A 288358-nucleotide genomic window follows, 5' to 3' on the forward strand; every position below is an offset into this window, starting at 1 on the left:
CAAATACACAACAGAAAGATGACTGAATGGAAACAGTGAGACAGGAGTAGCTGCAACTGAAAGATATCCTTATCCCCGCCTTAAGAATCTGATCTCCCCCATCTGATACTCTTAATTAAGACCTTTAAACTTTTAATCGTGACTCCCAAGTGGTTTGGATTTTGCAATGTAGTTGTTATAATAGGGGAAAAAACACAACAGTGTCAGTTGCAGGTGGACAGCATACACACCTGCCCTATTTTAATGCTGACGCCCCAGAAAAGCTGTTTTTTTCCCCCTGCAACTCTGCCTAGTTTGGCATATTCTGCTGCACCTTCGCCTTTTCTCTTGTCAGGTGACATTCGTTTGTGGTCTCATAGATGTCACAATACACAATGAAAACTTTGAGAGAGAAAAATACAGAGACCTTTATGACCCACAGTTCCGGCATTACAAAAGTAATACTAAAAATGTCATTGGCTAGCAAGGCATTGCTGAGAGATTGGCTCTGCAGGTGAATAACACACAATAGATTTCTGAAAAGGCTGTGCAGGCCTGTTTGTACTTGAGGCGTCAAATGACGGGCATCATCTCTGGCACAGCCAGCATTCTTTCATTTCTTCTCATTTCTTTCCTCTGCCCCCACATCTCCCAAGGGGAAAATGGTATATACTGTGCACATTAGCTGTTCTGTAAAACAGCTCCTGCCTCTTATGAGCTGAGTTATGTGATTAGCTGTGTTTCTGTCCACAAAAGTTCATATTTTCTGTCACAGTTAAATTAATGGGAACCTGGAAATAGTTTCATAGCCTTATTGTTCTTAGTATAGCTTGGTATAACAGTGATTGTGTTGACCAAGCTAGCTCAGCTAACGGACTATCAGAGCAAAGCATTAATTGTATTGTATAAGGATTTTTTTGGGGGGATATAATGTTTTTATTTGATCACTTATGTCACGTTAAAGTTATTTGTATTGTGTAAATAAAAAGTTAAAAACCTGTCTATTTATGCTAAAGTGTTAGGGAGAGAAGATTAAATATGTTTTAGTGATAAAATCAGTATCACTGCTGCCACAAATTCTACTAGCACCTTATGTCAAGTTTACACATGAAAAGTAAAATACAGTATAAGACTCATAATTGCTTTAAAATTGACAGTTCAGGTTTTAGCATAGTAAGCCTCCATGAATTGTGGGGCATATAAACAGAAGGTAACCTGCAAAATTTAACTTGCACATATAGAAGTGTAAGGCCTAACCTTGGATTGCACTACATTGTACAGAGGTGTTTGCTTTCAGCATGCTTAGATCCTACATGACTGAACACATCCAAGAAGCTGCCAAAAGGCATTCTAGGCTTATTTTCATAACAATATTCACTTTATTCACTGACCTATTTATTTCACCAGCCATAATCTCTCTGTTCAGCTACAAAGTCAATGTAGGTTTTTACAAGCTGACTAGTTTTCAAAGCTGTGGAACCTGGCAATTGTTGACATGAGACTTCATTAATTAATTTAATAATAAACAAAGATGGTGTGCAGTAGTTGCATGTGCAAACACATTGCTTTTCTTAGTTCCAAAGAGAAATAGGCCATGTTTTGTGAAATGGATTGCACAGAATATAGTACATATGTTTAGAGTCAGAGTACTCAATCTATGTTACATTTTATGCCATAACATCTTTTTTTTTTTCCAAAAGGGGGGAGGGCTAAGGGAAGTTACTTTCACCCTGAAAATGTCGCCCCACATCTTATTGACTATTACAAGGAGAGTATGTATCATCTGGAACCTATATTTCAGTTTGTGACAAACACCATTACTCACAGGTTCACTGTCTGGCTGAACAAGTCTTGGCTTGTGTAAGGTTCAAAACACCGAATGTTTTGTTGCTCAACTCCTAATATACAACAAAACATGAATCATCACTTTGCATTTATTATGTTTTATGCACAAACTTAAGAGGTGTTTGACTTTCCTCATGTTTCCCCTGATAGCAAAGCAAGATGCAGATTGCTGTGGACATGATATGCGCTGCATTATTCTTTTTAATTAGGGGGCTGATGTTTATAAGCCCTAAACAGTAACTCTAGATAATAGTGGATTCGTGTCCAGTTAATCAAAATCCTGTTGGCAGATAATGGCTGCCAGGGGCTCCACCAGGTTTGCAAAAAATTTAATTAGGAAAGCCATGAATCTCTACAATGCTTGCTCAAGGGTGAAAAAGGACTGAACGCAACAGTGAGTTTGTGGTTGACTGGTTTCAAAAGTTAAAAGGTCTTCCTTTAGAGGGATGGGAAGATGTCTTTATCTTCTAGTGCAACACCACACACAGAAATGTATCTACCATGTGAAAATGCTGTGTGTGCACCAGAGCTTGATTTAGCTTTTCTGTCGTCACTAGATAATTAGCTTAGCTTCAGCAGCTCTAGTAGTGGATGTTTGGACTCAGAGGCAGGACTCTGAGACACAGCAGGTAAGGTTAAAATGAGCCTGGTTTGAAGCAGAGGTCAACAACAGGCAGTCAACCAGTGAGAACAAACAAATCCAAAGAGGGAGCAAGCAGCACTTTAAAAAAAAAAAGAAAACCCAGAAACACAACATGAACAGGAAAGCAGGTGGACAACAACAGAGGCTGGGATACTCTATGGCTACAGGGGCACAATAAACAATCTGGCAAGGCCTACATGGATGGCTGGTATATAAACTAAGGGACTAACGAGGGAATGAGGAGCAGGTGATCTGGTGATCAGGTGGGTGTGAGGTGGAAATGCTGAAACACACTGGGGACAACTGCTGGACATGGATGAAATGACAGGTCTGGAAAGTTCCATAAAAATGCAAGGGCCCAGGGGGAATTGAGAATCTGAGGCTGAACAGTGTGACAGAGAGACAGACAATGTGTCCCCATGACATTAACAACTTCAAAGAGCACAGTGAACCTGTGAGGTGTCAATCACTTAAGCCATGTCCAAATTGAGGAAAGAGTTGTTTTGACTTCAGCTGTTTGAAGACACACTCTGGAAGCCGCTGAGTGTGATTTTGTAGAATGCAAGAATCGACAACAGGAAATAAAATACTGGAAAAAAGCATTTGTAGATACATCCAGTATAAACATTTTATACATTTGGGTTGAAGAGTTTGTCTGAGATGTTAACAAGTACAACTGAGATATTTCAAAAACTTAAAATACTGATATCTACACTAAATATCAAAATTATAATTAATTAATTAATTGATCAAAAAGTTGTCTAAGTATGTCATTAAAAAGCAAAAGTGTCAACCTCCTGAGGGCCCACAGGAAAACTTAGGGAATCAGCAAAGTCAGTATGCTGCATCCCCTGGGGAATATCAGTGTCTGTGCAAAATTTCATAGCTATCTATCCTACAGTTGTTGAAATATTTCAGTCTCAACCAAAATGTTGGACCAACATTGCCATCCCTGGAGCTGCAGTGTTGGTGATTTAAAGCTAATCCAACAGTACTATATTTTCCCCAGACTGTATTTCACTATTGTGATATAGTTGCATGTGAATGTCAAGGTTGAACAAATTGTGAATAGCCAGTTAAATATACTGCACAGTAAGTAGTATCGATGCTTATTAAACCCAAGATTACACTGTCTTTGTATGCGGTAATGATGGTAACACTGGTGTAAAGACTGGATGATTTTTTTTTTCCTCCTTGCCAAGATTTATATGACACCTATTATTGTATGTGGCCCTGTACAACTATTAAATTGCAGGATGGATTTTAGAGCATGGGACTCATGGGTCTTCTTGTGTATGTAGGAAAAAGGGAGGGTGCTCACAGTTCTTTTTAGCTGGACAGAGAACACATATCAGTGAGAAAAAGTAAACGATGTTTGCAACACTATAAAAAAGTAATAATAATAATATGGTAATCATATTCGGGAACCTTTCAGTGCTATGTGCATCATTTACCTTTTATTGCCCTGTTTCTATAACATTCATAAGTCAGATTCCCCACTAACATTATTGTCTCATAGATGTTGTCCTCTTGAAACCTTTATTAAACTTGCAATAATTCATTGCACAGACTGCAGAGAAAGATTTGGAGATTATCTGACTGTGTTGCTAGAGATCAAATGAGTTTTGGATTCAGATCTCTGCTTGCACCCAGCTGCCATCCCGACAAACAAATGGAACCATAGTCCAAGCAAAGCCTAATGCACCACGGAGAGGACATTAGAAACACATATCCTGTTTTATTAATGTGGTCAATACAGTCCATTAGGCCAGGGATTTAAAAGCCAGGGAGCTCTCCCACCTCCATTAATATTTTCCTTTGACCCATGGTAATCTTGTTTTTTTGTTGAAGAAGGCCAACTTGCTTTCTATAGCCACCAACAGCGGTACCATAAAATTGTTATGTTGACTGCGTCAGAACTTATAGCATTTGTAGGTTTTATATTCTAGTCATGGGAGTTGAGTATGAATAATGGGTAGATGATGTCAATGTGAGTTTCTGAGATAGTGTTATGATGGCATCCTTCAGATGAATTTTATGTCTGTCTAGTTGTGGTCTGCCTTCAGACAGATTTTCTTATATAAACAAACTTAATTGCTACATAAATCTTAGCTTGAAAGGAACAACCATATCCAGATTAGTAGCAAAAGTGAAAGTTAGACCATTGATCATTATTGGTTATTGGTTGGAGCTAGATAGCTCAAAACACAAATGTAACAATGCTATATTATACAGCATTATAACTGAATGGTAGTTCTGAGCAAATTGAAAAGCTGGCGCTGGAAGGCCAGCGATCCAATGAGATGTGATCTGTATTTTGATAGTTGCACAAAAGCGCTTTATAATCAGATAATATAAATTCTGAAATAAAATCTGATAGAAACAAAAATGGATGATTACTATCCAAATAAAGAATGACAACATAAAAGTATTAATTAAAGCAAATAATATTTAAGACAAGCTAGTGTAGTTAATACAGCATGTTTACATGGAAAATAAAGTGTTGTCTGGTTAAAATGCTACACACTGGTACTGCAGAAATGATTTTCAACATTATTCCTCTATGTGTGATATATTCATCTTGGTTACATATGTAAGACTTTGCCAAGGACAACAGGACAAATGATGTCAAGAGGGGTTGAGTCATACTTCTGCGAAAATATTAAATAGTTACATAAGCTATGAAATGCACTGTCCACAACTTTGACCTGTGTTTTGTAAAAAGCAGAGCCCCCCCACACACACACACCTTTTTTTTTTTTTTTTATCTCCTTCAGGATTACTGTCAAGGCACCCAGTATTTTCTGGCACCATTAGAGCATATCTGTGTCTGTGCACTATGTAGCCAAGGTTGTCAAGTTATTTCCCTCTGTTCATAGCTTATGTCAGACCACTCCCTATGACAGTAATGGTTCTTTAAAAGCTTGGCAGAGGTGTATTCCCTTTGCTGTCTGACAGGGTTGAGCAGCAATGGTCAGAGCCCACCTTGTCCCACACCTACCCCTCACACACACACACACACATCCTTCCCTCTCACAAGAGCGCTATTTCAGGTGTGTGGATGTGGACTCTATCCTGATTCACAGAGACATTATGCTGCACAAAGAGATTCATGGGTGCAGTGTCATGCCCTCATTCCAAGGATCTGTACAGAGCACTTAAAAATGTTCCTTTTTCTTTTCTTCTGTATTGTATCCTGATTCTCGGGGCAGAGAGGGACAAGCCAGATACCACAACGAGATAAGACACAAAATCCTTTTATTCACCACCAGGTTTGAAACAGGGAAATTAATTCAGTCCTATTATCTGACTCTGCCAGAGGACTGAAATTATGGACTGAAATTTGAGTATCGTCTGCAGAGATTTTCCAAAATTGTGTTCTAAAGCAGGTACTGTGTATCGCTCAATTTCCATATAAAATGTGAAATTACAACTTCATTTAAATGTGACAAAGTTGAAGAGTTCATAACCGGTGAAATAATGAATTTATGTATCAGCAACAATAATTTGTTTAGTCGCATAAAGTGGAAAATGAAATGGAATTTAGGTTAGAGAGTATCATAGTGTAAACAAGTAACATTGTACTCTTCAGGGAAAACAGTATAAGGGCTGCAGAATTTCCACTGTGCTATTGTAACAAATGTGCCTCTTGTCGTGTCTTCCTCGGCACAGATTCTGAGATGGGTAAGGTTTGACCCCTAACAGTTTCCCACAAGGTTAGCATGCCCTCCCTACCATGTTCATCCAGTAGCCCCATACATCAGCGGTGACACTGGGAAAATTAATGTCACTGAGATCCAGAGCTCAACAATGCCACTGACGGCATTTTGTTCAGTGGCCAGACACGGGAGAGATCAGTTAAGTTCACCCTCAACAAAGCATTACATGTTCGAGTAAAGGAAAGTGAGTATCAGATTTCATCCTGTCTCTGAGTGTGATTTATCTGAAATGCTACATGCTACTAGTGAGCTACTTTAATATTAGATAGGACATATTCTCTGCTTTGTTCAGCAGCATCATATATTTTTTCACAATTATTGCAATGGCTCTCGAATTTTTGCTGCATTACAAATTAACTTTGTAAAGCAATTAAATAAAGTAATGGTGATCGTATCTTAAAAATGAACTCTGTATTTTGCATATGAAGAACATTCTATATGTGGTTGGAATAACCAGAGTAATAAGATGAGGAGTTCTCAGCGAGAGGCCCCCCTGTTTTAATTATGCTATCATTAATAACACATTATAGATCAGTCTTAGGGAACTAACAATTTATCATGTTAGTCGAAGGGTCACAAACATGACGACGTGATTAAAAGCTAATGTTTAGTTAATGATCACTGCAATACTTGGTGTTCAGCACAATCCAAGTGTTCCCTGCTGAGCCAGATTTAGTCTGTCTATTTTGGAGAAGATATGAAATGCTATATTACCCTTGTTATCTACAGAATGCAAATACTTTAGATCTTTCATTATGTTCTACCTTTTTAATTACTGCATATTTACCTTTCTACCTACTTTGAAATTCAGTTTTACTAAATTTTTTTCTAATTATTGCTACTAAAATAATTGCTTCTCTAATGACACCAAATGCAGGTAACTGAAATTGTTAATCTGTAACATCTCAATGTTAACCACCCAGCCAGTTTACATATTTTACTGTATCACCTACAGTACAAGCAACTACCTTTTTATCATTATATCAATCCAAAAACTGCAGCCTTAAAATGTGAAAACAATATTGAAACAATACAACAGATATTCAGTTTACTCTTGCCTTGTATCCTGAATCAAAAGCATGTCAATACTGTGACTACTACTTCTGACTAGTTTAAGAGATATTAGTTTCTAGCAAGTGGACAGATAAAATGTATCACTAACTGAGCTTAACCCATTGATAGAAAATGTGCTGTATGCTGATTATTAACAACTGGCTTCTTACACAGACAGACAGTATGTGCTATGAGAGACAAGGGTGAGGGATATAGGGGGAGAGAGAGAAAGAGAGAGAGAGAGAGAGGAGGAGGAGGAGCAGGCAACATTCCAGCCTGCAGTAACCTTGATGACACCCTTCATTACTATGTGCAGGCTGACATCCTGACAGAGGCATGCGGCACCAGATGGAGGGGAGGGACACAGCGCCATTCCCACCCTCCACTCGTCCTTTGTAGAGGGGCATCGAGAAGGAAGTTGCGGGTGTGGGGAAGAAAAAGGAAAGGATAGCAGACAGTTGTGTTGAGCACACAGCTTGACTGACGTTGCACTGGCTCAGCTCTGCAAGGCTGCCCTTGTCCTTGTGCCTTGACGGTGGGTGGCCTAAACTCTGGCCCGCCCTTGCCATATCAAAAAACCTTAGCCTACCATTCTGCATTAGGCGGGAAGACCCTCGTTCCAACCCTTGTACAGCTCCCGAACATCCCCCATAGAGACGTCAATGCGAGTACGCTTCATCACGAATTTAAAATATCACAGCAGGGTAAAAAAGTTCTCCTACCTCACAATTATACACGGCAAATTTTAAGCACTAAAAACTTCTTAAATAAAACACTCATGTTATATTGATTATGTTCACGGTTCAGCATGAAAATCCCCTTCTAAGCATTAAGTGGATATTCTTGCTTAGCTCATTTTAATCCAGATTTTCTATGGAAAGAGCAATCCTAAAACTAAACTAAAACTACAGAGGAATTGAAGATGAACTGGACACAGGGTGTTTTGATAATAGGCTACTCAAAACCTACAGTGTTAGTTTGAATGCTACAGCATGACACAGGAAGCTATCTAATAGTCCCAGTGCAGTGGAAAATACAGTCATGCTGGACTGATCAAAGGTGGCGTTGCCAGCAAGTCCCCTTTAAGGACATTGGCAGTTAGCACAGGGCTGCCCAGCCTCTTTGTCTTCCTGGCAGCCCTTTGATGAGAGTCCCCTGGGTGATTCACTCTTACTTACAGAAGTGCACACGGCTGTTAAGAATTGGATCAAAACAGACTGAGAGGGGGGTTGAATGCACAGGGAGGAAGAGTAGAGCAAAGGATTAAAAATGGGAGATAGATGGGGAGGATAGAGAAACGGTGTGTAAAAAGTAAGCGACAGAGCACTGGGCAGACAGAGGTTGACTTAAAGAGGGAGGATTAAAATGTTGAAATATTTGGTGCCATTCATCAGTTTGCTGCTGTCACACAGAAAGACAAAAGGTCACTGTATTTAATGGCCTTCTTGTCCCGGAGTGGGCAACATGGGTTGAGCAATCAACTCATCAATTTGAACGGTGAATCAGTCACGCTCATCTTTTCATGGTTACAAATCTGATGTAAATTTAGATGAATTCCTGCCCTACTTAACTCATCAGCCTTGACAGTTTCCAATGGACCTCGCCAGTCTCTATTATTGTCTACTGCCTGAGTTGTGGGGTGAATCCAAAAGGTTCTTCTCTTGTATCCGTTAAAAAGAGACCCGTACACATGGTGATGAGTGAGCAAAGTCAACAGGGCACGTTTCAGGATAGAAGTAGTATTTAACCCGCAGTGGTGGAGTCATTTTGACAACTTCCTGTTTGAATTTCATAATAACGGCAATAAAATGATGTTGTCAGCACATTAATGGAACTATTTTAATCAACAAATACTGTTGATAATATGAACAATAATGGTGACACTCCAGCAAGTATAAGCTATTTGTGTTTGTACCTGCACTTTGACTCAGAGCAGTGCATTCAGTCTCTATTAGCAATTAAAACCAAGGTTTTTCCACATTGATTTCTATCAACCTTGTCTTTTTCACATCACTCTACTTTTTTACTTTTTTGTGAAAAGGTTAGAATCATCAAATTGAAAAGAAATAAGGTTGCTCAGTTATTTTCTTTGTGTACCTTGCCACACAGAAGCTGTATTCATTGATTTTTGCCAACCATGAAGATAAAAAAATATCAAAACAAGCTGACAGGTACATCACATATGACCAGCTAATATATTTTTATGAGTAACATCCTAACTAAAACAATATTGAAAAGGCTGGGTGTTAAAGAGAGCAGTGTACACTTAAGCATACAGTAAATGTGCTGGCATAAAACCAAAAGAATGAGCTAAACCAGCTAAAAAGCTCTGTAGTGCTACTAGAGTTGAAAGCCTTTCGCATTACACCTTCAAACACAACAAGGAATACACCCATTATTATCTATTCACAAACCATGCAGCATAGTCTGTAGCTTCTGCTATGTTTGTCACCGGTGTAATATTTCATCCTATCATTGATTTGCAGCAGCATTGGTTCCTGGCTATTCTTGCAGTGGCAAGAGGCACATATTAGACCAGCTAAATTTTGGTGGCAGATGGCAAAACTGTATGCTCTCCCATGGGGTAGCAGCCAGCTGGCCTTTTTTTTTTTTTTTTTGCCACTGTGACTTGGGCAAGTGGTAGAGTAGCCACATTATGAGCATTGATATGAATAAAGGCAACTTTTTTTTGCTGATTCCTACTGGCATGTACATTTAGCCATGTTGTGAATTTACTTCACCAGCGGACATGATTCAGTATTCTTTATTTATAATGCATTGTGTATAGCATAGTTCAGTTGTATAGAAATCTATTACCAATAATCATATTGAATTCACTTAAACAATGTTTAGTCAGATTTCAAAACTGCTTTTATTCATATAATCTCAAAATGGCAACCTGTAACTCACTCATTTGTAAGAATTCAAACTTGGACCAACAAGCCCTTATTAGTTACTACCGCACTGGGTCATGTGGTAATTTCAGTTTCTATATAATGCAAATGAACCTCATGAATAATAAATGAAAACCTAAAGATACATAACAACATAACAACAAAACAAATACACATAGCTGAAGTTGCTAGGCAACAGGCTTGTTAACTATGGCGTACAGCGTGAAGGTAACAGAGAAAATCCCACAGTCATTTACTGTATGTCTCAGCCAGAGCTGTAATAGCTGCAACAGTCTGGAGGAGCTGATGAAAATGTTGCAGAGCAGCCTAAGTTTGTTTACTGAAATGTGAGTGAACTCTGACAGAATATGAATGCAAATTTACAATGGGACCATTACATGCACCAAAGCAATTCACCATACAACATGGAAGGCATAATGAGCCCCAGAGTTTAGCAGTATGAGAGGGAGATGGATGAAATAATTTATCAATGACAAAAAACATCTTGTCCAGCGAAAGCTACAGCAATAACATTGAAAAAAAAAAAAACATGTGGTGACCTATCTAATTAACATTAACAAATACACTAATACAACCAGTTCACTTCGAAAAACAAACCTTTTGCTAGGTTTGACCAAGGAGCTGCCACACACAAATTATCTTGTGTTTGAATTGAAAGCTGACTGAAGTGCACACTGCATATAGAAACTCTTTTTTTTTAGTGTCATTTGAAATAAGTTGAATTGAATTTTTAAGAAAAAATCTAATAGTCAAACGAGAGGCTTCTCATGTTATATTTCTTTCACACAGGTCAGTGCATCACTCTCCCTGCAAATCTAACTTACCTTAAAGGCAACACCTGGAAGAGAGCAATAAGAGCAGAAAGCTTTGATAATCAGACTGAATTGCCATTTTCTTTTCACTTCATTATTCAGTCTGACATCGTAAGCTATTTTTTCTCAATACCAAAACAGTAACCAGTAGCCATTGCTAGGAGCAGTTAACATTCAATACAGTATGTTGATTATATTATTGTTAATTCAGTTAAAACAGTGACCTATGCAACTGTATTGATATCCACATTCCACCTGAGATTAAACAATTCATTCACATCAGCTCATCAATTCAGCTCTTTGTGGTTATTGCACCACAAAAGTAAAGAAACAGCAGGAAAACACTTAACACTGTTGACAACCGCCGACACAAAACTAATATATAGTCGCTGATCAACAGCCTCACAGTCTCTTTGAATAAGTTATTAAAAACTATCTAACCCAATTTTTGTAAAATTTTAGTAAGTATTCCAAAAACATGTAGTTGTTTTTTTTTTAAAGTACTCATTCGTAAATGTTGGTATGTCTGTATATTCTTTAGATATAACAATTAGCGGCCAAATTGCAATGTCAAAAAGAGACATCGTCTCACAATGGCTGACTAGCATGCTATCAATATAGACTAATTACTTGTCCTACAAATCATAATTTGTTTTTCCTAAGATTCCTCTCAGTGGCATGCAAAATAAGGCCAAAGGTAATCCCATTGATTAGTGTCGTGTGAACTCAGCACCTTTCAACAATGAGGTGAGCATGCCGTCCCATTAAATTAATTAATTACCTTTTGCCATTGGGGAACCATTTAAATTTGTAAAAATGTGCCTGGGCCAAGCAAGGTTAATTGGGCATTTAGCTCTCAGAGCTCCCCTCAACACCCAGGAGGAGCTTGTCCCTAAAACAGAAACAGGTCCTTAATAAAAGTAGCACAGTGACCCCTCCAATAGACAATAGCTGATTTCTTGTCTTTGACCCCACCCAACCTGATCCTGATAAATGGAAGCATATGAATGTGTCTACATAATCTTCCTCCATTCTACTACAGTCCCTGGAAAGTAAGAGGAGAGGGAGGCTGGAAAGGTGTTCCTGGCTTGTGTTTTGAAACTGTGATCATGGTGCTTGTGTGTGTGTGTGTCTCCCGCCTGACAGAGACAGATGGAGTGGGAGCCACCAGATTTACCAGAGGAAGCAGTTTATAGAATATTGTCAGGGGAGAGTAGGCAGTTTCTGAAATACAGCTTTCAAGTCACAGCCATCAATCTCGCCAGTGCCTGTCTAGATCAAGCAGGCTGGAGAGCTAGTTTGTTAGTGTTCACAAAAGATGAGTGTGTTGTGCTGCGCTACTCTGAGGCCTCAGAGACAAAACAGCCGCCAGCAGCTTCACGCAAAGAACTAAGTGGTAAAGGTGAAGCTTTCGGTCATCAGTATGTAAATAAATTGCCCCATTCTGTCAATCAGACACTGAAACTAGGGCAGTGAAACTGGAGGTCCTGTGTTAATGAACAGCCTCTTAGGACTATTTGCAGGCACATATACAGTGGGGAGTAGCAACATGTTAAACAAATTTCACTGCCCATATTTTGACTCCATTTTAATTTTTCAGAAAATCCTATAAATTCCCATGCCAGTAATAATAGTAATTTTGCCTTTCTCTTATTTCTCTGGGAGGTTGCTTGAATTGATATAGATAACTTGGGTGGCAAAAGGGGTGACATGGCTTTTTTATGTTTAGTCAGGCCACATCAAACCTATTATTTGATGGCTGTGGCTCAGGAGGTAGTGCAGGTTGTCCACCAGTCCATGTGCCAAAGTATCCTTATATATATATATATATATCTAGTCTAAGTCAAAATAGTGGACATTTTTCATACAGATAAATGGAAAAGAAAGCTTAAAATCTGATTCACGAGGCAGCTTATAAAACTACATGTTGTGCCATTTATCATTCAGTAAGCAAGACTCACGGTTGCTTATATAACGAGAAAGAGAGAGAGAGAGAGACGGAAGAAAAAACCATTTCCAAGGACGATGTCTGAATTCTTATTAAAGCCAAGCTGCAAAGCAGTGATACTGGAAATGCCATCCGTGTCTCTACTTCTTTACCACCAATGAGCTGTTAATAGATTAAACCACAGAGTCCAGTATAAAATGGGGATAGCGTTCTCTTCCAATAAAATGGAGGTTTCAAATTCCATTACCGCCATTATTGTTTATGCTCCTGCCGAGTAGCGTCCAGCTTATGTCAGGTCCCTTGGATCAGCCTCCAAATCTAATTGGACCATATGGCTTGCGAGGCTCTGACTATAGAAGTTATACTGGAAATGAATGTTCTGAGCAATATCTAAAATAAATGCACACTGGGATCCAATGACCTTAGTAGTCCTAATACACAACTCATGTCCAAACCTAACCAAAATATATTTTCAAGCAGCAAGTGTAGAGCCCAGGAACACCTTGAAAATGAAAGAAATAATATCTTTTGACACAAAGAGCAGGTGAATGCATCACATGGGTCAGAAAAAGCAACTCTGGAAGGAGCTTTAACTCTCAGCTTGGACTGAAACGCGGAAGGAAATTGTTCTTAAGACAGGTCCGAAAGAAAATGTTCAGAACATTTACAGGAAATACTTTGGACACACCAATCCAATCATCACAGTTCCATCACTATCAGCACCTCCACAATCAGCGAGAACATCAATCTTATTTTTAGTGCAGAAGCTAAAGCTTTACATATGGTGCTAATTATCAGCTAGCAGGATTCTGCCATGCTTCTGACTTTGTTTCTTAAATCTAAATCCAAAAGGGGGAGTAGCACAAATCTACCGTAAAAAGTAAAGGGTGAACACTCAGGAATAGTGTGAGTCTAATTACTCCTCCGCAATGCCTGAATTTACCAGAGTTCCACATGTGGCATCTCCTTCTAGCACTCAGGACAAATTTAGATTCCACAGAAGAGCATTTTACTTCAGTGCTCAATAAAGTATGATAAATACAGTCACTGAAAATCAGACACTAGGACATTGTGGCCACTCGTGGCTAACATCAGCTCACAATGCATTAGCATTAGCATAAGGTACAACTGTGCTAACAATGAGAATCAGAGCTATGGGCGTTATAATGCCACATTTCTTTCTTGTTCAGCCACTAGCTAAAATAGTAAGTAATGATAAAAATATACAACATTCTAACACTGGCTTTGTGGTTAATAAATAATTGCAATGCTGTGGTTTGCATGTACAGATGCTTTTGTACATCAAAACAGATGATCTTTTGAGAATAAAGAGATAACAGCCGTGGCCTTTGGAGGCTCTGTGGCTGTAGTTGAAAATGTGTTTTTCTTAATTGTTAGATTTTTGTTTTGTCTTTTCAGCCCTGTGTCTTTGTACGTTTTTAATTGTCACTGTAGTCTCTGATTCATTGTGCTGACTGTGTTTTCAAAGGTTGCCTTGATTCATTATTTCCTGTTTTCTTTGCAAATTTGTGATTTCGCTCTGCACCTGAGGGCCGTCATAAATAACACCGCGGCTGAACCCAAAACATCATAATATCAAGGCAGATCGTCAAACCACATTAGTTTTCACTGGCACCAAAAAACACAGTCGAGGTGTTTCAAGTCATTTTCCTCCGGCTGTGAGCCATACGACAACATTATACACCCAAAATACTTTATGCAGTTATTTTTGTGTGGCTTGTCACAAAATTCACTCCGCAGAATGCCCTTAACATCAGCACTCGCACATTTCTGTCATCCACAGCTGTTAACAAGATTCTAGAATAACAACAGCCTTGAGGTGTTTACGGTGTAGTGTCTTCAATTATCAGGAGAGCTACCTGCCAGGTTGTGTCTAATTCCTTGCAAGGCGAGAGTGTACACTAACAAGTGTGTTTATTCCTGTCAGCTGTTTTTCTGCCCAGAGGAAAGCACAAACTTAACAGTAAGTTCACCTGTTCATGGTTAATGGGCTTTATTTATTTGACATTTATTTAACCGAGGCTGGATTGTTTCCCCCACTTATCCATTATACAAGGGTATGTGTTTTCATTGTCCCACTTTTTAGAATTCAAGTCTGCTTTCCTTGTCTGGAGGCTCTTGGTTTTATGAACTTTAAGAAATATGACTCTTTTCTTTTTCTTTTTTTCCCCACACTTCAAAATATAATCAGTTCCTGTGAACCAGAGGGAGTGAGGGGAATGAAGGATGTAAAAAATGGAAAATCGGTGACTGATTTTGCACTTCCCACGTAAATTTCATTGTACTGTATCATATTTCTTCGATTTTTTATCTGAACCTTGTGACATACAGTACATTGTTGCCACTACACTCTAATTAAATGAGTCACAGAGCATTGATTCTCTGCCAAACGCCTATTGGATACAGTGTCTTTGATAGAAAGCATCTGTCTCCTCTAGGTTTCCCGCTTCTGTACTGCAACTCTGCCAGGTGTTGGCTGTGAAGTTCCAGACACTGCAACACAGAAATATATGCATGTACTGAAGACACCAGTTTAAGCCTGGAAATTCAAAGTAAATCAAATCAAAGCAGCAACTTTATCACCTTTAACAGTTTAATAAAAAGTATTCTGTGAGTGTGTTTTTATGAATTACATTATAACTGTGTATCAGTATATCAAATTCTTTAAATTTTAGGCACATTTACCATTTATTTGAATTTAAAAAATGAATATTGTATATACATATCACAGTGGCTTAAGAAGCACTTTCACCTCATATCAACAAGCAATGACAACCATGCTGTAACAGCAATGTCAGCTAGCATGATCCAAACCAAACCTGGACAAACCCATTAATAAGAGATCTATATACATAGGACAAATCAATAGAACACTTGTGTAAGGTAGCATGCTGCAATCAAATGATTGTGAAAGTTAACATTACCCGCAGTTGCACTTTTGTGCCTGGAGTGTGAATGGTTCTTGGCCAGATCTACTGACTGAAAGGTGTTTCTCTGGAGACATTTCTATCACAAAAACAAAAGCCTGAAGTATCAGAAATGATCACATGAATGTATTTTAGAGAATATATGTCCAAAGAGAACACTTACAGAGAACACTTACAACTGCAGGCTTAACAGTGTAAGTGTGGGTGGCTACTTCATGTGGGCGAACAACCTGGTGCCCATGCATTATAACAGATAATTACTGAAATAGCTGAGAAGATAAAGCAAGATAACCAGAGGGCACACTTACCACACTAATGAGCTTGTTACCTGTTAACCCATTATTTTTATTCATATTTTACTTACAATAGTAGATAATACTGATTTGTAAAGCTTTAGAGAGTCTGTTATTATCACTTAAGATGTAAGTGACAACTCAAAAACCCTTTATTAAGTCTGTCTTGATAAATATGTAGTTTATTATCTACTTAAGATGGAGTACACAGGAAAGCTTGTTACTGTAGCTGTCCAAGTAATTCACTGCATTACGTTATATATGTGCATGCTCATGCACATGGGTGTTTTTTGCATGTGTGTTGCAAATACACATGTTGCATTTTAGGCATGCATGCTTTTTACATCTCTTGGTGCACAGTGTGCTCCTCTGCCGTTTGTCTCTTTTGCGTTGGCGCCTTTGAACAAAAGGCATCACCATGGTTTTCCCCAACTCCCCCAGGAAAAGCCTCCCCTTGAATGTCTTCTTCTGATTCTAGGCTGGATTCACCTCTATCTGCACTACAAAAGCACTGGAAGCTGACAGGGATGTTAAAAACACCACCAAGGGTCAGGGTGCAGTCATTTGCTTTACTCATAGTGCCAGCAAACTACAACAATCAGTCAATAAAATACTGAATGCATACAAATGATATTTCATGTCTTAGATAGAAACTTCAAACATCTTGAAATTTCTTCAATTCATTGCATCGAACAATATATTTGCATATTCAAATATACTGACTGAACTACATATTGTTCCTTATTCAATGTGAAAAGGCATTTCATCATCATGCCCTTGTGTAGATTTAAAAAAAATAAAATAAAAAATGGTGATGAAAGTTAGATAGAAAGAGATAAAAAGTAGCATACCTTCTCAAGGTTGTTGACTCCTCCTTTGTTCCTGTTGTAGTCCAGGTCAGAACTGGGCTTCTTTTCCTCCCTGGTGCTCATTGCATCATTTATGTGCAGTCTGCTGATCAGAGGAACATCTTTGTTTCTCTTAGAATAGTACAACACCGTCTTCATGGAGGAAAACTTTCAATTAAAATGGAGCCCTGTCCTTTGTGGTGAATAGTACGGCAAGAGGTTTGGGCTTGTTCCATTTGACTGTACCCTCTGTGGTCACTTTTTTGATGTAAAGAAATGACCACATGTGATGTTGTGTCCGTGGAGACCAGCTGTCATGTCCAGGACCACACACTTGGCTGGTCCTGTTATTGCATGCTGACCCAGATCTTGATACTGCATTTCCCAGGTTTACTTGGCGTATTCTGACTGAATGAGTAGCAACCTTTGAAAGGGACCAGATGTTCATCCACTGAAACTTCTGGACCGGGATTGCAGGCAAGTGGCAGGCGCCCCACATACTTGTCACAAAAATCTCAGCTCGTAGCGCGCTTGTCAAGTTGACAAAGGCCAAGTCAGATGTTTACATTGTCAAGACAGATGTGAATGTCACTCCATGCTTATCAAAGAGGGAACCTGTGTCAAAAGTACTAGGGTACTAGTGAACCAGGGACTCAAATCTGTACAGTAAAAATTGACCTTTTCTGTTATGTGCATCAACAAACAAACTGCATCTTTATATGAGTAGATTGAGTAGCTACATGTGTAGCTGCTGAAAAATAAATACAAATAATATAAATTACGGCCACTCTCATCCTGATTAGCAACAGTGAGACACTGATTGTTTAACAGCTAAATCCTAAAATAACCTTACTGATAGTTAGCCTGCTTGATCATCAAAACACACAATATGTACAGCTATATATACATGCATGTATATTGTTTGGGGTAAGCGATGTTATGGCTGTAGGTCTAATAATGCAGTCCAGGTCAATGTAGAAATTCCCTCAGGTGTATGCAAACCCCATTATCAGTGTCAGAGGTTTGGAATATGCCTGTAATATATGATTTAGAAATGTAAGTTCACAGGTTTAATTTCCACCTGCAAAGACAGTCTGAGCATTGGAAGGAGCTCTTAATTGAATTTGGCAGGGAGCGGGTTTAACAGGTTAGATGTTGCTTTAGCAGCATGGAATAATGGCAAACGTGTTTAGTGAGCTTGCCTCTCACTGAGAGAATGTGCTGGGGGGTGATGGGAGTGCATTCTTAGAGAGACCAGAGATTTATTTCATTAGCTAAATTTGATAATTTCATGTCTGATTAGGTCAATTACTTGTGACTGAAGAACATTGAGAAATCAAATGTGTCATAAAAGAACGTTAAGAAATCATTTTCACTAAACAGGGATATGATGATAGAAGGTGGTCACTGAGAAAGGTTTTTTTTTTTTTTTTTAAATATGTCAAAAAGAAAGTAATGATCATCTTCATTAGCAGTGATAAGATGTAAGATGTAGCAGGGGGAGCCATCATTTGTAGCTCTCACTCAATAGTGAAGCAATTATCATGAGCTAATTTATTGAGACTGCAATGTTGCTCAGGAAATTATCTGAGCGCTTTAAGTAGATATACAGGTATTTGAAGTACATGAGGGCTGGTGCTTTAGGTGTAGACCATGTTTGACTATTAGTACAGCAATTCAAATTAGAATTCATGTCATAGGGATAAGATACAATGGCCACTAAGGCAAAGGTGTTACATCAGAAACAGTGATATTCCAAGAGTGGACCAGATTCAGGGTGATACTGCTACAATGGGCTTTTCATGTACAAAGCAAATCGTGTCTATTTAGTGACAAGAAATCTTACCGGAGGGGTCAGATGCAATATCCATATGAATACTGAATACACAGATAATAAAACGTAGGGGTTATAAGGTGGTAGAGGAAACTGGAGTGAACTTTTAACAAAGCCACTGAAATCCTTTATCAGTAACACCATCAGTATCAAAGCTCTTTTGGTTTTCAATTTTACTGCTGCTTTTGATCTGGCACTGTGTTACCTATGCAACATTTTTCTAATGATGTGACCTTGACATATTGCATTCAAACATATTTACATTTTATAATGTAAAAACAACATAAACAATAGTCGAGTTCACAAAATGTGTTATGAATAGTGTTAGCAAATTGATTGTGTTGTTGGACAAAGAGTGACACTCGTGTTCTACAAGTACCCACAATTTACCTGTCCATATTTCTTCACTGTTATCAAGCTCTGAATGTTCTTCCTGAGCTTTGAATAGAAAAATTCTCTTAAAGTTCTTGTTAGGTAGTTGAAAGGATTGCAGTCCTGGGCATAGCTCCCATTCTTTGCAGAAGGGACATTTATAACCTTTCTGAGAGCATTTTGTGCAGCAATATCTTTGAAAAGGGATACTTTCTTTTGTGTTTGGGCTCCTCTCTTATAAACGAGAATGTGTCAAGGTTCAAGTTCACCGCTCTTGTCTTGCCACTGATTTTATTTTGGACTGAAAAATGCAAAGTTTGTCTCTGGCTGTATTTTCAGTCTTTTTTCTTTGTTTTTTGTGTAAAGGTGTGCTCAAGTGAAAACTGCTTTGGTTTCGTCTGTGAACTTGTGAGATGTGAGAGAGTATCTTTCCCCTTGAAAGCACCTCTCTGTGCTGAACCATGCATCACAGTGTAAGGTAAGGTAAACAACCATGGCTTGAGGGGACGTGACTTAGCATATCTGACACCTTGGATATATCTTATTCTATGACTACAGTCAGATTTTGGTGCAAAGCTAAAAGCAGTGGCTAATCTGCATATCTGGACATCTCGACATTTTTCTTTCAGCTTAGTTACCAGGGTTTTCAACCTTGTCAGTTGTGGATACTGACATTGGGCTGTGGAGGAAGACCCTCCCTGTGTATCTAAGGGGGGTACATAAAGGCATGACATGGCAAAAAGCATCAACTGCCCTTTCCAGCTTGAAGACCTCCTTCTAACCTTACCACCCACACGAGCAGCACCCTAAAGTGACCAGTTTCCTCAGCAATGACAGGACATTTGAAACACTGTGTGTGATCCCACCAACAGTGACAAGAAAAAGGTCATGAATGCTGCTGAGCCACAGCACCAGAATGACATAGATGAAACATCACACACACACACACACACACACACACACATCAGGCATATTCATTTACCTGCTCCCACTAAAACAACACAAATGATGAGGTGCACACAGATAGTGAAGATTGAGCAACCAAACCGAATTTATCAGTTACCGAGCGAGTATAACATCTGTGATGCCTGCCGCTGTACTCGAACATGAGAGAGCTGGTCAGATTTACTAAGCCTTTTGTGCCTCACTTGAGACGCTTGGATTACAATAGCTATTCAGATATTCAATTAGCTCAGCTGGAGATGAAGAAAAAAAGGAGGGCAATGCAATATATGTTCCTGAATTTGGAGAGCAAAACAGACAAACACTGATATGTGGGTTACTCATAAAATTGACTTAAACATTGTTCCTGAATTCATGAAGTACCTGGATTTGTCAGGAAATTTCAGTATGCTTTTCTTTCTATTGCATTTAAACCAAATTATCTTAAAAGTTTTCCCTCAGTTTCTTTTGGTAAAACCTATCCTTTTAGTTCACAGCCAGGGATGACAAAACCATTTTCCTTGAAAAGAAAGGAGTTCTGGGGAACAAAGCTAATGTCTGTGTTTCATTCACATAATGTGATATTACTGTACAGTGTAATAATATTGTTAATAATAATTTAAATATATTTCATTATTGCATTTTTGTTCTGGTAGCTATGTTTTGTGCAAAAATGCTAGGCTGTAACAATACATATATATAGATACACTCACTGAGCGCTGTATTAGGAACACCTGTTCACCTGCTTATTTATGCAATTATCAATCATCAGATTGTGTGACAGCAGTGTAATGCACACAGTCATGCAGATACAGGTCAGGAGATTCAGTTAATGTTCAAACCAAACATCTAAATGAGGAAAAAATGTGATTTCAGTGACTTTGCGTGATTGTTGGTTACTAAATGGGCTGGTTTGAGTGTTTCTGAAACTGCAGATCTCCTGGGATTCTTCACAGACAGCAGTCTCTAGAGTCTACACAGATTGGTGTGAAAAACAAAAAACATCCTGCGAGCAGCAGTTCCGCAGATGGAAATGCCTTGCTCATGAGAGAGGTCAGAAGAGAATGGCAAGACTGGTTCAAGCTGACAGAAAGGCTACAGTAACGCAGATAACCACTCTTTACAACTGTGGGGAGCAGAAAATCATCTTGGATATGCACAACATGTCACAACACACGTTGAGGTGGATGGGCGACAGCAGCAGAACCACATCAAGTCCCACTCCTGTCAGCCAAGAACAGAAATCAGAGGCTGCAGTGGGCACAGGCTCACAAAAACTAGACAGTTGAATCTGGATTTCTGCTGAGACTTGCAGATGGTTGGGTCAGAATTTGGCATCAATATGAATCCATGGACCCAAACTGCCTTGCGTCAACACTCCAGGCTGGTCGTGTAATGGCATGGGGAATGTTTTCTTGGCACACTTTGGACTCCTTAATACCAATCAATCATTTGAATGTCACAGCCTATCTGTGTATTGTTAATGACCATGTGCATCCCTTTATGGCCACAAATGATCCAATTTTGAATGGCCACTTCCAGCATGGTAATGCACCAATGAGTACAGTGCAATTCATTGGCCTCCCCAGTCACCAGATCTGAATCCCTCTGGGATGTGGTATAACAGGAGATACAGAAATTGTGATAACAAATTAAAAAATAAATATATAAAAATAGAAATAGAATAGATTAGAAATAGAAATAAATATATGCCTGAGTGCGTTTTCATGCACATATTTACGTACTTAAACTACTTGTGCTAAAACAAAGATACCTACAGACAAACACAGCTTTACAGCCCAAAAACCACGGTGGTGTCCAGGTGGCACATGACTGCAGAAACCTGGGTTCAGTTCCTGGCAGAGGTTCCCCTGGCTTTACCAGGCATCCCAACCAACACAACTGTGTTGACTGGTGGGAAGCCAGTGAAGGAGTGTGTATGGGGTTTTGCATTAGGAGCTCTGGGTTGAGGGGCTGAGACCAAAACAGATTTCTGTAAAAATTGAGAAATTTAGAGAAAATCTTGCTTGGCTGACTATGGCTTGCGGGGGTTCACAGAGAAGCTGACATGCATAACTTCAAAATCTGCTGCCCTGTGTATCTAGCAAAACTCTGAATGTCTGAACAGGGAAGGGTAGTTAGCAGCTTGGGTTAACATAAGCTGTTCTGTTTGCTTTTGCTTGTTTTCACCATTTGCTTTGAAGTGGTGTAGCCTCACAGAAAATAGTCCACACACATGGAGGCTGGCAGAGTTAGTGGAGAGTTCAGCTGTGGTGGATGGAAGAAAATACAGACTTCTGCTGCTTTCTAAGCATCTTACCTTCATAACACTGAAGGAACAGAAATGGAAGGTAAAGCTTAGTCCCTAACTTGAAAAGAAAATGTGGAACTATAGAGCATGTTAAATCGATGCATATGAGGTAGACTACACCTTTGGAGCTAATGATATTAGCATGACCACTTGCTACAGTACTACAGTTTTTGCCCTGGTAATGGGAGAATGACAAATATCCACATGACACACAAGGCACTTGCTAAACACAGTTTTATGTGATGCAGCACAAAAATGGCAAACTAAAGATATGTTGAGTTCCATAGCATCATGTGAATCCTGTGTGAACACTAAAGGCCATCTGAAATGGCACAGTTCAATGGTAAGAGTGTTTTTTTTTTTAAAGAGTGCATTTTTTGTTAGAAAAGGCGGCTTTTAAATGAAGTATACTATAATATACAAACATTTTAATATGCAAAACTAAATATAACATCATGTAAATGTAAATCATGCTGACTAACGAAATTCCTTCTTCCCTGTTCATCACTGACATTATTGTTATAATTTGAATTAATAATTACTGGTAGAATTGTGAATGTGTGCAGTAGGGGGCACTGCTGCTTTTACCAAACAAGAAAAAAACACTTTGCTATCACCTCTTTGTCCTTTGCTCTGGCTTTGTCAAAGTGATTTATACAAACCCAACAAGGACTGAAACTTCATTGTTGTGATGATGCAGTTTCAACAGACATGATTACACTATTATTTACAATCAATAAATACTCATGTCTGCAAGAAAATTTCTTAATTCATTAAAAGAACTTAGATGTTTTTAATTATTCTATAAACACTTAAGATGTATTTAACCACTGGATCTGTGTTTTTATAGTATATGTCAAGTTGAGATAATTTTTTCACAAAATGGCCTTCAAATCCATAATGCAACAACAGTTCAGTATTCTGAATTCCATTGTTGCCTGGATTTGAATCCTTGAGCACAAGCATTAATTCTTTCACTGCATGCACCAAACAATAAAATGTGAAGCCGCAAAAAAAGAACTGGTTGGCCAGGGAGGAAATCTTTGTTATCAGCTAACGTCAGAGACGAGATAATGCTCACGGTGAAAAACTTCTATAGAACCACAGACTCTACAAGAGAAGGTATTCTGTTGTACAATGACCATGCCAGGACACTAAAATTAGTTGGCTCCTAGGATTTAGTCGGTACTCTACAAGGAGTATGTACTGCTTTGTTGTGTGCTACACTCTCTTGTAGTCTCTATAAAGGGAACTGGTACAAACAAGCCTTGCTCTTCTTATTAAATATAGCCTTTTAATGAGAAATAGATTATTATATGAAACATTCATTTGAAATAAGCTGATATAATGATCCCAACAGAACAGCAAAAAAGTACATAGGCAAGGTATTAGGTGTAAAAATCTTCAGACATAGTCATGGATACATGTAAGCAACACTGTGGTAGCATAATGCCATACGAGTAAATGTGCTTGTTTTATGGACCTTGCAAGTGGCTCAAAACTAAATTGTAATGTACAGTATGTTCTGACAATATAAAAACAGTCATAAATTGTCATGAATCTAATTCGATACATAAGACATGGGTGCCCTGTACTTTGTGCTAACGTACTCAAATGTAGGGCTTTTTTTGAAGTAGTCTTTGTATTCCCTTTCAATACTGTTATATTTTATAATATTGTTACTGTAGCAGAGCGTTGTTACTGTAACAGAGTTAATATTTACAGGTATACTGTACAACAGGGGACAAAAAAATATCCACCATTACTTCAAATCATTCTTTGTCTCTGTCTGGTAGTTGACCTCCCCTGACATGCACAAACCTCCTCAAAGCTTAGTCCTCAGGAGGAGATGAAAAGTGTGTATTTGATCATGTATGGTCTTAAATTCTGAAGCTAAGTCAGTGTCACTCATCTGTGTAACATCTAAAAGTTTTTTCCAGCTCTAAACATGTTAAAGGGATAGATAACAGGCACTTAATAATAATAATAATAATAATAATAATAATAATAATAATAATAATAGAATGGTAACAATTCATTTGGATACTCCAATGTTGATGCTGAACAATCATTTCCCCTACTTACTGCGTCTCTATTGATTACAGGATTGTGGCCATCTCAGGCTTGTTAGGCTTAGCTTCAGTATGTCAAAATTAGCTCTGCATCAGCTTTAACAAATCTATTAGGACTTACAGTTGGCGTGCAAATGTTAGCAAGCTAATAAGCTCAAAATTCATAACAGACCCTGATAAACTCCAACAATACCATGGATCTTTGAAAACAGCTCACTGACCCCCGCCCTCCCACCACCCACCCCCACCCACCCCCATCTACATCCAAGCAGTTGCACTGGTCATGATACAGTTCATTTTACTGCTATCCACTGGTCCAGGAGAACTCCTTCCTTGCTTCTGCTGCTGGTTACTTTGGGGCAGGGCTGTCATCCTTTACACATTTGAAACAGTAACACTGCAATGATGGCTGATCACTCTTAGAAAACAGCTTTGGAGATGCTGAGCTATTAACCTGACAAAGATAAAGACTGATGAAAGTACTGTGAGATTAATTTAACAACACACAGCTGAGCCTGACAAGCTTATCCCTAAGTTGTACTAAACTGGCCACCAAATATGGGCTAATATACCCTGGAAATCAGTAAACTGTTTTGCAGTTTGACTAAGTTGTTATTTATCAAGCACCTCTTGAGCATTAAAAGAGTTTCACAAAAAGACAAAACATAAGGAAAGTCATACATGATTCTGCTTGCCTACACATCTAGAGACAACTGTTGAAGTTGTGATTGTGGATGCAGTGAATTTTGCAGCCGACAGAGCTACAGAGACTTCAGAAAGTATTCAGACCCCTTCTCTTTTCTCACACATTAATGTGGATTACTTTTAATTGTAAATGGATAAAACTGCCATTTTTTTGCCCATCAGTCTACACTCAATAATGACCAAGTGTAAAAACATGTTTTTAGAGGGACAGTCAGACACAGTCATAGTGCTTGGAATTCTGCTCTAAGGGTTAACTTTTTGTCTCATCAGTCAGGCTGTCAAATGCCTTTTAGTAAAAGTGGCGTCCGTTCTAGCCACTCTACCATAAAGGCTTGATTGATGGAAGGCTGAGACGGTCGTCCTTCAGGCAGATTCTCCTGTCTCTGTAGAGGACTTCTGAAACTCTGTTAAGAGTGACCGTTTGGTTCTTGGTCACCTCCCTGACCACTGTCCCTCCTGCCCAGTTAATCAGAGTCCTGGTGTTTCCAAACTTATTCCATTTCACAATTAATGAGGCCACTGTGGGAACACTCAAAGCTTCAGAAATTGTTTTGTAACTTTTCCCCTTGCCCTAGCATTTATCAAGGAGGTCTACAAAGAACTCATTGGCTTCATGGCTTGGTTTTTGTCCTGACGTGCGGTGTGCCTTTCAAAGCTATGACCAATCAACTCAATTTGCCACAGGTGGACTTCACTGAGGTTCTAGACACATCTCAAGGATAATTAGAGCAAACAGGATGCACCTGACCACAGGTTGGGGAGCCACAGCAAAAGGTCTGAATACTTTGGTGAATGAGAGATATCAGTTATTTTAATAAATTTACAAAAAACCCTGGGTTAGTGTATGTAGACTGATGGGAAAAAATGACACTTTTATCTATTTAAAATCAAAATATAGACATAATAAATAGTGCAAAAAGTGAAGGAGCCTTTATTAAGCCACTGTATGACCCTAAGGTTTTGTTCAAGGGCTGTTGCAATCTGTTGGTTGAATCACTGCACCAACTTTGACCACTTTGATTCAGGAGGTGTTGAATTGTATTAAGAATTGCAAGCCTGGTCTCTGGTTTTACTGATGTTCCCGCCCACAATTGCATTCCAACCCATCATGGTTGTCCCCAGATATATTACATACCCCTGCTTACATTTAACCCCCCAAGTAATCTTGTCACAATGCAAAGAAACAACAACAATTATTTAAAGGTACATAAAATTAAAGAAAAAAAAAAAACAAAAAAAACAAGGCAACCAAACAATAGCTACATCAAGAGACTTATGGACATAAAAAACCAAGAAGAAAAACTGGAAAAGTAAAGGTTTTTAGATGTTATTCTAAAAGTTTGCAACTGTGTTGACAGCTTTTACACTAGGAGGAGGGTTTTTCCAGAGTTTCGGTGAAGCAGCAAAATGAAGTCACCCCTTTTTTAAGTTCGAACCCACGTATGGCCAGAAAAGCTTGGTTGTATGACATGGGAGACCTTGCCTTTCTTGTTGTTAACAAACATGCAAATAATGAACTGGATCCACAAAAATCATCAGTATTAGCAATGCTTCATCATCAGATTACCCAAATAAAGTGTAACCAACAATACATAGGTAGTGTTTCATATTTCAGTTTGATGATTGAGAGTGTTGCAGGTCCGTTGATGTTTCCAGCAACATGCGAAAAATGAAAATAAAAAAGTTCAATTTCATATCTTGAAAGAAACACAGACATTTTTACACATGGGCATAAACGCTTACAGATTAATCACTGCCAAAAAGGTATTTTAAGCTTTAATATAACCTTTTCCTATTTTTTTTTCCTGTGACACAACATCAAAATTCAGTGGCTTTCAGCAAAATTCTTATCCAACATATATGCCATCTCTCATCATCTGCCTTTTTGCTGTGCTCTTATCTGAAATCAACTGAGAGAATAAACCAAAAACATACAAATGGAACATTTTTTTCCTTGTTGTGAAGTAAGTACTATGTGAAACAGGGATGAATTTTATGTCTTACTGTATGTCTACCTCAGGGAAGTGTATGGCTTTAGGTTGTCTTGCAAATGTGCCTGAATGATGAATGTTTACATTTTGCTCTTGGTGCTGAAAAGCTCCACAAATCAGCAGTCACAACGTGTACATTTTGCAAAGCTGTACAAAATAGCATTGATTGTTAAATCTTCAGACCACAATATTGCACTCACGCACCAGGAGGTACTGCCTTGTGAAAAAACACAGCTTGAATTTCAAACACGGGAAGAAGCGCTCCAAATGCAAGATTCAGCTTAAGACTGGAGTCAATCTCAAATGACACATTCAATTAACGAACAGCAATAAGCATCAAGCCAAAAAAAGGTATGCGCACATTTGCTCACTCACATACACACACATTCATCCACATATATATGTATATATAAACAGCTGGCTTCTGTTATTTGACATGACTATCCATTACTGCCCTGCTGTGTGCCTTATGTGTCAGAACAATGACAGAGTGCCTCATAACTCACAAAGAGCGATGCAGATTCACTGTGGGTTTGAAATGTAATAAAGAGTCTATAAGTAATGTGTTGACTACTTACTCACTAGGGCTATTTAATCCTTACAATGTATAAACATCTTTAATATTAAACTGTCCATTATGTCTGAAATATTTTGCACATTAGCTGAAATAAAAGGATATCTGGTCTGCCCTTGTGTTATGTCATTATTCCTTTAAAAACATTTTTTTCTCAGTAAAGAATGGCAGTTTCAGATATAACCTTTGATCCCTCAGAGTAAAATCAAGGCCTCTTTTTCACCAGTACATAGATTTAATATTTCATTTTTTTCTCTCTCTCTCTTTTAAGTTCTTTTAGGGAATGACAGACATGCTGGGACAAATATGATACAGTCCTTATAGTGGTTCCATTAATCTTCTTTATCTGCCTGAAATGCTTTTCATCACTGCCTTTTTCCTTTTGCTCTTTAAGAATTCTGCTTACAAAGTTAATATTACATCAAAAGGCAGAAAAGGTCCAAAAAATGAAAAAGAGAGAACAAAATTAAGATTAATATCCCCTTATAGTTCATTTGTTGGGTGTCTGTGTTTAGTTTGCGGTCCTTATGTTAATGTTATTATGTTCAACAGAGTTTAGCAGTCAGGTGATCTGATTGTTTTAGTATCTCTGTGCTGTACATGTCCAAGGCATGATTTACTCGAATCATCTCGCTGTTGTTGAGCTTGAGCCTATGCTTTAGCATACAAGAGAAGAGGTCCAGTTGGGGTTTGCCAGGTGCAGATGGAGGGGCTAGGCGGTTAATCCGATCCCTAATGTCCAGTAGCAGGAGCATAACAGATGAGGATGAGTAGAACTGAGTTCCCTGTGTGTACGACTGGTTAACCTGCTGCACAGCACTACGGAGCAGGTCGGCATTAAAGCGCAGACTGTAGCCGAACACTTGGATATCAGATATTTTTATGTAGATCTGGCGCTTGTTAGGGTCTGCGAGATCCACAGGGCCCTGTCCTGTGTCATTGCGTAGGCCAGTTGGGATCTTAGCACGGCTACGCAGGTAGATGTGCACAGTCTCAAAGAAGGTCTTCCACCGGTTGCCCAGCAGGAGTGTCCAGTTGAAGCACTGGGAGTTCTGCAGTCGTACCTTTTCCCAGCGTGGGTAACCATGTTCGCCAAAGGGCATGCTCCAGCCTTCTGAGTGACTACCACTGAATGGGTTGACGTAAACAAAGAACATGGGATCAATACTGCTGTTTCGCATCTGGCAGATCTTCATCGATAGGCCGATTATCATGTGGAGGTAGTCCATCCGGTTTTTGTTACTTTTGAGTGTCAGGGACATGCGCTTACGCCATCGAGGGTCAAAGAATGTCTCCAGGCGGATCTCATTACTGATGAAAGTAGTGTGAATGTACAGTCGTGAATCCATTTTCTGCAACAGGTATTTGAGTTCCAGGTCCTGAAAGTCCAGATCAGTTTCAAAGCTGATGAATTGCTCGCTACGTTCCGAGTCCACATTCTGGGGCTCACAGCGGCCACGGTACAACTTGTAGCCCTTGTTGCAGGAGCCACATTGTGAAATGTTGGCCAGGCTGCACATGGCACAGCTGTTGTTACCACCAATGACACAAGGGATCGGTCGCTGGCATAGGGTGACACCTGTGTGGCACACGCATGTCCTTTGGCTCTCCAAGAAGGTCCCCCAGAACCCATTCTCATTGCAGTAGAGGAAGGACTGAACCCTGTTGAGCCACTGCATTACAGACCTAGAAAAAGAAAAGAAAAAATGGGATAGAAGCATTAACAACAGCTAGATGGAAAGTTCAAAACACAATTTTACAATTTGGCCCAGAGTTATCAGGACTATTTTTAACCAGTTTGTGTATGGAATATATTAAATTTTCCGTAGCATACTTGGGTGTTTAGGTGCATTTTCTTTCCCAGAAGACCTTTGGTTTTCATTCACATCTGTGACAATCGGACAATCAAGTTGTAGAAACTTGAAACCTAACAAATAATCTAACACTGCGGACATCATGTTTGGTTTAATCTTAACAGAAAAGTTTTCAGAACATTTGACATTTTCTATATGGAGCTAGATTTGGCATTGAAAACAAAACCCAAACTGAAAAAGGAAACATTGGCATTGAAATATTTGTATTGTAAAAAGTCGGCATTGAAAAAGATTTTACTGAAAAATAAAACACTGACATCTAAAACTACAGGTGGGGCTGGTGGGGAGGGGCAAGGAGCACTGGTGGGAGGAGTAAAACCCTCTCTCCTTTCTTGATAGTCATATTAACAGCATACCAGCAACATTACATAAAACTGACACCTTTCAAATGTGGTTTTCAGGGGTGCCATGTCTCGCTTTCTCTCTTCCTATCGGTGTGTGTGTGTCTTTTGCCTAGATGCAGAGACCACTTTACTCCGCCCACCAGCACTCCTTGCCCCTCCCCCCTAGCCCGAAACCGTCGAAAACCATCTTAAAACCAAATCTTAATGTCACTGTTCTAGCTCCATATTTATACTGCTATACCACTTGAAGGTGCAGTAACATACAATAACTGACAAAAATAAAACCCATCATGAAATTAACTGGGGTCGATTACTGTAATGCGCCTATGTCAAGTAAGCCTTAAGCGTTAGATGTTGACTTTACCATATGGAAATGAATGGACACGAATGGCTGGACAGTGTAAGAGCAATGAGCAATTAAATGAGGGCAGGAATGTATACATGTAAAACATCTAGCCAGGATAGGGAATAGGATAATTTCTTCCCTTTAAGAGGGAGGAGTTGCGTTACTTCACTCAAGTGGAAGGCATTGCTTGCTATTCTTATCTTGTCTCTTCATTTCCCCTAAGGCATCTTCCCTTGTCATCTTGACAGTACTGGAACTTCTTCTTTGTGACTATAGGAGGTTAATTCTAAGTCCTGATTGTTCAGAGAAGAGGGCTAGTCAAGGTTAGCTTGACATGTTAATGAACCTAAGCATTAACTATGATGGATGACATTACATTCTCAGCAGGCCAGTGAGCCCCCAAGCTATACCCAAAATGAGCCCAGAACAGATCACCTATAGAGGACAATGGAAGCACATTGTTTGATCCTGATAACTTCATACAGAGGATGGGATAAAGTGAAGGTGTGTTATAATTTCCATGGATGGATTTAAGGAATTGTAAATATCAACTTGAATTGTAGATACATATACTCTGTCACCTGACTTTCATAGTATCTATTATACTATGTCACCTGACCTCTTCCTTTGCTCCCGTTATAACTACTACGGACACCTAACAATAAAACGTAACTTTGGATTATAATAAGCTCCTTGCACAGATGACCTATGACCTATGCTCATTTTTTACAGGACGACAAAAAGAAGTGTGCCATGAGTGTTCAAATTGTGAAGATTTTGAATATATTAAAAGTGTGTTTTCATAAAGCCCATCTAATTCAGAGAAATACCCTAAAGAAGAACCTCCTCCATGTGGGTGGGCAAACCAGTATCTTGTTATCAACATCCAGTATACTCACATCTGTACAATTCTAAACACATTTACATCTGTATCACGGCGACACATGCATGATTAATATATGGCGAAACACCAGAATATCAAATGCCACATTAAATATATATCAAGTAGAATACGAGATTTAATCACTGAAGTCTTGGAAAAATCGATACTTAGCGCTGCATATTATGTGCAGATTGAATAATTTCCTGCACAGTGATAGGTTTTTCCAGGAACTCCAGTTAATGTTTGGGACATCAGAAAGAGAGAGAGAAAAAAGATGAATCCTTGTTAGATTCTGAAGAACATAACTTCACATAGGAGGATTTAAAGGTGTTATTTATTTCTTATAGATGAAGGGTAATTTCTCTAATTAACCTGGTTGCAGCCATTTTCTTAATTTAGTATGCTTGAATTTTGCCAATTCTCTCACTAGGAAAATTTATGTTTTGCATGAGTCACAAGGTTAGTTGTCTCCGTGGACAAAAGTAGATTGCATTCCGTCTGGGGAGGAAAATTTCTCTTTATATTGAATCTGGTGAGTGTGAATCAGAGTACTGCTGGTCTAATTTGAATATTATGTCAGTGCGTTTGGTTTCTTTGTGCAGTTTCTTGATTAAAGTATTGTGTAAGATATTATGTCTGTGAGTACGTGTTCTGAATGTCATTTGAGTGTAATTGTTGTTTGTAGATTTCTATTCTATCTTTAATCTGCTCTGAAAATATTTTATCTGACAGAAAGCACCACGTGTTGGTTGTATCTGTTGGTTTTTGTTTGACATGATATTTGTTTGCAACATGACATTACAGACTGAGACAGAGCATGAAAGCCTCTCATGCAAAAGTATGAGAGTTAGCAACCCTTATATCCTCTGACTTTGCCTTAAAGTCGGTGTAAAGCAAATTCAGAGATTTATCTCTAAACACACTATTTATATTAGAAAACACTTGTTTAAAACATGTGTAAAGACTGTAAACTCTGTATTTCTGCATTGTGGAGTTAGACCGTTTCACAGTTTTCTTTTAGTTTAGTTTCATTCTCAGGATTTTATGGGTGGGTCTGAAAAGGTGTCTCGATGACACACTGGAGCCACCACTCAGCATAACCCCGCCCCTAAGGACACTCCCCCAGCATCTCAGAGCAGAGAGGGCTCCTTATTTTTTCATGATTTTGAAACCTAATTTTATATATTTGTGATTTTTTCCCCATTCAAATTTAGCTGAGTGATTAAAAGCACATTTTTCTGTGGTGTGACTGACTCAGAATGCCATTAGTATTACTGCTTTACTAAGACTTAAACTTTTTCTGACATGCATTTTTCATGTATTTCCTTGTACTCATGCCATAGATCCATGTGATCTTTTCAATGCAGCAATCCAGTCCATCATGTCATTCTCTGATCTCCCTACTTCTCTGGTATATACGTTCTGTGGAGCTGTTATTTCTTGAGCTTGTCCACTTATGTGTGCTTGCGCGCTGATATCTACTTTTGGCTCTTCCTGAGAGATGACATGTCTTAAACTCCTGGTGCAGGCATTGTTTTTGTGATTTATATCATTTTGCACTACAGTGTTAAAGTTTGGCCCAGAGTGTCTTCAGAGAGATAGATGTATCATTTTAGCTTCTTCCATCTTGTGTTTGCTGTCTAAGTAGAGATGTGCCAATACACTGGATTTACTGAATACCATGGTGAAACATTCGAATGGCTAACAGTGCCAACAATATCTTTTACTGTCATTACTGTGATTAATGCTATTTTCACCGGGCACAGTGAATTGCTTTCTCTTGCAGTTTTGATTGGTCATAAGGGAGTCTATATTCAGGGCTAGGGGACCATCCTCCATGACTGCCTAGCTCTGAACTGTGGCTCCTCTTGTGTTTACTTCTTATGCTTACATTAGCTAGTTGACCGGTTTAGGTAACAGCTAGTTTGTGGGCGTTCACACATCCAAACAACATTGACCTTACTGACTCACACACCTCACATTCCAAAATGTTCAGTGCCACAATGATGATACCATGAAATTTGATACCAATACATCCCTACTGTTGAGTAACAAATCTTTGAAGGAACTTAACCACATGTTTAATGTGTGTGTTTATTTAAAAACTATGAGCTACAGGAATTTTAAAGCTAATGCACTGTGCATCTTTTATAAGTAAGTGAATTTGTAAATTTCCCCATTGTGGGACTAATAAAGGATTATCTTATCTTATGTTATCTTTAATATAAGAGATCAAACTTTTGCATTATGTATATTGCAAATATTACAAATGATTTCTTGGTCAACCAAAATATGGATGTGAAAACACTGGGATATCTGATAATTCAGGATATTGTAGAAGACAATACTGAAAATGGCATACAGAAGAGATTGGTTTTACAGGTGCTCCACATACAAAACTATTCCCATTATTTGTTATTGGCTATTCATTATTGCATTGGACACAGACCAAGTCATAATGATCCCTCCTTTGAATTCATCTGCAATAACTGTTGAAATATCCAGTCTGAAATAAAATATATTCTCATCATATAACTGCCTCCCTCAATAAGCTATTTGAGTGCACTATGCAGCTAGTTTTATTTTTCTCTTATTTGTTCCTATCTAAAGCTGTGTATTGGCTTAGATTTGCCATAGGAAATTAAATGAAAATACATTGGTATGGGCACTGTTGGTTTTCATGAATTTGAGCACACTCTGTATTTGTAATAGGGCATCAAACAGCCCTGATATTCAGATAACATGCATGATAGCTCCCTTCTATTTAGGAGGAAGGAAAAGAAAAGAGGGAAATAGTACATTAGAGCAGGAGAATACACAGATTCAGCTGCTGGAAAAAAAAACAGTAAAAGAAAGACAAATAGATGGGGCATGCAAATTTCAAAACACTATTTACAATGATGTGAGAGAGACAAGACCAAATATAAATATTTGGCCAGGATATGCATTCTCAAAAACTGTACTACTACTACTACTTAAATGTAGACATACGCAGTCATGTCAAAACCAAAATAAATTAGGGCAAACTAATTCATTCTATGAACACTATATTTATATTTGTAAATATGCTTGACTTTGAACATGAATAATTAAAACCAATGCATAGGGCTGGATGCAAATGATTTGGCTGGGAGTGATGCTACTTCATATCTGTCACTATTAATCATTTATACCAAAGACAAACTGCTATGTTCATTCTACTTGAAGCAGGCTGCTATACTCATTACAGGAAATGCAATAGCAAATCCAATATTGTTCAGCTATAAAGTTTCCACACAGTTATTGCAGTGAGTGTCCGCAACTGGAATTTACGATACTTGTAATGAATGGATGCCTTGTGGTGAGGTAAACCTAGAAAAATGATAAGGTGATGTGCAATTGTAATTATGGACAGCCAACAATGCATCCGGTGCCTGTCTTTCATTAGCTGATGTAAATATGTTTATTGACTGACCTTATTTAATATGCAATGGTGAAGGGGCAACATGATTTAAAACTTAAAATCTTTTTTGGATAAGTTTAACTTGATAACACAAGTTTACATCATAATAATTGCGTTCAGTAATAAGCAACTTCCCCTTGTTCCATTTTGCATCCATAATTTAATTAAACTAAAACGTACTAGGACTGGAATAATATGGATGCCTTGTTAAGGCTGCATGTAATAAATAAAATAAAACTAAAGAGGAGCTGCTCTATTGAGAATGCATCATCCCTGAAAGCATATTACAGCACCTCTATTGTCTATGATATCTCTATTAAATAGATGCATATACTGTACATTTACTCATATTCATAGCTATACCTGTACTAACAGTGTGTGGATGATAAACATTTTCTTTCTTTATTAAGTAGGTAGATGACTCAATTGAAAAAAATTACACAAGAAAACATGTATTTGTGAGTCCAAGCTCACCTCCATGACTGAGCTTTCTTAACTAGGTTGCCTTGACAACAAAGCATAAGTAAAAGCTTCTCTTTTTCTCTTTCTTCTTATTACCCTTCCAGCACATTGCAAAAGACTGTGCTCGCCACCTGCAGTGCCGTGGCACAGCCACAGAAGCCCTAAGAAAGTATCAGCCTTTGTAGAAAATATTGAGTATGTGCAGTCCAAAAACTGACATTACAGTTTTCGTACCATTTGTACTCCATCGTCTCTCTTATCTTGGTTACTCTGACTCCCCTGTCAGACCCATGTATTTCTCCTTCAACCTCTGAGCAGATGCACTGCACTATCACCAAATATTGAGGGAACTTTGGAAGATAGCATGATTCTGAATGGTACAAAAGTGTAGGATGTAAAGGTTAAAACAAGTAAGATAGTACAGACCCATAGAAGCCACTGTGTTTCCCATTTGTGGATCTGACACAGAGTAGCGTGGTGTTAAAAACTGTTGTATGTTGCCAAGGTGAACCATGATCTAAGTGACCACTGGGGCTTCAACATGCATAGCTCAAAGGATTTTGAGTCAATGGACACGATTCTCGCAGTGGCTCTCCAAGTGGGAGTATGCACAGAGTAGCAGGTGGACGACAACGTCATCCTTCCCATTGTGGGCCTGATGTATGAAGTGGAGGGGATCCAAATGGTCTCTCACGAGGGATCTGGCCTGCTGTCATTTAGAACCCTGGTGTGCCCATTCTTGGCCACTGGGGCCAGGCAAGATGTTTTTCACATCATCATCAGCACACTCTGCAGTCTCACTGACAGGTTGAAGATGTGCTGGAAGGCCTCCCTGAGGTGGTTGGCACACATCTTGAAAACACTTGGGCTGATGCTTTATGGGCCTTCAGCTTTGCTTCAATTCCCTCATCCTTTGATCAGCTGTTATAGGCTGCCCAGAGGAGAGGTGAGGGTTGGAGTCCCGGTTGGTAGTATTTGAGGGGGCATTTTTCTTGAATCAGGGACAAGGGAAGAGGCAGGTAGACAGTAATGCAGTGATAGCATAACTGACTGATGACATGCATTGGGCAAAATCACAAATGAGTAATAAAACACAACCTTTTAACACTGTAACTGTTAGAATACAGTTAATTATTGAGTAAATTATCATTACTTTTCGTTACTAATGAGAATAAGACATAATAGGGGGTTGATGAGACTTGGGAAGGTATGAAACAAAATGGTATTCTGTCCAACAATTCATACTCATATGAAAACACAACAGTATACACAGTGAAGTAGTAGGAAAACTAGTTTAGAACCCCAGTGCGAGCTATAGACCACTAATGCCCCACTCATACGTGTATGCAAAGTGTACTCACATGCACACAGAGGTGATAAAAACAAATAAGTCCTCCATCTGATGCAAAGCTGTCTCACACAAACAAGCAAATAAACATACTGCTCTTATTTCCAGTGCCATCAGGTGCCCTTGATGCGTACTCCATGGAAGAGGAAGCGCGTACTGTGGCTCTTTGATAACACTTCAGAACAAACCTTCGCCAACTCTCGCACACAAATGTGGGTGTGCTCCTTTTCTGTCAGAGACAGTTGACAACTGCTCATTTTCAGACCACTTATATGAATATTTTACAGATTCTGTTTCCATTTATATGGTGACATCCCCCTACATGGAGCAGTTTTAGGGGGTGTTTTATGTGGCAGCTGAGAACTTTGCATTTTTTGCATAGTGTTTTCTGATATTTTTCTGGAGCGGATGAGGAAATTCCTGGCATTTCAGGCAGCGCTGACACCATGGCACATTCGCAGCGAGGCTCTTAAGCTGCAACTGCAGTGGGTGGTGACAGATGTGTGCAATGACCTATCAAGAAAACTCCCACAGCTACATTTTCTTTTCAGACTGAAATGTGAAATACAAGAGTGAGCAAGAGTGCTTTGGGCATGTGCAAGCCTCAGCACTAAGTTGACTTGATGGACAGAAACAACAGAACCATAAGTTGAAATATATAATGGATGACATCCTTACTGTGCATGCTTCAAGAGGTAACAATCAATATAAAGCCCCAACATCATTTCAGAGAAGAAATTTCGCTGAAAGACATCACTCCACTGTGGGATGCATTTTCACATCTGCCTCTCAAGCACTTGGGGAAGCAAAAAATCCAAAAATATCAACGCAAAAACAGAACCTTTGGTTTATATTTCTGAGGAAATCCACATCTAATTTCCCTCAAGATGTAGAGGTCGTATTTCTACCCACCTCTCCCTAGGCATCTGGTGGTTGGGGTTGTGGTGACAACGGATGCTGAGGCCAAAGAGCTTGCGGGCGGTACGCTGGATCTTGAGCCGCTGGATCTCCAGGGAGCTCTGGAGGAGCCTGTAGCGGGCTTGCAGGTCCCAGTCGCTGCCCCACAGGAGATGCACACTGCTGATGGGCAGGAAGTGAGTGGAGGGCAGCCTCTTCAGGAAGGACTTGAACTCATCTGGGTAACAGAAAGAGAGACGGGGAGTGAGAGAGAGCAGGATGCAAAGGAGAGAGATGAAGGATGGGGAGAGAATGTGGTGGTGTGATAAGAAAAATATAATAATAACATCAGTTTTTAAGCAGGAGTTGGCCAGAGAAGTAAGTTACACTGACTTTTGAATACATTTAACTGAGATAGGGAAATAAAAAATGATATAACATACATAAACATCTTATGTGTGTACCTATGGATGCGTTTTAAAGTGAGTAAAACATTAAATAGTGCTGACTCATTTATTTGTTCAACAATAATCTACATAAGCATCTTGGGTAGAATTACAAACAAGCAACAAGCAGCAAAATGTTTGCAGAACTCTGGATACCGGTGAGTGACAAAACTTTTGAATCTGTTGTATTTCTCAGAAGACTTGGTCTGTTTGTAAGCTGTCATCTAAAATTACTGCTTACTATAATAGAAAGCAATGCAATTATTCTAAACCATTTTTAATTTGGTACTGTGACTAACAATACCTTAGTTAAGGGATTTCAATTGAGCAGAATGAACCTTCATTTACTGATATATGCGGAAACAATTGAGTACTTTTTGTATTGTAACTTTCATGTATTATTACTCTGTTATCCAGCTGGCTACTTTTTAAATCTGATTAATAACTAAATAAACTGTTACTGTGAAATTAAGTGAAATTGTTGCAAACATTATTGCAAAGGAAGCATTTCACAAGCTTTAATGTTTTAAAATCATTTAGAAGTGATTCCACATCCCATACATTTTCAAAGAAACTAGAGAAGAATTTCTATATTTTCAACTGTGGATATGGTCAGCAAGTATCCAGAATTCTCAACCATCCTCGTCAAAGGTTGCTGTAATAATACATTGTTGAATGTCCCTGGTTTAGTTTTCTGGGTTGCCTCTGTTGTGAGGATTTTTTTTTTTTTTGATGAGAAATAAGACCCTCTGTGCAGTAAACATCCTCTAAGTCTGTGCTCCCACACACGTATTGAAGAGCAGTAAATTTGTTCTCAGCAGTGGCGATGATTGTCCTTGTGTTCCTCTCACTGCCTCTGATAATTCTTGCTTGTCTCCTCCCCAGACAACCCATGTGCCCAGCTCCCTGACCCTTGTTTTCAGCACTGGCTTCAATTTTTTTTTTTTTTTTAGCAACAATGGGCATGAAACTATGACTGAAATTCCAATGGCAAATACACAAGGACAAGAAATCTTTTATTTGATGTGCTAATTAAGTAGGTCATGACTCTGAGTAGCTCATTATTATTGAAGGTAAATTCAAGCACATCATTAGAAATAATATAATAAACAATTCAATGCCTATCTCCTTAGTCAGCTCAAAAGTAGCCTGATAGAAACATAACTGTCTCTACCCTGGGTCCAAATTTAGTCTGTATCCTGTCATAATTTAGGTGATGCAAAGCTATATATTTAAAACTAATGCACCTAATGTATGAAATCCCCAGGCCTAAAAAATATTTGTTATGGAGCAAAAGATAACAAATATTCTTGGAGAGAATGCAAAGCTTCTTCACACCCAGATACCCATATTCAATACATGCAAAGACCTGTACAGTATTCCAGTACCCTCCTACAGACCTCTCCAAGACAGTTTAACAGCATTAACCACAGAGCTGAGAGCTCTTATTCAGCCGCAGCCGCGAAATGTCAGAATTTCCTCCACTCTCCTTCAAGGCATGTCAGAGCTCCCTTCCCCCTTTTCTTCAAAGAAGCCAGATTCCTTCTCCTCCCCTGTTTTGAACTTGCCATATTCCTCCACCCAGTTTTCAGAGATGTCAGGTACCGCCCTCACCCTTTTCCTCGAAAAGCTGGGTGCCTTCAGCACCCGATATTCAGAATTATCTTTTTCTTTCACTAAAAAAAGAAAAGAAAAATCCATTATCAAGTCACTCCCCCATGCTAGGTGCATGGTTAGCATCAAAGCCATCAAAGATCCGTTCCTTGACATAAATTCCAAAGAGTCCACATAGTCTCCTTCAGTGACTCTTATCACACGTCACCAAGCACACCATATCTAAAGATTACAGCTCTCACAGTGTAAGTCCACTTTACTCCTTATGCTATTACATCCCAATTTGTTGGCAGCTCTCAGACATATAATCACCAATGTTTCATCACACTGAATTTTCCAGGTTTTCTAAATACAAGGCTAATGCACCTGTAACTGTACTAAACAAAATGTCACATATAGAGAAATGCATGCAGCATCAATAGAATCAGAGAGTATGGAACTAGCTGGGACTCTTGTAGTAGCTAGAAAATTTTCCATTCAAAGGATCACTGAATTCCAAATGATCTGTGGGAGCAAAAGATGGTAATATCAGTCATAATAAATCAAACCACCTCTTCCGTCCTTTTAAAAGGTAACTGACTGGGCTAAAAATTTCTCCCAAGAGGAGACAGGAGTCTAGAGGAGTGTAGAGGGGGTATTGTAATTACCATGAACAGAAAGAAAGTGACTTGACAAGATGTCATTTTCTTAGTATTCTACTCTAATAATAGTGGTTACTTGGCCAATCAGAACTGGTGTCTGATGTGTTTTTCCCCTCCTTGAATGAGGGATTCAACTTTGGTGTAATCATAGTGAGTCAGTGGAATACTAAGTGGGCTGAGGTGAGAAAACAAAAAATGCGACCCCTGATAAAAATGTCACTCTGCAGACACGCACGACATAAGCATAAAAGCTGTTTATGTCAGTTTGGATAGTCTACAGCACATCACTATGTAGTGATTACATAAGTGTTAAATTAATTATCATTGGACATTATCTCTGTTTTTAAGTGTTCCTGTGGTCACATACAGTGATGGATACAAAAAGATATTATACTTCTGAGTCTGCTAACAAGTATAGAAATCAAGGAAACTGTGCTGCCCTTTCTTTAAACCAAAGGCAAAGTATTAAAAGTTTAGTTAATCGTCCCACACAGGTTGTTTGAGTCTGAGAAACTTATCGATTGCTTTATTTTTTCTTTTGGCGAGTGTGTAAATTGCATTTTGGTCTGCAGGCCAGCTATATATTTCTATAAATCCCTTTTTTGGCCTCCTTAAGCGTACTTCATTATCAAGCACCTCTTCACAGATGTTCTGCACTCAGCGACCTCCATGACTCACATTAACTTTCTTCTGCAGGACATAAATATATTTATCTGTTGCTGGCAGGTTTTATTGGGACACTTGTATATCGTATCAATAATAGATAGATCCCGGTGACTTGCCATGTAACAGCTGGGCACAGTTGTGCTCTTTTCTTCCCTGTGTCCAATATTCTACCATCTCCTGTTGTTATTGCATTTGCATTCAATAAAAATGAAGAATATTACTTGCCATGACATTCAAGCATTTGACATATGAAAGTGGTCTTATTTGCTGTCATTCATTCCTTATGCACGACAGATACCCATATCTAAATAACAAAATAGCTTATTTGTCAGCCATTCCAAAGACGGCCCACATGAGTGTACTCTGATCTATTTCCTGTAAAACACTCACAATGATGGTTGAAGGAAATCAGTATTTACCATTGGTCTGAGACAGGAGGCAAACCCCCTTGTCTTTGGTGTTAGAATAACTAAGTTGCATTGTCTGCACATCAGTTCACCTTGACCTTCACACCTTGACTTTTCACAGCACAAGAAAGCTTTAGTTTCTATTAATTATGTAGATTTGGCAGTGAGCAAGAAAGGTCTAGGTCTAAGCTGCCAAATTATGAAACATGTTTTTTAAGGATCTTCAAGCACTTGTGAGAGAAAACTTGTGAGACTATGAGATCACCTCAACTGCCTGAGCTCTGCATGTGTGCCCTTAAGTAAAATGCACTTAAGAATTTGAACAAAAAAGGACCAAAAAAAAACCAAAAACCCTATACGTCTTAATTTTGAATGCAATATTGCTCCTCACATTGTGTTTACATGACTGTCACGGTAAATAAAAACCAGAGGGATTTCCATCTTACCAGAATTTTCAAAGTCTTTATAAGAGGCAGCCCAGGACTCAGACATCCCCAACAGGGTGTTCTCCATGATCTGGATGTCGGTGATGGGACAGTTGCACTGGGGATACTCCTCGGCGCACTGACAGATGCACTGGTTGTTACGGCACACGTACTCTCCCTCTCCGTTGCACATAATGTAGCTCAGGGCTGACTGGACGAATTTTTCCTGCAGATATTCGGGGAAAATGACCTGAAGACCTGAAACAGAGACAATCAGGAGGTTTTAGTGAAATGTAATGCATTTTCTAGGACATGATATGAAGTACAGTTGAAGAGAAAATGCCTTCCAGTCCCAGTTCAATTGTCTTTGTGTTGGAAATCAATAAAGCAACTGGACATGAAAGAGATTTTTTACAAAAGCTCAAAACAAGATCTGATTGAAACTTACCTGAAAAATGAACACCAAAACATACTGAGTGAAGTGAATCATTTGTCCATCATGTTGTAATTAAACATACTGTATAACTGTGTTTCCAGTAAGAACACAAAACAAACGGCATCTCTTCACAGATATAACAAACACATATGTGAGAAAAAGTTACCACAGTAGGAAATATGGCTGTGAAATGGCTGACTGCTCTTCCAAGATTGCTTTGTGTTATAAGTGCTCATTTATTTTTCTAAAAGATGTGCTTCAAAGCTCGCCTGTGTTCAACTTGAGCTGTCTGTTGTGTGGCGGGTCACTCATGATGTGACAACCTATAACAGTGATTGATGCCAGCTCTGCTGCTGCTGTGTTGGTTTATTTAGCACAGCATTTGTTTCCCCTTTTGAGCATTTTCTTGTGTGCGTGCATGAGCTTTACTGCACTGCCATCTGTATTTGCTTGTGGTTTGCATACTCAACTTTAGAGCTAATTATACACTAATGGCAATAGTTGGATTTGTAATCTAGAGGGCAATTTGAGGCTGGAGCTGAAAGTACCTCTTCACTCTCACCACTGACAAGGTATTTATAATTTTTCGACTCTGAGCCAATCCATATCTCACCCTGGGGATCTCATAGGATTGAAGCTTGGAGAACTAACAGTAAAGGCTTTCTCTTCAGTCCACGCCCGGGAAAATAAATCCCTCGCTCTACAAGCCACTGGATTGGAAAAGAACTAAATAGATTTTTTCCTTGTTGTATGAAACAGCATCTTGGCGAGGCAATATTTTCTTAATAGGTTTACTTGGGCACAAACAGCGCTTCAGCAGAAAATGTGCAACCAGGAAACAGAACATAACATGTTATTGAATGATGAATGATTGCATTACTTTTTTCCATTCAGGTATTATTTCCACCCAAAGGTGAAAATGGGAATCCATTTATGCAAATTCAACATAATGCTGCTGAAATGAAGGGGAAAGTAAACATATAATTGCATACTGCACACATGAATCATGTTCAGGCATGGAGTCAAATGGGATCTTTTATTATGAGTGTGGCAATTAATGGTTACCCACAACATAAGCTAAACTGATAACCGCGAATAATTTAAAAGCAAATGAAGGTTTTAATATAGTAAGTGCCAAGATTTGGCTCTGAAGCCGAAAGACATCTTCAGCATCCATTGACATGGTGACAGCCTTTGAAGACATATTCTGCGATTAATCCAGCAGTGTTTGTCAATATTATTCATTATATATAATAGTTGAGGTCAGAACTGTGTATAAACATGGATGCAAATTAAAATTATTGTAAAAAAATGTTTCTTCAGTTCACATATGAGCAATATGTAACACTTTGAACTGTGCAAAAGCTCCCCTTCTCTTTATACTAAACAACCTTTCCTTGTAATGTCTACCTTCATTTGAACATCAGTCGGTTCCCTTCTCCTCTACGCCTCATCAGAACCACTGCCCATCGGTGGATGAAGAGAACAGAAGGAGGGAGGGACGGAGGGCGTAAAAAGGGGATGGATGGATCATGTCTGACCACAAAAGAGTTTGGTTGCACAGGGCTTTTTCTCCATCAGGCCTGTCTGCGGCCCCTGGATCCAATATTCATTTAGCTTGATGTATTCCTGGGCTTGAAACTTTAATGTGATTTGTGGGAGAATCCAGATGGCAAGTTCACGGATCAACGCTGCTCACTGACAGTGCTGGTGCCAGCGGCCGGGTGCACAATAACACCGAGTGCCTCAGCCCTCCCTCTTTCCCTCTTCTTTCTAACCATACCTCATACCTCCCAACCCTGCCATCAACATACACACTTTTTTTTTTTTTTTTTGAAATCAATGTGTTGCTACTGGGAGATTGCAGAAGGAACCATTTGGGATGCTGACATTCAGGTCAGTACTATCGTTCTTGCGATCTCTTGTTTCGACTCCACAGTGTTTCTGTCCCTTCTCTTTCCATGCCTCTCTGTACCTCTTGTTCTGCCTCTGTTCTCCGTACACATCTCGTCTGTCTTACTTCATTACACTCACTCCTACTCCTGCCACACTCCTGCGCATGCCCCTTGACTCGTCCCCCATCATCCTTTGGCTCTCATTCACTCCATCAATCACTCGCCTCATTCCTGTTTCTTCACCTCTTCTGCTCTCCTCTACATTCTCCCACCGAGCACGTACTCAACTATTGGAAATTTGATGTCTTGTCCACCCACTCCAGTGTAGAAATGATGTCATGCAATAAAAGTAAATCCATCAACATTTGTTAGTGCAGTGGGGAATGAGTAAGAGAATTGGAGCCCTCAGGCCGAAAATGAAATGAGAAACTAATCAGAGTAAAAACATTTATCTTTGTGACTTTCCCAGCTTTGCTGTGTTAGTGCAGTAACATGCGAAAACACTGAGAATGATTGGACCATAAAGCTACTGTTTATATGGCTCTGAGGCAGGTATTTGTTGAGGAAAACACTAGATATTGTAGGAGGGAGTTACACTTACCATCATTAAAGAGCTGCTGATGAAATGAAAGGTGCATATTGGAATTCCCGTGCAGCCATTTGATAACCTCCAACTTCATGCTCTGTCAGTGCACATAATTCCCTGCAACCCCTATGCCTGGCTTGCTCTAAATAAATAGCACCTCAAAATGGCAGTTAATCTCATTGCATACATCAGAGGCTGATATATTTTCTTCACGTACGTTGGAGGATATAGGCCCTCAAACATTCCATGAATGCTAAAAACAGGGACTCTGCAACTGTGACTTTGCCTTTTCATTATGTGGCTTTCTAGAGTGCTCTATTTTTACATGGTGATAGATGGGGAGTGTAGGCCGCAACTGAGGCTTGTAACTGCCTTGGCAAGCAGTTGCCTGCTTATTGCAATGCCACGCTCCGCCTCATAAGTTACAGTTTCATTAAAGATTAATTGACCATTGTGTGGCCACAATTTCGCAAAATAATCATTACTTAATCCACCGGTGCAATAAAGTGCATTACTTCAATGGGGGCATTAAATTACCATTGGAGGTTATCGTTGAAGCCATGATACAAAACCAAAGACCTCTTAACTGGAAGACTGCCTGTTTCTCCTCAGTCCAGGGCTGCCCAGTCTGCCCTGCTGATCCCTAGACACTTAATACAGCTGGGGCATATAGTTTTAAGATTTGCTGTGTTGGCCCATTTCACATGAGCGCTCCTCTTCCACAACTGTGAAGTAAAGGTGCAGATAAAGTAGCTATTTATCCACTTTTCATTTTTTTGCATAAATCGTTTTAGGTCCCTGACAGTGTGCATGTCTGTGTGCGTGTTGGGCCTGACAGAGAGTAACATGTTCCACTGGAGCTATTCTCAGCTCTCAGAATATGTTAGCATTTTTTAAAGTTATGAATGAGGTGTACTTAGCATTCAAATGGATAATGTGTTGCTGTGTCTGGGCTGAGTAGATTATCGCAGATTATCATAAGTGTTCTAAGCACTCTAGAAGGCAGCATCTTTTGTTGTCAAACAGGCCTCAAGAATTTGTATTACAATCATATTTAGGAATGGGTGTATGGGACAATTGTTTAGAACTATTTAATCAATATTGTCACATTAAATATCCTGTCATGCCCTTAGTGCAGCACAAAGAATGTTTGGATTTTTTTTCCTTCCTTTATGGTACATGAATATCTAGGCATGCATATATTTGAAAAAGCAAAACAACAAGGGAAATGTAAAATCCCATTTCATAACATATTAACATACAAGCCCCTGCATATGCATATGTGATACACCCCACTCTATCTGTGTGCAAAAGAAAGACCTGCAGAACACAATGTGTTCCACAAAATATCCCCATATAGTGTAAGCTTTGAAGAAACCCACTTATTCATATTGTTAACACAAAAAGCAGGCAAGGATGCAGGTGCAGTAATCATGGTAAAAGCATAAATTACATCTAAGAATGGTCTTGGCATTCAGAGCTTGCTGCTCCTTCCCCCTGAAAAAAGGGAATTGCTGAAATTGCATGTTCAAGCAATTGCTGGATTGAGGAGGGCAGGCAGTCTGGAGAGGTAGATGAGCTCTCCATGGTGCTGAGTTATTGCCAGTTGTCCTGCACACTGGACAAAGATACACAAGTTGAGTCAGAGTGAAACTAAGTTAGTGATTACTTTTTTCTCCTTTCCCCGTATATGACGAATACAATTTTGTATTTTATCTTTGCAATGATGCCTTCAAATTGTTAATCTATGCAAGTTGAATGTAGTAATTTTGTTTTCAAGTTGCAAAATACTCTCAAACACAGTCCATATTAGCTGCATTACAAAATATGGCTTCAGCATGTAATTAGAGATGTGGTTGCTGTTGGCTGCTCGTGCGCTTCGGTTTAACTGTTCAAGCTGTTCTGTCATGTGCTGCCATGTGTCCCTGCACAGCGGTAGCAGTAGGGCCGCGGCTGGTGAGATATTGTACCAGTGTTAGACATTCACGTGCATGCACGCACACAGAAATGCGATGCGCCCGTGCACACGCACACGCACACACCCTTTGCAAGGCCCTTGTAGAAATCACATGTTTTACAAGAACCCTGGAGAGGGGGAGGAGAGACGTATGACAAGCTCTGACATTTCCATTTCAGCTACAAAAGACACAACTGCCCTCAAAGTGTCAAGATGTGCTATACACGTTGCAGATCAAAAGCCAAGATTTATCACAGAAATTACATCAAACATTCCTAAATGCAGAAATAGTGTTAATCTGTTAGTATTGGAAAGGACATATTTGCTTTACACTTTCTTAAAAACAAACAATCTGCTGATTCATACACAAAGTGTTGTACAGTAAGCCAAAATTACAAAAGCTAGAGCTGTGGGTTGCCTACTTAGTAATTCAAATATTCAAATGTTTAAGAGGTTTATGTTGTGATACGTCCATCATCAATCATCATACTGGCACCATAAACACATGGTTTTAACCGCCTCTCAAAATATAAATACATTATAATGCATATGTATTACAGATTTTGAGTCTGTTGTAAATGAGGTATTTAGTGGTAATTACACATTTTTTAATACTGGCCTTCACTTTACTATTATTTGTAATAATGGGTTTTTAATTATGATATAACTCATTTATGCATACATAAATCAACAATTTACGCAATATGTGTGGTGCCCATTCGAATCGTGCTTGTTATCTGATTAATAGTTCAGCATATTATTCAATCACCTAATCAACATCATCTCATTTCCACGTCACTGTTGTGTTATGATGCTGACAAACAGAACGTTTTACATTACGTTGCTATAACAGCAGCGGCGCCAAATTATTTGCTCCGTCTGTTCTAATCCTGCTATATCATGCTTAAATGGGGATAAAAAGCCATCTTTAAGACCAGGTGTTGTCGTAATTGATGATGTTGCTTACGTGGATGTTTCACCCCAGCCCTAACTGTTGCTCTTTTTTTCTTTTCTTTTTTTTTCATCTCTCAAAAAACTTCACAGTCAACACTGGACTTCCTTGAGTTCTCAACAATACACACGTGAAGTTAGATGATAATTAGTCGATCACATAGAATCAGAGAATAGAAGGACATTTCTTCATTCATTAGTAGGATACGTTAGAGTGTTAAAGTGTTAAAATCAGTTCATGCTACTGAGCTTTCAGTACTACAAGGGCCCTTCTAAATACAAAGGAAGAATAAAATAAAGAAACCCCCAATCAACTGATGAAACAGTCTGTCAGAGAAAGAAAAAAGACTGAGTGGAAAACCATGGCAGTTGCAGAAATGGCAGCCTGCAGCTGGCAAGAGTGAGAGAGGTGGGGGGGAGATTTATGGTCATGCTAGCCCAAATGGAAACTCACTCTTGATTGACCGCTTCCAATTGAAAGCTGACCTCCAGGTCAACATGGAAAAATTTCATCAGGTACTGGGGTTTCAGCATGTTAGAGAGAAGTGGAAAAAATTTGCGCTGCCATCCATCTTGAAAATGATCAGGCGTTATCAGTTCTCTGAGCAAAAAAGGACGCATGTTTTCATAAAGGACTCGGTCTGACACATGAGCCTGTCTGAGAGGTGGTTCAATACATCAGACCACTACTGTGACAATCCACAGGATATAGTATAGTATATAAGTTAGGCTACCCCATGATTTCTAAGTATCATCAAATAGATCTATTGGTTTTGTAGGGTGTCCAGGTTTATATAAAGAAAAACATTTGAAAGGCCAGACTGTGTTTTGTATGTGTGTGAATAGAGAAAGATGCAAAGCAAGAGAGAGAGCTGGGCTGGGGAGAAACATAATAAAAAATGCCTCTGTGTGTTTATTGTTGCTCGTCCAACATTTGCTCTCCATGTTTTTGCATGAAGGATTTTTCTTCCATAAACGGCTCTCTGGTAACCAAGGACACTGTGTTTACTGATATACTTTAGTCTTCAAATCAATTTTTCAACAAGTCCGTCATCGAAAAACAACTTAATTGATCTGTATGTTTGTTTGTCTTCCCCATGTAATGTTTGCAGCTTTTTCACTTGAAAAGAGGGACAAGCATCGAGCGACAGAGCAATGAGTATCTAATTCATCACTCTCCGCACGACTTGCCTACAGGGCCAGTTTAATTTATTTTCACTTCACCACTTTGAAAACTGTTGGCTCAGGCTATTCTAACATATTCATAAATCTTCCAAGATAGGCTCATGGCTCTTCCAAGATAGGCTCTTGAGGAAACTGGAGAAAGAGAAAAGGGAGAAAGCATGTGGTGGGGGATTGAAAGAAGCAAATTAGTTTGCTTTTGTTTTGGTGCTAATTTATGACAGCCATATTGGAGGTGATTGGGTCCCTTGCAAGGTAATGGCTTGTGGAGGTTCCAGGGCCTTTCATCTTTCTTTGGCCAATACATGCGGCCAATTTGCTATTTTCAATATACAAATTACACAAACAATATTCCAATCTTCTGGCTAATATATCAAAAGCCCCTACTGTTTGCTATTTAAAAAATACCACCAATTCAAATCATGATAAATACTAACAGATGGCAGGAAATTAGGGTATGAAAAGAATATAAAAAATCAAAATACTTTCTCCCTACAACCTGAGACATACTGTATAATAAGAGTTAAGTAAACAATGGAAATCCTGACAGTTTATCTACCACATGCTAATTCTCACCCCTTTATAAACTATTTTTACTCTAGGGTCCCAAAGGAAGCTGAAAGTGAGAATCCAGCCAAAACCAATATCATTGGGTTTCTAAGCTTTAGCCTGGAGAGAGGAAAAACAAATAAAGAACAAATTAATGTAGGAGAACAAAAGTTTATTCTAAAGTGTAAATCCCAATTGTAGTAAAGCTAAATAGTCTGGATCTTTCATTTAGACTGAACCTGAGAGAATAAACAAACCAGAGTTCTTAAAAAATTCCTATGTTCCAATGATTCACTGGATCCACTGAAAATGTAAGAGCGGCTTCACATTTATGGCTTTTGCTACAGATGCAGGGTTTGTCTTTGGTCCAGCTGATAATATGAGACACAAAATAGGTCAATTATATCATGTTCAGAGTCATCAGTGTGTTCAAGGTTATACTATAATTTATGTTGGGTGACAGGGTCAGGATCAATGAGTTCCTCTTGCATGTCCACAAATAGTCTTTGTAATGGCACATTCTGATGGCTACTGGTTGGCTGCCAGTAAAATGGTGCCTATAGCACGCGCTCAGATGCCAAACATGCAGGAATGTTTAAAAACTGAGACCTCCACAGACATATTAAGTTGAAGCAAGGGAAAGTTTCATGTTTAATAGATCAAAGCTTTTGCTAAGTCATGCATGAAATCTGATGTGAAAAAATCGTTCCAGTGCCATCTTTAATTCTGATGATTGTTGAGGGGTGGGGAACAGTGGAGGGAAAAAAAGAGGGAGAAAGCACAAGGTGTTGGTTAATTTGCCAAACATTTTACAAAGCAAAACTATGGGAGAGAAGAGGACTGAGTTTGGGCTTTGATAGGTAGCCTCCTTGATGTCAGATTCCACTACAGCATTCTAATCTAAATCTAAGTGAAAGCAGAGGGGAATATCCAGGGAGTGTCATATCCGCATTGTGTTATCTGTAGCTCACAGCCCCACCAGCTCACAAAGAGCAGACCACAGGGGTGAGAAGGAGAGGAGAAAAAAAAATCCCTTTTGAAAATTGTTATTTTGGAAAGAAGTGTCTCCAGGTGAAATTTGACCACAACTAAATTCACTAGCTTGCTTATTTTTCTTTTAATTTCACACCAGAACACTGTCTCAGACCATTCTAAAGCTAATCTGACCAAACCAAAAGCAATGAAAATGTTTGGTTACAGGCTTGTAGTCAATTTCTTGTATATATTATACATATACCAAAGTTTTGCAGTTACATGTCTCATGCCTGAAGGTAGATAAAGTGCTGAGGTTTGGAGTGAAAAAAAATAAAAAATAAAAGTGAAAAAGAAAAGACATGATTAAAAGTTTAATTAGAAGAGTGAAATAGAGTGGGTTTTCTATTACTGCGTCCTTGTTGTAACTCACATGCTGCTGCATACTAATATGATCCCCTTATTAAATTCATACATAAGTAAAATAGCTGGTCTAGATTAAGGCTTTTACAAGTTTATTCATTTCCAAAAGATGGAAAGGGTGCAGTGGCATTATACATATACATCATTTTTTGTTCAATATAGTTTACGATAATCAGAAACTACATGTTGGATATGGATCATATTTGGAGCATACACTTTACATCTTTTTTACATCATACTTTGCATGTGAAAAAATAATTTTGATTGAGGGCAAACACAGTTAAGAACAGAAAAGAAGAAGAAAACTGTTAGAAAATGTTAGAAAAATGAAGGAACAAGGCAGAAAACCAAATGGGCTGAGTAAGGAATAGATAAAGCAAGGGAGTGAAAAAGTTTTCAAAAGAACAATTATAGAAACGCAAAACTGAGATAGAGAAATAATTGTGACAATCCTGACAAAAAAAGTTCTTTATACAGCTCACCAGAAATGGTTCCAGAGGTGTGGGATATCACACACACACACACACACACACACACATAAACATGCACACTCACTATTCTGACTTACCACCTGGTTGACACAAATAGAAGAGGAAATGTACATAAAACTGTACCTGATTCTGCAATTGTACCTCCTAAAAGTTGAATTCAAAATTTATTCGCAATCTTTTCACTGGTGGTGATTTAGACAGCCTGTCTCAAAAAAAAAAGCACTTTCCCACACAATCTCAGTGAGGCAAATACATGTATACAGAGGAGGCTACATGGAACTGCCATAAAAACCTGAATAATGGAAGTAGAATAAACTTTCTGTGTATGTTATCACTCAGTCAGATAACACTGCATATACTTTATTTGGTTATTCTCATTCAGCCAGTGTTGGTAAGCCCATTGTGTTGCATTTACACTGGCTAATCTCTCTATTTTTTGTTAGCCAGTGACTATTTTATTTAGGATTAACTAAAGTTTTTCAGTGTGAGAGCACACTGAAGAGGCCTCGAGCTAAAAGCTAAAACCTTTTTGCTGCTTTATTTTCCTGTGCTGATAAATGAGGAAAAATGAATTTGGGGACTTCAGACACATTTTGTGAATGCAGACCTCCTTTTCTATATTATGTCAAAACTGGTTTGTTTAAACACACCAGAGCAAGGAGGACAGAGATGCACTTTTGTAGCCTTGATGTAATCTTGTTATTTCAAATTCCATGAATCAACATTTTTTTCTACTAAGAATCAAAACCAAAAAACTCAAATCATCTGGGTGACACACTGTCACAGTCCTGCAAAAATCATCTCCAAAACATCAACTTTTCATGAGCTAAAACAAAAAATGGCCCTGGTTTCACACAATAAATCTTTCAACAAACTCAGTGGGGTTTTAAGATTATTCATCTTACAGACTATGAGAATTTCCACAAATCATAAAGGAATTTTTAACCCTGAATCTTCACTTTACCAATTGTGGAGACACGTGCTTTTTACAGGAAAGTGCAAATATGCAGTGTGTAGCATAGGTGATGCAAATGTGTGTGAGCTCACAGGGAAATCAAAGTTAACACAGAGACAGAGTTCAGAGAAGGTCATTCATTAAAGACAGTCCTCCAACTACCATATGCCTACATTGTAGGAAAAAGCAGTTAATCCAGTAAGTACATGTATAGAAACAGTCTAAAATGAGTCTTTGCTCTTTCTTCATTTATCCTTGAATACTATATGTGCTGCTGCAACATTTTTTGAATTAATTTGCTTACTTATTGCTCAGCTTCAATTAATATGCCCAGTTGTTTTTCATTCTACATTGAGATTTTTACTTACTTAGTTGATCTCTAGAATGTGGACATTGGAAACCTTTCTTGGCTATGAATAAAAAATTGCATATATGTGCAGAGGAATGAAAAAATAAAGAGATGGCACTCTGTAATTGCTGTAAAAGCTTAAATTCTATTTCAACTAAAAGGCTGCAAAGTGTGCATATTCTACATTAAATAGTGTTGCCAGTTATCCTGATCTTCCACACTAGTCAGATGAAACTCCTCCCCACAGTTTAAATGCCAGAACCTTGCATTTTAGCTAATTGTCTGGTAAAAGGTCAATAGGCGTTTGAATGAGACACATGGTGGGTGTTCATTAGATGTGCTGAGAGCTGCTAGTGCTTATTAGAGCAGCCCTGTGCCCAGCCAGTGTCTTCTTCCTCAAGGGATGGTTTGTGAAGTCCATTTGTGGTGTGTCGTCAAAGAAGGCAGTGCTGTTGAAGCTGTCATTTTTTTGGTCAGTGACTGTGAAGTCCAGTCAGGGGACACAGTAAATCTGTCAGGGAATGTCACCGTGCTTTGTGAGAATAAAAGGTGATTTAGCCGCTTTGGGAACCACTATAAGGTTCACAAGTTGTTCCAAATGGCTCAACCATTAAATTGCAATTGTCTACATATGCAATTTAACTAAGTGCATTTGGATAAAGGAAAAACATGCTGCTGATATGGTGCGTTATGCCTTTCTACTGTGAAGTGTACGTATTTTTCTAATCAAGCAGTTGTCACCTTCATTTATCTAAATGCATTTCTGTTCCAAACACTTCTGCTGTGTTTCCGTTTAAACATCAGTTTAAACGGAAACACAGCAGAATAGAGGAAGCATTTGCAGCTTGGGACTCTTTGGTTCCAGGAATTTAATAGCAGCACACCTGTGGTGTCTTTGTGTCTTTGCAGAATACCTATGGCACACTTGAAAGTGCTGTGGGATCAGGAGAATCCATTATCATACATACATTATCACTGGGTTTGTTAGAGGTTGGCAAAGGGCTGGCATCAGTAATGGCCAATCACATCAGCTCTTCTCATCCCTTTAAAAACACTGTTTTCCCCCACCATGAGGAACCTGAAGCCTGGTAATGTAGTAACTTAGCCATCTCCACTAGCTACTTACATGAATTCACACATGCTGGTGAGTATGGTGAAAAGAAAAGTTCTATTTGGCTATTTCACCAAATATTTCTTTGGACAGTTGTGTGCATCTTTTACTATTTTCTTGGTTAAATAAACTTCCACAATCTACCTGCCCCTCCCAATACCTAGAGTGCCATCAACAACTTTGACTGTGACTTCATATAGACTGATGCTCAGTAAAATTGTAGTGAGGAGGAGGCATCAGTTTGGGGTAGCTCCATAGCTCCAAATTCAATGTCCTCCAACCACTACTAATATTATTGCTGCAGCTAAAGCTGAAATTCTGTCGTTCTGCTGCTGATATGTAGTACCTTGTAACCACCAAAGACCTCATTAACAACCAACTCCTATTCTAGATATTCTAGAAACTAGCCTGAACAACAGGAAAGTATATGTCTAAACTCTAGCGACCACTTAGCACCCACCTAGTACTGCTCTACCAGCCAACCGTACACTGCTCATAAGATTTCAAAGCAACCAGACTCAAAATTACTTCAGGAAATGTATCAATTCATAGTCATAGAAAAACCAATTTCTTTTGTTGAAAATAATTAATTGCTTTACTACTTTTAGAAAATAATTTGCACACATTTGCCCTCTGATGTTTCATGACTCAGTGCTTTCAACTGCACGTCACGGAGTACTGATAAACATATCAAAGTAAAGACCGTCTCTGTGTGTTATCTGCTTGCATTTGTTAACACTGAGGGAAAAAATGACCTATGGACATAGCCTCACGTGTCTTAATGTAAGTACATAGCTTCAAAAAGACAACCTTAATGCTAGATGGCTATATAATGCACTACTCAGCTTCAGAAAAGAAAGACTGCACTATTCAGAAGCTGACCGGATTACCTGGGAACAATAGAAAAAAAAAAAATCCAAAGCATTCATCCCACCAACGTGGGATTCAAAGCAAACCAGAGCCTGCAACCCAAGTGAATGAAACATTTTACCTATGCCAATTTTATACACACAGGAGGGCGATTTCTTTATAAATGTATGTGGCTGGTTTGATCTGAGAGGAATACATGGTGCGCTAAGAGATAAAAGAATTCTAATTGTTACGCTCGCACTTGCGTTCATGACAGAATGAAAACTGTAGGGTGAATATTAAATGATTGGATCTCATTATAAATATATTTGAGCAGCCCGGACCTTAAAAGCTCTCCATTGACTACCTACCTCTTCACGGGCTGTGTGAAGTGCCATCACTTTGAAGAGCACTATGACTGCTGAAGAAGTTACACCATCAGCTGTCTTTCTAATTAAAGGCAGAAACGATAATTGCTCTTAAAAGAATGCATTTTCAGGAGAACTCTCAGCACCTCGCCCACACACAAAACACATAAACACATTCACACACACACCACTGTAATTTGGACTATAATACAAAACTTTAAGCCTGAAACCAATCAGAAAAGCTTTTCCTTTCTTTTGGGGTTATTATCAAGCCGAAGGAAAGAATCTCTGCCAGGCCTGTCATCTATCAATTGGGTGACAAAACCGTCTTCAAAGCACAATGCTAATACATTTGGAGCATGACAATAAAGCTTTCCCCAAAACCTATAGAGTCCCTTTGAGTAAGTGGCAGTGGCAGACTTAAAAGTGATTCTTTGACAAACCACTTAGTTCTCTGATTTTAGAAGACGAGTAATGATCCCTTCAGTGAGGAAAGGAAAGAGGGTGGTCAGGAATGGATTGAAAATATGCCTTGATGATTCTGAAACCGGTTTTAATAACCTGCATAAACTGGAATAAATCAAAGTACTGATCACTCTCTTCTAACACTTGACCACAGTTGCGCAGTCTTTCATTGTTCTTTTTCCCCCTGGGTGACTGTCACTGCAAGCAATTCCTTCTCTTAGGCTAATTATTACTTGTGTCAATGTTCAAGACAGAACTATTTCCGCTTTATAACAACATAACCACTAATGGGTTAAAGGTACCATTTGAATCCTATGATGTATGATTTGTTATTGAAATGCTAGTAGACTCTGGAGGAAACATAATAAAGGTGACTCATTTATGCACTGAATACATTGTTGGTGTACATCCTGATAAACTACAAATAAAACTGATTTTGACCTCAATATTTATAAGTATAATGAAACCTTTCTTCGCTGTTTCTAATTGTCTTTTATATACATTGCACTTGCGAAGAGTTGAGAGTGAAGAGTTCTAGTTCCTGCTTTCATCTCTGAATAGTTTGCAGAGTTCATGCAACTGGTTTGAATTTGGGCATGCCTTTGAACAAAGCTTTAAGAGAGACTTAAGAACACAATCACATTAGAACACAAGCAGACATCTATAACCGCAGGGAATCCCTAGAGGGGATTGGGAAGCAGATCCATCCCAGTCCCAGCCCCAATTAAAAAATGCATTGACATTCAATTTCAGACAGCACAAAACCACTTCCCTAGTCCACCTATTAGCATTTCATGTATGACTAAATATCCCCTTTAATTTTAGAGGCCAAAATAAGAGTTTGACCCTGCTGCCTCGTCATGTCGAACATTGCGGGGCAGCATATGGAAAATATTGATAGGCTGGGGTTTGTTTACCTTGCAGATGAAGCTTGCTCTCGGGGCTCTGCAGAAGGATTGAGCTAACTGAGTCCAGATTGTCATAGCTGCTGCATCCCAGTGGCCCCGTCCGTGTCTCTGTCACCTGCAAGGGAATTAGAACTCAAATGAAAAATACATTTGAGAAGCAAGCAAATGCGCTCATGGCATGTATGTAAATGTGTATGTGATGGTGGAAATCTCTGCATTACGTGCACGTAGAAGTAAACACTTGTATATTTGTGTGTCAGTCTTCAGAATAGGTGGTATTTTTCTCCATAGACTTCTTCACACAAGACGATATAAAAAGGTCACACAACCAACTGGCCATTAACATATGTTTATTACTGCTGTCAGTTGATAATGTAACAGTTATTAGGCAACTATCACATTTTGAATGACTTAGATTTTATATATATATATATATTTAACACCCTGTGGCCCACGGACATTCTGCTGTGACAGAATGTCTTGAGGACAGGTTCTCACACAGAGAACACGGTCAATTTTTTTTTCCCACCAGCTATAATGAGAGGACTAATTGATTCAATATTCAAAAGAAAGCTTAATTGCATTTTAAGCAACACCTTTACACAATATGCCTTTAAAGTAGCAGCTGGTGACATGACCAACTTGTTTCAAGAATTAATTTATTTTTTCCCTTTCTTTTAGAGTCACTTTTAAAAGGTTTTTTGAAGGAAAAATATGAATGCCTATTTTTCGTTAACCATGTCCCTGTCCTGTTCCAAACAAAAGCACTGAAATCGCGACCACTTCTGCTGCCCATCCCAAACCACTGTCAAAAGAAATAATGACGCTGTTGCTTTAAAATATTCAGCAAATCCACAGTTGAGACCTTGAAGAGGTTGCACAAGAAAAAAAAGAAGTAAAATATCTCTTTTCTGTTGCTTTTGCTCATTAAGTTCTTTCCAGTTGTTCCTATTAGTCCTTTTATAAGGTTCCAAGAGGCCAAATGAGGTAGTACACTAAAGGAGAGAAACAATGCGTCTCATCAAAAACTTTAGGTGTTTTTTTCTTGTAGATCTTCCTGTTGTGTTGAGCACACAAAAAAAAAAACTTATGCTAAGTAGCAGATCTACGATTTGAACATGTCAGAAACTACTGTGCCAACAGTGAGCTCAGCCTGTATGAGCTGCAGAATGGCAGATACCATAACTCATTAGTGTTTTTTTTTTTTTTTTTTCTTTTTTGGCCACTGGAGTTTATGTACTGGAGTTTGGCCACTGGGGGGCAGCAAAAACAGGCTGTGAACACAACACTGAGCTTTTAGCTGATATGGTGAATTTGTTGGCAAATGGTCCCTCATTGACACGATAGGTTTCATTTGGAGTTGTGTTTCTGGCCACCTTCTGAATGTCAGTGTATGTAATGGTCTCGGTCTCCCCAAATGCTTGAGCAAAATATCTGGCTCTTACCCTGCTAAATCCTCCATTATGTTCATCAGCTAGTTGCTAACTTTGAAAAACAAAACAATGAGCCCAAAGATGCTGTAAAGTAGATGCTGGGATGGATGGATGGGTCAACAAAACGTAAAATGTAAACACGAGAGACCACTGTTCCTGCTTCAAACTGACTGTCATTGTGGTTTCTTTTAACCATAACCCTGATTAATCTATGACCTCAGCCCCATGATAACTTTGACAAAGTAGTTATTTTATTTCCCTGAACCTAACCAAGTCTTTTCTAAAGCATTGTCACAACATAATAGGTTTGATTATTTATTTATATTTTATTGTATTTGAAATTACCTTTATGTTTATAAGATAAGAGGGCTTGGATACATTTGCTGGGTGTTCCAAGCTGATACGCAGTATTGGGAATGGGGCCAATTCAAATACAACTAATCAGTTTCCACTGTAGCATTGTGTAGCACTGTGCTCTGTGTGCACCAGCTGTTAAAAGCACCACTTTACATTATGTTAAAACACCAAATATTGACTTGCTTCTTGCACTTGAAATTAATCATATGTGTTTAAGACTGAACTGATGTCTCGAGGAAGTGGTCACACTGAACCTGACAAAACATCACACTGATGGATAAACAAAAAATACCAATTTGTCTGTAAGACGTCCACCACCTATGGTCTTAGTAATATGTGCATTCTACACTAGTGTGTGTGTGTGTGTGTGTGTGATTGACAGTGTGATACCATTTTTCCTGTCTTTAATGTTGATACTGCACCAGATGGTGGGCTGACAAGCAAGAAATTAGACAGATGTATATCTTACCCTTGGCATCAGGCTGTTGAGGGAAAAAAGGGAAAATGAGGGGAGACAGAAAGGGCCAGACTCTGTAGGAGAACTATACAATCTTAGTATTATACAGTGAATTTGCTCAAGAGTAAATCTAACTATAGTTATTTGTATCATGTTAGGACACATGGCAGTTGCATGACAGTGCTGTCAAATCATAGCTGTATATTTTTTTTAAATCACTCTCACTGTTCAGGAATGTTTGAATACACTGCAATTAATATAACTGGCACTTAATCCCAGGGTGGTAAATTGACAGTATCAGTATATGGTACTGTTGCATTGGAGTAGCATTGTTAACATGGATATGTTAAAAACAAATAAGTTTGATAAATTCAGTGACTCAGTATTGGATATTAAGGCTATAAAGTTACCAGTGGTGAGTGAAATTGCATTTTTAAGCAATTCTTTGTACACCGAACTATCCCTTTAATGAAACAGTGAAACTGAATTTGAATTAGGTAAAACCTGGAACTGTTACTTGACAACTATTTGATTGGGTTAAACTGTTATCAAAAGTGTTATCAATGATCATTTTTCATGGTCCACAGCTGGTCCACAGCTCCCGAGCATGTTCCCTTCTTTATTTTCTTCCAGCCAAGCAATGGTCTTTGAAATGCACTTCATGGCCTTGCATAAAGTGCATGTGCAGATTGATTACAGAGCTAGACTTGCCTATCACACTCTACCATCTTGATGGCTGCTGACAGTGCTCTTTTCCCTCCCTTTTTTGTTGTGCTTATCGCTGAATGAATTACTTCCTTCAAAAGGTTGTGTTGCATGATCCATGGTGACTGAGCAAAGTGAATATCTGTCCTCTGTCGCCTACGGACATCTTCCCAGGTGGCAAAGCAGGCAAATGCACAAGTTAGCTCAGGTACATCTACATTAGCAGCTACACACACATCACACACACTTTAATGGCTGTGCATACACATGAATGCAGCTTGCCACTGCCAGTTTACCATGTAGTAATTTTTCTCCAAGAATTCTTTTTTCCAAATTGGGCACAGACATACCCAGCTTTATGGATTAGAGAGTGACCCTTGTAATCTGAATGACCTTAGTAAAGCAGTATGCGGCACTTGTTAGGCTGTCTCTTTTCTTTCTCTACAGCCCACACCATAAGAGTGCTGTGCACCAGATTATGAAAATGGAGTATAACGTAATAAAAATACAAGGAGCAATCAAAGGACTGAAGTGGGCCGAAGGGGATTTAGAGGATTTGGATTATTAAGCAGAACACAACAGTGGAATCCCACCGGACCAAGACTGTATCACAGCCCACAGTCAGAAACCACGGTTCTGGAACATCCTCTCTAATTGTCATCTGTCATCAAGAAAATCATCTAACCAAGTAAATAAGAGATGATGCACATGAGATCTTAAGTTTCCTTTGTTTCTGTATTTTTCTTTTCTGCTCACGACCAAATGTACATGTACTATTCCCCAAGCCCCAAATGTTGGAAAACCAAGTTTCTTCCTCTCTGTGTAAACTTTTTTTGTATTTCAAAATACAAAAATTCATCCTCGTGACATACATACAGTGCAGCTACAGTACATCAGGGGTGTGTGGGCAAATGTGTGGGTATGTGTTGCACATGTGTTTGCCAAGACTTTCTTTTCATATTAAAATGAATCCTATGTGAGCATGTCTTTGTCAGTTATATGCATAATCAGGTGCTAAGTACGCCAGCCAAACTTTGTGACCTTGGGCATATTTTATACTTTTTGTTAAATGTTTAATGCACTCATTATAAATATCCTAAAATTAGAATAGAAATGTTTGTCACTTTATTTGGTTGGAAACGGCTTTGTTGACCCAATCTAATTATGCAGCTGACGCAAACAACATACTTTAAGTACCATATACTGTATTTATCTTATAACTGATGCCAGTGCTGTTCATGTGTTTTTAGCCTATCCACTTGTATGTTTGACCTCTCAAAGTACACCTGCCTCTAATAAAGCACCAATTAAAAATTGGTGCTATGATCCATATATAATTCCTTAAACATTCAACTGGTTGGTGTAGAAGGCAAAGGTCGGCTCATGACAGAGAAAATGTGATCTATTTTTCAATACAGTTAGATATCACCCATGGATGTGTTTCCACTGGTAGAGTTGTGCAGTAAAACCACTTTTCACCAAGTTCATTAAAATTATCACAGCATATGGAGCTCTCATTATTTCTACAATTCCTGTAACTTGTCATGGGAGCAGTGTGTTCTCATTTCTGTTTTTTTTTTTTTAAACCATACTGAGAGGAGTATATTCTCAGAGACCAAACTTCACATTATACTGTGTCCCCAAGTTGTGTTTCAACTTGAAAGACTCGGGGGGATAAAAAAAAAAGTGGTTTGAAGCTTTGTGAAGATAAGGAAAACAATGGATGAAGGCAATAAGATGGGTGAGTGGGACAGGGAAGAATACTGTAAGGTTGAACTGTCTTCATTACGTATCGCCTCTGCTGAGCCTTCCTAATCTGCCCATCACCTGCCATTCTCTTAATGACTTGCTATTTCTGGCTACACAGAAATGAAGAGACGTGCTCCTCAGTAACTAATTCTCCAAGCCTGGTAGTGGAGGATCTCTGAGGACCTTTTTTTTCCTGCCTTGCTCATATCATATTACATGTGGCTACAGTGTTACTGTAAGTCACATTAAAGGGAAAATGCACCCATGTTTGATGAACACATGTAGTAGCACATTTCCCTTGTATATATATAGAACATTTAAATCAGTACTCTTTGGAAAATACTTAAATGTGTCAAGAGTAAAAGTCATTTTTAATGTAATTCATTTGTTTTAAGTGATACTAAGAATTAGCAACTTTGGGGTATTTCTAATTTTAAACATGGCACCCTCAAGTGCGCAACTCGAGCAACACTGCATATAAAATCTGTCATGCTTGCTTGTGGCGAATGCAAATTAGACGTACACAGCTCTTAACTTGGCTACTGCAGACGGCAAAAATCTGGGTCATTTTGTATACACGTTAAAATTCCCCTACCTCACAAGAGGCTCACATGACTGGACTGTGAAATGAGAAACAGGATAGTATGGCTGCAGCTGCCACACTGCCACCACCCACAGCACTGCAGCATCATCAGGAAATATGCATATTGAACAGCAGTGTAAATCAGCCCCAGAGCAACTGTATGGATAGGTGACCTTGTGAGGGATGCAGTAAGCACACTCCCCTGTAGGAAGGCATGCATGAATGAATATACAGTAGACATGCCACAGTCAGACGCTCAGCCACGTGCGCACTCATATGCGGTCACTATGGCCTGCGAGCACATACACACACACACACACACACACACACAGTCAATTCCTAATCGTACTTCTTTCTGCATAATCACACTTTTCCACTGGAAGACACTCACACGTAAAATTGACATTTTCTTTCCATTAAAACACTCCATTGGGTATCTTATTTTCATTCCTAAATGACCCTCCCTCCCCCACTGGAGAGCTCCCCACTAGCTTGCAGCAATCAGGTTCAGTCACACCAAGACAAACAACCACATGTAATATATTTCTATCAGCAAGACACAATATTGTTCACAGTGGGAGGAGACCTCTCTTTGTATTGACTAGATATTTTTTGGTTTCAGAACCTAACTGCCAAATAATATATGTGGAGAAATATGATCATGTTCCTATTATTAAATGATGCATTTTTCCTGCAGAAGAATTACTGAATGAAGATAGAGAGATATACTATTGGTATCTGAGCTCTACAGCCCAGTGCTTGTGTGTATTGTAGTGGAGAGTATGGTGATGATAATGAATACAGATTTTGGCATAAGAATGACTGAAATATGATTTATGAAGCAGTAAAAATGGATAATACCTCAATGCTGAATGGCTTCTGTGATATTTTTTTCTGTTTAATAAAAGAGCTGCGATACATTCATGGAGATAAATGATGTACAACGGGAACCCCCCCACATACTGTACAATCTCATTACATCGTAACCCCAGGCCAGCTTGTTCAGTACTGTGGGTCTACTGTGTGCTTGTTTGTTTGTTTGTTTGCCTGATTCTGTACATGTATGCTTGCATGCCGCCATAGTTGTTTATGAGTGTGTATATTTCACACAAGGGAATGTTAGACAGACAAAGACAGAGATCACATTTATTTTACATCATCAATGTTTGTGTTATTTGCCACTTTGTAATGTGTATATTTGTTCTTTGCCTTTGTTCTAATTTTTATTTTGCGTCCTCATTACACTGCTGTGGTTTAGGAGTGTTTTTCAATGTGCGAGAGGGTGGCAACAAAGAGCATTTGTTTCAGTTGATGTATTTCTGGATAGGTGGGTCTCAGGTAAATAACAAGACTAAGGTTCTGCTGAGGGCGCCAGCAACACAGTGGGGATATGTCTTGGCTTTGATTAACGGTCACATGTAGCTAAGACCTCTTAAGCAGTGCAGAGGCTCAGGGAGACGGAAAGGGGGTATCAAGGATGAAAGGTTTGATAAATTCAGCCAGCCACTATGCACGTAGTCTATCAGTCCACACATTTATTGGCAAGCAATTGGATCTAGTCTGCACAGACGACACACATGCGCGCACACACACACACACACATGCACAGATAACTGTCTCTTGCTGTTCAAAGCATAGCTTGTGATGCTTTGGTTGTTACTGATTTTAATTACCACAGAATTGCATTTGACAATAAAATCAGAGCTCCTAAGGGACCAATTTTACATGTAACCTTAACAGCGCTCTCTAATGTGTTTTCAGTTTTCCACAGCACAGCATGTAGAACCTGTAGGAGTCCAATAACAATCAAACAATTGTTTGCATTGCTCTTCTGATGAAAAGACGACTGCGTTTATAATGAGAAAGCTTTGCATTAGGGCTTGCACAGATGTCTGATGTCATCAAAGACTGATTGTTATATGTCCTGCTGGCTGCCCTGATGTTCGCGTACTGCTGCCTCATTAGTAGTCTGATAATGACACAGTTAATCAAATAATGTTTGCAAAAATTATACACTGCATAAACTGTTTTGATATACTGCAGATACATATTTGTTATATCTTCGTTTAAATCATATAATGTGTTGCTGATTTGGATGTAGAATAGAGTTTGTGTGGTAACAACAAACTATTTCTAGACTTCAATTGTTTTTATAAACTAGATTTCTGTAATTACATGTGGCCAGTGTAACACTGTTTGAGTGTACAGTGTGTGGTGACAGATTTTTTGTTTTCAGATTTGCCCTACTATTTTTGAATTTACCGCATCAGCAACCAACATTAAATTTCTACAGAGAGACAGGTAACACCTTTGTTACTATTTTGTTTTGGTGTAGGGATAACTGCTATCCATAGGAAACAGTTCTGTGATGTCAGGCGAAGAGCCAAACAAAAGTTGGCGGCGAACCATTTGGGACATTTTGTTGAAGGGAGGGGGCATTCACCAGCTTGTCCCTGACATCTGCACAATATGCAGCCATCTCCAAATTACAGCCTCTTTTCTCTTCAAAATACAGACTGGAATACTGTAAAATAGCCCTGTTTTATTTGCTAATGCATACTCTCTGGGTAACAAGGGTTTAATCAACAAGGTTTTCTGACCACATTTATTTGTTTAATCTTGTTGTCGACAATATGAGAAGAATCTTACACAGTATAACAGAAAGCTATGAAAAGTAATTGGTTTTGTTGGTGCATTTTCCTAATTATACAGTATGTAGTATAAAACCATTTTAATTAGCTTTTTCTTTATATCTAATATGTTTTAGGTTTCCAAATGAAGCTAGTTTCAGTATTGCTCTACTAATTTATAAGAGAAGCAAGACACTATCACTGAGAGAATTAATCTTGTCAGATCAGTAGCTGTAAGTTGTCTACAGTTTAAAAGGTCTGACCAGTAATTTTGGGGGTGTTTGATCATATAATTTTCAACATTAAAATGAAGTTAATAATAATAGTATTTAAAATATGGCACAACCTCCAGAATCTGTACTTTGATATTTGCCACAGGCTGTTCATTATCACGACTGAAAATCTATCTTTGATGGAAAATACATAAATACACTCATTGTATTTAGTGTGAAGAAAAAGAAATCAAGATATTCCATAATTCTATACATTGCATCAGTGGGTTCATGTGAGGCCATCTGCATACATTTGCTTATTAATATCTGGGCATATAGAAATACTGAACAAAAGAAGGTTCTTCTCTTTGATCTTTGGGGGAACAGGAAAACAAAAAGAAGAATATTGACAGGGAACCATAAATATGGTCAAATGCTTCCTTTGGTTTGTTTTGTTTTTCTTCTTCTTTGTCCTCTTCTTCTCAGTATTATCATTATTATAAATCTATGTCTGTGAAATGCTATAAATGAAGTGGGCGAATGAGCAAATACAGTTTAAAAGCTGGAGAATCAGCTGATCACAAATAAATGCGTGAAACGATGAATCCCTGAGACCATAGTTACAATTGCCTCACAGAATATTTCAGTGGAACAAAGTGGTCCTGACTTTCAGCTTGCTTACTTGCAGACAGAAAATGTCTAAAACATTTCTGCAGTATTGACACGTGTTTTTCATCCTGATTGGAAGTTTGCACTCCAAAGCAGGTCTCACCGCCATACTGAATCAATATTAGAGGAGCAAAGCCCTTGTTCTCTGTGTTTATAGATCCATGCCTTCTGCTGGACTTTGCTTCCTCTGCACATTCTGATCACTGTCTGTCTGCTGGCGACGTGACCGGAGAAGTATAATTTATGCTGTCTTTATCTATAGTCAAGACACATGAGAACACAGTTCAGTGTCTTTGATGATTTTTGGTCACAGAATATCTGACAATCATGCACACTTTTTAAGAATATAAATAAATATTGTTAGGGTTAGAAAAATAAAAACTTGGTGCACATGATCTTCTGCTATTTTGAGCACTTTCACCATTAATTTCTGTAAATTCTCATGATGGTGCTGTCTGACAACATAATGATCAGTATGTGCAGCAATAAAGCGTCTATAATTTGAAGAATGTGATATTTACATAAACAATTATGTATGCCTCTATGTACCTTGAAATAATCTTACACAACTAGCACCAGGCTTCAAAAAGGCTTTGGGTATTTACAGGACATATGGATACAGCTCCCAAGGTTTATGCAATTCAAATCTTAGTATTTAATCATCATCATCATCATGTAGGCACAATATATGCTGTAAAAAGGAACCAAACTAAAATTTAACACTGGGCAAGACAAGACAAGACCTTGAGATTATATAATAATTTCATCTTAAGGCGTTTATCATTGATTTTGTTAATCAAATTACCACAGAGCAATTACACACACAGAAGCTGCAGCTTTTAGGGCCCATGGGGCAGTGGATTGTTTTGCCCAGTTGGTAATTAAGCCTAAAACTGTGCGTCATTACACACAGAAACACAATATGTCCCAGAACGTGACTTCAATGTATCGTGAGGCACCATAATAGGCATCTACACTTATACTGTGCCAGCATGATTATGTGTTCTTAAATGACCCTGTCCAAAGTACGATACTGGCGCAATGTAACAGCACATAAGTGTGCAGCCATTCCCACTGTACACTGCTTAGTTTATGCCTCATGTGTACACATCCCTGTTTGTTTCACTTGATGGATCAAACTTATTAAGCTTCTATTTTATCGTTTGTTAGAGGAGCAAGACACATCTATTTAGAGTTTCAAACAACTCATTGCTAAGTCTCGGAGGAGGCAATATCTTAACAGTGAAAGGCAAGCTATCTTGGATGCCTGCATTCCCATTAACTAACTCACTAACTCGCTAAATCACCGATCCATTTGCAGCCCTTTTCCCAAACCCAGACAAAGCCTCACCTCTTGACATATGCTACAGGTCCATCAGTCTTGATCAGCACATATGCAGTTCACTCAGCTTTGCAGTAACTTTGTGTGTGTGTGTGTGTCAGTGTGCAAACGCTGTATGGATACTCTCTCCTCTCAACACCTCCTGCCTTCCTTTTCCTGAGAAACTGACTCAGCAGCCACTGTCAGGTCTGCTTAATTTTGTCATGGTTGACTTCCTGCTACCTGGAGTCTCATCTGCCAGAGCCCCTTAATCCACTTGTCACTCACAACAACAAAAAGCTAGGAAGGTACTGCTTGAATAAAGACAGGGAGGTGGAGCATTGGCGGGTGTATGGGGAAGTTGGATTGGGGGCTTTTGTGCAGGTGCAGTGGCGCAGGTGCATGGCAGCAGCTGTGGCAGTTCTGGAGTTACTGTATAGAAAATCTCAGCACTCTTTGCAACTAATAACCAAGAAGCCGATAAACTCATTAAAAGAATTAAAATGCATCACTCCTCCATTAAAAACAATACTAAACTAATGAAATCACAGTAACTTGTTTCCACTATCAAATTTACCCAAAACATTTAACCAACGGTTCTGTTCTTTAACATCTATCTGCTTACTGCAATTAAAAATGCACTTTATCAATACTACTTTTGGCAGACCTACTGGCAAGTGGGGTATTAACCTTGCAGTTGTTTCGCCCCAGTAGCCTGGGATGAAGATGTGGAAAAGAGGATTGGCATGGAATGGACAGTCCTGAGGATGTTTGGTGATGTAGAGGGGAAAGATAAATTTAAATTAGTTTTCATGGATCTCTGTAGTCTGTGTGTGTGTCCAATATGCCTCCAGGATGCCTATGCTCCTGCTGATCTGCACTGCAAAAACTAGTAGTTTGGTTAGATCATCTACAAAAAAACAATAAAAGGCATTTTGATGTGTGCAGGCCTGTATGTTGGTATTTTACAGCAGCCTGGTGCTGATGCATGCATGATTTAAATAAGCTAGCCACGATAGGCTAGATTTCCCTAACTGCAATTTGTTTTATATGAACATAGATACATATATCTGCTGCATTCAGATGGCTGTAGGAATTATATGAAGTCTGCATGCAGTTATGAATAAAGGATTCTGATATAGCTCATTAATCTCTATCTCAGATGAGACTTACTGAAGTAATATTGAAGTAATTCCAGTAAAGTCTTCCATTAAAATGTTATTTTTGATGCTAAAAGTTTACTACGTTTAAAGACCACATCATCAAGCACCATTCCAAATATATGAAACATCCAACCCTCAGATCAGCTGTGTCAAATTTCATTAGACAGATTTTTAACCACATGTCAAAATGGTATTGATTTAAAAGATGAGGAAATTGAAACTTTTTAGAGGATATTAACTGTATCTATACCCTCACTCATGTACATATCAGTAGTGAAGAATTCAACTCATAAGACAGTGATTCCTACCTTGCGGTTGACAGGAACCCACAAGGAGTATCTCAAAGTCTCTCTTTAATAGTCAAGAGAATTAAAGAGAGATTTTTCATTGATATTTGCAAGACTTGATGCACTGTTGCAGGATGAAAGTCTATATGATCATGAGACATTCCAATTTCTCTGTGGTGCAGCCTATTTTCACATCTGCAATCTGCTTTCTGCTAAGAATTGTGTGATTGCAGACCCATGGAAAACCAGAGAAGTCTAAATAATTATGATCACCAGGGCTTGAAATTAACACCCGCTAACTCACTCAGTGTTGCTAAAATTTGACTGTGGCAGGTAACACAATTCTACCTGCAGCTTTGTTGGCTTAGGTTTTCAGACTCTCTCTCCATATAAACACAAAACTTTGGTACAGAGGCTTCAACTGTGTGCTCTGATGTGTTTTCTCCCACCCACTCCTTTTCAAACAGAACAACATCAAATCTTGTATGATTGTCGTATTGTTCATTTCTCAATTGTTTTTTGAATGTATGTTAGAGTGAAGGTCCAACTCTTTTATCCACAGCAAAATAGCATTTTGCTTGTAGTGATGTGTACACCAGTGCAGTGTGCCCAATTGCGAACATTTCCATTGTTCATGTTATTTCTGTCATGATGCAGCTGTAAATATATCATTTTGGGTTTTTCCTGTGATATGTTTGCAATTTTTATTTATAATTGAAAAATACTTAATAATGCTAAAAATACACTGATGCATTTCACAGACGGTAATCAATGCGCTATTGTTCAGGGTTATCTGGGTCCCTACGACTATACCAGGAGCATAACAGAGGCAAGCAGCCTCTGCTGCTGAACAGATTAATCAAGTTGACGTCCTCATACCACACAACATCCCACAAGCAGTACTGCATGCTCAGATTTACTCCAACTTATTTTTTTTTTTTAGTTGTGGTGCATGTATTGCCTCACAAACTGGGCGCATATGAGCAAGGTCATTGCAGACAAGGGATGTTGTCCTGGGCCCCAGGGTCCAGCAGAAGTATTTATTTGTTACACAGGTATACACATGGAATCATAATGCTTTTTGTTGCCAAACTGGTGTGGGACTGATTCACTATTAGATACAATGTGGGGTCTGAGTTGTTAAGGCCAATCATTTTAATATTTAGTTATTCTTGCAGTAAAGCTGTCTTAAGAGCTTTCATTTCAAAAACGTACGACACACACACACACACACACACTGTAGAAAAGCTAATTATATTTCTGACATAACATTTATGAGACTGGGTGTAATGACCAGCTGTGGCAATAGTTTGATCTGTGTGTTAACATGCCATTTGATAATGTGATAACATAACTAGTCTGCATCATTTAGTAAATAAATAAACAGTTTCTCTGAAGGAAGTAAAATATCAAAGCCCTTTTCAGTGAATTATTATTATTATTAATATAATAACATAATATATATAATAATTACTCTCTCAATTGATTATTATAATTTTTTTTTAAATAACTAACCCTAACCCTATCATAATAAAAGAGTCATTTTGTGTTTTGTTAGTAGACATCCAATTTTATTCCTGAATATTTTGTTTTTTTTTAAAAAAGTCACTTGATACAAAAGGAGTTTTAAAACCGAACCTAACCTTAATCCAAGCTGATACTGCCTCCCTCCTCCTACATGAAGCAAGAATGAATACTTGGTCTAATTAATGAAACACAGTCACAAGGGAGGGATTTTCCAAAAACTCTGGCCTATTTGGTTTTGCTTGATGTTATTTATATTCTACAATTGCATTCCTCAGCCCTCATACCTCAGTGTCCCTGGGCGAACAAGCATGCGAATGACCACAATTGGCAAGCACTTGCAGGCAGAAGGCTCGCACTGCTCACAAATCCACTTTCCTTTGTTTTGTTTTGATTTTTTTTTTTTTGTTGTTATCTGACAGCCCCAGACAGACAGAGGAGACTGTCCTCAGCAGAAAAAACAAGATAGGTCACTTGCTCAAATGCCTAAATCAATCTATGTGCCCTGTTCCAGTTTCTTATTGTTGATGGTTAACTTATTTTCAGCGCTTCCCAGAGGTAAAATGCTTTTTTTTTTGTTGTTGTTGTTGTTGTTTTTTTTGGGTGGTGGTGGGAGGGTGGGGGTTAAATTAGTTCTCATATGACCCTGATGAAATGAATATGCATACATGTTTAGAATCACAGAGACACTTTTATGTAGATGTCTGTTTTACGGTCCATCCTCAACTGCATTAGTTTATTTTCATTGCACCTACTCTTCTATAGAAGTACTTTTTTGAAATATGTCTTACACTAACTTATGCTTATGTAAATTCACTGAGATATACTTTGTATTTCTATGTTTTTGCTTCATTTATTTGCAGTATACACCATCTGTCTCCGAAGAAAGTGAAAGTGAGATTTGTTTTGTCTGATTGTCAAAACATGTTTGTGTGGGTACAATATGTTCATGTTTCCCTGACAGGCAGTCTCTTTCTAATAACTGTCTCATTAACAAGGGTGGAAGTAGCACAGTATATTAATGAAAATTCTTAAGATGGAAGGTTATGTATACAAAGAGTGTGACTTGGACACCAGAGACTGTGGAAGTGATAAAGCAGCACATTCATTGCATAAGAAAAAAAAATGCCATGTTCAATATGCACCAACCTTGATCGCATTGGTGGAAATCTGGATCTCATGCAGCTTCCTCATCGTGCCGTCACGGTCAATGAAGTATGACGAGGCCAGCTGATGAAGGGCTTCCACGTTCTGAGTAGCGTTGGCAAGCTTCCTGTCCAGCTTGTTTTTGGCCAGGTACATAGTCAGTGCCTCCTCTCCTACAGGTAGCATAAGGAAATGGAGATATGATTAGGATTATACTCCACGTGGTTAGTGGCTTGGAAGTGGAAAAAAAGTACTTGATGTACTTAAAGTGTTTAAGCAAAAGTAAAGTATTTGAGGTATCAACAGAAAAAAAAGATCTTTAGTTAAGGTGCACTGAATAAATAATGTGAGTGTACTGTCGATGTCTTCATTTGTGAGCATTGTCCAATTCGGGCTTATCTCGGCTGCCATTGGAGCTCTTAACACAAGAGATAAGTCAGAGGTCTGAAAACCAAGGCAAGCAGTTTTAGCTTGAGAAACCAGATGCCCCAGTTTTCCAGGAAAAGTCTCCATATTTGCTGCTTTATCCCCAGCTGGCACCATCCCCAGAAATGTCCCCGGATTTACCCCTATTGGGATGGCATTATTTCCATGAGAGGTCTAGTGATATAGAATTTTTACCTCAATACCACAGGAATTTCATCCTGTGGAGAACAAATATATCACATCCGCTATCTTTTCTTCCCTCTCAGTTACCCCAGGCAGGGAAAAGACAAATAGAATATAAACACCCAAATAGAAAATAACATTACTGATTGCAGAGATTTAATTAGTGCCAAGACAATGAGAAAACAGTAACGAGTACAGGAGGTGCTGCAGCTGGTGTTATAAGGATGTGGAGTCACTTGAGGAGGATTGTACCTTTTTTATCCGTAATGTGGCATTACCACTGTTCCATAGATTTTTTTTTTTTTTCCTTTTGACTAAAATTACTCATCTGCATTGCTGAATCAAATTACTGACCCTGTCTAGCGATACAGACATTGTCTGGAGAGGTTTTAAATTATATCTTTCTTTTTCTATTCCCCTCTCATTTCCTACTTTAAATTACAGAAAAACTGCCTTACAGTGTCAAGTTGTTGTGTCATAACTCAACCAGTCTGCACACAATAAGCTGTCAGATATGAAAAGAACTGAGATGTTGACAGATTCTCATCTGATCTTAAGAATTTGGCTGGTATTCTACTGACAAAGCTGTCTTGCAGAATTAAGCCAGACACACTCCTGATGAGCCATTGCTGTTGTTGTTGATGGTGGTGTCATTCCGGAGATGTTCAAATGTAGACTTGGGTCGACCCGAGGTAGAGATAAATTTGCCACCTCTGACGTGATGCGAATTTGAAGTCACTACCACTGTAATAAGGTCACAACTACTGTGAATATAAAACTGATTATGCACACACACAAAAAGAGATCAGCATGTCTCTAATCTCTCTCCATAAATAGAGTCCCATGCCCAGACTTAAAATCTGAGAGGTGAGAACTGAAAAGCCCAAACATGACCCTAATCTTATGTGCTGTATGTTAAGTGTGAATGTCCACAGGAAAGAGGGGGAGGATCATATCTACACTTAACCACTGACCTTTCAGTGTCTGTAAAGGAGAAGAATGTGAACGCTTAGAGCAATAACAGGACCAAATATTTACAGAGCACCAGGCAGTCACTCTGATTTGCATGTCATGTGTTTGTTTGTTGACACACTATGAAAGGGTTGAGCTGCTCACTCTCTCTGCATATCATATTTCTCCATCTTTCATTCCTACACGCAGAAAAAGATGCATAAAAAGCAAACACCAATTCACTTCCACACGCTCGCGCAACCTCTCCTTCGAAGATTACTGTTCAAATGACGAACCATATGCCCGGAACTTGTTCAAGAGCATGTCACATATGTTCAGGTTTCCAGCGCTGTGAATGGTTATGTGGCCCAGAGCGATGCTTTGGAATTGGTCACTTAACTTGTGGTGACCGTGACTAGGGGTGGGTAGCAGTCAGGGCCAATGTCTCATGCCTGGTTAGAGTACAAGCGCTGAGGGGACGAGGCCCCATTCTCTGACGCTGCCATGCTCTCTCTCCCTCGGGGGTTAGCAAAGTTACTTACACACACTTGACTTACACTACTGCACAAGAATAATGGTCCCACATTAAGCTCTTGATCCGCCCCCTTTTTTTTTAATCTCTACAATTTAGTGTGGCATAAAGGAGCTCTTCTGAACATAAATATTTTGTGGTTATTGCTACTGGTCAGGCAAAATCATTACCTCTGTGGCTTTAAAAAATTAATTTGTGTGCACCTCTCTGTAAGTAATACATTGTGGTACATTATTGCAGGGCACCTCACTGGCACTCTGCCAGAATTAATCAGCTCATGCAGAGCTTATGTGTTTAGTATTTAAAAACATTGTTCTGTTTCCCCATGAAATTAGCAAGTGTGTGTGTGTGTGTGTGTGTGAGGGAGTCTACTATATACTACACAGTATATATGCATAATTTGTGTGTGTGTTTGTGTGTGAGTACATGTCTTCCTAAGGTTGTGAGGGCATTTTTGCATTTAGAGTTAGAGTAGAATTAGGTGTAGTTTAGAGTAAGGGTGAGGGTTAGGCATTCAGTTGTGATGGTTAAGGTTAGTGTAAGGGAATGCATTGACAGGTCCCCACAAAGCCATTTATGTATGTATGTATGTATGTGTGTGTGTGCTCTTGTCTGACTATCTTTGTGAAAACCAGTTTAATACCTTGGGCCTGAGGATATTTTGGGAAAGTGAGGACACTGCTGGCCGGTCCTCACTTTCTGACAGACCTTCAAAGGGTAGTTTGCGGGTTAAGAATTGGTTTTAGGGTTGAGGGTAGATTAGGTTTAGTTTAGGGTTAAGGTAAGGTTCATAGAATACACAAACAGATACAGTTAAGTTTATCAGAAATTTTACTGCTTTATTCTTGTATGCACGTTGTATTACAAGTTGTATTATTTAGATAAATTTGGGGGACAGACCCTGTTGTTTCAGCATTTACAATAAAAAGAGAAAGAGGAAAAAGATGTAGAGAGTAATAAAGCCAAGCTAGGTAGCTAGGGTAATATATGGAAACTACAGACTTTGTTTCTTTATGGTAATCGCAAAAACATGTAATAAACATAATAAATATATAGTCAGCGGTTGTTGTAATAATTGCCTCTTGAAAACTGGTGAATAGGCTTTCTAAAATAAAATGCATAATGACTGCATACATACAATACATTCAAATAAGCAGAGGAATGAAATGAGCCAATTTTCTACTCAACTATAGATTGCTCATGCTTAATGCAAGAGATTTTTCAATGCCAAATTATCCTCTGTACTTTCTACATTGGCAGCAAAACAACTACAAAAAAAAGTTTCAAGTATAATGTGGCAAAGGGTAGTGGTGTTGACAGACTGTGTAGTCTTCCACTACAACCCAAGGCACAGTCAGAGTTCTGCATATGAACTCTAGCCTCAGGCTTCAGTGACCACAAGTCATTTCAATAAACTACCTCTTCCTCTTCACTGCTGAACACATTAGACTGTTGCACTGAAAAGGTCTCTGATCCAGTCATAGGTTGTGTATTCACAAGAGAGTAGGTGGGCAAATTAGTTTTCAGAGCTAAGATAAAGTCCCACCTACATGTGACATCTTTGGCTCATCAAAGAAAAAATAGATTTTTTGCAATCTTAAAGTCACACTATGTAACTTTTGAGAGAAAAAATGACACATTCAATCTCAAAAAATTGAAAACAAGAAATGATGAGAAATAAAATGCAACCTTCCTGAACTGAATATGTCCAATGACTCATCATATTACTGTTACACTGTGTATAGCATTGATTGTCTTGCCTTTATTACTTGTGGCACTTGTAAGCATGTCTTTTTTTTCTTTTTGCCCTCTGTAGCCCTACGCAGGACAATGCGTTCCAAAAAAAAAAAAAAAAAAAAAAAAAAAAAAAGCAGCTTTTGTTGAATGTAATTGCAGGTCTGTGCCTCTGCTCCCCAGTGCATTTTTGCATTGCTTCTCTGAACTCAAATGCTCTAGACCTTTCTGTACAAATACCAACAGAATTCACGGTGAAACAGCAGTACTCTTACTCATAGCAGAAAACTGATTTCAAACATATGAGGGAGTGGAAATGACAGATGTGCTGAAATATGCCACTCACAGCTTCAGCAAAATGCAAATCTGTCCTTCACACTTTTTTTTCATTTTTCTCAAGAGCAATACCTTCCTTTAGCATTTATTTACAACCTAGGTTGTGCAGCCTTGGGCACAAAGAAATGTTTGGATTTGTCAATAAACTCAAATCTTCAGCATTGTTCTCAATGGCTGCAGGCAAATCAGAGATGTTAAGCATCTGTGTCAGACTGTTTTGATGTGTTTTTCAGTTTTAGCTTCAGAACTCACTTAAATTCTGGAGCATCGACTCGCAGCGGTGGTGCCTTTTGTTGGGAAATCTGAGATGTATTTGTTCTGTTAAAGCTTCAAGTCTCCCACGCGCAGTGTGCAACCAGGATGCAGTCAGGTCATACGATGCGCTTCAAAGTACACATCCCTTGAAGCCTCCGTTAAAACATCCACATATCCCAGAAACTCAGCTTCAGGTAGTATGAGGTAGTTAAAATCTTCAGATAGGAGACGAGCAGCAGGTAATTGATAATCGCTTTTCAAAATGTATTCAGCACACAGTGTCAGTCAGTAGACTGACAATCTTCCTTTTCTTAAACACTTACCCTGACAGTACCACAATACCATATTTCTACATTTTTAATAATTCCAAGAGCTAGAGTTTGGAACTAGCATTGTCCAATTGGCAAACACAACTTGAGTTTAAAGTGGTTTTAAATTATTGTTTGAACTATTCTGATTATTGTTATGTTATTTGTAAATAAATCGGATATAATGAACAGCTCCTTAAACATTCTTGAAATCTGATTAATCTCGTAAAGTGTAACAACCACAGCACAGATAATGCATCATTATCTTGCTGCACCCTTGGTCAGTACCTCGCCGCAGGCATTAAAAAATAAAAGAAAATGAAATATATAAGGCGCAATATTCAGTGAAGACTGTCTCCATAAACATAAACAAAGGGTATTGTCACAAACAGTTTTTGTTCTCTAAGCTGTGTGTGTTGGCGCCCAGTGCTTCCGGACACCACAGGCACCATTGTTTTTGCCATGAAAAGAAGCCAAAGGACATTCAGATACAAACAAATAAGTAAAATGAAAAAAAGGGTCACACTTTATTTTGTTCTGTCCAGAAGTAATTTTGTAACTTGGGCTTTAGTTTTAAAAATGGGATACAGGACAGGTTTGCATAACCCAAAAACAGACACACTCAAAAAAGAAAAAAAAATGGTCAGAACAGTTGTTCTAACAGTGTTTGTTGGAAGCAAGGGCAAAGGTAGTGTGATGTTTCACTGTCCCACATTGTCTTAAAGAAGAGGTTGGGGTGAATGGCTGGACATAAAAAGTGTGTGACACAACACAAGAGGCCGCCGTACTTGTCCTCTATACCTACCCCAACAGTAATGTTTGTTTCTTTATAGGCCATCTTTCCCCAACCCTTAATCATGACCATGTTCTTTCTGTAACCCCAACATGTTGTATGCATTTTCTTCCTCAAAAAATTTATCAATTTCTACATTGTTTACTATTTTATAGTCTTCTTCTGCATTGACTTGCTTCTTTGCACATTACTGCCACCAAAAGCCATGAAATGGAATATTGTGAAACCACATTCCTGGTTCCAGATCGTGCATCATGTCATCCATGTGATCTTGCACATGGCTTGTACATCCTGGTGCACATGCACAATACAAATAAAACAAAGACCCACTTGTAAATATTGCTCCATAGCACCACTAGTGGCACCAGATTAGAAAACACTTGTATATGATGTTATTGAGAGACTCTTTTGTCATGCCTGTATAGGGAATCGATGGAATTAAATATGAATCTGACATAAAGTTTTTGTCATATCAGTACAGTATTAATCAATATGAAATAAAGAATTGGATAAAATAATGAATGAAGATGAAAAAACGTGGCTTTCATATTAATAGGATACTTCCAGAAAGGTGACTGACATATATTTTTCAGTGATTATCCATAGCCAGTAGTATTTCATTTAATTAATATTTCTCTCACACACTTGACGGACTACATCACCCCAATAATGTACATTTGCTAGTCTTAAGCAACCAGTAGGCTCATGATAGAAAAAGAAGTACATATCCTAGTTACACGACAATGGTTATGCACTGTAACCATTTCTATTGAGTTGAGAGGAGGGATCCTCTAATGGGGTTCTTCACACTTGACCACTCAACTTTACGTTGCCTGGGAGAAGAAGAATTCACTTCTTCTCTCTCAAGTGTATAATGACTCTTGAGACCACAACGAGTAGGTGGCTAAAGAGAGAATTGGCCTCTTCTTCTTACTTGATCACTAGTCTGGGGTGCACATTTATTGGTTCATATAACTGTGTTCTTTAATGGGCAATCCCAAGATTGAGATAAGAGTGTACTGACCCATAACTTGAAACAAAATGGCCTCAAGGTTAAAGATAATATGGTGATAACTCTGAGGTAGAGAAGAGGAGCCAGAGGTAAAAAAAAAATAATAATAAAAAGAATGAAACGAAAGAAATGCAGGGAGGAAATGGGAAAAAACATATGGTGATGCAATGCAGTGAGACTAAGAAGGAAGCTGTGGTTGAAAATGATACTGTGATTATTTCTGTGACTCATTTTTTTGTCCAATTCTAGCCACCTGCTGCATCTGTGGCAGTGGCATCCCTCCTAGCTTAGACACACTTAATTCTAGCTTCATATAATGTTTCAGCTAAATATCATGTGTCCAATTTCTAAAATAAGTGTTGCAGCATGAATCGCCTTACAAAGTGGTGTACATGTCATTGCAACTCTAACCCTTCACACCTGATATTCCTCTGCATTGTTTAGCAAAATTACCATAGCCTAGTGTTTGGCATAAAGTGGACTGCAAGATTTTTAAATGAAAGATTTCTTTTTTTGTGGTAAATGCTTAAGCATCAATGATCGTAGTTGGAGTATCAGTGCTGGCAAATTGTTGCTAAAATTGTTTTAATTTGTTCTGCAATTACTAGACAAAAGGAACTGGACAATACAGACTTGCTGTGTTCCAGCTTGTTTCTAAATACAAAGAATTTCCACACTATTCATAGGTTTAATAGATGTTTGAAAAACTAAAACAAATATAGCCCAATTAAACTTAGCTTAGCATGTGTTAAGATCCAAGCCTGTCTGTGCAGTGTTTGATTAAGGAGAGGAAAAACATGACATGAAAAGTATCATGACTGTTTCTCAAAGGCATTTGATTGTGAGATTTCAAAGCTACAAACATCATTTTTGGAACAACTGGAGCAACTACTTGGCAATGTTTCATGCATACAATTATATAATACAGGGTTTGAGCAAAAGAGCGGATTATCTTACTAATTATATCTTTAAAATGCAATTGGCAAAGTAATCACAGTTAGCTGCCTTCATGCGTCCCTCAGAGCTCAAGATAAGATAAGAGATTCGAGGGAGAAGCCATTTATATTTAGACTTGGACAGCAGGGGTGCTTAACTTTTATTTTGGGAAGTACATCCAAAATACTGAAATCATCCATTACATAAATGTATTCCTCTTTCCACAGTGAGTTTTTGTAACTGGAAGTTTATTGTGACGTTAAAAATATATTTGCTTACAATTGTGGGAATTTTTTGGGTGGTTATTACTATTATATTATGTAGTTATTGCCAAAAAAAACAGCTTTGAAAACAAACAAACAAGCGTTTCTGTACATGCTACAGCAGTTTCTGAAAGTGTCTGGCTATCTGAATGATACTAAGTGTTTCTGTTATTGTTCTTTAATTAAACAGTGCTTGTACATACATCAAAGCAATACATATGATAATCATCCTCCCGCATTTACTTGAAAGGCCCATAGGCACAAGTACTTATGAAGAGGATTATCTTCAGGTTTAATTTGGCATGTACAGAAAAATGCAATTACCATATGTATGACTGTGATGGTCTCTCAGTGTTGTGATTGAAAGTGGAGCTGGGTTGTAAGATTCTTGCGCATTCATGGTGCAGATTCAAAACATACATTTCTTCTTGGAGAAGTGTCAGAGAATCGGCATATTGTTTTCACATTTGGTCATATCTAACCATTGCAAGAAAAAAACACACTGTGTGGGTCTAAATGTTGCTAAATTTTGAATTTATGTTTTTTGTCATTTTTGATTTTCCAGCTGAAGTGTGGTAGAGCTGAAATACATACCCATGATGTGTACAAAGTCACTGTTAAACTCAATATGACATGATGTTTATACAGTATGTGGATCAGTTGACTAAGACACCAAGTGACCTGGATTTTCTGTGTCCGAAATATTTGACGCATTTTAAGTGTTTTCACCCACTTTTTCTTCTTTAAACTTATTCTTCATCAAAAAGTGATTTAATTTAACTTCACTTTTGATTGTTACCCTGTAACAATTTATATATAGCACCTGCATTTGGCGCAGTATCTGTATTGTTTCAGGTACAAAGAAACTATTCATTGAAAGTCTGACTCCTCTTTATTTGGTGGACAGCTTCCAGCTGGCAGCCACAGCTTGCTTCCACATTTTTGCAGAATGTGAGAATTCACATTATTCCTATGATGTTACGGTCTGTTTTGCATTTTCACTTATCAAATGTTCCCACACACGTTGACGGGGGATGAGGTGTGGTGACCGTGGATATCAGATAGCCCTGACATAGCTTTGATGCAAGTTTTGGGTCACTGTCCTGCTGGAAAATCCACTTAAGCACAGACGAGATGGAATACTTTTGCCGAACAGAGTGATGCTTCTGTTTAGTCAGTGTGGAGCTGATCCTGGGAAGGGACACCAAGCACAGACGGCTGACCTATCTAAACGTAGGTCTTACATCCTCTTAAGTTGTCATACATTCTCAACTTTTGTTGTTGAACTAAAATGCTGAATGTTCAGACTTGTCGTCAAAGTAGCAATTTGGAAAACTACTACTAATGCTGGGCTTTCTTTTTCCATTTGGCTTTGCTTTATGGATGCAGATGCAGCTCTGTCTCAGAGATAAAATGGTCCAGTAACTCTACTGGCCTTTCACAGTAGTGACTTCAAGATCGCCCAAGTCTTGCTTCTGAGTACAGAGTTATTTATTTGTGAGATTTTCTCCCGTCTGCTTTGTCCTGCACCCCTTGTGATGTAGCAGCAGTTTTTGCTGTGGGAGAGTTTTTCAACACCCCGGAGAACAACTCGGCCCCAAACTGCTTCACTGAGCTGTTCTGACATTGTTGCAAACAGGCAGATGAATAATCCAGGACACAGCGGTGTTGCGGTTTCACGGTCTAATCATATGGGGTCATTGAATTGTGATATTTATTTGTACAAATGAAATATTTATTTGTCTTTTTTATAGTCTGCTGCATTTATTATCTGGGACTGATAATTATCAGTTAAAGGAAAATGAACCAGCTTTTGAATTATTAATATTCATTATGTTTAATTAATAAAATTCACATTAAACTTTGATATCAGCAGTTTAGTACCTGGCACAACTTTGAAATGCAAGTCATATTTGCAGCCTGAGAAATTTATTTTGTGAAACAAGCCTCCCCAACCTCACTCATAAAGTAACTTCACTGACATGAAGCATGTAAGCAAACCATGTGTAAAAAGCATTTAAAACAGTGTGTAAAAGCTGTTAATCAAGCATGGGAGTGAGCAAATGAAACCAGTGAACCTCTCTTACCTCCCAGGGTGGCTGAGATGAGAATGTGGGTTCCATATTTCTTAATGATGGTGTCGATGAACTGCTGAGTGGTGGGTCTGCGGCCCAGCAAGCGTACGCTGCGCTGGAACTCAGGCATGAGCGGCACGGGGTTGCGGATCAGGTCCCGTCTCTCAATTGCCGTGTTCCTCACCTTCCAACGTGCAAATTCCCTGACAACCACAGAAAGAAAAAAAAAAAGCCTGCTCATACCAAAACCACTTAGTATACAAAACCACACAATCAACAATGAAAGGAAAACAGTATTAATTACAGTGTGGTAACGCATTAATTAGCCAGACTCTATCTCACCAAATGCATTTGTGGGAAAACAATACACAGCTGGTGGTGCACACTGTGGCCTAATCTGTCAGATGATTAAGATGATTTAAAAAAAACAGAGTATTTTTAACAGTTTACAAAGCAGCTCTCATTTCTCAGATCTGAAAATTCATATTAAAAGTTACTTTTATGACAGTAAGGAACAATAGCACACATCTTTAATGAGTCTGATGATGAACGCTTTATATTTTGTTGTGTTCCTTAATGCTGTGTTCACTCAAAACCACTGTTTTTTGGATTGTAATTTGACCAGTGTCCTCTGATGTCTGCGAGGTAATTTTCTCTGTATTGTGCTCTGACTTGAATCTCAAGGAAGAACACTAAAACCCATGAGGAAATATATTAACCATTTCTTCAACATGCTAAACTGCGAGCTCATTCTACCCTTGTTGCGTTCGACTGCAGTCAAAGATATACTTCACAGCATGGATGTGGATGTGGATCCCTGCAAAATATTTGTGCGGATGTTCATGATGTTTGCTTCTGTACCCGCTGAGACACACATCAAGAAATCATTTCCACAAACAGACATTACAGGCATCTCTGTTACTCTGAGGGTTACAGAAAAAAAAAAAAAAAAAACACCAAATAACCCTGCCCCTGCGGATAAAAACACACGGGTTTCTTGAGATGTGTGAAATGCAAAAGAAGACACTGTTATATTGAATCAGAGGCTAAAGCCTAGCATATCCAGGAACTGAAAGTCGGTGATTAGGCATTGATGTTAGTAGGTTTCTTTGTGTGGGTGAAATTGTCAGTATGGAGGGTTGCGTACAAATTCTTGTTGCTGTGATTTTCATCATCACCTGTTTTCTCTGTCAAATGCAGAAAGGTTTTTATTTCTATGTGTACTACGTATGCTCATGCTCTCACCTGAGAGGTGTGAGTATGCATAGAAACAGATGCATACATTCATATGGTGTGAGTATAGACAAGCATACACTCTCCACATTACTGAAATGACTTCCATTAGACAATAGACAGGGGAAAATGTAATTTCCTAATTACTGACTGATAGTTTTAAAAGCATTTCCTCGGAATTAGATTTATATTGAATTTATATTCATTTAATGCACAATATTGTATATGAATGATGAGTCCAATTAGAGTAAGTCTGTGACTTAAAGTGCAACAGATAATCTATCAGATCACGCACAAACAAAAGGTTTCATCATCTCAATAGTTTCACTTTAAAAGCCTGCTCTAACTGAAATCTATGCTCTGGTCAATAAAAGCAGATACATTCAAAATAAAAATTAAACAACAAACAGATGCAGAAAAATGTTAAATGCACACACACACTCACTCCACAATCCAAACCAACTATGCTTAGAAGATTTGAGTTATAATTTGAGCTTTTTGAATATTGCATTTTAATCCCACTAAAATATGTATTTAAATCATTCTTGAGGAAATCAAATAGAGGTTTGCTCTTTGCCCACTTAACGTCATGGAAAAAACAGAGCAATAACAAAACAACAAGGGGATTTAAAAAGGGGATTTTTCTTGTTCTTGTTATTATCAGAAAATAGAAGCCAGTGCCTTTTCCAGATGGACTTTCAAGATTCCTTTGTCATCAAGAAATCATCATCAAGGTTCTGACATAATTACTTGTGAAAAACATATTTCAGGGCGATAGGGCAACTGAATAAACATAATGATATTAGAGGCAACTGTACAGCCTCAAGTTGATTGAGATTAACTCTATGAATCAATAAAGTTCTTCAGTTAAACAGTTTTTTCACTGTTACTGTCACTGATACTGTTGGTGGGCATCTATGTTCATAATGAGCAACTTTCAGAACATTAACTGCAATGAAAACATACCAAGAAACACTAAAGTAGCTAAAGTAAAAGAGACCTAGCAGTTAGTTAAGGCACATAACATGCACACAGTAACAGTAAAAGTTTTGTTAACTCCTTGACTCATTACCCCAATAACCCTAACCCGCCTACCCCTAACCCAAACTCTGCCAGCACCCAGGTGGGTGCTAATAGGTTAAGACATTATGACAGACCCAGCAGCACCACTATCGCCCCACAAAAATGATTTTTTTATTTTTAAAAAGTAAGCAATGTGGATAAAAGCCACAGCACTGTGCAGTTATAACGGCTTCATCCAAAGCTTTCCCCCGAGTATTTTCCTTTCCAGCCCCAAAGGGCTCCTTATAATGATTCAGCCACGAATAGGTGGGTCCCCTCAAATTGATTGGTTACTTAGTTTGAATTCTCTGACACACAGTCAGCGATGTGTCAGTCTGCCTGAGCACAGCTTGACGGCAGCACTTTTTAATGCTCTATTCAGCACTCTATATTAGCATTTAAAGTTTGGTTCCTTTCTGCCAGGGGGACTGTTACGTAATCACACAACTTCACAATGTAGCCAGCATTTCAAAGGTAATATCTTCACAGCTCCCTTAAAGGAGAGGAAAGTTTACTGCCAGACAGCAGTTAAGAAGTGAACATATAGCATTGGAATGAGTGAGCGAGTGCTTGTAATTTGGCAATACAGATTTTCACAACTGACAGGAAAACTTCTGCGTTGCCTTTTCTTTACTTTCTAATCACAGAGTAATGTTTTGCAACCAGCAATTCAATAAATGCTTCTGTGGCAGATTTGCAGAAGTCTTCCCTTTGAGAACTTTGCAATCCCTCAATGTTGCAAAGACACAAGTTCTCATCTGGCGGGACAGGGCTCACCACTCACACTGGTACATGCTGATTCAGCTTCCATTCCTGTTCCATGGCTTAGCTTTGTAAGAGGTACACGTTGCTGTTATTTCTGAAATCGGGAGCAAACATTCAAGCTGCGAGAGCTGCGAGAGACTTTTAGATTTGTAGCAGATGTACCAGAATTTCTCTCTTTTCTTTCTTTGCCCCGGCTCTCACTGTATTCTCCTCTACCACTATCTGCCTTCCTTGGATATCAATTCATTTTCATTGAATCCTCCTCATGGCTCCGTCACTGCCAATTATTATATAAAACTTTATATGGCAGCCATATGTACTTGGACCCCTCTGCCCCAGATTAGGCATGCCAGCAGATGGAACCTGCGACATGATTCAGTGCTTTACTTCACAGCTCCAAGACCGGTTTAATGACCTATCAAACGAAGTTAAGAGGAGATAAATGGCATTGCCGCTGCATAGGAGGAAAATGGGAACATAGGTGATTATTGCTTTATGGTGTTCAAGTAACTCGTGTGGGAGGGTGGGTACATTACATTTGCCTGGAAATGTCTGTGACCTAAAGAAAATATAGGATACAATATATGGATGTGGACAACCATAAAGAAATACTTAATTCATTTATTAATACTTACTGTAAATGACACTGACAACCTTTTGCTTATATATTTAATGGTGAAGCCTTGTACTGCTGTGTGTTGGGTCCATATGCAGGGACGATATGCACTGCTTGATCCCACACATTCATGTAGTCTAACAAGCAACATTTTGGCATTTTGAACAAAGAGTTTGCTCGATGATAAAGGATTTCTTTTTTTCTTTGAAGAATCAGCTAAAGTCGGTTAATCCCTCAGTGCCCTCATTGAGACCACCATTTCATCAGATTCCCTTCCAGTGTTTGTCTCCGCACAGTTTAGTTGCGTAAACATGAACAGTGGTTGCTAGGAAATGCATTATTGTAATCATTGTAAGCCAACTCCCTCGTCTCACATAGATCACAATGAGAATGTTTTTCCACCAGAGATCATTTGCTCTAATGAATGTACTGGTAGCTCTATCATGTCTGCCTCTATTTTAGACCTTAATAAAGAAAAGGCCTGAAGAAAAGTAATGTTAGGAGCAGACTGATTGTAACAAAATGTACTGGGTTTTTTTTCCACCTTGTGCTTTGACTCTATACCTGACTCACTTATTACAGAGCAAAAGCAAGAAAAGTATCAAACTCTTCAAAGAGAGCCTGCATCAAGGCAACCAGAGGAAACTCAAGGCAAGAGTGTCAAAGTCAACACTTGAGCAATAAAGCCAGTAAAAGTTGCATTGATTTGCTTTGGATTTTTTATTTTTTTTTGCCTGAAATATTCACATGAATTGTATACAGTGTCTTGTGTCTATGGAACTGTCTGTCCTTGTTAGAGCCAAATTACCAAGAATGCTCGTGACTTGAAAGTCATCTTTTGAGGATCAACTGGATGCAAAATGCAATGTATAACTGAGGTGGCAGAATGAAAACAAATTAAAAATTTATCAGAAAGCATTAACACATTTCTGCCAGTGTCCCAGTTTTATTATTTTGGATTAATTGATGTTTACAAGGGGTGTAACGATTCATTCATTGCATCAATGCGTCAACTGTAAATTATTCCAACTCAACTGCATCATTCCGCTAAAAGAAATTAGTAGGATGAATTACTCTGACTTCAGTAATGATCAACTTAACAAGTTGCTGTCTGACATAGTTTTTTTGAGTGGCGTGGTCCGCCATATTCGTACTTTGGATTCCGATTGCCTACGTACACACAAGGGATTCACAGGGAACAAAGCATGTATGTAATCAAACGTTACTGTTTGTAATTTTATTGCACTGATAGCAGCATCATTCTTTACTGTTCACTCTCCTAACGCTGCAACGCAGTTGTGTTAAGTTATCGCTGATGCAAACTGGACATTTCCTACTAACACTGGTTCACATTAAAAGTGTTGGGATAGGAAACACTTTAATTTGTTTTTACTGTGAAACAGTCTCAGAAAAATGCGATGTATTTGTCACTCTGGTTAAAGCTGACTGTGATCGTTCATCAAAAATGTTTCCATAGAAACAGGAAACCTGTCATTTTCTGTATTTTTTTTTGTCAGACGATCAGTTTTAAACATTGTACAGATTGATGGAACAGGACAAAAGAGCCACAGCAAGGTGTTCGATAAAGAGTTACAGGTGACAGGCTGCACAACTCCAACTCCTTAGTAAGGTAACTGACTTCACTGTTGTGCCCTGCTGCTGTGTGGGGAACTACTCCCACCATGCCGAGCAGGGAATCAGTTTGCAAGCGGTTTCTTTGGCTGCACTGTAAACACACACACCAAGTGGTAACATTTGCTCTTCTGTTGTATTTTTGACAAAGTATCTACTGAAAGAGTATTTGCTGCCATCAGAATTCGGGGATCTGTACACATGTTGTTACCACTTGTAACCATGGGTGTTGCCAAATAAACCAGGACTGAAACCTTAAGGATTATAACTAAAATAAGGCGGCACAAAAAGAGCATGTACCAAATCACCAGCTTGTTTCAGTACTTGTTGGTAACCTCTTTCATTAGACACAATCTGCAGCAGTATTACTGTATGTTTAAATCCTTAAGAAGTACATTTTAATCCTATACAACCTAGTCCCACTGTAAGCTATCCACTCCCACCCACAAACTCCCTGCCAGTGATGAAATGTTGGATAACTCTTTCTATGAAGCCCAAATGTATCACAGTATTATTTTGAATAACTGAATAATTGCTTAGACAGCACATTTTGTATGAGTTATCAGGTGTTATGAGTATCATACTCTCTGTAACTATAATGGATGGAAAGTGTGACTATGGCGTGTCATAACACCTTCCAGGCAGCATGTTGTCTGCTTCAATTAGAGTTGGGCTGTATTGACACCCAGTGAATATTCCCTAAAGCTCTGACAGGGGCAGGAAACGACCATCATACAGTGTGTCACCACAGGCACTTTGTTGATCCTGAAGCCGAAGCCCAGATTAAAAAAAAAAACCCTGAGAGAGCATGACAGACATTCAAAGTGGAAGTGTGGTGGCACGGAGCAAAGAGAGGCGCAGTTCGGTTGAGAGAAAATCTCTAATTAATTGAGTGGGGAACCAGCTCGGCAGGAGGATGCGGAGACAACATATTCTTATGGCGCCTCATAAATGACATCAAAAAACAATAAAAGCAAGAGTGTCAGTGAATTACAGAACTTGTCATACTTGGCTCCTTGTTTACCTCTTGTCCTCCTCTCGTACTGTATCAAAGTCCTTACAGTCAAGTAGCCTACATTACATATTTGGAAGGATATGCTGTTCAGTTACAGCTTGATCCTCTGACAGTCTGTGGTAAAAAATCATGCATATCTGACAAAAAAGCCTGTGTCATTTTCTCTTTACTTGAAGCAAACAGCAACCATTTATGATGAAACAAACTAAATAAAAATGTTACATCTAGCTATAAACATGTTAGTGTTATCAAAACACTCTGACTTTATTTGAAGCAGACTAGATGCTGTCATAAAGGGCGCAGTGTGACACTCAGCATTTTACAAGGAAGATTTAAAGGATGCACCTGCTGTAGAAAAAAGTGATTTGAGAACAAAACAAGGCCAAAATAAATCTTACAACATCTTACTCATCTCCTGCAGTGACTACAGATGCTTAACACTGTAGTGTTTAATAATAAATCAGGATAGTGTTAATAAAGCAGTATTTGGTGGATATTTACATCTGCCCTAAATATACAGAACTTCGGTTTGATCTTTTTCAAGTGCAAAAGACGTTTCTTTTATTTTGACAGTACTGTTGTTGCTAACACCCAAAGGTCATCTTGTGTTTTGTCGTTTGTTAGTTGTATGACAGATATTTACTAAAAGTAGCAGAAACATTTCTGTCTGTTGTGTTTCAACTTGCAAAAGAGTCATGACTGAGCTCATTTTATTGAGCATGTTGGGCTTGTAGTTACTGGACTGAATTGCGATTTTAATAATTTGTAAAAGGGAAAATAAACTTCATAAATCAACCACTCATGTTCTGTACATCCTGTACCCATCTGGAGCTTACATTGATTCTTTTTCCACACAGACTGTGTCAGAGAATTGATGGATCAAGTCTGTTGTAATTGAACAGTCTGGTGGTTTATGACTAATTATAGTTAGTGTGATATGAAAACCACACATTTAAGATACAAACTACGAACAAGAATGTAAAAGCTGCGTTGAGCAAAAAATATCCTAAAGGGGCATTTCTTTATTTTTAGACTCAAACTTTTAATTTATATATAAACATACAATATTCATCATGCTAAAAGTCTCACTATACTCAAGGATACAATATTTATCCTGCTGAAGTCACACCTGGATGTTTAATTTAGAGTTACATTATTTGGTAAACCCTGACATCCACTGAAAGTCTCCACAGCCAGTCCTGGAGTCATCGAGTTCAGCACACCACCTTTCACTCAGTACGTGTTTCATATCTGGTAAGTCAGTCAGCCCATATTCTTATTATAGATATTTGAATTTTTAAAATAAGGGACAAAATGAGAGAAAAACTCATGTTTGCGCACTGGATAGCTGCCAGTCACTGTGGTGTATGAACATGGCTTTACGCGAATCTGAAACCCAATGCCGTAGGCTAAGAGAAGAGTCAGTGGAATCAGCGGTGCAGGGCGCTTTATATGACATGTTTGATATATATATATATATAGAAGCTTTTTCTAAACCACATATATGACTCAATGTTTTTAAATCTACCTGAAGAATCTGTGTTTCTGCTTCAAGAGCAGGTGTCTTCATGGTCCCTGTGAAATGTAAAACTTCACTGAGTGTGTTCTGGTTTTGGGAGAAGTGTCTGCTCCTCCTGTGTGTGTGTGAGGAGGAACAGACAGCATTGGTTTTCATGCTTTGATGAAGGATGAACCTTTCATTTTAAGTCATTTGTTCCACCACTTGTTTGTTAGAGATGACTTAACTAATGCTTCAATTGCTGGTTGAGGAGGATATGATACAACAACATCACTTTTGAACTATCTACTTGAGTCAAATTTATTGTCACGTAACAAAAAACTCCAGAGGGGTAACGGGCCATTTCCAACAGCCAATCAATGAAGCAGAGACATCAGCTGCCATCTATCTAATCCTTGCCCTGAAAGTGTAAGTTTGTGAGCACAGCAGACAGTTTTGTATGTAAAGAGGAAATGCTCTCTGTGAGAAAGGACTGTGACACATACTCTGGAAAGTCATTCACCACCTCCACAGTTTCTGTATTTATAAAACTATTTTAACATAATATAGTGGCACAGAAGCAGCGCTTATGCTAATGGACCACTGCTCTGATTAGCATAGACATAATGATCCATCAAAACGACCATTAAAAAAAAAAAGCACAACAACGGAAATAACAGTGAGCTCTCTATCCACTCTCAGTGAAAGCAGACCATGACATAGGCGGGTTCTGTTCTTTTTTGGGGGGGCAAAATTGAGACTGGATGCTTAATCACAGTGAGAGAGCGGTAGTAGTGAAGTGGACTACATCCTTTCAGCTCCTGTGTTGTATTCACTTACTCACTCTACCCTTTCGCATTTTTAACAACATTTTTTTAAAGTGGAGGTGTGAAGAGAGATGAGGAAGTCAGGAAACTAGCTCCTGGAGAGGTGGAAATAATTCTTGTGACATGGACAGACTGGAAATAAACCTACACAAGTCTGAACTCTCGATTAATGCACCTTTTTTTCAAGGAATGATAAGGGTTTGGTAATACAGTATGAGCCAAATGACTCCGGGTAGAGAGGGATTATCTTCACCATGATGATTTCATTTGTCTATGGTCATAATACTATCTTATTAAAATTAATTAGAAAATGATCCTACACATGGGGATTCTGCATTATAGCATCCTACAATATTTACAAAAGCCCATTAAACATTCCTGAGACATCATTGATTGAATCTTTGCCACACTGATCTTTACAGAGCCATGTTCATCTGACTGATAGTGGTGCACCATCAGGGTCTCAACAGAAAATGCTGGCAAGCTGCTAGGACTGGGGGAGACTTTGATCCAATAATGGTAATTCCCCCATGAATGACTTTGAGAAGCGATTTTGTCTTCCCACACAGTATTGACTTATTCCCTTTCATTGTGTACATGGTGTACCCACACAGAAACAGCACTGCATGATCTCATCTACTTAGATATCTTTTCATGAATGTAAGAAAAATGTTATTACATCTAGACCACCATGTGGCACAGCAGGTTTTATGAATGCCCACTTACGTGTTGCATTTCAGAGGCTGCCTCCTTAGAGGAACAACTTGTCAAGGCTACCAACAAGAGGCGCCCGTGATTTACATCGTGCAGTAGCTTTTTCATTTGTCCAGTTCATGTGATTTACCAGTGACCGATGAGCGCCACAGGGCGAACACCTGGTAAATAAAACCTCATTCAGGTTGTCCTCGACTTTATGAGGACAGACTGCACCATTACCAAATGGCATACTATTGATCCTGACATAGTAAGGAGTGCAAAGGATACAGCGCTTGTAAAGTTAGGCAAAAAAAGTGCAATTTTTCGACTGAATTGGAGTCTAATGGAAGGTTAAGCTTTGCTGACCCATTTACTGAAAAGCAGAAAAGATGATGATTTTGAAGGATGTAGTGCCTGAAATGGCACGCAACCTCTGGAGTCACACAAGTCATCAGTTCTTATCTAATTTAGTTTATCACTCAATGTATGCCCCTACCTTCAAAAAAAAAAAAAAGAATCCAAGGTACAATTCTGGCAAAAAAATTTAAAAGGCCTTTAATTTGGCTATGCCATGGTGAAATTCATAAAAGCATATGTCTTATCTTGCTGTGAGTGGTAATCTGTAAATGACATGACAAATGACATTGCTTTGTCTAGATTTAGAATTCTTTAATTCTAGGTAACTCTATATTATACACAGTTTGCTCTTGAATTGACATTTTGTTTCTCTTGATTCTCTTGTTTTGTCCAAACCAATCAGTAGCAAATGACATAGGGCCACATGTATTTTCATTTTCAGTTAAGACTTAAGTAACCATAAGAGGTTGCAGTTAAATTTATTTTAAAGATCAAAGAAATATGTTGAATAAAGGAGGATTATTTCTATAAGTGGACCATTCTTAATCACAATGCCCTGACTGGCTCAGTGTTTTCCCAGCCAGTGACAATAACTGTCAGTGGGGAAAACACCAAACCTGTATACACTGCTAGACAAATCAGAGATGTGGGCGGTGATTCAGAGGTCTGGAACTAGGCTTGCATTTTCTATCAAAGCATTTGTTTTAGCTCACAGGGCAATTGGAGTATTTTTCTGAGCCGCTGTGAAAGAGGGACCAGTGCCACGTCTGGAGAGAAAGTCATGATTGGAAAGTTTGTCTTTCTGACAAGTAAAGGTTGTACCTCTGTGATTTGAATAAACAAGAGCAGACTTAACTATCTCGGAGCAACCACGCAACTGGATTACTCTCATAATTTTTAACTGCATTACATAATGCACACCCATGTTCTCCGGAGGATAGTAATAATGGTTTTTCTTTGGGAAAGGCCCCCATAATCTGAGTCCTAAGAACCCTTGTTCCTGTGCTGCCACAGCATTATGCAGCAGCTTGACAGAATGAAAGAAAAAAAAAAGAATCCAGGCCTTTCATGGTAATAAGGAGGCAAAGCACGGTAATAAATCAAACAGACAGAGATACAATTGAAATCCTGTATGAATTTCAGCCACCGAGAACCATTCAAAATATTATAGAATGAATCTTAATCCTATGCTCCAGTGCACAGAAAGGGACTAGGCAGAAAGAGGTGGGATGTTATTTTGGTTGGCCTGAGCTGTTTGCCCGTGCTTGTTTTATTTATTTTCACTTCAATTCTGGCATGGGCCAGATTTCTAAACACAGCAGTGTAAATAGTGCAGGGAATCAGAAGGGCTGTTTTGAAATTCTGTTATAGTGCTACTGCTGCTGCTAAAATAAAAAAAATAAAAAATTAAAAAAGGTAGATAACATCAGCACAGGGGCCATGTAAAAATATCCTAGCAACTGTTCCAAGCTAATGGGTTTAGATAAAAGTAGATGTGTGTTAACATCATAAATTGTGTTAGATTCACTGTCAATGCCCTCATGTGTCTGTCAAGTTAATGATGGTAGTGTACACAATCTCTGTCAGAGATAGTCGCATAGTTTTCATCAAATGTAGAAAAATTCTGTGTCCTTGGATGCACCATAAAATATGATCTCAAACAGAATGAGTCTATCTTAGAGATGATAGTCTTACTTATAAGGGACTACAAGTAGAGGCTATTTGATGAACTGGGCTGTGGGCTATAATAGTGTTGCTATTCCTGCCAGAATTATAGGTTCTTTGGCACAATGCTGTCAACCAAACTGTCCTAGTGTGTAGCAGAAATGCCCCCCACCCAACTAAACAACATCTTTCCAAGTTGTGACGTCGTGCTTGATGCCTGCAGAGTCCCATCTGTGTAAAATGGTGGCATCAGTCCGGTAATGACCATACTGAAGAGGATGCGAAGGACAGGATGCGAAGGAGGGACAGACAGGGGAGAGCAGACAGTGAAAGAATCACTTGTGCAAGAAAGGATTATGTCAAAGTAACTGTGATGTACAAGATCAACCCGTAGAAACAGAAACAGAAACACCGCCTTTAATCTTACAGTGTGAGGGCTTAGTTTGGGTAGATTTTTTGATTTGTGCTGCCAACGTTTGTATGAGCTGGCAAAACCCAATTTTACAGTTTCTCTTTTGAAAAAGTTTTATTGTTTTTCTCAGTAAAGAAAGGTATCTACAGAGGTAGAGAAAGGTAGAAAGAATGAAATGATTCTGTGAATAAATTTCCTTTCCATTTACTGCACTGCTGTTCCCATCAAGCTTTTCTGAAGGTCTTTTGGCTGGGTCATCATATTATTTAATTTTGCGTCTGCAGAAAATGGACTGTCCCCATAAGAAATCCTCAATGGGCTCAAGTGAAGGCAATGAGGAAATAAACAGCATCAATTTAATTGATAACAGAATAATGCAATAAAATATGCTCAATTATAACACAACACAAACTTCTGAGTTTTTTCCTGCAAATTGCTACATGTTAAAAATTCATACAGTGAAGCTACAATACTTCATCCAAATATATTTAAAAACTTTATGTACCACAATACCAAAAAAAATTCTACAGACTCCATATATTCACTTGTGAGCATCTTCGTTATTAACCATTAATTAGAGCGTATCAGCAAATGGAACGTGATTGCCTAAATGGAATATGATTGCTGGCATAATAGCTTTGTTAGTGCACTCTGTAATTGTGATGAGGCAATGAAATGAAAATGGATCTAATCAAAAACAATCTCTTAATTCACTTTAATCTCAAGAATTTGATGGGACATGGTGCCGGAAGCAAATGCACGGGTGAGTGACACGAGCATGTGTTTGGATCTAATTAAGTGTGTAATGTGAGAAGTTCTGCTGATGAACTAGTCTGACTGTGTGGGCAAGCGCTGAATGAAAATTATTATGAGCCTATACACAACAAATAATGGGATGAGAGTCTCTGAGATGCATTCAAGTGAAACCCGGAATTATACGGAATCTTAAAATATCTTGGAAGTCTTCTCTCACAAAGGGGAGGGCCTGTGGATTAATGATCACCTCGAAAATATCATTCACATTGTGCTTTCAAAAGCAAGCGCGCTACAGAAGATTATTCCATCTATTCTCATAGGCTTCTATCTCACATGTAAAGTCCTTCCTGTATTCTGTATATTGTTCACAGTTGATGAAACACTTCATCACCCTCTGTGCCCTATAATGAAATCACAAACAATACTCTCCCATTCTACATATATTGAAAAAAACGACCAAGGTCAAAGCATTCATGCAGTAAAAAAAGAAAGCACTGCTATTGTCAGTGCCTTAGATGAAGCTTATTGTATATCATCTATTTGCTGATGAACTCAATTTGCCCTGTAATAACTGTCAGTCATACCCCAAATAAAACAGCATTATGTTGATGATTTCTGTGTACTGTATTTGCTGTGAGTATAATGACTAAAATAAAAACCAGCCCTTTCAATGCAATCCCCGTCATCTTTTTATCTACTAGAAACAAAGCTTATTAACATTTACTTCACTGCCTTTAATACTCACATTGTATGCCGCAATGAGATCAAATTGGAAAAAGTACATTTGTTAAATATTTTTTGGCAGTCGGATTAATGAAAAGATCTGTTTTGTCAACTTGTTGAGAATTTGCAATAAAAACTGTGAAGAGTGCTGAGGCAAATAAGATGCTTGATTTCAGCACCTTGGACAAAGAGAGTTTTCTCACACAAAGGAACCTTTGGAAAAGTGCTATTCATGGGATCATTTTTTTCACAAGCTGTATTAGAAAGCACTTGTCAAAGAAAAAAGAAAAAAAAGGATGCCCCTTTCCAGTTTGAGATTTGCTGTGCGCTTAAAGTCAAAGATTCAATACAAAACAAAGTGATGCATCTTTGTCTGGTAATATCGGAGCTTAACATCCGCTCCTAAGGCACTAAATGCATACGGACGAAGACGACGTGTGTTATTATTATAATTATTCAAGAAATCTAATATTATCAAAAGCTCCAGATCAAGTGAGTAAGTGGACTTTGAGTTGAGATTGTTTTATCAGCTGCTGTTTTTTCACAGTTAAGCTCAACTTTTAAGTCTGTTGAGGACAGAACATTTCCAGACTATTTCTACACTTCTGGTGATCAAACTCTAGTTGTTGGACATCATGTCAGAAGTATTATAAAGGATACAAGCATGCACAAGTCAGTAATAATCTATAATATCATTGCTGCTTCACTGCTTCAAGTCTGAAAATGAGAAACATGTCATTACTTGTTAAACCCACTTATCAGGCCGTGGCTGTGCGAGCCCCTAGAGATCAGAACAACCTTCCTGAAGATATCAGGCCGGCTAACTCTGTGCCCTCTTTCTGAAACTCCCTTTATATATACTACACACTTTTCACTAAAAGAAAAATGATGTAATAAATCTTTTTTTTTTCAACCTGAATTGCCATAGCATTGGCTTTTTAATCTGTCAAGAACCCACAAAAACAACATGTTTTCATCGAGCACTCATGCCTCAGCCTCCCCACAAATTTAAGTCTGATTTCCACCGGGTCAGTCTGACCTGAAGATCCTTAAATGACACATATTCGGCTGATGTAATTTTTACTGGCATTCTAATGCTCCATTGCACAGAGACAGAGAAAGACAGAGAGAACTCGAAGGTATTTCTAATATTCTCTGTCCTTCTTGAATTTAAATGGGAGTGGACATTACAACATTACAAGCACCTTTTAACATAATGCACTGACTACAGCCTCAAAAATTATCATAGAGTTGAATAAACATTTGCTGGCATGCTGAACATTATAAGTTCCACAGAGATGGGATTTACTGAGGGGCTCCTATCCTGGTTCAGGCATCCTCTATGAACCTGTAACTCTGTGCATGTTTGTTATTTTTTTAATACTCAAAAATCCATATTTGCTTCATGTCTTTGTCAGTATGCTTCGTTTACCCCCAAAACTTTACCCGTTGGTACCACTATGGAGGCATTTTCAAAAGGTGTCCTTACTTGGGTATGACAACCACTGGTGAACGACAGCTTTATTACAACAATTAGCTCATGAAATTAACCACCCACCACAATACATTTGCCCTTTAAAGCTGCCTTAGTTGCAAGTCTCTCTGACACAGACTTATCTTATGGTATCCTCTATAGATTTACGAGAATGTTAGCTGAAAATAATACAAATCAATTGTTATGGAATATTTAATCAAACATCAATGCTTTGTGTTGATATGATACCGTTTGAATATTAGATAAGGGAAATTATCTCTATTCCTTGAAACCTGTCTACGAGCTGTCTTGGATCAGGTTTACCCAAGCTAAACAACAGTAATCTGTTTAAAGTATTGAATACGACATATAGATTAAGACTGAAAATGTCAATGGTGAAATTCAAATCTAAATTTTGCTTACAATAAGCAGCCAATTGCAGATATTTCAATAGCTATGACATTATAAGTCTAAAATGAGAAAATATAGCAAATAAATGCATGCATCAAATTTTCACGTATACGTTGGATCACAACTCAAACTGGTACACTGCCAAAATATTGAGTTAGATAACACATAAAAGCCCTACTGACATTAACTTTGGACACCTTTCTAACCTCTCTGAATTCCCACAGCACAGGAGAACCTGTCATACATTCCATTTCTAACACAGCCAAGATAACATGTCCAAAATTTTCAGTGTTTTGCTGGAAGTGAACTGACTCAGATGTTCTGCAGGAGGCCTGGAATAAACTCTTTTTGTGTGTGTGTGTGTGTTTGTGTAGGTCACACAAAACACCAAAGCCCTGCGCCGACTGCAGGACAGAGGAGTAGGAGAGGAACGACACCTCCGCTGAGGTGTTTAGAAGAGATGCTGTGCACTGACTCTGGGGCTGGAACATTTTCTGCGTGTACGTATTTTTAGACCTCAGAAAACTGTTGGTCTCTTGTTTGTTTATGTGAGTAATTTGACTGGTAAAATTTATTTACTTGCAAAAGCAAAATTCTTCTAATTGACCAATATATCATCATATTGTTCTTATTATTAGATTAATTGGATTTTTGTTGCCCACTTATTTTGGAGCTCAAATACTGTCAGAGTTTATTCACCTTATGTTATATCTTAAAGCCTCTGCACAGTAAACCCACACAACTGTTCTCTGTTAGTTTGCCTGATTGGACCTTTGAAGTGTAGCTTGACTGACATCTCCCTGACCCTCCTATGTTAGTTGTGTTGTAGCTGTTAGGGCGAACACAACTAACAGCTTTGATTCTGTTGAATATGTGGAGTTTGGGGACTTCAGCTCCACATAACCATAACCTGAAACAAGGTCTAATCAGCTAAAATGAAAAGACCTGTGTGGGCTGACACAATCTTTCAAACATAAAACATGAACTAAAGAATAGCAGAGGATGCAGAGAGCAGTGGGCGAGTCCTTGGGCTTTACTTCTGTGGACTGAAAGTCAGCAATGGTAAAGTGTAGTCACAATCAGTTCATGCGCCTTTCTGCTATCCTTTCAGAAAATGCAGGAGTCACTTTAGTGGAATATTTAGTCAATATTTAGAAATGGTAACGCTAGACATGGCTACTCTAGCATCTTCTCTTCAGAGCTTGTTGCTTTTGTGGTGACGTTGTATTGCCAGTCTCGAGGGAGAGTGGCACAGGCGTCCCACGCAGTGAATTAGTCAGTACTTAACCCTGACAGTTTCTTTTAGCCTCCTGTTTCTCCTCTAATTACCATCCCTTCCTTGCCAGTAATTAAGTCATCCCACAGCGGGGGCTTTTTACCACTAGGTTGGAGAAGGGAAGTGGCATGGAGTCCCTCCCCCAGATCAGCCCCTGTTGATTCTCCCAAACTTATACAGCTGAGAAATGCAGATCAACACCCAGTATCAGCACTGCTCCAGTGATTGTAATTGCAGTGTAGCCCCAGGATAACATTGTGCTTTCTATGTGTGTATGTGTGTGTGTCTGTGCCTGTTTCTGTATATGTAAAAGAAAACAAAGTGAAGAGAGATTAGAGTAAATTTTATTCCTATGTTAAGTAATTCTGTTATCCAGCACAAATGGTGTTATATTAATAAAGTTTGATTAGATTTCTTTTACGTCTGCTGGCTATGTCCATGATATTTTCTGTGCCACACAGCACCAATACTCTACAATAACTCTCTGCATCGATTTGTAATGCTCAGTCGGTACCCAACAGTGGTGACGTCAACTCGAGAAGATTTTAGCTGTGCTGGAATTTCAGCTTGCCTGATTGGCTGAGGCAACTGCTTGAAATCCAAAGTGTTGGAAGTGGTTATTGCTTCAGTCAGCAAATGGGAATTCACGTCTGCTGCCAGACCGTGAGGTGACGGCCAAGATCCTGCTTTGGTGACAGCATGTTCATGAGCTGTCTGATTTTTCTCAATCACCTTGTTACAGCATCACTCAGAATGTGCACAATATACAGTTTTTACAGCAAACGAAATACTTTCGTGTCCGTGCTGCATTCAAGGGCTGTTGGTTAGACCTAACATCCTGATCTCGAAGTTGACTACATTATGTTGAAAGCATTATGGAGGAAACTATTTACACATTTTCTTGCTAAATTATTTACACTATTACTTACAATATTATCATGTTAAAAAACTAAACTTTGGTGTCATGGAATTGTTCTTCCTTTAAGCATATTATTGTTGAGAAATTTTGTCTTTATTTAGATAGCCAACAGCAGCTGACAGGAAATGAGGAATGACTTGCAAAAAAAAAAAAGCTCCCCTGGGCACCTTTAAATCGGGGATGTTGCAATTAAACGGCCAGCATCTTGAACCCCTTAAGCCACCAGGATGTCCTTTTATTGACTTCTACTCAGAGACAATATAATAGAACAGGTGCCATATGACAGACTCAAGCTTAAAGTGATCTTACATTGTAGGTTTACATAAGATCAAGTGATATTAAGCCATTTTTTTCCTCTTGCATGTGGCAGCGTTAATAATCTAGTTGTATTGTAGCAACTGCCACTATTGTTATTTCATATTTATCCTGACAGCACCCCAATGTGCATCCCTAAGAGACTTTCTCTATTACCCTCTGACTGCTTAAAATGAAAGAAATAAGCAATAAATAAATTAAATGATGATGTGCCACCAACTGAGCATTGGTAGGTAAGTTAAATAGTTTGCAATTTTCTAGAATCCTTGTCTATGTATTGGATGTAAGTGGAACCATTTTAATGGATAATGAACACATGATTTTCAAAGTACAGCTAAGATAAGATGCAGAAAAGGCTTTAATAATAGATGGCTTTTGTTGTTTTGGGTATGTGGTATGTGTGACTCATCAGAGCCACTCCAATGCCTCAGTGTAGGGTCTCCTCCTCACCTTGACTATGACCTCACTGCCAGCGTCACCTGTCTGCTCCCCCATTCTCTGTTTTGATACTGAACTCACCGGACCCCCTTCTCTGTCTAAAGCACTTGTATATGTTTTCTTTATCACACACTTTTAGCACCTTCCTGTCTCACTGCCTAATAGCATCTCAGACCCCTCGATGCCTCTGTCCTCTTTCTTTAGTCTGTTTCATCCCTCCTGACTTCCTGACTGCCGCTCTCTCCCTCTCTTCCTTTGGCTACAGCCTGCTGAATTAAACATCGCTGCAGCCTCTCTCTCGGCAAATCTGCCGACTACATCAAATCCGCCTTCCCTCGCTCTATCCAATTACAGATGGCTCATCCAAACTAATTCAAGACCTGAGTTGGACAAATGTTACACCTTGTTACTGTTTAAAACAAATGGGGCCCAGATCAGCACTGACAGACTCATCCACACTGAGCTCATGAGGAAACTCAATGTGTTTTTGTCATTGCCCGCTGTTCGTTAAAAGGATGTTAACATTTTTGCATCACAACAACAGACGACGCTGTGTTCATAACAACTTAAAAGAAAAATGGGCTTAAAAAAACTGAAGTAAAAGGTGAAGTGAGTCTCAAGATGCAGGGATATCTGTTTGATGAAGAGTTTAAATTAAAGACTGCATAAAAGAAGTTGTTTGCACATGTAAATTAGAGCTGCAGATTATTCATTCAAGGTTTAATGCTGATCAAGTGGTTGTCTGCGGACTGATTATAGTTGAGAATAATTAATATCATGAAGGAAATGTTCAGTTAGAGATGCATAATGTGCTTGTATTAAATATAACCATGTCATGTCTGTCAAACTACATCAAACAGTGGCTGGATGTTGGACTGCAGCTAGCTGGAGGGAAAAATTAAATTTTGGATATGCCTGTTATTATGATATTGATCATAAATTCAATGTTTTATGGTATTCAAGTTTAATGATAAAGATTAAGTCCTTCTTTCAAACCTCAAAAACACTATAGGCTGGTCAACACCAATGATTGCATATAAAGATAGGCCATGCATCTCCACATCCTCCAAGTGTACAAAAATGAAGCCAAAATATCCCAGATACAGGCACTACCATCTCATACTGGTAATGTCACTTGGATTGGGTGGTGGAGCAACAGTATCGCAAGTCATTCACAGCTGTCAATCAGGATGTTGCACACCCTTTTTATAGGATCAAATAACTAATTAAAACCTAAACTTGCCAGAAAAAATAACAATTGATAACAACTGACCTAAAATAATAGAAACCATCTTTGGGAAAAATGTATCTAATTTGACATGTACCATGTCCCATCCACTAACATGGAAGTGGGTGGGGCTTAGGACCTACACGACAACCAGTCACAAGTGGGAGATTGAAATGTTTTGACTACTTTTGGGAAAATGTCAGTGGCCCAACTTCATATACAGTAACTGGTCAATGCACACAAGCTAGCTAGTAGCTTGCAAAAATTATGTAAATAAGCAACCAACGACTTTCTCCAAATATTTACATGACATGATGACAGCATGTAATGTTCCAATTTTTGTCATTATCATTTTATGCACATTTCTGCAGGAGCTTGCTATGGTAGGCACTTAACTAGGGATAAGTTTCAGTAATGATGTTTATTTTTGAGTTGGATGTGAGCAGAGATACAGCCATTTCAGTAACGTATGTGCAAGCAATCTCTAAAGGTTTCAATGAGTTAGTAATTCAGTATAGTATAACAGATATTATACCATGGCAGATAGAGAAGTAAAACATACAATGACTCAATTTCCCTTTTTAAATGAGTCTGCATCTGCCACGTTTAAGCATTGTGTTGTCATACTTACAGCATACAACATATTTTAGATTTTTGATGATTCTGTCAGTGCTCTGGAAGCATGTATTCAACCAAGTCACAAAATAGGCCCTATTGACAACATGTTGATTTTTAATTAATTTACTATTGTTTTTTCACAGGTCCTTATAGGATATTGTTCAATTGCTTGGATAGATGTTGAGTTTTTGATGAGCCCTGGTCCACTGACAAGAGTAGCTCTATCACCCCTCTCTATTCATTCACCTCAGCGTGTTTTTTCAAAGTGTGATCAATCAGAGCTATGCATTTTCATAAATATTTTTCTAAATAACAACCTCCATCTCGCTTCTTTGATTACAGTGCAATGCTGATTTGAGGCCTTTAAAATGCATTAATGGCTACCAGATTTGCATTTATATTGGATTTTCACTCAGGCTCACAAGAACCTGAAATAGAGCTCTGCGAACAAAGACCAAACAGAGAACACGCATCATCTGAAACACATTCAACCCCGATAATAGAGTACAAGCGACAGAACGAGAGATGCTACTGTGACCAAAACAGGCCATCGAATTTCACCACTAACCGAAGTGCACACTGATACACATTATTGAGCTGTAGCTCTGGTACAAGGGAAGTATGCAGCCAGCAGTGAAAGTGGCTTTCTTTTGACTGATGAATACCATACAGGAAATGTACACGCATGCATAGAATAACAGGGAAGAAGAAAAGGAATTCAGTTTGGAGATTGCAATCAGTGGTGACACAGCACTGACGATTACTTGTACAAAACACACTCCAATCATTTCCTTAAGAGACATAAGTCTAGAGGGAGAGGATAATTGGTGCCTTGTGGTGTGTCTTTACCCTTGAAGCGACAGTGACCTTTTCAAAGCACTAGACAAAAGGCTGGCACCTCCTAAATCTGTGTTTATCCTTCAAATTAGGCGCAGTGCCCATGTTATTAAAGATGGGGCAGATTTGTTTGTTGCTGATCAGGTTGGCATTGTCCACGCAGCGTGCCTCCGGGGCAATCTCTCTTGATAAGAGAACCCGAATGGAATGGATGCTTTGTCTCTCTGCAAATCTGATTCAACCACTTTCCACCACTAAATCGTCGAGGCAGAGAAAGTCCCCGGGGAAATTTACAAAGCGATTCAGTCCTCATTGCTGGTTAGAGTAGAGCACGAGCTGGGCAATCATGTGCCGAGGAGGACTGAGGGTATGTATGATTTCATTCCAGCCAAACACTACACCAGCTGATGTCACTTATTTCCTCACAATGTGTGATTGGAGATGTACTAATCGCTGAAATTAACTGGTGGTCTAGGTTGGGATGAAAATCCTCAGAAAACACTTTGGGGGAATGTGCCTCCCGTGCCTCAAATACTGTATATGATTATTACTAAATATGTATGTATAAGGGGACTCAGAAACATCTTTTATTCAGTGCACTAATACAGTTATTAACACTACACTGTATTTTGCAGTGTATGTATATATATATATATACATATATATATATATATACACACTTCTCATCCTCATCATTAAAACCACCTGCCTAATATTGTGTAGATCCCTCTTGCCTCGCCAAAACAGCTCTGACCCGTCAGGGGTATCGTGTGGTGTCTGGCACCGGGACATTGGCAACAGATCCTTTGGGTCCTGTGGGCTGTGTGGTGGGGCCTCCATGGATCTGGCTTGTTCCAGTCCATCCCACAGATGCTCGATCAGATTGGGATCTGGGGAGTTTGGAGGCCGGGTCAACGCCTTGGGCTCTTTTTCGTGTTCTTCGAGCCATTTCTGTGCAGTTTTTGAGATGCAGTGCGGTGCATTGATCTGCTGGGGGAGGCCGCTGCCATCGGGGGGTGTCAGATAAAAGGCAGGACCCAAGGTTTCCCAGTAGAACATTGCATTGTAACGAGAGAATCAATGCAATTCACTTTGCCTGCCAGTGGTTTTAATGTTGTGGTTGATCAGTGTATGTGCTATAGTACCGAATATAGTATGTGTTCAAAGGCATACTCACTCAGGTCATAACTACAAGAGTAAAAGGAATCTATCAGACTTTACTTTGTCTGACAGGTCTGCAGATGTCTGACAGATGTGAATGTGGATTGCTGATTGTCGTCATTTAATTTTTAATGAGAAAAACACCTATTTTTTCACACTCTTAATGCAAGATTTAATTGTCTTGTCACGAGGAAAGGGATATCTAGGACTGATGGGTGAAATTGATGCCACTAATGGTTTGTTAAGAGGGAGAAATAACAGGAGCCACCTGGGCCCAGCAACACTCCCAGCAGCACCCAACATCCAAACACACACAACACACACTCTATTTTAATAAATCACTGCAGCATCACAGACAGCACTCGACGGCTGTACAGCGCGTGTGGAAAGCGGCTTCAGAAGTTCTGCCTCTGAGATTCGTGTCTCTGTGCAACATCCCACTCTGTCAAGTTACACATTATGCAAATGCATTGTTTACTGTTCATGTGACAATATCAAGGCACGAAAGCCAGTGGGGACCGGGGGCTGTGGCAAGTTACCAAGAGAGAAGGAGGAAAGGGAGAGAACAAACTCTGTGAAAGAACTGCCAAAGGAATGTGGCAAATGACTCTCTTACTCTCAGTCTTTCTATAGTTCTGAGTTAGCAGACTGAAGAGGGATGCAAGGAAATCAAAGCACATCATTCTGAGAAAGAGGGTTTCTAGCAATCTAATTTCTATACCTGTGCCTCTGTATGTGAACTATGAGGAGATGTGTGATGCAAAGCAAACTATAGGGTTGGATATATAAACCACACTGCAGCTATTGAATGTCATTCTATATTATCTGGTCGCAAATACTGAGGAAAAGATAGAAGTAGAGTATTGACAGAAATCTGTAATTAGTAGTTTAAAGACAGAAGGGTCTGTAAAGGTCTTAGTACAGTTTAGGGCTGAGGTTGGTATGAAAAACCGAGAGCTAATAGTATACGAGGTTGTCATTATGAATTTTGATATGTGTGAAATTCAAAAGTAGGGGGACAGATAAATCAAATTAGTCCTTTAATATAATTTATCCCCTGTAGCTTAATGTGACTTTATACATTTTAGGCACTAAATCCTCTTGGTGGTGAATAATTTCCATAGCTTTTAGTGTGTCGTAAATGCAAAGCCAAAAAATGCACAACAAATATGCTTAAACAATATCAAGTCATCAGATCAGGGGTGTCTATATTATTTTGCAATTTGGCAAGGTGAGACATAATGTTTAACTAATATATGTTCGTGTAAATGTCTGCCTGTTTTAAATGGCCACTTCATCATTATTACACAATAGTGAAAACAACTGTATAATGCTGTATAATTATGGTTAAAAAAAAGTAACCCTGGTGATGTCATTGGGGTTATTTAATTTATAGTAGAAGGACATGTGCCTTCCTGATAGGGAGGATCCAATGACAAATGTGATCAAATTGCATTATGGGAAGTGCAGGATCCAGCATTTTTGGATCTTGGCCCACAGAGGAGAATGATAATTCAGGATATCTTCATCTCTCTTGTACCATTTTTCCTCTTTTTAAATCTGTCTCTCACAAGTCTCCCACCTTATTGGAAGTACCCCTTTATCTGCGCAAATTTACAAAACTATTAATAGAGAGAAGTGAGGCAGTGCTTCTCACTTCTCACTTCGGTACACTGCAGCTGCCAATACTATCTTTCTTTAATGGCACTAACTGCAAACTTAACTGCAAAGTACCTATTACTGACGAGCAGATTAACACAAGTGTGCACATTTAGTAAATAAGATCCTAAAGTTACAGTATATTATCATTACTGTTTTTCTATTGCGTTTCTCTCAGTTTGGGGGAATCAAATTTGGAGCTTTTTGGGAATTCCTAGCAGAATACTTCATTAATATGAGAAAAAGACATTCACAGTGCTGAGAGTGGCTGCAAGTAAATATAAAAAATGCACGCTTGATAGGTTAAAAATGTACACAGTGCTGCTTTTTGCAACTAAAATCTCAAAATAGAAAAACCATTAAAACAGACAGTTTCTTAAAAAAGCCTGTGTGGCATCAGTACACAGGCTGAAAGTGAACTCACCTATAAATTTTATATCTGGTCGTAAATCCTTGGCGGAATTTTTCCACAAAGGACAGGTAACTCCGAGAGTGGTGGAAAGGTCCACGGTCAGAGATGAGCCAGTCATATTGCTTGGTGACATGTTGCTCAGTGGCCAATGGGTCCTGGCGGGAAGACTGAACTGTTATATGGTCCCATATAAACAGGAAGCAGATGACCTCAATAAACCTCCAGTTCATGCTTTTTTTTAAGCCGCTCTCTGTTCATTCTCGCTCCATTATGTGGAGACCTGATGGGAGAGAAAAGAAGAGGGAAGGAGGGAGGGAGAGACAGAAAAAGAGAGCTGTTACGTGACAAAGTCCATTTTAGCAGTACAAGAAGATGTCATAGAGTCAGGTTAATTGTGTTGTACCGAACAAATACGATAGTGCCCTTGTCATTGTCACTTTATTGTGATATGATGTGTATTTATTTTCTGCTCTTTCTCAGATTGTTCACCCTTCATGGCTCCCTGGAGTTTTTTTAAGAAAGCCACACAGATTGGGCCTCTCCGTACAAGACTGTTACCCTTTTGCAGATGAGCATGAAGTACATCATGAGCTGTGTGGCTGTCTTTTTTTTTTTAATCTAATTGGTGTCATGATAAATTCTGACAAGGTTAGAAGGCTGCTTTATGATATGTTATGACATCCAGCCACTAATGTGGAAGAACACCATCTCCCTTTACCCAGTGGTGTCAATTACTGCTGGAGGAAACTTTCAACTATTGACTTGCGACTTCATGAATTGTTAAAAATAACATTCTACAAAACGTTGCCTTTTTGATCAAATGCAAAATAAGACCTCACTCTGGTTCTACTGAAGCTGCAAGGAATGGTTAATGCAATTGTATAATTGCTCTTTGCATTACACAATGGCACCATATAAATATTTTAGAGAAAATGCATTAAAAAAATGGACACATCAGCAAAGTCGCATGTCTGTAGGAACACGTCGTCTAAAAACAGATCTAAACAAGATTTATGATGTTTCTTTATTTAAAAAGTCATAAGGGCAGCAGATAATATGCACCTTGCCCTGTCTGGATTGAGCATCTTAAATTTAACTAAGCTAAGAATACAACAGTATGACTAATATTCTAATATATTAAACAGCACGACATAATGTCCTATTTATTTCTGGTTGCAATAATCTTGCAGTAAAAGCCCACAATTCCATTACACTGAAGGAAAACACAATATTTTAACATCACATCTTGGTTGATGGGAAAACCAAAACCATTTCAAACGTTAAAATGACTGTGAACATTATTATCAACTTGGCAGTGAAATTATGTCTCTTAGTTACTGATAAGGAAACGATTTCCATCAGTAATTGCATTTAAGAACTTTGGCCTCTGGCCGTGGAGCACCCAACAGTGCACTATCAAGTGCTAGCGTATGCAAAAATTCGTCCCCCTTTTTCATGGTTTATTAGACAATAACACATCATAAAAGAGCAGAGAAAATTTAATGGGGCTAATCTTTTCCTGTTAAATAGATGATGAACTACTTGATTGCAAAAGTTAAAGTAATCACAGTGCCATTCTTCAAGGGAGATTTTTTTTGTCACATCATGGTTAAAATTAGTGTGTCAGTTTCTTATGACGCCTTAAATTAATTCTATATTTTATTATTTAAACACTGCTTCACCTACTTGCCAAAGGACCAGGAACAATCTGGGATCATTTGAATATATCTACTCATGTAACTAATTATAATCATGCTGCCATTTCTGAAGTATAATCAGTTCTTAAAACTGATTGTAAAGGAATTTCTGCTATCAGCTAAGTAAGAATACTGCATTTCAGCTATACTTGCATATTTGACAGGCAGAAAACAAGGCTTCTTTTCGCCCCCATCAACCAATGCAGACAGCATAGTTAGCAGGGCTGTTTTAGGCTAATTACGTTAGACTAATTTGAGTTTGGCTGTCAAAATAAAACAATACATAATCTGATAGAGAGGGACGATGCTGAGCAGGGGATTGATAATGATATGCCTTTGTGTGAAGATGGCGTGTGAATGTGTGAATATTCATATGAAAACAACATGTGAGCAAATGTGTCAGTAAAAGAATATATTTTAAAAATGTAACCATAATCATAATTATTATAATCATAATTCTAATCATAATGGTTACTTTATTTGATGAATGTTTATACAGCTGTAAATGTTTTCTTGAAATAAAAAAAAATAGCTGCAAGCTGCAGTTAGAAGGGTTCACACACACACTATGTTAACATATGGTAAGGATGACATTTAGGAGGACAATAGCAACAGGACACTTGTTGAATTCTTAGCATTTAGAAATTTGAGTATATTTGCTTAAATCAAGGTTGTAAGGAACGCAGGCACTGGGGGTGAATGTGGCTCACTGACATATGTATGATAATTATGTGTATGTGTATATAAATACTGTCATTATCCATGTAAGCACTTCATATTGACCATTTTGAAAGTAAAGTAGTGTCTCTAAGCAGTGCTTGAGTTAATGAATGACTAATCAGTGGACTAATCTGGATGAATTACTTCACTCGATGACTATAGAGAACTTTTGCTGGTATGTGGTAACGAGTGCTTATATTGTTGAAAGAGGTTTTCTTTGTTCTCACTGCTTATAAATACAAAAAATGGTCGGCTCAATGTGGTGTAAAGTTTGATTATTGCAATCATGCTCATATGTTAAAACTTTCAAGTAGCTGAAATGACCCTTGAGCATTTTATATAAATCTGTATAAATACATTATGAGTTACTGTACGTATCTTTAGATGTAATAGTAAGTCTCCCTGGTGGATGGCAGCCATGTTTTTTTTTTCTTCACAGCTGGGGCTGTAATGTAATGTAATAAGACTGGACAATAGCCAATTTTCAAGTCAGTACTTTTAGGAAGTACAGAAGACCAAAAGTCACAATATGCAATATATATATTGTACCTACACACACACATACATAATTACGTACTGAACCTTAGCAATAAAGTTACTTAGTATGTGCTCTTGATTGCTCCTCTACCATGAAAATCAGCTCTGCAGTTGACCCAGAGGCTTAGTCATTTCCACTGCCTGAGGCGTCATTGCTGTCTGAATCCCTGAAACCTCCTGCAGTGAGTACATTTACATTCATATGGCCACATGATGAGAGTAAATCCTCAGTGCTTCTTTCCATAAGCCAAGTTTCTATTCGTATATTAAGATCTCTCTATCTCGTACCGACATGAGAAAATATTCATCTCACGCCACGTTTTCTGCTTGTTTGCTTTGTGAGCTTTGCATCTGAGCATTATCACACCTTAAACCAAAACTTATTGCTAGATAAAAGGGAGTCTGATTGAACAAACAGCACCAAACGATTAAGAGGAATACTGGACAAATATGAGTCATTGTAGTCACTTATCTCTCATGAGAGCTCCCCTGTCCACATGGGTGGAGGTGATGGACTTTTGATATTTTCGGGGTTGGAGTCATGCAGTGCTGTGCACTAGGTGCGCAGCTGGAAATGGGCAGGGATTTGGACTCAGATACACCCTTATTCTTCCCTTTCAAAAGATGCAGACTATACACCAGGCTGCTCTCTCAGTTTAAATTTGGAAGCTACAGAGAGCAGAGGAGTATTTACCACACACAAAAAAAGTTTCTCCCAAGAATAAACTGATGTTCATGTCCAAGAAGTGCTGACTCACCAAAACCGAATATCCAACCCTGTAAATAAGCCACTGAGGGTGGATGATGTTAAATTAGCTTGGGAGGAGATAACACATTTGGTTAATAATTGTTGCCCAGGTCCTACGAGGACTGTTTTCCGATGCAGGAAACAGTTCAATGCCATCACAAGGAGAGCCAAATAATTTGGCGGAGAACCGCAGGGACAGTTTAACAACTGGATGGGGGCCATCCACTATAGCCAGTCCCTCACTGGCACTGAGGATGTGACTGCATCTGCAACCCCAGCTCAAAGTGGAAAAGGTTACAGAGGCTGGAGGTTGGCATTTAAAGATAGACTTAAAGCCTCCACAAACTCTCTAAATGGTCTCACTGTTGATGTTATGGGTGGAAATCTGGGGATTTGGGGGCACGATTCACAAAATCAGCAATATCTTTAAGGTTACACAAACTGCATATTGTCCAGCCTTAGAAAGGTCAAGTTATAGTGACAAAACTTTTAGGTTTGGATGAGACTTTCTCAAGTAACACCAAATGAAAATGATACATAAGTAATTCAAATAGTGCCTGTTACCATTGAAAACACTGCTCACAAAGAGAAAAGACCATATTCTACATATGGTGTTGGAGAAGTCAAACTTAAAATAGAACTACATTTTCTACATGTTATGAGAACAATATACCCTATCCCTCTTTCACACATGAAGAGCTACAATAGCCGGTGTCACACCTGCGTCAAGGTCAGAGTAGGCTGTAGACAGAAGCGGCGCAGCATTGAAGTGATGCTGGCACCCCGCTCTTCACTGATCTCCACTGAAGTGGATTTGATATGTTCAAAAAGGAAATGGCTTCCTTGAGAGAGCTCACTGTGATGGAGAGAGTGATACTCGCAGGACCAGGGTTGTCGTGAAAGAATAAGTAAAATGGCTGAGCATACAGAGCAAACACGCAACATCTCTCGGGAGATATACCCCACCATCCCATGCCAAATGAATTTTTATACAGTTTTATATTATAAAACTGGCAATTTTCATCATAAACAGCCAACCAAACCAAAACTGTATGCACTAACTAAAAGTATTGACAACTGCATCCTGACATTAAGGGCAGGCCTGGTTCAGTCAATCCCTTTTATGTGCTAAAACAAAAACCAATGCACCAAGTACTGTGGACCCCACTCCAGTGCAGTCTAATAGGCCTCATGGTAACATATAATTTTTCAAACTCTCCTTCCATCCCGAAGTATTTGTGCCCTGCTGTTGCATTAGATCATGACATATACCGATCCCAAATCGTACACGCGTCTCACAAAATTTGCCTGATGGCATGACAAAAAAACATCCTTTATTTTCTGTTATTTGCAGATTACTGTTATTTGCAGAGTGGATTAGTGAGACAGAGAGAGGAAGAGACAGAGAGTGGATCACGTTTACCCTTGAATAAGCAGGGTAAAAAGGGGAGGATGTCTGCTTCAGGAAATCACAAGACAGGACAAGGGAGGCTTGTTTTCTCCATCCTCTTTTTAAACAGCCTTATTCATGCCACAACTCCTCCTCCATTCTGGTTCATTCAAGGGGATTCAATCTCCATTCTGGTCCCGTCACTAGCTTTGCCAATCAATTCCTCTCTCCCCTGTGTGGGGCCCTTAGTGTCCCTCTTTATTCTATAAAGTCCATAAGAATGGGGAGGCTTGTTCTCCTTATTTGTATTCTAAATCCCAGGGAGGCAAGAGATCAGGGAAGAATGAAGCCTTTTGCAAGGGGACAGGTAGACTCGACGGAATTTGAGCAGATATACTGTATTTTTACACTATCCATCTATTCATTGCTTGTGCATGACACCTGGTCACCAATATGTAATATTTATTTTCTGCGCTATTTGTCGATGGGACTGTATAGATATGAGCAGATGGGAGTTCTCTCCGAACTGTTATCAGCATGACTGCCTCAGAGCGGCTTCATTCCCGGTGATACAGGTGTAACGCGTGTAGTGAAGGAAAACCTTTGACGTAAGGTTACGGATGGCTGGCAGCCTAAAAATGAATTTTATACTCCTCTGGGTTATTTTTTACTTAGATCATATTAATATGACCTCACTGGGACCAAGGGGTTATGTGAGACTGATGCAAGGGGATGACAGAATGAGGAGAGAGAGAGCAGAGTTGCATCTAAATATGCCAAACCGGGCGTCATGTGAATTCTGAGAGTTATTATTGCACAGCTCACAGCCATGTCTGAAAAGGCGTGGTAATGGTCTGCCACTTGCAATTGCTGGGAATGCAACAGAGGAATGGGAGGGCTGGCCGTGGCTAACTTCGTTTGTACTGGATTCTTTTTCTCCCACCCCCCAGTCTCTCGCCTCGGCCCTGTTGTTCCTTTAAAAAGGACTGCAGTGGCACCCTGACCTTCACAAAACATGGCTGAGCAAGCAACACTCTTGTTTGATAATTAAATTCTCTGGTTGGTCAGCAACCAATCAGCTCAGCTCGGGGGGGGGGGGATCAATGGCTGATTTTGAAAAGCAAACTAATTCACTAATGGTTAGAGTTATCCCAATTTACCTGGCTGCTGAATTATTGTGTCCAAATCTATTCTGGGAGGGGAAGGATCAATGGAAGCTGGGGGGAGAGGAGCGGCGGAGGGGAGTCGGTTGCATCTGTCATGCGAAGAGCGCTACGCGGCTCTGCCGTGAGGTTTATTTGATAGCTGCCCAGTTGAACAGCAAGAATGCGGGGGCGGTTTATGAGCTGGGTTTAAACAAGCACTGCCTCTGTCATAAAGCAAACTAATTAATAAGGTTTCAGACTAAGCATGAGAGAAAACACAGTGGATGGTAAAGGTAGAAGGTTTCTGAGCATGTGATTCAGATAAATGAAGCACATTGGCTAAACTGGGGAGAAATTAAATTTAGCATGAAATAAAAATTAAATTCATTTGCTTCACGAGGGATTCTGCAGCAAGGGAAATAAAAACATCGTGACAATATTTTTTGGGGGCAGATTTTTTCCTTTACCTTGTTATTTTAATACACACAGCTCACCTTTTCATTAATGTTGTGAATGGGAGAGCTGAAATGATTATCAGCAACACATGTCTCTTAAACACATTAAGTGAAAAAGAGCATGGCAGCACTGATTTACTCCTATGTTCATCTCATTCCAGGAGAAGGTGTTTCAAGCTGATAGGAAAAAACAGAAGCACTCTACCTCTTTAGCCAACATCAGTCTTTCACAGAAGAGAATGAGATGCTAGCTAGCACAGGCGCGCCATTTGTCACCACATCCACCACTGCCGCTTTATGCTACTGTGGCTGCGTTACAGATGAAGATTGATCATTTGTCAACTCGCAAATTGGCTTTCAAGTGCTTTCTCTAATTACTCCGTGGTTTTATTGATGAGAAACCACTGACTGTTTTCTTTCGATTTACCTCACTGGGCACAGTCTTTGTTTTGAATACGTCGTTTCTCACCTTTTCCTTCCGAAGGCAATGGAGGGGCAAATAAAAACGGGGTGAAATGCTCCAGCCTTTTGCATGCTACCTCTTGTTAAAACGTTCCACTGAAACAATGTAAGATTAAAGGTAAAAAATGGCAGAGCGAATTCCATTCCCCCAGCTGGTCACACTCAAAATGCACCCAGAGGAGCCCCTGACATGAATCAGAGGCTGAACAGGAGTTGCTGGGAGGATGTAAATGACACTGCTCGCTCTGCAGTCCTTCCTTGCTCATGCATGTAAATGTCAAGTGATGTTATCCATTGTATGGTTTCCACTGACTGGACCCAAAAGGTCCAGACCAAAGGAAGGGATGAGCAGGGAGAAGAGGAATGTCTCTGAGGGAGTCTAAATGTGTTTATCTCTTAGAGAGCGCATATAATACAAATGTCTGTAAGATAAGTGTAATATAAATACACCCAAGGTGCTCTCCCACTTTTCTTTAAAGTGTCTGCATGCACACACATTTGTTTGTCTTTGTTGAACGTTCAACTATGCAGTCTGTGCATTCAAAATAAATAAAAAAATACAATGACAACAACATGCATTTAATGAACCTGCAGTGAAGTGAAGCTCACATCAGGCTGCATTAATTTTTAACGTTTTTTTCTACTGTAATTACCAGCAGAATTAAACAGCAGATCCTCCTTCCTCTTTTCTCCCATCTGTGACTGATCTGTCATAATTGCTTGTGTCTGTAACATTTTATTCAAATCTCACTATCAGCGCCTCGGGTTGGGGTGTGATGAAGTGTTGTTGCGAGGCAACTGTGAGACTGCAATTGGATTGCAGAGCCGCATTTTATTTTAGAAAGACATATGTGAGGAAAGTATCACCTTATCAGGGTGAGGACTTGATTTGCTCATCCTATTTCATTATCTGAGGTACAGGACTCTTGGTAGGGAAAAGAAATGTTGCTCCTTTTTCCCATCCCGGATTTTATCAGCTTGTGCACAAGATGGAGCTTGAACAGAACAATGCATTTCTCTCAAACTCGTCCCTCCCCACTTGCACTCCTAACGACCGTCATACTTGAGCAATTTCCACTGCCAGATGTTTATATATCACAGGGAAAAAAAAGGTCTGTGGGAAAAAAAGGAAAGATAGGAAGGAAAATGTTTTGCCAGCACATTTCTGAGTGTTAATGCTGCTTCACCTAACCTTTTCATGACAACCTTACACCCATTTTTTTAAGAGGAGGGGGGTGGTTCTCTGACAGAAATACATAACAGCTGCTGCCCTCTCAAGGGACTGGACTACTGGCATTATGTAGAGAGAGGTTTTGTCCAGCTGCCTTGGGTTATTTTTGTTTGCCTTTGCTACTCCCGTTAGCTGCCCGCACTCTGATGCAATGCCATTCCTGAATTTACTGACCTCGTTTTCTTCCCAATTTGATGTTTACTCCCCTATTCACCCTCTGACGAATTGCTAATCACAAGACTTTGGCACGAGTTCCCTATATCTGACCAACCGCCTCGCTCTCCGGCAAACAGAATGGGGTGTTAAGGCGATGGTCACTGCTCCCATTGTTCCTAATTCAAAGCCATAAATTTTGTGGAATAGAAGGAAAGCAGAGGAGCAAGCACAGACTCACTGGGCTCCATAAATCAGCAAAAATCTGCAGAGACGCAGAGCAGATGGTGAAAATAAAAAAAAAGTGCTCCCATCTCAATTCCTTGCAGATTAAGCATTGCAAAGCTAAACTGCTCTGTATTACGTATGCTTCATGTCAGTGCTGTGCATGAATATCAGTATTCTAAGGGTGTTGTGTTCAGTGCCAGGCTCAATCTTCCTCACAGTTAGAGTGAACATACTCTGTGTCAACTGCAATTTAGTGTTATCTATTAACCTGTAGTATGTCATTTGCAATTTAGTGCTGTAAAGTGCATTAAGGCTTCTGCCCCATGGAGGCTCATATAGAATACCTCTATATTTGTCTTCTTTTATGCTCAAAAGTACCCTGCTTTTGTAATATTCCATAAATTAGTTAGTAGTCTCCAGCTGAATTGGGTGCATCTGCCACTCAGCCCTGGGAGCATTTTTAGCGATTACCCCCGCAGTGCCAAGGACAATGACAATTAAGTCTCAAAACGGATGGAAATAGTTCATTTGGACGTATTTAGAGAGTTTGTCACTGTCTAATTAAAGATGCAAATACGATTAGCTAATAGACCTGAAAGATACGTCTCTGTGCAAAAGGGTACAGCTTTGGGGAGACGCTCTGTCATACTGTATACACAAGCACTCACATGCACACACAGTCATACATAGATCCACATGCGCAAAAGTATCCTCAGCAGACATTTTCAGGCCTGATATGACTAAAGGGATTGTGAATTTTTGCTGAGAAAAGCTCTTTCTTTTCTGCACCACATTTCGTCTCCTCTTCTTGGGAGGTTATCGTTTGCAAAAAAAAAAAACGTGCCCTTGATATGGGTTATAGGAGCCAACTTGTACCCATTCCCCATGTTAAGATTGAAAATAGAGTGCTCTTGACCTCTTGCCTTTGAAATTCTTCCACTGTCGCTGTATTCCTCCCCTAAGCTGTCCTCCTTTCATGCTGCAGCTCAGAGGTTTTTGCCACAAGGCTAGCATTTTCATTTCCCATGCTCCGGCGTTCCTTTGGCCTCCTTCCTTACCAAGATGGAAGTAAACTTCAAATATAAGCCATGTAAAATGCATGTTCTGATTCAGAGATTCAAGTCAGTCTGTGGGTATAAGCGCCAAGTAAAACCTCAAAACCTCAAGACATGACTGCCAATAACAACATGCCTTTAACTGCTTAATAATTTACAAGCCAATTTTTCCAGTGTTGTCCTATGGGCCACAGAAGATCAGGGGTGATTTTCTAATGTCTTCAAATTTTTATGTTCTAATAAAGACACAAAATGCCTCTTTACCATTTAAATTTTAATGGTGTGGTTTTATAGGTAATTGTTCCTTTCCCTCGGGTTTAAAGCTCTTTCTCTACTTTAATTAATTCACAGCCACAATAAGTCAAATTTGGACTATGTCTGACTTCTGTACTCCCCAGTGATGGTGTCAAGAAAGATGGCCTTGCACACAATGACATGGACATCATGAGGTGAACCTTCTGTGTGATAAAGAAAATAAGAATTTTGATACACCCCATTATATACTGCTTTGATACTTTTTAAAACATGAAATGCGGTAGCTATTGGATTTGACTGTAAACACTATGAACCCTTGATGACTGAGGCAACTGGTTCAAAGCTACCTCTCAAGCCTACGGGGAGTGAGTTTGATGTTCAAACAAAACATTTTTAGCGGAGTACTCACCAAGGGTATTATAACGGACAAGTGCACAATATCATAGATGATTGTCTGCAAAAAAATTGTAGCATTCTGCTCCTGCCACATGGTGCTTTCAATTTGCAAACCTAGCTCAAGCAGTCAGAGTGAACCGTGTTAACGGAAAAGGTTGTTAAGCCACCTCCAAATTTTTTAATTCTATAAACTTGGTTTAGGTTGGTTGATTTTTTGGGCCTGTTTCACTTGTTTTCCTTCAGCATTGCTGTTGCTGTGAAGATTTTTTTGCAGCCAAGTCCAGAGGAGTCAACCTCTTTACATTTAAAAGGCAAGAGTTTCAAGAGTAGTCTGCTCTAATTACTGTGTGTATTGAGAAGTCAAGAAGTTTTAAAAGTGGCAAACTAACATGTAAACTCCAGGTTTTATATCTGTTTTCTGTTCAATCAAAGACTGCTGGATTTTTTACAAGAGGAAATGTTGAGAAAACTTGCTTTAAACGTTTGGTCGTTTAAACTCTTGGTTCTCTTTTGGGACTGTTTCAGCATAATGTGTGAGTGCGTGTGTGTGTGTCTATTTTGTTAACGCAGCAAAAAAAAAAAAAAAAAAAAAAAAAAAAAAAAGCCATTGAGGTCATTGAGAAGCACTGAGCCTCAGAAGCAGTTGAACAGGTTTATAACGAGTGCGCTGATTAGTGATTAGCTCCCATGTGGGCAAGAGAGAAGGAGTGAATTTTAGGCTTACTTGATTGGATGATGAACTAAGAGAGGAGGTTGCCTCTTGAATTTTAAACTCGGATAATGGAGGGAGGTGGGGATGAAAGGATGGCAGCCAAGAGGTGTGGCTTAGAAGGAGTAATGAATGGAAGAGTAGCCTAGAGGTGAAAGAATTAAAAATGAAGTAGTCTTCCTTATTAAACTTTCGCTAAGCTCAATTACAGTGACAAAAGACTTGTCTGATGAACCATTCGCACAAAAGAACATTGGAATAGAGCATCAAAGTACAAGCACATTTTGTGAAATCTCTCCTGAGCTCAGTAATACATTGGAAGAATATAATCTGATGTCACTATCCGTCTCTCTTTTAAACGTGATCTGTTTCCAGAACTGCTGTTCCTTGAATGTAGCCAGCCTGTTATCCAGCCAAAGGCTACAACCATTGCACTTTTTTTCTGCTCACCACTGTGACTTGAATGTGCCGCGTTGCCTCTTCTCTGTCCTACATTGGTGTCATGTTGGAGTGCTGAGCGTGCAAAAACACCGGAGAGCATACTGCTCAGACTAGCTTCACCTGGACTGGCCTCTCCATCATTAAAACTAACAACAACCGCCTCCATCAGCATGGCAGCACAGAAGTCCTCTGGGAGTGGTACACGCATGTTTGTGTATGTGTGTTTATGTGTGTGTGTGCATGCTCTTTATGAGCATGTGCGTGCATATGTAAAGCCATACTAGTCCTTGTCCCCTAAGATTAAATCAATGGTTCTCTGTTTGCAAAACATGGTACAGTGTATATGTATTTATGTGGTTGAGTGAGCAGAGATACAGGATCAATGAATAGGATCAATAAAACACATATTGGTAATGTGTCATATTTTACACAAGACTAAACATATAGCCTAAACATATAGTCCACTACTAACCACACGGGTCACCAATGGTAGGATAAAGGATAATGCTTAGTGAATACACAATTTCTAATTGTTGCAACAACAATAGCCAAACCACTTATTTTCTGACACTTTAGTTACTCCAGTTTTGAGGCCAGTTCCTCATTTAAGGAGACTGTCAAGAGTTTTCATAACACATATTCAGAATCAGAGGAAACAAGAGTATTTACAAAAACCAATGCATACACAGAGAACATTGAAGTACGTACAAGGGGAGCAGGGCCAATATTCGTGATCAGCACCTTCTTACTGTGATGCAACAGTGCTAACCACCGAGGTAACCATGCTTTGCAAAAACCTCTAGAAAATCTCTAGGAAGCATTATATTAGACAAGGATGTAACTTTAACATCACAGCAGAATACCCACATCACAGTAGCATCACATCCATAATTAATTAGCTGGGAATTAAACACAGCAGAACATGTTCTCTTCAAGTCACAGTATACAGTGGCTGATTAAATCATATATGAGATGCTTCTGTATTTACAGTGCACACTGTGCATCCTTTCGCAGTCAGCACACTGTCAGCAGTTTGATTCAAACACAAATCTGACTGAAACACAAATCATTTCCCTGTCTGGCTCAGGCGTGCTTGTCAGATTTTGTAGGGTTTTCCTGGTAAAACGGCATTTCAGCGTAACAAATAGGCCCACTGTGGGCTGATTTGTGATTCTTTATTCATAGTTCCCAACACTTACGATCTGCATGTGTCTGTCTTTTCTGTGTAAAGAACAACATATAGGCCTGATGGAAATTATCTTGGCACCAGAGGATTTTGTATTGCTGCAAAAATTAGAAGAGGACTGAGAGGAATGGAGTGAGGTGCCAGGTTGGCACAGCATGTGGTTCAGAAAACTAATTATTCATGTTAAGAGACTCAACCAATGTGTGTTTCCAATGCCTCTGCTGTTCTGATAGAAGGCAACAAGTGTGTCACCAACTGAAGTGTTTCAGAATTAATCAAATTGTGAATATTTTGATGTGTTATTTCTTGCATATGGATTGACTTAGCAGGGATATTCAGTTACCCAATTAAAATCATAGGAAGAACTGTGTCTATTTAGCATCATGGCTCTAGATAATGAATGCCAATAGAAAGGCAGGGACTAAGAAAAATGGCCTTTTTTTAACACTGGTTTTCAGTCTTTTTTTCTTTTTTTGCTGCCTGATGCAGACTTGAACTCAAATCAAAAGAGGCACTTAAACACAACATTTGGCCTCGCTTGCATCTCCATCAGCTGATTTATGTTATCTGATACACAATCATCCCAAAGCATAATATAATTACCCCAGACGTTTTCTTGATTGTGTTTGACTCAGTGAAAAGCAAGCCCAGAGGGAGCAGCATAAAGACCTGTTCTGCTTTACAGCTGTATTTCACATCATTACAGTTGTTTTAGTTCATCTAAGAAATCAAATTAGTTCACGTGTCCTCTGGCAAGTCTTGTCTTTCTTCTTCTTCTTCTTCTTCTTCTTTTTTATAGAAGAGAAGCTTACTGAAGATTCCCTAGATGTCCATTTTAACCCCACTTCTGTACACAACCTCTTGAGTCTTGAAAACCACTTCCATAATTGTCTTTGCTAACCCAAACTCCATCTTTCGTCGATCCCCTTCTCCCCTCGCTAGCGTATCCCCATACTCACCATCTTTGCCATCCCAACTCCCTTAAAAGAGGATCAGGAGAGAGGCCCCCTCCAATTCCTTTCCACCTCTAATAGGCACTTCCTTGTGTTACATGATCACCAGGTGTCAAGATTAAAGAATGGCTACTGCTTCCCAGGGCAGACATAGATGGGAGACAGAGAAAATAGCACTCCATAATTACTGATAAATCGAGCACACTGCCTCCTCTCCTTCCACTTCCTCCCTATCCACCTGGCCCTGATGTCAATGTGAGGGGCTGAGCAAGCTAAGCTGGGAAGAAAGTTGACCACGCCAGCCACTTTTTTGCACTGCTGATATTGCAGTTAAGTTCAGGCAATTCAGGGCCAATTGACTGACTTCGAGCTTTTATTCACCCTCCAATCGTCTCCTCTTTGAAGTGGGACTCGCAGTACCAGACTCGCATAAGGCAGCTGCAGCCAGTGCACAATGGCACAAGCTCACACTGCAGCAAAACTACACCGAACTATGCTCTCAACCTAACACAGGTAAACTGCCATTATAAACATACAGCACAGCTCCTGCCTCCAGGCCCTGACAGGGTTATAACCTACGGAGGATGATGGATGCAAGCACTCCTTTCCACTCAACACTATACATGTGCAGTGTGAGGGACAGTGTCTGGCACAAGTGGTAAAGATTGGGCAGCTGGCTGGGTCTCCTCCCTCCACTGGGCAATCGCAATGGGTTGCCAGGTGGCAACCCACTGCCATTGTTTATTAGTAATCCCAACAGCCTTGATGGAAACCAAAGTGGAGGTGAATGGAGTCCAACAGTGCATGAAAGCCTCTGCTGCAGTGAGACTGTTTTGGTCCATCCTGTCATGACGGAGAATTTGAATGTTTAGTCAAGTCGGCAAGGAACCAGATGGTGATGAGGCTCTGGGCATTACCATCACACACAGTCTACCTATGAAATAATAGGGTTAATATAGTATGGTGCGTGGTGTATGAGCCACAGAGCTTCTTCTCGAATGGTGTAGATGAGCTAAACCAGGCCTAAAATGTGCCATATGTGCATATTGTATTGGCCTGATAATCAAATTGAACTGCTATCTCATTTCACTACATTTATTCATTGTCACTGTGTCATGCAGGCCATTTTCTGGTTGGGGTTGGGTTATTTTGTTTTGTTCAGCCCTAACCAATTGGTTGTTAGTGACCTACCCACCATGATGTCATTTTCAACCATTTCAGAAGTTGCGCAACTTGTTCCCAGGTACATGAAATAGGTCAATTTAAGAATTGTTATATGACCGCATTAATCTCATCAAAACTCGTTACCATTTTGGGGCTATTTTTCTGTTGCCTTTTTTTTCTTTTTCATGGTGACACTAACTACCTAGCTCAGACCAGACCTACATGGATTCAGAAGTCTGGAACAAGTCCAGCACTGCATGTATTTTGAACTGTTCCAGGGTAGACCTAATATATGGTAGTTCCTGTGTGCAGAAACTGCCATGGTTGACTAATTCTAAACTGATGCTTTTTTTCCTCTTGAAATTAAAAACTAGCTCCTGCAACTGACCTAAAAAGTACTTACACCGGCAATTTTAAATTCAATATGAAGATGTCTCCCATTCTCGCACTGACCCTCTTCATTGCTATCGATTTTGTGCCATGTGAAAAGCTGTGCAATGGATCCGGGGAATATATAACACTGAAAAGAGCAGCAGCCATCTTAAAGCATATTTCCAGTTATAAAGACTTTGACCTAAGTGTTAAGGACTTTCATGGTAAAAACAGACTGATAAAATTTTAAACGAGGTGAGAAGAATTAAGAACAATTGCATAAATGGGTTTGGAATCAGGCATTAAGTTCCCAGAGTGTCGCATAAATTTTGTCCCACTACATTTTTTTATTCATTTTATTCAGTATTTTGTCTATTTATCCTAGTTCTCTGGCCTCAGTTCCCTCTCTACTTTTAAATATGCAATGCACGATCCTCTTTTTCAGAAGCCATGCTGGCAGTTGACCTAACCCTCTTTCCTGCAAACTATGAGCGCTTTTGTAGACTGACCTTTTTAATCCAGGATTTTAAAAAGGAAAAAAGCGCGAGAAAAAAAAAAAGTTTTATTCTTTATGGGTGAAAATAATATCTTGGTGTTAAGTGCCCTATAGTGAGACTGATTTTTTTTTTTTATCTGCAGAGTTGTACAACTGAGGAATGATCATTTTTTACTGGGGAATCATCAATATTGCAGACCATAGATTTTCAGTAGATTTCTTCATTAGTGTTGGTTTAAGGTATGCAGTCACATGTGCTTCAGAATCAGTCAGCATCAGCCTGCTTGCTTCATCTTCAGTGGACATGACATTTGGGATTTGGCAAAAGGAGAAAAAAAGCAGTTTTTAATCGTAGGTTTTCTGGAAACACAACAGCACAAAACTACAGGTCCACCCATCCACCCATCCTACACATCCACCCATCTTGCATTGTACCTGTAGTTCATAATTACTGACTCCTTTCAAAGCACAGCGTTAATAGCTTCAAGCTGTATCACAGGCAGAGACCCTCAAGCTGCTCCCTTTTTTACACGTTCCAAATGTGCTTTAAAAACAACTGAATTTCGTGGTTGCTATCAAACTTATGCATATTGATACTGTGTTTACATTCACTGCATGCACACAGTAAGTCTTAGTTCAAATATAAACATAAACACAGAATTTAAAACATTAACAAAAACGTTAAGACTATTTGGAGGCCAGGCAATAAGAGCAACAATGGATGCCTGGAAGCAATTTAATATTTTATTCATTACCTTTTAATCATATTCTTCATCCTGAGGCAAATCTAGTTTATATTCAATAATGTCCAGAACAATATTACAGCCTTCAGGTGTAAATTTGCCTTTAAAAACACAAGTAGTTGTGAAAATCCAGCTACAGAAATGAATCCACATCGGTGGAAAAGACAGGTCATTATAAAACTGACTTAATGTTTTTTTTTTTTTTCCTCATCAGTCACTCACTGAGTTAATTAAAAATAATAATAATAGCTGCATGAATGATAAGTAGAAATTAAGCTGGCCAAATACAGGAACACCAGTTGAAGACGTGGCACAAGGTTAAAAAGAGTCACCATGGCAACAGCCCTGAAGGCAATGTTAAATGATCACAGATATGCATGGATCGCCAGTCAATGAATGTTCCTCAGGTTATATGTGACAGGATGCGGTGCTTAGGCAGTAAAGTTAACATACTAAGAATGTAAATGTACAAACGGTTAACCCACTGGGACATGTAGGATTGACATTAGTGAACATGAAGGAGCTATGTTTAGAATTCTAATTAATATACACGTCTGCTGCCGTGGCAGAGATTCAGCCTCAGCCACTCAAAAGATGCTCAAAGTGCAAGAGAGAGACACACACGCGTATACCAGCACAGGCAAGGTCAGGCACATAAAAAAAATCTATAGGTTTGTACTTCTGTGAAAGTGCTGTGTCAGGTCATTCCATGTGCTACTTCTGGAGTCAGAAGCACAATACCTTTTACAGCAGTAAAGTTGTTGAGGAGAAGAATGCTGCGCTAATCAACTGTATCTCCTGCAAATTATGTCTATTTCGCGTTGGCCGTCACATTTTAGGGGAAACACGCCGCCGCCTTGTTTGTGTTTCCCTTTCACGGTTTATTATTGCGTCGTACTGCAAAAGTCCCCAAAACACTTACCATCAGCTATTTTACCAGATTGATCATACAGTGCAATAGCCACTCATGGTGAAACTTCATGTTTTCAACACTTAGCATTGGTATGAGATGAGATGCATTTCAGTTCCTTGAATTTTGTGAAATGAATACATCTTAAAAAGCAAGTGCTCTGTATGAAAAAGAGATAACAGTATTTTCAAATGGCAAAAATCTAGTTCCAAAAATCTAGTACAGCCAAACCAGACATGGAGCACTTAGTATGACTGTCCTCATCTACCTGTTACAGTGATGGCTTTTCATCACTTAGACACAGGCGACCTCACATAATTGTCCCACACAGCTTTATTAAGGTATAAGCGGACTTTAACAGAAAGAGCTACATGTTCAGGAGTTATTTGGCATCACCTCTGGAAAACAGTGGTGATGGATTTTTAAATTTTACCACTGAAGCCTTAATTAATGACTATGGGGAGCACAGGGGACACTTCCCACTTCTCATCTGGTAATACTAACAAATTTCTCTCATCAATGTTATTATTTATTTGGCAGAGAATTCTGCAGCCTCTGCTGTTAGTAGGACTGCCATTGTGACTACAACATAAAAATATCATAGTCACATGATTTTGTAGTTGTCATATTGATATGATCATAGTCTTGTTGCAAAATCCAGTTTGTGGCAAGGAAAAGCAAATTTACATAATTTGTGGCTGCAGCTTACAATCAGTGTCAGGGCACATACTCACTTCACAATTAGATACCAAGTGAGGTCACATATTGCTACTAATAGACCAAACTAAATCAGCACACACACAGCATGCTGATCCAACAATTTTTTTCCTGCAGTAAGATTACAGAATAAAGCTAAAACTGTGGCGTTAACGTCCCTAGCAGCTTAGCCAGATAAGAAAGCTTTGACTACACTCAACAATATTTTTCCACTCTAATTTGAATTCTCAAATCTGATCAGTCATTTGCTGCTGCTGCCCTGAGCCGCAATATAGGTCACTGATGCCAAGAGCCGCTGGCACGAGCCTACAGTGCATTGACTCATCGGCATCACATCGGTCATGGGTCAGTCTGTGAATCTCCACTCTCTCTCGCTCTCTCTCTCTCTCTCTCTCCCAAATGACTGCTCCACTGTTTAATTTTTCAAAATTGGGACATACTGTAAGTACTGAAAATAGCAGCTTCTCATCCCCTCCTGGCTTCATATGATAAGTCCCAGACTATTTGAAATGTTTTAGCAAATGTTTCTCTATTCTTAAAGAATAATTGGGGGTACCTAAAATATTCCAGTAGGGAGTGCTTCTCGCTTCCTAGTCAGCACTAGGAAGATTGGAAAAGATTAAAACCTTCTCTGTGAGAGGCCTAATTAAAATTTTTCAGAAAGATTATCTTCCCATGATTGTTCACATCTTAAAATGTGGCTTTTTAACGCTGGCAGACACTTGGCTGATTCACAGAAATGAGAAATACTTTAGGTTCGTTTATAAACTATAACAGAAAGTGTGTGAAGCCAGAACAATTAATTGACTGACAGTAAGTTCATATTTTTTGGAATCGGTTCCTTTTAGTTCCAAAGGGAGTTTAAGCACTCATGGTTATTTTTCATGGAACAAATCATAAGCACCGGGGCAAGTTTGTGGGTTCTAGTACATTTGACTGTGATCATCAATTGTTGGTAATTTTTTTATATCCACTTAATCCCTTTAAAAGCTTAGAAGTGTGTTTCCTGCGTCAGCACAGTAACAGCTGTACAGAGAAGTTCAGACCAATGGCTTTGTAAGATGGCCTCATGTTTCTGAAGATGGTGAAATCCCCATGCACAGTTGTGTCTGTTCATCGTGGTTCAACAACAAATTTCCCAGTACAATTAAGCCATTGGCAAAATTTTGTTCTTTGCCTGCAGTTTGTTCTCCACATTATGTTCCAAAGGCTGCACTCAGTAGGTGACTGGATATATTTACATGCATGCAATAAGCTACTAACTGCTAAGAACTGGAGCTAAAGCAGGCATCTAACAGAACTTACAACTTTATATAATCTAATAACTTGAGTTTCACTTCTCAGTTGTTTGTTTGGACTAAATCAGTTGACAAATTATCAATCACTTTTCTATTTTCAGTGTTTAGCCTGATGAAATTGTTGGCACAGTGGCAGCTGCCCAAAAAATACTGAGCTGTAACTAACCAGTTTTCTGTTTGCCCAAATGGACTTTGCATACCATCTTTGGAAGAAAATCTTTCGCACACATTGCCTAAAATGTATTGTATAATTGTGTTGAAATAATGTGTTTGAATGTTGAGCATCTTAAACTAGAAAATAAGGTAAAACTGGACTGGAGTTTTCTTTAACCTCTGTAGACAGGGATGAGCTTGACACATGATGAATGTCAACATGTAACTCATTTACAATGTTCATTGGCCAATGCAGGAGGTAGTGCCTGCATGAATAGATTGTTGGCCACTTGGGGGTGACGCAGCAGGCAAACAATTGCTTACTGACGCAAGTAGCACTGACATTTATTAGGGGTTGTGTTTGTGTCCATTTCAAGAATGTGTGTTCAGTATTCTCTTCTAGCTCTGTTTTGGTCTCTACCAATTCCTGAAGGAAATATCTACACATTTAACCAAGTTGCAAACTTTGTCTGTCTGCTGTTAAGTGCTGGGCAGGTAACATACAGTGGATTTATCTTTTATTTCTTTGCACCTGTGAGGTATTTGTTTGCAGCAAGAGTGAATAAGAACTTTTAAGTTGCTGGGCCTAAAACCAAAACAATGAGCTGAGGAGAACTGCAGAGATGGGTGGTAATTCTCTTTGGTTTCATCACTACTAGCAACCCCTTTCCCATAATACATAGTCATTTGATCTATTGTTAGTGTAAAAACACTGATTAAAGAAGCTTTAATAAATCTTAAATTATGCTTTGCTGCAGCTCTCAGAGGTTGCTACTGTGAAAAACATTCACAGTGAACAGTACACTAAAATATGTTCACTGGGAAAGTCTGTAGTCAGATTTAACTTAGAGTTAACATGTATGATACTGTATATAAACATAATTAATATAGAACATAATCCATACAAGATTATATTTCCCCCAAAATGTATTTATACCATGCCTATCCAGAAATTTACCAAACAGATGCAGGTGGGAAAGAAAATCTCACCACAAATTGCTATTTGCCAAATCCCAGTCACAACTGCATTTGATCTCCAACAGAAATTTGTGGTCCTACGATATTTTCCGTCTGTGAGAGCTGTATATTGTTTAAAATACCTCAGACACAGCTTCTAGACTGGAGCGGATCAAATTATACTGCTGGAGGGAGCATGGGAGGCAACAGTGAAGCAAATTAAGTTAAAGGTTCTATGTGTAATCGCCGGCCAGTGCAGACCTCTATTGTTCGGTGTGATGCGAGAGACCATAGCAAATCAAAACATCTCCCTCCCTCTCCTACTCACAGTAGCACGGGGCAGAAAATTCAAATAGATGTACAACCGGCTCTCTGGAAAAGACCAAAGCAGTGTCAAGGAAGATGAATTGCTGTAGTTATTACTGTGTTGTCAGAGTTATCATATTTTTTAAGGAGTAATAACTGAGCTCCCTGGCAGTGCTTAATGACACAGGGGTCGGCTTTGTAGATGCTCAATTTAGCATCACTTTTCTTTGCAGTGTCTCCTTCCTGGCAACCACTAAATGTAAGGTTAAGATGCACAGTTTGCAGGAGGAGTGTGTGTGTGTGTGTGTGTGAGTGTGTGTCGACCAAATATGCAAGGTCTGCTTTTGCACATTTGGAGGCAAACGTCCTCAGGATGAGTACATGAGGACGATTTCTATTAATTTATTTATGCTTTTACTTGATTTTAGTCACAAACCTTCAACAACCACTGCTGATGCTCCCCAGTATTTTTTAGGAGATCAGATGATATTGTGATTTGTGTTTTCTCACCAATACTAAACTTAAAACCCAAAATAATGCCAATTATAATCCAGCACAAAACTCTACAACTGCAGCTCCTGCAAATAACCTTAATATTTAATGGTTTTTATGTAACGTCACATTCAGATTCATCAGCACTCAGAAAGCCACAATAGGCTTTGCTTTCAGGAACTGGAAGCACACATATATTTGTTTAATAAATAATAGATTTCTATTTGCCTGCTAACTTTTGATGTGCTATGCATTTCTTGATTGTACCATAAAATGGTGCTTATGTTCACTCACAAACATTCAGACTGTGGTCTCCTGCTGTGATTGAGGAAAGACAGAGGGAGGGGGGGACAGAGAGACCAGAGAGAGGCTACTGCATTCGGATAGAGAATTGTGTGTGCTGAATGCCTAAGTAGTTTATAACAATAAAATTGTCCCTGTTGTGATGATTTTTCTGAGCCCACTTTCAGCTCCCCTGAGGCTTCACACTGTGCCGAAATTTCGTGGCTTCAGTAACTGTCAAGGATGGCGAAGAGCAATAGATCCAGCTATGAATTTCAAAACATTCCTTCATGAAATACTGCAGTGTTTTTCCTACAGTTGAATGTATTTACTGTACATGAAGGATATTAAGATGAAGGTTTTCTTTAAAGACCATTGTGAAAAAAAAAAAAACATCTGGAATTGTTAATCAAGGTTTAACATGGTTTAAATTTTATGGTGTGCCAGAATGCAATTACCCACTTGTGATCAGCTACCAACCCTTTAATTATGAGCCTCGGGCTGAGAATTCTTTTTGAACATTATAGTGTGAGAGCATGGCTGGACCCGCGCGGTCTTGCGGGACCGATAGCAGCAGCACATAGGTCAGACAGCCCCTAGTGGAGGTCAAATGATTCAGCTGCCTTCCCAAAATGCTGTAAGCTCGCCAGCATTTCTGTGAGATTTTTGTCACATGTCATTATGTGACCCTGTTGTTTGTTTCTGATAAAAACAGATTTTTTTTCAAGCCTCTTGGGAGGCAGCCTTCTGGCCACTACAGCTGCAGCCAGCACCCACATAAAAACAATGCCGTGCCAGTACAAAAATACAAAGAGAGAGACAGAGAGGAAGAGAGAGGGGGAGAGTTAGTGGGTCTGCCAATACAAGACTAGCACTGTTCTCTATTCACCACAAAGACTGTTTGTAAATAATATCCATATCTATACACAAGGCGGATAGAGCAGTGCTGTGTGCATAGGGTGAATGCATGAATTCTATCATCCAATCCTTCTAATTATGGTGATGGGTGTTTGGTATTTCCCTGCAGTTCAAGAATCACAACCACACGCTCTGCAGACAATCCATCCGTAAGTTGCACTGCCAAGGTCTGTGAAAGGCTGAAAGTTCTCTTTTCAGCCCCTGAAAGCACCATCAACATTGGGTCATCTAAAGCCATGACACAAATATAGCTTTAAGCTACTGCTGGCATTTTCATTTTGGCAATGTCATATGGAATGCTTTCCCTCAGAAAATGATTACATGTTGCCAGCGTTTTGCCATTGAAAAGGCCACCAGATTGAATGAGGCACCCTGAATAAGGCTGCTTTTCTTCTGCAATTTCCGCTGCCAGTGCAATTTTCTGCACTGCACATGTTGGAGAAGGAGGCAGAGCAGCAGACTGATTTGCTGTCAATATAATGCTAATTTCAAAACAGTAAGGCTTAAACCTGAAAGTTCAAATCCAGTACAGAGGATTAATCACTGTTGGGTGCCACACGGACAGTCTCTAGACTCGCACTGTAAAAGCTAAATAAACAGTGTTTCAGTTAGACTGAGGTCTTCCATTGTTAATTCTGGCCTATTCATTTTTTTTAAATGAGGCAAATGTCTTGTCCTCTAAACTTGGCAATCATGAATGTATAGGGCTCATTTTTTTCTGGATATATTCCTTAATTCTGCTTGAATGTGGCTAATTAGACCCGCTTTACAAAAAAGAAACAATGACAAAACAAAACAAAAATTGCAGTGGCAGTCATGGAAGTGCAGATAAATGCTTCCGGACCAATTTCAAAAAGAAGCGGAGTCTCTAATTTCATAGAGTTGGTATCAGTATCATACACAGTTATCTTGCCTTTAGCCACATAATGACACCTAGTGTAAAAGAGCATGAGCTCCCCTCGCAGTTAGTCAGTGGAACAGCAATCAAAGCAACTTGAGGGAACACGGAACGGCAACTTTGCCTCAATGGTGACACACAGACACACACACACACACACACCAAAACAAGCATGTACGTGCTTGCTGCCGTGCACACGCACTCTCACGCACTCAGAGCCACGTACAAGACAGACCGGCACGTACACATAAATACAGATCCAGCTGACTATCTGCTCTCACAGAATTCATTACAGGCAGCAATTCATCCATAACGTGGAATCTAGAAAGAAAGAAATAATAATAATAATAATAATAATAATAATAACAGGAAGCAGGACCGCAACTCATCCCATATCCAATATCCAAGCTGGGACGAAGCTCACTTTTAGTTAATGGATAATACAGTTTCCGGGATGAACTGATAAAGATGAAAAAAAAAAAAAGAAAAAGAAAAAAGCCACGACTTGACTGCAAATGGAATTAGCTTGAATACAAATATTGATGCCGACTACACAGTGATCTGCAGGCAGGCCCGCTATTACACCTTCACTCTGAATGTTGTCCCTGTAATGCCATTCACTGAAGCCGCGGCGGGTCTGCGTAATGTGCCCCCCCCCCCCAAAAAAAAAAAAAAAAAAAAAAAAATCTGATCACTGTTTCTTCCCAGTGTTTAATGCTCCATTATATCCGCACTTCTGCAGCATCACTCTCTCTCTCTCACACACACACACACACACACACTCACACACCGTGCGCGGAGAAGAGAATCATCTGCATTCGAGTGCACATAATCGAGAGAACAACTCGTTTGCGTTATGTTTGGAGAGGATGTGTTTAGAAGATGGTGAGGCTCCTGATATAATTCTTCTCTATTAACATAGCCTCAGAAACGCTCCGTCGACGTCCAGTCCGGGTGGAGCATGATAGGACTTGGCAGACCGATTATTTATTATAAAAGATAGCCTCACAGTGAGAAAGAAGAAATTGCCTCCATCCCTGCAAAGGACACCACCGGCCACCTCAGTAACATGCTGACCACGCATCATCGCCATAATTGTGCCACAATATAGCCCTGCCTACCTAACCGCTACCTCGTGGTCAGTGATAGACAGAAAAAAAAAAAAAAAATATATATATATATATATAAGATACGTTCATATTATGTTTGTGGTCCAAGTCGCACTTACCTAAAACTGACTCTCCCCTCTTAGCTGTATCTGTGGTCCAAGATTTGTTAGTTCTCTAGCCAACAACTTCTGCTGGAGCATATGTATCCAGTGCTCATGCTGGTGGCTCAGTCGGTGATGTTGGATTGCGGATGATTTGGCAATCCTTTTCATGCTCAAGGGAAAAAAATCCTTCGTTTCGGCGTGGTCTCGGGCATTGGCGCGCAGAGGAATAAAGTAATGAAGTCCGTCAGGAGGGAAAGGAGAAAAGGGAGCTCTGGATAGTGAGATTTATGCCGACGTGTTTGAAACTGTTCTGCTCTCTCTTCTCTTTTTTTTTCCTCCTCTCACCGTAGGAGCCGTTTGCGGGTGGAGAGGTGTGGGATGGATATCTAGGAAGGGAGGCTGGGATGCACCGACTGAGGGCGAGAAAGGGGAGGTACAAAGAATACAGTCTCGTATTGTAGAGGACGGTCATGACAGACAGTAAGGGGTGGGTCTGGACTGTTTGAGGCAGAAGGCGAGGGAACGGAGGGTGGATGAGGATGAGAAGCCGTGTCGTGACTTTTATTTGCTGATAGGTAAATATTTGCACCTTAAAGGGCTTGGCCTTCACTAATTACGGAGGCGAAATTGGGCAAGATCTGATAGCTTAGGAGTACATATGCTGTATGGTATAACAGGCATGAGTTTTTGAAAAAACTGAAATCACAACTAAGTGAGAAGGCGTTGAGTTGCTCAGAGGGTGCCACACTATGCCATGTGTAGGCTGTGTTCTTTGCATAAAATACAACGTGACTGTATGACTATGTTAATGTAAACTTGGAGTGACTCCCAGAGAAACTCTTGCTATTAAAAATTCCCCATAGCCGAGGGTCTGTGGAGTGTTCTGCTCCACCTGAAAGTGAGACGCTGCTGGATGCTGTCCATGGTGCTGAAACTCAATGTAAGGGTGAAAATCTGGTGTGTGCTGGCCATGGTGCGGAAACACAAAGTAAGAGTGAAAATCTGGTGTTTGCTCTCCATGGTGCTGAAACACAATGTAAGAATGAAATTCTAGTGGTTGCAGTCCATGGTGCTGAAACTCAATAGCTGAATGAATACCTAGTGGCTGCTATCCTTGGTGCTGAAACACACTGTATTGATGTACATGCTTTGTGAACTGAATACATGACAGGTGTACTGTCTGCTGCTGAATTCACTAAGGAACATACATACAGAACATAAATTCACTGACTGAACAAATGACAGAACCATAGCTCAAGAATAAAATCTCCTGTAATGTTTAAGTGTTTTCACTAAATTATTAGGACATAGATATTTCACGTGGTGAGTTTTCAAGGCTGACTCTAATGTTCTCAGTGTCTGCATTCTTAACTTTGACTGTTTCAGGCCACAATTAGAATAAAGGGATTTTGTATTTCTTAACCACAATTATATTTTTGGCATTGTAGGGAAGGCATTGAAAAAGCCATTAACACTAACATTGATGAAGGGTGGGAAAAAAAAAAAACAGAAAATGCATTTTAACAGTTGAATTAAAACAGAAAATGTGGAAAAGCGAGTAGTGAAATTGCATGGGTGGACTCAGCACCCCCTGACATCAATATTCCCAAAACACTGGCTAAAGCCCTGATGACTGGGGTGTCTTCACAACAATATTGGCCTGACAATACTAAGGATTTGGAGAGTTATTGGGCCTTGGTATTAGCATAATTTTGCAGAAATACTGCCATAGACCTACGAGCTCAGCCCTCTGTGTTGTATTCTGTTTCTACATAACTTCACAATAATATCTACTTGCTCCTCCCTTGATTATCTGTTATAATAGCCAATAGTATGAACTGGGCATAATTCACGCAATTTATGAATCATACACTCATGTAATTGTTTGTTAATGATATGCATTGTACTAGACTGTTAGTATCTTAGCAAAAACTACTCAGTTAACTTAGGATGCCAAGCTTGCAAGATGGCAATATAAAAATATTTTTACCCCTCAATCATTAATTAATAATGTAAATCCATGACCAAAATATTAAACTAGAAGCATTAGTAGAGCCCCAAGTAAAAGAACTTCTTATGAGAATAAAAAGTAAAATCTAGCTCATAGCTAAAGCCTTGTCTGGCAACAATTCTTACTATTCTTAATTTACTAGGCTTCACCTTTTGTAAATGCATAACAATGTAGAGGACAAGAAGATTTACACAGGATTTTTTATTTTGTGTTTTTGTTATTTAGATTTTGTTGTTATTTTGATTTTGTTCTCCCTTTACAACAGACTACTATTACAACAACTATTACTAATACTAACAATAATAATACTATGGTGAGCTAGACACTTTTGTGTGGTGTGTGGTGTGTGTGTGTGGTGTGTGTGTGTGGCGCGCATGTGTTTGAGAAATGACTACTTGGCCTGACTAAATCTATGGTTATCAACCTTAAGTAAGTAAAAAGAATGACTAACAGTGCACACTGTCTCTTGCTATTAAATATTTACTTTAGTATTAATGTGACAAAAATGACAAGTCATGTGACAAATCCTCCTCAGGTAATTATGTGTCCCTATAAGTTAGTGTTTATACTTGTTCTTAGTGGAGCCTGCTCCTTCCTTTGATACTGGATTCTCAAGAAACTATATTCCACAGCCTTTACTGTTGCACCTCAATAAAATATAAAGATGAAAGCTCAACTTAATATCAAGCTGGTAGCATAGCAGTTGAAACTTTGCCTCAAACCATTTTTGGTCAGGTTAACTTGGAATGCTTAAAATTTAAGGTTCCTTCTAGGCAGTTTTTCCCCAGCAAAGTTAGAAGCTGTGCTAGTTTGGAGGCATGATGCTGATTAAATAACACGACACAGAATACCCTGATGAACACTGGGTTGGCTCATGTCAGTTACATTTAGTCAAAGCCACAAATGTCTTTGTCACATTCAGGTTCGCTCCTCCTCCCAAGACTTCAGAGCAATTGTTTCAGAAATGCAATGCAGAGACACACTGCTGCACTGACTGATACGATACAATGCGATGAAAAGCCCATATTACAATTTTATGCACCTCGGCATATTATTCAACACCAGTATTGACGTTATCAAAGAGAACTAGCTAATTTCCCATCTAATGATCCAACATCTGAAGGGTATATGTGACAGCACCTAAAGGTTAAATGTTCATTCAAGGTAACTTTTGAATTGATTTTGACACCACTATATCCATTGCAGTCGCAGACAGCTTTGCAACTCACTAGCTCTCCAATGGTCCACTTGCAGTCAAGTGCTTGAAGCATCCACCAACGGGCAAAGAACCTGGCGGGCCCAGCACTGCATAGAACTCAATGAGGCTAAATGGATAAATGGCGCCATTACAGAGTCATTAGCCTGGAAGTGGTGGTGACACGTGACAAGTTGCCTTTGCAGTAGTAGACATATTATTCTCCAGGGATCATTGACATTGTTACATTTCATAATTCTATTGGTCATAGAATTTAATTTGAATCTTTCCTTCTAACTTTGTTCATCAGGATATTCTGAGATTTACTGTCACGGGGGGAAATGAGATGAGAAGGGAAATAAGACTGGCCAGACAGGATTTTCAAAGACACTCTCTGAAAGTGTGTACTTCCAGAGTGTGGGTCAGTCAAGCCTAATCAAACACATCAAAGAAAGCAAATTACATCATGTGGCTTTTTAGGTATGAGACGTTCTGTGTGTTACTGCTGTGGGTGCAGAAGTACTGGTGATACAAACCACACGTACACATACTGGTCAATTCTGGTGAATGCTGTAGTGAGCCATCAATACCCCTGCACACTGGGTACACCTGTCTGATGAAATGTGCACTGTGTGTATGTGTGGTTGGGTGATGACAAGCAGAGTGTTGGAAGGATGCATATTTTAAATTTCCCCATCTCCAGAGGGGAAGCACTGGTGAGGAACTGTTGGCAAACTAAAAAGAACGAGGGGGGATTAAAAGAAGAAGAAAACAGACTTAGAAGACAGAAAAATTGGCAAGAAAGGAAGGTCTATAAATTATCGGAATTCATATGAATTATTGAATGTGATCTGAAGTGCATTGCGTACCACAGTCATAATTAAATCAAAATATTCCATATTTTAGGGCCACCAAAAAACTTCTGAACAGATTAAGAGCTCAAGATCATCAGTTTTGCTTGCTTGCATTTCTGATGACAAAGAACTGGTGAGGAAACAGGCTTCTCTCACACTTTCAGAGATAACAGGAGGTGTTCTGTTGTTATGATGCTATACCTTACAGACAGATTAATTCAGCGACTGTGTGCCTCAGGCACAGTCGACAGGACGGCTGTGACAGATGTATGAAGGTCTTAGTGGATTCGTATGAAGACTCAAATCAAGCTTTTGGAATTCAACAGGACTTAGATTGCATGTTTGTGTATCTTTCCTACAGCATAGAAATTTACTCTCCAAATGAGATGTAACCATTTTGGAATAGTGTCTGAATGCCTCCGATACAGACTTGCAAGAGTTTTTCCCCTTCTTCCCACTCTGCCGACATTCTGCCAAAATTACTCAATAGCCATAAGCGAATCAGCAGCAGTCGTGTCAACACAAGTCTGTTTAGATGCTAAACAGTTTGCTCCTTATTCCTCAGTACCACTGCTAACAAACACTGTTTTTCCTCAGGGTGTAACCTACAGTTGCATCACAGGTTAGTTTACATGGTGTGTCAATGCCATTGTCTATTCTGTCAGAGACATACAGAGTTTAAACAGGCTTTATGATATTTGCAATCAACTATATGGAGACTTAGAGGAAACTGAAAAAGGACTTGGATAGGGTGAACCACATGCCACTGGTAAAAATTTAGCTAAAACTATACCTGTCTGACATGATGTCAAACATTTGAAAAAGGCTTTTTACCAGTGGGTGAAAATCAACACAACTTCAATTTAGACTAGGAAAAAAAACTGACTTAATTTGGGGAGATTCTAGTATTAATAACACCTCTATACACACTTTTAGTCATAAGAACTGAATCATTAAAAACAACTTTTACCAAAGTAGAATAAGACTGATAGTTACAGCCCTATAGCTGACTGTGCAAAGCTTATAGAACCTAATTTATTGACATCAGTTTCCCTAATGACTTCTTGTAAGGAAAATTAAGGAGCAATATGCTAACATTCATGCCATTCAGTATTTAATTAGCATGTGTTGCCTGATGCGAAATATCACCAAAGTTTGTAACTCACAGCCTTCTGGGCTTATACCACTGTCAAGTAAAAATATACTTTTATACTGCACAGATTTGACTCCATTATCCACATAACTATAGTAATTGTGCCATATTCTACTCCAGCCCAGACATAATACCCTTACAGGAGCTAAATTTATCTGGACTGTAATGATCTGAAATCTACCTCCGTGTTGGAAGCCATGGGCTGAATCTTCCTCCTAGCTGCCCAAAAGACTGTTAGTGCTTGCTAGATTGACAACCTACTAATGGCTGATCTCTAAGGCTTCGGCCACAGAGATGTTTCTGCCCGGTGTTAGTACATGCTGTTGCGGAAGCCTGTCACACTGTACCCAGACCTCTCCCTGCCAGGGCTATGAAGGAGAAGACAGATGTCCAAATAGCCAGCAGGTCCATCAGTCATGAAGATTTTTTCTCTCACTGGGTGAGGGAGGGAGGGTCAAGTGGGAGAAACACAGATGAATGAGGATGACACCATTCCAGCCTCTCTGCAACTCTAATGAAAAACAAACTCATTCTCAGGAAGTTTTCTGGGTAATAAGACAAGTCAACCAGCCCAATCCAAACATAGAAACAACAACTTTAAAAAGTATTACTACTGAGGCCACCTCGTGAATCCTCAATTTCAAGCCAACGGAGCACTCCTGAGTATTGGAAAACCACACTTTTAATTGTGAAAACATTTCAGCATTCAGTGATGGTATACTCCAGTGTATATTCAAGAGAGAACAATAAAAATGTTTTGATTTCTAATATAAAAAGGAGATAGAAGAGAGGAAATATAATTAAAGGTAGGTAAGGTTCACGCTCAATACATTATGATAAAGTGTAAGTTCAGCAGAGACACATAGGGGGCTGTACTGCACCCTGTACTTAATTCATGATTTCCAACTGATGACACTTTCAGGCGGGCGAAACGCTCCTTGTTTCACAGCTTTGTGAGACTGTTCAGGGTGTCACATTCACAGATGCAGTCTTTAATTTAATCTTATATTTGTTCTCATGGTCCTAAGGGATGAGATGTCATAAAGATTTCTGATCTCATTAGCAATAAACTTTATTTTAAATGCTTGAGTATTTGAAACACTGTAAAAACTACTTATTTTAGACATAGAGATGGAAAGACTGTCAACCCAAATCAGAACTAATTTTATAAGATATTTGTAAATTGGTTTTCCTACACAATATGCTTAACATCAACTTGTAAATAAAATATAAATATGGCTTTAGCTTAAGTACCATCACTCAGTGGTATAACTGGATCCATAAAGTCCTTAAGAAAAGTAGAAGCTTTCTAAGGACATAATAATGTTGTGACTAAACCGTTTAAAACCTGCTGTGACAACTTTTATGTAGAACACCCAGAAAGTTTCAAGCTTAGTGACAAGGACCTTGAATGAGGTATATAATATGAGTGGTGTTACAGGTAATCTCACCACATGTGGCAGTGTTGCAGTCAGTGTGTGGGAGGCCACTCAGCATGCTGTTACCATATTTCTAATAGCCCATCTGGCACAAAAGCAAAGAACTGCACACACTGAGGGTGCACACCGTATTACAAAGTTTAGCAGAGCATTAGAAAAAAAACAAGTTTGAGGGCTTCTTTGAAAAGATTCTTGAGTACCTGGGTGAGATTCAACAATCTGCCAGTGTTTTTGAATGACTTTGCTGAATACTTAACAGAGGAGAGTACTTGTCTGATGGAGTGTTGCCTCTTTGGCTTCTCTTTCACTTCACCATCAAAGTATTGTTTGTCTGTTGTATCACATCCCCTTTTCTTTGGAAACCTCTGCTCAGAAGTTTATTTGTGAGGTAAGTTGCCTGAGATACAAAGAATAAATAATCACCATGGATTGTCTGTGTGTGTGATGCCATTGAAAAATAGGTAGAGTTTTGACCAGAGTCTTGCTGCTGTATCTTCTCTTAAGATGGTACAATGGCAGATTTCGTTCATGTTCCCCACAGGATTAATTGTAATAGCTCCCTTTACTTTTCATGTAGCACCATCATCAGGTCAAATTTTTACTGGTTTATGACTAAATAAATTTCCATCAGCATCAGCTGTACTTTGTGTTTAATGCTACATTAGCATGTCAATATGCTAAACTAAGATGGTGAACAGGGTAAACTTAATTTCTGCTGAATAGAGGCATTGTCATTTAGCATGCAGACATTAGCATTTAGCTTGCAGTAGAATGAGACGTGTTAAGTGTGTTATTCTTTTCTGTGGTGAAATAATGAAACTGCAAGCAAGTCACCTATTGGCTCATATAAAAAGAATGTTATTTTATCCATATATTTGTAAACATATTTAAATCTCACTAAATAATACATGCAGTGAGTGGTACTGAGGTTAGTTTTTTTTTTTTTGGAATATAGTTCTATTTTTTGTAAGTAGTCATTTATATCTATAATAATAGAATCACCCCTATAAAGCAGCAAATGGTGTATAAATGTTCAAACCACTGCATGTTTCTGCCATTATTCCAAAGGCCTTAACTATTGCCATTAAAAAAAAAGAAAAATGTTTCAGGCACCACTTATGTAAGGCCTGTTACAAAGGAAAAAAAACAGTCATAACTTTGGTGCACTGTAACTTGTACTTCGAGAAGAAAATGTGCAGAATACTGAGTAACAGCAAAGCAGTTTAGACGTCACAAATGCATTATTATGAGGACCCTGGTGCAGAGTGTTCAAGGATAACTCAACTATGAATCACAGAGGACAGAAAACTGCTGCTGCACCGCTCTCTGTAGGTTGAAACTTAAAAGCATGTAAGACCTCTGGCCCTAATCAGTGAAGTCACAGCAGGCATTTTACTATTAACAGATCATTATGTATTATAGAACAGGCACTCATTACCTATTGTTGAATACCTGTTTACTGTTAGGTTTTAAATGTCAGCATATTATTCTAACATACTTAACACATACAAAGAGGACTGCTAGACAAGGCCAGACTGGTAATTTCCAAGTGACAACCAACCTGAGACAAAATAAATTTGGGTCTCTAACTATCTAATGTATTATATAAAGAAAAACACCAACCATTATCACATAAAATCTGCAGTAGAAATGTGGGCCAAATTAAGGAGGAATCTAACTCTTGTAACTGCTGACTATGGGGAGCTCTCTCTGCTTTTATTGCTCTTGGCAAACCATGTAATTTCAACACAAAAAGTAGGCTTTGTTTGTTTCTCGCTCCAGACAGAAGAGAAGAATAAACATATGCAATAGGATTACAATGGGAAAGAAAACAAAGCAGCCTTGAGAGCAGTTGTTCAGTCTAAATAATTAAGCAGTGATTAGGATGTGGCCAAAGGCTGTCTGATGGGCTCAGTGGCATGCTGTGGACTGGGCTGAAGCTCTACCATTCGCAAAAAAATATGCATCATTGTAGCCAGCAGTGACGAAATCTCATGCCTTCCACTTTTCCATTTTCCACTTGACAGCAACTCTTACTGTTCTTAGCATTCTCTTTCTCCCTCCAACTCTATGTCTACACGTCTTTCTTCATTCCTTTTCAGATTATATTTTGCTTCTCTGCCTTTTTCATGTGTGTACCCACTCATCATTTATGTATTCTACATAGCACTGTGAAGACTTGCATTACCCAGCTCTTGGCACATTCTTGAAGCATATTACAGTTATGATACCTTTGTTTTCAAATTCATTTAATCGTTTCAAAATTTAATTTCATACCCTGCTCTTTTATTTGTTAAAACCCTGTATAATTTTTTGTTTGCAGAGAGTCCTGGCTGCTCCATTTTACAATGACTGGTTTTGCTGATGAAGTGCTAATTTGATCTGTGATGATATTTTAATCACCCACTGCAAAAGGGGAGCTTGTAGATGCCTAAGCCTGGCAGGAGTTTAATGCATTATTGAAGCTCTGGCTCCAGATATATTATAGTTTTAATAGATCTGCAAGTAAAAGATACTTTTTTTAAATTCCCCTTCCTCTAAACACCTGTGTATTTCAAAACACTACATACATCTGTATCTCATTATGAATCACAGCATGAAGGCAATCAGCAGAACTGTGCATTTGAGAAGAAAATTTGAAGGCAACAGAAGTATGGACAGTGAAGAACTGCAACATTACTGAATATGAGGCCAAAACCTCAGTAAATGAAAGTGAAAGAAGAAAAACAATATTGTTTGGAGGGTTGAGCTCTCGAATCTCAGATAAAATACACTGCTGTGTGACAGAAGGTCAGCGAGACCGTGGATTCTGCAAGTTCAAAGTTAAGTACGTAAAGACAGCACTGTCTGGCTACAAAAGAGAGACTGGAAAACACTTTAGTGTGCACAAAGCAGGTCTTAAAGTGAGCGGACACAGCAAGCAAGTGCTTTCCAATTGAGCAAGGCATTGTCAGTGGCATTGTGCCTCAAACAAGGGAGACAAAAGGCCCAACTGGAGGTGGAGCTGGGCAAGTAATTCTATGCCACATTGATTACAGCACAAATCAAATAAATGGAAAAACAATATTCCATGGCATTGCTTTACAGTGTAAAATATATTCAGGCTTTTGGCACTTTGTACATTTTTTACTGAATTTATGACTTGTTGGTGTCGAAGGTGACACCAGTCTCATTAAGGACAGTGCTGTAAAGGACTTCTGTCTGTGTGTGGCCAGCAGTACAGTACGGGAAACCGGCCTCACAGACTGCCAGTAAATGTCCTGGTCCACAGAGCTGATTCTAACAGGTGCAGTGTTGAGAACGCGGGGGGGGCAAAAACAAGCTCTAGTGAGGCATCAAGGCATAGCCATCTCCCTGATGGTCTGTTCAACTACAAAACAAACCATATGCTTTGCATTGTAGCATGCTTACTGTGTGGACTAAGGGTCTGTCACTTGAGTGTACTGTAAGTATTTGAATGGGTCTGGAAGATGGAACTGACCCCAGACATTAATAAACCTGCAATAAACCAGCTGTAAATTTTTTATAGTAGCAGCAAGTCATCATACATGGATACACCTTTAAGTTTCTCGCTTACAGTATTAAAAAAAAAAAAAATCAATCTGTAATGTTTTGACTTCTGGCATAAACCAAGAGGGGGTTGTAACTGGAACCCTCACATCCCTAAGCCCCCTTACCCCTCCCTAATTACCCTAAGCAAGGCCCTTAATCCCCAACTGCTCCAGTGCCAAACTGATCAGATTGTGGTTGTAACTGGGCAGCTTCAAGGTGAGAATGCGTGTAAAATATGTGTGTGAATATGAACAAGGTGTCCCTGAACATGCCAAAAGGAAAATAAAATAATTACCCACAGTTAATTTGATTTTACAGGCCTTCTAGTTTCTACTCACAGTGCTCGATAATGCTGTGCGAATGTGCAAATATCTAAAGCAGATGTCTGAAGGAGAGAGGAGTTCACACGTAACGGATAGCAAACAACGTGTCATAAATATTGACATCTCATTGTGACAGCTGCAAACTCCTAAGTTCCTGTCTGTACCCCCCTCAGCAAACACAGACAGAGACAAACACACACACACACACACACGTACATACACACACTCAGGCACACAAAACACCCTTTTGTGTCAACAGAAGATTTTGAGTTGTGTTGAAAGCTTGTACAGTAGTAAGAGCGACACTGTCTTCTAGGGAAAATACTGACTGCCACAAAGAGATGCTGGATTTGCTTTCCGGGGACCTGATTGAGCCGCCTGGTACTCCTGGAGCTCACCGTGCCATGCATATAGAGCAAAATATAGCACAGAATATAAACAGATGGTATTTGTATGATGCCGAGATTGTTGTAACAAAGTTTAAATAGCATGTGGGAAAAGTAAATTGGCAGCATACAGTGACTAAAACTAGTTTCCTGCAGTGTATGTTTCCTGTGTGAAAATGTGTAATGACACAGTCTATTCACAGACATGTATGACCACAATGTTCTTGTTACCTGACAATTTTTCACCTGATAGTTGTCTAACTTGATTAACTCACTCAGTAACGTCCAGCTCATCTCCTGCTCCTCCTCCTTGTGTTGGGAAGGGAGACTATAGCAGCATCTTAAAGGTGAGTGATGTCCGGATGACAGCTCAATCTCATAAACAACTGGGATGGGCCTGAAGTTATTCAACGCGGTCGGTAGGGCTGCGACTGGCCGAATCACTTCATCACATGTGCCAATCTTCCTCTAGCTCTAATGTAATTAGTGTGGATCTCCTCTGCCTGCTCTGGCCTTTTGTTGTTTGATAAATGTAATTAGATAAAATAAGCATCTGTAAGCGAAGGCCTCGCTAATGTGAGAAATGTGACGAGAAAGTCATTGTCATTAACAAAAGTGGCTGAAAATGCATTCAGCTCACATCTCCTCGGAGTGAGGTTAAAATGTTCAAATGCTTCCATATAGTTGCCAGAAATGTACAATAAAGTATGTAACAAATTCACCTTGGTAAGGAATACATATCCATTTAATTCATCCAATTCTTTATCTGAAATCTCAAATAAAAATGATTTAATGCTTCATCTGGTACCCAAACACAACATCAGCAACCCTCACTAGCCCAATTTCTTCTTCACATTTTTTGATCTGTCATGCCAAATAAAATCCCTAATGCCATTCCATTTTTGCATGTACTTCAGCTTGGTGCTCTTTATTTGTTATACAACTTCTCCTTTTATATTTTTTTCTAAGTGTGAGCTTTTAAGAAGAATTAAATGTTTATCAGACTTTCCTAATGATATCCCAGGTTTAGCATTTGGATCAGACAGGGGAGGTAAAATAGGAGTTTTTGCCCATTGAACACTTGGCCATCTCCTTTGACAGGAATAAACAGTGCAATCAGCTAATAGTCAGTTAAACACACTGGGGGGCCCTTGGGCAAAAATCAGGCGTGAGTCGGTTCGCAGGATGCAATTGTTTTCAAAGCAATAACTGTTTTTAGCTGGTCCCCATTCAAACCAAGCTGAAAATTGATGTTTTGTAAGTCTACTGTCCAATAGTCTGACAGAAGTAAAGGAGGATTAGGAAAGCATTGTGATTTGAAAACACTCAAGTGGGAAGGAATTTGGATAATTTAACTCATTAGGGAGTACACAATGAGCCCTTAGGTGGCAGCACACTTGAGAGTAATCAATAAAGCATACAAATGCTGTTGCGAAAGATCATCTGACTAAAATGGTGGCATGTGGTTAGGAAAAGTACAACTGAAAAGTGCTCCATTTAACCATTTGACTGAGCCAGATGTTGTTGGAACACCAGCAGGATGTCTGATTATAAAAGTAGAGACTGAAATGGAGCCATTTTAGACTGTTTAAGCTGTTACGTCAGGTTGAATGGAAAGGTATATAATGAAGGCAATGATTATATAACTGATTAATTCAATTTTGAAATTTATCACTACTTGCATAAAGATGTGGGATTGACTCCAAGTATAAGTCAAGTGGTATTAAGAGTTATATATGGCACCATTATTTACCTAAAATATGAATCTGACCACAAAAGCTGCTTTCCACTATAGGAACTTAATGATCCCGAACTTGAACAAATGAATGGCTTTCTACTGTATTTTTTTAGGCATGTCCAAAAATCACTCCCCATTGTTTTTCATTGTAAGAACAAAATGTTCTTCATTGTAAGAACAATGGGCAGTCAAATTTTCAAAAAAAATCAAGTTCAAACAAATTGAACTGGTACGGAATTCATTCACAGTAATTTGAATACAATCCATATATACAATCCATATACTGAATTGCACCTCATTCCCAACGAGACCCAGTATAGTATAATACCTACCCTGACCAGCACAGCTTTTGCTGAAGTCTGCCTCCATTTTTATTGATTAGCTTAGTTTACCTATAGGTCAAAAGGACATTCAATGGGTCAAGCTTAAAGAGCGCCCTCTGCTAGACCACCAGACTAATTACTTCAAAAGTCTGATGTGCTTATGGACTATAAATTTTAATTTCAAACAGGTCAATACAGTTTGAATATTTAATTATTTCCCATCTTCAAACAAATGTTCAAATTTCAGATTGAAAATGACAGTTGTTTGTTGACGTACACACTAGTGCAACTGTCTGTATTTTCATATTGTCATATTGTCATTAGAAATCGCCAAGAGACTGGCAGCAGTAACTTTCCTCTTTCATTTAAAATGTCACAACATAGCCAATAAAAATACAGCTGCTGTCATTAACATTTTCTCACTCTATCAGACAATGTAGTCAGGGTAAATTAACAAATGTGTCTGCAGCAACAACTTTGTCTGGAGAAGTCTTCCTCTCTCTTCCTTGGTCTCCAGGCATGTGTGTCTCTCTCTTGCTCAGAAATTTAGCACACATTTTAAGTCAACTATTACAGGCCGTAACGTATATACATTAACAAGTAAATTTTAGGGCTACAGCTAGAGATGCGAGAGGAAAGAGCCAGGGTCACAGGTAGCTAAAACATCCGGTGGATAAACGTGCACACACACACACACACACACACACACACACACAGACTAGAATCAAGCGGTAGCAGCTGGCATATGGAGAATGGAGATAGAGGGGTTTGTCAGACTGCTCAACACACTTGTCAGGATTGTCAGATGGTACAGGCAGCAGTACCTGGAACTTGATTTGATACCAACTCCTCAGGGGTGCCGAAGTTTAGCACCCAAAACTTATCTACAAAGCAGACAAAGGACAGTGGAAACAAAAGCAGAACGCAGGTCAACGAGTAGAAGTTCAGTTATGGGTCCGTAAGCTCCAATGGTGGAACGGGGTAAACTGCACAGAAGAGCGTACTGTGAAGTCTATACCCCTGAGTTATTTACACGATGTAAAACCACATGGATAGGATAGGTCCTCTGAAAAATCAGTGGAAAACCATATGGGTAGCTAATATATCTTTTGTCTGTAAATGACTGCCAACAGAGGTCTGTTATTTCTCCCTGAATGACATTTTTCTTATGTGCATGTGCCAAATCCAGCAGTGTTACGGTACGTTCAAAGCTGTTCCTGAGGATTAATTTGACTGGGTGGATAAACCTGACTGTGCAATTGCAAGGATAGCCAGCAGTGATGTTGGAGGGTAAACATTGTGTGAGGGATGAACTCAATATGATCCCCAAGTAAGATAGTACAATTATATCCCATCAGAAATAATGCTATGCAGGATTAAACTGGTAAAAAGGTTTATCCTTCAGTCTAACGCAAGCAGCGCTACATGATTAGCATTTGTGTGATCTCTGTACTAATAATATTTATTTTCTTTTTTTCTTAATTTTCTATATATTTCTGTTATTTATTTATCTGTATTCATGCTGGGATTGGCAAGGTAGCAGAAAGTAAATAACACTGGCAAGGTTTATGAACAATGTGATCACATGCAATTTAGACAAACATGCCAAGAAAACTCTCAAATGGTCTGGTGGAAGTGTTTGATTGACTGGAATCTGAGATGTGTGTGCAATGCTTTGTCTCAACACTAATGAAGCTAGCTTGTCTGGTAAAACATTGGCACTCACTAAATTATACTGCAATGAAATCAAAGAAAGAGTGAGACCACATCTTAGTTTGAAGTTCTTTAGTCTGTACATTTTTTTCTTCAAAGCCAATTTGGATCCTTACTTGAAGTAAATACCTTTTTTTCTGTGACATTCCTTGGGGCACTGCACAATTTATACCACTAACAAGCATAAATTACACCAGGGACTAGAAACCATTTGGCTCTCCATGAATTCCTGCTTTTGCAATATTGAAAAGAGAGAATTCAGGAGCATTTCCTTAGTAATTTAGCATTCTGAAAGGTAACACTCAAGGATGCCAACACCATCGGCATCAAAAGACTAAGGCTTGGAATGTTAAATGGTCTTATATGAGACACATCATTTCAATTTTCCACAAATAATACGCATATCAAGAGTGATGGATAATTCTCCATCTTCAAGTCTTCCATGGGAAGACACTTAGTCAGACCTAGCATTTAACCGATCCAGCGGCAAGATGATGATGAGGGATGAAGCAGCACGACAAAACAGTAATAATAGCAGAACTGAAAAGCTGAAGTTTCACAATTTACACAAAAAGAATTTTATGATTTTCGATAGACAGTAATAGTGACTAAATAATAACTCATTTCAACCACATAGCACAATCTCGATCTCTTTTTCATGATTTTATCAGTGATTATGACTAAACAGATTTGTGACCATTGCCACATTGTAATATACAGGACGTATGAAAAAAAACATTATTGAAAGAACTTGTCTAATTTATATGCCATTTGTCTTTAATCCAGTGTTCAGATCTCTATTGCTCATCTTCCCTACGGTATATCTAAATCCCTCAAAATCCTTTGTGCTACCTGCCTGGTAGGAAGGCAAACATCACATCTTTTCCATACTGTTTCACAAACTTTGCAAGTACAGCGTTTGTCATCTTACGTGCGTAGAATTGGAATTCTGAGATAAGGCAGGGGACAGGAAACACTCAAATCCAGCCTTGGCAAACATCTGATCTAAGTTTCTTCCCTTTTGCCTGAGGCGTCTCTGCACAATGTCCACTTTGACTGTCTGTGTGTGATACTCACACTCATTTAGTATGTACTGTTTAATTGCAGGTGAAGAAACTGGTAAACAAATTCTATACATAAAGCAATATTCAAAGTCTATACAGTAAACAGCTTCAGTTTATTCAGTGTACACTGGCATGATATTGTGCAATATAAAAACCTGCCAATATGCACCACTGAGCTAAAAAATGAACTGTATTATCAACTGAATCTTATCAGTTAGCTGTGTGAGCTGTATGCCATGGAAGCCGAGCATCTTGCAGTGTTTTGTTAAGCAATAGCGGATCTCTCTCAGTCCAAAAATAATGAGAATGTTGTAGATACCAAGAGTATTTTCTTGAGTGGCTCTTGAGTTTTTTTTTTTGTGTGTGTGTGGGGGGGTTGGGGGGGTGGCCAGAAGCAGTCAATAGAGTTTTTCTGACTGACATCTGCTGTGACAACAAGCCATGAACTTGACTGATGTTGGTGAGAGGTGGCAGCTTGCTTTGCTACGACAGTCACAGTTTTGTGTGATACTACCACAAGGAGACACCACAGACAGAAATTTCCAATTTCTTTAAATAAGAGCATTACGTGGGTATTTTACTGTTTGTCATTTTGCACTGAAAACTGGTACAACATTACTTCAGAAAGCTATCAACGGTAAAACCTTTTTGCTAATTTTATCCAGTAAGGAGAAATAAAGATTTTTTTCATTTGTCACTTTGAATTGAATTTTGAAATACACTGAAATTCGATTCTTTGAACTCTTTTTTCATCATCTCATTCACTATAGTCTAAGGCAGTATTTTCTCCCAGTTAACCATGCAGGTTTTCTACACACTTGCATCTCAGGTTATATGATATTATCCTTCTCAAAGCCCTCTATCATAAATTACAAGACAATTTTGTTGCTACTTCTTAATTGACACGTCTTTGAAATTATGATAAAATGCATGAAGGCTGGGTTCACAAGTCTTACCAGTCAAAAATTGATGCTGTCCCAAAAACAAATTAGGTTCATTTCCTAGAACTCTGTCATCACCATCACCCTCCCACACAGCATGATGTCTGGCCAGGTGGCAGAATCGTTCTCCAGCATCAGCTTTGAAATAATTTTGGATCTAGTCCTCATTTTCTGCATTAACAAGAATTGTCAGAGCAGCAGCATTATGCTGTGGTATACACATCGTTTACATTAACAGTATTATTTTTGCATATTTCATGCCTATCTATTACATATATCTGCAATTGGCAATCAGCAACCTGTATGTGGTGTATTCCTTAGCTTCTAAGTTAGTGCTACAGTTGCAGTGAATAGATTCACAGTACACTGAGTCTTATGCCAACCTTTTCTACAGATACTGAACACAGTACCCCTCAAATCATCTGCAGCTGTCTATGAGTACACAGTGTACCAGTTGCCCCCCCTTGACTTTAGTGGCAGTAACAATCGATTTATATGATCCATTCTGCTCATATGCCTCACTGCAGAACCAGTCTTCATCATCCAGAGGTGCATGTTCCGGGTTTGTGCATGACAGATGAAACCCAGGGACCTCCGCAGAAATTGCTGCAGCATTGCACCATAACCGCCACCTCTATTTGAAATGAGAAAATTACAAAGGTGATTTATGACACAGAGCAATTGTTGTTGCATTACTTAAATTACATGTTGCATCACTGAGCAGCATCTTCATTTGAATCATCTTATATCCAACTGCAAAACCAACCTTTGGTTGAAAACAAAATGGGTATGTTTGCTCCTCCTGTGTTGTTGATGTCCTCCATTTCTGGGGCATATATGCACCTATACTCTGCTTTTCAGTGGCTGTCAGCCCTGCCATTTGTCATCTGTCCTCTTCAAGGAGATCTTCGGCTGTTTAGTCAACATCTTTGACATTGTGCAGTGAATCATTGCACACGGTATGCAATTTGCACCGCAAATTATGCTACTGTAACAAACCTGAGGGACTATAATCTGGCCAGCAGCTCAAAATGCGAAACTATGTACGTTATACAAAATATTGTCAATATAATGTGAATTTTGGTAGACATATCCCTTATGAGCACTTGCAAGGACCCTTTCCTTTGTGATTTCTCTTTCTCCATCCCTAGCAACCAGTATCAGTGAGTGTTTGAAGGTAATAATAATATGTCTGTTTACCTGCTGGAAGACAATTTCCTTCTGGAACTCAACTAGAGCATCCACAGCCTGCTCCAAATGCAGAACAGGAGTTGCACCGTTGCACCTGGCATGAAAACACTGGGCCATGTGCTCCACGCTCACGCCATCGCCACAGCAGAGGACAGGCTGCTGAACATTATGGACAACCAGCATGAATTCCTGGCATCCGCCTGTGATTTCCAAAACTCTGGCGGTGGTACTGGGGTTTGACAAGACCACACTAAGTCTGTCCTGATCAGGGAGGATAGGCAAGTGTGTCTGAGGTTTCTGAAGGAAAAAGGTATTTTTTCAGTGTTGACAACTTTCCCAAAGAACCCATCTTGGTAGCTTGGCCATCATTTCCTTTTTAAAAATTTAATCATGGTACAGATAGAACTAGACTGTACATAAATTATGTAAATTCACAGGCAAAGAATGCATTAATACTGACAGTTTACCAACAACTTTTGTGCCTCTCCAATAAACTGGATGAAGGTAACAGACCTGTCTGCACTTGGGGGAATAGACTGATTAACAACTAACAACAAATTATCTAGATATGTTAACGTGTAGGACAAAGTGAAACTGAAAACATGATAATATAAAATGTAATAAAACTTACTTCATGTACTTTGACATCATAAGCTGAGAAAAATTTAGATAAACGGTGCCTCGCCAGTGGTCAACATCAAGCAGATGTGCCTTGGTGTCCTCTGGATACATTAAATATCCATACATTTTTACAGGGCTCAAAAGAACACGGGGGCTCTCGCAAAAGATAAATAAATAATTAAACAAAAAAGTGGTGTCGTCCAGCGAAAAAGCTAAATCGGACTCAACTTTTGCCAGAACATAGTGCAACATTATCTGGCAGAAAGCTCCACTCATCAATCAAATACATGTGAGCACACGCTCTTGGTAGTAGCTTCAACAGTGTATTTCTACTCTACTCATGCAACAAAGATAAAGTAATTAATACCAGGGTAATTTTCCAGAGAAACACAGCCCACCTCATAATAGTCCTTCCTCATAATAATATGAACTGGTAGTGCTGTGTTTTAGTGTCTAATAAGCCTTCAAATTCATGCATTTATTTCTCAAACTGGAATTCTGGGATCATATTTCATTGTTTCATTGGTAACTGAAGCAACATATCCCCACCAACAGAGCCCCTTTAATTCTCAATCATCTAAATCTTTTTACTATGAGTAATGGATCCCTCATGGATGTTACAACAGTGTCGGTTAATTCATAGCAGAGATTTCAGTGGGTTTTTTGTTTAATCTCTGTGTTCTAATCATTGGTTTGAAGTAGGGAGGGCAACACTTAAACCAAAATGTGATGACACCTGTAAGCCACTGTGAATCCAATCTGATAAAAAATAACTAAGAATGTTTTTCCTCAAAATGTTTAAGTTGATAGTTGCTCATTCAGTCATGAATATTTAATGTTACTGGAGAAATCTGAACATGTATGAAGATGTTTTGTGGCACCACAAAAAAGCCATGCTATCTTTTTGAGACAATATATCTTTTTTTTTTTTTTTTACACTGATGAGAGTCTGATGAGATTAAACTTAGTACCACTGAGTGCAATAGTTTGGCTGAGTCAGTTCCAATAGTCAGGAACTAAGCTAACTTTAACCACTCATTAATTACAGCCTCTGATGAATTCTTATACTCACATACAGATTAATTTGCTAGGGTGAATGAAGGATCGACTGCCTGTTGTGTTAAAAGACAATGAAGCCTTTCACCTGAAACACTTACTGACATAGTATTACCCTGATATTGAAAGACTATTTTCAATGTGTTGCATAAGCCCATTAGGTAACAAAATTATTTGTTTGTTTGCAGCTGTTTTTTCCTAAAAACCCAATAACTAAGGTATAAAACTAAGCAGCAGCACCTGAATTTCACAGCCCACAATATAGATCCAGCACCACAGTATTAATTTGTTTAACTGCTCAATTAAAATGCATGTTCTGTTTTTCTTGTTGTGTTTGGAACCTAGACAAACATGCACCACTGTCTGGGAAAAAAACTGAATAAATAAAAGGCAGGAGAAAATGGAAATAATCTGGGTGTTAGATTGCACAGAGCAAATCCGTCCTGCAGACTCGGTTTCGGGGTGCTTTGCACTAGAGGAAAATACATATTCGTGACTACAACTGTGGAGGTTTTTTGAGGATGTGAATGCTTAAGGGACAAAAAGTCTGCTTCTAGTTTTCATTGCATGTGTGGATGTGTTTGGGTGGATGCATGACAGTGTAGATATGTGTGCGCACGTCTGTCTCAGGATATGACAGGCATATGTAAGTGTAAACATCTGGGTGCAGGCAACAGGAAAGAATATGAGTTGACAATTGTGAAAGCTTTGGCTATCCTGGTAAGGTATTCTCTTCAACACTCAGGAGAAGTCGGATGGCTTCAAGTCCAGTGCAGTAATGCATTTTCAAGAGAAGCAACTGTCATAAGCTTTATATCTCTCTGCGACTGCAGCCCAATGAGCAACATCTCTGCACCACAGCTTGATCCATGGTCATTCCTCCACTCTCTCTGCACCCCTGTCCACCTCCCGCCCCCTTTTCTCAATGCCTGCCCCTCCGATCATGGATGCTCCTGGTTGATGGTGACTTCAACAAGGCCAGCATCTAATGAATTACTCTTAGGGTCAGAGCCGAGGGAGTTTTGGCTGGTCAGCCTCAAGTGATACAGTGCGTTTTACAGCACAACTGCAACATGGAAGATAGCAGATTTTAAAAGTGAAAGGTAATATAAGTAATGGATCCACTGTGGCATTTCATTTCCCTTTGAGAAATATCACAGTAATGAAAACACTTTGTCTTGATAGACTAACATGGTTGGTGTATTTTTGTATTTCACATTTTAAATACATACACCATATGCTTGGATTTAAGACCACATTCCTATTCTGCATAATTGTCAGGCATACCCTTTAGATAATGCTGAATGACCTTTAGCATACTGGCAAGTCTTACTCTGTGGGTAATCTAACCCATCAACATTAAAATCATTTACCAGGTAGGGGGCTGATAAAGCTTACCTAGCTTTGATGATACCACAAGGGCAGCAGCAATTTGCAGATACAAATCAGAAAATGATTTTGCATTAGCAATCATCCCTGGGTATTTGCAAATGCCTGGGGGGATGCAGAGGAAAAATATGATTATATGCCATATTCTGCACTTCAGTCAGTTTTTAATTGAGGGAAAACTGGCATTTAATTAACAATTGACCAAAAGGAAATGAGTTTTATTGATTTGTTTGCTGGGGGACAACATTCATCTATGCATGTGCAGCTCACTAGTTCAGTCCTTGGAGGGAACAGACAGAGGCTGAGTTGTTTATCAGCAAATATTGTAGCAAACACTTTGAATTCTATGGTGAACATTCAATATGCAGACACGTGCCTTCAGGGAAAGCAATGAGTGGCCCTAAATAATGGGCTAAATTACAACAAGTTTATATACTTAATGTCTTGACATCTACCACATCTAGCAAATTTAAGTTCTATTCTAATTGAAAATGTATATAAATTTAGTATTGAAATACAGAGATGACTATCTGAAAGCTATTGGTTGCGTTTCATGTCTCCAATGACTGTGAAACTTCAAATTATCTATCAAGGTGAAAAAACATTTAACATTTTCTGATCATAAACTGAAAGAGAGGTATGACCATGACCTACATGCTCATTATCTTGAAGAACAGTCAGTATTTTGCTGCTCTTGCTTTCAGTTAGTAATGTCAGATACAGAAACCACATGGTCAGCAGCAGCTCTGAGGACTCAAGGTCACACAGGTCCCGATAAGCTTGCTATATTTTGCCAGTATTTTGAAAACCAGTTACTGCAATCACAGCTATGATTTGTTAATGGAATAATGATGGGGAATTAAGGTTTTTTTGTTTGTTTTTTTTCTTTTGTTTTTTTTTTACCTGGAGCTGAATGTGTGCATTTTAAATAGGACTGAGAGAAAGAGATGTTGTCTGCATTGTTTGTTTAAAAACACTGCGTGTAATCTTTCTCCTCCATCAGGAATTTGTAGTTATAATTTTTTTTATACAGAACAAATATGAATGGACATTATCATTGAGCCTGAAAAAGTAGAATCAAATGTACTTGGATCAGACTGTTGACAGTAAGTATGTGTGTGGATTTTTTTCTAACTGGTAATAAACCACCAGTGTTATCGATTACACTGGACTTTAGGCAAGAAAAGACATGCATTGGTGTGTGCAGATTAGAAGTGTTACCTCCAGATCCACCTTCATCACACAAAGTTTGCAGATCTCCGCATTAGTGTTATCAGATTCCCTTTTAGCATTGTGTTTTAACTCAAAATATTGCTAAATATGCACCTTTGCTTTTCACTTTGACACTAAATCCTCTGCTCATCTTGATGGGTAACTCTTCTCTTATCACGTGATAAGACTCCACCATCTGTGATCTGACTGCTGGAGAAGACTATATTAATTTATAACTAGCATCCACTTAAGTAATGAAAACTACTATTTTACAAATTGTGAGTTTTTTATTTAATAAGTGTCCCCTGCTGCTAATATGCAAAAATGAACCAAATAGGTTTAACGTCTATAGAACAAAAGGGAAAAACAATGGTGGGGTCGGTGGGAAAGTTATGTAATCGATGCATGTCTGCACTCTAGTGAGACAGACTACCTGTGACATGTAAAAACATGTCCTACATACAGTACATCTTGGTTATTATTCATCTTTCTTTTTTTTATTGTGGTTTAGTTTGGTTAATATGGACAAGACTTTTTACCCTAAAAAATCATAGAAATTCATATTGCTCACTACAGGGATAGCACAGTATCAAAAAGGTGAGCACAGGATAGTGAACCAGTAAAGACCTCTAACAGTATGAATGCAGAAGGCAAGCTGAGGCACAGAAACACTGGGTAAAACAGCTGCAACTCCAACTGTGCTTTAACTTCTAGGGTAAACGAATAGATTTTGGACTGCTGTATTTCAACACACATTCACACACACACACACATGCTTCACAACTACTTGTTAGAAGGCTGTTGGTGGGTGGTAGGGATGGTTCATTCCAGATCTCCTCACTAGCAGAACTGCGTGGGTGGAGGAGCATGTCTGGAGTATGAAAACAGTGCCAAGGTTGTAGCTCATAACACTGGGCAAACACATGGCAGTGACACACAAGCGCTCATGCACATACACACACTCATGGGTACACAAGCAGCCCCCCCGAGCATGCACGTACACGCACAAATTAGCTGGCGCACACACCTTGCCTTGTGCATGCTTGTGTGCTGGCAGGAAGAAGTGGACAAGAGCATTTTCAACACCAACATCCAGCCCCAGGTCTGATCATTACAGTCAAAATTAACTTACCATCTCATGGCCCCAAACCTCCTGTTTATCCTCCCTTTAATTTCTTTTACCCCCTCTCTATCTCTGCTCTGTCTGAAGTGCTTTGAGGTACACTGAAGTAAAAGGGTCGTGGACTAGAATAGAGCTGAAGTGATAATAAACCTCCAAGAGCTTTCTCTCGCTTTATTACTTTGGCCGCATTTCATGACATTAATATGTTGTCTGCTGTGCTGGATTAAGTAGAAACACCCAGAGGAGAGTGACAGTAAATACAGCACATTAAAAGTGAGTAAAAATGACTGATCTCTCGTCTCTTTCTTGACGGGTCTTGAACTTGTGTTGACTGCTGATTAGACTGACAGAAGAGTTCTAACTTGGACTCACTGAACTGGTTTCAAAGCAGCCTGTGTGTGCAGGGTGTTTGTGTGTGTGTGTGTGCGGCGTGTGTGTGTGTGTGTGTGTATGTGCCTGGGTGCTTGTCTTTTATGTATGAGTGTGTGTGTTTGCATAAATGAGCAGTCCAGTCATTCATCATGGTTTCATTTCTCAGCTTCATGAATAATGTCAGTGTGTATGCATCTATTTGATGTCTCCCAGTATAGGACTGCAGTGCAGCTGAGGAGATCTCTATTCATTGTAAATCAAAATTAAATCAATTAAACCGAATCAATTCACTGCACCGAATGCCATGTATATTTTGTTAAACTGTGCATCCCACTAATATGGAAATTATCAAGCATGTGTTTGAACACTTATTAATAAATCAAGACAACTGTTGCCAAAAATCTGAATCTCCTTTACTCATTCTCATGTAAGGGTAATGGGGCAGTGAAACTGCTAAGAAAGTGAATCTCAATTGAATTTTAAGCAAAGAATCTGAATACTTTTCACAGCAGTGGAATAACAGTTGTGTGTTAACAGTAAGTAAACAATAAAACTGACAATAGGTGGAGACAAAGCAAATCATAAGCACATACTAGGTGGTGCAATAGAAATATCTTGGAGATCCAGGCCAGATATGGAGCAAGCAATAAATATTACTTCCTGAATAAATAAAGTTTAAGTATCATCATTCATAGTGGATTGCAAAAGTAATATATAGCCAGAGAAAGTCTCACTGGTCTTAATATTTAAAAACATCTAAACATGGCACCAATACAGCCACTTTACTTCACCAGTCCTAGACAGAACATACAGCTAGTCAAATGTCAGCAGCATACTAGGGAGAACTCCTCATTTCTCCTACAAACACAGGTGTCTGTCATCACTGAGACTGGATAAAGATTGAAAGCATTTGAAAGAGGCAGCTTCCGTATGTCCTTAGTAAAGAACAACACCACAACTTTGAAAACATCAAAAAACTGAAAAACAAGACAACCAGTGTCGCTGTAATATCAGGATAAAGAAATGACAGATGGATGACAGCCCTCAGCTGTCTTCAACTCCCTGCTTTCAAACATCCTTGGGTTTGAATCCAAACGAAAGGGACAAAAAAGAAAAAAGATGGATGGAGTTCAAGGATGTCTGACAGATGGACAGCGGAGACACAGGGCTAGCCCCGAGCAGTCGTAATTAAGTTGCGTAATTGCACAGATAATGATTCAGTCTGCCTTCAAGTCAAAACACTCCATGACACACAGCACAGAAGTCTTTGTCATCTGCCTGCTAATGCAAATGTCATTCTGCAAAAAACAAAATGTTTTAGCGGTGTCTGCAACCAATGAATCAAGACTTTACCAAAGTGGGGGCAGGCTTCATTGTTAGGCTGGTGGATGATACAGTCCCCACGGTGACCACTGCGGCTTTTCACCAGAGAAATCCATCCACAATGCTCTGAAACTTTACACCTCTGCCTTTAAATCAAGGATAGTATTAGATATCATAGACCATTGTAAGAAACTGCCTCCTAAAACAAGAGAGCAGTCATTTAGTGTCAAAGGCTATTTTACAGAGACTTCCCTTACACAAGGACAACACAGGCAAAACAGTTAAGGCTAGCCACTAAAATATGGAATTTGATTTGTGTCAAATATCAAACAAAAATAAAAACTCCAGAGAAAATAAAAAAAAAAAGTCAATCTCGAATGTAAAACAAATTATTGGTCCTCCTCTTTTTTTGTTTACAGTTCCCTCTGCTTCTTTCTCACCAGTCAGACTTTTAGCAGCTCTCTCATGTGCACTACCTGACTTTTTGTTTCCAGTTTCAACACAAACCTTTAAACCTCAATCCTCTCGTTTTTTTCTGTTTTTTTTTTTTTTTTTTTTTAAGAGTACATCCCCATTGGTTAATGAGTTTTTGAGCTGCAAATCTGCACAACAGATGTTCTTCAATGGAAAAAAAAATCTGCTCTTGAGAGAAAGGATACAGTTTTGGCCATACTATAAGACAATACTAAATAAATAATGAAATTGGGTAGGTCTTATATTTCAGGATGAGACGATTACGTGTCCATAGATTACAAGACTTTTTAAATACAGCGAGGATCAGTAACTATGGTCTTTTACAGTCTGGTTCAAGTGTTGCATTATAGGTTGCTTGTAGCCTTGGTACATTGCTAGGCTAGCAAGTGTTTTCAACTGCATTTATAGTACGTCTTTCAAAGTTAATCAGCCACAAAGTGTTTTGTTAGTTACGTTAAAAACTGTTCTGCTGCCACAGGGGAAATAAATTAATACGTTTTTAGTGTATCCCTACATCTTTACTGCAGCAATAAAATTAGGAGAAAATCAACCAGGAATTACACAGATTGTCACAGATTATTAGCTCAAATAGACAGTCTGAAAATGTTAACTGTCAAAGAAAATAATTACGTGAGAGGAATGAGAGTGAGAGAGGAATGGACTCGCTACAGACACTCGGTTCGATGACTAGTGGCCATGGTGAAAGTGAGCTGTCTACAGATGTCCAATCAAACTCAAATTTTGGTAAGCAGCCAAATACTGTTACACTGTCAGATCATAAGAATCCAATAAAGTTAGCTATTGGGTAGTGGATTCCCAGCGTGTGCCTGGTTGCCTGTGTGCAGTGACTTTGCTCACTAAACTTTGGTTCCTTTCTGATTCCACTGTAGATGCTCAGGCAGGCTCAAGCTGTCAAGGCAAGAGAGGCAGTAAATCTTTGACTGAATTCGCAGTTTATTAAACAGACAGGGTGTCACAGTTGAAAAATCCAAACTCATGGGATTATTATCGATAATGTCCGAGATGAAATGTGCATGGTGGAGAATAATGTGGTGAGGTCATTAGCACACTGGCTGCACCAAACCCAGAGGCTGCAGAATAAGTGTGGATTCATCAAAGTCAAGCTCTCTATCAAGATAACCTGGCAATGAACTCTTCAAACCTGCATATGATTTTGTTTTTGCAGTAATACTCACAATGAAAAACGATGATGGAGATGGTGAGTCTCCCTCAAGATGGAAAACTGATGGTAGCCAACTCTCTCACTGAATTCTACTGTGCACCCCAGGCCATACCAACTCCAATCACAGTTTTCACCCTCATCTTTGAGACGGAGGTATCCACTGAAACATGCAAGAATTCTTAAACTCTTAAAAGCATTTGGCTGCAAGCACTGCATCACATGTGGCTTGAAACACTGGGCTCGTCTCATTCAGCATGCCTTCAAACAGGCACTCAAACACAAGTGAAAAGAAAAATGGACATTTTGATGAAGATACAATGCCCAGCAACACAGCCTTAAGGTTTGCTGATGCATACAGCAGGAACAAGTCCAGAGTCACATAAGGTTTCTTGTGTGTGTGTGTGTGTGTGTGTGTGTGTGTGTGTGAATGATGTTTAATAATATGCATTAATATTAATTCCTTTTTCTGATGTTTTGTTGCGTAGGATGTTTGTTATTAATGGCATTATACTATGTCTCATTTGCAAGCGCACCTGTTGTGGTGCCAAAGTCTTGTCACTGTAGGTGTGAAATCATTTTATTTTCTAAAGCCCACCAGTCATCACTCCAAGTGAAATTTCTGAACAATTTGTTAACTCATCAACCCTGGTTCTGTTGCCATCTCTGCCAGATGTTTTCTGTTGTGAAGTCATATCATTTTTACTTCTTAATGACTTAAAGCTAAATTTAAGCTTGTCAGTCTTATTATAATTATGTTGTGGTAACTTCTAATTTCTAACTTTACTATTCAACAGTCAGCTGACCAATTAATGTGATTAATGAGTGCAATACAATGTCACATATTGAGGCAACACATTCTGCAGCTTAGTATTTCTTAGCATCCTGTAACTTGCAGTGCAATGCTTATGCAGTGAACTGTTTGTATTCTTTCATGAATGTGTTATAACAAGCACCGAATCTGACATCAGTGACAATGGCCATACATCCTCTGTCTGGTTGAAGACACAGGAGGAAGTCAGAGACTCCCCAGAGGACGTATTTGTTGCCCAGGCTTCTGACTGAGGATAAAAAATGACTGAAATTGCTCAGTCTCTCTGATGCTAGCAAGGCATCCTGTATGTGTTTGCCATGTATGGGAGGCAGACAGACGCCATAAAACATGAGCTTTTAGTGGGTCTGTAACTCTCTCAATCCTGGTCTCTTACTTAGCTGCCTGTACTTATCCCATTTAAGATTTAGATATTTGTTCTCATTTGATTAATTTAGGAGCCTCATCCCTGTCAACAACATCAATACAGCTACCAAAAAATAAATAAATAAATAGAATAAAACGGTCTAATCAGCGTCCTCATCATTAAAACAGATGCATCCCTGAAGGATTTCATTGGATATGTTCCAAATGAGTAATGAAGTACAGCTACAAATGACGTCTGATTGTGGGCAGAGAGATTAGTCTACAAAACAAAAGTTAAAGGCATCATTGGTATAGCATCCGAGCATTGTTTGCATACTGCAACTATACAACCTTTGGTTTCTGTACATTTAGTACACTAGAAAACTCAGTCTTGTATCCATTTTACAGCATGTACACCACAGTATTAAACGTTAATGTTGCTATTTTATGTATAAAACATACCCAGGTGAGCTTTGAGCTAATTTAGTTGGATGATAAATACAAAATTGTTAACCTGTGTTCAAAGATATGCCTTTACCATTATTTTCAGCTTAGGTTCAAAATTGTTTACTCCTTGGTTTTATACATTATTGTTCAAATGTATGTACTATAAGTTACAAGTAAAATATTGAGGTATATAGTTTTTATATGAGCAGGCAAGCCTAGTTTTCAATACTTGAAACAACAGGATTGGATGCCAAAGTTCAACATGTTCAAAAAGTCTCTTTTACATATTACACAATATAAGCCAATTTTCAATTCCAATCTTTGACTTGCAGTTGAATATAATGGTTGAGTTTGCCCACAGACTTCATTCCATGCTCTTTGTGAAAACAAACAGTAGGCAATGGGCTACAACATGAGTGAGCACTGACATGGGGTTATACTAATGATGCAATGCCTGAGGCATACTGACAGGTCTGCTGTAGGGGGCCAGGCCTGAACCCCAGGCTGCTGATGCGTACTGCTGACAGATATTGACTTCTTCTGAGGCAAGGCCTTGTGTGGCTGTGTTGGTGATTACTATGTACTGTTTGTTGACATGTGGAGAATGTCAGGCATATTTAGAGGTCTGAGGCCCCACACCATGGCACCCTGAAAAAGTCTTGGAATATGTCTTGGTTAGAAATTGGTCCCTTTCATCGATGCCCCCCCCCTCCCCTGCTATGTCTGAATTAAACCTTCTCATTTCCTTCAGAGCTGACTGAGTGAATCCGGTTACCCATCCTCTACTCTTTTCCTCTCAACTCTCTTTTATGCTGACGTGCAGTATGCAGTAGCTCCTTTATTTGTTCCTGTTTTCTTTAATTATCCAATTAGTCTTGGGTTAAATCTCTCAATTGTTGAGCCTGTCTTTTCACCCTTTTCATCCCATGTATGACAGAACAAATCTTACAGTAACTACATAATTGTAGTCCTACTGTAACCAGGTTCACCTCCATTATTAGCCATTACACTGAAATGGGGCAACTTGTCTAAAATTACATTCATAAACAACTAATTTGCAGTTGCTTATACATTTTTGTAAATGGACTGCATTTAAATAGAGTTTTTATTCAAAACACTTTAAAATATGCCTCTCACTCACACACATCAGCAACAATTTGGCAAAGTGTCTTCCTCAAAGACACTCTGACACATGTACATAAAGAGGAAGCCTCCAGGATTAGCCTTTGAACCTCCACCTGCTGAACCACAGCCACCCCAGGTTGTTGGGGCTCTTGATTATTGTTTTTATCAAGAAAATAATGAAACACACACTTAACATATCTGCTAACAGTTATCTGTCAATGTTGCTGACATTCTGCTCAGCCTTGAGATACATGAAGCTCTTTCTAAAAACATTTATAAAACATTTTGCATTAGCCAAGACAAACATACCGCTGGATCACTAAATAAGCCTGAGCCTGGGTGAGAAAGCCATTCAGGCCAAGCTGCATAAGTTGTTACCATAACAGTTCAGTAATGTAAAGCCAGGGTGCCAATCAGAAACACATCTGACAAATAAGTGAAGTTAACAGCAGAGTCAAATCCCCACAAGGGATTCTTGAACTCGGACCATAAATTTCATCAACCCAGCATTTCATCCAACCAACAGAAATACATGCAAATATTCAATAAATATCCCAGCAATGCACAAAATATGCAAACAAGATTTCAACTCAGATATTTCAAGCAGCTGTTAGTTCATATAAGAATAAATCACAAGGCAATATTATTTCCACTAAGCAATTCAGTCTGGTCACTTCATCCACTCATAAGTTTTATGCTCAACCACTCACAATCATTCCTCATGAGAATTTCCATAAAACTACAATAATCAGAATCTATTTTCATTTGATTAACCTCAGTGCCCAAAATGTATATTATCTCTTCCAAACAAAAAGTCTTTTGTCTTACCTGTATGATCACATATGCTGGATATTCCAGGATCTGCAGAAAGTTTAGGGTTGGCTCAGATGTAACAGGATGGACACAGGATCGCCCACAGCAATATACAGTCTGCACCATACCTACGAGTAAAGTAGCGCGGGTAAATGGACTACTATGGATGGATGAATGAATGAGTGTGTAACTACTGACTGAAATGGGCATGTAGCACAAAACATGAATGGCCTTTATAAAGTGACAGTTCATACAATGTTACAGAGACAATCTGCTACATTTTTTAATTGATTGGATTCAGTGGAAATGGCGGCTAGCTAACTGTACGCCATTTTTTTTATTAACACCTTCCTCTCGGAGTCACAACTCGGTCAAACTACAACGTACAAACATCATACACATACTGCAGGAATCAGTGTAACCTACCCTTTCCAGTCATATCGATATTTGATGTTAGAGGAAGAGAAATATCCAGAAATCCACTTCAAAGTCATGCAAAAGTTAACTCCTTAAAACGTCAAATCTTGCCTCACAAGCATTGTTTCAGACGTTTTCTTCAGTGTAAAAGTAATCCAGGTCATTGATGTCTGTACATCCATGGTTACAGTTTTAACTAATACTGCTAACAGCTAGCGCAACATGACCAAAATGTATACAAAAAGTCAAGACTGAAGTGTAGGCCACAGCCAGCTTCCTGTTTGCATCACCCCCAAGCATGTTGGGAAATGTAGGCTACAACCAAAACTCAAATCTTCCCAAATTGAAGAAAAATAAGATTTTTTTTTTTTATTTAAATTTTAATATATTGCCTCTCCTGAAAGCCACTGATATAGCAAATATGCCATAAATAAAAGTAAATAGTATAAATGAAGGAAGTGTAAAACCAATTAACTGTTGTAGTCATTGACATAGGCCGGGTAATTATAAGCAACAAGTGCAACAAGCCATTAACCAGAAGACAGAGCAGCCACATATATCATTTAACACTATCATATTTTATTTGCATTTGATATTTTATTCCACAAATAATGTAGGTGTAATATGAAAGCTGGATTTAAAGGAAACAGACATCTCCTGCTGTGGGACTGCTCTTTATTTAATTCTAAAGGTGAAGTGAGAACTTGTGATAATGAGTTCCTCCCCATATAGAATAGCCTTGGGGCCTCTCAACATTGATGCTTCCTTGACACTGACACCTTTGGAAAATAAATGGCTTCCAGTGCTTCCTTCTTTAATGTCAGTTATATTGTCTTTTTTTCTCAGTTTAGTCAAGAGGGGTTGCAACTACAAGAACTGTTTTCATTTTCAATTAATATATTGTTATCTATTTATACTTTGAAGATATTCTGAGTAATTTTAGGTCAACAGCTGGGGCCTCAGGGACTAAGCTTGACATATTACCGAATGTACTAACTAAAGGCCTAAACATATCAAAGCATTGTGTGTTCTTCCACACAATTAGCTGTTTAACTTTTCTTTTAGTACACCAATTTATTAATACACCAATAGCAATAATTATGATATCACCCCAAAAAATCACCTCTGTTATTATACTGTTAATTGTAATTTTTTTTTTCGGTGAAGGTGGTCAGTATATTACACCTTTCAACACAATGCAATACAATTCAACATTCAACAGTACCGCAAATTACAGTAACAGTAGAGAAACATGAATTAATTAATTAATTAAGGTAATAATCATTACTAATGTACAGTCTAATGGTGGATTTACCCACATGTATATAACCCGTCACTTCTAGTAATCTGACAGCAAACTAATATAATTCTTTTAATGTCATATTTCCAGACAAAAAATATCTATTCTCTAAATGTAACTTTACCAGGTCAGATTTTCCACTCACTTTCCTTTACAGTTTGGCCTGCAAAACAAAAGACAGATGATATAAATATGCTTATTATGGGATGAACCTTCCTTAGAACACATTCCTCCAAAACTTATCCAGTGATAACAGGCTAGAGAAATTAATGGGATTTTTATGCAAAGGAGGGATGAATGATATCTTTTCAGTGACATACACAAAGGGTATTACACGATAAGAGGTCAGATACTGAAGCCAAATATCACATTCGGCAAAAAGCTCTCTATGGAATCAGTCTATGATCTGAGCACCACTCCCAGCTGAGGCTAAATGACACTTGAACACCAATACAGAGGTGGTGAACCATGACGGAATATGCCCTGTGTAACAGTTGTTATGAAAATTCTAAGCATTGTTACATAGGGAGGTGTATTGACAGCATAGAGTCTAAGGTTTATAATTTAACAATATGATTGTAAAAATCTAATTGAAACTTCAGTTATGAACATGAACAGTGAAAGGCTGAGATCAGGATAAAAACATACAGTATATAGTCAGGAGTGATGGTAAAGGTCAGCTGTGGCAGAAATTCAATTACTCTGCAGGAAAACCTATAAAGTGGAACCAATGTACAGTACACTAGGTGACTGCAGTGCTCGCTGTGGAGCAGCATGATCTGCACTTGAGTGGAGCAAGAGCTCCAAATTTAAACAAACAAAAAAAAATAAAAGACTCAGAGTTTGTCTTCCCAGTTCCCACTTCAGAGAGAATTTTGTGTCTAGCATCTCGGCTCACCTCAGGGATTACAGTGGTGTGCAGTCAAAGTAAACAAGTGCACTGTAGCATCTTAGATCCCAGACAGACAGATACTGTAGAGAGGAAGGAAGGGAGGATAGCTGGTAGGTAGGTAGAGAGATAGACAAACAGACAGACGGATGGACGGACAGACAGATAGTACATATGAGAACCTAGAGCGTATTTCTGTAGCCAGTTACACTGTCATGGCATTGATTAATGCTGGACTTTGTGTGTGACAATATAAGCACCAAAAACAAATGATAAAAGTCCTATATAAATCTATGTGAAAAAGGCTGTCTGAGGGTGTCATGCTTACAATTTCATATCTGAAACTCAACACAAAATAAAGAAATTTTGAAGGGTAAATTCAGAACTGTATGTGGGACACAGTCAGCAGATAGGAAGAAATGACAGATAATCGCCTTACAAAAGAGACTGAGTTGACACTTTTATCTTGAGTTCAGAAATAAATAAAAGTAGTGGCTGAAATGAAATAAGCAGCAAGGGTCTAGACCTTCATGCACAGCTTGAGGCAAAAATTACATTTTCAGATCTCTGATTAGTTTCTAATGTGGCAAACGAAGGTAGCACAAAAACCTCATCAGTGAGAGCAGTTGCTTGAGAAACATACGCAAGGCCTTTGTCATAATATCTTTTTGTGTGTATAGAAGCCCAGATCTGGAGCATTGTCACGTCTCACCAGTATGCCCTGATGTTATCACTTACCACTGCTTGAGGACAATACACAACAGTGCAGATTAGCAGTTAGAAAAAAAATTCCAATTAATCAGGAGTTTAGTGGGAAAGAGTTTCAATTTAATCTCCCAAAGGAGGAGGCTTCATGTACCTCATTGAAGCATGTCAGAGTTCAGGGGTTTAAGGGATTGTGGCACAGGCTTACCGCGTCTGGACAGGGACAGTTATTGAGTGCACTCGTCCTTGGGGTCGGACAAGGGCTTACGTGCTAGTGATGTGAGTGACAATGGCAGTTGTCCCTGATTGTGTCCTATAGTGTTTGGTTTTGCATAGGGAATGCAAGAAAACAAAGTGACGAATGGCGAGTATGGAAGTGAGTATGGAAAGACGCATTCAACTAATTCGGAAACGATTAGCAGTCATTGAATTCAGTTAGCGTTTAAGCGGATTAGTCGATTTATCAGATAGTCAGTAGACAGGAAATGAATGGACAGAAATTTTGATTAATTAATTAATTACTCATTTGTTCAAACAAAAATACCAAACAGGCCCTCAGGTTTCAGTTTTCCTCAGGTATGAGAATTAGCTGTTCTTCTGTGTCATATTGTTACTCATTGACTATCTTACTTTGTTTTGGTCTGTTGTTTGGACAAAAGAAGCATTATAAGTAAGTCACCTCAGCTAAACAATTTTTAAAAAACTTTTTATTATTCCAACCTTGTTAAGTTGAGATTCATATCCACAATCTTGGCACTAGGTCAAATGTCTCCTCAGTTCTTTCTTCAGGTGGGCTGTGCTCAGTGGTGTCTGAGTCTGAGGCCAAAGTCCTCTGCCAGAAAAAGGTGGCTTGCCCCCAACTCACTGCCCTGGGAATGAGTTGTTGCCCCTCATGAAGAATTTAAGTATCTCAAGGTCTCGCTCACCAGTAAGATTTATTGATGGCAGACTTGATTTTTGCCTTGCAGTCAGCAAACAACTGCTTGGCTGCACTCCTAGTTGTGTTGAATAAAGGTTCTATGAGTAACATTCAGAAAACCGTTGTCATTAATGACACAGCGGCTGTTAAGTGACCGCATATTGTTGCTTGTACTTGCTCTGTGGGCGGACACGAGCAAGCAGTTCGGGCGTGACACAGGTCTCAATATGAATGACCAACATCACATTGATAGTAGAGTTACACTGTTGCACATATATACACAACATAATATTGTTATCTTCTTGCTAAATAGCACAATTTAAGCTAGTGACATTGAATTAACCCATTCTTGTTGCACGGTACATTTACATGATGTTGTTAGCTAGCTAGCCAGCTTTATCAATCGCTGTTTGTCCAGCTTTCACAGGAACCAAAATGCAACTAAACAAGGTCCATCCATGAATAAAATGCTCTGTTGATGTTGACCCCAGCTTTCCCCAAATGTTGGTCACATTCAGATAGTGAAGGCAAGGCACTTGGGAGGGAGTGAGGTCCTTTAACATAGAAATAAGTCCACAGGCTGTTATCGGCAACCAACACAGTCAGGGACAGTCTAATTTTTTTAGTTAAATTATATTACACATAGGCAATAAAAAAGCAGTTAATACATGTAAATTGCTTCACATTCTTACACATAGTACCTTCAAGATACAACTTTCATGCATATTTTTGTCATTATATAATTCAAATCTTCACTGCATTATCCACTTTTGCTCTGTGGCTGTGAAGGACACAGCTATGAATATTTGTTACTCATGTTATCAAAATTCTGCTCATGTCAGTCCATCAGGTTAATTAATTCAGGGGTGATGAAAGGGCTCTCTCCATATGTTCACTTGAAGAGGCAAATGTAACCAAATATGGTTCAGATTGCACTCCACAGATTCAGTCCTGCTGTTGAATGTAGCAAATCAAAATGTGACATCAGGCAGAGTCAGTTATAACAGAACCATGCCTTGCACTTTTACTTTTGCTTATGCTGGTGATATAACGTCGTTTGACATTTATATTCAATGGGTTCTGATGAATGATCATGTTCTGGTGTGAACAGAGTTGATTATTGAGATTCTTCAGATTCACAATCAGAATCCCTCTTTGTACTTTCGTGCAATTCAAGGTTTCACTTCATTGCCTGTCCCCCATTACCATTGTTCTTCTGCTTTAGTCTCTTTCTTCTACTATTGAGACTGAGAACTTTGACTCAGATATTTCAGCTTGGTTGCACACACACAATGACTTGTCAGTTAAAATAATTGAATCAGATAGTGTATTTCCTCTTATGTGATTGCGTTTCTGACTAAAAACCTTAAATATTACCTACTTTACATTTTCCTTTGCACTATCATAGTATTACTTGATCACATTGTTACTTAACTACACATTCAGTGGCTACATGTCTCTTCATAGCATCCATACATTCATATCCTGCACCTGTTTGGGATTGTTAGAGTTAGCCTATTCCAGGATGTATTGGACAAGCCTGGACAAGTCATGAGTCTAAAATAGGCCCAACACATGTAGACTGGCAAAAGCATTCACACTGGTTTATCTTACAACATGTCTCTGTTGCTTACACAGGTACAGCTCATATACACTTTCCTGTCCTAGGGGCTTAAATGGAGCTGTGGGTGTTTATCAGTATAAATTCTTGCACACATACATATTTTTATATGTAATTGTGTGTCTGACTGTGTCTGTTTGAAAACCTGAAGGGAGGGGGCCTGCTCCTTAGGCCTCTGCATTTTCAGGTAAGACATTTTTTGCTGGCTCTGCAGAAGGCACACAGTCATGATTGAGTGGTTTTCCTCGGATCAATAACCCTGGACTATGCGGTATCAAGGACAACAACAGATTCCTAGATCTCCGCCATCCTTCTCCAACACCTGCATCGCGCCTTTCATTGTGGAGACAGGGTCCCGTGGTTAAACGGCAGACGCGATGCACAATCACGATTAAGCACTACACCCGGAGAGTTGAGACAACAGTGGTAAAAACAAGTTCTCATTAGTCACCCATTCCCTATTCCGCTATCTTGCCTAGAGCTACTCTAACTGCACATGCTTTGAATATATTCACACCTCACATACACACCCATGCAGACATTCGAACATGTTCAAATTCTAATTCAAAAATATGTTTGAATTATATTTGATCTGATTTTAATGGCATGTTTTATGAGGCTACTGGACATCTCCTGAATAATTACACAGAGCTGTAGCACATTAATACTTATTTGTAATCTGCTTTGGTGTAGCCTGTAGCTGATATTCCTGACTAGCTAACTGGCTGGTTGGGATGGATTTTATGCAAGCAGCGTGGGAGGTTTACATATTATCAAACTGCCTCCGTGGCCTGCAGTTCATCTGCTTGCTTGTTTATCTGTTTATCCCTTGCCATTATTGTAATTAGGTCTTTGTACTGGAAGCCACAGCAGTCGTAATAAGGGTTCAGAACAGCATGTGAAGACAGAATGATGGTAAATAGGACAAAAAGCGAAATGGACTATGTGTACTGTGCACTCTCTGAAGAGAAATAAGTCAGGGCCCTGGCAGCAGTGAATGCTGTAATTGCTCCCTTCAAAGAGCCCCTGCCTTGCCAGGACACAATGGAGTGACCTTTTTGTGATTGCAAACCTCTATTAGTGGTGAACCACAGTGGTCAAAGCCACGGCCTTCTCCTTTATACTGTCCCATGCTGTTGTCATTCTAACTATGTAATTCAAGTGTTTTTACAGCATTGCCATTTTCTCACTCATCCTGAGCGGCAGCAATCTATGTTATTTCAATTGAAACAAGACTCAAGTTTTGTTTTGTTTCTTGCTGCTCATGCTGTGTCCTTGTTGGAATCAGTTTGGTATAGAAGAACACACTCCCCGGCCATCAGCTCGGATATTCACCATCTGGCTGTTCTTTGAAAGAGTGACAGTTTTCGACATGGTTGTTTGAATTACTAATTTGCTGTGGACGTCCTTCTGTGACGTAAGGGTCCACAGGAAATGCAATTTTAATGCGTAACTGCAGTGCTTGCTGTGAGAATTTTTGCCACTGTGTTTGGAGGCAATACACATGAGTTATTGTCTGAGCTCTAATTATAAGTCCCTAATTAATGAACCATTACACAAATTTATTTTTCTAGCAGATAATGAGGCTTAAAATAAACTTACTTAGCCTCCTGACTATTATGTTTCATCTGTAAAAGTAACTGCGCAAAGATGCTTGACCCAAAAAATACCTAAAACCTAGTCAAGGAGAACATGCTAACAACACATTCAATTATAGGACAAATTACAGTGAGTAATTATATTATAAAAACTATAACAAATCATTGTAATGTAACACCTATAGTATTATTACTGGTTTTGGTAAAGGGTAAAACATGCAACAGACAGCACTTCAGCAAGGTTGAGACAGTGTTACTTATTCACTCTCACCACCCATTTTCCCAGCCAGTGAAAGCACTCAAGAGCCAATTTTGCTAAGAATGTTGAGCTATTAAGTTTGCCAACATGCCTTGGACCACACTGAACAACAGATGTCACCTACAGAAACTGCTAAATCAATGACATGGTGCAGTTAACTGAGGTAGATTGTGGAGAGAAAAGTGTTTGGTTGTTTGGTCAAAACTAAAGCTAACTTAACAAGACAAGACAGGCCGAGCAGTATTTCACAAGAGGACGGCGTGTCTCAATTCAGGCGCTACCTCCGTCAAAGTCCACATCTCAAGATTGAATATGTCAACAAGTCTGAGGGACACAAGCGTGTGTTTCATTCACGGGCTTCAGCATTCCTAAATCCATCATTCACTTGGTCACTTTGATACCTTTCTACACACCAGGCTGGTTAGCCAATCCACACAGATTTAGAGTGTATACAGTGCAAATAATTTGGAGTATAGGAGGGATCTCAGGGCGCTTCCTTAGCCTCATGCAAGATTTCAAGAAACCTCAAATGCAGATGGATGGATAGCTGCAAAAACTGGTACAAAGTGTTTCTTTCTTATTTACTTATGTTGCTGACTAATGCATTTCACAAAAACTTAAATATATCACAGTAATAATGATATGTTTGTCTTCTAAAACAACTTCACTTGACACATTTTTCATCTGCAAGGTAAAATGGCTTATCTGTACTTTCACTTGCATTCATTAAAACACTGGCTACAAATAAATATCCACAGTGGTGTCATCATTGCAACTACTGTGTTCAGAACTGCATAAACTGACAACCCCAAATAATAATCCATTTACATGACTTAAGTGCTTATTTTGGTTGTGCAGAGAAAATTTCATAAAGTCAACTGGTGGCAGACTGATGCCAAGCAACAAGCTATAAACAGAGCTGCACAGATCCTGTGAAGAGGCATCACTCGAAAGTGATGAGTCTAATTATAAGTGTGTGTAAGCTTTTTCGCTCTATAGGATTAAAATAACTCCGGGACCTTTTTGCACACAGAATGTGATCTGCTTGACATGACTAACATTAAGACATCTGATGTTTTATATAAATGTGATAAATATTGATGTGCCATGCATCTGATCAGTGGATCCAACATTATGAGGCACTCTACACCTGTCTGCCAATCACACAGCCCATCAAACTGTCAGTCATTCAGCCCCCTCATGGATAAGTCCAGCTGGTGCTTCAGTTTGAGCCAGGAAAAACCCCGCTGTCCATATGCAAAACATAAACATTAGATTTCAAGGTCAAATATGTCGCCATGGTTGCCCCATTCTAACAGCTCCTCCTAATGTGGCTGCACATGTGTGATTTTAGGCATCAGAATTTCAGTGTGTCCTCAATACTCCAAAATTGTAATGCACACAGTTTGGCAGCCAGTAGCAGGGTAAGTATTGCATAAATAGACAAATTAAATAAATTGGCAGGTTTCCTCTTTATACACTATAAGGGATATGCAATAAGCCAAAGGGTAAAAGCACAGTCGCTCAATGGTGTGATCATTTATCTCTGGACATTTCAGCATTTAGGAACAACACCGGTTGCTGGAGGTGAAAAAAGTAACTTTTGTAGACATCTTTTTTTTATGGGACACTCACTCACTTGCTTTTCTTCTCCCTATGGCATACAGCTTGTTAGAAACAAGAGCTAACATGACAGATGGAGTTAAGTAGTAGCAATAATGCTAACCCGAACTACGCCAATGAGTTCTTCCATTTGGTGAAAAATTATTAAATCATCCCTCACCACACTGAGGCAAGCTGGGATGAAAGCCCTCCTCTCCCTCAGTAGTGGCAGAAGATATGAAATTCCTGCCCTTTGTCACCAACATACGCTAGACATAAGCCAGATCTAGTTCAATGTCAGACACCTGCTGCGGCAGTTTCACTCACATGAAACTGTGTCAATACAGGATGTAATACTCAACCTGCCTGGGAACATCCTTGAGCCACATGTTATGTATCTGTGATCATTGTCTTGAATTTGAGTCACTCACAACAACTTTAACTCTAAAACACCCTGGTTACTAAACACTGCTCTTTTTGCCCACTGCTCTTTTAGATTGATCTATTAGCCAAAGCACCACAAGGGTATTAAAATTCTGTCCTCCCATAAAAAATGACCCCATAGATCATTTGTGCAAACAGTTTGTCACGAACTATAGCTGCATTTTACTGTTAAGCTAAATTTAGCAAATGCTATGTTTATATTTGCATGACAGTGCAAATATGACATAGTTATTTATCTTTCAACAGTGTTCTGTAACAGTTTATCTGTAGCCACAATAGCACTGTATCTGACTTGATGTAAAATCCAAGGCTGATGTGGTCAACATCTGCTTTATCTGACACAGGATGAGGAGCTAACATGCTTGTTAGTCATCTTGATTTTCAGTTAGAAACCAAGTGCTTCCTGACAATTGATGACTAGACAGCACATACTTTAAAACTTACTGGATTAGAAAAGCTTAGCAGCTAATTAGGGTGCATTAACTAAGTGTAACTTGCACTTGTCAGTTGGCTTCTTCATTGGGGGTGGTGGGGTTCCCAGCAGGAGTGCAACATGCCTTCTGAAACTCAATCAGCCTGGCCAACCAAGATCAGAACAGTCCCAGTTCAGTTTCCATGATTTGAACTCTGTCTTTGTACTAGATAGAAAGTGTGTGTGTGTGTGTGTGTTTTTGTGTGTGTTACATACTCACTCTTTTGTACTGGAAAGGATGTACCTGGGGTTTTCAACATTTCTCGGTTCCATCCACTGCTTCTGGGTTGTGGGTTGTGTAGTTTGTCAAATGTCATCACATTTTCCGTAGCCCTCTTACAAATACTGTTGTCTGTCTGTGGACACAACAGGAGACCCACCTGTATGTATCAACAAATCCAAGAAACAAAATATTCCAGAATCAGTGAGGAAGATAAATGTGAAGAAAAGGCAGAATATTACAATTAATGATCCACATAAAAATCAACCTGCAGAAACAAGACACTCAAGTCCCCAGACTTTAATATTACTGAATATCTGTGGTCATATCTCAAATGTGCAGTGCATATAAAAGATGTAGGAATATTTCTGAACTAGAGACATCCTGAAAGGAAAGGTGGAGAAAAGAACCCTGAGGCAACAATGGATAGGAGGCAACAAGAAAATGATGTTTCTTAGTACGCTATGTTCTATAATTGTTCACGGCAGAGGTTCATATAACTTCTTTTCAATTCTACAAATCATCTACAAATCATCCCATTAGTTCAAGGAGGCCAAACTTCTATATAAACAGATATTTTATTTCCTGAGCTCCTGTGTACCTGTGTTTGTATTGTGTCTGCATTCAATGTATGACTTCCTTTTTGCCTCTGCTGCTTATGTGCACTCAGTGCATTGTACATCAGTGGATTTACTCCAAATAGCATGGCTCCCCCCCACTGCCAGTCACCCCCTCTATTTTCTGCACGTTACGTGAGTAGCATTGATGTTAACGTCCCCAGATACTGCCCTGGGTTTCTTATTCAGGAGGTATAGGGCCTCTAAGTAGCCATCTATCAGAAAATCAGTGCCCCAAAACCAGTTCTAATTGTTCTCAGACTCTCTGGTGGCCACTGCCAATGCTGCATCAGATTAAGTGTGTATGACCAACCCATTAAATTCCAATCCATTGTTTTGTGAGTGCTGTAGCCCCAGTGAACGTGAGTGTTGTTTGTTTTCAACCCTTCACCCCTACTTGGTGTCTTTCTCCCCTTTGCTCTCTCACTAACTTTGTTAGTCTCCCCACTCTAACTTTTTTTTTCTTTTCTTTTCCTATCCCCCTGTTTTGCCCCAGCGTTGAGCTTGGATATATGAAAGCAGGGCAGCCAGCCAGTCCCAGCCACACTGCAGGACATGCTTGTTTGTCATGGATGCCTCTCAATGGGCAAAGAGAAGAACAGCAGACAGTGTCGCTCTGGGCAACGCAACCCTCCTTGGGTATGGTGACTTGAGTCACTTGGTACATCTGTCTCTGTGTCTGTCATAAGTGCTTTCAAGTGCCATTAGAGATGCCCACGGCTACACTGGCAGATCAATCAAGGTTTACCTCTTAAACCGCATTAGACTCGTAATTGCACATGCATGCAGAGTGGCCAACCAATTTTAACAATGAATTCCAATCAAGTTAATGAAATTATAAAGAAAGTGTTTATGAAATTATGTTTTCCATTTTCCATTCTATACAAAATTCCATTTTCTGGCATTTTTTTACTCTTACCTTCAGTATCTTTTTTGTTTCTTTTACCGTTTTTTTTTTTCTTCCCATTATAATGTTTGACCTCTAGAGGAGAAAAGAAGACTTTAAAACTGTCATGGCAACTTCGCCTTGGTATAGATTGAGCTTTTCAAGGTCGTGCAGCTCACAGTACCAAACATATTACACATTCAGCAACAGCAGCAGCAACAGCAACATGGACATCCCTTTGTTGTCTTTATTTATCTATTTTTGGCGAACTCCGGTTTGACCCACAAACTCACAAGAAAAATCTCGGGGTGTTTCTTTTTGCTTTCTTTGTCTGCCATCTCGCACTGGGCAGGTAGCAAACACTCAGCACATCTGAGCCGACAGGTAATAACCAAACCAGGTAACAACCAAACAGTCTGAATACAGACAGAATCGGGCAACCTTGCCACATTATACAGACACATTAATTACACAGACATTTATTTAATGTTAATACCGCCTAATGGAACTTTAATTACACCTCTCCCTCCACCAGTCATTCTTAATGTGTACAAGGCTGTAGCTGCTTTCCTCTCATTCTGTTCCTACACCCTGATGTATTTTTGCCTCAGTCACTGTTCCCTGTTTTCCTTGACTGCTTTGCCACCCACCCTCCACTACCTCTCTCTTTTTTGATCCCTCCAGCAATATACCACATCTTTGTAACTCTCACTCTGCATCTTTTAGCTCCCCCTTTTCCCTAATTGAACATTAGATTACGCAAGATATTTGGTGCAAGCATCTTTGGATGGTATGATATAAATGAAGATGTACATAAGCAATCTTACTTCAGTGTTGGGCCACCATGAACCGCTAGCTTCACTGCCCCTTTTCGCACAGATTCTACAAGTCTGTAAAATGTACTAAAATCCTCCATTTGTGTTCACTTGGGTTGAGATCCAGTGACTGTGAAGACTATAGCATATGGCCATCCAGTCACCCCTCGTGCCCTGAATAGAAGCATCTGCATTCATTATGTTTCTCCATTCATTTTCTCAAGTTTCCTTTGTCAGATGCAAGTAAAAGCAGGAAAGAAAAAAGTCATAGTGAGCCCGGTATGGCTGTTTGACACCAATCTGTTTCTCAACATGTTGGAAAACACTGCATAGCCAGCACATTTTACTTGTCACAAGCTTTATTCTTGCTGACTCTTTAAAATGTAAATCAAAGCCTTTATTTGGAAGGTGGGGGAATGAATGGACAAACAGAAAATGTACAGGAAGGACTGTATTCTACTTAAGTTTGACAAATGTGTGGTTAAAGGTGCTTTTAGGTATTAAGATGCCCCCAAACCTCTTAGACCTTTTGGTTCTCCGTGCATCTAGTGATCCATTTTCAATCCCAGTATCCAAGTAAGAATTACTTTGTCACACAGCAACCACATGAACCCAGGCGTCCTGGATCTCAAAGTGCTCTTATGCACTTTTTCCAGCGGGTGCTTTGCCCTCACTGGCACAGCCTCTCGCTCAATATTTCCTGGAAATTTTGCAGGAAAGATGAATGCATATAAGGTGCCTCCAGACAAACCTACTTCTATCCTATCTCATTGTAGAGCAACAGTGATTTGACTCCAAGGTGCCTCCAAATCACTGGTGCCCTCATCCTATGTTGCAGAGTTCCTTTGGTTGTTGCAACATGTGTAACTACATTTTTGCACTAATAAATACTGCATAATTACATCAAAATAATATAATTAGAGCCAGATAATTATATTCTCCTAATTATCTAGTTCAATGAAAATTAAGAACTACCCAGTTCCTTGTCAGTTCAATTGCAAAAAATATATAGAAAAACCAAAAAAGGATTGTGTATGTTAATCATTTGTATGCAACGTGGCCCCTGTGCCATTTTGTAATTTTGTGTGCGTGTGTGTGTTGGACTTTCAAACACAAAGTGACAGAGAAAGCAGCAGCTACAGTAAAGTTTCATCTCAAGTACATTTGCACTATACTGCATAAGGCATCTGTGTGTACAAGTACACAAACACTGTTACTTGTAAGTGGCTTGATGCGCCTGAGAGTAAACACAAACTATACCAATTTGTTTGCTCAGCCATATTCAGCGAATACATTACACAAAGATGAAAATGCAAATCTGAAGTCAACAGGGGGAGAAAAAAAAAGCCATTCGTGCCGACCTATCACACCGAAGAACACAAACAGACAAGAAATCTCTCAACACTGCTGCACAGTCAACATCACAAGGAGAGATGTCAGGAGTAAAGAAGCAGGCACTGTGATTCTTGATTAACCTGTCGTAACGTACATAAGCATGGAGGCCCTGGTAGTGCTTTAAACAGAAGAATCTTCTTACCTGAGGTGGGCGCTCAGTCCTTTCGAAAGCCATTTCTCCACATTATCGATTCATTCCCTGCTTGGTGAACTGAATTACATTCGATCCAATTTGGTTTCCCACCTTTTCTCCTCTGCAGGACAGCAGACTTATTTGCATGAAGTTGCAACTGAAGTATAACAGGGAGAGACAGGAGAACAGGGGAGAAGAGGTTAGACAGGGCCACAAAGCCAAGAACTGAATCATGGATATATTCTTGCCAAGTTGTATTTTTATATGACCTAGTCAAATAGAAAAAGAAATTGTTTGTGTTTTAAATTTGCATAATTTTGCTGAGGTACAAAATGTGACCACAGAATAAACTCAGTCATAACAGTAGTTAATTCTATAGCCAATGTAGCTGCATCTCATATTATTAGAACTGCAACTCTGGTTTCAAATATTAATGGTTGTCCTTGGTAGTCATCTACTGTATGATAGAGGGTTGTCTTGGTAACCTTTAAATTAGAGACATTCCTAGGTGGAAAAGGAGCTCTGTGGCATCCAGTTTCAGGTCACACATGTAACTAACAACAGTCAAAATATGCCAGTTAGCGCATTCAGTTGAGTTTCTTGTACCTTAAATCACACCTCAGCACTGCTGCTAAGACAGCCCAGCTGTATTATAATGATGTGTGGACACTCCTGCCACATTTCCCTCGTTTCAGTATAACACATCTGGTAAAGCCAGGGGCTGCTGACAGGACAGCAGGCTTATTAATGATTACCTTCAGCAGGTGTCCCATCGTACTGTATCCTCTGACCTTTCCCTCTGAAGAAAACAGTCGATGGACTGCAGCAGCGCCCAGTCAGATGCCCTTCCTCCTCCTCCTTATACCCCGTCAACCATGTTAGAAAACCAAACAAGCTCAAGCAGGGAAGGAAGGAAATGAGTGTCACTTTCAAAGCCTTCTTCATTTTACTAAGGGTTTTAAAAGTTGGCTGTTTGTCTATTTGAAGTGCATCGTTACTCTCTGGGGAAAAAAGCACGTTGTCGAAGATATAATACTGAGAGAGCTTTTGTTTCTCTCTAAATCTTTTTGTCCTCCTTGTTTCTTTCTTATCCTTCCCTGCAGAGGTGTTTTTTTCCAAAATGCTGCACCCTGTGCTTTATGTCACACAACAATTATGCACAAATATGGGTCAACATATCCCTGGGATGAAAACTCAAAATTGATTACGTATCTTGACAAGCACTCCAGCTATGCCATTATCAAATATTGCCTAGAATCCCTAAGCAGTGCTTAAGGGAGACAGAATAAATTCACCTTTCATTTTTTAAGACAGTCAAATGGGTTAGGTATCCCCACATCACCTTTATTTTATGCTGACAAAAAACAAATTAGTGACAGGTCTTAACGATGCCTCATCTGTTTTGTACCTACATGAAAAGTGAGGTGTTATCTAACGCCCCAGCTCCCCACTGAAGAGCTTCGCATTACCCCAAGAGTATCTTTTTTTTCATTTCTTGTGCTGTGTGTTCAGAAGAGATATCATGGGTTGCCAGTAGCCTTATACCGCTTCTGTCTTTGCTCCTGTTTGAAGCTCCTGACAGGCTATATAGCCTGAATCTTCCTTCTGGGAAACCAGCAGGACATTCCTCAGATAGAGACCCTTTAAAGGGTTCCAGTGGTTAGAGCTCAGAGTGAGAGCAGAAGCTCCTATTAGTGTTTCCATTTCACTCAGAGTCCATATGAACTGAGGGTAATTAAGAGGCTCTCCCATTTCTGACTGATAAAAGGATGATTCTTGTCCTGCTAACTTGGCAAACACCTTTGTTTGATTTGGTTTATGCTTTGTCTTATTATTTCCTTAAATGCTCTATTTCATCCAAGATAAATGATGCAAAGTAAGGTCATGAAATTCTTTGTTAGTTCTGCAACTCACTCCCTGCTATCAAGAGTTGTTGTATTACAGATATTTTTTTTACCTAGCGGGAAAAGGACTGTTGTAATTAGTAACATTAGACTGGAAGCAGTGTTAATATTGTCAGCTCCAACATGTGCTTTTCTTGCTATCAGAGTCAAAATGGCTGCTTTGAAAAGGTCTATTTGCCTGTTTTATGAAAAATACATCTGATATTCTTTATTGTTTTAGAAGTCACTCAGCTGCAGTAAATTTGTACACACACTGAGCACTTTATGAGGATCATCATACTAACACTAGTTAGGGCCTCCATTTGCTCTCAAAACAGCCTCAGTTCCTCATGCCATGGATTCTACAAGATGATGGAAACACTCCTTTGAGATGCTGGTCCATGTCGATATGATTGCATCATATTTTGTCAGCTTCACATTCATGCTGCAACTCTCCCATTCATCCACATCCCAGAGGTGTTCTACTGGATTCAGATCTGGTGACTGGGGAGGCCACTGAAGGACACAGAACTCATCGTTCATGAAAGTAGTTTGAGACGACTTTTGTTTTGTGATATGGTGCATTATCATGCTGGAAGTGGCCATTAGAGGATGATTAATTATGGCCATGATGGGATGCACATGGTCAGTAACAATACTCAGATAGGCTGTGACATTCAAACAATGATTGATTTCTATTAAGGGGCCCAAATTTTGCCAAGAAAACATTCCTCACATCATTACACCACCACCACCACCAGCAGCCGGGACTGTTGACACGAGGCAGGTTGGATCCATGGATTCATGCTGATGCCAAATTCTGACCTGACCATCTGCGAGCCTCAGCAGAAATCCAGATTCGTCAGACCAGGCTGCATTTTTCCAGTCTTCACCAGACTGGAACCAGAAGTGGTCTTCTGTTGTAGCCCTATGTTAAGATTTCTAAGATCCCTTTTTTCCTCGATACAATTATAAAGAGTTAACCAAGGCCTTTCTGTCAGCTTGAACCAGTCTTGCCATTCTCCTCTGACCTCTCTCAACAACAAAGGCGTTTCCATCTGCAGAACTGCAGCTCACTGGTTGCCTTTTGTTTTTCACACCATTTTGAGTGAACTCTAGAGACTATTGTCGGTGAAAATCCCAGGAGATCTGCAGTTTCAGAAACACTCAAACCAGCTTGTTTGGCACCAACAATCATGCTACAGTCAGTCACTGAAATCACATTTTTTTCCTCATTCTAATGTTTGATGTGAACATTAACTGAAGCTCTTGACCTGTATCTACATTACTGTATGCACTGCACCACTGGTACAAGGCCAGACAGTTTTTTTGTTTTCCTCATGTATTGTTGGATCATTGGCTGCAGCCACTTCAAAATTATGTAATGTGTCAAGTGTCAAACAGAGGAATACTGCTCTGGCAAAAGATAAATAGTGCTGACAATTAGACCCACACCAACACTGATTGAAGGACACTTAACAACACCACAAACTATGGCCTCATAATTTACCAGCTCCAAATCAGAACAAAGCATCAACAGCAAGCTTCACATTTTAAGTTTCACAACAGTTCGTATTTGTTGTAGTGTTACTGCACGGCATTACATTATATTGTGATGTGCTCTTGTTATTTTATCCACCCCATGTATGTGCATCACTGTCCTGAGGGAGGCCACACTGAGCCTGTCATCCAATTAGGACTAAATCTGATTTCACTAAAAGGCTTCATCATTTAGGAGGTCTTTTATGGAGCAGGCACTGAGATACATTACAACTGGGGGATTGTTTGCATTTATTTTCACAGCAGTTAGCACATTCTGCTACAAATCCCTTACTTCCGCATGTTTAGTACAGGGATCTTACAGATATGGGCAGAAAAAATCATAGGTACAACTCACTATGTAAAACTTGTGTACCTGATAGAGCATGTTATATGTTACAGCTTTAAATGGCAGGTCCCATCAGCATGAGGAACTGCATTCTTATGTAATTACTCTACAGTACACATCAGTACTAGCAACAAAGGTTTGGATCTCATGCTAACAGTAAGCATTGGTATTTATGTTATTATCTAACAGTGACCCTGGTCTATCCCGAGCCTTAGCCAAGTTGTTTAAATAGCATAACCTTAAAGCAGGGTCTCTTTGCATCATCAGTGCAGCAGGTGTGGTTTCAGAAGCATGTGTTGGCAACAGGGAGGTCCAATGTAACTCTGCTGCCTCAGAAAATACTCTAAATATTTAACAGCTTTGCTAATCTTTCTTTTAAATTTAGCTGTTTGACCAAGGTTTTTTAGAATTGAAAAGAACTCATTATAGATTAATTAAAAAGTAGAATATGCAAGTTTTTTTGGGGAAAAAATGCTTGCTTTAGCTGAAAAGCAGTGCTTTAATACACATTACAGAGCCCAAAAAAGCTTATTCAACCAGTTCCATTTCCAGTGGTATGACCAGTGTTGTGGTAAAGGGTGGTGGTAGTACTGAGTTTAGCTGTTGGTGAGAGTTGTTGGTTCGAACCCAGGATCTGCTAGTGGAGTGGCAGCTGATCTAACAACCGAACCACAGCATCTGTCAGGGAAACTGTTTTGCACAAGCCTGAGGTTTTCTGAGGATAGGTCTAATTAGCCAGATGCCTGCTTGAGCTGGATGGTCTTCTGAAAGCAAGAGAGCTGCGTCAAGTCAACCAGTTTCAATTATCAGAACAGTGCTTCAGCAAAGAGTGATTTCATAAGCATCTTTATCAACCGACAGAGAAGTTGTCCACACTGAGAAAACAACCACAGATCAGTTTAAAGTGAAGGCAACAGCGTTAACCACTGACCTGACATGACTCCCAGGCAAACTGACCTGCACAGGCGCACACGTTCCTGAGGAGCTGTCTAATTAGACAAAAGCCACACACCTGAGTGGGATGGATTTCCTTTTAAAAACAGAGAGCAGTGAGAAAGACTAAGAAAATTAAAGCCTTCATTCAGACAATGCCTTCCCAAATACTGTGAGTGGCAACAAAAGTAGCTGAATATGATTATACAGTATTTAAATTCATTCAGAATCTTTAAGTTGAAAAAGGAGAAAGTGAAGAAAGGTTCAGCCTTCAATTTCCCTGACAGTCGTCTACCCATTAATGAAGCAATAAATCTCCAAAATTGTAACTCCTCTGTGTTAGGTTTTTATAAACTGAGACAGAGGAAACTTGTGAGAACATTTAGACGCATAATTTGTGTGTGAAATGTGAAAACTCTGAGATGTTTTTTTTCCTCCTCTAAGTCTTAAATACCATAGCTTCGCACTATGATCACTCCAGCATTCCATAACTAGAGTAAAAAACAGTGAGAGAGAAAAAAATCTCATTATCAAAAAACATGCATGGAAGAACACAAAATGTCCTCAAGAAGCTGAATATTTTAAAGAAAATATGTGGGACTGGTGTGAAACTTATGTCTAAAGAACCAAGAAGTAAATCAGAGCACACGAATGTGCTTTACTAAAGCAAGCGCACTAATTATCACTGTTGCACCTACCACTGGTAAACAACCTGTCAAATTTTTCATGTTGGGAGACGAGTAGAACTTGTAACTCATCACTTATAGATACACACTTAAGATAAATGAGGTTACCTGTGAAAAGTTTTATTATATGTGATATTGAACTTTCGCTGAATGGCTTTTACTTTCTAAAAACAATGCCTGTGTTTAAGCACACATGCATCAGTTTGATTGAGCAGTGCCTGGAGTTACAGCCTGACATGAAGTCATTCTGACAGCACCCCACTGCAGTCTATTGGATGAAAGAGAGATAGCCTCATGTTACACTTTTTATGTTACATTTTATCCTGACTTTATATTTCAATTCACTACCATTTAATATCAAATTCTATTTAATATTGATTCATCCAATATCATAATTTTGCTTGATAAAAGCAAACAACTCCCTTTATTCAAAACCCCAGTGTCCATTCTTTTCCATGCTGGTTCACACAATGCTAGATTTTCAAATTACAATTACTACTGCATGCACCACTATCTGAAAAATAAAATAATGATCAACCCACACCTCCAGTGAAATTGATTGTTTTACTGAAGCCTCTGATGCTACTTTTTCTACCTCCACAAGTTTGTCCTTTGAACTACACTGAATCTGGGTTTGATTAATGGCAAAGCAAAGTTATCCATTCTGTTCAAAAAACACCTCAACACAGACCTTTTTTCCCCCTCATACTTCCACTGAGCTGATTTTTTTGACATATTAAACGTTCTGTTGCTGTGAAGGCTTTACAGTCGGAGAGAAATACCCTGACTTCTCTCGACCTTCAGGAAGATTGCTGACGATGACTGACACTTTATGCTACAAAACAATTATCCAAATTGACTTGGATTTGCAAAAAGGCCAAAAGTGTCAATATGTATCAGTTATACTGAGAAGGTGAATGTATACAAACATTTTGAGGGGCACATGAAAACAAAAATCAATCTATTATTTTTTCATGGTGAAACAACAAAAGATATTGTGAGAGGAGCTGGAAGCCCTGTGTATAAAGAAGAGACTAGCAAAGGAATCAATTTCACTCATATTTCTCAACGGCACTGTATCAATTATTACTATTGTAAGACCTCTGTGAACATGAAATTTAAAACATGATTCACTGTGGGATTGCCAGCAATATTTTATGACTTGCAGAGCAAATGCAGCTGTCTGTTAATGTCTACAAAACATGTATACCTGGGTATAAGGGTCTAAGCCAAAACAGTTGCAAACAATATGCAAGCCTGCAATTTAATATCTCAGGAGGTAAAGTGAGACATCCATACAGAAGACTGTGACATTCACAGTATTTTAAGGAACTACAACCCTGCCCAGCAATAGGAATCACTGCTCAACACCATGGAGCAAAGTGTTGCAGTGTTTGTTGTTTCAGGAGAGAGGAAAGTGGTTCATACCAAACTTCCATTCGCCACCCAAGTATCGAGCTATTTCTGATGAATTTGGTAACACGTGTAGATTATGATGATGGTCATGTCAATGTTTCACACTTTCATCTGAAACTAAGTATTGACAGAAGGGGCAGCGGTATGCCACGCGGCGACTGGTCTCTCCCCAGAGATTCATTAGGAGCAGGAGACAAACACATTTGCACAACAAACACACCCAACAAACCAGCCAGTGTTGGATCGTCCTGTTTCATATGCTCTTCAGCTTCTGTCTCATTAGTCATTAGCAGAGACTCCACTGGCTCCTCTCCTCTGTATTTGACAGAATTTTGTATTTGTGTACAGGCAATTCCCTGTGTGTGATTTAGATTCACATATTTGCTGGGACCCAACTGCACCCACAACAACTAACACATATAGTACAAAAAGCACAGACTGCAAATACCGCATCAGCCAATGCCAGCACTCATAAGATTCAAAGAATGATAATGTAGAAAGATAATGTAGAAAGATATAAAATATTTATCTTTCACGTTTTCTTACATTTAAATAAAAGTTAATCCAATAACAACGGATGTACAACAAATTCTAAATGTATAAAGTGAGTTGTTTACTGGTGAATACATACAGTAGCATGAAAAAAAAAAGAACCAGGGATTCAGCTGAGTAACAGCTCTGTTGGATGGCATTTTTCATTCTATTTTTCAGTCACATACACTTGCACAATCTCCTATCAAGTTCTCAGAGGCAGCTGGTTTTGGGGCCACAGAGAGATTTCCTCTGACTGGATTTTTAAGACTGTCTTTAAGGATTTGCCATCTTCTAACATGACGCTCTGTGACAGCACATTTCTCGGCCAGACCATATCTGTGTTGAAGACATCGGGAGACACTTCCCGCTACTTGGGAATTCTAGATAAAGCACAGAGTTTCTTTGGAAACACAGGCTGAAAACCTTGCTTTTGTGTCGTCTGGCAGCTGAAACTGACACATGCCAGAACTAATGCATGGCTCTGCAGTTTGACATCAGTGTTTGGTACTGTCAAAAGACTTGAAGTTTCCCATGCATAGACATGGTATCAGTAATTTTTCGCATAAAAAAGCAATGTTTCATATTCCTTTAAAAAATGGGCATTCTATTTGTGAAAGATCAATGGCTGTGAAAGTATCAGCAAAACTGGAGTTGGAGGATAGAGATAGATCTTTCGGTTTGGCTACCTTGGAGAAGCTCATGCTCGAGGACCTGAAAACCTGCCAGAACCCTAGGATGAGGCCTGACTTATGCCCTCATATTTTATTACCTCTTGATGAGCAGGCCTGTGGTGCCATTAATCAAACACGACATGGCAGACACATCCTCTTAAGCCCAGGCTCAGCCTCAGCTCCATCTTCTATCCCTCAGAGGCAGCAAACCTCCACTCTGCATTTTACCTTTGGAATTACTCTGCAGAAATGCAAAGTAATTTCTTGCATTAAATTACCTCACAAGTTAGTCCATTAATATGGCCAAGGCCAAGCATGGCAATCAATGCCTTGGCACGCCAACAAGCAATAATTTTTTTTGCTATATTCCTTGCCACTGTTGGAAGCTACAAAAAGGCAGAAGTGAGAAGCATATAATTCCATTTAGTATGAAAGAAACTATTAATTCAGCAACCTTCAGCAAGTATAATCCTGTGCAGGTATAGACTTGCAGAAGACATTTTCTTTTCTAAAGGAAAGGAAGGGCATAAAAAGCAAGGGCATAAAAAGCATAATGAATTCCTCTGAATGCACTGTCATTGCCTTACCTGAACTCAACAAGAAAGGTCAACCTGTCTAAGATGTGCATTCTTCTTTATATCCTACTATCCTGTCCAACACACCTTTTTATATACAATCATCGGCCTTCATTGGTCAACTTATCATACATATAAATCTGATCTTAAAATTGACATTTATGTCCCAAAGCTGGTTTTTCTTCCTCAGCACTTTCATCATATCTCATCCAAAACATCAGTCACGGTGCTCGGATGCAAAATGACCACTCCAGAGTGAGTTTCTCTGCCGCCTCAGCTCATGTCAATACATCTTGCTGACCTCCATATAGTGGCATCTCATCCCCATCTCATTAAAGACCCCCTTCTTCTCTTTTTACAATCCAGCACTCATGATCGAATAGGAATTCCTTGTGCTGTGAGATTTCTAGCACACCGGCAACATCCCAAGATGCTCAACACGTCAAAAAGTAAAAAGGCATTTCCTACCCATTTGGCATGTGAAAAATTGTTTAAATGGCCTTTTAGAGACAACCGCAGTATCCTAATTTAAGATGCAAGGCCTAAGCCACCACCTCCGAAAAAGAGCTGGTGACAAAGGAAATAATGAGAAACCCTGATGAGAGTAACTAGTGACAGGGAATCTGTTGCAACAGGTGTTGCCTGTCTACATGATTTCATAAAACCAGTGTGGTTGTGGCAAACCAATAGGGACATGTAACACTCTTGTTGAGCTGCCAGGACCCTATCACTTTTTTTGTTGCTTTGTTTGATTTCTCCAGTGTCTCAACATGCTTTATTAGTTGTTCTACAAAGGCAATGTGGCATGCTGACTACAGCCATCCATGAGGGGAGGGGCATGTTGTCAAGCTGAATAGTCATGGCACTATCACTCAGACATCGACTAGTTCTGACCTGCGTGTCGTCCCTGACTTCTCTCATTTAGTCCAGCTCAGGGGGATGCTAAGCTGTTCGAATCCCTCACTCACAGTGTGCTGTGGTTAACATAAATGAACACAGATTAATTCATCCTGCAAGTCCCGCTCAACACTCATTGATTTTGCTACTGTAAATGTCTTCCATGAACCTCAGGCCAGGACACATATGTCTTGCTGTCACTTAATGGGAAAAAATGATGAACAAGTACAACCTATGAACTGCAAACATAGAAATCATCCATCTATCCATTATCAATGTGGCTTACCCTTAAGGGTCACGGGGGGGTTGGAGCCAATCCCAGCTGACATCAGGTGAGGGGTGGGGTACACCCTGGACAGACTGCCAGTCTATCACAGGTCTGATATGTAGAGAAAAACATTCACATTCACACCTGCAGGGAATTTAGAATCACCAATTAGCCTGCATGTCTTTGGACTGTGGGAGGAAGCTGGAGTACACAGAGACAACCCACATAGGCAGAGGGAGAACATGCCAACTCCACACCAGGGTCAAGCCTGGGACCTTCTTGCCATGAGTTCTAACCACTGCACCACTGAGACGCCCACATGCAAATCAACAGAATATTATTGAATATTTATTGTTTTTAAAACTGCAGTATGCACACAAAGCATGCACTGTGCTGTGACATAACACAAGGACTAAATATGGCTCCACAGCTTGATTTAACAGGAGACCAGACCCTGTCTCTACACAGACAGCGTATGAATCATAGTCATTTCCACCAGTACTTATGTGGACCTGAAGTTTTTGCATTTGATCTTCTGAAATAAATTAATGATTTGAACTTACACACTAAAATGCACAAAAAAAAAAAAATCTATATAATATGTATGCCATGTAGCAGTTGTAATGGCTTTGAAAATCTTTGGATGAACTGACTGTCCAATACATTCTAATTGTGTAAAGTATAATCATCCAATGTCACCTCAAATGGTATGTTTCTGTATTTTCTCTTTTCTTGCTGTGTGTGTTGCCCTAAAGAACACAAATAATTGTCAAAATATTCATATTTTATTTCCAGGTTTTCTGATGCCCTAGCTGAAATGGAGATACAGAGATGCCATAGCTGTACAGGAAGCAGCAGGCAGGCAGTGTTACAGTCCCCTTCTCCTGTTCAGTTAGTGCTTCTCAAGTTTCACATACACTGATACTCTCTGCTGCTTTGTACATTTTGTCCTCAAAGTTGTGTTTCTTTCCTGTAAATGTTCTGACTTGAGTCCCAGTCTTATGTGTTGTGTTCTTCTATGATTGTCAGCCCCCATTTCAATTTATATCTGTGCTGTTTATGTTAATTATTATTAATTTATTAAACACTTCTGTAATGGTGTTAAAAAAATATATAGTTTATTTGATTTTCCCTTGATTTTCTGAGAGCCTTTTTCTGTCCCAGCAGATTTTATTGCCAGGCAGAAGTAACCAGCCACTGTTCATCAGCAAAGCCTCTGATTGGGTAAGCACTAATCAACTCACAAGGTTGGCATGGGATCAGATTTGGCATGGCTACAGGGTCAATAAGACATTACTAGTTTGAACCTGAATCATATTCAGGTCATTCAGGCGAAGGGGAGTCTTGACTTTCAAGAAACCGAACAGCAAAAAAAAAAAAAGAAACAGAAAAAAATAAGCACAGTTGCCTTCAACTTTAGCACTTAAGACTGCCATGGCCTGGATGACTGAAAACCTACACAGGCAGGCAAAGAAGACCAAAAACAAAGATTTCAAGGAAGGCTGAGGGACGTTTCAAAGTCATAAGTTGAGTGTGTTTTTATTTTAGTATGTCACACCATTAGTTTACTGTTAGCCGATAGCCCACATACTGCAGCTAAAACACATCTTGTAGTTGGGGAACTATAGGGGAATGGCAGTAATATGCAATTTCATCTCGTCTCATCTTTTATTTTTACACCTCTGTGTACAAAATAAAAACACGAAACGCAATCGAAACCCATTTTCACAATATGGGACCATTAAAGGTACATTGTTGTGTCTTGATTCTCAGTGGGTCTCAACCTTTGTTTATGTTTGGATCGCAGAGTGCGACTTTAAAAGCAGTCAGAGAGCACTGCAGTGGAGTTGAATAGTTGTGAATGTGTGACATGATGGATGCTTGGAGCCAGTGTTGTGGAAAACGTGATTCCACTTCACACCTAATGGACTGGCAAGCTATCCCCTGGACTGCTAGAGTTCCTAAATAAAGGCCCAGACATTTGGCCAAGCTGACAACACTGCTGACATCAAACTAAAGCTTTACTATCTATCTGCACTGGCATGGTCCAACAAACACTGTGTTGTGCAACAAAAATTTGAATCTCAAAGATTTTGAGTGATATAAAAATGTAATAGCTTTTTTTGTGATGCATTTAAGTCTGAATCTGGCAAAACAACAGAACCTCGCTCCAGTTAGTCAATGGTTGAAAACAAAATGACAGCAAATGCAATATCAAGTCTTCCCTCTGTTTGAGGATGGTAACATCAGAAAGCCTTAAGCTTCAAACAAAGCCACATTTCAAATCTTATCTCTATGCAATGAGCAATACACAGGCACACATGAACACATGGACACAGAGAGAGAAACAGACATTGGCAGAGAGACAGTCAGATGAAACACCATGCTGCTTCTAACCTTTTCTTAAAGCTCCACAACCCTGGGTATTTAAGCATCACAAACATAGAAGAGAGCAGTGGGCAAACAGGGAGGCTGCCCTGGTCTGACCTCACTAGAAATGGGACGACTTTGATATTCCCTGGGCACATGACACAAGGTACTCAGATTAAAAGCCTTTTATTCACCATGACCTTTCCCTCGCCGTCTTCCCTCAGAGAAATCTTCCCTCCTTCTCCTGCCATCGCAGTGACAGGCCATCCCCACCAAAACAAAAGGCCAAGTGGTAGGGTGACACAAAGTCAATATGGGCGACTTGTTCGCGTTTGAACACATCACACCGTAACCTCTGTGTTATTGTTGTTTATATACCAAATGTACGGAGGAGAGAATGCAACCTCAGATGGGAGACGGTGATTAATTACCAGTGTTCAGTGCCCGATGCATTTCTAAACAAAATGTGGATTAATTGTGTACAGTGTCAGATGTTAAAGTAGTACATTTTGTGTTCATCAGATTTTCCCTCTACCCTCTTAAAACTTTAAATTAGCATTTTCAGCTTTTTGTTTCTTGGCTCTGTTTTAATAATTTACTTTTAACAACAGCTACTCTATCATCCAGTGTCCTGTGAGTGACAAGACTCGCTGTGACACATACCTGATTGGGTCCCAGTCTCCATCTTCATCCCAAACATTGGTCATTATCACCTTCTCCATGTGGACGTGACCTCTCACCCTCAATATGTCATGTCTGTGGGTGGACATGGAACTGATGAATTCCTTAATCGTATATTTTGACACTTTGTGGTGCTACTACACCTCCTGTGAGGTTTTGACAACCCACCTATGTCAAAGGTTCATGATTGGTGTAGTTGTTGAGTGCCATTTCTAAAAATCTAACATTTAAGAAGCACATATGTAGAATATTATCATCCCCTTTTTAGAATGATGGATTAAAACAACTGGTAATGACACTACCTAAGTTGGGGTCCTGTATTTAGTCAGCCATTAGTGTCCATACCTAAGGCTCTCACTGGAGGGTCCTGCCTTAAAGGCAACAAGTCCTCTAATGCAAACAACATGTAGGATTGTTTGTCCCTACCCTCAAAATCGACCCATAAGTGTACCTAGTGTATGGGACCTCCGTTGCCATGACAACAATAATAAAGATGTTGTTAAGGTTGTGGAATGGTCATGATTTGATTAGGTTTAAGAAAAGATGGTGGTTTGGGTTGAAATAAGAAATACGTCCTTAAGGTTAGAGAACCTCCATTGCCATGGTTACAATAATAAATGCAGTTAAGGTTGTGGAACAGTCATAGAAAAAAGAAACAACACTGTATATCAGTCTGAAATGGGAAACAAAAGTGAAATCCTCCATTTTGTCAACCAATCCATCAACCCAAGCCTACTCCTAACATAGACTTTGTTGCTCAATATATTACGTTGCATTAATTTCCTCCTTTGCTCCCATGTAACTGTGTATCGTAATAAGCTGCTTGCACAGGCAACCAGGGTGTACCAGCAGAAATTTTAGGGAGATTTTAAAAATAAAGAAAAAAAATTAGGAGAAATCAAGATAAAAAATTTGCAATATAATCACATAGTCACAAATTAAGTAAGGTTTTTGTATAAAAGTTATAAAATCAAACTTAGGGCATCAGATGAAAAAGCACTACCCTACACAATAACTATGCCTTTTGGGGAGACAAAAACACATGGTGTACTGCATCATTTGCTCTGTTTTTACTTGCATTATTTATGAGTAAATCCCATTAAGTTGGTTTGCACTTGAGTGGCACCTCATAGATTTGGAGCTGTGCTTCTACTCACTTTACAACCCAAAATAACTGCTTTGACCCAGCTCAGTACACACTCAGGGCACATTAATTGGAGCAAACAGGGACCGATTATGTAGCACAATGACAGTTGACAAGTGTTTCTACAATACTGTTAGGTTACAAAGCGTATATGGCTAAGAGATTTTGGTACCTATGTTGTCCCTTCAATTAGTACCAAAAAAGAAAAAAAAAATCCTGTTCAATGTCAATGGAAGACTGGAAAATGTTGCTTTTACTAAGCATAGTTAGGCATTTCCCCGATTTTCAGAGACTTTAGTTCAGTGTCAGGAAGCTTCACTGTAATAGGTAATTTTCATTTTACTATCTAATCTACATTACACTGGCATTAGAACTTAATATGAACAACAATCTGTTCCCCTTGCTGGACTGCATATGGTGAAGTGCCTCACCAGGATGTAAATGCTAAATATTAGTCTGCAAAAACAAATCACAACCACAAATGCACTCTCTCTCTCACACACACACACATAAAACCATCATCTCTCTCCCTCCCTAATGCGTGCACACAAACACAAACACACACACTTCAGCTCCCTTTGGTGTACAGATAAAACATGGAATACAATCATAATAATTCGATTTGAACGCACATTAACATGTATGTTGTTCCCCTAAATTCATTACGGCTGTGCTTTTTGGCTGCAGGCTTTGTTTGTCATTGTCCAATTGGTCCGTGCCACCCGCTAGAAACTTTATCTCTCAGTCCAGCTTTCCATCCACCATAGCCAATTCCTCTCTCCCTCCACCCACAAAAAACTGTCCTCTTTGCACAAGGCCCCCTCATTCATTCTAATTAAGCCAACTGAAACTAAATAGCAGAAGCTTTGTTTACAAGGGGCTAGCTGCGCTCAGCATTCTGTGCACGGAGGCACTTGTCTTTACAGCCAGTCAGGGGTTTATCTAGAGCTACACTTACTGCTTACACTAATTTACATTTGTGTTTTCCTTTCCACTTATTTCCATATCTGCCACGGTGGGGCTAGGTTGGCTTCACAGAGGAAATTTATCAATCACGTTTAAGCTATAACTAACACAGGCTGTTTCGGCACCACAAAAACACAGGCTTGCGCTCGGTTTTGACAGAGACCGAATGCTGATGCAATAACATCATCATCTGCAGGGAAAGCAGTCATGCCAGACAAGGTCAATAATAATTTGGGTATTGGTAAAAAAATAAGCAAAATAACACTGCTGAAGAAAAATAAAAAAAAGAATAAATTAAAGGTTGCCAGGCAAGTTCAAAGAAAACATCAAATTCTGAAAGATCTCCTTGACGCCCTCGCATAGTTGATAAGAGGTCGGACACTCAGCAGCATGGCACAATGCATTCTGTGCCACATACTTTGATCAAGAGGATTTTACAAAAGGTTGTGAAAGTATGGTGTTGTGACTGCTACTGAAGAGTGTAACAAGGGGATATAGTGCTGCATAGGTCATATAACATCAAATAGTTCCCTTGGATAAGCTAGCTAGCTGTTGGTTATTAAATAACTTGTTGAGCTTTTATAGTGTGCAAGGTAAGCACTGTGTTCCTGAGCAGGTGCATAAGTTCATGTTACTTCTTGTATCATTTTGGATGTGTAACTTTGCAAGTTCACGAGATATGCCAAGGTTTGCCTCCACCCAACAAGACACAATGCAGTGTCAGTGTGTGGCGAAACTAGCCAGTTTGGGCTGTGTGACTGAGGATAGATACATAAGTTAACGTGGCAAGCAGAAACTCTGCACTTAGCAAGTCTGGTGCTTTGCTCAACTCGCTTTCAGCAAAAGTGGTAAACATGAAAAGTGCTCTCTTAGAGGTCGGCATTAGCAGTTTAAAGTAGAGAGCAACAAGATGAGAAAACCATAATCTGTTGTGGCAGTTAGCAGAAAGCAAACCCAGAAAATAAATAAATAAAATAAAATAAAATAGAGCCCCAATACCTGCAAAGCATTTAACTGTGGCCAATTACACATCAGCTGGATGACCAGGCAAGAAGCTCAAGAAGAAAATGTTTGGTACCCGCTGTAATACTCCAGCAGTCAATTTTTAAAGGAAAAACATTGGTCTTATAAAACACACAAACAAAGGTTGGGTGGGGTGGGGTTGTGGAGGCGCAGGATTTGCCTGGCCTATCTTGGCAACGCAGCACAACAGTGTAGACATACTGCAGAAAATCTACAGAGCACTAGTGCTAAGCCAGGTAGCCTGCAAGCTAGTTAACCCTGCTCCAGCTCATGAAGGTGCGACATTATGTCATTACCAATTTCTTCATGACTCAAAAGAAACCGACTATAGTAAGATCTGTTTCTCCTACAATTAGCCACAGATTAGGTAACTGATTAGTTTTGGCTGAATGAGCACAGTAATGATATGTTCTATTCCTCCTTTGGAAAAAAAAAATCTCTGCACGTTGCTCTCTCTGTAGGAGACAAAGCCATGTCTTGTCCTTCTACTACACTGAATCAATCAGCACACTTAGCAGTCATGCTTCTGCTCTGTCACATGAGCATGTCTTGTCAGAGCAATAGACCTACCTTTATGGCAGTTTAAAATGCATCACTCCGGGTGCTACTTTGGTGTATCTCATTTGAAAGAAGACCGTGAAACATTGAGTAGGGGCGCCCCCCCAACAACCTGGCAATTTTAGACAAGAGACAAGCAAGGGTATATAAAGGTGAAACTGCTCCAGGAGAGGGACCTGTTATCCACACCTCCATCCAGTTGAGACTGCTGGAGCTTTTGATTGGGGAGACCTCAGGGAAGTCTCAGGAACCTGCTGTGGTGTTTACTTGTCACAGCCTGTGCGGAAATAATTGCAAATCCCCAGTTCAGTGAATGGATGGATTGACATCAGAGCTGGAGCGCTGGTTTAAAAAAAAAAAAAAAGTCATCACAGTGATAAAAGCATTCATAAAATACATAAAAGGGCTTTATGTGATTTTGCAGTGTAATTATCCTCTCTAAACTTTAACTTACCAAACTGGTCAATTTGATCCTGGATGAGCTCCCAATTTGTCACAACCTAGCTTGAGGCTGGACAAAGGATGAAAGACCACACATAAGCTACAACTGAAAAACAAAATTATTTAACATAACTGAAAGAGGAAACTAACATAGACTAAGGGCAAGAAGGTTATGGGTTCAAACCTGGGTTCACCTGTATGGACTTTGCATGTTCTCCCTTTGCCTGCATGGGTTCTCTCTGGATACTTAGGTCCAAGTTAGGTAGGTGTTAATGTAAATGTGAATGGTTGTTATAGACTAACAACCGAATTGATGAACATATACACTAACAAAATACAACCAAAAGCAAACAGGATGGGGAGAGAGAAAGAGAAACTGCCTGCCGCTAGTTCACGTAGTGCAGCCAGACCAGGTGAGGTGAATATGCCTGACGACCAAACTCTGCCCATTGGGAGGGGGAAATGCTTGTCACATCAGTTACACCTGCAACAATAAGAATAAGAATAAGAATAAAAAAAAGAAAAGAAAAAAAAACACATTTGCAACTTGACAAAGACACAGTATGAGTTAGGAAGGGGATGTGTATATTTCCAAAATACAAAGAATGTATTAGCCCTACCTGTTTTGCCTCGGCTGTGCACCCTGTTAATTTTAATTCAAAAGATGTTAGCCCCATATCACAGAAAGAAAACAGGAAAAGCGTCCACCTGCTGCTCATGAAACTGGCTTCTCCTTATCTGTGATCATGTCACATTTCAGTGAATGTCCAGCCTGCAAAAAGTGTTGTGTGTTTTTTGTAGGACAAGCTGGTATAATGTTAATTGTAGCCAGGGTAGTTTTATTAAAAGGCACATGTCTGAGTTACTTGTATGCAGGAGAGTAACGGGTTTGAGCAAAAGGAGCAAGCACAAAAGAAGAAAACGCTATGTTATATCACCTCGGAGGTGTTTGGGCCACATGACAGCCACAGAGGTGTCTGCATTTTGAAGGAATGGGATTTGCTCCGAGCGCACAACACCACCTATAAGTTAGAGGATTACCCCCGGTCCAGGCTGTGGATACTCAGTGAGGTGTGGGCAAGTATATGGGTGCTTGTGAGTGAATGTCTGAGTGTGGGTGAGAGATGGGCAGAGAGAAAGAGAGAGAGAGAGAGAGAGAGGCTGGGTCTGTACACCGTCTCAGAGCGTGTAAACAACCTTGTGTTGCTGCACAGCGCCTCGGGGTGTGAAAGTCTGAGGGAGAGGCGGCTTACTCCGAGTGGCTTCAGTTGTGCTCGCATGTAGCTTCCTGAATTCAACATGGCCTGAGGGCCTTATAGGCTTCATGTCAGGATCAGTCACAGATTTGTTAACCTGATTCAAAGAAAGGCATTTAAATATAGATGCATGGTGATGTGAAATGCAGACACTGAGTAAAAACATAAATGTACAGTTCACATCAGATTGTATCAGCTGCACTGTTGTGGTTGTGGTGGCCAGAAATGTGTTTTGTTAGAGTAACAGCATAATGTTACATTCCACGATTTCATTGCTTCTACACTGCATTGCTTTTTTTTTTTTTTTTTTTTTTACTGATTTCATTCAAATATTTCTCAGCAAATTTGCTTGGTGCTTTGCTTTACAACGAGACTCACTGTCTTCTTCATTGTTAACAGGCAGTGCAATCTGTGCACTCAGAGAAAAATAAAAAATATAGCACCATCTGGTGGTGGGCAGCAGTAATCCATTTATCAGAGTAATTAAATGTAATGGGACGTTTCCCCGCAGCCAGTCATTATGCAGTGTTACCAGCAAATCTAACACCATAATGAAAGCTATACTGGAATAGTTTATCTTTTTAATTTCACCATAGTTGCTGGTCAATTCTACACAATTGACAGTTTGTTGAGTACTTCTGCAGTGCTCTGGGACATATGATTAAACACATGACCTTAATATAACCACAGGGTCATTGTTAAACTCAGAATGTTGGCTGCCATTTTCTCCCATTCCCATGTTCTTACTGGTGAATAAGAGGTTGAAACATAGAAATTATTTATCAACTGATTAAATAATTAGTAACTGGAATTTGCTTAACTGATAATAATTAAGGTGTTTAAGCTGGAAATTAAAAAAAAATATTATTATTATTAAATATATTATATATAATACAAACAAGGCAGCAACACAGTTCTTATTTCTGTATTTCTCTCATTTTTATCAACATTAGTTCAATTAAAATAACTTCGTATATAGAAGAAAAAGGAAAAAACATGACTGATGTCTCTTTAGAAAATTTTAAATGAAGGTCACAAAACCATCCCTTTGTTTCTCTTCACCTCCCCATCACAGTATTTACACAAGCTCAACTTGCACAATTCTTTTTCTAGTCTCTTTCTGTCTGCACTGTGAAATAGCAGCCATTTTAAATACTGTGGCATGGCTAGTTAAAGCTAAAATCTGTAAACTTACATATACTGTGGCCATCCATGAGGTAAACAGGTGATTCAAATGATGCTGGAATTTGAAAAAAGATCGCAGAACATCAAGAGGTAATGTTGTCTTATTGGCTACTGTTTAACAAGTTTGTGTAATTAATATATGTTAGTGATGAAAACACTTGCAAGTTTATTTACCATTCACACAATGTGCAGAGAACATATGAACACTATAACTGTGTCATAATCTCATACTACACAATAACTGTAAAAGGTTTTGAGTGACATGAAAGAACTCCCACTCACTCAACTCACAACCATTAACAGTAACCAGCTACATCATATATATGGTAGGTAGAAAAGGTGAGAGTGTGTGTGCTACCATTTTCTAATGGTCTGTTACTAAGTACTGATGTGACTGACTCTGCTGCCCTTGAGAGCCTAGCAACACACTATGATGTATATGGTTGGGAAGCAACTCCTTGGCAACAACAAACCACTTTTTTTCTAATTTTCTTCTGGAAATGTAGCTACTGTAGATGTTATATTCAGTTCAGTTAGAGGGAATGTTGCGAAAAGAGCCCACAGCTCAACAGTTTCTTTATTCACATGCAGTATAAACACAGAACATGTTTTTGTACCTTAAAATGTATACAGCAGGACTGTTTTGTGCAGACACCTCAGCAGGCGCAATTTTGCAGAAAAGAACAGATTTGTCCTGAGACTTAAACAATCTGAAAAGGCAAGCAAGTACACACACACACATGCAGGCACATGTTTATACAGACATGTCACATAATGTAAAGCCAAATGGCTTCATGGTCATATTTGGAGACAGTAGACCATAAACATGTATTGTGTGCCTTGGCTCCACTCCTGAAAACATGATTGAATTTGTGTATAAAATGGAAGACTTGAAACCTCGGGAAAAGCCGTGCATGGAGAAAAACACCATTATTTCCATCATTTCACCAAACAATAAAGGTTATGTAAGACTCATAACATACAGTAAATGTAGTATGACATTTTTGATTCTTTAAGCTTATTGTGTTTCAGGTCAGTCATACGTCACGCTCTGGTGAATCAGATTAAAGTCGGAAGAATACAAAAAGAACTCTCTGCATTTATTATAAGATTTGAATAAACATATCATTTCAAAAGAGAGAACAAGTGCCATGTTCAAATTTAAACAACTAGTCTGTGACAAAATCATGACAACATGAAAAAATACCTTCAAATATAGCCAGTGATGGTACATAGAAAGCACATTGCTCAAGAGCTGTACTTAAGTACTTCTTGTTTGCTACATTTCAGAGGAATGTATTGTATATACAAGTCTATGATGATCTTATAACACACAGTGCATAGCTTCAGGTTAATATACCCATTCAGACATTAACGAGTCACTAATAATAATAATCTAGTGCTTTTCTGTATGATGAGTACTTAATACTTTTAGGCCATTTTACTGCTATGTGTACCTATACACTTTAATTTAGGTAACTTTTTGAATTCAGGACTTTGACCAAATAAATGATCTGAATGCTTTTCCACCACTGATGAAACCCAACAACAAGATGATGCTGTGTGAGAAATGCGATTTCTGATATAGGCGAGGTAATGATTCCTTTATAAGATAATATGGGCATATAGCACATTAAAACATACATTTAATCATTATTATGGAGTTCTTGTTTTCAAGGAAAATCCTATTTTAGTCATTGATAGGTAAACAGAAACACTTGTGATGTGGGTTTTAATTGTCTCCTGCAGTGTGGGCTACACACTGGCAGCAGGCTGCGTGCTTATGACACACCAGCCGGATCTGGATTTGATGTGAGTCAAACTGTGGTAAACTGTGAGATCTCGTTATTAGTCATCATGCCAAACTGTATATGACCACTACTTGGCTTGGATGGTAACTTCAAAGTGAGTGATGTTGCCAAAATCATAACAACTCTCTAATGTAGAAGTGTGTAGTATTTCTGCTGCTTTATTTTCCTGTGATATTGCTCATCCTCAGAGACACTGGGTGTCCTGGGAGTTTGTTTTTTTCTAACACTACACAATGTTCTAGGTTTACCTGCTACAATCCCACAAGGCTGTAACAAAGACACCATGAAACACAAAGGAAATGGTTTGTCATATTCACTTTATTAAGATAATTCCAGACAAAACAGATATTTTTTTCAGAGACAATATAAAAATACATGACATCAGTTGAATACTATCTCAACAAAGGGACCCATTTTAAATGGTTAAAGGCTGCCCACTCTAGCACAAAAATAACACTGCAACTTATACTTTACAAAATCAAAACAGACATTCTGACATGTTGTTCAGGCTTCAGGTTTTTTGGTAAGAGTTCAGACTTTGGACATTGTTAAGAGACTGGAGGAAGAATCCTCTCAATGTAGGTATAGTGTCTATTGTACACCTACACACACACACATATACACACACACACACATACAGAAATGTCATACATATACTATGTATATGCACACATAGTCTCGCACATACTTCTTTAACTGTGTCTGAGGAGGAGGAAGCTGCAGTCAGAGGTAACGAAGAGATTTGCAGGGTTAACGAGTGAATTAACTGACAGCCTGTCTGATTTCACTGTCAGTGCGAGACAGTCACTGGGACTGGTTTAACACAGGTATCCCTGAATATCTGACGTTTGGGAGGGGAAAAAAGAATAATAAGAAGAAAAATATGTCTAATATTGCATCCATTTGCTGCATTTTCACTTTGTTAAGTTTGAATGTTCTCTAAAAACTGCCAGAGTGTTGCCTATTTAACTGGGGGTGCTACTTTATGGTGAGACATGCTGTCTTTCAGACTTCTGAATGCTCTTCCCCGACACACCCACTGAAGATAATACAAAGAACACAATACAATGTCAGGATGTCAGCATCAGCAGAGATATGCTGTGTTTTTGGACTGCAGAGGGAATCTTACCAGCGAGGGCAAAAGTCAAACAGGGGTAAAACCAACAGACCAAATGCACTGTCCGTGACATGCGATGTGACACGCACTGTCTGTGAGTACAATGCAATTGCAACTGTAATCTGTGTGAGAATAAAAAAAAAATAAAAACAAAGATTACAATATAAAACAAATGTTGTGCAGTTGATAAGTGCCTTGATTAGAAATTGTCCCAGTTTTTCAAATACATAACAGAACGAAGCAGGTAAGAAAAATGGTTCAAAGTAAGAATATCATACAACACTTAAAATTACACGATTAAAAAAACAAACTACAAATAGACATTACATACAAGTTAACCTCATCATATTGCACAAATACTCAAGTGGCAATTTGTACTGGCCCTCTTTGCTCTGTCTCCACACAAATACACAAAGAAAATCAGGCATGCACAGAAAAAAAATGCACATGCACACACACGCTGGGTTGTGGGGGCGTCGCTACACGGCTCAAATACATACAATGAGCATACATTTTACAAATGTAGTTGGTTTGAAAAACAGAACAATTCTGAGATTAGGTTTGAAGGTGAATAAATTATTTTTAACAATCCAAATAAAAAGGTGAGTAACTATTTGGAATGTGAATATATACGCATCAGTAAATTGGTGTTATCAAATGTATATAAAGGAAAGTTTTAACATCACAACTTTGGTGCTTGTGTCAAGGCTATGTACTGTAGATACAAACTGACTGCCTGCTTACTTACAAGACCTGACGTGTGATGGGAGTATTTTTTTTAAAAGAGGTAAATGAGTGGCAATAAAAATATAACATACTGTACATTTACATCTGTACACTGAGACAAATAGTGGGTTCCCGGATCAACCGTCACTCTACAGTTGTAGCCCTCATGGAAGTTCCCTGTCATTGCATCTAAGCAGCTTCTGTCTAGCATTAGCACTGCAGTGGCTGATGCAGCCTATCAAACGTAGTAAGCAGAAGTTAATTATCTTAACATCACACTTGTCTCTCTCAAATGAGTTTCCATATTGTTACAAATGTTCTGTGATAAATGAAAATAAAGCAAGATCAGAATTTTTAAGGTAGTTTTCATGGGATTACAGCACAACACACTGACAGAACATACAAAAGGTATTACACTATTGTTACTACTGATTATACTATTGAGTCCCAATGAGCTGTATTCAGAGCTGGTGACTTACATGGGAAATTTAGGTGTAAAAATTGAAGAAAGGTGGGGGGAGCCTACAATGTCTTGTGTTTTCAGGGATTCAGGTTTGCCAATACACAGAGCCTATTCAATTAAAACAAACATTTACCTTAAATTGCACAGATTGAATTTCTTTCTGCATCAGACATAGTAATTAAATATCAAATTCACTGTAGAATATTACAGCTCATTGTTTGTACCTATACTTTTCTGGAAGTTTGGTCACATGTCACATCAAGGCAGCAACTCTTCAGCCTGATGATGGCTGAACGATGGCTTGTTTGTCAAAGCGAAAAAGCTCTGAATGCACTGTTGATCCATAACACCCATTAGAGGTCTAAAAATTCTTTCCCTTCTGTGCACTCAATATTCAATCACAAGACATGGGGAGAACATTAGTGGCTGGGTACATTTTGAATGAAAAGACATTGAACATGAGCAAGCAGGTTGGACCGTCAATATCAGGCCATGATCTTTATATAAGGGAAGAACGATGGTTTATACATGATAAATAGCTGCATCTTTGTGTACATAGTGATGATTAAATTGGCCTGAAAACACTTAAATGCAATACATAAAGGTTTTTTTTAAATGTATGTATTTGTGTATGTTACCCCAGGCATGAATTTTATGGTTACAACAACTTAACAGGCAGTGGCGATGGGACTTGTTACAGATACTGATGAGAATGGATATTGTGCAAAGGAAAAGTACTGGAATTCAACCTCCAGACAGACTATTTTGGGATACTCCACCCTATAGGGGCGTAGCTGCTACGAGTGGCGCTTAAATCGATGTATGAATGTGAGGCCTGAAAAGTGAGGTGCAGAGTTTTGGTACTAACTCCAGCCTTACGGGGTACACTAACTCAGCTCTGAATACAGCCATACATCTCTGCATGCCATACTGTACATTACAAGAGTGATTACTTCTGAGCTCACATAAATAAAAGCCCTTTTCTTAATGGTTTCATAATTTACTGCTACCTTTGGGCCATAAATGTGATTTTAGATTGGTTTGGTTTGGGTAATTAGAAAATCAAGTATATTTCTCTGTAACTTCAAATAAACACTGGAAAAAAAAACTCTTTTGATATGAAGGCCCTGATACAGCTATTGGATAGCACAAAAATGGCACCATAACTTTATTTCGTGAGCTACAAATGACCCAGTGGGTCAGCTATAAAAATTCACTTAAAGTGACACACAATAATAAAAAATTAACAAGGCAGAAGGTAAGATCAATTCACCAGAGAAATCTAGCTTTAAGTTTAAACTTAGCTCCAGACTTCTAAGTAATAGGAGGTAGCTGTTAACAATTGACCTCGAACTCCAATTAAGACAAATACCACTCGAAGTGAGCATTTCATTGACTGGTTTGAGATCCTAACATGTTGAGCTTTTCGGTCCCCGAGGTGTTGTTGATAACTTGTTGTTTTTTTGGGACTGACCCAGCCAAAAGCCCTTTCGTATTTTTGTAGCTTAGAAGTGAATGCAAAACAGCTTTTCATCTGTTTTTCAAAGTCAGTCTTGACTGGTTTGTCTCCTGTCTGACTATTATTGTGCTGCCATCACACAAGCACAATTCATTGAAAGGAATGCAGTGAATTTCCTGTTAGCTCTTGGGGGATATGGTTTGTTTTTCCTGTTGCTGGGAGCCAATTTATTTTTTTTTCTCTTGCCCTCTTTAACTTCCTGTCTAGGAGCTTGACTTTACAGAGAGGCTACAAAGGTGAGCTTCAGAAGCCATTGATTAGACTTCATGTTATCCGTCACCAAGCACCTCCCCCCTCCCGCGCCTCCCAACCACCATTACAAACTCCCAGATCACATCCATTTCGGGCTTGGTGTGTTAAAGACAAGGGTTGTGCTTTTTTTAATGAAGAATTCAAAGGGGGCAGGGAGGAGGAAAATGCTTTTTAAGCATTACTAAAGAAAACAAAAGCACAAAACCCGTATAGATGACTTTGACGGGAGATGGTGGTCCTGCTGGTGGTGGAGGTTACCATAATCTCATGCCATGCTGCTGGTTCGGCGTGCTTTGGAGTGCTTCCAATGCTAGCATTGGCACTGCTGTTCTCAGAGGGGGAAGGGTTGGTAGAAACTGGTTGTCGTTTTGCTCCTGAGCAGGGACATCCTGAACGAAAGGAAGAAAAAGGCCAATGAGAACATGATAACAAGAAAAGGACTGATGAAAAGAGAAGAAAAGAAAGAAAAAATCCTTACCAGGAAGATTTGCAGTTGAGCTCATGTCCAGTCCAGTTGGGTACCCTGAATTCAGTAGGATTAGACAATGTAAAATCCAGACAAATGTGAATTCAGATCTATATTCAATCACACAGATACTACATACATTTACCTGTTTTAATTTTGATAAACCACAGTGCTCCAATAAGTAATACTCCAATCAGGAACCCTCCAAAAGCAATGCCCAGAACACCAGGTAGGCCAAAATCAAGGCATGGTGGGGCTGAAACATACACATGAAAAAAACAATGTATGCAAGCTTGAGTTAAACAACAGCACACACCAACAACCACAAGAGAAAAGCAATGATTTCTCCTAATACTAACTCAATATGAAAATAAACTTGCAGAGACTGTTCAAGACTGTTCTTGATAGACAGTAGCTTGTCAATCACAGTGGAAGTTCTGATATAGTTTTGTATTTTGTCAGTGTGACAGTACTGTCATATGGTGATTGGGCTGCAAGTCAGTGCAAGACAGCTGAGACATTATGGTATGTATCAAATATTTTCCAAAGATACTGATAAAATATGTATTGACCAGGTAAGAGCAAAGAGATTTCAGGTTGGGTAATTTCACATGGAAACTCTTGCAAACATTTCCTCACAGTTCTTAACAGTAGCAATACTCTCTAGTGAATACAATATTTTTAGGCAACTGAATCTCAAATTCCGGATGCAGGAAGTTCCTTGAATGAACCAATAAATTAGTGTTTTAAAATAGTACCTGCTTTCAAATATAGATGGGTGACAAATTAAAGAGAAGTCCTGAGAAATGAGTGGAGAAACAGGGTGACAATGGCCCTATCCACAGGGTAAGGGTGGAGTGGTTTGATGAGTATGAAAATTATATAAATCATATGCTATGGCCTTCGCAGTCACCAGATCTCAACACAAATGAACACCTATGGGAGATTCTGGCCCGACATGCTAGACAGCGCTATCCACCACCATCATTAAAACACCAAATGAGGGTGTTTCATTCGGAAGAATGGTGTTCCATCCCTCCAGTAGAGTTTGCAATGAAGCTGTTCCTTTAATGTGTCATCTCATGTTGTATGTAACTACATAATGACAGTGAAATAATAAAAAAAGAGGAATAAATATCCACTGTGACGGACAACTACCACCCAAGAATTACATCTCTACAGGTTGATTGTCTTACTTGCACAAGGTGAAACCAACTGCTGCCTCAATGTTAAATTTAAAGATTTATGCTCCAGATTCTAAAATTACTAACAGTAATATAAAATATATGTGACTGCTTCCCTCCCTTCTCCTAGTCCATGACAAGACAAGCAAAATCCATGCAGAAAATATAAGTCATTATTTCTGCTGGGTGACCTCACCCGAACAGAAATAAATAAAAGTGAATTTGTACTCTATTATTTTCTCTGTTATAATTTAATGATATGAATTTCAATTTACGATCAAATTTGGCATTGGTGATGTTCTTTGGGCAGGCTGTGCATTGGCTTGCCCTACAGAGCATGCTTTTCTGCTAACAAACTCAATAGAAAATATAAAACTCGGAGCCAGCAGCAATAAAAAATCACTTTCCCTCTAAGCAGTTCTGAAAGACCAAGAGAACAGGCAAACACTAAAACTTGATCAAGCATCGGACATACAGTATTGTGGCACAGACATACTGTATTAGCCTGGCGAGGCCATTCCCACATTTTTTTTGTGGTCCAGCAGGGCCATGAATAGATTACCTTGAGACAGACGTCGTTTCGAGAAGGCTGCACAATAGATCACTGACAGTTTTTCCCTTCACTCAGACATCACCTTAAACTGTTTTGACAATTGATTGTACAAACAAACTACTCACTGGGCACTTATTGATCTGTGCTTCCAATTTTCAAGCTGAAAAATACATGCTTTATGTTCTTTAATCCTTGAAAAAGTCTGTGACAATGATTTAAAACTTAGTTTTTAAATAATTTCGATATAAAAAGCAGTTTCAGAGTTTGGAATTTTACAATTATGAACTAAACTTAAGACTGTATCAGTATTTTCTTTTTGTTACTAGACTTACATTTACTAGTATAATCTGAACCTGAGGGGCTACACATACAACTTTCTCTGAAAACGCAGTAAGCACTAAAGTAAGCAGTCCAGAGTGCCCGCCAGAACATTAGCAGTGTGTGTATGCTATGTGTCTTATATCAAGAAAAACGGTGTGCAAACACATGATTCTCCCTCTCCCTTTATCCTGCTGCCTGTAGAAATCATCCTCCCACAAGTATCCACAACATCATTTGGAACAAACTAATCATCATGAGTTTCTCTCACCTGCCTCTGCTGCCTCCTGCCTCCTGGTGGAATGTGCTAGGCTAAGTACTATACTGGGCTTCATACAATACAGCTCGCCTCTCCTGAAGTACATTAAAGACAGGACATGAAGGACAGAAGACAGCGGGTTTGTTTTGTAGAAACTTGCCACCACTCTGTGCATCATGTACATTTGAATAATTGATGTGTGCAGTGCAACTGTCTCTGCAGTGAGCCTAGATACAATCACTTCAAGCTAATATCAGAAGATACAACATTTAAACTGATCTGTATATACAGACTGGAAGTTCAATGTGATATTGTACATGTTATTCCATAGGGGTTCTATTCATTTTTGAAACTATTGAACTATTTAATTTGCTTTAAATTACATTAAATACTATTATGCTGATTTGATGAAACAATACCAAATACCAACTGAATTAAACATGACCCTTAGCACTGAAATAGTGACATCTTGTGGGCATTTGAACCCACTGCATCCCAGACAGTCAACCCAGTTTGCTCATCTGTCCGTGAGGAACATTCCTTGTCCCTGAATGGGCCAGAAACATCACAGCAGCTTGAGCAGACATTTTTACCCTTGAGAATTGTTCATTTTTTTCTCTAATCAGTTGCTGTGTTAGTTTGTACAAGTGAGGCTTTGACAGCCAAGCTGAATAAACAGGAGCAGGAAGCAGAAGCTCCAGTGCAGGTGGAGAGGAGGAGACAGGCAGCAGGCCTGTGCTATGACTCCCTAGAGCCCTCTGTATGAAAACTACCAAACAGGAAGGATTGCTGAATGGAGCACTCAGTCCTGCCCAGCGAAGGCTCGCAGCAGAATGCGGTCCGCTAGTCCTGCTGATATAACCCTTGTGTCTCTGACACTGACTAATGAATAGAGCCAGGTAAACAGACCTACCAAACCAGCGTGTTCCTTCACAGCTAATTCCATTCCCGTATTTCAGTCGTTCAAGAAAAACATTTCTAATTACGTAAGCTCAAGCAAAACACCAAAGAGAAGGGCACACAGGACACAGAAAGGCACGGATGAGTAGTTTAGTCAGCTTCCTCACCACAAACACTCCAACACTGACACAACAACCTTTCTATTTCTCTTTTAGAAGGAAATGGAGAATGAAGGAAGCTTTAAAAATAAACAAATCTTTCATCAGTTTTACAAAGAAGCCTGACAAACTCAAGGTGTTCCCCAATTTAATCAACATCTACTTTCATGCGTCACTTTGCTTAGAAATGGAATCTGAGTTTTCCTAGAGATTAATCATCAGTCTGGAGACTTCTCTCTTTGTAGAAAGGCATCTTTCCTCATTTGAGTCAACTGTGTTGAATGGTCTGACAATAGCACCAAGCCCATTGGCTGTTTGGACAGCCACAGAGTCAGACCCCCTTGGAAACACAAAGGACCTCACCTCCCTCCCCTGAGGGTCATTACTTCTGATTGTGGCCACAAGGTCAGCCTGCAGACCTTCCTAAAGGACGAGGCCCTGCCTCGCAACCCCTTACTGGCTTCACTGCATATCCTGAGTTCACTGCTATGACAACCACCTGAGCAGCATTCATCGAGCACTGAAAGCAACAATAGCAATGAAAATTATAGCAGCAAGCAGCAATACACTGACCGAGAACCAGACTAGCAATTAAGTCCTGAAGGCAAAATTGAAGATAATTTAAAGTTTTTGTTTTTCTTCTGGGAGTTCAGAGAGTTTATTGTTGGAGAATTAAATATGAAGCATTCATCTTCATAGTAAGAGTTTGTTGGGGAAAAAAAGGAGAAAATTTTAAATTCAAGGCCACAACCAAGAAAACACTATGTGCGCCATTTTGGAGAGTGGACCTGTCTGCATTTGTTGTGTTTGGTGCCTTTTCGTCATCATCATTCAAGTTTTTATTGTTTGTTAGTTTTTGTTGAACAACACAACATTAATTAATTACAAAATCAGGATAAAGAAGCATCACACATTTAATAGTGTTGCAAGTTTCTTCTTTTAACTGTTAGTTTTAATATGTTAGGGTAAATTAGAATAAATATTCTGTTTTGTAAAACAGGAGACAAGAGCACTTTGCGTGGATGATCATAAAAATACCAGAAAAGACTGTCTGTGAAAAAAGTCTATGATAAAACAGAATAAATTAATACAAATCTGGTCCAATGTGGGTTAAAGTATCATCTGCTTCAAAGTGGACAATTAAAAAAAAAAATGAAGTGATCCATATTTTGGAGTTTAAATTGAACTCACTTGGTGGTTGCAGACATGGCTGGGTAACCTCCAGATTCCTCCTCACTCTTCCTCCATCTCCACATTTCTAGTGAGGTGGTAAAAACAATACATCAGAAACAACTACAACAACAAAACAACTTATGAACATTCCTAACAGGTCATAATGTCATAAGTTCATGAACTGCATTTAAGCCTCAGTATTTTGATTGTGCTGGAGATGATGAGGGGCCTGTAAAAACCTTCCCAGGATGACAGATCTACACTAAAGCTCAATGCAACATATTCTGTTTCACATGGTCTATTTGTGCTATGTCAAAAATAGCTGGTGAATTCCTACCTCGCTGTAGCATACTTTGACGGAGCATTCCAGGTCCCATGTGGTGGACGTCAGCTCCTGGAGCTGATCTAAGGAGAAGCTGAGTCGGGTGGTGTTGGGACAAGAATTTGAGGAGCAGGCCTCTGGAATGAAGGGCAGCTCTTTCTCTACTGGGCATGAACCCCTGGAGCGCATGGAGCAGCTCATCACCTTGATAGTCACGGCAATATCCCCAAAAGTGTGCCCTGAAATCTGCAGAAGACAGAGAAAGGATAAAATAAACTGTGATAGAATGGAAAAAAGCACAAGAATCTGTCAAATCAGCTGAGTGTGGCAAAGTATTACCTGCTATGAGTATAAAAAGAGCGCACTCTTAATCTTAATAGCTGTGTTTCAGAGAGACTTACAATATAATACAGTGCAGTAAAGTCATTTTGAATTGATATATATATATGATATATATGATTATATATGATTTCTTACCTCAGCATAAATTCTCTTGTCACTCTGTACCTTGGTGTTAGGATCCAGGGGAGAACGGTAATCTGGGGAGGTGTACAGCTGCATCAACAGAGGCATCGGATGAGGGGCATTAGGTGTAATGGGAATGACTGGTTCTGATGCTGTTTCTGTGACTGAAAAAGAAATGGAAACAAAAAATAAACCATGTGCATCAATTTCCCTACTGTAAATGTACTTTGTTTGTCTTAAAAACCCTGCGTGATTCAAAGTGAAGCATAATACATCATGGATGTAAAATTAAATGTTGAAAATACTGCATGTGGTAAGACTAATGATGACGGTGAATATCACTTTTACTATTATGATGGCAGTCATTACCCCTCCGATTTCTCAGTTCACTGCTGGCATTGTGTAACATGTATTATGTGTGGGCAGTGGCTTTTTGCCATACTAAATCTACTCCATTTGTAGAAAATGCTTCAAAACTGATTTTTACCTTTTATTGTCTTACCTGTAATGTTGTCATTTTTTGCAAGAACCAGTAAAATTGTGGAGTCTGCTGGTTTGAATTCGGTGTAGCTGGTGAAAGTGCTGACATGAAAACTTTCTAAAGCCTTCCTTTGTACGTCCTCTGCATTGTCATTGTTAAATGTATGCAAAACTGGGATTCTTGGCATGGCAGGCAGCAGGATTTCATTGTTGGACTGTAGAGAGAGAATCCATGTTCAGATAAATCAGTAATGATTTAGAGACTTGTGTTGTACAAGTACTCACTCAAAAATAAACACATTTTCACAAACATGAGAAAAACTCGTGTGTAAGAAATTAGGTGACTCTAACAAAGTAATCACACAAAGCGTAGGCATGTGGTTGTGAGACAATAAATCTGATAACTATGAGCTAAAAGTACTGAAGTATGTGTATGTGTAGACTTACAAAAAACTGGGTGTGTTGTGGATTGAGGATGGTCCATGTGGTTCCCTGAGGACCTCTCAAGAACACCTTGATCTTTCTGCTGTCCTGCTGCTGAAGTGATACATTGCTGCAATACGGAGAAGCAAAAATATACATGAAAATGTTTGCCAACAAGGAGAGCAAAACAATAAATACAATGCTATGTCTTGTGAATCTCAAGGTTTACCAAGCGCCAGCATTCTCTGGGATATTTATGATATGAAGCTCAGCTTCATCAGGGGGGCTCTGCTGCTGTGGGGAGCAAGATGTGAATGAAGAGGCCAAAGATGTGGTTTCAATCTTCACAAAGTGCTTCTCTGACGCATCTTCATGTTTAAGTATGCAGGAATGAGAGCCATCGCCAGGTTTGATTCCTGTTATACCACAAACATAAATTTTCCATCAGTGTTCATTCATTGTTTATAACACAAAATGACATTCCAAGTGGAAATTCTAAGTAAAAAAAATATTTTCTCATGCATAATCCCATTTATTAAAGAGGACAACAGCTCCAAAGATGGACTGCCAACACTTCTGTTTTAATACCTCACTGTGGCAGTTGCGTAGTGGCTGCAATAACCAGTAAGCAATTATAGCCTGTTGTTTATATTTATTTAACAGGGTAGTTTCACTGAGAGTGATGCTCTTAGAGGCTATTTCCCATAACAGAACTGACATTTCAGTTTACAGTGTTCCACTTTGTGGCCAGTTCTGGAGAGTGATAGTCCAGTCTGCAACAGAAGACCAAACTGCTGGGGCAGGCACATTAGCACCTTGCCTTTCTGTCTATGGAAGATGTTCCAATAGCAGGCTCATGGGAGAGCACAATGCTCAGTCTTTGACCAAGTAATGGTGACTGATTGTTTACAGGTGCTCCTGGGTGCAATGCTGAAATTGCTATGTTAGAAATGGGGGTGATATAAGTTTCCCACAGCAGTGGGATGCAGTATCACTTCAAGCCACTTCTAGTGACTACAGGTCATGACTGGCTTTTAGCTAGACAACTAGAATTTAAAACTAGCTCTGATTAACACTCCTCTTTTGCACTAGCAATAGTGTGACATGAATTTCAAATCATGTGGAGACATTCAAGAAACCTGAGTTACATGTGCATATTTTCTACTCAGCCACTCAGCAAGCCTTCAACTTGGCAACACACTGTTGTGCAGTCATTGCACAGACTTTTCAAACGCCTACGACAAGTCCTACACAAGTTCACCTAACACCGCAATGCAGGCCAAGAGATACAACCAAATAACGATGTAAACTGTTCTCCTGCTTGAGTAATTTTAATGCCCTTGTGGACTATGAGTCAGTTAAAGCACTGGGTAAAACGACGAGCAGCTGAAAAACAAAACACATTTAAAATGGGAAAAGAGCAATGTGCCACTGGCAGGCGGGAACGATAACCTGTCACCTACAGTAAGTTCCTATAATTGATAGACCTGGAGAAGGACGGGCAATCATAAAGAAAGAGATTAAAACTAAATTCCTCCAAAACACTGTGAAAGACACTGGACATAAAAGCAGCCACCGCTATTCCAACATCATTACCATTCACTTCTACCTCAACCCATGTCAGAGCTCTGCTTTGGCTCAAACCGCCTTAAGGAGGCTTTGTTAGAAAATAATTGTGCTGGCATCGAGCATCCTACTGCTGCTGCTGCTGGCAAAAGCAGCCAATAATATCCTTATGTCCAGCCTTTAACTCAGGCATGAATGCTCACTTTAAATCATCTTCAGCATTGATGGCCATTTGTCCGTGGCTTCCCTTTTCAAAATTTTTGTCATATACAATGACGTCTTGTCACACACTGGGAATGTTGTCCCAAGCTCTTTACTTTACCCAAGCTAAGGATCTGCACTGATTACATGAGATTTTACCATATGGCAATCTTGTCTATGTATGAGTATTTGTGTTTCAAATGTGCGGCATTATTATAAGTTTACTGAGCTTTAAAATGAGTAGTAGCGCTGCTTATTATTCTACTTCTCAAATTCTGGGTTGTTGCTGTTATTGCCCATGCTGTTGTTTAGTTCACTGTTGTATATGATAAAAGGATTAGTAGGTACACATAGGCTTCTGGAAATTTCTGGAACAGTCACACAAGAAAGGCAATGTTTGTCTTCCATTGTCACTGGAGGTTGTTTCCCCAGGGACAAGATAGAGATGATGTTTAGAATTTTATTCAGCGATTTATATTTCAGCAGACTGTATATTCTCTCATTGGTTTAAGGTGCCTTGTGAGAGAATGGCCATATGGCAGCCAGTGCTTGGGCCACACGTAGAAGATTTCAAATATTAAAAACAGCATGGGGTCTGGCTCTGTATGTAATCCACTCTCTTAGTCAACTCTGTGCATGCTCATCGTCTGATCCCCCATACTGTGAGTTATAAATTTTCTGGTTGAAAGAAAAAGTTCAAAGTGACATATTTGATTTCTTTTTACTGTGTGTGTAACTGTGGTCCATGTTGCACAATCATATTATTATAGAGCAATGCATAAAGCGTGTTTGAGATCCTCAGGCTTGTTTCTCCTTCAAACTGTCACAGAAACATTGGAAATCAGTGTGTTGATACCATAGAGTAATAGCAAAGTAGCATATGAAGGCACTGAAAAAGGCCTTTCACAGTGTTTTCTCAGTGATTTCATCAGAGAGGATTTTTATACACACTTAAGATAAGAGAAGGCTAGTCATGAATTTTATCAAGAGCTCTGGAAACAACACTGTATCCATCCTTGAGTACTGCACAGCAGACTCGCTGTTGAGTTATGTAAACTAGAGATGTATGTTTTGCTGACTGTAATTACTTTACTCTCCTCAGCACCAAAAATGTTGTTTTAGACCAAACAAAGATGCAGATAGCACATTCCAGATAAACATCATGGGTTACAAAACCGATAAATCTGAAACATTTCTGTGCAGGCAGGAAGTCCTTTACAGTATTGCAATGGCTTGATGGAATTCTATAATCTTGTCCACATACATCCTCATTCATGTGTTTGGAAGGCTACCAGATTTTGTAACTGACTCCTTCCAAACTGGCAAATATAGCTCACAAGTTATATAGCAGGAGAAACCCTGTTAATGTAAAAGTTATGTTGATCAAATATGAGCCAGGTTACACAAGTAATTCTCACCTGCTATTCCTGTTGATGAGATTTTCTTCAGGTTTCGGACTGTGGTGAATGAAGTCACACCGCCAAACTTCTGTCTTGCCCACCTGACCAGCTCCTCATCTTGAGTGGGGAAGTCTTGCTTGTGGACACTGTTGTTGTATTTATTATCATACAGGCGAATTGTGGAGTTACTGATCATCTGGAAAGCACAGACCAAGTCATGTCAATTACTTTCATTAAAGGCAATTTCCTGAAAGAACACAGTTAGAATCACCTAGGTCGTAAAAGGAATGAGCCCATCTCTTACCCATTGCTACAATGACAAAGGATCGACTGAGTCAGCCATATATTTATTTTTATTTACCTCATGTCTACTCAGATTTTGTCATATCAAACTTGTTTGCCCATCCCTCTCAGTCTCCTCTAATCCTTTTTCTAACACTCCACCTAACTCTCCCTCTATTCTCTTAGCAGGGTCCTGTTAAAAAGAAATGTTTATTATGGTTAAGTGTCCACGAGCCCAGTTGCACAACCCTGTTGGAGCCAAGGTCTTTCCTTTGCTTCCTGAGTGGGGCCAGGAAATGGGACCTTTTTTAGCTTTGTGCGTCACCACAGTCGGCTGGAATCTGGCTCCATACAAGGTATAAATATATACATCTATCCCATCGACTAGACACTGCTGTTTCCTTGTCTGGACCACTGGGAAATAATGAAGTTTACATTAAGCTTTGCATGAATAAGAAGGCAGGGGAGGGCGTTAGGAATATTGGAGTGAGGACTGTCTACACCAGGCATCTAGACACTTAGACGTATGTAGTTTGAAAAAAAAGAAGAAGAAAAGTGCTCAATAAATAACAATTCAGTGTTCCTGTTTTATTTTGGGCTAAACCTTCAATTGATTTTAATCTAGTCTGATTTGTTCTTCTCTTCCTCAGTAGTACAAAGGCTGAAGAGGAAAATAAAGCGTTGTGCAAGTACTGCACCTCTTCATTTCGTAAACACTGACACTTAAGAATAACATAAAATAGACCAATGAGATCATCCACCAAAATATTTATCTTTAATTTAGTTTCAATTGACATTTCAAACCCCCAAAATGAGCTGCATTATTTTTAAGCCTTAAAATGCACAGCACATGGGCACTGTGACTCGTACTTACTGGATTCTGACTCAACACTCTATTCAGCCTCGTTTGTCTGTGACAATAAGCAGGGCGGTAGTGTGCTGAGTAATTTTAGAAAGAACAGTTCTTTCATCCTGTTAGTGTTTATGAAGTGTGAGCATTCTGTTTAAGTAATGGAAATCACTCTCCTGACCTGTCTAGTGTTTTTAAGTAGTGGCGTGTTTTGTCCTTGCATCACAAAGTGAGACAAAAATAAATAAATAAATTTAAAAAAAGCCAAGTGAGCCTGAGGGAGTCATCGGTCTTTCTGCATGAATATTTGATTGACACGGGATCAAAAATAGCGTGAAGGGAAACTGCAAAAATAAAAGAAGGAAAACCAGTCACGACAGAAGCAGGCAGACAGGGAAGGTAAGGCCTGAAAAGCAAGACAGGGGAAGAACAAGGAGAATAACAATGCTAATTGTTTTAATGATTACAGTAGAATTTAACTGAGATTAGTCTCTGTGGAATCTCTGAGAAAATGGGTTGATATTACACAGGCTCACAGTAAAGTTCAGGGAACTCGAAGATGTTCTGAGTGAAAACAGCTTCACTATCTGCTGCAGATACAGAAAGTTCTGATGATACTTCTTTCCCATCAGCCTGTCCCAGATCCCTTCATGGAAGGTTATCTATTTAGTTGTTATAAGTATATTATAATTGCGTATATTATTACTGATACTATATAAATATGTGCTGCTTTTGCCTACTAAGAAGCGCTTACATATATACTGAAAAAAGTGTGGAAACTCACAAGTCTTTATGGACAAAAATTTTGCTGTCCTAATGTGTTTTTTCCAAACAACCCTGTGCACTTAGGTCAGTTATGGGAGGCCAACAAGCACTGTGATTGTGACCCAGAGCCAAGCTGTCAAGCTGGTGACGAACTTTCTCGGACGAAGAACAGATGCTGTTCCTCTTACGCTGCAATCTGCAGTAAAACACTATTATCCCCCAGTGATACTGCTCATCCCATGAAAACATCCTGTGGTCGCAGGCAATGCTGTCCAGGCTCACGACAGGACATGATACAGGATGTGGTGTCCCACACTGCTGTCAGCATATCAGTAACTTTCCTGTAAACATTTCATCATCCTGATTGGTCAGCTGTGATTTTCTTTTATTTATTTATTTATTTCTATATTTATTTATTTGTTTGTGTTTATATGTGTTAGCCTGTTTGATGTTTCTGCAAATAATTTACAATACTGCAGACAATTTTCAGGTATACCCTAGCTTTTTAAAATACATTTTGCTCCTCCGCCAGGGGTTTGAGTTCATGTCAATATGAAAGTACATTAACAGGTGATAGCAGATTTTTGGCAGCTGACGGTCAAATCTCAAGCTTTCCCTAGACAACTTCTTCAAACAGTTCAAGATAGTAAATGTTTTAAAGCACAGTGATAATGTCAGTTTGTGGAAAGAAATAGAGATGATAAAATGTTCATGATTCTGCCTTTCTCAGGGAAGTTTTAAATCTCAATTCAACTTCCATTCTGCCCTGATAGGAAATGGCATCAGTGACTGCATGGAAGGTAAGAAAAACACGTTCATCAGTCAAGAGACTATGCACTCAGGTCATTTCTACAAAAGTTTAACTTTCACATGGGAAACAGCAAAAGAAATTGAAACTGATTACTCCACAGACCGATAAGCTTTCGATAATACTCAGCAATAATGCAACCTATTTGTTGCTGGGATAAGACAAGACTTTAACAAATGGAGATGATTAATGATATAAGCACTGGTTTAATTTAAATTATTATTACTATAGGATAAGGTTCCTTATCTACAGCTACTGTACCAAATTGAAACTAGTCAATGTTTGACGTTTCATCAGAGCAATCTAATTCATTTGGACACATCAGTTCTTTTTAATAATGATAGTGTCAAGACTTTATCAAAACCAAATGGAAGGCCTCAGTGGTTTGTTTCAGTGACAATATTTTTGTGTTCAGTTCACCCTGTTATGTTCATAAGCAAACTTTAAATACAAAAATACTTTGACACACCACAAAAACCAAACTGTGACAGCCAGTGCAACATTTTGTCCTCATAACAGAATTATTCCTCTATTTAATTAGACACTAAAGCAGCCGAGTAAAAGTTGTTTTGTGGCCTCCATAGATTTAATTCACAGATATAATCTGAGAACAGTGTGTAAAAGTCAGAATCTCCAATTTCATTGGAACATTAATTTTACAGCTGATGCCATCAGCCCCTCTCGTTGCTGGCCACTCTAAAACTTCTCTTACTGATTTTATAGTGTGGATAATAAAAACACACACATACACATACACACAAAAAAACGGCCTCATACAGCACAGCCAATATCTATAGAAAACCAACATGGTTCACTTTCTCGCTAAACAGGCCCACAGAACTGCACAGCTGTTGCAGTTTGACTTTATGTAAACAGCTGGCACTAGACAGGAGCTAAGTACATCTGGAGAAATCAGAAAATTCTACATTACTGAAAAAATTACCACCCACAATGGTGTCCCCACGACCTGTTAATTTTTTCATTGTTAGTTACAGCCCTGCGTATCATGTAATGGAGAGTAATGGAGTCACATGAAACAGAGTTACAAACAAGCTGAAGTTAGCTGCATGTTGCACTTTCAGCATCTTATTTCCCTTCGCAACATGTATCCATACTGCACCCAGAAAAATACTGGGCGCAAACACAGAATGCTAATATAGAAAAACAAAGAGACTTTACTCACATAAATGTTAACATTGGCGTTGATGTGGCATAGAGCATAAACTGTGTCTTGCGTTGTGAGGATAAGGTTCATTGGCTTGGCGTTGGTCATCTCAATAGTGAGGAACTTGTCTTCCTGAAAGGGAAAAAAAAAAAAAAAACATTTGTTAACTGAAATGTTCCCTCACATCAGGACAAAATAGCAACTGACATATTGTGATTTAATTACTTTTGAAATAATCCCAGGTATGCATTGTATTTACATTATGTTTACATATTCACATTGTCTCCTCTTAAGCTGTAGTTTCAGTGCTGCCCAAGTTTGCACCTTCTATTTCTGCGTGAAAGCCAAACAGTTAGGAGTTTGTGATTGTGTTGCATGCAGAGAAAGTTTGGCATGGGTGTAAATCTCTATGCGGAACACTGGGACTGATTAGGAAGACAAAGAAATCAAGCTATCCATATGGGAGCTACTGTGCTGCCCATAATAAGTTTTTTGGTAAGTGTAACACACTGAGTGTATGCTGTGTTATACAAACAAAGCAGTAAAATAAAATAAAAAATAAATAAAACTTTAGAAACTTTATGCTTCTTGTTTGGCACAGTGCAAGGATAGCTTTGTGCACTTGTGTCAACTGGAAACACAATAGCATATATCATGACTCCTTCTTTGGGATCAATAAATGTACACAATGAAAGATATCCATTGATGATGTGGTGTGAAGAGGAACAGCCTTTATGACAGGCTCCATTAAAATGTAATATTTAGCTGAGATTCATACTTTACTGTTAAGATTAAAAATTAAAAACACCATAAATATGTGATTTAAGCATTTTATGAAGTGTAAGAAAAAACTGTGAGATGGTTGGAAAACTCTGAGCCACATGTCACAAACAAATATAGAGTTAACAAAATTAACAATAATTAATATGACCTTTCTGCACAGAATCGAAAATATATTTTATATATTTCTTTTCTATGTAAAAGGGGATACAGTTATTACCCCGGGTTGCAGGCCTCCCATCTGCTGTGTGTCATTAAATGAAGAGACCTCAAGTTGACGCAGCAGAGACACATTTTGCTTGCAGCACCAAGTTTAAAAATAGTTCCAACTGCAGTTTAATTCAGTACAAGTTTGATTCCTTTTCTACCCTATTGCAAAAAATCAGTGGGGGATATGACAATTATCCTTGTTTTTGCAACTATGAAATGTCAACACATGCATCTCTCCAGAAAAAGCAGTGCCAGTCATTTGAGGAGAGTTCGTAGATAGGCAGGAAGGAAGCTGTCTTTGCTGTCTGTCTCCAGTTTGACACAGACGTTAATGAGGTAATGCAGCATGGCTCTATTATTACATCTGGTTGCCGAAAGAAACAAGGTAAATAAGTCAAAAGCAAATCAAAAGCTATCAAAGTTAATTATTTACTTGATGTGAAATGAGCTGCATTTTTTTTTATTTGAGCTGTATGTCTTTGTACCATTTCAACTGTGGGAAACAGTGTTACAATACTGTGGAGCAGTGACAAATGTAAGAGTAAGAAGAACAGTATAATATTGCTATAACATTAGCAAAAACAATAACACTAATTACAGGGTTTTAGAGAAACCTATTCTAACACTCAATTATTTCAGATACAGTATTTTTATTATCATGTTGTGTATTTTATACAACTTGTAACCCAGTGTATTCCCACACATTACTGATCCTAATGGCTGTGAATGTATTTACTGTATATAAAACCTCATTAACATCATTTAACACATAATGTAATACCTCATTAACCGTATTTTCAACTGAGGGTAACAATGGGTTAGATTCGCTAATCACCACTACAGTCACTCTATGAATCAGCGTTAATTACAACGCTCCACATGTGCGTGGGGTAAAGCTGGTACAGTTGAGTTTCATGGATGTAAGTGGTGGTGAGTATACCTTTTCACAGTGGAATAATAAGTCTGAATTTAGAGACATTTGTTTTTTTCAAGACTGACTTAATTCCAATAAATCCTGAATCTAATTACTTTTACTTCTGCAATAGCCCCTGAGATAATTGGGTTTAGAGAAGTGAAAGAGTCATGGATTTGAAATCAGTTCAATTGTGTGACTCAATGCATTAGAAATGAACAACGGCTTTAAAAAAAAAAAAGCTTTGAAATATCTCTCCAGAGTGAGACTTTTGTGGAAATTTAACATTCATAAATACAAATCTTTCATCCATCATGCCTTTTGACACCAATACTTATATCTATCAAATTTGAAGGTAGGTTGTTTTTGGAGCAGGCCCTGTTGGGGAGGCAATGAGCATGCTGGGGAAACAGTGTGAATCTCTAAAATTAAATCAAGTAATTTAATTTACATGTGACAGAATGCAATCAGAGATGTTATAGGGGATTTTGGTGCAATGGACAGAGAGATTTGTCATCTCTCTCTCTCTCTCACACACACACACACACACACACACACACACATATCCACACGCGCCCACCTCTATGGGGACCTATCTTTGTGGGGACCTGACATTGACATCATGCATTCCCTAGCCCCTTCATCGTCATGACTGAATAGAGCTGTGACTTTCTTAAAAAATCAAGATTGAATTTGACATGATCTGCAATTTGATGCAACAACACATCGTTATTTTCGTTACTTTATTAATTTCACAGCCTGTCTAATATTATGGTAAGCTAAGCAGGTGAGTGCGCAGATTTAATGTTGCTGAAGAGCCTTTTATGAAGTTGACAAATAGCCTTATCTGTATTCATACCTTTGCTATCCAAAATATTTTCACATGCTGCCTCTCAGGTGTTTTGATGTTGTGATTGTCCAATCAGGACGGTTCAGCTCACTATTGTCATTCATTTTCGTAAAACAAAACACCACCGCATTATCATTAGCTTAGTTTACTGAGCATGCAATAGGTCAAGCTGATAGAGTGCCCCCTGCTTGATCACAAAGCTACTACTTTAAATGGTCTGATGTGTATATTTAGAGACTGCAGCCTATATTTCGAAGAGGTTCACATTTTTAAAAAGTCACAGCCCTACAACTGAATGTCCAATGCTAACCCTGACTGTAGTTCTAACCTAACTTTAATTACACCCTAACCCAAATACAGTCTTCACCCTCAAACAGCCATTTAAACTTGTGGGATACAGTATTTTGGCCCCCACAAAACTGTTGGACCCCACAAATATGCCATATCATCAGTGTGTTGTATACAGAGAGTTGTGCATAATGGCTGCTGCAACTCATAAATGTCTTCAGTCCCCCCTCCACCCTTTTTTTTTTGGTTTCAAAAAATTGGCCAAAGGACTGCAATCCCAGATGAGAATATGGTGACATTTGTCACAGAACATGACAATAATAATAATTGCCAAGAGATCCAAAGGGGAATATAATGTCTAAAGCTGCTGCATATTCAATTAATGTGCTGTCCATCATAATAACATCACACTCATACCTGTTCTCTTGTTTAATGCAAAAATGGACTCCTACATTCATTAGACTGATTATTTTAATTCTTGTGACAGACCTAAAGAAACTACAACAACTTGGAGAGAGGGAATGTAAAATAATGGCACAAATAAATGTGATAATAAACGTTGTTTGCGCCAAAGGTGTAGACTATTGGGCTGACAGACTGACGCTGCCTGGGACACTGCGAAACATGACCAAGAAATATGAGATAATGCTGTGTTATGTTTCCATTTATCTGTGCCCATGCATGTGTAATGTGTGTGATTTTGTGTGGATGTGGCAAAGGGAACCACAGGTAATCACATTTTGATAAGATACTTGCTTTCAGTCTTCCGTGCAGAACATTTCTTAAAAAAAATATGACATGAGTCTCACTTATCACAGGCAGAGACTTTGAACTGTAGCAACACATTGTCTTCCCAGAAATACCACTTTGTTTTTACCTGAATCATGTTGCACGAACATACAGTAAATGAACGAATGACATTTCCTACGGATTTCATTGTGCTTCATGCAGAGATAACTCACTGGTGTTTTCCTTATATACTCCTCTAATGAACTTCATTGTCCCTCTGTCTAGTTTCCCTCCCTTCATCCATTTGGGACTTTCATTCTTTAATTTTGAACTCATGACTGTTGCTGACCCTAATCACTCACCTTTGCTGCTTTTGTTCCTGTGCTTTCAAGATACAATTGTTTTCCTTTTCAGACTTTTTTTTTTTTTTCACGAGAGCATTTTTTGAAGGGGCTCTGCCGATGCAGTTTCCAGTTATTCTTTTGGCTCTCTCCCTTAACTTGAATTGGCTCCGTTGGTCTAGTCTCGGCCACGCGCCAAGACCCTGACTACCCAAGCCAGTGTGTGACATCAATGGGCTGTGTACAAGCAGCTCCTCCCTATGAATTCTCCTGGCCTGTGCAGCCCCTTGATGCTCCCGCTATAATTCTCTGTGTGGTCAAACTGTGAGAGTCAACTGTCTCTGGCAGGTTGTAAATCAGTATGAAAACAAAGGAATGGGGAAGAAGGTGATAAGAAAATTGAAAGGACAAATGGGACATGGGAGGCAAACCTCCCATCTGACTGGACAGTTTGGCAAGCGATGAAGATGTCCCCCTTTCTCTGTGTTTACAAGAAAAATCTATTCTAAACAGACAGTCAAGAGCAGATAAGGAGTCTGTGTGAAGAGATCTTATGTCCACTTTCTTCTTTCACTTGATAAAACATCTACTCATCATCCCACGAGAGAACAGGATATGCTAACTCTGTACAACGACCACTGCATCACACAGATCCCTAGTCAAATTCCTTTTGTGAACTCCCACAAACCCCACACCAATTCATACTACTCTGTGAGACAGCTTGCACCATTCTTCCTATAAACTATGTCTAACTTTTTTTGGCACTGAAATGTGTCCTTTCTCATTCTCCCACACAGCATAACATATCTGGTTTTACTCTTCAGGCCTAGTAAAATGACTGAGAGGAGTAATTCCCTCCTAATATACTTTAAATCTGTTTTGTCATCAGACAGCTTTTTCCTCTGATTTCCAGTCCATTAAATATGCTGTAAAACTTCAGTCCATTAAATGAGACTAAAGACTTGGCAAAAGATCTCAGCAACATTCATGCCAGTAACTCAGTCTTTGAGATGAAGACAATCATCTGCTTGCACAATGTTAGCACTCTTGCTTAAAATGAAACTAAGAAATGACCTCTTACAGACCTGGGTGTCTAATATTCAGTTATATTAAATATTAACTTAGTTTTTTTCTTATTTCCCCATGTTTTTTAGTCTAAATGACTGATAGGAACAGAAATCTCTGGAGTTGATGCAGTATTGAGCAAGGATGGTGTACCCTGCCACCGTGAACAGCTGTAATCTAAACAGCAATGCTTAAAATCAAAGTATGTTCACTAAAGTGCTTGTTTTTGCCACTGACATAGCTCAGACTGTTATTTTAAGTGTCTGACAACATTATGGATAGGATTTCGACAAAGACCTTTTATGAAAGAGTAGGATCCTCTTAACCAGAAATGTAGCTATATATTGTATCTGACTCTGTTGTCAAACACAGTGATTTTACCAAGCACAACACGAGAGATGCTGGAATACCACTGCCCCAGTCGGTTTATTTGTTTGGGTTATTGTGTGACATTCAGTGGTGGAAGAAGTATTTGATATGGATAAATGGATCATTCATTTAAACACAAAACATAGGAAAATAAGTCCCAGGTTCAATAGTTGTGTAAAATAAAAACTACACTTCAGTATCTTAAAACATCAAATTCAAAAGAATGAACTCTGTAAGAAAAGCAGTCATGCTGCATAAGTAAGCTTAGTTTACTGGTGGAGCTTTCACTTACGAAAACAATTCTGACAGGATTCTCTGAAGCTTTCCTAAGCAACTTAAGGAGAGGACCTTTTATTCATACGGAGGTGATGGATTCACCCAGGCATTGTATTGCACCATCCTGTGACGCGGTCTTAGCTAGAGTGCACATAGCATATCTGTTTTGCTCCTCATAATCACCACCAAATGAGGAAGAATGACCAGAGTAAAAAATTAAAAGAGACAATAAATACACAGCAGTTGTTCAGTACAAGTTATGTGGAAGTACTACACAAAGAAATCTAAGTGAGAACAAACAGAAGAAGCAAACAAACAGAGCACACTGATAAAGAAATGACTAATGTGAGCTGACCGACAATGTTGGACAGTGAAAAATGGAGTCTGGCACAGCAATAACAACATATAGATTAAAAGTTTTCTGGAGTTACTTTTTGGTGTCATTCCCCACAGGTATACACTATCTGCAATTATGGTGTGTGTTTGTTTAGCTGAAAAAGAAATTCTTTAAACACATAGCAAGACTTACAGAGCTGGGTGCTTATAAAATGTATTTAGTGTAAAAAAAAAAGAAAAGAAAAAGAAAACAGTTACATGTTCGGAAATCCTATTTTTCTGTTATGTCCGGCATCTGTTGATGGTTAGCAGGTTATTTGGCTGATAAAAGTTGGACATGGAGTGTGCGTGTGTGTGTGTGTGCGTGTGTGGTTTTTTTTTTACATTTTTTATTGTGGGAAGAAAGTTTTTGGGCTCATTTATTTCAGGGTCAAGGTAAATGTACAACATTATACAACAATATATGGTATATGTCAGTTGTTCCATTCTTCCCTCTTGCCTCCTCTGCCTTCAGTTTATCCAATTAATCCAAGATGTGCACACTAACCTCTCATTAGGTTATTGTGTAAATCTGCTCTTTTTCTCCTGCCTGCCAAACCAGTAGTGACAAGTTTGCCACTTCAGCTCATCACATGACCCACTAACTTGCCTACCTAGCTGCTCCTTGGTGGCAGTTAGCCTTAGTATATAGTGCTGCTTTCAAATAGGGTTATGTTTACCCTGTTCACGAGAAGAGTCCATATGAACGCCCTCCTCTTGTGATGTGTGTGGTGCTGTGATGTGTTTGCTGAGTTTTCAGAACGGAGCCATGGAAGTTCATTTTTCATTGGATGATAAGTTAACATATGGTAATTTTAGCTGTATAGAGTTTTTCTTCGTAACTTTATAATATGTCAGAGGAAAATGCTGATATTCCCAACGGCCGCATCTTTTCCCTCTGTCATTATGCCTTTGCATTTCCTGCATTACGTTATCTGCCTGCTAGCTTGTTTAACTGGTAGCCTCTGAGGCTTCTAGACACCGACAGCAATGTTAATATTAGCATCCACGGTGCCATTGCCTAGCAGTGGTGTTCTCACGACTTAACCACATGAGCCCCAAGCATACAATGTACACGACTTTCCGTGTCATGTAACCACGAGCTCACAGGTTCCATTTGAAGGTAGCATATCTACTGAAAGGACAGCTGTCAGTCAATCTCTGCCAGGTCTGCACTTACCACAGCATTAAGACTGGAGGGAGGAATGAAACAGCAAGCCTGGCTCTTGCAAAAAATGAAAAATATCCCTATCAGCACCCCTAAAGCTCACTAATTAACACAGTGTATGTTGTTTGTTTAATCTGTATATACACAGAAATGTAACCCAACAATTTGCAGAAGAAATTAATCTGCACTTTGACAGCTTGTGTTTATCCTAGTTGACCACATTGTACAACGAGGCCGGGGCAGTTTTAAAGCTACCTATTTTTTAAGAGATGTGTCATCAGTTTTGCACAGTTCAGCCTCCACAGTTGGCTTTGCTGCATTTTTATGCTGTGCCACATTGCATGCAATCTGACAGAGCCTCCAAATGTGTATATAACAGTAAAATTAAATTTACCATTATGCTCCAAACCAATTCCCCATGTGGGCAACAGTGAGGGACATATTTCACCAACAGAAAGAAGTGAAATGCATGCAAGGTGAACATGTGCAGTGCATAAACTGGCACACTGCTTCTTTCTCTCTGGTGTGACTGAACTTGACTTTTGTGCCATTATCTGAAAAGGATGACCAGTTAGCAGACAAGCTGTGGTGTAAGAAGTACCTATTGAGAAGATTTTGGTGCCTGCTAAATTTTACTACAAATATATAGTAAAATTAAGTAAGAAGTAGTAGTAAGTAGATATGCTTACCGGGACGGCAAAGTTCAGGATGTGGACCTCTGCCTTGTCCTCTGTGACGAAGTTGGTCCAACAGCCAGTTAGCATCTCTCTCACATGGAACCATGGGTTGTCATTACCCATTTTTGGCTCACATGTCTGACTTGAGGCTAGAAGAAATCAAGTGCAAATGTTTAAGCAGTGTCACCAGCATGTAATTAAATTACAGTAAATTATTTCTTGTCTCCAGCATTAATACTGAACTTCTTGCTTTATCAAGTCAAGTGTGTCACATGCCAACTGGTGCAAAATTACAACTCTATCCATAACAGTTCTGTCATATTTGGATATGAACAGCACATGAATGAAGACCTGCATGTGTGAAAGCCAAAAAGCCATTATTTAACAGACAGATGAACCCAGCAATGTTACAGATTCCTTGTCTAAAACAGACTAAATTTGTTATTAGTCATTCTGAAAGCTTTTCCCTGGTCTCAGAGTATGGGTGTTAAATGTGTGGGTAGGACTACATTGTTTAAAAACGGATCTGCTGGTTCACGTTTATCAGACGTGTCAGGATACCGAGCTGCAGTCATCCATCACGCCTGCTCACTCTGCTCTCTGCAATGAGCCTGCTGTTTAACCTGGGGATCCGTGTCTCAGGAGGCTGAATTAATCGAGCTGAGGCTGTGCGGTCATGGATGAGGTTCAGTATAAATGCCTGGTGTTTGACCCAGGATATACGTGTGTGTGTGTGTGTGTGTTCTATTGTGTTAGATTACAGTGAGCGTGCGTGTGCACATGCCTACTTTCACCTGTCTAAAGTTATTGGCAGGGACAAAATATTCTCTGGCTAACTTCCTCTTTCTTCAAGAAGAATGGTGGAGACAGAATACAGAGGGTCAAATGTCTTTTCCAACTCAATCAGAGACCTCTTTCCTGGCCCCATCTCCCACCTTTTGCTGATTAAAGATGAAGAGCCTCACTGAGGCCTTATGAAAGCCCTGTAGCATTGCAGTCTTGGTGGCAACCACCATCGCTGACTCAGGATGAAGCCACCCATCTTCACGATAAAGTGGGCTCTCATAGGACCAGTTAGAACTACTGTGCCCTGTGCCCAATCACTAGATAAGCATATCTACAGTAAGATGAATATAAGCAATATGCGCCTAAGCATCCACTGTGCATGCCTCGATCAGCCCCAACAGTTGGTGCTGAAGCATACAAGCGAGCAAGTGTGATATCATAACAGGAACAACTAATTTAGTAAGCAAATGCTGCGTGACATACCGCTCCACTGACTTTTATGATGTATTCGGTCTGTTTACCCGGCAGGCCACAATCCCTCAGAGAAAGAGGAGATGTGGAGTGAAGCAAGTGAGATGAGAAAGAAAGAGGAGTAGAGAGGAAAGGGTTAATAGGAAATTGCAAAGTTTGGAAGGTCAACAGGATGTGCCTTATTTAGAAGCAGCACTAATCAAAGACCTTGGTTGAGGCAATGTCATCACTAGCTGTGGAGGAGAATGGACAGAGATAGAGATAAAATGGGATAGAAAGTGATGAATGCAATGCACAGCAAAAAAGAAGGAACCAGAACACGTTACATAATAAGCTCTTTCTGTTGTTTTTGTTGTCCCCACAATGAAACTGGGTTGGTATTATGCACTCTTAGTCATTTCTTCAGTTCACTTACTTTTTCATATCATCTGTGACCCACAATATCACTGATACAAAGGAAAGCCGCTTTTAATCTCATCACATTCAATCACATTTTTAGAATTTGTTTGTTTGATGCTGCTCATTTATTAACGTTTTGGAAATGATGCACCTTCTGTTTGTGTCCAATGAAGATACATCTAACCACTAACCTTCCAGTACAGTCAAATTGAGGACACATTTGGGAATAATTAGCACTAATGTCCTCACTGTTTCTTCATCTTCTCAACTTTAAACCACAGCTTTTCTTGCAAATCAAGATGGAGAGCCATCTAGGCTCCTTTGCCATCTCTCTTTCTCTCCCTCACCCCGAAGGTCAAGGCTGGTTTCCTGTTTTTCTGGCCCTCAGTGTTAATGTCTGTTGCTCAATATCCACATCCATAAAGTTATTTCTCTCTTGTTCTGCTGTGACAGAGTAAACGGCCCATGACTGTCGCCCGAGAGGTCTTGGTATAAATCATACTGACTCTGTAATGCTGTGCCTGCGCGCGCGTGTGTGCGTACATGCATGTGTCACTAGTCTGCTTTTTACGAGTCACCATAGGATATGAAGAACATTCATTTTGCCCTCTTGACCCCGGAAATGCCAATGGCTTCGCTAAGCGGTTTGCTGGTAAATGAGGTATAGAAGAACCATTCCATTCCCTGTCCTCTTTATCTACTTATATCAGTCCCCTCCATTTCCTATTCCATGGGAAGACATGTTTATGGATGCTGGTGATTTCCATTTAGATGTTAGGTATGAGGGGCAGATGTGAAAAGAAACCATTAGGGAATTAGGGAGAACAGAAAATGGGCTCAATTCATGAAATGTGTTTATAATCAGATTTGTTCTTAAAGTGCAAAATCAATGTCAGTAGTTACAGATGTCTTACTAAATGGCTATCAATGAATTTGTATGCCTGAATAGGCTACTGCTAATTACCACATTAACAACACTATATGGCAAAATTTAAAGACTTTATAAGCACTTTTATTTAACTGGAAACATATTTAACATATTATAGCAAAGTGATTGAATGCTTATAAAATTAAGACCGAGTGTGCAGCCAAAATCAATAATGGCCAATTTGCTGTTAGTGAAGCAGCCTTTGGAGAAAACCCATTTTTTGTGGATTGTGCCTATATCTGGGGGTGATGAATAACTTACAATATGATGCATTTTCCAAGTGCCCCGGGCAATTCTCCTGGTTGTCTGCAGCACCCTGGAGCCACAACTGACAAGGAGAACACAAAATACCAATCTGGTCCCTTTACGTGTCCAGGGTCCTATCTGCTCTTGCTCTCCTGACCCCCAGGGCATTCAAGAAGAAGATAGGAGACGGGTTGACCAAATCACAGACATCCGTTTCCATGTGTTCAATTATGCAGGGTACCATTAGGCCAGTACCACTACAGTGACCATTTTTGGACATCTCAGGATTAGTTTGACATTAGCTATGTTCTACTTCTCCTAGGAGACTTCAATTCAAGGCAGCTGGACTTGGCTGTACATGAGCTCTTGGATGAGAGCTGAGTCGTCTTCAAGTATCTACTGGTCTCTTAGATAACCATGACCTCAGTGACTGAGAATCTCCACAGAATCATGTTCTGCTTCCATCAGTCCATGGGCCTACTTTGTTAGGTACAGCTCAACATGCTGCATTTCATCAGGTTGCTGTACATTGCCAGTTCTGGTTTTACTCAATTATCATTAACTTTAACCTGTCAACTTTTGTTGTAGGTATACCATTTCAGGTTAATTTGTACTTTATGCAAATATGTCACAATGCTAACATAATCATGTTAGCAAAAGTGTGAATAATAAACTGTAGAATCTGAAGTACAGATTCTAAGCCTCACAAAAGCTGATAAAGCGGAGCTCAGTCTACAGCTGCGCCTGAGATGTATGTAGCATTTTATTACTGTTGTATTAATTACAGCCATTCCCATATTTTTGCAACAAAAGATTTATAGACTGCAGCTAGCCTGACCTACAACATCCCAGTAATGGACTGTCTATGTGTGCATCCAAGTGTTATCTCCATTGTTTCAAAGATTAAATTAAAATGCTCTGTAAAAATGTAATTAATTGAAGATGCCAACCTGAACTTCCTAAATGAAGTTTCACTGGAGGGATTCACATAATTATGCAGAGTGTACCATAGCTGAACTGAGGCCAGTGGCTGAGCTTGGGTGTTACTGGAGACTGTGAGGTGATTTATCATTATTAGGGATCAAAATAGCCCTATACAACACTGCCATCCTGTATTTCGACTCATTGACGACTAATGGACGACTCACTGACGACTCACTGACTGTCCAGTACTTGCAGAGTTTGATACAAATGTTAAGCAGCATTTGTGACTGCAAAACAGAACATGTATATTTTAAAGTTGGGTGGCCCAAATGACATTATACTGTTACCCATGGGGGCATTAGCAAGGCCAAAAAGTCAGTGTGGGTTATGGGAGCAGTGCACTTAAGAGTTCCATCCCACAAGCATTACATCATGCTAACAACCATAATCCAACTTCAGGGTAGTAGTATTCACCACATTGTCACACACTATGTTAACATTATGGTAATAAGAAAAAAATTGTTTCAACCCATTCTATAGAGAAAACTGGAAAGAGCTTTCTCTTTGTGTGAGTGTAGAGCTCAAAGTAGAAAACCTTGAGCTTTCTACACTATTTATCTCACCAAATACATCCTGCTTCAGTCCGTCATTAACCGATCATCACTCTTGTGTTGCAAAGTGCATTTTAGTACAAATACTTTGCTTGCATTATATGTGGTGGAAATTCTACAGGACAGTGTGGCTCCTGGTTGTCTGTAACTGTGCAAAATGCAGAAGTGCATGTAGGCGCACAGTTCATTTTTTTCAGTTACTGCATATCTGATATTATCACTTCTTGTTTTGGACAAAAAGTGTCAGCACCCCACTGGTCAGCAGAAATAAAAATGACCTTAACTAAATTCAAATTTGACAGAGGTCGTGTGATAAGGGTAATAACCAGGGGGAAGACTAGAAACCTCTCAAAAACAAGTTACAGTACTTCATGGAAAAAGGGCATCTTTTTAATACAAAATCCAAATACTAGGAAATTTGATTAGATGGATTCAGATAAATGGTTCTTTGAACTAACAGATTTTTGCTGAGATTGTTTGTTGTGATTTGCTGAGGTTATGTTTTCCATATTTACAGGGTTTTTCTATAGATACGGTGATTTGTGAAGCTCTGATGCATTAAGGATGAGGTTTGTTGTTAGTGTTACTGCCAGTGCTGTTTATGTTAGTTTGCTACTTCTGCCAGCAAATTAAAGATCTCAAGAACTGCCTGCCTATCCATAATACTGCTGCCTCAACTTTGAGCATCTGTGCAGCGCGGACTACTGACGGGCGGTGGCGAGCCCTTGAATTTCAAATTTCTCACACCTTAACTAAACGTTGATTTAGATTCAAGGGATTGAGTACCTGCGGCCCAATAACTAGCTGCCTTTTCACTCACCTCAGGCAAGCAAGCAAGCAGGCTTGATTTCATGCCCTGTCTTTCATGCCCTCCCTCATTGTCAGTCACGGGCGAAAAGAGCATCAGCTACTCGCCCAGAGTTTCAATGCAAAATGAGGACTTGCAGAACTTGCAGCTGGAAGAGCATGGCTGCATTTCAAAGAGAGAGGGAGCAAGGGAAGAAAAAAAACAGGAGGGAAAGCCCTGACAGCAGACAACGTCAAGACCAACTGTCTCCCTTGGTCCCTCGGGGTAGAGTAAACTGTTTGTGTCCAGGGTCGGGCGACGGAGTCATGATGGGGAAGGGGGAGGGAGGGGTCAGCGGCCCCTATCAGAGTTAGTTGGAGAGGGAAAGGGGAGCTTCAAAGCTGGCTCAAGTCTCTCTCTCGACTCCACATACACACACACATACACACACACACCTATTGTCCTGGAGTTTCCGCAACTGCAGATTGAGGCCTGACCATCCACAGGAAGGTAAACAAGCTCTTATCAGTGCTCTGCAGGGGCCTGCACTGTCCCCTGGCCTCTCACCCCTGCATACTACACATTACACACTCCATACAACACACAAGCTTCCTGACCATCTCACCTCCCTCTCCTAAGTCCTGAAATATTATCAAAAAAATTGCTGATTAGTCTTGTCAGTTTAATGGCTTAAGACTTTTTCGTGTGTGTGCCTGTGTGTGCCAAGTCCTGCTTCCAGTGTTTGCTGGAGAGGAACTGAGGATGTGATAGCGGGTCTGGAGACAGCCTGTCTTCACACTAGCTCTGTTTACACCTCTGGGAGCCATTCGTCCGTCGTCTCATCGTTGTCGGAAGCCAGCGGAACAACAAGTCCAACAGTGGCGTATGGAAGGTCTATGGCTCACTTCCTCCGTTGTTCACTCACTCACTTTATGCCCCCGTCTGCTGCTATTCATTAGCCACCCCATATTCTTTGATGCAGATTAACCCGATTGCATGGATTGCGGTTCTTTGTATGCAAGTCGTAGCTGCAGGCATGAAAAATATATCCTCATTTTTATGTTGATGTTATACCTGCAGGTGATTTATTATATTCCAGACGCCATCAGTTACTGGGTATGGTGCATCCTTTCCATTCACTTATGTGGTTAGATTTTCCCCCCAGTATACTGAAAGAGCACTAGCAAAAACACAATTAATCATGTGAGTGTTAATTGGTGGATGGACAGACTAATTTAGCAAGTTTCATTCTAACTGCGTGCAACCAAAGCAGACTGAAGCGTTAGAGATTCATTGCACAGTGGTTGCTCCCAATCATTCAAGATTGATGTAGCTTTGCACAACATATGCTTGGTGTAGAACCAACAGAGATTAGCTCGTTTTTCTTGACTGATTTTTGCCAGTAAATATTAATGCGTTCTGATATGAGGGTGGCATAGTAATGAAGGCTGTGATTTTTTTAAAAACATATTTAAAGTGAATGAAGTCAAAGGTACAATGATCCAAGTGTAAAATGACTGGTGAGGCTATGACTCCCAAATTGATTGACTGCTCTTTATACTCACACACCAAGCAACCAAATATTGTATTCTGATGCAGTTAATGTTTGTGTATATATGCATAAAGATTTGCAGTGTAACAGTCAGTTGGGTTCATACCTCGGGTTTTTGTTTTGTTTTGCTGGGGGTTAAGATGGGGAGGCATCCAAATCTTTCCAATCTACTGACTAGAATGTGCCCGTGAGGCCTGCAGTCTCAAGGTTATTATTCATCTTGAGTTAATTAAACCAACCAGGTGATGGTACTTTGTCTCCCTGTATCAGAATCATAACACCCATATTAAAGACACATTTTACATTTATATAGTCACAAAAAACTTACTAAACCCCTAGGAACATAAAGTATAAAAATCAAAATCATCTCATTGAGAGAACTATGAGACGGCTTCACATTTATGATTTCATTTTCACAATTGAACTAATTGAAGTGTCTGGAGCAGGGAGAGTTGTTTGACAAGTGTAACTTTATTCCCTCCAGTGTCTGTGAAAAGAGTATTAAGTATCCAGAGTTTGACTGTTGGATTTGTTGTAGTTACAGTATATGAGCAGATTAAAATAATCTGTCAGATGTCTCAAGGCTTTTTTTTTTCCTTTGAGTCATATATTCTGCTTTCTGACATATCACCGAAATACAAGCAAATGAAAAATCCAGTGTCCAAATCCAGAGAGGATTCTCTCATCACATCAAACATACACACATACTGCACACACGGACACACACACACACACACTGTCTGACACCAGAGAGATATTTCAGCTCTCTAAATACAGATTGACTGGTGTGGCACCTGAATCAACAGGAAAACTACCCACCCAGTGCTTGAATCAAGAGGCTCTGCAACAATCAGATGTACACTGCACATTGTCCAGCACTGATCACTTTAAAAACCATGGTGGTCTACGCAGATGGAGAGTATGTTCTCTTAAGGGAAAAATGCCAAGTACTTAGGACCAAAAAAATTGCATTGACGTTCTCTTAAATGTTATTTGGGGTAAATATTCATTTCACAAATGATGATGTTTACTGGAATTTCCTTAATGCCAAGAGAAAAGTTCAAAGCAAAGTATCTTCGTTTGTCATGAAGCATTTTAGAATATTTTAGCTGGGAAGATTTTGCTCGCGAGTATTCAGCCAAGGAAGATTAAGGGACTGATTCTGCCCTGTGTAACAGTACTGTCATTAATTAAAACCACTAGTCAATAAAGTTTTAACTAAATAAAGACATATGATGAAGAATACGTTCTTGTTTTCCCAGGGATCTGAAGCCCTGCCACAGGTTTCTTTAGCCCTGTTTTGAGCACCTTTGACTTGAAGTCATAGGAGAGTCAGCAGACCCTTCAAGATTTTTCCCTCCAAATTTTGATCCCAGGATTGACCATGGGCAGACAGACCTAAAGATAAGAGTACATAATGTCATGCCTTATCTGCGCAGACAGCGGGCATGTTGACATGGGCATAAGTGGTCGCCATGCTGACGAGGCGTTTATCTAGTCGACTACTAATGAGCCATTCAGTGCTCATGCAAATGCATAATGAAAAGCTTTGGGCCATAGGGCGCAAGACATAGTCACAACCACAGTGAGGGTGATCAGGATTGGGCAAAAAGCCAGTCATCTAAAATCTATATGATGACCAGTGATGATATACTTAACTCTTCCTGTACTTAAATGATAAAGATTAAGATCCAGCTGGTAGTTCATGTTGGAGATGACAATTAAAGCGACACTGGTGCACCATTTAGGACGTACAGTAAGAGGGACTCAGTACTCAATATACAGTATATGCGTGTTATTACTTTCAGCTGTTTCATATTTTTTTTACCCCCTTAGGACACTTGTACAGAGAACAGGGTCCTCTCATGGCGATAACAGCCTCAAATATGTTTCCAGTAATAGAAAGTGAAAAGAAATGGGAAGATAACATATAGGGGCTGCTGAGAATGTTGCAGATTAGCCAGGGTCCTTTCAAGTAATAAAACAATAATATTAAGTTGGAGCTAGTGATTGCATGATTAATTGTTTTTATCAAATTTTCACATGGTATTATCATACAAAGCAAACACTGATAAATTCTGGGATTTATTTCATAATTTAAAACAGAAAGAGATTCATCACTAAAAACTACTAACAGGAACTCGGAATACATGCCATTTGAACGTCTTTTTTCTTTTGAGATGCCACAAATATTGTATTTTACAAGCTGAAATCATCTAAATAACCAGTCATGTGTTAGGTAGGGAAAATCATGTGGGAACAAACAGAGGAGAGGAACACAGCGTTAGTGAGGCTCCCTCGCACTGCATTCTGTATTCAAACAGAGGAAAAGCAAGGCAGTCAGAAATGGATTGTTATTTGGGAGGGGCATAACACTGAAGTAGATTGAAATCGGCCTGAGGCAGCGACAAGTGGTCTCGTCTCCCTGCCACCCAGTCTGACTGCAGGCAGAGCTGGCTCACTACAGTAAAACAGGGGAAGTGGACTGTTTTGACTCTCAACGCCATTTTTAACATGACGTTTTTTCTTTTTCTTTCTTTTTTTTCTTGGCTTGTTCAACTACAGCATGCCTTCTGAGAAACCTTTGTCATCTCTTTCCATTTCTTTTGTTGTTTTCTTTTAAATCTCTTGACATCCCATTTCTTTTAACTATTAAATTCCTCTTTTTTTGCCCTTTATGTTTCAATGTTTTTCTTACTTTCTCCTCTGTCTAATTACTCATAGTCTTGTATTTTCACTTTCTCTAACTTATAATTGAACTCCACATCTTTATCTCTGCCTTGTCCCTTTTCCTATCGCTCTGTTTCTTTAATCCCCTATTTACTTCTCTTTCCCCACATCTCCCTTCTGAACCACTTATCTGCTCTTTGACAGTCACAAAAATTTGACCCCCCACTCCCTCGCTGTCTCCATGAATCAGTCTTTATGAATTCTGTTATCTCTGTTTGTCTGTCAGTCTGTCTCGCTCTCTTTCCCTCTTTGAGATCCATTTTCAGACAGCCCTCCCTCCTGCTCCAGTGGCTCGCTAATCACTTTTGTACTTTTCCTTCAGCCCGTGGAGGGAGACTCTGGGGTAGGCAGAAATACAGCGGGAGTTCTGGCAGTTAACATCATGATGCCTGGCTCCCACTGGGAAAGTTGTTGCAGCAGGGGGCATATTCAACACTACTTCCCTGCCAGGAAATGCCGGGCACACAGTGGATAAAATCACTAAATACAAAGACTTCAGTCAGACGCATAGATAATTGTTTATGCGTCCAACTGCTACAGTCGGCTTAAGTGGTAGCGGTTATTGTGCTTGCCATTATAAAGTGGTCTGGAAATGAAAATGTGAAAATTTCCTCCAAAGGATGTGTTATACAACTACTGTACCTCCTATGTAATAAGCAGCTAGGGAGATGGAGCCTGGCTCTCAGATTGCTTTTTGAAGTCCTTTAAAGGCCAATCAGTCTAGCCATGCCAGCTAAGAAAAATATGCAGACGCTAAAATTCTAGAATTTAAAAGCCTTCAAGTAGCTCTACACAAACTTTACACATGAAGATCAGTTGCATATTGTCTTCTGTGTCTCCGGAGGAGACATCATCAGGATGATGGATGATGATGTCATCCAGGTTATCTCAGCTTGGGCTTGGAAGCTACACATTTCTAACAGAAAGCCTGTGTTATAGACTGAGGGTCTGGGGTCTGTAACATGAGGGTGTTTACCTGGCAGAAAAGGTTTCCTAAAAGACAGTATTGAGTAGCATTATGGGAAATGTAGGCGTTTTTTGGAGCATAACCCACACAACAAACTAAAATTCAGGATATAATGGCTTCTGCTGCTTCAGTTGTCAATTCAAGTCTTGTTTTAATCCCCAATTTATTTGGTAACCCAACATCATGGAAGAATACAACAAAATTACTGCAGTACCCTTAAAAGGGACATGTAAAATGTATTGACATGTAAGTTACATACATTGTCCTGTCTGAGACAGACGTTATCACATCCAAGGTTAGCTGCTAAATTATCTTCATTAACTACTTTTAAACAACAAAATTTCAAGGCATAGTAGAAGTGCATAAACAAAATAGAATAACCAAGATTAAGAAAAGAGTAATGTCCAAACAAAAAAATGAAAAGAGTCAATACATTTGGAGGCCTGAAAGAATAGGCAAGTCTTTGCATATTTCATTAAAAAGGAAGGACACACCTAATCTAACATAAAGGAAGAACAAATTCCACTATTGCAAAAGCATCACCGCCTGTATGATCTTGGCACAATCAAATACCCCCAGTTAAATGACTAAAGGGATTTAGACAAATTGTGGCACCACAGGTGCTCAGAGATTGCTGGACCATGCAAGGCCTTCAAAACAAACAGCAACATTTTAAACACAATTAACCACACAGGGAGGCAGCGTAGTGAAACTAAGACCAGTGTGGTGGTGTCTGTTTTACTGGAGCCTGACAGTAGTCTGTCCAGAGATTATAGATGAGCTGCAAACAAGAAAGAGAGGCCTGACTGATCCCAACATATAGGGAATTTTGATAATCGAGCTGTGAGGTGAAAGCAGGGATGATCTTTTCTGGGTTTGAAAGATGTAGGCAGTGGTTGATTTCATAAATAATCCAGAGCTAATGAAAAAAGGATCTCATGACAGAATGCATCCGTGTTCGTCAAATTTCAGGGTAAGATTAAGAGTTGTGTCTGGGTTCTTTTGCCTCTAGCTCAAGAGAGGCAGACTGAGAGTCAGTGCTGGAGCTAAGGAACTGGAGTCTGGTGGGTTTAACAAGATAACCACAGTTTACTGATTTATCACAGAAGGCTGTGAGCCATCCAGCATTTTAAATCAACTATAGTCTTTAAATTTTGATTTCTAATACTAGTGGGAACATTTAGAATTAAGCAACAGCCTATAAGTATTATATTACTGACTATCTGTTGCCAAGTAATATGATAAGTGTAAAAACTACATCAGTCCATGGAGTGTTTGGGTTACATAACTGTACCTTATCTTAATAGCTGCTGTACATTCAAACCATGCTTCGGACATCACAAGATGATTTAATAATCCTGATATCAAGGAGCTGACAGAGGGTCAAACATATAAAAAGTTTAAATAAAGCTCAAATAAGACTGAGCTGACGCAAAACACAAATACCATGCCTGCAATGAGCCAAGAGTATCATGGGATTTGTTGCTGGCTGCAGGCTATTTTGGATTTTTCTTGTACTTTTTCTGTGTTTACTTCTTCTTTTGAGGAACTTTCACACAGCGCCTGTTCACACAGTGACTTGCAGCTGGTGTGGATGCTATTAGAAGCAAACAGACCTCGAATCATCACAGTGAAAATATGGAATAAGGGTGCTGTATTATTTTTTTTTTCCCAGTGCCTTATTCAGTCTGGGAATGTGTAAATGTGATTTCATCTAGAGTATGTTGTGGTCCTCAAGGTGTCACACCTGATGTTTGTGCTTTGTTCAACAACAACACAGAACTAAACCCAGGTGACGTCAGAGAACATGACAGATTAATATGACAATACTGGACAATATAATGATGAATAAACAACAAAGAAATGGACAAACTCATATGCATCACACCAATGTTTTGATTAATGTTTCAACATTCAGTACACAGGGTCAGAGTACCCTGCTGTCTGAGAACAGTGTCAGAGCTCCCTCTGGGCCATCTCCTAAAGCGGCTGTAGCAGATGCAAAAATAAGAGGAAAGAGAAAATTCTTGGAACCTCTTTCAAAAAAAAAAAAAAAAAGATAGCAAGCACAGGACTATATGTCACAGAGGCAATTAAAGCTGAGCTAAACAGCTCCTTGCAGTCTCCACCAGCAGACAGTGAGACTGATCCCCTGCGGTGGAGACTGCATGAGGTCAACTCTCTGCAGGTCTGCCAGTTGGCCAAAAAATACCTCTGTATCCCTGCCACCAGCACCCCTGCTGAGAGGGTGTTTAGCACTTGTGGCAATATTGTGATTTGTCATACAGTAGGTCAGCACTGGAGCCAGAATCAGTGAACAGGCTTGTTTTTCTGGCACATAATCTTAACAACGATGTATGCTTGCCAGGGCCACTTTGCCTTATTTAAAAAGGCAAGTTGGAAATGCCAGTTTATTTTTCTTTTGTATGTTTATAGACCCAGAGTATGAAAAAGGTTATTTGGCACTGAAATGTTTGTTTCACCTTCAAGTGTAGCATTGAAAAATGAATGCTGACAAGCTTATTCTACTGACAGTTAATGTTGTATTAGACAATGGTAGGGTACTATACATTTTTTAAATAACTTCTATATGTTACAATCTAGTACTCTCAGATCTTGGGATCTCAGATCTTTTAGTATTGATATTCATTATATATATATATATATATATATATATATATAAATTAAATATTCAGTATTGTTTTATTAATTGAAATCCATGTGGCCATGTGGCCACCCCAAATGCCAGACTGCTGCAGGGAAGTGAGACTCAAACACCCCGAAGCAGCAGCATAGGGCACTGGTAAGAGCATGAGGCTGGATTATGGCCTGAGGGCATAGAGAGGGTTTTCAGATCCCTTTGCCACCTTGTAGGGATTACAGGTTTGAATTTGATATGGGCAGTCACGGGCAGCCACTGGAGGGAGTGTTAGAGGGGGGCCAACAGAAGGAGGATCACATAAAATGTATGAGCTCCCCACATGTTTTTCCCTGTTTCTTGTGTCTGGACTGTCCTTATAGAAGATATTCTTTTATCACAATAAAACCTGAAAAATTACACAAACAAAAGCTTCCCGGGGTGACTCAGTGGTTCAGTTGTCTGAATACCATTCGGGGCTGCATTGGTATTGAACTTTGCTCGTGTGTCATCGCATTTATCTCCCTATCTTGTTGTAAAGACAAACCATCATTCAAGCCAAGAGGCTCTACAACAACTATTTTGCACATAACCTCTCTCTACAGACCAGCTGTAAAATTCTGATATAGTGTGCAAGAGAAAACACAACAGCAAATAATGCTCTTTTATGTCTTGAGAATGAAATGACCTCAGAACACAGGACAGGATGAGATTAATATCTGCTTTTGAACCCAAGGTTGACAGAAATATTCCATGGAGGCCTGTCTAAGATTATAGACTTTTAAATAAATGCATGTAAAAGGATGAAACTCTGGTAATATAAGATCTAAAATGCTGGAAATACTGAATATCAGTTGGTAAGCTTACCAGAGGCCGCAACAGCGATGCACAGAAGCAGGGCAAACCGCACCATGTGGCCCTCCATGTCTTGTTAAGTGTAAGTTTCAGGTGGCTGTAGAAGCTGAGTCTGGGTCTCTGGGGTGTGAGGGTACTCAGGGAGTGGTGGTTGAAGCGTCCTTGTCTAGCAGCAGAGCAGCAATGACTGTGGCAGTGGAGGAGCAGACAATTCCAGTCTTTAATGGTCGGAAGGTCAGGAAAAGAAGAAGCGGGGAATCAATGAGGAAATGTGATGCTTGATAAGAATGTTACTAACTTGCCAATCACATGCATGTCACCCCCACACTCAGCATTTCAATGTCAAAGCATGCCGTGTGTGCAAATCTACCATTATCCAAGACTGTGTCATTAAAATAACACAAATTTATCATCTGGTGTTGATTAACCACACATATGCCACTCAGATGTTTTAAATTCCTTCAGTAGCATGACAGGATTTTCCTCCTGAGGCAATCCCACAATATTTCTCTCCGTCTTCTTCCTTGTGCACAATGAGGGTCTGAACCCAAGGGTTATCTGCTGGTCACTAACTTCTGGCCGACTGTTTCAGGAAGCACTACGACATGGCTTTCTTTAAATAATATCACAATGCCGAAATCAGATAAGGAGGAGACTGCTCTTGTTATATGATTCATATAGAGGGAAAGGAAGAGCCTGTGTAAACTGTTTATGCACCTCCAAAGGAAAACAAACAAGTCACGTTATTTCCCTGGACTTCTTACTGTAAGAGATACTTATGTTCAACCAGCGACACAATTCCTAGAAGTGCACTTTAGAAATGAATAGAATAGGTTCAATTGGTCCACTGACAGCCTATACATTGATAAACTAATAATAATTTAATTAATGAGGCGAAATAGTAGACTAAAATGAACAGTATGACTCCCGTTCAGTCAGCCTGTTTGTCCATAAATCCTTGTTTTCACGGCTCTATAATTTAGCATTAGCCGACCTTACTATTAGCTAATGTTAAAATATTTCGTAAGCTAATAGACATAAAACAGACTTGTCGAGGAATAAAGTATCACGGCTAACTTACTGCCCTCTAGGCTATCAGAGTGAGGTAAAACAGACCACACCTTCCTGAAGCAACATAAAAGTGAAAATAAAGTAATGAATCACAAAACTTACTTTTTAGGTCGGGTGGCTTTCTTGAATTAGGCAGGCTTGCTAATCCACAGGCGATGATATGGCTGCATTCAGCGATGTAACGGTGTCAGGACTTTCCCAACTTTTTGTGCTGCCTGGGCGGCGCAGATGTACTTTTGCACCCCTCCCACCGGCCTTTTCCTTTTTTTCTTTCTGTTTTTTCTTGGTTAAGTGCTGACCCTGTCATGCATTGTCTCTGTGTGGTCCAAAATAGGCGTCGTTTAATTGTCTACTCTGCTATATAATAGCCTTTTGCCGTAAATTTCTGTGACAGTTACAGAAATATAGAAAACTTCCTTATAACAAAAATTTCAAATCTTCAAATCTTGCAATTATCATATCCCGTCATTGTAATAATGAGAAAACCATCTCATAGCGAGAGAAAAGTGAGAGATAATGCATACTTAAAGAAGGGGCCAGGAAGTAGAACGCTTCAGAAAATGCCTGAGAATCATTAGATTTTTAAGATTTCTTCATTATCAAATTTAGTTATCCAGTGGTAGGTTTACAAGAAAAAAAAACTGTTAATAGCTAATTCGGCGTACTTAATTCCATGTCCAGTGTAAATACATACAGATTAACAACCAACCCAAATGTGGTTTATGGATGTATGCAGAACTATTTCCTGGGGTCCTGTAGTCACCTGCGGTTGCCCGGCAACGAGAAAGGAGTCCGTAAAACCACAGGTCATAAGTATTTTTCATAAGGCTCACACAAGGGACATATAAATGACTGAATATTAAGTAATTAAATTTGGGGAGTCATGGTAAATACTCTCTTTTTAATAACGTTTGTTTGATGCCTGGGCTTTTTCTCCCTGTCTTCTGTCTTTATGCTAAGCTGAGCTAAACGTCCAATGACTTTAACGTTAGCACAGGTGTCAGAGGTATCAGTCTTCTTATTGAGGACTTACTTCTTAGCAAGAGAGCAGATGAGTGTTTTCCCTAAAATGTCAAACTGTTTACTTTACTTACTGTTTACTGTACTTTTAAACCCATATTTAATATTCACTCATTTTATTGCTCACACAGCTTGTCGTGTGTAATGTTAGGACGTGATTAGAAAGGAGAAAACAAATGTCACAGACTACATTTAATATTGTGATTAGAATGGACTCACAGAAAAATTATGACTGATGAAAACTTTAATAATCTCTCCTGGTTTTACATTCACATTTTACATTGACTGTAAAACTGTTTTATCAGCGTGTCAACGTGGTATGTGGTACTTTCCAAAGTGGGCTAACGCTGTGATCTTTAGAAACAGGATGGATGAAATAACCAGGGTTTCACTACAAAGGATATTAATTTTGTGGAAACACATGAGTCATAGTTTTATCTGGCATCTGACTGTCTCCAACAGAACGTCAGTCACATATATTAGTAATATCCTAACATTGTTGTCATAAAAGTTTTGTAAGATTCCTTAATCATTATGGGTACTTCAAGGAGAAATACCACCTTTCTGAAGAACTGGGCCAGGGACCAAACTGCAAAAGTAACCCTCTGAAGTTCTTTTCTGTGTGATTTAGTTGTGTTCCTTTCTATTTTGTATCAATATCATTATTATCTGCTAAAAATAATTTTTAATGTGTAATTGTGATGTGGCCAAATGCTTATATACACACACAGTTGTACCTGTTTGTTCACAGAACCCTCACCAGCGTTTCACCTGCACAGCAAACGTGACACATTTACTATGCAACACAACACAGCATAACACCTGTCTGTCTTTGTTGTGTTGCAAATTAAATGACAACAGCATTGATATTGATGAGAACAGCAAGCTCAATAGGTGTGTTGTAATTATTGTCCCATGCTGCCACCTCTTGTGTTGCAACCTGGCAACAAGTTTCAGATTATGACTTAAATGTTTTTCCTCTCATTTACATATCTCCAGACAGGTTTTTAATCAAGTCCATGCTGCCCTGAGCTGATACTATGTTGTCACGATGCTTGATTCTTCACTCATTTTATGTTATGTACTTTAATTTTTTTTTAACACAAGTTGACATATGGTCCTCACACTCAAATATAAAGTGAGAAAGTGAGTTTTTTTATGCCCCAGGGAGGCAATTTCAGTATAATTACAGTGCCATTTCAGAATTATTCACCTATTGTCTGTTAAAGGTCAATGTTATATTTTATGGTCTATACTTAGGGAATTGATGCATAATTTAGAAATATTAGCATGTTTGCTTTAGTGAAAATTATTTACCTGTTTTCAGTTAGCAGGCGTCATTACAGGTTCCATTCTTATGCACAACATTTTCAGCTAACAGCCCCTAAATGCAATGCGCTGCACTTTATTAATGTAAAAATTATCATTGCGCAACCCTACATCTATAATGAAATCGTTATAATTCACAAGTGTCTGACATCTTCATTTATTGCTCACTAAAAAGTGAACTATTAAGTGTCTCCTATATTATAAAGTAGTGCTTTCAGACACAGCTCTAATAAATGATAATGGTTTAAGTTTGACAGTTGCAACAGGGAAATAAACAACATGTCAGCAAGTCTTTTTAACTGCAGACATTTTGATTTGTCATAGGAACAGCACAGGTGTTACTAATAACATTAGTCAGATGTCATTAAAACATTGTAGGTAGATAGCACAACATGAGAGCACCCTTAACACTCATATAAGAGCTGTAATCAAACTTTAAGCAAACCTTGTGGAAAATGTGATGGAACTGTATGTTTATTTCAGGTATTAATTAAGATATTACATATTAATACAAACCCTTTGTCCGTCCACATAGATCTGAAGACATGGATCGTCAGCCACTGTTTCTTCAGTGGAGTGGAGGCTTCAGTGACATGCTTCATGTACGTCATGGTTTTATTTACTAAGTCTGTTTCTATTGCACTTTGACATTTTGCTTTTGTCAATACACCCACTTATCCACTCCAGCCAAGTTTTGTTATATTTGGACTCTTTTTAGGATTTTATTGAAAACGCACATGTAAACAGGTTGATGAAAATACTCTGCAAGCCAGCACGCACAATAGACGTTGTAACAGCAGGTGTTTTTGACTTGTCATGGCAGGGAAATCACAGGTGGAACAAATTTAACAATGGATCAGTTCCTTCAAGTGTCCCAGCAAGCCGTGTCAGCGAGCCAGCACGCACAACACCAGAACCCTGGAGCTAGCTCAACTAAACAGAACACAGTTGTTTTTTGAAGTTATCAGTTACACCTGTGTTTATACCGTTATCATGCCAAAATATCTGCTGTGAAAAAAGGTTTATAGCAAGACCTGAAACATCAAAGTGGAATTCAGTTATCATTGATTTTATTATCTATACCTGTACTTTTCCAAATGTGACATGCCAATAAGTTTTCCTTGAGGTATGCCTATCAAGCTCAGTCTGTACATGGCCACACAGCCCTGAGAGGAGGCCTCATCAGCCAAAATAAGCAAAAACACTTATGTGGGCGTACCGTGGGTGTGTGGACCAACAGTTCAAAGTCAAACACAATTACAAAAACAGACATGTATATTTACTTTGAGCTCACCAGTTGTTACTAGTTTTACATGTTGTGAACTGTACTATCTGCCTAACAATCTCTCAGTGGGAGCTTTGAGATATTTATAAATTAGAATTAGCTTTCATATAACATTTATTCAATTATTGGTTAATTTGTTTAACCTGATAAACCCAACAAAAAAAAATGTTGCTTGAGGCAACAGCATTTGTCTTTGACTGTTGCACCACTACCATTTTGTGAGGAAAAATAGACTGGGAAAAAAAGTGTAGACACAACATCCTTCTGTACAAAACAGACCCAGAGGAGTCATCATCCCATCAAATCAACTCTCCACACAGTCTATTTCGGAGCTGAGAAGAAAACAGAGATATACTGCAGACGAGATTTTGGCAATGCTTTGAAGGAATTTAGAATAATTACAAAACTGCTGCTGCAAACAAAATTATACAAACAACTATGTACATCTCTCTCTGTTCCCCTCTCTCTCACAGCTGAGGGTCTAAATGTTCGTCAAATGTTGTAGTCAAACAGGAGAGCAGTAACAAACTCTGTCCTCCTCCATTCTCAAGTCAGTGGCAAAAGCCAGTGAAGCATTTCAGTTAAATTTGGTCCTAGCCCTAGTGACATTAAGAAAAAAAAAAAGTTAAAAGGAGTGTTTGAAGTGAAGCATATCTCCTTCCTTCTCTGTGGAATTTATGATTCAGGAACATACACCTCAATATCACACAAACAATGACACCCACTTTAATTAATTTAAATCAGGTCACATGTGCACTCAAACTTTGGGCACAGGCCTTTTCTAATTACTCCATGATTGCAGATCACAAGTGCTAAATGACTAATTGGACTAACTGACATGGTAGAGAGCTAACAACCCACAGTGCATCAGTAACAGTCATGCAGAGAGCCTTGTTTTCTAAGGCTAGTTGATATTCTGCATATTGACTGTGAACTTGCCTCAACCTCATTCCCTCAGGCAGCACGAACAAAGAAATGCTCATGGGATACGACGCTAAGCAGAAATACTTTGTATTCTTTGTTTCTTAAACGACTGCAATCCTTTAGTATTTTGCATGGCTTGGATTTTAATAGCGGAGGCATATGTCACAGTTGGCATTCCTTTGAGGCACTCCATCACATCTGTGGCTTGCCAAAAGACACTTCTACAGTAGCACTCTCCTTCAATGGCTTTCCTTTTTTATCGGAGCCTGCCCCCACCCGTGCCCGTCAACCAACTCCCACCCCACCACCATCACCACCACCACCACCACCACGTCCCCAACTCTCCATCCCCACCCATGAGTAGTGTTTCAATAACAGGAAACAATCGGCCATCGTCTTTCATCACAGGTTGACGCTGGTTCCCGCGCGGTGCCACTGGGTCTCTGTGGTGCCAGCCAGCCAGCCTGCCGCAGTCCACGACAGAGGAGAGAGAGAGAGAATAAAGTGTATGCGCCAGCTTACTTGCTTCCTTATCGTCCTCCAAGGGGGGATCTGACGCATGGCCTTGCAGCAGTAATATCCGAGACTGATACGAGATGAACAGAAGCCCGTCGGCCATACAGAGTCATTTTATATACATCTACAATCCCATAAGGCAGCTAATTGACAAGACCCTCATTACAGAAACATGCCATTTGCAAAATCATATCTCATTCCAGAATGTAATTGAGGGTTTTTTGCTGGAAGTAAAGTTAGGATTCAGTTAAGTGAGTGGTCCTGGTTCATTTTATACTGGAGTCACAAAGTTGCATGTAATTGTCTGTGACATTTTAAAAAGGGGATATTTTCTCAGTGAGAGTCATGTCTAAAGCTGTGATCGTCTTAGTATCACCCTTGGAAGGACGGTAGCCCAGATGATCCCCATGAGAGATGGCATGTCCAAGTTACATTTATTCATGGGCTCCTCACGTAGTGTATCTCTATGCCACTAACTTTTTTTTATCTTAGTGCATCTACAAAAGTAGTATGCATGCATATATTATGTATGAATCCACACAGTATTCATGTATTCAGTATGTCTGTGACAAGCTTTGATTTTTTAAAATCTTTTTTTTAAGCCATATGCCACAGTACATTTTCCATCTGATTCATCTTTGTATTACCAGCCTCACTGATAAATGACCCTATACCCACATAGGTGATATCAAACTGATGCGTGATATTAATAGCTGCTTGTGCGCAGCTTTCCTTGTCATTACATTAGTCTCTGCTGCTGCAGTGAGTGCACACAATGAAATCATGTACACATAGTTTTTTAGGTTAATCTTAACTGCCTTGGTGGAGACCTTACACAGAGGGTTACATCTGCAGAATTTCAGTTTTCTTATTAACACATCTCCACAGTCATTAAGTCTGTTTCAAGGATTTAACCATTACTCCTGCAGGTCAGTGGAAAATTAATTATCTTGTTGACTCCTATCTGCATGTGATGACTGAATAAATGCTACTCACTTGATTTGATCACACAGACTAGGTGCCTGGGTTGGCTGGAGCTGAAATTTATACCAAATTGAAAATGGTCTTGTTGTTGTTTTATACTACCACCAGGGGGCCCCTAAAGTTGCAAGTGTTCAAATCCTACACATAGCAGCTTTAAGTATATTGTCAGTTGTTTTGTACTTGGCAGTTCAAGGGGTGGTCCTTTAACTTAATTCATAATAGGCTGTGATCCCTGAATTTCTGCACACAATGACACATAGGATCATAGTGTCCTCGCTCCCCAACACCCATCACAGACATCCCTTTCCTTCTCTCTCTGCTGTACGTGATAAGTTCCACCGCCACCTCCTTTCTTCACCTTTGTTTTGTACCTTTATTAGGTAAGAGCGGCATTCCTAGCATTCACACAGCATCCTCGATGACTTTATGAAAGTGCTTACAGACGCCTTCACTTGATTGACTTTCCGACGGACACATCCTGTCCCCCCTTCAGAAGCTGTTTTCCTCTTCCTCATCCCTACAGCTTGGAGTCATGATCAGAGCTCTCCTTGGAGGTTAGTCCGGATACCTGCTGCAGTGTGTTTGCTTGGCCAGCTGTATTGTATGTATGTGTGTGTGTGTGTGTGTGTGTGTGTGTGTGTGTGTGTGTGTGTGTGTGTATGTGTGATGAAGGTGAGAGGTAAAGGAAGACCTGTTGGTCATCATGGGCTCAAAGGAAAAGTTATAACAACAGTGATGAACTATGGCTGTAGCAACGTGTCCTGTATCCTGTTGTGTCTACATGCTTTCTGAGAAGAAAAGAATTTCCTTTTTCAACTTGTTGTTTATGTGTGTGTCAGGGTTACACTGTGTTTGTGCATGGTTATTCACAATGGCAGTTTGTGTGTTATTATATCACACTAAGATACATTCGATTGCTTGTCATTGGAAAGGGCTTCTTATAAATAGTCAGACACAGTCACCACTAATAAATTTATATATATATTTTTCTTATACTTTAATTTTGTTTTTTACATATACCACTTTATAGACACCCATGTTACATGTGTACACCTTGATGAAAAACTAGAAAGTTTCTGTGCTTTAAATATTGTTATAAATGGACTAAGAGAAATTAATGCTGACCACAGTGGGATGATCTCTGCCATTGCTCAATGGCACAGTCACAAAGGAATCTATATAATTTTCCTATGATCTCTGGAGTTTGTATGGCAGGGTTAGAGAGGGGGGAAAAGGATTGGTGTAAAGTGCAGGCTTGCCCCAGAGTAAGCATGGTACCTTCAAGGTTCAGAGATGGTTGACACCTCCTGTATACAGTACCTTTTGAGATATCGCTTAGATACATCCACATACATATTTAAGCACAGAATGGAAGCGAGACTTATATGAAGGAATGAATGGATTTCCAGATGCTGCGTTAAGAAGATTCTTTGTTGTGTGTTTTGCTGGATTGAAGTAGAGTTAAGGCATCTTCGATCCATAATGGCCTTCATTTTTTTTCTTTCTTTCTTTTTTTTCTTTTTTTTTTACCAAGCTGAGTGGGAACATTATTCATTCCATTGTTGTTCATGTTTTGTCCTTATGAAACTGACACTGACAAAATAAAAAAATAAAACAACAACAACCAGACACAGCTCATCTAGTTATGTTGTTTTACTACAGTGCATCAATAGCCTTGGACACTTGGCCGAAGACGTCATCCACCGACAGCTCAGAGTCAATCTAGGCAAAGCAACACGACATCATAATGTCAGAATACATGTCAGATATCACACATTCTGCTTTTTCCAGAGTTCACCAGCATAGCTGATATTACCCACCTTCCTCACGATACCACGGCTCTCGTAGAAGGCGATGACTGGCTCGGTTGCTTTGTAATACAAGTCCAGACGCTTCTTGATGGTCTCCTCGTTGTCATCAGAGCGGCCGCTGGTCTCACCGCGCTTCAAGAGCCTCTTGACCATGGTCTCTGGTTTGGCATCGATATACAGCAGCAGGCAGGGTTTGCCAATCTGGGATCAAAGACAGTTTATTCTTTTAAGCTTTCGTCCATTGTTGCAGGGATGAATTACAGGCCCTAAAGTCTCACGCCGTCTCCTACCTGCTTCTCAAACTCCTCGCCCTGCTTCACCTCACGGGGGTAGCCATCAATAAGGAAGCCCTTGGAGACATCAGCCTTGGCGATCATGGCGTCCCTAATCATTTCCAAGATTGTGTCCTGGAAGCAAGCCCCAGAATATTATGACCAGCTTTCACAGTGATATAGCACCTCACATAGAAAGTAATTTACAAGACATATTTTAGTCTTATCTGTTCACAAATTGTGTTCTGTACTGAATAGCCCTTTCACTCAGTAGCATAAGTAACAAAAGATAAAGCTTTTTGGAAAAATTGTTTAAATGGAAGTATATATCTCTCTCTTACCAGGGACACAAGCTCTCCCCTCTGCATAATGGCCTGCAGGTTCTTGCCCCTCTCAGAGCCAGAGGACACCTCAGCACGGAGCAGATCCCCAGATGACAGGTGAGTGTAGCCATACTTAGCGACTACCTTCTCACACTGGGTGCCCTTTCCAGAGCCAGGCCCGCCTGGAAAAAGAGAGACAGCAAGCGTGTAGCGTAGCATGAAGGAGACAGCTGCTGGTGGTTAAATGCGTTGCTGCTAAAAATGAGACATTATTCAGACCAAGTGTACTCACCCACAACAAAGATGATCTTGGCATCTTTAATTTTGTCTGAAATGAGCACGTACAAAAGAGGTTGAGTCCAAATGTGTGAACAGGTAAAAGTTTTCTTCTCACCAAAAGTTCAATTCACCAGGAAAGGATTGTTGGAACAAACCATTTCGATGCTGTATAGAGGAATCAGTGGTACATATATTTCCCATTCTGTGAAGTTGCAAGGGCACAGTTTCACCTGGTCCACCACGCTGTTTTCACTGTGTTTGCTTTAGTGCAGGTTTATGCTATTACTCAAACAGTGTTGCCATGACAACTGTTGTCACTTCAGAATGTTATGTAGCCAGGTATCAGGGAGTTTATAAGGCCTAGAAGGACTTTTCCAGGTATGACCATAAGAAAAGTTATAAATCTAACAAATTTGCTGAAAATGATATAAAAACACAGAATTTTGAATCTTTTTTAAAGCTATATTTTATTGAATATCTTAACTATCACATTTTGTATGAACATTATATCATAATAATATATTTTTATTGTCAATTAAATGTAATATCATAATTTATTTTAAAAATGGAATTCCATGTCTAAGTGCTGTATCTTTAAATGTAAACTGTAATGTATTCTCAAAAATCACCAAAAGAGGGCAGTAGAGCTCAAGAAAACACAACAAGCCTGCCTCTGCATTATTTCAACTCCATAAGACTGGTAATAAATAATACAAATGAACATTTTACACAATTATCATTAATAAAGCATGTACAATAGCATGTATTATTTACCTGCCATGGCGTTGTGTTAGTATGAGTGCTTCCTTCAACTAAAAGACAGAAAAGGGCAAAGAAATGCAAATAAATTCACTACTTTGACAGCAGGACAATGTAAATAAGTCACACTTTTTCCTAAATAGTCCATGATTGTACAGTAAACACAACTGTGTTGTGTGAAAAGTGGACAATAAGGGTTTGGACAAGGCTACATCTCCCACCATGAATGCAAGGTGCCCCATCACCTTTTAATTATGGAGGCAGCATGATCTAGGTCATATAATTATTTGAACAGGCTCACAAACACATAAATGCATCAGTGGATGCTGGTAGTATTAATATTGCTGGTAGTGTTACTGTCAGCATTCACATGTGTGATGTAAATATAGGTGATGCATAGAGAATTTTTGCATGTTTTTAGTGTGCAGTGTAGCTGCATTTAAAGTATATTGAACTTAACGATACTAGATAGCATTTACAGTATGTCTCAACGCTCAGAAAAATTTCATCAACAACCCCACTGAAACCCTTCACCAGCAATTATCAACTTGTTTTCCTCATGTGGTGTAAAAGCTATTTTAATATATTTTGAAAAACAGTGAGAACCTGTGACTTCCGGGAGATTCAGCCAACCTGACAGAGCAATAGAAGCTTCTGACTGTTGCAAGTGGTGTTATGTAAAGCTGCCACCAGAGGATAAGACCAGTTCCAGTCCCTTGATATTTGATCGGCACAGGAATGCCTTTTGATAACACTGAATATATCTAAATAAGACAACAGCAACAGAGTTTCCTGTTTACATTTCTCTTTTAGTTTACCAAGAAACAGAAACGACAAAAATGAGGAAGGAGGTTTGGTTAGTCATCGTGGCATGTGTAAATAGATATGTTCAACTAGCTGCCTGTGTCATGTGCTCGGGCTGAAAATGAGCGCGTTTGAGAGAACTGCCTTTAAATAACTTTAACATTTGGCAGGTGTCGCTTGTGCCAAAATATCCAGCCTGTTTTGCATGTGCTTTGGGTAGTTGCACAGATATTAATCTTCTCTACAGGCCTAATACCATATATACCATCTATGTCTGTTATCATCTTGTAGCAATTTTCCCCTTTCCATACAGTCATGAACACACACTTTTGGCTATTGTATTTGCTTGTCACCAGGTTAGTTACATCACAGACGTGTGTGCTTATCAAGTAACCTGAGAAGTCGCTGGTCTGAGTTTCATGAAACCAGATTTGTAACAGGAGGCAAATGGCTGGTTTCTTAGGTTACATGGTGAGGTCCAAGCTTAGCATGGTCACCAGGGGAGAAAAAAACATACTGTGCTTAGAAAATATTAGAATCAAAACATATATTTGTTGGTACAGTACTGAATATTTTGAATAACAAGACTTAAATTTGACCTTGTGACAATGTGGCTGTTTGCTCACTGGCACATGCCTGCTATTCAAACAACTCTCTTTCTATGGTGCCAGATTGACAAATAATTTTTAAGGGATGTAGAGTATTAGAAAGGTGATATGTTTCACTGCAGCTGTACTGCAGCTAAGAAACATGTGTTGTACATGGTCTAAATGACAGATTTCTATATTTCTAGAGCTCACATGTGTTCCCTAGTTGAACGATGAAGATATACTGTAGCACAGTACAAACCAAAGCTGGAAATGCTACCAGCTTGTTCTCTGATTCTCACTCAGAGTACTCCTCAGTATTGGTGGTACTGCTTCTCAGGTGTCCAGTTTTATGTCTGCCTGAGGTCTGAGTAAATGTCACTTGGAGGCTGTCATTTGAGTCAGCACAGAGCCTGTTTGGGAATCCCACTCTGGCCTATTATGGTGCCATCCTCTGGGTCTCCCACTTCTTTGGCATGGACTAGTTCAAATACGGTGCAAATAACGTCACATGGCTCTCTGTGAGGGAATTGCACTCAATACTGCATGGAAGTGAAACTACAGTATTTAGAGTAAAACATACTCTGATACATTTCCCAGCAGAGGCTGTATCAGTACTGTAGATGTGGCAAGATGTTTGAACAGGATTTTGTCATATGTGGACAAAGCCATCTGAATTTTGCATCAGGATTAGATCCCTTTAAAATGCATGACTCTCTTACAACTAGATAATGTAATACCATGCAGCTGAGTGCACTGTTGAATGCAGAATGTTACACTACTTTAAAGATCCCGATGGAAACGTGATTTTTGTAATTCTATCCTCCACCCAAATGTCAGTCCATCTCGTCTGCCCTGCCCACATGTCTTATTACTGTTTTTTAACATGCAGCCCAGCTAAAAAAAGACCTGGTCAGACTGCAGCTGTTACTAGATAGCGTTTCAATCATTCTCTTAAAGCACATGGGATTGAAGTTTTCACTCGCTGCCCCTGGAATCAACAGGAGTGATAACAAAGTGCACCCATGCTGCACGCACATGATCTATTTGCACATTCTCTCTGTACGCTGTTGGTTACTCAGATACTCTGCAATTTAATTGAGCGTACTGTCCCTTTAAGGGAGAACAGGGGACCCTTTGACGTCAGTGCAGTGGGAGATATTCCATGTTGTTTGTGAAAAGATGGAGCAGGATATATTCAGTGTTAACGGTTAGCTGTAGTGGACGTGTTTGTGTTCTAAATTGAATAGCACTCGGCCACTAATCAGCTGTGAATGAGCATTACTGTGGCTAAAGGCTTGGCAGTGGAATTAAAAGGCAAGAGCAGCTTGTATGAAAATGCCCTTTAATGGGTAGAGGTGAAGGACAATGTTTAAATATTATTAAAGTGGAGGCAAACCATCTGCAATCTTGAATGTCTGGAGATAAAAAATAAGAATCAGTGATGTTTTTTTTTTTTTTTTTAGAACAACAGTTATGTCATCTATTGAGTGCCATCACTGTGACACATGACACACACAAGCTACATGCCATACAGAAAAGCCTGAATTTGTGACAGTGTCAACCATTTTAAACAGTGTGATCAGTTAGTCGAGACACAGGATGGTAGTTGACCGTTACTGGTCTACTGTTATTCTCACTCTCCATCCTATCTAACAGCCCTGCCCACTCTGTCTGCACACACTCCTTCTCTCTGACATCTCTCTATTCCTCACTCCCTCTGACTGAGTTAGACCTGTCCCTGCCGTTTCCTGCCTGCTCTTCCTCCTATAGAAGCCTTTGTCCTCTGTACTGACCTCTCTTCCGCGCTGAGGCTCTAGATCCCAATGCAAGGGGGCTGCTGTCCCTGGATCCCCGTGAGTGTGTGTGCGCGTCTGCACGGCTTCTGCTACACGGCAGCCCTCCCTCCCCCATGCTGTGCCTTTTTATAGCTCAGCTGAGCTTGCTCAGCCTGCGCTGCATTCTGGGTAAAGAGGGAGGAAGAACAGGCGAGGAGAGTTGAGCGAGAGGGGAGGGAGGGAAGGAGGGAGAGAAAGGATGAATGACAGGAGGTGGCAGGGGTGAAATTAGAGGCGGGGGGGGGGGGTGCAGGGGTGGCAGAAAGTTTTAGCTCAGGTCATTGGGTAATGAAAGGCTGCATGTATGAGTGTATCCTTCCTTTTACAGTAAAAATGTTGTGCTCTACTTATTATCTAATGAGAAGTGTATAAATGGGGATAGTGACTATGTTTATGAGGATGTAAGCTTAAAGAGAACGATCATTTGCTAACAGCAGCTACTAAGGGTTTGTAACCATGAGAGCTAGAAGTGATGTATTACAGGCTACATAAACTCGCCCAACAGGATACTTGTAATGTTATGTAATGGCATGGCAGTGTCATCACAGTGCAAAATGAAAAGCAAAAGCTGAATAACTTTTCTTTGTGTTTCAATAAATTATTTACATTCCTACTCAGTCCTGGTTATGCAAATACACTGGAACTTAACCAATAAGTTTGTTTAGCCCTTTGTGCTTTGTTCCACTAAAGATTTGGCTTGGGAAATCCAACCCATTGATTGTGTTGTTCTCAGTAGATCTAGGACTTCTTTTCTGAATGAGATGAAATTTTATACCCCTTTTTTTTCTCCTTAGCCAAAACTAAACAAAACCAGAGCCCAAAGAAACATCTGAAACATTTTATTAAAAGCATGAAGGGACATATTCATGTCCTCAAATGGAACATAAATACAAAATATATTTATATGTACAAATTATGGCAAATGGCATGAGACAAAGAAGCGTACCAGATACTTTCTAAAAATGTTAATTCACAAAAAACAGGGAATATTAAATATAGCTCCCAATGTGTTGTTTTATCAAAGAGAGATGAATCAAAGATAACCACTACGAACTTGGTACATGATCCATCCTGGTTCAGAACTCTCCATCTCTATGGTTCATATAAGGTTTGAGGTACAAAAATGAGGTAAGCACTACTTTTGAATAAAAAGCAAGCCCAAAGGTACAATCAAATATTTTTTGCTTTGTGCAGCACATTGTTTCAAATTCTTGGGCCAATTAAAATTTCTTTTTTGCATTTTTTTTCTCTTGCTTTCATGGCAACAAATGGATAGAAATATACAACTGGCTCTACCTCATTTCAACCCCTATTTTGCAAAACCCCACCCACATTTATGGTACAAGTTAGCAAAAACTTTGTTGCTGAAACCAGAGGAAAGTTCTCACAATTGGCACACTTTGAGCAGAATATCATAACTACGGCGTGGCCAAACAAATATTTAAGAAGGGAATGCCTTCTATCCCCATCTGACTGCACTCTGCATTTCACAGAGGTAATACAATACTTTGACCACAGGGGGGCACTATACCAACACCACAACCTACAACTCAACATTGTTCTTGGTATTAGATTCTTCAAAATACAACGCATCCGTCTTTATCCATCTGCTTCTATTTCTATGTTAATCAATAGCAATTATGGCAGTAAGTAGTAGTCTGTTATCAGATGTTCAGAACAGTATGGGCAGCAGATCACTTTAAAAGCAAAGCAAAAACAGTAACTGGAGCTTCAATTATCACAAGACTCTAACCTTGAATCTATAAAATAAGCAGCTCTTTTGTATCACTTGCATAAATGCACAACATTTATGTGGAAAATCGTATTTCAGTCAGTCTGTAAATTTGTCAGCAAACAAGAAATGAAGTGTGGTTATCAGTCAGTGGAACGTTTAAACTGACCAAAGCAGTTTGTTTAACACTGGAGGGCCATCCCTAATACTGTCACTGCACAAGGAACACCAGTTTTCTGTGAGCAGTGGGGACCACAAAAATTGAAAGATAAAAGAAGCGTTGATCAGAGAATAACTGAACTGACACATTCTGCTGAAAATGATCAGATTTCAGTGCAAATTGACTGTTTCTTTTATATTTTCTTTAACTCTGTTCCTATCATTAACTTTTTGTGATTTCCACGACTCACACGGTAAGTCTCCTTATTAGTCGCTTATTTTTTACACTGTATGCCCACCATGTGCTTCTAAAAACCACATCAGACACCAGGGAATACAATCTTGAGTCTGAAAAAATGCTGATTAAGGCATTAGATTGAATACATATTTCAGGTTTGTTATCATCATCTTCTTCTTCCCCTCAAAACCAAGCTTAAATTCTGCTTGTTTTCCTGTTATATTTACACACATTTAGAACAGAATACACCTGAGCAACATTTAAACAGGGCACCACCTATTGCACATGGAATTTGTCTTGTTATTTAAAAAATCGTGTTAGTTCAGCTTTGAGTGCTGTTTTTAAATGTTGGCTCATCCTTCTTTCATTTTGTCTGCTTTTATTTTCTTTGACATGAAGTTGTGCGCTATTATTCACCGAGTCCTAGCTGGAAAATCCGCCGGGTGGCTCTGGATCGGGGGACTGAGGGCTGTCCTCGTCCTCTGTGGGCAGCTGGACGCGCTGCTCATCCATACGCTTAGCCTGCACCCTCTGGATTAGACTGAAGAAGTCTTCATCAGGCACTGTGGGGGCGTGGGGGCCGGCTTCTGGCGGGGAGCACCGCTGATCATCAATCCTGGAGGACTACAGTCGAAAGTATGAATATATTTACAGAGTGGAGGCACATGTGACAAATATAACTTCCTATTTTACCAATACAACCTATCTCCAAAGTCCAGACTGTTAATTAAAGATCTATTTGTGGCCTTACCTGGCACTTGATAAGCATGTTGAAGAAGTCATCACTTGGCTCTTGATGGTCTCCCTCACCCACCAGGTGTCCCAGGTTGTTGTGGGTAATCCTCAGGCCTGGTAGATTACCAACATTAACGCGCTGGTCATCGAGACGGCGGCTCTGAGAGCTAGCAATCAAATCAAACAGCTCCTCTGTCTGGGGGGAAGTGGTAATTGCAGGATCTATGAGAAGAGAGAGAAGAGAAAGGAGCCCAGTGAGTGCAAATGTGTTTGATGCTCTCAGGTTTTGCAGGAATTGGTTTTCCAGTGAATCTCACAAATCTTATATCTCAAAGGCTTAAAAGTTCAAATGATCTCAAAATAGCTCTTAACTAAAGATCGACCGACCTATCATCTCATTCAGGGACGGCACGGAGTTCGCAGCACCTTCTCCGTTGTCTCCGTTCTGTGGCTCATCAAGATGGCAGCGCTGGTCATCCATGCGGCTGCTCTGGAACTTGCTGAGGAGGTCAAAGAAGCAGTCTTCATCGGAGGGGTCACGGCCCAGCTTCTGAAACAAAAACGACATGTTAGTAAGACACTCTCATTCTTACATTTGGAATCCATCCTTTGTTATTCCTTTTACTGGTTTTCCTTACATCAATGCATTCTCTCTCTGAAGAAGCTGAGACACAATACTTTGATTTGTTACACTCAAAGCACAAGCCAATCACATCCGAAGTGTTTCAAGTTCATAAAAGACAATGTAGTACTATCTGATTATGTTGAACTGTACTAGATCCAAGAAACATCTGTAGGTGAAATAATTAATTAATCATGAGTTACATAATGACGATTTTCAAGATGGCCAGCTTGTGGGGGAGAAAAATAATCTGATTAACTCACAAGGGATGGCCTTTCTAGTGAGACTACCTTGGCCTAGATACTGAAGGTGGGACAATGTCATAAAATGTTACGTTCAAAAACAAAAAGAAAAACCCCTCTACATTTAAGCGACATGGCTCAGACAGTGGTAACCTGTATAATCAGATGGAAATATCAACAGATAAAACTGTAGCTGCCACAGAATATGATAGAATATTAATATATGTGGTGTCAATTTGTATTAGATGTTGTAGTTTCATAGTTACTCACATTTTTCTATTCTATTGTGTTTTTTGAGCTAATCAAAGATCAGCTGATCAATGATTAAATCAGTGAAAAACCTAGCGCGCTGCCAGTGCTTCAACCATTGTTTGTTTTGAGATAACACCAAGAAGTGCTCTCTCTCACACTGTGCTGAATGATGCCCCCTCGCCCAGTGTCACAGCTGAGATATTGTGTTTAGGCTTTGCAACTGAAGTGGATAATTTATGTATGGAAAATGTTCTAGCAACAAATACACTGAGCTTGCAAAGCAGATGTGGAATTAATTATGTTTGACCAGTGGTACTGACAAATTCTGAGGATCAGACTGCAGTGTTGAATGAAAGCTAATCTACTGGACAACATCAAAAAAAAAGAAAAAAGAAAAAAGTTATGGATAATAACATTGATAAAAAAATAAAAGTGAAGCTGCGAAGCTGTGAAGCAGCAAAACCAACATAATATTAAAACAAGCTTTCAGCTGAATCTTGAAGGAAAAATATTAAATAAAATATTACACAAGGCCGAATTCAACTTCCTCAGTCTTATCCTACAAATTTCAAGGGCTTTCTTCGGAAATGCCTGGGGTCTGTTCCAAGACACAGGATTACAGAGTTATCTTGGTAACTTCACACCTTGTCAAAAAAACTGCAATCCCCTCAAATCTGGAACATAAACTGCTGTGAGAAGAGTTAAAATGTCCAGAAAAGCTATAACAACTACTGAACAACATCCACTATGTTGCAGAAGCAATCAGTGTTGCCTGAACATTAACAGCAAGTCCCAAAGCCTGTTACTGGGAGCCGAGGTCAACAGAAGCAACAAAGATCGAAACAAGCTGATTGTGTCCTCATTATAAAAGCCTTTTCACTATACATCCCTCCCCCGCCTCAACAAACTACCCCAAATAACAAAATGCCTGTCAATATTCTCTGTTAAAACAGAGTAAGATGTGACGCCTTTAACACCAACCAGTGGATAAAGTCAAAATCAGCCTTATGGCGAGATGTGAAGTAGGTCAATGTCACCTGATTTCAGTCAGCCATATTCTAAGAATCTTTCTTTTTACAGCAACTTCTGTATTAGAAAATCACACCATGCAACAAACAAACTTAAGTTTTACTGCTGAAAGAAAGAGTAAAATATCTATAAATATAACCACACAAACTGCGAATATACACATCCATGTGTCAAAATCTAAAGGAAAACAAAGTTAGTAACCTTTGATGTCCTTTGCACCATGTTGTTATTCAAGCTGTAAAGCAGACGTGAAACATCTTACCAGCGGCACTTCTTCTTTGTCCTTTATCTATCCTACTCTCTCTCTCTCATTTCTCTCTGAGCTCTCTTTCCCCCTCGCTCTGTCCACACGCCTGGCTCACACCTCCTTCTCCCCTACTTTCACCCACCACTTTACATCACTCTCTCTCTCTCTCTCTGCTCTCCTGCTGTACTCAATTCCCTCCCTCTAATTTCCTCTCCTTGTGTATCCCTCTATTTCAGCCTTCTTTTAATCTCTACCATCCTCTCTCTCTCTCTCTCTCTCTCTCTCTCTCTCTCTCTGTTTCTCTCTCTCTCTCTCTCTGCGGCTCTCCTGCAGGCCATTTTTGTCCCGTTCACCCACTGTGGGAAAACAACTCATTATGGGAAGCAGGGTGAGGGTGGGGGGGGCTGACCCCGTGGGGAGGGTAGTGGTTCTATGATCAAGGTCACATTATCGGGGGGGAGGGAGAGCTGGGGGTTGGGGGGAGGGAAGGGGGAGAAAGGGGGTATAAAGATGGGTACAGTTATGAGTAAACTGCATGCCAGTGCTGGCAGCCAGCGGGGATCAACTACCCGGAATGACAAGAACAACCAGTGCCAGCTCCCAGTTCTTCAAAAACTCACATGACAAAGTGAAAAAGTTTTTTTTTTTTTTTTTACTAACATTCAGATTAAAAAGGCCTCTGTGTGATTGTTATTTACTTGCTCTTTGCAAACTAATCAGCTGTGACTTATAGTAGTTTCTGTCCTATGTCCTTGGCCCCATGGTGTCTGTGTGGATCTCCTCACTTCCCTTTCAGCATTGTCTAATTAATCAAGTAGGCCAGAGGGACAGATCAAGCGAGATAGGAACACGAGATGATGATGAGAGAAAGAGAGAAAAGAGGGAGAAAGAGAATGAGAGAAGCAGCAGCAAGTTGTGTGTGTGTGTGGAGAAAATAGAAGACAATTACTACAGCATTTCCTACATTGCATCACCAGGGGAGCTTTCTAACCTCTCATGTTTTCAGATGAGGTATTAATTACAGGTGAGGAATAGAAAATAATTTACAGTGGAAAAAAAAAAAAAAAACTCACCAATTATAGCCTTTTCCTTATCATAAAATGCTAGGATTACCTAACTCTACACTGCAATACAAGAACAATGCTGCTTATGTAATTCTATATCTTCAACATGGATCATCATCTAGTGACTATAACACTAATTACAGAGTTCTTATTATAAAACAAATCATCTGGATATGTTGAAAAGTCACCTGGAGATAGCATTTTCAACTAAACCAATGGAGGTAATGTTAGCTTAATCAGCTAGCTAGCAACAGGTGGTAAGTCTAGTTAGCCAGCCCACAAAATCATAATTAAACTTAAAATCAAAACTTGACAGTTTTAATATTTTCAAATATATTCTGCTGATATTGACCATGTATTATGGGTGAAAGGTCTGGAACAAGCAAATAAGTAGGCCCTGACTTTAGATTGTTATATCAACTGTTGTTTTCAAGGTCAAGAATAAATAGTCATGTTCGACTTTTAAGCTGACATGGACAACAGAATTAACTCCATCTATTGTGTGGTTCAGAGGAAATTCTGGAATGTTAATTATGATAAGCAAACTACATCATTTGATGGTTCCATAAAGTTGGTGCACTAACTTTTCTAACTGCCCCTGAAGATACACCCTAATGTAATCAAAAAAGTGGATTTCTCTCTAATTTATAGCCTATGAAAGAGTAGCCAAAGTTTACAGACACAAAACTGAGTGCGAAAGTTTGGCAGATTTGAAAAAGGGTATGTTTCAGTGTCATCGGGATTACCAACATTTAGTTTTGGATGCTATTTCCAGTCAGTCCCTTGTGATGAACTATCATCATGAAGCCCAGTAATTTTCTCTTTCTAGGATGTCAGCCTCCTGATTACAACAATTAGCATCGTCACAGAAACAAGGCATGATTAGGTGCTGTGGGGACACTGAATTTTAAGGATGCAACAGCTGTGAAACAGCATCTTCATTAAGAATCTAGTTCACAGTAAAATGGATCACTGTAATGAGAAGATACCTTTACACTGTAGCTGACATCTTACATCATGCCATATAACCTCATGGGAAATTAAAAGAATTTAATCTCTCTCTAATTTCTCTCATTTTCTCTTTATAAAGCAGAAGCCCTGAAGACATGCTGGACAGGGGATGAAGAATGCAAAAGGTAAAACAGTGAATTCAGCATTTCAGATCCCCTTTGATGCTTTCTGTGAGAAAAATGAATCCCATCTTTTCTCAGGTGGGTTCTCAATGATTGAATTAAAAGGCTGCCATTTCCTAGATTTAAGTTGAATATGAGCTAGAGACTTCTTATTATTACACATTTTGGTGGGTTGCTTAATAGTCTGAAGCAGGGAGTTTAATTTAGAGCTCGAGCAATTTTTCTATTGTCAGCAAAAAAAAAAAAAAAAAAAAAAAAAAACAACACTTGCTTAATGACTCACTTTCAGCAACTACTGTCTTCTCAAAAAAAAAAAAAGAAAAAACAATATACATCAACTAAAGCTCAAACACTAAGTCTGAAAACTGAAGAGTGTTCTGATGTTGAAACTTGATTTACTGGTAACTCTTCAAAACTTACATTCTATAATCACAGCTTCATTTATTATACATTGGATCCAAATTTAATTGACATGGTAAAACCTTCAAAATAGAATAATAAGCAATAGCTAATGTGCCTGAAATGTTAAAAAAATTACATGGCTGAAACCAAAATACATGGACATCCTGGGAAATGTGCATACTCACTGTCTTGCCGAGAGTTATACGAGATCGATACCACTCTCCTATTTGTATTGTAAATATGAAGCTACTGTGAGAAGCCGATTAGCTTAGCTTAGCATAAGGACTGGAAACTGGAAATAGCTACCCTGGCTGTGTCCTGATGCCACAGTGGTGTATTGGATTGGAGTAAAAGCTAAAAAGGGAGCAAAGATAAGGCCACTCACTGGCACTGGAGGCGGGACTTGCACAGTGATGTCATCAGTGTCTACAGGAGAGTCCAACCACGGCCTTTCATCCGATGACTGACTGTCAGGATAGCCTTTCCGTTTACCTGGCTGCGACAGCTGACTCTTGGATCTCCTGGGTATACTTTCCAAGTCTTGGTTCTCACCATTCTGCAGTAAAAGAGCATATTGTTAGTGAGGGATCGATAACTCTTCTGGGAGAGGTGTGAGGGGATCACATTTACAGGCATATTTCTCTCTGGAGCCTTGTACTGAAATTTGAGAAAGAGAAATCACCTTATCTGAAGAGTACTTCCACAGTTCTACACTGTCCATGCTGTTTCTCTTGGTGAATTTGGGTCTTGCTCCTATAGAAAAAATAGATGAGTAAATAAACATAACATCACATTACATTAAAATAGCTCACAACTTCATACTCTCTTTTGCAGTTTACTCTAAAATCAGGCGCTCTTTGTTTGTCTTTTTTTCAGCTTGTAATGTCAGTAGAGGTCCCATGATGCTGACTGTGGCTCTGAGGTTTAGGCAGACAACTGGGCAAACAATCTGAATAAGGGTCTGTTTGCCAGCTCTGCACCAGAGAGGGAAATGTAGGACATGGGTGTGAGTTTCTGCCCAGGAGGAGGGTTCATGAAAGCAAACATAACACAAAAGCCAAGCAGATTGCACAGTTCTTCTGAGGATCATTTTAATCTTATCAATTATATAGGGATGGTGGATCATTTGAGGGGAATCTATAATAATCAGCTTTGTTATTTGGGGCTAATATTGAAAACAGACTGTGTTTTTCCAAAACAAACCACCCTCCTGACTCTGGAGGTAAAACAAGAATCTTTATCTTACCCCAAAAATATACACACCCCTTGCTCTCAGTCACACTTAGTTCAGACATAACACAGACTCTGTTTATTTGTTATGTCTGTCTCACCTTAAGTTAGTTTCACGTTTAATATGGCCGCCTTGTGTACACACGCAGTATTCCAAACTCTCTCAAGCCCACATGTGCTATTTTTGTCAAAAACAGAAGTTAAGAGAGCAGAATCTACTATTTTTTAAAGTCTGTGGTTTTAAGGTGATTAATAAATCCCATTATTATCCCAAACCACAGGGTACAAATTCTACACCATTCAAGCAATTTCCTAAAACTCCAGAGCCATTATTTTTTGTCCCCATTTCTTTGAGACGGGAGGGCAAGTGCAGCTCTAAGACAACTTCCCCTAACCACAGTCTGCACAGTGCAAACAGACGAGGTTCCTGATTTAAATAGACATTCCAACACACACAGAGTTGGGCTTTTTCATCTGCCACACCCTTTCCCTTGCCACGATTAAGGAAACTGAGCAACTTGCTTACATGAAGTTTAAAAAAATCTAGTTACATAAGTGCATGTGAAACACTGATGGAGAAGACAATAGTTGCTGAAAATGAGTCAGTAAATGAGTCATTATTTCATTAAAAAGTAATGATTCAGCATGTGATTCTCTTGTTTGTTTGTTTGTTTAACCAAATCTATGGTTGTATATAAATGAAAACATTTTATATTATGCAAAACCTACAGCTGAATAAGTCATAAGCACATGAATGACATTACAGAATTCAATCTAAAGTGAACCTGAAATCAGTTGACCTTTGACACTAAATATGACCAACTTCAACTGTTCTGTACGAGCTGAATTACTACAATATAAGGGCCTAAACAATAGGTGCCTGAAATTGTTACCATTGTATTTGTCAATGATTAAAGAGCTAATCATCACACTGTTTTTTAAAGATAACTGAAATCCCTGACAGATTTAACAGCAACATTTTAGTGTTTAAAATCACTTTTCAGCATAGAATAATTGTGTTTTACTAAAGAACAAAGACCTCGACAATATTACACTTAGACTGATATGATAATTCATATATGTAAATGAAACTGACATCGCCTGTCTGCATATCTCACTATCTGAACAACTATAATTAGTGGGGGCAGTAACAATGTAATGTTTAAATGACACTGTAATAATACGTGGTATCACGAGTCTTTCCATTTGTAACATTCATTGGGAGTATATGACAAATATAAAGTAAATTAAAGGTTCTCTTAAGTCAAACTCTCCCACTCTGTGAATTTGTGTGTGCATGTGCAATGCATGTGTAGATACTTGTGTTCAAAAGAAAAGTTCCACATTTTGGGGAAAACGTTAATTTGCTTTCTTGCTGAGTGTTAGATGAAGAAATCGATACCACTCTCATGTCTGTCCATTTAATATGAAGCTACAGCCAGCAGGAAGCTAGCTTAGCATAAAGTCTGGAAATGGCTAGCCTGGCTCTGTCCAAAGGTAACAAAAATCCACCTGCCAATGCCTCCAAAGTTCACTAATAAAAAAACATAAATATCTCATCCAAAATATAGAAAGAACTTTATAAGTCTAACCTTGCATCTCAAACTCTGAACTTGAGGGTGAAAGGTCACTTTCATTGACACCAAGAGCCTCCATCAGCTGCTCCACATTCATTCTGGCTGTCAGTTCCCCATTCCTATCTCCAATCTGAGGAAGAAATAAAGAGACAGGGAGAAGGAGTCAGATAAATCAGGTCAAATGCAAGGTCGAAGTTTTTTTTTAATTTACTGTGTTTGTGAAAATGTCTCACTTCTTTAGAGATGTCCAGGTGCTTTCGGGCGTAATGGAGAGCTTGTTTGTGGTTCCCTAAAGAAACGTATGCATTTCCTAGACTCCAGCAAGCACGGCCCTCACCAACCCTGTTGAAACATTAACACGCGAACAAATTTACTATTCTGCTGCTCACGCATGTTTGCATGTCTGCATTAGATATTGCTGCTTATGCTCACCCCACCTATCAGTAAGCTCCTGGGCGATGTACAGGTGTTTCAGGTGATAGTCGATGGCCCTCTCATACTGCTGCAAAAGAGTGTAGGTGTTTCCCAGGCTGTAACAGGCCTGAGCCTCCATCACCTGGTCCCTAAGTTGCCTGGATAGTTGCAAGGTTTTCCTAGAGAGGGAGAAACAGAGGGATGAATAAGGCGAGTAAAGGGGAAAAAAAATGAAACTGCAGAGGGTAAGAGAGGGAGAAGGTTTTGTTGTGTGTGACAGGGAAAAAATTAAATGGGAGAAAAAAATATTCCTGTGGAACTTTCTTTAATGTCGTGCATCAGAATCTTTTTTTCATATTCATGTTCACATTTTCTCTTTTGCAGAAATCGGTTCACTTCCTTAGCCCTCCACTAGATGTCAGGCTGCCCTCTTTCCTCACCTGTAGTACTCTGTGGCTGTGTTGAACTGGCCCAGGAATATCAGGGCATTGCCAAGGTTACTGTAGGCACGCCGCTCTGCTGCTTTGTCCCCAAATTCTTTGGCGATGGACAACCGCTGTGAATGACAGAACAGCAAGGTCAAGTCAACCCAAAATAACACAATATATCCATTCTGCTTCTTAATTTGAACAGGTAAGTTAAACCAAATTCTTATGTCATTTTACCTTTCTGAGGCAGTTATTTTTGACTCATTATACAAGCAGAGTCACACCAGTTCTGCTGGGCACATTATTTCATGACCAGAGGTATTGCTGTAGCAGTGGTCCATCAAATCAAGCCCCTCTGATTCCCTTTATAAGCAGTGTGCTCCCCTCTGTGGCGCACTGATAGAGTTGTAATGGGGAAGAGAAGACAGACCGGCTTCTCCCGTATGGAAACAAGTAGTTTACAATGGAGAGTGACAGGAAACATGAGGGGAGGCAGCCTGAAGCCATACTTACCACTGATTCACCAAGAAACCAATTTGCTCCTCTTTTTTTCTATGAGAGACTATCAATCTCTGCACACTGTGTGTTGGTACAGTGTGAGATGGATCACGATCCACTCACAGAGGTGGGTAAGGGCAGGTGTAGCAGCAGCAGCTATCTTATGTTAGCACAGAACAAGAAAATAACACACATTTTGATTAACACTATATTATATTTACTCTTCTGTCTTGCACTCACTGCAACTAGGCTGTATCTCTTTTGTGAAGTTATTTGTATTCAATCAGACTGAAGAAGAGGTCAGTTCCTCTGTCTCTCTAAAAGTTGTCTAGTCTAGTCTTGCTAATTTGCATGTAAAATTTTAGCCAGACTGAAGTCTGCCCAAGGCAAACTAGGTCTCTCAACAGGGAGTTAACACATGCAGCCTGCTCCTTTGCTGAAATGAACAGCAGTTTAGTCGCTCTGCACCTGTAAGATTAAGACTCAATAGGACACTGTCAACTGTATTTTGTGGTAAGAAGTAGTTACCACTGAATCAAATTTCATGGCAACCACTTATTTGATTCTGGGCTGCATATGACAGAAAAGTGGTCGAATAGGATGATGATGGCGGCACATTGCAAATTTATTCTGTGGTACTGTGGCTTCAGGGAGAACACTCAAAGATCCCGCGCAAGACAAGACAAACCGAACATATGCAAAACATGATAATGTGGTTTGGTATATACTGGGGTTGGGCCAGTGTAAGAATTTTCAGTTTAATATAAAGTCAAACATCGGACCAGTCTACTGAATTTACCACTAGGTGTTGCAGATGCGCATCAATGAGAGTGTAGCGACTCTAGTCCACTTGGTGGCGATAACACACCTCTAAGCTGGTCTGCCAAACGCTAATACACACTAAATAAGGCACCACAATCAACAGGACACATTACATTTTTATTTCTCACAACAACCATTCAACATTTCAGTTGCTGTGTTGGAGTAAAAGGCCCAGAAGACTGTTTGCATTTGCTGCGGGGCTCATCTGTGCAGCAGTGTGGGCATGTGTTACCAACGTTTGCCATGACTTTTTTCCTGCAGTATTTACATGTTGTCTCTCTTATGTTTTTCAGCTCACCTTTTTTGTCAGCTTCAAATCCAAAATTTTGCCACATTGGCTCAGTTCTTAGTTTTTATTGCCAGTGTCCCCACTTGTCGTCGCACCAAAAAACAGATGAACTTTCTTAACACATACAATGTGCGCAACACACATTTTCTTCTGTCCATCTACTGAAATTTGATCCCCTTCATTTTGCCGGCCTCAACTCGGCAGCAGAGCTGCAGAGCACTCATCAGTCACTAGTGGCTCCTTTGGTCCATTTACAACATAATATTATGTTAATCACTTTGTCATATTGCCTATTACTAATGCAATACAAGTTGGATTTAGCACTGTGATCCCATCAGCACAGGTGGCTGGTGTGGGCAGTTCAGCTGGTTTACATAAAATCAAACTGGTTTGGGTTCCTACAACGGACAGGACCGGCACAAACCAGAAATCAATCCAACTCTACTACAACCCTGCATACAATACTACTGTGAGAAGAATTTTTGAAATGAAACAATTTTATTTATTTTTTGATAATAGTAATGCACTGAGTCCCTTGATTTGCAATTCCCTTCTGATCAAGTCTATTTTCCGCACAGTCTGGTGCAGACAATATCATGGCCACAAAGTCACTGAACAGCTGATGAGGTGAATGACCTTATGTCACAAAAAAAGTTAGGGAGCTGCTCTGCTGACGCAAGGTCAGTGTTCTGTTCTGGCACAACAGAAAGGCAGATAACTCACACTCTGCAGTGGTGTATGCTCTGCAGTGGTATGAGCGTGATGCTGGTAAACATTCTGCACTTCTCACCTGACGGTGGAACTTGATCGCTTCCACAAAGTTTCCCAGCAGATAGTGGGTGTTGCCCAGGTTCCCGTAGGCTCTCCCCTGAGCAGCTCGGTCTCCAAGTTCTTTGACCAGACACAGGTTCATCCTACAGAGGGAAACACAGGCCATTTTATTAGCGCCATGTAAATGATGTCCAATTAGCTCGTTGGTACATGTATGTTAGATACTTTCATCATTGTACTTGTTCTTCCAGTAATCCATTTAATGTAATCAATTCATCAGTACAACACTAGTAAAAAGGAATAACAGAAAAACACAAATCCATTCTGGTGCTACAAAATACAGCCAAACTCTCTTGTCTATGTTTCTACTGTAAGTGTGATTTTCTGCTGTATGCATCCATTTGTTGTGTGTGTGTTCTTTACAACTATACATACTCGTAAAAGCCAGTAGCCCTTTGCAGTGTGTCTCGGACATCAGGAGGCAGGTCTCCTGGTTCCTGGGTGCAGCCCCATAACTGCTGTTTCCCCTTCGCGTGAAACACGTTGCCTATGTTATACAGTGCTCTGGCCTCTCCAACCTACAGCAAGAAAATAAACAGATACAGATACAGATAAGAAAAGTTAAAAAAGGTTTAAAAAAAAATAAAAGATGCTCTTTTGGCATGTGTGCATATCAAGTATAGAATTCATATTTATTATACTTTTGAGGAGTTGCTGAACATTACCTTGTCACCCTGCTCTTGAGAAATATCCAGATGTCTTTGACAGCACACAACCGCCTCGTCAAAGCGCCCCAACACTTTTAATGTGTTACCGAGGTTCCCGCTGGCTTTTCCCTCTCCAATTCTGTCTCCTATTGTTCTGAGAAAAGCAAAGAAAGACATTTGCTGGTGTTAAACCAAGGAGCAAAGACTTCAGTTTTTCAATGTAAAGGTTTATTCTATTAAACAACAGCTATTAAGGTACTGTAACCAGGTTTAACTGGGAGACGATGTATAGCACAATCTTAATTGGTTGCTTACTTCCTAGGACCAGGTCCCAGTGGCCCTGGTGAGACTGTAATGTAACAAGGTAAAACTCCCCGGGGTCTTTAATCACTTCCCTGCTGAAATACCAGCTGCACTCACCGCATGGGACCGGATTACTCATACAAGCTAAATATCCAGCTGGTAGTTGTTGACTGTTAACATATGAAAGTCCCCTCACTTTTTTTCTTGGAAATTTCTTTTTCCGATTAAATGTCAAGATGAATCTGATAAATTAAATCTGTCAAAGACAGTGACCTGGATTCCTCTCTTCTAAGACTGTCTATACATAAAATAGAAGAATTTCTTGCAAATTATTCCTGATTTTTTTAATTAGCTATGCAGACTGTCTTCAAATCTGCTAGATAAAAACCCCTCTGAGAGTTAATGACTATCAGCATATGTAGTATAGTGAATGAAGCCTGCTGCAGCTGTTAAAGTGTGCAGAGCTCACCTGGCCAGGGTAAGGTCATGTTTATGGTACTCCAGGGCTTTGCCGTACTCTTTGAGGTAAAAGTAGGCATTGCCCAGCTGGCTGTAGATGGCACTGAGGGTCTTCAGGTCTTCCGTGCCAACCTGCACGGCTGCCTCAAAAAACGCTGTCCCCCCTTTGAAGTCTCCAGCCTTGCACAGCCGCTCTCCTTCCAAGGCCAACTCTAAGCAAGAGGCTTCCATCCTAAATGTTGTATACACAGGTTTACACATACATGGAAGAAAAATACAGAAAAAGGTATTAGCGCATGAGCTATATCAGAGAAAGAAGAATATAAAATGAAGTGGCCACTTGCTACAGCAGCAGTGCAACTTCTCATGGTGAAGAACAAATTGGCAGTATCACCATGACAACAAGGTCTGTAGCCATATCTGTGGGTTGTTGCCTTAGCAACGGAGTCTAACCTTGAAGATGAGCACCTTGAAAAGGTGTTGCACTTTTTGCTCATTACTGTTCATGTCTGTCTTTTAGTCAGATTTACAAAGATTACATTATCAGTTCGCTCTATCATGCCAATAAAGCTGCTTTCCTTTCCACACTTTTTGACTGTAAGAGACTAAAAGAATCACATCTTATGTATATAAATGTTTCAATTAAAAAATATTAGAGTAACTCATTTACAAATACAAAAAAAATTAAAATCAGTGATATTCATCAGTCCTGTGACAACAATTGATGATCCAAGTTGCTATATGATAATAGAAACCACGCGTTCTAGAAATAACAACCAAAATCTAAGTCAAGAGGAGCCTTCCAACCACTTCTACAATGGCTTGGTTACTATGGCAACTGTTGGATCAATGACACTAACTCTGCAAATTAAAAAGAGTTAACTTTGTGTCTATTGATAAGTTCCTAATTTTTAAGAGGATATTTTCCAAATTTCAATACATTTGATGGAACTTTTAAAAAAATATTTGAAAAGTAAGTATCTTACATTTATATGATGCTGTGTAGAGAAGGCATAGGTATACTGTGTGTTAAAAACGAAATCAAAAACCAATCTCAGCCCAAATTATCAGCCTGTTATGACGCAGTCTCTGCCAACGGTAGCTTGGCAGGGGAGGCATGCCCTAGTCCTCTCCTCCGGTACTCCTATATAACTATGTGACTATCACCCCCCCATCCCCAGTTGGTCAAGCCGCCCTCCCATCACAGTCATTATAGGGGAAACGCTGCCACGTGTTATGCAGGAGAACTTTCTAGAGAAAAAATAATCACTATTATTTAAAAATGTATGTATCTAGCCAAAACTGTATGCATGGCAATGACAAAAATGTGATGTTAGCGTGTACTATTATTTAGGGCCTTTAAAATTTATTTGACCCACACTGAGTGTAGTCACAAGAAGTACAATGCCTCATCAGTGAGTTGTAACCAGAAAGTATGCACCCCAGACTCATTGTATAATCCAGGATAAACTAAAGACCAGCCAATCTGGCTGCAGCTTCAAATTCCAGATAAGGTACTAGAATGTAGAGTTAAGCGAGGATTATCCTTGAATCTAATCAGTTTTAGGAAAGGTACCTTAAAAAAGGTACAGCAAAGACATGCATGCCATGATGATGTTTGTATTTTGTAAACAAGTCAATATGCCAGCTTGCCAAATCCTTTTCAGTGTCCTGGCAGTACCTGTGTTTCTGCTTGGTTCGTGTTTTGTCCACATACAGCTGTAGCTCCAAGTGTAAAGGCCTTAGCATAGCCTGAGGTCGGGGTCCACGGTGGACCAGTCTACACACGGCTCTCTCTGCCCCAGTTAAAGGGCAATGCTCGGATGCCATGAGGGTTAACAACAGCTAGCTGTGTCAAAAAATTTGAAGAAATGTCTTTACATAAAGATTGCAGTTGATTCAAGCAGTGCAGTAATCACTGATAATACAATGCTGAGACTTTCATTGGTATCAGCTGATATAACCCATTCAAATGGAATTTCCAGCCACCAAAATATGTCCATATGAAATCCATATTGTCCACTGAAAAGCTCAGCCAGAATCCACAATGTCAGCAACATTGCCGCAAACCTGGACACTTTCCAGCTGGACGTTCTACACACAGTCCGAGACCAGCCAAGAATCACATCTGCTTTTCAAGTCCTCCAGAATGTTCCAAAAACTGAACGGTGGACTCTCCACTCCCGAAGCCGAGACAGTCAGGAGGGAATTGTAGGAAATTCCACAAAAGAGCAGTTCCAGTTGCAAATATGCTTCTTTGCAAAAACATGTTGATTAAAAGTCTGCTCAGTCATCCAAGTGGATTTAATCAAAAAAACCTATTGTTGTGCCTTGCCATTATGAGCCACATTTTAAAAGGAGGAGGGTATAATGTAGAATAAAACTGTGGGTGAGAGCAGGGGGGACTTCTAAGCTTGACCAGAGCCCCAATGAGAGACAGAGAGGAAGGATGAGAGAAAGAGAGAGAGAGAGAATTGCTAATCCAGTGACCTGCACCTCCTTGGTAGCGACCACACAGCACAGTGAGTGGCCCAGACTAATCCAACTATCTGCTGACACCAGCAGAAACATTATTAGGTCACCAGCCAAGATAAATGAGGTGAAGAGGAGATAAGGCTATATATGAAAGAGACAGACAGAGGTCTTCATGTAACTAACTAATAACATTAGATAGATAGATAGATAGATAGATAGATAGATAGATAGATAGATAGATAGATAGATAGATAGATAGATAGATAGATTACAACCGTAGACAGAGAAGAAAGAGGAAGAATAAAGTTAAATTAAGAATTACAAGTAGAAAAATAACCAACCAACCAACCAAGTTGTAGGATGGCAGTGTTTCAACAGGTGATGTATGTACAGGGTAAATACTGAGTCTGTATGTATAGTTGCTGAGTGTAATGGTCATAAATCAACAGTCAATGGGTCATTGGTCCACTTCCACTGCCCTGGGTGCTAGATTAATATTAATATTGGGATATTTTATTGTTTAGACATATCCTTTGACCCTTTATTGCAGAAGACTACCTTTAGCAGAAAAAAGTTCAGGACCAGGGCCCCTGAAACTGTAACAGCCAAATGGGATTCAGCCATTATCATTACCTTTATTATTCACACCTGTGCTTTTCTTTCTGGTCTTCTGTGGAAAAAGGCTTGTGCAATGAGCCCTTCCAAAACCTCATGCTGACAACACATGCTGAGATGATAGCCAGAGAGAACAATATCCTCTTTGATCTAACGAGAAAATCATTTGACCTTGTATGTGTAACTCACTGCGGGAGTGTCCCTCACAGGGTCTTTTCTTTCCTTTGTTGCTTAGGTCATTCTCCAGGAGCAGGCAACATGGAAGAAGAATCATCTGTCCCTGTATATGCACTCTTATATTGTGGTATTGATACATACAGTGGTCAGCTGAGAAACTAACTAATCAAACAGAGATGTCTGCTATAACCACATTTATTACCTGACATATAAAGGTACTTCATGACACCAATGTAGAAATCATAATAATAATAAAAACACAATATTGTTGTTAAACTGTCCAGCTCATTAAATTGCAACATAGGCTGACAGTGGCCTAATACAGCCAGACATGTTAAAGGGACAGATACCGTGGCACGAACAGTACTGCAAAATCTCTGATGCTAGATAAAGTTTATCATTTCACTCTATACTGTCATGTCTATGCTATGACTCTCTCAGTCGTCAGTGGTACAATATTATCGGTATGAACAAAAATTCAAGTACATGAAGTTATAGACCTACTGCTAGAGTACTTCAGGGGGAAAAGAACTTCAAACATATTAGAGAGGCTGGAAATAACAGACAAAAGTCATCACTCTGGAAAGAAGTGGATGGAGCTGGTAACCACTGATGATAACAGTCAGTGAAAATGTGCAAGGTCATCTCCTTGACATTAAACAAATGGATTCAACAGCAGCAACTACAGCACCTCTGCAACAGCTGAGGTTTTTATGCAGGAAACTCTCCAGCTCCTGAAATCCCTCAGTAGAAGGAATGAATGGAGGGAATACAGGATAGAGGTTTAAGAGGTTGAAGTAGAGGATGAAGTGTTTCAGTCTGACAACAAGACTCAAGGAGCTAGGCTAGAAACTTAGCACCTATCCAGTCAACTGTGGATTCTGAGGCTTTGCAAAGAAATCAATGCAGTGTCTTCATGGACATGTGACAGCGACAGGGAGTAAAGTTAAGACAGGTGGCTACACAGGACATAAGGGTACTGAGTCCAGCTGCAGATGGTGATGGGGCCTCTGTAAACCAACAGTGACTTGTAAAACCCAAGTTGTAAAACAGTTTGTGGAAAAAGGGTGTAGCCTTAAGAAGGCCTGGCGACATGGTTTAAAACTTAAGCTGTACAGTTGTAAAGTTAGAGGACAATATATCATCACTCATGTTGATCAAAGTAAGTAAACCAACAGTACTAAATGGGGCTAGCTTGAGGCTTGACTGATGGACAGAAAGAGGGATAAAAGACTGAGAAAAACACATTTATGGTCATTTTAGAAAAAAAAGGCAAAGCTAAAAGACAACAAATCAAAGACAAAAAGGAGATTAGTCTCCATGAGAGGATTTTCACAGAGTGACTTTCATTCTTGCCATCTTTGTGGTTGGCGGAAGAATGGATCTGTGCGGTACAGTCTGCCTTTCTCTCTCCTCTGATTACCACTCTAATTGGTCTGTTTAGGAGACACTCATCCCATAATAGCCTGCCTGTGGTCTAAGAGAGACAGTCTTCCCAGTGATGTTACCATGGCAGCACAGAGTACATGTAACATATTGGACAGGTTTCAGGGAGTAAGTCAGGGAGGTCGCAGTGAGGTTTGTGTGTCTCAGGTTTGTCCTTTCAGTGGAAAAAGGCACAATGTGAACAATGAGCATTTGTCAAATCAAGATTCACAGTGTATAAATTGCTGGTATAAATATGTGAATATCATTTTTGTCTGTTAATAAAAAATGGTATACTGTAAAAGACAACTGAAATAAAAAAAACAAACAAACTTGAAGGCTAGGGGTTAGGCTTTGGGCAGCTAAAAGCTTAGTAAGTTTAGGGAATAAACCAGTAGCAGATACCCATTTGAACACATCTGAACATACAAACAGGCTACATCCACCGTAGACAGGGCTTGGCAATGTTAAAAACCCGGCAGGCACCCTGTTGCATATGACACAAAACTCTGCAGCATAAACTTTCTACCAGCTATACCACCTCTTCCATTATAGCTTATCCAAGTAAAAAGTAAAACTCCACTCGACACACACTCCTACCATGACTTTGCAATGGCCTTGACTAATATTTAAACAATCAGCATTTGTGCCAACCATCCAAAACCAACATGATACAGATTCATTTAACAAATCTGTGCTCATTTAACAAACTATGTCTCAAGCCATGACCAGAACTGCACAGACACAGATCAACATTAGTCTCTGCTTTATGTTTCCAACTGTGCTTGATGCTTAAGCGTTTACTGTAGCTGTGTCATTCTGGTCCCTCCCTTTCACCACAGTGTAACAAGTTCTCCCTCAAACTGCGGTCTCTCCACAGACAGAACATATTACAATTAAAATGCATCTGTATATTTGTTTGTTTTTTAATTAGTGTGATGTGTCCACCTCATAAAGTACATAACACGCCCCATATTACTGTCAGATACAGTTAGGGACATTGTTAATGTTCATATATGAAATCCATTTTTTACTTGAAGCTTTTCCTTCATTCACAGATTCTTATTCCATATTCTGAGTCCTACTCTACTGTTCCCATGAGTCTTGGCTTAGCTCAGAAACTCTGCGCTCAGAGTGGTAATCCAGCCATAATTACAGAGTGGCACGGCTAGTTGTCAGGGAAACCAAAGAGAAACTCTCTAGGAATGTTTTTTCCTCTTGCAGTGCATGTCCCTTTCAGTTAGAGCAGAGCTGTCTCCTTTCTTCTTTTGTCTGATTCTCTTGTAAAACTGCATTTTTATTCTCCATGATTCTGTTTCCCTTAACTCTTAACCCTGCTGTCAGCAGCGGTATCAATGGAGCAGTATCATATAATATGGTCCTAGAAAATGTTGAGAGAAAATAAAACATAAGACTATCACTTAAGATTTTCATGACTCTGATATTCTAGAGATTTGTTATTTTAAAAATTCACTGCATGATTTAAAGTGGCCACACAGACTGTAGGTGTACTGCAGCATTTGGCTTAAAAACATGTCAATTTAAACTGAGATTTGGCTTTCTCTGAGTCTCTCTGAAACAGTCTCTGAGAAGAACATGACATGGATCCAATGACATGCCCATTTCCAATGTCAGGCATTTATCCTTTCACAATGAAGCAACATTACCAACACATCCTTTTGATTGATATTCTGTAGCAAATTATGTAACAAATGTAGGACTGGGTAACACTGAATATGTAAATACAAAGATTAAATGTGAATATAATCAAAAATAATTTATGTCTAACTAAGGTTTTATTCCAGAGAGTTACCTAATGTAACATAGACACGAGTTTTACAATACTTCTTTAAGAGAGACCTCTATTTATCCCATAAATAGAATAAATGCCTGGAACCAAAGATGTAACAAAACAAAGGCATTTTACAGGAAGTGTTGGTTGACCAAGACCCCACAGATAATACATCCACAACCCTCATTGTAGAAAGGTCATGTATTGACTTAATCTGTTTGTAAAATAGAGGGAAAGCAATCACAGAGGGTAGAGGTAGTGTGTTTGAGTGGACATGTACAAATGTGTGTGTATGCACATGCACATGCACGTGTGTGTTTGTCAGGGACATGACAACCTTGCAGGGCTTATGAATGTCACCTCAACTCAACAACATTCCCAGCAACCCGCTCTGTCTGGGCTTCAAATGCGGGTGGGGGGAACTTATCATACTAATTTTCATCAGTTGCCTATGTTTTGTCAGAACTGAGAAACTCTTGTTTATCTGACACATAATGGAAACACTGTAGTACTCATTTGGGACTGGCACTGACAGACAGTTAGTAGTTCAAGTTAAAACTGTTTTATAACATCCAAATAGAACAAAAAATAAGATAGTAGTGAGATAAGATAGAAAATTTGCAAATTAGTGGGAATGTGGTTATCATATATAAACCCAGTATGCAAACATGGGGTAAACTGGAAACATTTGTGACCCTGTGCATCTGTGTTGTAAGCCTGTGTTCATGTTTTATCCATGTGATCTTCTGACATCATCCTGTACAGATGGTGTGATCTTGCACGTTTAAACCAGAGCACCATGTGTGCTGTCAAATGTGTCCAACCTGTAGACACACTCTCTCCCTATCTTTCTCTCTGCTATATTCCTCCTACGTCCACATCTTCTGAGGCTCCTCTCAGTCTGTACATTCCAGCCACAGCAGCTCAATGACCCGAGCCAGGAATGAGGCTTGGAACTGGGCTCTGGCTGCAACTGTGGCTCAGTCTCGGGCTTTTAAATCAGTGAAAGCTGGCTGGTCAAGTTCCCCCTGCCTAGCTCCTCCTTAGTAAGCAAAGCCCTGAGCTGGCAGCCTCTGTTACTCTCCCTCCTTTCTCTCCCTTCAGCCGCTCCCTTTTTTCTTTTTCTCTAACAAACATGTTACGAGGCTGACCCCCCCTCCTCCTCGTATTTGCCGATGCACCCCCCGGGGTTCTTACCTTGAATGCAGCCTCTTGCTGGCCAGATCCTGGTCCACACCGTTAGCAGCCGACTGAGCCATAGCACCACTGCCTATCTGCTACCTGCCTCCTAGCTCGCTTCCTCCTGCTATGAGGTCCCTTCACAGTTATTTCCTCCAGAGGCAGCTACCGTTTTCTTCTTTCTTGAGCCGTTCCGGTCCCTGTCCCTGCCTCCTCTCTCTCTCTCTCTCTCTCTCTTTCGTTCTTTACCACTCTCTCTTTCTCTCTCTCTTTTTCCTCATTCAGCACAGCAATGGCAGCTGCCGAGGAAGTGAGGTATTGTGCAAATAAACCATAAAAACACACAGCCCCGCCCCCTAAATTACGTCACGGGCTGGGGAGTCGCTAATGTGCGCGAGCCGTGAGTGAGCTGCTGGTGAGAAAGAGCAAATTGTCAACACATTTAATGTGTTAACATACTCAAACATCAGTATTTAATTGTTATTTCAACAGCTCTCTGTTTCGTCTCCGAAATGTTTTGGATTTTTTCTCTCTTTTACAAACACTAACTGTTGAAAAACTGTCCTGACTTTGTTTCACGTGCACCCACTAGCGATGTCACGGAGTCCTCGGAGTACACCTGTGCATCACTGCTGCAAGGTGAGAGCAGACCCCACTGGATATATTCACAGCCAGTTATGCAATGTGTCAGATACAATTAAAACATTCAGATATTCCCAATCTCTCTGTTCCTCACCGGTATCTCACAAATATTACAGGGTGCATTCGCTTTTACTTACATTTTTAATATACGTAAGTTTTTGCTATTGCTAGGACAAACAACGTTAGCATTAACAGTTGTTTACCTAACCAGTCCAGAAGAAATTTTGAAAATTTCTTTCCTGTACCCACTAAGAGCTGTTTCCAATGGTGGGAAGCAACGACAACAAAGTCCTTCTCCTCTTATTATATCGCTGACGCCAACGTTAGCTCTTGTTTGGCTTCTATTTCTGTTACTATTGAAGTTAGCATGCTAACTAGCTAGTCCCGGCCTGTCCTGTCTTGTAATACCACTTTGTGATAGTAAGTCACTGTAGCATCCAGGCTGCCCTCAGTCCATCATTCGAACCTAATTGTCTTGTAAACACAACGATGGCTGAAGCTCCTGGTAACTAGGCTAAATAGTTCTTGATGTTAGCATTGACTATGTAGCCAGGATGAGTCCAATTAATCCCCAATAATTCGAAATTATTTTGATATTCCTTACTACATTTTGATGTTTTAAAGTCGTAATACTGCAAACAAATTTATTACAAACTGGAGGGTACTACTGAATCCTTTGAAACCTCTATTATTAATAGCCTAAACATAGTCAAATTCAAATCTGGAAAATGCTGGAATCAGTCTTAAAATAACATCACCCCAAGCCTCTAAAATCCACAGATTCCTATTAAAAAGACCATGACTCCATTGTCTTCAGTGGTAACTGTGGCTTTGTCCACAGTTGTACTTGCTCACTAGAAGGTTCAGTGATTGTGTTATTATTTTTAAAGTGTTTGATTTGGTTTTAAATCCTCAGACCCCATCACCTATAATAAGAGAGCTGATTGAGAATAGCTTTGTGGCCTTTAAACAAGATATTAATGTGCTGCCAATACTTCATATCTCAGTGAGAATCAACCAACCAGTCAGTCTGTGCAGCTTTCAGCCACTCTGCACTAAATGTTTTGTTTGTCTGGTCTGTCAAGAGTTCACCTTACCCTCAGGCAGAGTCTCTCCCCCCGCCTCCTCAGTGTCAATGAGCTGCTCCCAGCTCACTCACACAAATCATCTGTACTGTATACTACCAGAGGGTCAGTTACATAACAAGCAAGTCTCCAAGTCTCCTCACAAGGCCCTTCCTTCATATTAGACAGGAGAGAAAAGTGCATCTGGGCTATTTTGCTCACCCTGCTGCCACTGCAACATGGACCAGGATTAGCAGCAGAAAATCAATAGATAAATGACATGGGAGACATAGATAGCTCTCTTATACATTGCTGAATTTACCAGGTCTGATATATGAGTAAATAGGTGGCACTGTTGATGTGCAAGTCACAGTCAGCTGTCATCTTTGGTTAAATGCTACTATAAACTACTCATACTCCATATGCTGACTAGCATTTTGTACTGTACCTTTGATATACTGTCACGACTGTCATCAGCCATATTAGCAGAGTCATTCGTGCCAAACTGCAAGCACAGCAGTTTTCAACTTGCCAAACAATCCTGAATTTTCCTGTAATGCCTCCAGCTATCTGTGTCTGTATCTCATAGACTTGTACCTTGTCATTCAGATTGTGTCACGCCACCTTCCTAGGTCCGTGACAAGCTTCTCTACAGCTGTTGGTGGTTATACCTCATCAACGATTCAGGGCCTTGGGAATAACTTCGATACAATTATTTAATATCTGTCATATCACCGTTTGTGTTGTTTACACAGTAGCCCCTTCATACAAGGTGCAGTAGGTGCCCTTTCTCTCCTGGCTACCTATCCTGAACAATTGCTGCTCAGAAATTAATAAATTAAAGCAAGTAATGTTTTGGAAAGTGTAGCAGTGATATGAGATGTTATGTAATCAATGTCTTAAAATAGAAAAAACATATTTTTTTATGGTTTCATATGTTTTTCATTTATCTTGTTGTTTCAGAGATGACCCAATAAGTATGCAATGCTGTCATGAATATTTTCTTTTGTTTAACATCTTTAATTAATTCACAGTTACCTGAGTATAAATAGAAGATGATCTATTGACCCATTCTTTTTAAACTGTTTATCTCACTCCAGTCTAATATTAATTAATATGTTCACGTATAACATTTCCTTATGAATTTTCTTCATAAAAATATGCCTTATAATACATAAGATATAGTTTATCAGTATATAGCTTAGTCATGTGGTTTTGGTTTTGTCCAAATATATAAAAACCACGTTCGTCTTGGTGAGCCTTTGGAATGATTTAGTTTGACTTCACATTCTGAAAATTATCTCTGCAGTACCCAAGGTTCACCATAAGATGGCAGCAATGCACTGGTGAATGACAATGGTGAAGGGACTAGGTTTGTTTCCCCTTACTGGAGCATCACAGAGATGTAGCAAGACCTGAAAGGAACTGCCAGACCCACTGTAGTTCCCTTCATGTATTCCTAACACAATCATATTAACACTTACAATAAAACGCAAAAGCACCTTTACATTTCTTATAATGTTATGCATTTCTTGATGCACATTTTTTTCAAATAATCCAGTTGTTTTGGTTGCAGAGTATCAGTTTTTAGGGCTTTTCAGGGCTCCTTAATGCTCCTCTTCTATCGCATTAATGTGATAGCAACATGACAACGTATAATGAGATTCAGATATGTGAAAATGTTATTAATGTACAGAGCCACACATCCACACACACGCAACCCCCTTCATCCACCACAACATGAAATCATGTGTTCCTTGATAAACAGAGGATAAAAGAGAATAAATATTAAATATGTTTGACGAGCTTAAAGGATCATAGCCTGTCTGTGAATGCAGGTCCTCTGTGAATTTTATAATTCAATGCAAGAAAAATCATGAAAAAAAACAGCTGGTGTTTTTCGAAAACAACAATTCTCCATATACTGTCTATCACACTGCTCTGTTTCTGCTCCTAAGTAGTCATCAAATATGTTTTTTGCAATTTCATTTTGTGTGTATACTCTATGTACAAATCATCCACTCATTATCTATACCACTTATTCATAAGTGTCGCTGGGGGGCTGCGGCCTATCCCAGCTGACATTTGGTGAGAAGTGGGGTACACCCTGAACAGATCTCCAGTCCATCACAGGGCCAACAAATATAGACAACCATTCACACTCACATTCACACCTATGGGCAATTTAGATTCACCAGTTAACCTAACTTGCATGTTTATGGACTGTGAGAGGAAGCCAGAGTACCAGGAGAGAACCCAGAGAGAACATGCCAAAAAGCCCCAGGAGAAACTGAAGCTTTTCTGTAAACCCTGAACCTTCTTGCTGTGACAGTGCTACCACTGCAGCACTGTGCTACCCATACATAAATCAATGTCAATTTAATGTTACATCAGAATTCTTTATTCTTTAGAGCTCCTGTTTTAAAAAAAAACTAAGAATGATAAGAAAAATGTTCATAGAGGACAAAGGACCAACCACTGATCTTAAGAGTATGTTTATATTGTATTTGTATTTGTTTTTGTCTGATATTATAGTATTGCACTGGGAACCACTCATATTAATGAAATGCCATTTGTACAGTCAGAATAATAAGCTCTGCCAGGCAGCTACTTTGTTTTCCTTTTCCTCTGCTTTATATTTTGTTGTGTTTTTGGCTTAATCCTCCAGCCGTATATCAGTTGGATCTTGTGTAAAGGCAGGAAGAGCAACAGCTCATTACGGGCAACAAGGAGCAACAAAAGCAAAATGAGATTGAGGTAAGCTGATTTCAGATTTAAACTGATCAACTCACATTTGTTTCTCTTTTATGAGCCAGCCCATTTTTACCAAAACAAAACCATCTGCCTTCATATATTAGGTAGGCTGTACTGTTCCGTCGCTGTTCATAAAAGCAAAATACACGAAGGATTAAGTTTGTCATTGACAGCAAGTCTCAGTGGTCACATCTAGTTGGTCCAAGGAAAACAAGTCATTGAATGTAAAGCTAATCGGACGTCTGGGCTGTATTTGTGTCTCCTGTCCAGCCCACAGCCATCCATTTTTCAGATTCCCACCTTGCACCTACCAGCTGCTCTCTCTTTAGTAAAACTAGAAAATCTATACATTTGCACTATCCTCTTGAGCCAAACATAAATTGAGTATGAGAGATTCAAAATAGCATACTTATACTAAATGGCCACCTCAAAATTCAAAGGGACACAGATGGATAGACATTCTTCTGAAATATTGTAATTGCTGAGAGGCACTTCCACAGTGCTCGGGGAAATGAATATGTTGGTAGTATGTTGTTTTGACTTGTTTTCCTTTCAGACACTTGGTTGTGCTCGAGTATCTGTGGCAGCATTTGTGTGATTTGTTACCATTAGAAGCCTATAGGTGGTCTTTGTTGTTATTGTATCAGTATCTGGGGATTGGTTTGTGCCAGAAAGCTTCTGCTGCTTTTATTTCCTTGCCAATGAAAAAGATATCTGAGATGATTTTACAAGAAACAAGCGTACCAATTAGGGGAAATGTATGTTTATTTTATTGGCCACAGATAAAACAGAGGATGCACCTTTAGTGAGATGACTGTGTCTGCTGGGAGCATGTTGTTGGAAAAAATGAGGATGATTCTGCTTTAACAGCAATGGGATCTTTTAAAGTTTGTTTTGTTTGTCGGTAACCAGTTAGAGCAGCAAGCTTTTGGTGAATTCTCTCTGAAAATGTTCGAGATTCTGCTCCTCAGATCCCCAGCAGACTGTATATTTGTGGTTGTGGGGCACAGGGTAATGATACTAGGCAGATAGATGGAAACTTCGAGCAATAGTCTGCTTCCCCTGCTTTTAAGTGGTGGGAAATACTGAAACATAAAATTCAAATAAAAAGCTCCAGTTCCCCATTTCAAAGGTATAAGGAAGGTATAAGGAAGCATTCCTGAGTTGCACAAGATGTGTGTATCATTGGCATCACATGGGAGTTCATGCTTTCACTTGTAACTTGTCTGTTGCACTATGTTACACAAGAAAAAAAAGTTTTTCAGTTATATCTTTCTCATGAGGAATCGATAACTGGTGGGTTGCAGAGTCAACTTGTTGGGATTTTTTTCCCAGAAAAGAAAAGCAGACTTCTGTTGTCAGCAGTTCACAGGCCTACAGCATGTGTATGAAAGGATGAACCTGAAAGTCCAAACATGAAGTAACTGTTTCGTTGTTCAAAGTTCATGCTCTTCGACAGAATTATTGCTTAAGATTCATCAAAAAACTTGCACTTTAAAATTTTGCTGTTCAGTTGCGGATGATGACAATCACATGTGCAGGTCCTGCAAAGTGTTGAAATAGTACTGACAGTGTTTCAACACTTCATGTTGTAATGTCTGCATGTATGTCTCTTGCAAAAGATCTGGCATGACAAGAAAACTTATTGAGGTAAAGTACAAACAGCAATGGGAAAGCTATGTGCAGATGGCCATACAGGCTTAATGAGGAAGAAATATTTACTTGGTGAACTTGGCAGAGTCCCATATGCATAGGAACAAATGAGACAGTCAACAGTATAACTCTGTTTTGGTTACAAGTATAGCAGTACAATTTGTTAACCCAAATAAGGTATGAATTGACACTGGTGCTGCAGCTAAATATCTGAAAGTCCCCAGTTTAACAATACATACAGTGAGATACATAGACACCAGGTCCTCCGGACAGACAGTGGGTATTGGGTTAAACAGACGGGCTTAAAAGATAAAAGCTGATGTTATGTCTTGTGTTGTGTTATGAGATATATTGTTAAAACAATACAGAATAAAAAAAAATACACTAGCATCCAACTGCAATTTACAGTATAACTTATTTTAAAGGTACACACTGCCTGAATATAATTAATTGTATTATAATTGCAGTAGGTGTAAAGTAGGCCACTCTGCTAAATATGTAAAGCTTGGGCTTATCATATGGTATGTACATAGGCTAAGCCTGTTTAAAACACTTGACCTCTCATATGATGCAGTCTGAAGATTACCTTCAATCTGTGCCCTCACTGATTTAATCAGAGGGATTTACAGTTTTCTAAAGATGTGTATTGAAACTTTGTAACTTTATAGTGAATAAAGGAGCATATATGTTTGGGCAGTTTATTTTATATTAAGGTTAATATCTTAATTATCACATTCAACCACATTTAGAAACAACCAGCACTGTCAAAATAAAAAAAATAATATTTTATTCAAATATGTAACAGTAACAGTAACAGCAGTATACTACAGTAGGTCCATTATTGACATACTCTACCATGTCATGTTAAAATATACACATTACTAATGCAATTTTTGACAGGTAGTGATATCAAGGAGACAATATCACTTTTACTTTGAACAAAAAAACAAAACAAAACAAATAAAACTAGTTGGAGTTTATCACAATGTTTATGGTCCAAACATACAAATATGCAACATGTGTTTTTGAGCTGTATAGGTGCAAGATTACCTGATGAATCCATTACGATAGTGTCTTTTCTCTTAAGTTTCTCTTAAGTCTCTCTTGGAAGAACGATTACCTATCAAACATTTGGGCTTTCTAATTTGTGAAAGCAGGACAACAGGCCCACGTAGCTCATTGTATTACACTACATCAAAACCTGCCTATTTTCTGTGCTGTTTGGTACTAATGATAAAGCAATCTCTCAACAAAACTAAGTGATGACAGGGGGCTTGGAGGGAGAAAACAATTTGCATAATGGAAAAATCAGACCTAATCTTCTCCAGAACTCTAGCCTAGGAGCCACAAGAGAAGATAAAGGGAGGGAGGGAAGGAGGAAGGGAGGGAAGGGCACTAGCAGTAGATGAGCCTTTAAATCTGAGAGTCCAATGAGAGCTGATGTGTCTTAGCCCTATCCTTAAACCTCTTTGAATGCCTGTTATCTTGCAGCAATCCCCAAGACAATGCTTTAGCCCCGACAATCCCCTTAGTATAGAAGCATAGTTTGCATTTCCCCATAATGTTATGAACTTCATATATACTGCATACTGTGTGGATTTCAGTAAATACATTCTTAATTATAGTTGATAGATTACATATACCATAATAATATCTTTCTTTTTTACTCTAAAATACACTGGCATTGTTATATTTTCTATACAGCTAATACAGTATGTTAGTATATTTTCACTAAACTGTAGGCTAAACTCAATATGTATGTGTAGATTTTCTCCAGACGACCAAGGGGTGGCAGTGTGGTTTACTCATTACCCAAGATACACAATAACAGATAATTGTACAGTAACAGCTTGCAGAAAGTAGGAAAAAACATTTACTGAAAGGTTTATTTTGCAGTGTAGCTGTTCATCCTGCCCTGACTGCCCTTATCAGATATGTGCCACTTGCACATGTGGTCTTAGATCTGATTTGACACTTACAAATATGAGTGTGAACCACCAACACAAAAAGGTCAGATCTGATGAAGTTTTAAGGCCTGTAATGTAAACATGGCCAACAGGGAAACTTTGCACTTAAAAGGCTGTAACTTTGTACAGTTTCCATTTGATTGGTGTAATTCAGGCCTTCAGCCTTGTCCGAACTACAGTAACGTTGACTTTATCCAGCACTTACATTTGTATCACATTTGAAAGAAATCTCTTTGTTGCCAGTGTAGACAAGAGGAATGATTACAGTGACTAAAAATTGTTTTGTTGTACATATGGCCATGTGAGTATTGTTATACTTGGAAACTATACTATACTGTACTGGACTTGGAAAAATGTGACCCTGTCCTTTAAGTGGCAAATCATGAGGGTTTAATCTTAACGCCCTAAATATTTTAAGTTCATTTGCTTTGCATGCGAAGCCACTGGTCTGAAATAAAGCCAAAATAACATTGCCATATGCACCAACATACATTATTTATGACTGAATCATTAAGGGGTAAAGAATCTAAAATGATTAAATAGGTTTTGAAAGTTTTCACCAATCTTGTTCATTAAATTGACCACTGTATTTCAACAATCTTTAAAAAAAAAAAAAAAAAAAAAACTATGCGCATATTTACATCAAGAATTATTGAGTCAGTACTTTTGGAGGGCATGCCTATAGTTACACCTGTCATTATGTAAACCTCTGTCAACAAGAGTCTCCATGGAGGCAGTCCCTCTTACTAAATGTGGTACAACAGTGGTCACCTGCATCAGGCTTCTCAAAGTTTGCATTTTATGTGTCCTACCACAGTATTTTTGAGTTATAAATCTAATTGGTTTGGAAAAAAAATAATGGCATCACTCAGTTACTGATCACTGGGGCAAGCTGGTAAATTGCTGAAAACAGCATATGGGGATGAGATTTCTAAAATTATTGATTTGTGTTCACAGCTAATACTCAGCCCCTCTTCGCCATACTGAGAATGGGGTTTTATCTCCCATTAAGCCGCTGTACACTCAAAGAAAGTTATTATCCAATCAGGAGAAACAGAGAATACACAGACAAGAGCAGAGCTGATCCGTTTTCCCTTCCAGCAGCCAAGTCAGACATTAAAAGTTGACTGCTACAGAACAGGAGAGACGTTGTGCGCGTGTTTGTGTGGAACTAAGGAAGTGTGTGCGCTTGTGTGGTTTTCAGGTTAGCATCTGGGTGTGTCTGAATGCCAGCTTGTTGCATGTGTGTCTGTACCATACCGTACATCAGCTTATACATCATCTGTCCATGTGTCCGTCTGTGTGTACGTGTGTTTGCCAACGTGTGTTTCATATTGTCTGTCTGTCTGGCAGCATGATAATGCTGAGCCTTGTGAAGCCGCTTGCCTCTCTGTTGTGGCTCCTTGTTCTTGGCCTACTTTGGGAGAGGTGAATTGAGGGCAACTCGAGTCTATGGGTAAGGGGATTAGGTCTCCAAACACGCTCCTCTCCAGTTTGGGATTTTGCCCCGATGCCAGACACTTAAAGTCTGCCAGGGATTAAGATAAAGAGAGAAGTAAGAGCGGCGTGTATTGTGGTGTGCATGGGTAGATGTTTTCAACAACAAAAAAAGGAAGAGGAGGGGCAGGTGGTGGTTAATAAAAAAAATAAGATTTATGGCGATGATATGATCTAATACACCAATGTAACATTTGTTGACCTATTTGCTAGTGGCTCGTGCCATGATGTCGGTCAGTATGTTTTCAAGGGATAAGAAACAATAATGGAGAAGCTGTTCTTTTCATTTCCTTTGTATTAGTGGATGATCTCTGCTTAATTCAGTGGTTTAATTAGGAAATGGCTCACATCCTTGCTCAATATTATTTCCTGATTTAGCAAAGTCTTTGCATTACATTGGCACAAGAGCATCCATTGTTAAGGAGCATCCCAAGAAGGATCATGATCCATCTGACATAAAGGCCAAGTTTACAAAGTGGGTACAGTATATTTGCCAATGTTCCTGTAAAACAGAACATTGTTTGCATAAAATGATATTTTTAAAAGTCCAAGGTTTACTGAAATTCTGTAATATCCATAGACAATCTCAAGTGCAATAACAGATGAAATCAAGAATAAATGAAGCCTCCAATTAACAGGTAATTTGCACTGAGAACAAACTGGCACATGCTCAGAATTATTTATTAGACAGAATGATAAGAGCATCAGGTTGAGGTATTAATGTCCCTGAACCTCTTATTTGGCTATCAGGAGTCTTCATTAGAGTCTGTCTTTTCCTTTGTCTTGACAGAGTATGTGGGGGGGTTCCTCCACCCCTCCACACTGCGTCTGGAGGCTCCTCCTGGGCAAGAGGCCGCTGTTCCATCACGCTCCTCCAAGAAAGTGGGTCATGAGTCTGAGACTGTGGGATTACCGACCATCAGGCAGGCATGTGCCAGGCTGCCTCTTATCCATAATGTTGAGACCCCCCTCCACACACACACACACACACACACACACACACACACACACTCCTCCCTCCAGTGGAAAAGAAAGGCAAATTAAAAAAAACAAAAAACACATGCCCCCCACCACCCGCGGGTACACAAACATCCATCCTCAGCTGTAAGCTTGTTAGTCTAAGACAATTCAGAACTGACTCCCAATGCACCCATAGTTATCTCACAAAGAGAAGAACAAACAAAAGTGATGAGGAAAAAGTACATCATGTTGCAGCTGCTCAACTTCCTAAAAGTCATGGAAATGCATATTCACATCAATGTTTACTAAAAAATTAAACAAATTATTTTTAAAAATTATTGGCATGTCACCCTACACTGTGGTATCTGTACAATGTTCTCAGTGAATAATTTACAGAATCCCAGCCGGCTCAGCAATAATGACATCTAATAGCGACACAATGATAAATGTCAGCTTTTAAACAGCTGACCCCAGTGATACTAATGGCAGGCTGGTTGTCTCATATGCTCTGACATGGAGAGTGATTAATCAGCAAATAAATTATTAATAATAAATACATTCATTTTGCAGCAGAATGACTACATCCATCATTTGAGGTCACTGTTGCCATGTACAGTCGCTAATCAGTGTCCCTCTCTCTACTTCCATGTAGTGATGGCAAAAGAAAGAAATAAATCAGTGACAAAGATTGGGGAGTTTGAGAGGGGGATACAAAGTAAATGTTGGGGAAAGAAAGATGGGTGGGGTTAGTGGATCTAAGAGAGTGACTTAGAATCAAGTAAAAATTAAGGACCACAATTCTAGTTTACTAAAACCTCATTTGCTCACCTCATTGTTTTGGTCGAGAATGGGGGGCAAGCTGACTCTGTGAGAGAGAGAGAGAGAGAGAGAGAGAGAGAGAGAAAAACAAAAAACAGGGAATTAAATTAAAGCTCAATTATAAGCGCCCACAGCCTCCTTAAAAATCCACTCACAACACAACTCACATATTTTTTGTCATACTAGCACTTTTCTTAAGTCTTATAAAGGTATAATTGTGTTTACATACGGTTCTTATAGTATACAGTTATGGTACCATACAACAAGTTAATTCTTTTACAAAAAAACTTATTTTAATTAGGTACAAAAAACAGAATCTATAAAATGTTGCACTTATTTGAATTAGTAAGCTTATATTATTTTAATAATATTTATTCATTTAGTTAAATAAACTGTTAAAAGCCTGTTTTATTCTCCTCTTAGCATTTTAGGTTTCAGCTTTTGGGAGCGTAAGACTACACAGCTTTGACAGCATTTCACTTCTAACCTCTTCACACTGTCTAAGAATGCAATCAAATGTATACACTCGAGTCTCGTGGAATCAGTCCCACAATGCATGTTTTTTAACTGTAGACTGTAAACTCCCCTCAGACTTCTAAAACCACCAAATTGCCATGGAAGAAAAATTAGGAAATAATGTTTGTGTCACTGATGGACACTAAGGAAAAGATCACCTAACTGTATGACAATAAAGACAGCTGGTAGGTATATGAAACTCTTAAATTCTCCATTTGTGTTAGCTGAGCATTGTGTCTGCTAGCCAGAACCCAACAATATAAAAACTGGAATGAAGAAAATGTAGTTGGCACAGACATATATTATAAATATAAAATAATATAATAAGACTGCAGCAATTTTCATGTATTACTGTTAAATTATCTACTGTAGACCACATCCTCAGCTACACAGATGCCTCTTTTTCATCAAAACATGTCATTATGCAAAACAATAAAAATATCCTATCAAGGCCTTCAAAGCTGATTAGGTCTATATAACTTATTTCAAACCAGTCTTTAGATGTAAAGCTCAAATCACCAGTAAGCTCTAAGTAGAGCTCCTTATATATCCTATACCACAAACAAACCAGAGAGACCCCACAGCAGGCCAACATCTGTAATGACAAGCTCTGGCTGAAAGGTTTGAACTCTGACCTCCCATGCATTATGTCTGCCTCTGGGGTGGCTTATCATTGCTCTAAAAAGCTGATATTTCCCACCCTGGACAAAGACGGGTAAAACACACCACCAGCTAAAACATAACCGGTCGGGTCCCCAGACGGTGCGTCGGAACTGACTAACAGCATCCCCCCTCCATATAAATGGATGGGCAGTTGTTGGCCTTCATTGTCTGAGCATGAAACTAGGGACACATGTTGGGTGGTAAAAGTGTCAAGGCCTGACTGAAGAGCCATTGTACTGGTGTCCAGCGGTAGCAGTCAGGCTTTGTTCCCTGTGTTGTTCATCATTAGCATATCAATATTCAAAGGGGGCTGACGCCGGGCAGAGGTGGCAGCCTTTTTAGCCTAGAGTAGACCCTCATACACAAATAATGAAACCTGTATTCAACTCTTAAGGGCCAGCTGTTGAGTTAAGCCCATAATTGATAAGAAGTGTGATAAATCATATCTGATCTAAAAGCGAAACTGAGTTTTAGTCGCAGCCTTGTCCAGCCTTGTCCATTTTGTCTTTTGCTTTAAATATACAAATATCATTTCAAATGTCTTACAGCACACACGACACACTTTTGACCCATTTCTCCAGTTCTCTTGGGGTGCATAACAAAGGGCTAAATGGTGCTACCCATTCTACCCCACACCACCCCTCCAGCATACATCCCTCCCCTTCCTCAACTCAAGCCAGCTGACCCTGAGACTGGCAGACCGGGAGACAGTTAGCCCCTGTGTGTTATTGTGTTTGTGTGTGTGTGTGTGTGTGTTTGTGAGGGGCAAAGCCACCAGAGAGTGTCGGTTACTCCGAGGACCAAGCGTAAAAGCGGTTGGGCAGTTTAGCCAGCTGCTGAGGGAGCTAGCCGCGGCCGGGCTGGTCAGTGAAACCTTGCCAGATGGAGCCATTTCAAAACAATGAGAGCTGCTCGCTATGGGTTGAAAACTAGGGGCTGGTTGCTCAGGGGACGCGGAGGGTGGACCTTTATCTACAGTGAATGGACTGTGGGTTGGTGTTTGCAATATCTAGAAATATCATTTGGATCGGGAAGGTAGTCCTGCTGAACCTTTGGTTTCCAGTTTTAGTGAAATACTTTTGTCAACTAAGAGCATCTCAGAAACCCTTTGTTGTCTTCCTCTTTTGCATATTCACTATCAAGGCTTCTTTTTCAGATTCACGTCATTCCCCCTGCCATCTTTGACATCCTCTTGCTGACCATTTTCCCCTCTTTCTCCCTCTCTCTTTACTCTCTTCCTCTTTCCCTCCAGACAGCAACAGGCTGAGGTGTCCTGGGACTACTACTCCGCTTAAGAGTAACCAAGCCTGGGTAATGAGGCGTGTGATTGGTCCCCTCCCTCCTGGACAAGGCCAGTCTTTGGGGGACATGATTGATCATGACAGGAGCACAATGCGCTGCCCGGTGTCAGAGGGGTGGCATGGCCGCACACGGACCCCCCGCAGTAAGACTCGGATCTTCCAGCTCAGCTGTATATATGCAGTTACACATACACACACACGACATGTATGCACATACATGTACACAATTCAGTTCAGAGCGACTTGTGGATGTACACAAGCACATAAAATGACATAAGCACAGGATGTTAGACCATGTGATCCAGTATGTGCATGTAAAAACACACTGACAGGCAGCCAGACTAGCATTTTCACAAAATTATTAATTCCTCTACTTGTATTTTTGTTATTAAGCTAAGTTAAAGCCTTTAATGGTAACTATTTTGTCTTCATGCTTAATGCTTTTGCTAATTGAGCTAAATGCTGCATTTGAAAAACCTTTTTTTACTTTAATGTATAACCATCAAAACAAAATTTGGCTAAACATATTTTATACAATATTATTGACAAAAACAGACCATTAAGTTAGTATGTATATATATATATATATATAGATAGATAGATAGATAGATAGATAGATAGATAGATAGATAGATAATTAAGTTCAGTAGTTAAATTCAATCTAATGCTTAATTTTTGTTTGCACCCACAAGAAAGGAAGGTGGTATATGTCTTATCTCTAACTGAAATAATTTCAGTGCAAAAATACAAGTATAAGCCCAGACCATTCTGTGTTATACATGAAATGCATGAGATCTGAGTACAGATTTGTATTCATAAAACTATCCCATTCTCTTTTCAGGGTAAGTGCCCCCTCTTGAAGGAATACAGAGGTTTCATATGCAGCTCGCCGTTTGTTCTTTTGAAGTGTAACCCTCATCCGCAGGGCACTTGTGAGCCCGTCGAGCCTGCTCATATTCAAGGTCAAAAATCAAGTTGTAATAGGCGCAACAGGCCGAGTCTTTATTGAGGACCATTAACGACGGACTGCAGCTGCTTTCTCAAACAGGACCCAGGTGTGTTAACACTTTACCAATTTCCAGTTGATGATGCTCCACAGTTTACAGAGGACAAACAAAAAAAAAAAACAACAGGATAAAAGCTTTGGCATGTTTTAGGGGGTTTGGCTCATCACAATATTCACATGAGAGAGTTGAGGAAAACAAGATGTTTTGAGAAAACAGTGCAATCTTTCATATTATTTCTGATTTTTTCTCGTTAAATATACAGTGACATGGTGTAAGTAATTATTTAATAGCAAAAATAATAATCCCAGGAAAATGATTCACTCATGATGCTTCACCATGCACAGTGTTATAAACAGAGCAGCAAAGACAATCCGAGAAGACACTCTCCTCACAGTGGATGAAAGGAAAAAGAAAGCAGTCCTGTTGTTGATGTGCTTGAGGTCTAAGCTCTTTTGATGCTGCATTGGCTTTAGGATCCCAGTTACTGTCCACAGCTCCTTCCAGATTTACAAACAGTTCTCCCTTAATCTGCATAAAGATCCGCACTGGCTTGTTGACCAGAGATTACTGCCCACAAAAACACAAAAACTTGCTCCTCAGCCATGAAAACAACCACCCACTGGATATTGTTTTGTTTTGTTTTTTTTAATCTTGACACCATAATAGAATGAATGTGCTGTGGAATTGCCGGGTGCAGGGAGACAGAAATGAGAAAAGGGGGGAAAAAAAGATGGTTGATTTCTTTCCAAGTTTGGGAAGCTAATTGCCCTGAGTGGATTAATGAACAGCATAGGTCTAATTGGCTTACACTAGTCGTGGGCTGACGGGCTGGGGGAGTAAAATTGAATCAAAGCTGTAGGACTATACGTCAGAGTAGGGTTTTTTGTGCGGTTGTGGTGGTAATTGGCACCGTGTCAAAGGCACGGGGGCATGGCGCTCAGCCAGAACAACCGCCCCTGCTCTGCGTAAGCGCGTGCTTGAACTGATCTTTTGAACAGGAAAACATGAATTAACGAAAAAAAAGAAAGGATGTTACAGATGAACTGCATTTGGCCCTGTGCATTTTAAGAAGTCATAATTCTAAATATAGGTACTGGAAAATCAGCTGATGAAAAAAACTTTATCACTGTTTTCCTCTGAAGTTGTGGAACAGCATTTCAAACATATACAGATCAATAATTTTAAACTCCGCTCCTTATTTTTTATTTTCTTTTTTTTTGGGGGGGGGGTGCAGGCTAACCGTACACCCACAAAGGCTAACGTAACAGGCACGCACGCTCCATCCACTTGTATCATTAATGCGATGCGATCTATTTTTATCCAAACAAAAGAGGGACGCAGCGGTGGAAACGCACGACAACAATGATGTCCCCCGAGCGGTGCCCAATTGCCCCATTGTGCGCCTTGAAAGACAGACACGTGCACCACAACATAGATAAGGAAAGAGAGGAGAGGGCGACTGTGTGTGTGTGTGTGTGAACGCGTAAGGATAGCCACGGAGGGTGGTGTGTGTCGTAGGTGGGTGTGGAGTGGGGGGGGGTGTAGGAGCAAGCACACACGCCTCCAGCCTGTTTAGAGAAACTCCCCTCCTTTCAGCACCCTGGACAGAGGCAGCGCTCTGACCGCCCGCTTACTTTTTCACTTGAAGTAAAGTCGCGAGGCTGCCGGGGCTCACAGTCACAGGTCAGCTGACGCCGCTGATGGTCAGACACTTTTTTTTCCCTTCTCCCCCCCACCGCCAACCACTGCCACCACCCTCCACCTCGCCTCGAGCTTTATCAATGCGGAATCAAAGAGCAACTTGATGAATATTCAAAGTCTCCGTACTCGTGCGGTTGACGGAAAGGAGGACAGGACAGGTCGACAAAGGTGCTATTTTTTCTTCTTCTTCTTTTTTGACGTTTTCCAGAAACCGAGCTGCCATCGAACACAGCTCAACTCACTCCTGAGAGGATAAGTCACCGGGAAAGCGCGGGTTTGAATCCAAACTCATCGGCTTTCTTAGTGTTTTTTTTAAATATATTATCCCTAGTATTAAATCACAGGCGTGCGTCTTTTCGGTGCTGTTTTCCCTCCTGTTGGAACATCGGAACAAATCCAAAATGCTGCTTGAGCACCCGGGGTCAAGTTGTCAAAACACCGGAAATTTCCCTCGGTACAGTTCAGGCCAAGGTAAGATCCAAGATGTATGTTTTTTCCTTAACATTTTTTCCCCTGGCTTAGGCTACAATTTGGATTTGAGAAAGAGCCTCTACAAACTACAGAGAGCACTGAGCTTTAACTGATGTCCTGGGGTCCGTGAATGGGCCACAATTAGGCGTGAAATAGAGGATAATGGAGCAAATCAGCACAGCAGGACGAGGGGAGGTGGGTCTTGTTTTGCTGAGTGAACCCTGACAAGGCATGAAACGGGCGTGAAACTGTTTGTATTTTCTTGTGAAAAGCGACCACACTTTTGACTTCTCCTGGGCTTTCACGTGTTATTTTATGTTCGATAAGTTCC

General features: G+C 39.3%; 5 protein-coding genes and 1 long non-coding RNA gene across 10 annotated transcripts in view; 2 read left to right on the plus strand and 4 right to left on the minus strand.

Moving 5' to 3' along the window:
* Nucleotides 1-23734: 23734 nt before the first annotated feature.
* Nucleotides 23735-159639, minus strand: brinp1 (bone morphogenetic protein/retinoic acid inducible neural-specific 1). Of its 2 annotated transcripts, XM_018662484.1 has the most exons (9): nt 159393-159639; nt 158982-159094; nt 104104-104371; nt 80099-80289; nt 70286-70455; nt 56056-56161; nt 41621-41857; nt 37416-37638; nt 23735-29490 (listed from the first exon to the last, which is right to left on the minus strand). In XM_018662484.1, exons 3-9 carry the CDS (start codon nt 104319-104321, stop codon nt 28350-28352), a joined length of 2286 nt encoding a protein of 761 aa, XP_018518000.1. In that variant the 5' UTR covers nt 104322-104371; nt 158982-159094; nt 159393-159639; the 3' UTR covers nt 23735-28349. The 2 variants fall into 2 exon arrangements, with proteins under 2 accessions (XP_018518000.1, XP_018517999.1); XM_018662483.2 differs by lacking the exons at nt 158982-159094; nt 159393-159639 and adding an exon at nt 128787-129176.
* A 35105-nt stretch (nt 159640-194744) lies between these two features.
* Nucleotides 194745-235525, minus strand: eng (endoglin). Of its 2 annotated transcripts, none has more exons than XM_018662381.2 (14): nt 235368-235525; nt 234207-234381; nt 220313-220449; nt 212278-212391; nt 208408-208585; nt 205452-205638; nt 205247-205352; nt 204822-205014; nt 204332-204483; nt 203870-204100; nt 203551-203617; nt 199133-199243; nt 199000-199044; nt 194745-198910 (listed from the first exon to the last, which is right to left on the minus strand). In XM_018662381.2, the coding sequence occupies exons 2-14, from the start codon at nt 234262-234264 to the stop codon at nt 198693-198695; spliced, it is 1797 nt and encodes a 598-aa protein (XP_018517897.1). In that variant the 5' UTR covers nt 234265-234381; nt 235368-235525; the 3' UTR covers nt 194745-198692. The 2 variants fall into 2 exon arrangements, with proteins under 2 accessions (XP_018517897.1, XP_018517896.1); XM_018662380.2 differs by having other exon boundaries at nt 234207-234412; nt 235368-235508.
* Nucleotides 235526-235999: 474 nt separating this feature from the next.
* On the plus strand, nt 236000-239238 carry LOC108874118 (uncharacterized). 2 transcript variants are annotated; one of them, XR_001959604.2, is made up of 3 exons: nt 236000-236071; nt 238150-238216; nt 238438-239238. It is a non-coding gene; the product is annotated as an uncharacterized LOC108874118 (long non-coding RNA). The 2 variants fall into 2 exon arrangements; XR_007813830.1 differs by having other exon boundaries at nt 236064-236151.
* A 3723-nt stretch (nt 239239-242961) lies between these two features.
* ak1 (adenylate kinase 1) lies at nt 242962-248113 on the minus strand. The gene is made up of 7 exons (XM_018662527.2): nt 247955-248113; nt 244783-244820; nt 244022-244057; nt 243748-243911; nt 243425-243541; nt 243144-243335; nt 242962-243045 (listed from the first exon to the last, which is right to left on the minus strand). The coding sequence occupies exons 2-7, from the start codon at nt 244787-244789 to the stop codon at nt 242980-242982; spliced, it is 582 nt and encodes a 193-aa protein (XP_018518043.1). The 5' UTR covers nt 244790-244820; nt 247955-248113; the 3' UTR covers nt 242962-242979.
* Nucleotides 248114-248819: 706 nt separating this feature from the next.
* gpsm1b (G protein signaling modulator 1b) lies at nt 248820-271328 on the minus strand. Of its 2 annotated transcripts, none has more exons than XM_018662500.2 (14): nt 271031-271328; nt 263360-263581; nt 262606-262741; nt 262316-262458; nt 261900-262023; nt 259513-259628; nt 259096-259251; nt 258892-259000; nt 258674-258788; nt 256534-256604; nt 256237-256407; nt 251248-251407; nt 250877-251082; nt 248820-250749 (listed from the first exon to the last, which is right to left on the minus strand). In XM_018662500.2, the coding sequence occupies exons 1-14, from the start codon at nt 271090-271092 to the stop codon at nt 250549-250551; spliced, it is 1992 nt and encodes a 663-aa protein (XP_018518016.1). In that variant the 5' UTR covers nt 271093-271328; the 3' UTR covers nt 248820-250548. The 2 variants fall into 2 exon arrangements, with proteins under 2 accessions (XP_018518016.1, XP_018518015.1); XM_018662499.2 differs by having other exon boundaries at nt 251248-251410.
* A 16113-nt stretch (nt 271329-287441) lies between these two features.
* The window catches only part of lhx3 (LIM homeobox 3), a 12533-nt gene continuing 11616 nt past the window's right edge, over nt 287442-288358 (plus strand). Inside the window, 1 exon segment of the mRNA XM_051072726.1 lies at nt 287442-288027. Within this exon segment, the coding sequence (XP_050928683.1) occupies nt 287958-288027 (70 nt within the window). The 5' untranslated portion in view covers nt 287442-287957.

The sequence above is a fragment of the Lates calcarifer genome, linkage group LG9 (genome assembly GCF_001640805.2).
Source record: "Lates calcarifer isolate ASB-BC8 linkage group LG9, TLL_Latcal_v3, whole genome shotgun sequence".
Lineage (NCBI taxonomy): Eukaryota > Metazoa > Chordata > Actinopteri > Centropomidae > Lates > Lates calcarifer.

Excerpts from the sequence above, each read along its gene's own strand:
- gpsm1b (XM_018662499.2), bottom strand. The coding sequence starts at position 271,092 with ATGGCTCAGTCGGCTGCTAACGGTGTGGACCAGGATCTGGCCAGCAAG. Across the intron at positions 262,024-262,315 it reads AGGGCTACTGGCTTTTACGA|GATGAACCTGTGTCTGGTCA; the intron begins GTATGTATAGTT and ends TTCCCTCTGTAG. Across the intron at positions 250,750-250,876 it reads ACATGCTTATCAAGTGCCAG|TCCTCCAGGATTGATGATCA; the intron begins GTAAGGCCACAA and ends TTTCGACTGTAG.
- ak1 (XM_018662527.2), bottom strand. Across the intron at positions 243,336-243,424 it reads GCGAGGAGTTTGAGAAGCAG|ATTGGCAAACCCTGCCTGCT; the intron begins GTAGGAGACGGC and ends CTTTGATCCCAG. Across the intron at positions 243,046-243,143 it reads GCCGTGGTATCGTGAGGAAG|ATTGACTCTGAGCTGTCGGT; the intron begins GTGGGTAATATC and ends TGCTTTGCCTAG.
- eng (XM_018662381.2), bottom strand. The coding sequence starts at position 234,264 with ATGGAGGGCCACATGGTGCGGTTTGCCCTGCTTCTGTGCATCGCTGTT. Across the intron at positions 220,450-234,206 it reads CATCGCTGTTGCGGCCTCTG|CCTCAAGTCAGACATGTGAG; the intron begins GTAAGCTTACCA and ends GATTTCTTCTAG. Across the intron at positions 205,015-205,246 it reads CACAACACACCCAGTTTTTT|TCCAACAATGAAATCCTGCT; the intron begins GTAAGTCTACAC and ends CTCTCTCTACAG.
- brinp1 (XM_018662484.1), bottom strand. The coding sequence starts at position 104,321 with ATGAACTGGAGGTTTATTGAGGTCATCTGCTTCCTGTTTATATGGGAC. Across the intron at positions 70,456-80,098 it reads CATCTCAGCCACCCTGGGAG|GAGAGGAGGCACTGACTATG; the intron begins GTAAGAGAGGTT and ends TGCTACCTGTAG. Across the intron at positions 41,858-56,055 it reads GAGCAAGCTTCATCTGCAAG|GTCTTCAGGTCATTTTCCCC; the intron begins GTAAACAAACCC and ends TCTCTGTTTCAG.